The following is a 221,145-nucleotide window of genomic DNA, read 5'->3' as shown; positions in this document are numbered from 1 at the left end:
TCAATGGACACCTGCCTCCCTTATAGGCGACAAAAATCAGGTCTCCATGACGTCATATCTACAACATGGTTTAAAATAGGTTTTCACTCAAAATCTCACGATACATGGCCCCATTCATTTTTTCCTTCACACAATTCAGTCATCCTGGTCCCTTTGCAGAAAAACAGCCCCAAAGCATGATGTTTCCACCCCCATGATTCACAGTAGGCATGGTGTTCTTTGGATGCAACTCAGAATTCTTTCTCCTTCAAACACGACAAGTTGGTTTCATCTGACTATAAGACATTCTCTCAATCCTCTTCTGAATCATCCAAATGGTGTCTTGTTCAGATATGGGTTAAAAATGGTTAAGGTTAATGTGAGGGTTTAGGTTTGGCAAGTAATGACTGTGGTTAAGGTTAATGTGAGGTTGAAAAAAATCAAATACTCATATTATTTAGACATTATTTTACAGGCTGGAGGGACAGTCTCTCTGCTGGCCTGGGAACGCCCTGGGGTCCCACTGGAGGAGCTGGAGGATGTGTCTGGGGTGAGGGAAGTCTGGGAGTCCCTGCACAGACTGCTCCTTCCTGCAACCCCACCCCGGAGAAGTGGAAGAAAATGGATGGATGGATTTTGAGCATATTTCAAGTTATAAATACATTAAAACCAAAACACTGTAGCAAGCAAGTCACTGTGGGTGAGACAGTTTTCTATTCTCAGATATGGGTAGTAATGTTACATTTACTGGAGTAACTTTTTAAAGAAATTGTAATTTTTAGCAGCATACCTACTCCTACTTGGGTAATATTTTTATTGAAGTAACAGTACTCTAAGTTTTGGTTCCTCTTCCCATTGTGAGTAAATCTACAAGTGACAAAAGCTTTAAGTCGACAATATGAAATGATTTGAACATTTGTATTTCTTGCACCACTGCTTCAGATATAATTTTGTTTGTCTAATTTTTGTGTCCGTCTATTGAAAATACCAGATTTGGTGCATTATTTAATATTTGTCCTTCAAATTACCGTATTTTCTGGAGTATAAGTCGCACTGGAGTACAAGTCGCACCAGCCAAAAAATGCATAACAATGAACAAACTATGAAAAAAAGTATGACTTATAGTTCAGAAAATACTTTACATTAACTTCAAACTGTAAATCAGATGTTACTTCCCGGTAGTTCCTCTTACTTGCGTAGTGACTTTCCCAACTCTTACTTCAGTTTTCTTGGATTGGATTTCTTGGACCACTACTTTGTACTTCTACTTGAGTAATATCATTTAAAAAAAACATTAATCTAACGCATAATTTTTAGCTCTGTCCACCTCTGTATTCGCTTCTGCAGCCGCCCTAAACAATCCGCCATAACCACGACTTCAAACAAACATTGATAATCTCATCTACGCAGTACTAGTACAGTAAATACTTCCCTAATCCCTAATATCCGCTGATAACCTGTTGTACTGCAAAAGCCCAGCCCACAGAAGTCCCAGAGCCTTGTGTGTTTGCATGTACATTTGAATATCCTCGACACCGTTTCCTGTTGAGTGGAAACAGGCTTCACACTCTTAGCACCTGGTTTTCCACACTCACCTCCAGCGCCTGATCTGAAGTCGCTCTAAGCTCAACATTAAACATTATTTTAAACCTGATGACATTTGTGTTTATGGAGCCAGCGTTGAGGAAATGATACACCTCGAATGTCAACATAATCAAACTCCAGAAGTGGCTCTTTCAGACTTTGTGCATGATAAATGGCCCCAAAGTCGGAATATTCAGGCTGTTTATGGCTTTCCTAATAACCCTATTAGTTTAAGTGGATGTCTGTGTTTTGATTTTTTTTCCCCTCCTACAATATCACGTTTTTTTGTTTTTTTTTTCTGGCGGAGATCACATTAACCAGCTTTGCAATATAAATCCAAATTGGTAGTGAAACTTGTAAAATAAATGAATAGCGCAATTAATACCAACGAGACGCTAACAGATGACGGCGATTTCAAAGTGAACACTGTCTGAAATCTTCTCGTCTCCATGGAGATGTTGTTTTTGCCTCAGATGTGCCATAGTGCGGTTGGTGGTTTAAACCCAGCTCCGGCCGCTGCATGCTATGGTTGTGTCTTTCGGCTTAACCCACTTGACCCACTTTGCCTATGTATAAGTTTGGTGTTTGGAGTAATTGCTGGTGGTGAGAAAAGCTGTGGCTATGGCAGCTTTTCTGATACATCAAAACGCATTAGTAGCGATGGTCCGATCGTGGGTTTACGTTGGGGTTTTTTTTTTAGTCGTATCTCTTCTTTTGTGGGATTGATGCGTTTGCGCGCGGTTCCTGCTAAAATAAACCAATAAACCAAAAAAAACGAAACTACAATAGACGATAAAAACGATGCTTTTTCCGTGGGCGTCGCCATTGTCATTCAGGTTGTATTACTTTGCACGGAGCTGCTGATCTTGACAGTAAATAAGCTCTATAGGGACTAAAGAGACGTTTTAAACACAAATTAAACTACTTTATATCAGATTTTAGTGGCACTTTTCCCAAATTCTCCATTGAAATTATTGGAAATCCCCTCTTAACTCTGTAGCGTCAGATGCTATTGCTGCCGATAGATTCGCGAACTTTCCATTACCGTAACTCCGCAACCAATTGTGCGATCGTGCAAATTCAAACGGCGTCTCAAAGCAGAGGCATGTGGCTCTTTAAATATGTTACTGTCATTACGGTGATGTGCTTACGTTTTCCCTTCGAAGACGACCAATCAGAGCGCAGGTGCCGCCGGGATTCTTCCTGTCAGTTATTTGATGCGTCAAAGGAAAAATAAGGATGGATATGTAAAATCGAGGTAGAAAGTACATGCTGATACTTCCTTTAACGTGATTTTTATGGCTGTTAAAAGGCGAGTTACAATGTGGTTTATTTGTGGTGGCACTTCCGGTTAATCCGTTAAGGACTGAGCACATAATAGACCAGTTTAGTCACATGTAGAGCAAAAGTGGGCGGGGCTGAGTAAGGTCAATAGTTCACAAATTAACTCTCGAGAAAACAAATATACAACTATAACTAAATGTGTTTATAACCTGTTGCATGATCGTGTTCAAAGTGCACAGCGTCTGAAATTTTAAACATCTTTTTTAACTTTACGCACGCCCTTATTTGTACTTTTTCAGTGTTTTTATGTTGCACTTTATCACCAAAGAGAGTTCCTAGTTTGGGAGTTGTGTTCACTGACGATGGCAATAAAAAGTCTTCTGATTCTGATTCTAAACGTGACCATATTTTAGCTTGTTCGGCTTAAATTTGCGCTCGTTAGTCTGTTCAAAAAGACAAATCTGAGGCACTGTGGGCAAACTGGGAATCAAAAAGGGCGCATAAACACGGATATCTTAGGAAAATATCGGGAAAAGTTTCGATATCGGACCAATACTGACATCTGAGCAACGTTTATCCATAATGGAACCAATATAATCGCCCATTCGTAGCTATTGCGTTACTCAGAAGTACATGAATGAAACGTACGCTGTAGCTCGAACGAATCGCTCTAGCTCATACGGTCACAGGTCTGTCGTGAATGAGTGTTTACGTTAAGTCCGTGTGCAGAGTTCACGAGCAGATAACAAACTGCAGAGTCAACACGAGCGCCGATAGCCTCTGATACACTGTTCCCCCGCTTCCACTCACTGTTTGTCCAGCCGTCAAATACATGTGCACGCTGCAGTTTATGCGGGTGTTTCCTATCGCTTTTTCAGTCACAAAGTACAAATAACCGTCACGATCGCAAATTAGCTCAAATATATAGTAGGATTTCGAGAAGAGACTATACTTCGGATCGTACTGGGATGTTTTGAGGTCACTGGTGGTCAGATCAACACGCGGAGAACGATTGATGCAACTAAACAAACAAGCCACATCCGAGGGAAAGGTGGAGATAAGAAAGGTCGACTATACAGTTTAAATACTTCTCGGTACATTAATGAGAGCAGTGCTTCTCAAACTGTGGGGCAGGGACCGTGGAGGGCTTCTCCTGGTGATATTTATGTAGCAGAACAATGCCCTGATTTAGTCCAGTTTAAGAACGTTGGACTTCGGTAATAGTAAAATTATGGATACAGCATGGAAACTGAAAATTGGGATTATAATGATTTCATGCTAATTACTTCTGTAAAAAAGGATGCATTTGATTTAAACATCTTATAATTGTTTCCCGTTACCATTTACACTCTCGAACTTGTATTTGGGGTGATTTGCACATATTTGATAAATTTTTAAATGCTTATTTTCAAGAAGCCATATTGCCGATCAACTCCTGTTTTCACCGCCACCTGCACACACCTACTTACTTTGTTCTCCAATTGTATTCTCTTAATCATTGATACGTGTAGGATTTGGGAGCTTAGCGTGATAATTTTTCATACAAATGTTGTGATGACGTTTATGGCAGCGTTATGTCACTAATACGATTCATCTCAGTCCCCAATAGTGGATTTGAGCGACTGTACTGTGCCCAGTGCTGCCCTGAGTCTGACAAGAGCCGGGTTGTCGGTCTATACTAACCTGAGACTGTTTATATAAATGGACATAGCTAATCTGCTAGCCACCATGTTCCAAATAGGAAGTGATCATGCATCGTCTGGCTTCAATTCACTTTACATTGAAACATTTTCAACCCTCTCTCTGTAACTACTGCAGTGAGCCTCCTCATTTTGGTCTTAAAATGTTCATATTAACCCGCTCTACATGATTTTGTTGTTTTTTCATTTCTCCATTTTCTTCGTCAATCAAGACATGAACATTAAAAAGAGACAAATCAGGTTGCATTCTTTCTCCAAGGTCGCCCTCGCTAGCGTTAGTAACAGGCTTGATTGACAGCGTTGCTAAACCACCGCTCCCTGCTAAACCAGCGGTGCAGGCGGGAAGGGGCGTTACCTTCAACAACCTCGCTCCGGATTGGCTCTTTGGTTGCTATGATACTCACTGGGCTCCAAATTCGCCGCTATAACTGCTCTAGCCTCGATTAGCTTCACTTGACTGGAGCTGAACGCTATGGGCGACGTCACACTCACTTAGTCCACTTCTTTATACAGTCTATGGTACAAACAGCCTCTACATCTGTTGCTGATTTGTGCAGAAGAGCAGAGAATATTGTGTGTTTTAATTATAAAGGTATAAATCACGAATGAGGTCAACAAATCTGCAATCTGACGACGAACTCCGACCCGTTTAAACTATAGGAATTCTCATGTTTGACGTCACGTGAACGAAGCTTAATCAAATTAAAACAAAACAAAAAAACGACGTAGCGAGAGTGTATCTAAAGCCTGCGTGTTTTCTACTGTACCTGATCAAACCGGCGTGCGGAGAGATGGAGGGATGGAGGGAGGAGGGAGGGAGGGAGGGAGCAGAGGGATGACTCATGACTGTGACGTTTTAGCACTGATCACATCCACATCTGCTTACAAACCGCTCTCTATACCCACACGTCAACAGCAGAGCCGAGAGGAGTCCTGTGGAGAAATGTATACGGGATAATGTCACCGAGTGCGAGTTTGCAAGGAGGGAGTTGGGGAAAGGTTAGGAAGAAAGTTAGGAAAATGGTTAGGGAGATACGGATGGAGCAGACCATTCAGAAACAGAGCAGTATGGGCAAAATTCATCGTTTGACTGTGTAAAAAGTGTGAATTTTCAAGCCAAGTAATGAGTATTTTAGGATCTCCATTGGTTTAATGTTACACTTATGTCCAGCCATTGTTTTTATATTGTTATTTTGCAATTGAAGTCCTCGGTTTTGATAAAAATTCAGTGTTTCTGGACCAACCGAGCTTCTTTTTGTGCATACAGATGTCCACTAGTAAGAGATATTCTTAATTAGCCTTATGTTACTGCAGTTTGTCTTTATTAGTGCGTGGATTGGAAATGAGAAGCTGAGATTTTCAAAGTTTGACTATTCGACCCTTCTTTCCATGTCTCTGGACTGACTCGTTATATTTCTACGATTAGTTAAAGTGACAGTCTGTAACTTTCTGGGAGTAGAAAGTGAACTGCATGATTACATAGAAAGAGTTAAACCCATATTTTGGAACATTCTCCACTGTGAAAGACAGATACGTGGAATACTGTGGAAAATTAGAGCCAAAGGAACAACGTCTCCATGGAAACGAGCAGAATAATAGTCAGGTTTGTGGAGATGCAAGCCCGCTCAAAGTAAGGACACATGTTTTTCAGAGTTTTTCAATGCAATAAACATATCAATAATGAAAAATATGTATATATATATTTTAGTGCTAGTGGCAAAAGCTGTAGTTGTGTCCTTAGGCAAGACACTTCACCCACATGGCCTTGTATAAAAGTGGCGTGTGCGTGAGTGTTGGTGGCAGCTCGAGGGGCCGATGTCACAGATTGGCAGCCTCGCTTATGTCAGTCTGCCTCAGGACAGCTGTGTCTACAATAGGAGTTTACCACCACTGAGTGTAGAGTGAATGAATAATGCATTTGAGCGTCATAAAAGACGCTGTATAAATCCAATGGTTAAAATAAATCACTTAAGTCAAACTCAGGCCCGGGGGCGAAATCTGGCCCGCGGTGTAATTATATTTGGCCAATGAGATCATATAAAATGTGCATTAGAGCTGGCCCGTGGGTATACAGCGCATGCACCAGTAAAACTACAAATCCCAGAATGCTTTGCTTGTACACTGGTGCACAGTCGAGACCAATGCGCAGAGTAAATAAGAGAGCAGCAAAATGAGCTTGAATATATGTTTTATCTATGCACCGTTTCTAAATGGACCGTTAGTTTGAAAGTCGTGAAAGTTTCAATGAACAAAATTATTATTATTATTATTATTATTTTTTTTTTGGCTTGTGAAAAAAATCTTTACTTTAAAAAGGAACTTGAAGGGCGACAGAGGGAGACGTAATTTATTCTATTTATTTAAATAAAATGAATACTACTGATATGTATTTTATTTCACATTTAATTTCTCATATTTTTTTTAATATCAAGCTTGAGTTGTTCCAGATTTTGGGTTTTTTAAGTAAAACTAGTTAGTTTCCATATGAAAAAGTTAAACATTACATATCAGGTGTGGTCAGTTTTTCAATAAATATCGAGTTTGGCCTGTGATTTTGTCTTAGTTTTTAGTTTAGTTTTTAATTTTGGCCCACGGTGATTTTGATTTTGACACTTCTGATATGAGGTGAATATTTTGATTTGTCCATCAGGATTAAAGTCTAAGGGCGTGTTCACACTTGGTCCTGGTCTAGTTCAGGTTAAGTTCCGGGTTTGCGTGCGGCGTTCGTGTAAGTATCGTCACAATTCTCCCGTCACTGTCTCGTTTTCTGGATGAGGAGCTCTCAAACGCATATCGCTCAAATTCCATGGAAATAAAAAATGGTCTTTCACATATGGAGGGCAGTTTGGGGAGCAGAGGAGGAGCGGCGGATCAGCGGAGGAAATTGGGAATGTGAAACACGTCAGATTAGAGCCCCATGTCTAAGACCTTGGGAACAACACACACATATACACACACACGTTGGGTTTCCGTGCTTTCTGGGGACATTACATCGACTTGCATTAATTTCCTGGAAACTGATCGTAACCTTAACCACAGCTACTACTTACTGAACCTTAACCTAAACCCTAATGTTAAACTATTTTGACCCATATCTGAACTTTAAACCATGTCGTTGATGTTAGAATAAGGTCCCCATGAGGCAAGTGTGCAAACTTCAGGCCCCACAATGTGATAATTACGAGCCTACATATGTACACGTACGCTGACACAAAACAACAGGGAAACTGGGAACAGCCACCTGCTTCGGACTGAGAGCTTCACTGCAAAACAAATCCAAGTTAGAAGCAGCTTGAATTCTCGTTTTAGTTGAATTTTGGGGTCGATTTGCTTCAATGTTTTGCCTGATGATGTTTTCGTTGAATTTCAAGACAAAAAACGGTGGTGTAAGCCTGAAAAAACACGATTCCATTTGGAAATATCTCGAAATAAATCCAAAATTGTGTGAACTAATTTGCTGGCTGAATGGCTAGCACTCGCCTCAGCCTTCCTGTGCTGAGTTTGCATGTTCTTCGCATGTCGAGCACTTTGTTTATGCAGTACTCCTGACCGAGCTTGTGGTTCATTTTGTATTTTGTTTTACCAGAATGGAAAACAGACATGAGCAACTTGTGGTCCTATTACTTTATTACTGACTAAAAGGTATGTGTGGTCCAATGTGTAACTGGTAAACACTGGAAAAGAGGCTTAGAAATGCAGTATTAAACCTCTAAACTCTTGTACATTTGTAAACTTGTTCTTACACTTATAAAACGCCTTTACACATTTCCGTTACTCTATGAAATTAAATGACAAATGGCATGACAAATAATGGAGTTTGTTGTCCCAAAACTGTTCTCTTGGCATATTGTTTTTAACTAAATCCAGAGTTGGGTAGTACTCAGTTACATTTACCTAGCAACAGTGAATCTTAAAAACATCATTGGAAGAAGCGGTCCAGCTCCCACAGATAAATGCTGTCATTGTGTCCTTGGGCAAGACACTTAACCCACTTTACCGCCATTGTCTGTGTGCGTTGAGTCGCCTTGAAGGTGGAAAAACATGACCATTTTTGTCAGGATTTGTTCCATCTTTGAGTGTATTCTGTGCATTTTCCCCCCTCCCTTCTGTGTCCTTGCCTGTCACTGGGCGGAGACTCTGGCACCGCCCACTACACACCTGCAACCGATCTGGAATCAAGCCTCCACCTCTGGAGCACAAAGGGGCAGAGGATTGTTACAGATTGTGCCGGATCGTCATGTCATCCTCCGGTTTTCTCATCAGTGTATCCTCCGCGATCGCGTTTCTTGGACACACCGTGCACCTCAGCCTCCGACCCAGCTTCCTACAATCGGTCCGAGCACCTCAGCCTCCGACCGAGCCTCTTACTACCAGCTCCTCCAACCAGCGTTCACCTTCTCCTGTTTGTAATAAGCACTGTTAACCCTGTACCCCCAGTCTGTATCTTTGATCCATTCTTTATGACACATTCGCATTTACTTGACTAACTTTTTGAAGAAATTGTACTTTTCTAGCAGCATACTTTTACTCCTACTTGATTCATACTTTTAATTCAAGTAACAGTACTCTTACTTGAGTAAAAGTTTGGGTTAGACTACTCTTCTAAGTGTGAGTAAGTCTACAAGTGACAAAAGCTTTATGTTGACAATGTGAAATTATTTGATCATTTTGTGTTTTTTGCAGCGCTCCTTTCATATGATTTTGTTTGATTTTTGTTTTTTTGTGTGTCTATCCTTTTGAAAATACCAGATTTTGTGCATTATTTAACATAATAAAGTAACATAACTCTTACTTGGGTACAATTTTGATATACTCTACTCACTTATGACCAAATCTATAGTAGTTTGATACAAATCTGACTTTATCTCACTGTTATTACCTGTAGAATGTCTCACAAACAAAGTACTTTAACATCTTGAACGTATCTGTTTTTACAACTGAACGAATAACTGAATACATTTTTTTTCCCCCATGAATAGTTTTTCATACAACTGAATCCCGAATGATGACCGGCCTATCCCGAGTCCAGCAGCCACCCACACATTTGGGACAGACACAGTGAATCCGCAGCAGAGCCCAGAGGAAGCAGTGATTATGGAGGAAGCCATTATGTGCCCCTCACGGCTCAGTGGAGAGCTTCAAACACGAGACAGAGCCCGGCCCAGCTTGGCCCAGCCCGGCCTGGAGCAGGTGAGGAGGGGGCGGAGAGAAAGAGAGAGAGAGAAAGAGGGGAGGTCAAAGGGTGAGGCTGGGGCATGAACACTGAACACACGAGTGGACATTTTATATGGGCCACTGTAGAACGAGTAGAAGAACGGTGTTTTTGAAGCTCGTTTGTTTCATTAAAACTATTTTGTCTCATTATAAACGTGGTGAAAAATGTACAAGAGTAACTTCGGATGCATTCACACGTATCGCACGCACCACATCCAAATTGTAGGCTGTGACAAAACTGTGATTAAACCCGGAACTAAACCAGGACTAGAGCAGGACCAAACCAAATCCACATCAGGTTTAAACTGGTTTCAGGCTTTAGGACGAAGTTAGTAATGATTGAACATGTTGACCTTGGGCTGCTCATGTCCTATAGGAAATAATACAACAAAAACACAGTTTAAAGAGAAGGATTTGGGTCCGAACATATACGCAAAATAGAAATAATACACCGAAAATAAACTATAAAATAATAAAATCTATAGACGAGGTTCATATAAGCCATCGTTTCTATTAGGCTCCTGTTATAATTTCCGGTCTTTCCCGTGGTTGGTGTCTGCGGCACCTGTACCCCTGCGATATTCCTGGGACGAAGGAGAGAAAGGACAGAGAGAAAAGAGAAGGAGGGAGAGAGAGAGAAAGAAAGAAAGAGGAGGGTTCTCAGGAGAGGATGAGAGGAGAAGAAGAGGGAGGGAGGGAGGGAGGGGGGAGGAGTAGTTTCCGGAGCAGAGGAAACCCCCGGGGTCCGACCATGGCACTTCACAGATGCTTCACAAATTACACCTTCATTACCTCCTCTCCCCCCTCCCTCTCTTTCTTTCTTTCCTTCTTTCTCTCTCTTTATCTATCTCTCTATCTAGCCATATATATATACTTTTCCCCCTTATGTCACTGCCCCCTACGTCTCTCACCTTCCTGTTTCCTCCCTCCCTCTCTCGGCTTCCCTCCTGTCCCCTCCTCTCTCCATCTCTCTCTTTCCACCTCTCCTTCGCTCCCTCGTTCCCTGGTTCTTGTACGGGGTGACACGTCCCATCTGTTGGCAGCGGGTCCACTGTGTCCACTCATAATCACCTCTGATACGGTCCACCTTCAGGACGAATAACTAAAACATACTTCTTTTATTCAAATTGCAGTGATTCATTGAAAGAGATGGATAAAATGCATGTTCTTTTCGTCGGTTTTGTGCAGTTTCAGGTGATTTTTAAGTAATAAGACGTTTAAACGGTTGTTAATTTAAACTTTTGTCGAGATTTTCATGCTTTGTCTTGATGCACTTATCCATTTTGCATTATGTTATTGTTACTGTGCACAGTTCACCTTTCCACAGATCTGAATTTTGGTCTGTTAGCGTTACTGTCACCTGGTTTTGTCCATTGAAATAGAGCAGTTTAAAGCCATATTGTGGAATATTAGACAAAAGCGATAATCTTTAAAAGGTCCTATATTACACAAAACTGACTCTTGTGAGCTTTAAGTCATGTTTTAATGTTGTTACCTCCTCAACAACACACCTGGAGTTGTGTTTTGCTTCATTCACACATGTTTGACTAATCCTGGTTTATTAAGCTTAAAACACTCTGTTCCACCGTGTGATGTCATGAAGTGGTAGTTTTCAAGTTAACAGCTGCGTTTTGCTTTTTGTTTAGTAGAGATTGGCAATTCCATGGCTGAAATTATCCAAATTATTCTAGAAATGAAGGTGTGGGGAGTTTAAAAACACAGTGAAGCACTTCCTGTATTACCTCATGACATCACAAGCTGGAACAGAGTGTTTTCCATTAGAGACAAGCCTAAATATGCAGGTTTTGTGTGTTCTAACTTGTGCGAATGGAACAAAACACAACTCCAGGCCTGTATTTGATGAGAAAACAACATTATCACGTCAGAAAAATAGTGTAATATGGGCTTTTTAAAGTAATGACACAAAAAAAGAATAATAATGTACACGGCTGATGCATAATTTCAATAAAAAGTGAATGCAGAATCATCATAAAGGCCGAATTGGATGCTCAACTCGAGAAAAAAAGTTGTTTTAATTTCATTTATATTTGAACAGTAGACATAATGATCTATTACTTGCTATACAAAAAAGTATAATCTACTTTAGTACAGATTTTGAATACGTAATAATCCTTATGTAACAAAGGTCTTTTTATGGGACTGACTTTTGGACTCGCACTTGCACAGAATCAAGCCCATAGTGCACTACATTTCTAAATTCAATTACATCTTCTGAAATGATAAAAGTATTTTGTTCAACATAATGCATCGTTACATCACCGTTTGTAGTACAGTATTATCACAAACTGAAGCGTATTTGAGGCGTTTTGAAATCTTAGATCATAAACCGTCCCCAACGACCCGCTAAAACATAAGCGCACAACTTTCCTTTTATGGCACCGAGTTACTAAACGGTTTACAAGTGACACACAACACAACTACAAAGACACGGGCCCTGAAGGCATCATGTAGCGTTCATGTTCTCCATAAATCTTCATAAAGCTTTGTGTGTAATTACAGGCCTGGAAATGCTTACAACCTTTATCTCACGGCCCGATCTCCTGCCGCATATCCAGTTTCATTTTAAAGTAACAAAATGGGCTTAATTCGGCCATGTAGGTCTAAGCGTGGACAAATTCAGATCATAAAAAGTGCCCAGGGTGAGATTTACTGTAGGTTTAATAGACAGGATAAGGTTGCATTACGGAGGTGAGTTCGGTTACAGGGAAGTTAATTGAAACCAGAAATGCCTGTCAATGTTTATCCTGGTGGAATAAAAAGTAATGAGGGCCAGGCAAACACACACAGGAACTGGATACTTGTAGTAATTTAGTAAGAGCAAATAAAACTGGAATAGATTTACTAAATACATTGTGATTTTGTAATACTTTTTTTTTTTGCAATACATAACCGATATGTCTCACTGAAAACCCTGGGAAGACCTTGGAGGGGCTATGTCTCTCAGCTGGTCTGGGAACGCCTTGAGATCCCACCGGAGGAGCTGGAAGAAGAAAATGGATGGATGGATTTTTCTCATTGAGCTAAAGCGGCTGTACGCAATAGTGTTCATGTAGTAAAGTAAAAAGTATCTTGCTCTAGTTGCCCCGGTGTATTGTAAAAGCAGCTCTTAAGGTCAAAATGAAACCGCTGCGTGCCGTCTGCATCTAATTATAAAGTGTTTTTATTGTCTGTGAACCAGGAAGTAGCAATAGTGGTCTGTTAGCATGCTAGTTGTAATTAGCAATTATGTGATGGGTAAAAACAGAATATCTTAAAAGCAGCTGTTACGGCCAAAATGAAACCATTGTATACTGTCTGCATCGAATTATGAAGCTTTTTTTTTCCGTCTAAAACAAAAGGTGTGCTGGTAGCAGTTAGCTTGTTGTTGTTGTTGTCGTTAGCATTACCAGGATGGCTAACAACAGCATGTTATAAAAGCAGCTTTTAGGGTCAAAATGCAACCACTGTGTGCTGTCTGCATCGAATAAGAAGTGTTTTTATCGTCCGTGAACCAGGAAGTCACAATAGTTAGTGTTAGCATGCTAGTTGTTATTAGCAACTAGCAGTTCCATGATAGGTAAAACAGAATAACGTAAAAGCAGTTCTTTGTATAAGGAGGTTTCATTTTGACCCTGCCTGCATCGAATTATGAAGCTTTTTTTTTTTTTCGTCCATGAACCAGAAAGTAACAAACGTGGTCTGGTAGCAGTTAGCTAGCTGTTGTTGTTAGCATTACCATGATGACTAACAGTATACTGTATTGTAAAAGCAGCTCTTAGGGTCAAAATGAGACAGTGGTGTGCTGTCCGCATCTAATTATAAAGCGTTTTTATTGTCCGTGAACCAGGAAGTAACAATAGTGGTCTGTTAGCATGCTAGTTATTTGCACTTATGTGTTGGGTAAAAACAGAATATTGTAAAAGCAACTCTTGGGGACAAAATGAAACCGCTATGTACTGTCTGCATCGAATTATGAAGCTTTTTTATTGTCCGTGAACAGGAAGTACTAATAATGGTCTGTTAGCATGCTAATTGGGGTCAAAATGCAACCACTGTGTACTGTCTGCATCGAATTAAGCATTTTCGTCCATGAATGACAACAGTAGGTATGCCAGTAGCCGTTCGCTATCATGGTAATGCTACCAACAACAACAATTAGCTAACAATACATTGTAAAAGCAGCTTTTACGGTCAAAATGAGAGTGAATTATAAAGCGTTTTTATCGTCCTTGAACCAGGAAACTTACAAAAGGCACAAAAACTACACTAGAGTCACAGAACAAAGGCGGCACATTGTTCACTGACAGAACCAAGCAGGAAGAAGTGGCAGGGGGCGGGTCCTTTTAAGGTGTGGCAGCTGCACTTAAAGATCTAGGAGTATCCAGGCTCTAGGGTGTCGCACCAACCAACACACAGGGCCAAGGAGCGAATCAGGTGCCAGTTTGTGACCAAACCCACCAATCACAGGAGAGGTCTGTCGGTTCAAAGCTCGCACACAGAAACAACAGGAACAACACATATGACTGTAGGAGGAGCTGTCACAATGCTGGGTTAGTAGCATGCTAGTTGTTGTCCCAGTTCGCCAAAGTGCCCTTAAATGCACAGTTCGCAGTGTTTGTTGAAGGGCACTTGCATCACTTCCAGCGCGATAAGGGCTGTCCCATTTTGACAAGATGGTGACTAAAGTACACATTTTTTGGCCAGGTATTGAACGGTATTTCGAAACGTGAACGACGAATTGGGACATGGCCGTTGTTAGTATTACTATGATGGCAGAACTTTGCTCCGGCCTCTGAAAGTTGTGAAAAACACTTACAAACTCATTCTTGTGCAAATTTAGGACACTCAAAACGTGCGGTCGCCGTATCTGTTCTGTACCTTCCACAACTTTTTGTTTCGCAGATTCTGTCTAACACGGAATCATTCACCTGTGCTTTACTTCTTCCTCGTCCTAAGTGCACGGTAAAAGCCCTTGTCCGCTGAACCACTTCTCAAATCATAGAATAATTAATAAACCCCACTAACACACACCCACACACGCTGGGTTTCCATACTTTCTGTGGACATTACATTGACTTACATTATAACTTTAACCTATTTCAACCCATCTTAACTCCAAACCACGTTGTTGATCTAATAATAAAACATTTACATCATGTGGACCTGATTTTTGTCTTTTTTTTGTCAGATTTTAGTCCTCACAATGTGCCAAATACCCTCCCACACACACATAAACCCCATACCTGCACCTGTCCCAGCTGTTTCCGGCAGGTAAAGCTCCGTCATGCAAAATGTATGTTCCTGCGCTTCGCCTCCCGTCTATATCGGTTTTCAAGCACTTTGTACAGATCTAAGTGAAACTGAACAAACTTTATAGTGCTCCTCTCGTCTGATACTACGAGCTAACTCACAAATGGATAAAAGTAAAGTTTAAAATCATGAATGGGTTTGGACTGGAGCTCAGAATTCTTCTTCCTGGTCTGGTTCTTCAGTTATTCGTGAAAAAAGAATGACTAACATATATGGAATTGAAAACTGACATATTATAACATCATCTTGTATTTGCTAAAATGACTAAAAGTGTGGATGGAGAGTGAGATTGCAGTGGTCGCTGTATCGGTCCGTTGTGGTAAAGAAGGAGCTGAGTCGAACGGCAAAGCTCTCGATTTACCGGTCAATCCACGTTCCTGCCCTCACCTATGGTCATGAGCTCTGGGTAATGACCGAAAGGACGAAATCGCAGATACAAGTTGCCGAAATGGGATAGGGTGAGGAGCTCAGAGTAGAGCCTTTGTTCCTCCATGTCGAGAGGAGTAGCTGAGGTGGCTTGAGCATCTGTTCAGGATGCCTCTTGGACACCTCTCTGGGGAGGTGTTCCGGGCATGTCCCACCAGCAGGAGGCCCCAGGGAAGACAGAGGACACGCTGGAGGTATTACTTTGGGTTGTTTAGGCCACAGTGCAAATTTTTAGAAGAACAGCAACAAAGAAATATTCAAAATTGAACATGTTCAAGAGTTTAGAATATTTATTTTTAAATTGTTTTTATTTTTATTTTATTTTAATTTATTTTTTAATTGTATTATTTATTTTTTATTGTATTTTAATTATTTTTTAATCTATTATTTTTAATTGTTTTATTTAATTAAATTTTATTTATTTATTTATTGTGTTTAATTTAATTTTATTGTATTTTATTTTTTTATATTTATTTTTATTTTTTTATTTTTTTAAAGGCATATGTTTTCCTGCACCTGTCAGCAGCACAAATGAGACACATTGTTCCTAGAGGCACAATTGTTTCTCATTTGTTTTTTTTACACAAAATATATGTGTTCAAGCAGTTAATAGTTTTTGCAAATAAAGTCCTGCAAAAGCTCAGGTCTCAGGAGGTTAAAGCCTTCAGAGAATCAGTGCAGTGTTGACTTGTTGACCTTATTAATTTGTGTAAAATGTTCAATGTTTGTGATCAAGACACTCAATTCACGGACACCCGCCTCCCCTATGATGGACAAAAATCAGGACTCTATAATGCTACATCTACAACATGGTTTAAAGTTCAGATATGAGTTAAAACAGCTTAAGGTTGGTGTTCAGGTTAAGCAAGCAGTGACTATGGTTAAGGTGAGGTTGAAAAACAAATACCCATATTATTTTGACAGTATTTTACACGCTGGAGGGTCTCTCAGCTGGACTGGTGACGCCTTGGGGTCCCACCGGATGAGCTGGAGGACATGTCTGGGGTGGGGGAAGTCTGAGAGTCCCTGATTAAACTGCTGCCTCCGCGACCCAGCCCTGGATAAGCGAAGAAAATGGATGGAGGGAACTAAAAGTGTCTCATTTCTGGTGGAGGGTCAAACACCTGCATAGCTCCATGGCAACGACATGGCTTTACCTGGAATATTTCACAGTATAGAATTAAATCTCAGCCTTTTTTAACTGTAATCAAAAGATACTCTGAAAAACATGCCTTCTTTCTGTGAGCTGGATCATCTCTCCACAGATCTGACCTGTAACTTGACCTCGTGGTGTCACCTTTTTGACTTAAAATAGTAATAGAAGTTTAACGCCCCACACTGCAGGGTAATACTACAGTAATAGTACAGTACAAAAGGAACAAATACTATTCAAGGTGTATATTTTTGTTATTTTTTTCACTAGAATCCATTTTGTCAGCAGTTTTGTCTCAGATTTACGGTTATATTTAGTTAGTTTGTACAGAGAAAAGACAAAGAACAGTGCGTCTAATCTTTGGTAAACTTGGTTAAGGAGAAAATGAAGTAAAGGGAGAACCCATAGAGAGAGAAAGAGAGAGAGCGATGTCTTGTGGAGCTACTGCAGTGGAGTGACAATGAGCAGAGGAGCGAGTATGAGTCATACACAAGCCCCTCCCCTCTCCTCTCCGCTCCCCCCATTCACATTAACCACTAGCCCCCCCACCCCTCATACTAACGACATCACCGTCCCGCCAGCCAACCACACCGGCGCGACGTCATTCATTCAGTCGGTGCTAGTTATCCAGATCAAATCGTGCCACTTGAGAGACCAGCCAGCGCAGCCTCCTCTTCTCCTCCTCCTCTGACATAATTCTGTACTTCTCCAGCTTCATTCATAAAACCGCTAGCTTCATCTATTTTGTGAATGGACTTATGGTAGTTTAAATCCAGAGTTACTATGACAGATTTCATACATGCAGCGATCTATTCAGTAATCATCAGCATTTTGATTTGGTTTGTAACAGTCCTGCTTAGAGACTCATTCATAAAAGGCTGGATTCAACTGAGCATGTGCAGAAAACACGGATTAATTTAGTGAATGGATTTATGGATTTATTTTAAATTGTAGAATTACCATCACAGGCTATAGCAGTGTATTTGGTTTGTACCAGTCCTGCTTAGAGACTCAGTCATACAAAAAAAATAAAAAATAAAAAAAAATGCTGGATTCAACTGAGCATGTGCAGAAGTTTGTTTTTTGTGAATGGATTTATTTTTATATTTTTTACTATCACAGTATATGGCAATCTATTCAGTATTCAGCACTATTTTAATCTGATTTGTACCAGTCCTGTTTATTCATTAAAAAAATAAATAAATGCTGGATTCAACTGAGTATGTGCAGAAGACATAGATTTTAATTTTTATTTATTTATTTTTATTTTATTTTTATTTTTTTTGTGAATGGATTTATATTAAAATCTAGAATTACTATCACGGTCAATTTGGTTTGTACCAGTCCTGTTTAGAGACTCATTCATTAAAAAAAATAAAAATAAAATAAATAAATAAAAAATGCTGGATTCAACTGAGCATGTGCAGAAGACAAATCCATTCACAAAAAAATAAATAAAAATAAAAAATTAAATTGTAAAATTACTATCACAGTATATAGCAGTCTATTCAATTATCAGCACTATTTTGATTTAAATGGTAACAGTCCTGTGTAGAGACTAATTCATAAAAAATCCTTGCTTCAACTGAGCGTGTGCAGAAGTAAACGTCTCTGATAAATCCATTCACAATGATCACTGTGAATGGATTTATCAGACACACTCACAGACGCAAAATTCTCCATCTTTGCCCGTTACTACAGCCGCTGCTTCCTGGAGTTAAGTCAAATCAAACGCTCCTTTATAAACAAATTAATGGTGAAGTCAACCTCTATATTAAAGTATGAAAAGAAAAATGTTAATTTCATGATGTTTATATTGTTTCGCGGTCTCCTCTCGAGTAACATAAGACTTCAGAAGGTTTACACACAACAATGAGTTTAAAAGAGGCTGAGGTGTCGTGTAAATGTGGTTGATGTGTTGGTAGGAGCTGACACACTTTGGATTATTCATAATTTACGATTTTTCTGTGGGCTAACGCTAACAGCTATAGGAAAAAATACAGTGCGCTGGCTCCAGTTTTCCAAAATCTTCCCAGTTTAGCCGAGCCGCTAAGTGGACGATAGCATTAGCATCGAACGCCACATCTATTAACCTGCTCTGTGCACAATACACGACCGTTTCTGGAGAAATGTAAAGTCTATGAGGTTTTTGCGCTAAATCCTGACAGATGTTAAATGCTTTATAAATGTGAGGAAAACTTCACCGGAGCGCACTTCTGTCTTTACAAATGTACGTCTTTGTGCGTCCGTGCTAATGCTAACTTCTAGTAAAACGTTAAATGCAACATAACATTTTATTTATTATAAGGACAACCCAATTATCTTTAGGTGTGGATAATTTCAGACAGTATCGTTATTTAAACATTTATTAAGCTCAGAAATTAGCATTAGCATTACATCACGAAGGAAATGTTCAAGCCGACTGTCGCGTTGTGAACAGAGACAATTATGTGTATATGTGATTTATGGTAGTTTATAATTCCAAAAATACTACGATAAATGTGCACAGCAATTCTGATTTGATTTGTAACGCTCTTTCTAAAAACTCATTGCACATTCTCAGACGAAACTAGTTTGTTTTTGTCAGATCTGGGGAGCACGTTTGAGTGGATTTGAGTTTAATGTGTAAAACCAACACAATATGAATGTTAATAGTAATATTTAGTGTACAAATATTCTAACTGTACACTTACTTCCTATCTCTCATAAAAAAAAATTTAAAAAAACACTGGATGCACAAAACACACACTATATTTGTGAATGGTTGTATTCATTCCTAAAAATACAACCACTACATGTGTCGCAATCGGGTTTTGTTGGATTTGTAACAGCTCGTCTTAGAATTTTAACTCATGTGGAAGCAACATTTGTCTCATTTTTACCGAGTTTCATTCATAAAAAACGCTTATACTGGGCCATTTTTAGTCATATATGTCCATTTTTTACTACTACTGATGACAAGGGTTACTACCTCATATCCCCTGTACTTAAAGCTTTATCTTACTAATAAAAACAGAGTACTTCTACCACGTCTACCCCCCCACATGTTGTCCCGTGTACTCGCCGTATAACAGCGTCTCTGGCCTCTCTCTGTTCGCTCCGTTTTGCAGGCAGCTAATTATAGGCCACACCGAGGAAGCGGATATGACAGCACGCTGTGAATGTGTTTTGTGTATTCCCTCAAACCGCTGGACTCCAAAGATACAAAACACTGCACTGGCCGATACTTCTAAATATAGGATTTGTCATATTTAAGTACACACGTCTCAACTTATGGCAGTAGAGAAAATACGAGTTAGAAAACAAGAACAGAACGCAAAAATAAACGTGTGGATATGATACTTTTACAGCGGATATTATTGACTGCGTACGGATTTGGGGCAACAACACACAAATATATAGCTTCAAAAAGGTAAAGTACTGGGATTAGTAAAGCCTAGATATATATTTAAAACATTATTTGTAACAGTAAAGATGCAGAAGAAGTTAAAGTAATAGTAAAACATGGAGAAAACGAGCAAACTCGATACAAAAAGGTCCCATTTCGCCTGAGAGTCAAACCCAGGACCTTCTAGCTGTGAGGCAAGAGTGCTTACCTCTGCACTTTTATGCTTTAATAGTCATAGAAATAGTTGTAGTGGTTGTAGTAGTAGTAGTAGTAGTAGGAGGAGGAGTCAGCTACATTCACAGTTTTCCAGTTTGGGCTTGTTTAATCCTGGTTTGGTCCTGGTTTGGTCCTGATTTAGTCGTGTTTTTGGATTAGTTCTGGTCCTAAATCGGGTTCAAATCCAGGTTTAGACCCGTTTTTCGTATGTTCTGCGTGATAGTATTTATAATCCATGTACATAGTATTGAGAATAGCAGTAGCAGCATTTGTAATTTTCAGTTTTTGACAGACATTTAAGACAGATATCGTTACGAAAGTGGACAAAGCTAACAGCCGTAGCAGCCGTAGCAGTGATGGTGGTGGTGGTGGTGGTGGTGGTAGTGGGGTATCCAATCACAGCCCCTCCTACACTGTACTGCATCTCTGACTCATACAAGGTGGAGGCAGAGACAACTAGAGCTCCAATGACTGGCAATATGCACATGTAGTACGCTCACGAAATACTCCAAAAAATCCAGCTAACCAAGATTACAGCCCTGTACATGTGCTGCAAACGTGCACGTGTACTGCGTAGCTCCTTATCTCCAAATTGTAGCTTTCCAAATCCGAAAAAGCGGGAGCGTATGGACGGATAAACGCGAAAGGATACTGCAAAAGGTTGAAGTATGTAGCTCATAGTACGTTAAATACTTCGATAAACATGTAATTAGAGTGTCTATAGTAAGAAATATTCACAGAAACACTAAAAATACTAGTACTTTAATATGTAATTGTATCGGTAAATGACAGAAGTAACTCGTTTCTAAAATTTTACAGCATAAAATGGCAAAAGCGTAAGTTGTCAGTTCACGAAAAGTCAAAAAAAGCATCAAAATACCTTCAAAATCGCATCATAATCCAGATGTTTCTCCACAAATCTCTCAGTTTAAACCATAAAATGTCACAGTTTTCTTCAAACGCACAGGTTCACATAGTAATAATTATGCCATTGGTTTTTGTGTGTGTGCGTCTGGTGGAAAAAGCATTTAGGTCGGCATAAATCTTGCTAAGGCATTTTAAAAGGCAGGTAACCATAGCAACTGGGTGATGTTGTTTCATTATGCTGCGTTTAACTCTCACCGACCGTGGGTTAAATTTAATCCAACCATTTGCATCTGAAGTGTTCTGGTTTAGACCGAGGCTGGTCCTAATTTAGTCCTGGTTGATATTTTAATCCGTAAAGTTTTTTTTTGCGGCTGGTTTTGAGTTACTTTTGCTTTTTCGTTTTGGTTTAAAATGAATAATCTGGACAAAAGGTATAATAACTTGAATTTATGTACATTTTTTTGTCTGTTGTGTTACATTTTTAGACTAATCCTAACCCTTTTTTGGACATTATGTGCTGTTAGAATAAGAAAAATAAAGATTGGGTTTGAAAGTAGAGGGGGAAATGCAGTATTTCCCCTTCTGACCGTCATCTACTCTTATCACAGTATGCAAAATGAAAGGGCATCAGGCTTAAATATGTCAATACTGACTCGTTTTCTGTGCTAATCCAAAACATAAACGTGTTTTTGTGTAGGTTTAGTGACTGATGAGACATATTCGATGCTACAGTCAGCCATCATTTTCAGTATAATCTTTGTTTTGCTGTTCTTTCGTATTTGAGCGTAGCAGGTTTTTCACTAAATTATATGAAGCTCAACAGCGACGGCCCATCCCCCGGTTCCAGAAGCGATGTTTTATTAATTTTCCCAAAGAAATTCCGAGAAAAAAAATTTAAAAAAAGATATTCAAAGCTATGTGGTACCTAATGACCATAAGAACTATATATTTATTTAAAACCTGTGCTTTTTACTACACATCTTTAAGGACAGTGGACTGGATTATCATGTATCGATGTCGTTTAGACCAGTTTGTAATCTGTATCGTTTGTTTCATGTTGTATGTATTTTAAAAAAAGGGGGGGAAATTAATAAATAAATAACAAAAAAAAAAAAAAAAAAAATTGGTGCTTTTTGGATTTAAAACAATCACGTTATGGATATTATTTAGCATGTAGCCGTTTAGTTTAGCCTCTGCGATGTCTTTGAACGGACAATTTACTTTCAGAACTGGAGCGAGCCGTCACAGTTAAGCTAATATGATTTTTTTTTTCTTTTTGTTATTCGTTATGAAAATGGAGCTTATGTGTTATTGCATACAACGCCATGCTCAGACCCAAAGCAAACAAAGCAAACAAAGACCGAGCCAGTAGGGCCATTGAAGGTAAAACGTTGCTCAGTAACGCTGAAACTGTAAAACAACAGCTGTTTACAGTTTCAGTCTAGTTAGCTCCTCCCCTTCAGATAGAAATAAAGCGAAACGTCTTCACTCCGACAACGATTTGTCCAGTTAAATCTGTTAACTTTGGCTTTTACTTCAACAAAAACCTGATTCATTTTAACCTGTCCACCCTCTCTATTTAAAAGATCACCACGGAGATGTTATCACTTCACCTGGAATGTTTCACAATATGTAATTAATCTTATGTATTGTCACCAGATCAAGTTACAGGCCAGATCAGCGGAGAGGCGGACCCCGCTCTCAGTAAAAACCCATGTTTTTCAAGGTATTTGTGAGCAATAAAACATGTGTAGCTAAATAAACGCTTTATAAATACGTTGAATGCTATACTGTGGAACATTCCAGGCAGAGAAATAACATGTCCAGGTAGAAAAGCGACAGATCCTTCATCAGAAAAGACACATGCGCTAAACCTACGGAATATCACGTGAAATCGAGGTGGTATTTAGATGAGAAACGCAAAATCTACAAGTGTTTGGCTAAAATTTGAACAAACTAACACAAAACGAATCTATAGCGAGTAACGACAGACCCTTTCCTCGCTTTACCGAAAAAAAAACGATGTCGTGTCGCCATTTGAAACCAAACTAAACCTTCTGATCCTCCACATTTATACCTTACATTCTATCTCTTCTTTACAGCTCACATTTTCCTCATCTCTCATCCAAAACCCAGCGCACGTCGCCTACTTCCTGTGGAGAGAGAGAGAGAGAAGGCGGTTGAAACTCGTGCACTTTTTTTTTTCTCTCCCCCCCTTTTCTTTTTTTTTTTTCTGAATGAATCAAACGCCGCCGCTGCTGCCTCCTTCGTACATTACGCACCAGGGCACAATAGCCTTCGCACGTAAGACATGAGCTCAGCAGTCAATGTTGTATCCGCTCGATGCCATGGGAACTCTCTCTCTATCTATCTCTCTATCTCTTTCCCCCCCTCCTTTCCCTGTATTACACTCGCTCACTCGCTCCCTCGCTCGCCCCTACCCACCAGCCCCTTCTGCCTGCGTCGTCGTCTGCCTCATGACTTCCTGTCTCCGGCCCCTCCCCCAAATCACAATAAAAGGAAGGAGGGAGGGAGCGAAAAAGAGAGTGAGAGAGAGAGAGAGGGATGTTCATTCATGCATTGGAACTAGTCAGCTGAGCAAGGAGAGATGGAGGAGAGGAGGAAGTAGAGAGGGAAAAAAAGAGGAGAGGAAGAGGTCACAAGAATTGCATCAGCGCTAGGCTCGCGTTAATTGTGCACGGATTAAAATGAAAGTTAACGACGATTTCAGGGTTTATTTACGGAAAGGATGGGATTGTTTTAGACGCAAAAGAACAACGACGCGGACAATTTTACCCCTAGTTTTTATTTTATTTTTGTGATTTCTGTTTCTACACATAACACGCGCTTAAATCACAATTTTAATCTGCGAAAAGAAGCGATACCGGACGTGTTTCGCATTTTTACGTTGGGAAATCAGTGAGGATTGCGGATGGGGAAAGGTTTTGCGGGTCAAAAAAAACACAAAAACACACAAAAAGCACAAAAAAAACATAGGGAAAATGTTTGGTACGCATGTTTTTTTAGTTCTGTCTACTCCTTTTGCGCACCTCCGCTCTGCATTTACCACAACGCAAGGAAAAATACGCTTAAATAAGTCAACAAACGCACGAATAACCGCTAGCGTAGACGCACTATGCAACTTTTGGTTCGTCTCAAATTTGCAAAGATAAAAAAAATATGTCTGTAAATGCGGAACTCCTGATAAACTGACTTTTTAAGACAGTCACACATTTAAATTTACCTCGTCACGCGGCCGCTTAAAATGACACGGCGGACCGCATTTGGCCCCCGGGCCTTGAGTTTGACACACGTGCTCTAGAATGTTCCACAGTACGGCTATCAACGGTAACCTATTTCCATACAGCCAAGGAGGTGACACGAGCAGACAGAGCTACAGGTAAGATCTGTGGAGAGGTGAGGCCGAGGCTCTCTGTAAGAATGCATGAACAATGTTTGTAGAGGTTTAATTTTTTGGTATAATTTTAGTATAATCTCCATTTCTTTTTCAATAACAGTACGGATTGTGATTACGCTGATGTTTAATTATATAGAACATACAGTACATAGAATATTCTGGATAAATTAACACATTTTTAAACCATTTTTGACATGTAACATCAATTTTTTTCCTTTACTATACTCCCTATACGTGTTAAATCTTACGTACTCTATACTGACACACGCTCCGATCGTTTACAACAGCTTTTATTCACGATATCGTCCGATTTTAACGCTCAACGCGCATCTTAGAGGGAAATATTGTAGATAATATACTAGCTAAACAAAGCAAGGACGCCACAGTCTCCACTCCTCTCCTCGCTCCCCTCCCCGTCCTGTTAGTATGACTCACAGACGGACCAGTTCCCTTGATGCACTGCGGAAACGTAATCTGACGTAGCCTCGATCTCACCCTCCTCCTCCTCCTCCTCATCCTCCTCATCCTCCTCCTTCTCTCTCCTCTTCATCCTGTCACACAAATTCATGAAGAGTCCATTCACAAAAAACAGGAGGGGTGAAAAAAAAGACGGCAGGTGGATGCAAAACCCGATGTTGATAACGCGCATCCGAGTTGAAGTACTACGGCTTGATAATACAGAGATTTCACAATAATATTACAATATATTATTTACTTATTTGTTGTAAAAGGATACGTGTAATGGCGTTGAGGAAAAGACAGGGGGCAGAGCTAGAGGTGTCGCGTTTGGGTAGTACACTGATTAAATATAGGAATTTCACTTTAATAATATGCTAATAGCAACATGATAAAGTACTCTGGATATTTGGATATGTATTACAAATGGATATTGAATGTAGTTGTAGTAGCACTGACGGAAAGACAGGGGGCAGCGCTGAAGACGATAAGGTTGTTTGTTTGTTTTTTTAGCCTAATAAAATAAAAAATTGTACTGCACTCGTACGGCTATACTGTAATAGTCAAAATGAGAGTACTTTATGTTGTCTGCATCTAATAATAAAGGGCGTTAGGCAACCAGGAAGTAGCGATGGTCCGTTGTTAGCATGCTAGTTGTTGCAGTGGTTAAGATAGTTGTTTTTTTTTTCATGTAGCCAATAAAGTAAAATTTGTATAGCACTACTGTAATGGTAAAAATGAGAGTACTTTATGTTGTCTGCATCTAATAATAAAGAGTGTTAGGCAACCAGGAAGTAGCGATGGTCCATAGTTAGCATGCTAGTTGTTGGGGTTTTTTTTCATGTAGGCTAGTAAAGTAAAATGTGTATTGCACTAGTACAGCTTTACTTTAATAATCAAAATGAGAGTACTTTATGTTGTCTGTTTAATAATAAAGGGCGTTAGGCAACCAGGAAGTAGCGCTGGTCCGTTGTTAGCATGCTAGTTGCTGTAATGGTTAAATGATAGGGTTCTTGTTTTTTTTTTTTTTCATGCAGCCAAGTAAAGTAAAATGTGTATTGCACTAGTACAACTAAATTAGAGTACTGTATGTTGTCTGCATAATAATAAAGAGCGTTAGGCAACCAGGAAGTAGCGCTGGTGCGTTGTTAGCATGCTAGTTGTTGTTACTAGCAAACGTGGTCGCTATAACTTGTGAAAAACGCTCAGAAACTCATAGCGCTGACTAATTAAGATGCGTTTTTATGTGACCTAAAGTGATTTATATGCATTGTCCACTCGCTTACAATTGTAGCCACAGCCGCCCTGGGACAGACTGACGGAAGAGACTCGTAATCTGTCAGTATACCAGTCAACGTGGGCGAAATGTCTTGCTTAAGGACGCAACAACAGTGAATGCAAGACTAGACTAGAACAACACTGCTGTCCCATACTTCACGTGGTATTCCCAGTATCCGTAATCTCGTTTAGCTTCCGCGAAGAACGGAATTGGACGTTTTTTTAAGGTGGTATGGTCTTGGAACGAGCTGAACTAGGCACGTTTTGTCCATCCCACGATTCACTTGAACCTTTCCAAAACGGCGGATTTTAAGAGGAGCAGGATCTCGGAGGAATAACTTCGGAAATGTGGGAGTAACTGCAGTATAACCGTTGTGTTTAGCTTAAATTATGTAAAGGCTCGGATCTAAACTATATACGTGGCTTCTATTTGATGCAGAGTCAGTGAATGACACATGATAATGCGAGAAAGCGGATGACTCTGTGTTCACAAAGCTCAAACATTCATATCGTCCTGCGTTTTATGACTTTCAGAACGGCGTCCAGCGGATCTAATTGGTCAGCACCAGCCGGAGACACAGTAAGCATAAAATGAGAAACTTAGATCATTTTTCATATCACAGACAAATATTCTCTACTACACAGCAAGAAAATACAGCAGTGTGAATGTGATGACGGTACAGTATGGGGGCGGTGAGGAAAATGTATGGATGTTTTTGCGTTTTTCCGGAGCGTTAATCAGTGTGTTTCTTTATACTTTTGCGGTTTTACCATGTGGTTATGCATCGATTATTATGTTTTTGGAAATAGGTCAATGATCCAGTGATAAAAGTTGTAAAGTCAAGAAGGGGAAAAACTGTCACACTTTTAAATTCTGATTTTAAAAGTGCGTTATACATGTTATATAATGCCCTACTGTGAAGTATTCCAGCTAAACCAGCACAATTTCAATGGAGACAAGGAAGAGGCAAGACTCCCCACTAGAAAATATAAAAAGAAAAATAATAAAAAAATATATATATATATATATATAAAAATAAATGAAAATAAAAATAAATATAAATATAAATAAATAAAAATAAAAAAATAAAAAATAAATGAAAAGAATAAATAAAGAATACATAAAAATAATAATAAAAAATAAATAAAGAATAAATAAATAAAAAATAAGTAAATAAAAAATAAATAGAAAAATAAATAAAGAAAGAAAAAATAAATACAGAATAAATAAAAAATAATAATAAATAAATAAATAAAGCACTTTTAAAATCAGAATTCAAACGTGTGACTCTTTTCCTCCTTGACATTACAATTTCTCTAACAATTTCCACAATATGGCATTAAGCGCATGAGCGGTTGTCTCACTCACTGTAGGATATACGTGGCTGCTTCTCCATAGATCTGACTTGTACCTTGGTCTAGCGGCGGCACCTGCTTGTCCCTACTGATGCGCTTAATGCCACATTGTGGAAGGTAACAACTCCACGGAGACGAGCAAGGTTTACGGAGCGACCCTACACCGGAAAAGTTAAAATATCAGCGTAGGGTTGTATGTTTTAAACGCACAAATACTTCACTTATGATGCATTTTTATCGACTGAATAGTTATAGTAAAATCAAATGGTAAATTCTGTGGTTTTTTTAGGTTAAACACAAATATTTTCTAAACATTTACATTGATACTTTGCTTTACCTCTGTTAGAAAAAAAAAAAAAAAAGCGGAAGAGTTTTTTTTTATGAATGAACGGGTGGCATTTGACATACAGTATGAATCACCACAACAAAGTTCGGGAGAGGAAGAAGGGTGGAGGGTGGAGAGGGTGGAGAGGGGGGGGTGATGATGTCATCGGAGGTGTCGGCATTGGGGGGGGTGGGGGAGGCATGTGTGAGTCATTGAGAGAAATGAGAGAAGACGACGAAGAAGAAGAAGAGGACGGAGAGAGAGGGAGAGAAGGAGAGACAGATAGGTAAAAACACATCACATAGGGGGGTGGGGACCTGCTGTTTGTGACCTGTGGATGAGTCACCAACATCGCAACAGCTTTACCAACTCCAAACGCACAAGAAGCAATCAAACGAGTGGGAAATAAAAAGGTCAGAAGACTGCGTTATGCCGCTTGAAGTATACGGGCACACGGATTAAACGCAGTAGAAGGATGTGTACAGGAAGTCCCATATGAAGATACTACGAGACGCTGCATGGGTTAAGAAGTATTTGAGCAATTGTAATCATGGTTAGACATTTCATTGCTTCTGACCCGGACTGGGACTTAAACCGTCTCCCATAAGTCATTCCGGTACACGATATACGTCACTTCATGATATGCAGTACTCCATAAATATTGCATTACTATGTGTATTCTTTTAAAGGGCCCATATGACGCTATTTTCTAAAGATATAATGTTGTTTACTCATCAAAAACAGACCCGGAGTTGTGTTTTGTTTCATTCACACACATTTAACGCAAAAAAACCTGCGTATTTAAGCCGAGTTCTTCTTCGCTCAACCTGAAAACACTCCGTTCCACCTTGTGATGTCATTGTGTGGTGATACAGGAAGTGCTCCACTGCGCTTTTAAACTCCATACAGCTTCACTAGAATCATTTGGGTTCATTTCAGCTCTGGAATTGCCCATGTCTGCTAAACAAAAGGTCAAAAGGTTGCTGTTAACTTGAAAACTACCACTTTGTGACATCACAAGGTGGAACGGAGTGTTTTGAGCTTGGGAGATATGGACAGGCTAATGATAAAGAGTTAGTCAGACATGTGTGAATGAAACAAAACACAACTCCAGGTCTGTTTTTGAGGAATTAGCAATATTCTAACATGACTTAAAGCTCACGAGACTCAATTTTGCGTAATACAAGACCTTTAATTAATACACGGAGCAGTAAATATAACAACTGTTTTCACATACTTATTATTTCGAGCACATGGATCGGGTAAACTTAAAGCACATTTCACAAATTAACACTTATATAAAGGTTGAAAAAGGAGTGGGAAGAAGAAAACTTATTAAACCCCACCCCTATCTTCATTTAAGACATAAATTTAACACCTTATTTACGCTTCTTATACATTGACTTTCTCTAAATAAGCAACGAAATTTCACTGCTGCAACAAAAAGTCTTGCAAAAAATAAGTAAAAATAAAAAATCATGAGAATATACTGATACAGAAGCCTGCGTTATCAAAAATAAAGACATATTTATATAGAGTATTACTTAGTTTTATTACAATTAGCCTGTTTCATAACATTATTTACATGGTTTAGCAGTTGCAGTAGTAGTAGCAGATGTAGTAGTAGTTGTAGTATAGTCATAGTAGTAGTAGTAGTAGTCATGACATTAACACAACGGAAAATATATGGAAAATTAAAACCACTTTAGGCTATTTAGGTGCAATCAAATGTGAGTAAACAGATAAACCAGTGGTAGTATTCGCAGTAGTAGTGGTAAAAGTAGTAGTAGTAGTAGTGACGCCTTTACTGCCTGCGATTCAATCAAACGTAAGCGGAAAGATGAAAGAAGTACATAAAAAGCCCCTATCTAGTCTGTTATGCTATTTGAAGTATGTAAACAGGGCGTAAATGCACTACAGGACACAGGAAGTCTAATATAAAGGGCACGAGAGGGGAAGGGGTCATGAATGAGATGAGTCACCACCAGAAACGATAACAACCCTCCTCCACCTCCTCATCATCCTCACACACGCAAGCCATCCAATCAAACGCACGGGAAAAGGAGAGAGAGAGGAGGAGGAGGAGGAGGAGGAGGATTTGGATGCGGCCCACAGCCTCCCAGCGTCCCGGGAACCTCCCATTAGAAAATACAGGGATGACGCTGGTGATGGGAGGGTACGGAACGCGGAGGGAGTGGGGGATTCTCTAGAAGGAGAGGTATTTGTGAATGATAAAACAAGGTAATTAAATGAATGATGCTTGTATGGGTTTAATGTCGCACTGTGGGACATTCCAGGTAAAGCAAAAGCATATATTTTAAATTACACTGTGTAGCTATACTCCATATAACGGGCTGAGATTGAATACTTGTGAAAATAATGCAATTGAGCTTCAAATTTTGCATCATTTGCCATGTTCTAGAGACGGAACAGTGCCCTCTAGTGGACGATGTAAGAGGAACAGGTCACTCAGTTTGCGTGACTGGATTTAATGCGTAAAAAAAGATGAAATGCGTTTGAATTTAGGCTTTACTAAAGAAAGAGTTCACGCAGAACTATTGGAAAACGTGAGACAGGGGTATATTTAGGCCTTCTTTGAAACATAACCTATAAAAATGTAATGAAAGTCATGCATTTCCAGTTAGTTTTGCTCGTTTTACGCAGCCCACAGCGCGTCTGATGGAGCTCATTTGACAAACCTGTTCCTCAGTCTCCAACAATGCGCTTTTTTTCCTGAACAGTAAATCAAACTGAGCAGCAGAACATCTAATAACAACCAGAGAAGTGAGGCACGTGCTTTTTGGAGAGGCGCACTGGCACCGCGCGTAAATCCAAACCTCCTCCTCTTATATGGAGATGGTTTAAGCGTGCGTAAAGAGACAGAGTGTGGACAGAGTGGACAGAGGACAGAATGTGCGTAAAGAGAGACAGAGAGGGGACAGAATGTGCGTAAAGAGACAGAGAGTGGACAGAGTGGACAGAGAGAGGACAGAATGTGCGTAAAGAGAGACAGAGAGTGGACAGAGAGAGGACAGAATGGACAGAGAGAGGACAGAATGTGCGTAAAGAGAGAGAGAGTGGACAGAATGGACAGAGAGAGGACAGAATGTGCGTAAAGAGAGAGAGAGTGGACAGAATGGACAGAGAGAGGACAGAATGGACAAAGAGTGGACAGAATGGACAGAGAGAGGACAGAATGTGCGTAAAGAGAGAGAGAGTGGACAGAATGGACAGAGAGAGGACAGAATGTGCGTAAAGAGAGAGAGAGTGGACAGAATGGACAGAGAGAGGACAGAATGGACAAAGAGTGGACAGAATGGACAGAGAGAGGACAGAATGTGCGTAAAGAGAGAGAGAGTGGACAGAATGGACAGAGAGAGGACAGAATGGACAAAGAGTGGACAGAATGGACAGAGAGAGGACAGAATGTGCATAAAGAGAGACAGAGAGAGGACAGAATGGACAGAGAGGACAGAATGTGCGTAAAGAGAGACAGAGAGGACAGAATGGACAGAAAGAGGACAGAATGTGCGTAAAGAGAGACAAGAGAGGACAAAATGGACAGAAAGAGGACAGAATGGACAGAGAGAGGACAGAATGTGTGTAAGGAGACGGAGAGAGGACAGAATGTGTGCAAAGAGACAAAGAGAGGACAGAATGTGTGCAAAGAGACAAAGAGGACAGAATGTGTGCAAAGAGACGGAGAGAGGACAGAATGTGTGCAAGGAGACAGAGAGAGGACAGAATGGAGAGGACAGAATAGACAGAGGACAGAATGTGTACAAAGAGACACAGAGAGAGGAAAAAATAGAGAGAGGACAGAATAGAGAGAGGACAGAACAGAGAGAGGACAGAATAGAGAGAGGACAGAATGCACAGAGAGAAACACGTCCATCTTTTGGAAGTAATGGGAGCTGACAGGAGGAGCTCTTGGCACAATTATGGAGCAAAGCTGTGAATGACATGTGGACAGATGTATGTACATGTGCTGTGGACATGTGGAGAGGACATGTGGAGAGGACATGTGGAGAGGACAACGCCTGCACCCAGTGACCCCAATGACCCCGAGGAGGAGCAGGAGAGGACTGTGCACCTTATTCTAACACTGTATTTTATTGTATATGAATGGTTACAGTTCACTTTAAATAACAATATGCTAAGATATGATGTATCAAGCCGTATACAGGACTTTTATATATGTTGTTTTTGCAGTAAGTGTTGCCTTTTAAGCTCAATTTTATCCAAAAGATCATGTCTCTATCTATACTACAATGGTTTTTTTTGTATTATTGTTGCACCAGGGCTCTTCAGATTGCACCTTAACAAACGTCCACATGTGAAAAGTGCAAAAGGTTCACGAGGAAAGACTAAAACATTCTGGATGGACAGATTTGGAGATGATACAAATTGAGTGGTGGAGGCGCGGTTTGGGCAAGAACCACTTAGGAAAATGTTTAGCCTTTCGAGTACCACAAGATATAAACCAGGCCTATAACAGCACTACATCAAGTCTAAACAAAATATTATATCTTTTGAATGGGAAAAAGTCCTCAGAATGTTAAGCACACAAGCTAAAAACCATGAACGGAGAGGATTTTTAAGCAGAATAATGAGTGGTTAGACCTCACCCCTCACTGCAGGCAGGTCCTTGGCGGAGTGGGGCTTTTCTCTGCAGAGTTAAAGGTCTTGTATAACGCAAATTTGACTCGTTTAACCATATTATAATCATTACCTGCTCATAAACATACCTGGAGTTGTGCGTTTTGATTCATTTTTACATGTTTTAACCCTGGATTATTAGGCCGTCTGTATCTCCAAAGCTCAAAATGCTCCGTTCAACTCAAGTTTTAAAGCTAACGGTGACTTTTTTTGCCTCGGCTGAAATGTTTTACTCACTAGAATAATCTGAAGTTGTTGCTTTTGTTTTGAAATACTTTGGTTTTACCTTTTGTACAGTTGAGATTGTCAATATAAAGTTCCAATGAGGCTCGAACCGTAGCTGCAACTTCAAACTTTGGCGAATCCAGGGCTGAAACGAACAAAAATGATTCTATTAAAAGGTCACGTAAAGGTGTATGGACTTTAAAAACACAATGGAGCACTTCCTGTATCACCACATGACATCACAAAGTGGAACAGCGTGTTTTCAGTTTGCTCCTTCCTGAATCGAAAGAGGCGTAACCCGGTTGTGAATCTTCATACGCAATTTTTGAATCAGCTGCCGTTCGTGTGTGCGGCGTCAGTGCGACTCTGAGCTGCTCGGACATGCGACGACAAAACATCACCACGGCAACAGCCAATAAAACAAGCGCGTCAGGGGCAGAGGAGTGACGGGCACAGAGGAGCGAGATGCAAATGCAGGAAGCAGCGGAAATTATTTAAAAACGAGCGGATCGGAGTGAAGCTGCTGCCGCTAAACACGACGCTACTTCCTGTGTAGTTTATCTCCAGCCTTTTGTGCATTAAAAGCATTTATCTGAAATATTACACCACATTTTACAATAAATAATGACACAGTTTGGACTCGTATCTAAACTAGACGTGCAATACTCTGCGATTCTGCGGTGTGCGCTTTTTGTCACGCGTTTAAAAGTCGTTTTATTAAGCCTGAAACGTCCTGTAGTGTGTGTAGTGTGTAGCGTTTGAGTGTGTAGCGGGCTTTATTATGTACTATTTGTGTTTGAATGAAGCAAAAGAAAACTGCATAGAAGTTTGTGATGAGGAAACTTTATAAAATAGATCAGTGGTGCCCAAACTCTTTTCACCGAGGGCCATATCTTGAAAAATATCCGACACGGACGGCCACAGACCAGTGCTCAATACAGTGGATAATTCAGATGTTTGCATTTAACATACTTTAAATAAGGCTTGAAATATTAATATTAGGTCCTTATGACAATGCAGTGTGATGTTATTTAGGTTATATTTGTAGCATTACTCAAATTTGCCATCAAAAAGTACTGATTATGATCAATTGGACCAGTAAAAATTGGTCTGAGGGCCGGATTTAGCCCCCGGGCCGTAGTTTGGACACCTCTGACAGATCATAAATAGTGCAATATGGGCTTTTTAACAGGTTCTCCTCGTGTCTGGTGGGTTTCCTCTGGTTTGGTTCTCCCGTAAACCTTAAAAAAACGACTGAGTGACTATTGAATCCTCAGCTAAGTAGAACCTAGCTAGATTTTCCAGACGAGTTTCTCTGAGGACGTTTGAAGGATGTTTCAAATGCAGAGGACACGTTTCCAGCTTCAGTCTTAACCATTACGTTTCAAAGTACATTTTCCGTCTCTAATGCACGTCGTTTTATCAGCTCAAATCAGTCCTGTCAACTTTATGTGGCCTGGTTTTATATGAATCCTCTCAGTTTACAATACAGTCTCTCTAAGGCTTTCAACTCCATTTAGGCTGTGTTTTATTGCAGGGGTGATGTTCGCTTTTACATGTGGTGCTTTGGGGACTTCGCGATTTATTACATGCACTAAAATCTTCATTTGCGAGAGTTGGGAGTGACAGTTTGGATGGGATTTGGAGATAAAGGGCCCCGGGTTCAGAAAGTACCGTGCGAGTCAATGGTCGCCGTAATTGCGTTGGTCCAAAAAAAAGGATTTCATTTGGAGACGTTTGTGTCCCGTGAAGAATATGACTCATTTTGTATAATATTTCATTGTTCTTGTAAAAGAAACTCGTCGTCCGCTTGGATGGATCGTTCAGGAGACGTACGAGAGCGATTCCAGTCGATTTTGAACTTGATCGTGATTAGAATCGATGAAAAAAAAAGAAAAAAAATCCAAAGTTGGACTGTCCCGAACACAACACCGACTACGACTAAAAGTTCCGCTGGTGGCTGATGAATCGTGATTGGTTGAGGAGTGAGAAGAGGTGATCACTGATTGGTTAAGATGATTTCTGGGCTGGAATGTCCGAATAATAATGAAAAAAAAAAATGTCGAAAACCTAATGCCTAAACTAGAAACGTCATAAACAAATTAAAACACAGATAATATGGATAAAATTACACTCTTAACAAAATCCATAATGCTCCACCATCATAACGTCCACCATACCTGCTCGTCTCCATGGAAACAAGCAGGTGGTGGACGTGGAAAGTGCTTAACCTGGAAAGTTCCACATTATCACAGTATTATGTAGTAGTAGTACCATATTTTAAGAACAATAAGTCACATTTTTTTTAATAGTTTGGCCATGGATGCGACTTGTATGTGAAATATATATTTTTTCTTCATCATTATGCATTTTTTGGGCGGTGCGACTTGTACTCCAGTGCGACAACGTGACTTATACAACGCGACTTATACTACAGCGCAACTTATACTACAGCGCAACTTATACTCCAGTGCGACAACGTGACTTATACTCCAGTGCGACAACACGACTTGTACTACAACGTGACTTATACTACAGTGCGACTTATACTCCAGTGCGACAATGCGACTTATACTACAGTGCAACTTATACTACAACACGACTTATACTACAACGTGACCTATGCTACAACGCGACTTATACTCCAGTGCGACAAAACGACTTGTACTACAACGTGACTTATACTACAACGCGACTTATACTGCAGCGCAATTTATACTCCAGTGCAACAACGCGACTTATACTACAACGTGAATTATATTCTGTAAAATATGGTATATCCTGTAACTCGTGCATTCTCCAACTTTTTAAGGCAAGTTTATTTATACAGCACAGTTCGTACACAGAGTAATTCAAAATGCAGGGTAAATCAGTTCTAAATATACTGTAGGTTTATAAGAAAATACCATCAAAACATTAGGATAAAACTGACTCCAGGATCCCTCACTGTGGAATTTCTAATAATAAAAACCCTAAAAATATAAACTCAGAGAAGTTGTCTTTAATCAAACAGTCAAAGAGCTGTTGTCCATTATTGTGTCGTCTCGCTCTCAGCTGACAAATGAAAACGCAGTACCAAAGCCCCGCCCCCCACAGCCATCCACTCCCAGAAAATATTCAAACTAGAAAAAACAATATTCACAATTGCTGTTCTGGCTAATCTGAAGAGTTGGGCTGTTTTTAGAGGAGAATTTGTGCCTGGTTTGATCTGAGCACTGATTGGCTGCCTTGGCTGTCTGTCAAATTGGCTCTTCTCTGTCCGATTTTGTGCGTGTGGGGTTTATTCATCGCAGTCTGAGCCGGCTGTGGTCCTCGGTAGACATGCGCAAACCTCTAAAACAACCTGCAAAAAGTGGTCATTTTTGTTAAGCTGGTGGAAGGAGGAAAATACGACCACGGATCCAACGGAAATGCATTTATACGATACAGTTTTCGGTCAGTTCTGCATGAAATACTGCGCACAAATTGGCAAACGGACTGGTATAAAGAGGTATTTGAGACCCGTGCTGCAAAATAAAGTACGTTTCTGACCAGTAGAAGTGACAACAACATGACAGCAGCGTTTAAACGTTCAAACGATGAATTAAAAGCGAACTACTGTGAAGAAAAGTGCTGTATTTGTGGTTGGGGAGAGGTTTTATTCATCACAACAGCTAAAGTAAAACAGCTACAGGACAAACAGGAGCATTCTGTGTCTGCTAAAGGTAAGACAGGATTTTACTGGAATCCACAGTGAGTGAAAATGTAAGTGAAGGAGGGAGGGATCATGTGGTAAACACCAGGCTCAGACGCATTACAAATTATAGGCTTTTTAACATTAACATCATGGCTAGTTCTGTGCATTATGTGATTAAGGGCTGAAACAATAATGGCCTTCAATGTCTGTAAAATACACCAGCACACGGGAAATAGTATCAGGTCTGTTTGCTTTTGTTGCATTTTCTTACCAACTTTGCTAACTTTACAGCCATAGAACAGCCATAATTTGCCTCTGGGGAGGTTATGCATAAGAGTTTGCAGAGAAGATGATACAGAAAATACAATACATACATTTATTTTTGATTATTTGTTGGTATTTCTTCGCGTACTCATCATATAATCCCCCCAACCTTAACCCCCTCACTGATTCTATGTTTCCAGTCGTCCCTGCGCGCCCGGGACAGTCCTTTTGAGCCTTGTGACCCATGTCCCAGTTAGGGATGGGACAATAAACAATAATATCGTTTATTGTGAGAAAAAGGGTCCACAATAATCATTCGTGGGACGTTTTATACAATTGCCAACAAAGATAACCGTCATTACATCACCAAAATGTGCAGAAAAAAAACACTTATCCACAGGGGAGTCAACAGGGGGGACAAAGGGGTCTGTTGTCCCGGGTTTAAGCCTAAAATTTGACTCGTTTCCTATTAATCTGTATTAGCGGGGAGCCCTTGTGACACGTCTTGCCCCTGGCCCCTAAAATTTCAGTCGACGGCCCTGCTCGTCCAGAATGTTCTCAGTTAGATCGTAGTTGTTTTCATTCATCACAAAATACAATACTATAAGAGCTTTTAAACATGGAACTTATTCGTATCTGTAACATTTTAAACTGTCAGCAACTTTAATAAGTATCATGATGTAATATTTAATCGCAATTATTTTGGTCGTGATAAGCGAAACACCAAATTTCAATATCGTCTCACGTCTAGTCCAAGCAAATTTATCCAAAACCAGTGATTTGTCGCAGTTTTATACAAGAAATGTCCCAGGTTTCTCTTTTTTTTTTTACCAATCTGACAACTGGCAACACTAAAAAAGGGAATATAGTGATATTTGTTTAGCTAAAATACAGAAAAATTTGCTTGAAAATGAGGATAAAGTTAAAAAAAACACGCTGACAGATGATCCCTCAGATTATATACTGAGTGAATAGACTTAAGAATAGACACGGTTTCCCGCTCTTTTCTCAATTTATAACAACTATCTCAACCCAGTGTGTGTCCAAATTTGAATTTTGATAATCTGGTCGCCCGACTTTATCCCGCACTTCTTCATCCCACATCTCTCCGTCCCAAACCTGCTCTCAAACTTGACCTTGATGCTCAAATGTGGATCTAAAAACATGTTTTGTAGAAGCTTTTGACTGTTGTGTTCAGGATTTCCAACCGCACAGAGGAAGTCCAGCGACCGCCATGTTGTTCAATCCGGGGTAATTTTAGCAGCTCTGCGTCGGACACACGTGAGGCGAGAAACGAGCCGAGTTACTGCTGTCTGCTCTTGATTATACACTGCTCCATCAGAGGGACTGGACTGGACGCTCAGAGGTTAGAGCACAAAAAAAACCACCATAACATTTACACAGTGGTGGATGAAGTACTTCATTTTGTTAAGTAAAAGTACAGATACAGAGGGAAAAAGTTACTCAAGTAAAAGTCAAAGTATCACATGACAAAATCTCACTTGAGACTATAAAGTAAAAGTATTTCACACAAGTGTTTAAGTGTAAATGTAGAGATATTGATTAAAAATGATGCATATTTTGGTCAACAGCAACAATACGACTCAATTTCTTCATTTTTCTCATGAATTTTGTGCGTCTCATAAACTTTACTCAGGATGTTTCCACGAATATGGTAAAAATAACCCCTCAAATCATATGGAAAGTACTTTTTACTTTTCAGTCCAGTTCAAAAATGTAGTACAGATACTTGGTCTCAAATGTAGTGTAAAAATATGTAGTAAGAAGTAAAGTACAGATACCTAAACATTCTAATTAACACTGTACATTACTACTTGTACTGCAAATACACAAGACACTGCACAGAAGTCAGTTAACAGCAATGTCACGTCAAATCAAACTTATACTAAAGGGACTGTACATTATTTTAATTAATTGTCAAAATAAATGTACATTTTTACATCATGCACTATATATATTTAAAAAAAACAGACTGCAAAGTATAATCTATTCATTTTACATAGTATTTTGTTATGACATTATAGGCTTCATTTATTCAGGGGTTTCAATATGGCAAATGTCTTCTGTTGTCATAGCGATTAAGCAATTTAAGCAATCAAAATTATATGTTTTGAATGGGGAAAGGTTCTCACAAACGTCTCCAAATCAGGAAAGAATTGTCTGAAACCCATGAACAGGAAACAGGGCGGAGTCAGATTTCACAGTAAAGGTGCACTATGTAACTTTTCTTACGGAGGGTTAAACATTAAACTCATCTTTCCTCATAAAAACGAGCAGGCGACACTAGAAGACCAAGTTACAGATCTGATCTGTGGGGGAGGCGCTCATGCTCAAAGCGAGAATGCAATTTTTTAATTAAAAACCTGTACTTAATATGTGCAAAAAATGTTTAAAGTCATACCGTGGAACATTTAAGGCACCACGTAACCTGTAAATTACATAGTGCACCTTTAATTGATTTGTCTGAGCGTTTATTTTGCATATGGATAAATAAAAAAACATAAAATTGAGCATAATATTTTATACTTTTTAGTGTCTCAAAAAGTGCAAATTTGACCTTTTGGCAAAATATTAAATCTTCCAGTGCATCGTCTCTACACTGTTTTTACTTAAGTCAATCTGTCAAATTCATCTGGAACATGCCAAGCCACAGAATCCCTTTTCCTTTTTCTATCTAAAAACAAACAGTTGAATTTAACAAAGAACAAAAAACACTTGCTCACAAAGTTCAAATCTGACAGTATAAAGATATGAATGAACTGACCTTATGTGGAGAGTAATGGAAGATTTTAAAATGGTGCGACACTGCCCTCTGCTGGTGACGCAGCTGCTATGCACAAAAAACAAGACACTGTACAATCACATTACACTTGTATTTGCCAGTGTATTACACCAAAATGTGTTACGAAGTGTATAAATTTACAGTTAGACCAAGTATTCTGTCAGTATTCACCTTTTGTTAAATAAAGACATAGTGTTACCTCATAGTGGGGCAAAGAGAAATGATGTGGATATTTGAGATCAGTAATAATAATAATAATACATTAATAAGAGGAGAAAAGAAAGGATATTAATATTTATTTTAGTATGTTTGGTTTAGGGCTGGGGCAGGTGACATTCAGATGTGTCTTTTATGTAATTGTTATCTGATATAATGCACTGTTTGTCTGGTTTGCTCAGGAAAGATGGAGTCGTTTCCACCTAGTTCTCGTCCAACGCGTCTGATTAGACATAAAATAGTGAGTGGCAGATGTTTCTATATGGTTCTCATTCAACGATATTCTTTTAAAAATTGTCACATTTTGTTCCTAAAATAGTTTTCACGTCACACTGTGTGGTTCAACACTTTTCTGAATTGTAAGATACACTGTCTGTCCAAAAAAAAAAAAGTCTCCACCTGGATTTAACTAAGCAAATATGTTGGTGTTGCTGCAGTTGGTCCGGTCGAGGTTCAGCAGAATGAGGTCAGCTGACACCTGAATATACTGAATGACCAGGTTATTACATCAGTGGATTTGTTCTTCCCTGATGACACGGACAGATTCAAAGATGATAATGACAGGATTCAACAGGATCAAATTGTGAAAGAGAGAGACAGGAGCATGAGACAGAGAGAGAGAGGGAGAGAGAAGAAGAGAGAGAAAGAGAGGCTGAGAGGGAGAGAGAAAGACAAGCAGAGAGAGAGACAGGAGCATGAGACAGAGAGAGAGATAGAGAGGGAGAAGAAGAGAGAGAGAGACAGAGACATCATTTTCACACATGGATTGTCCACCACAGAGTCCAGACCTTAACCCCATTGAGAATCTTTGGGATGAGCTGGAGAAGCTTTGTGCAGCGTCAGACTCGACTTTTTTTTTGGCCAGACAGTTTAAAATACATTATCAAATTTTTCTAGTGAACAGGTCCAACACTTGCTTGTCTCCAGGGAGATGTTATACCTTGGAATGTTGGAATATTCCACAATATATCAGGTCTATCTATTGCATTTATTTGGTTACATTTGTTTTTTTGTTGGTAAAAAAAACCCTCCAAAACAATACCTTTTAAAAGCATTTGGCATCAACACCAGAAAATGTGACATCGTACACATTTACTTAGATTCTTTCCCACCAAATCAAACTTACTACTTTTCAAACAGTCCTTTTAATAAGTCCGTAAACTGTTTTTTGTTTTTTTTATGACAAGGCATGATTCATCTTGCAGTGTCTTAATTAAAACATCTCCGTGTACAGCATAGTTACTAAATACAGCTGTCTCAGTACTGCAGCTGTTCTGAGTTTGTAGTTTTATAGTTTTATACTCGGCTCCACCTGATTTGGCCTTTTTTGTGACCGTCGCTGCATTAAGTTGTCACGTATCTGGTGTAAAACATATACATCTGTTATACGTTATATCCATTTACACGACTATTCTAAACCATCTCAGAAATAAAAGAAAAACAGACTTGCTGCTGTAATAGTTTGACATATTTGACCCAAGAAAAATGTCAAAGTATTTCTATTTGGGAGGTTTTTATTCATAAAATGTTTTGCCAGATCCTCAAAAGTACACCGTGTGTCTGACGTTCTCAGTTTGTTTATCCGTGTAAGTATCTAAACATTTCATTAACCTACGGGAAAGTAAACGGGAGCGGTTTCATCCACAAGACGCTATTCATTTTTTAAATTCTCGATAATCTTTACAGCAAATTTGGCAACAATGTAGGTGGTCTTCTTGATCCGAGCAGGTTAGTCTGACCCAGATGCTTCTAGAAAAGATTTTAGTCACTTTAATAACAATAAAAGCAAAGTATTAAGGTTATTTCAGGCCAAGAATTTGTAATGGACTAAAATGTCAATGTAATTTTAGTTCTCCGCCCACCTCCCTTTCAGCTGGATTTGACTGTAATTACTGAAACTTAAACCGCTGAATGAGAAGTGAGTGAATCATGTGAGAAACTTTGAGTGTTTGGTGAATAGCAACGAGTCTGTTGTGTTTCTGAGTAATAAAAGTAGGTCATTATTTCAATCTGACAATAGGTCGACATGATTCTTTAGTCTACGTCCTGACATTGTTTTAAACCGTCTATGTCAGGGGCGTCAAACTCATTTTCACCGAGGGCCGCATCAGCAAAATGGCCGCCATCAAGGGCCAGATGTGACTGTGCAGCAGGATAAATGTCACTACATGTAACTGAATGTCATGTAAAATAAATGTAATTACTTTTTAACTTGTTAAATCACGGTTTCTGTGATAAACTGACATTTTTAAAAGTGTGTATCTGGTCGGGACACACCTCCTCACAGACCTTCAGCTCGGCTTCAAATTCGGCCTTTTACAGACTTTTAATTATTGGACAATTTGTTATTTTTCTTGCAGACTCACTTTTCCATACTTAGCTCCGTGTTTGGTGTCAAAATGTTGACGCAGATTGTTCCGACCCCGCCTCATAACACAAAAAACACACAGGTTTTTCTCCTCAAAGCACAAACTTGTTTTCACCTTCACCTTTCTTCCTCCCAACTTCCTTCCACGCCGACAATTTTCCTCTTCATGAACATTTTGTGATGATTATTTGCAAATATTTCTCAGTTCCACTTGCTGGGAAAGTCTCATTAGTTTATTGTCAGTGCAAACATTAAAGCAGTATAGAGTTATTTTAAAATGACAGTCATGCCTTTTAATTTATATTCTCGTAGGCCACATAAAATGATGTGGCGGGCTGCATTTGGTCCCCGGGCCTTGAGTTTGACACATGCGGTCTATAGTCTCATACACTGTCTGGCCAAAAAAAACACAATCCATTGATGGAACAACCTGGTCATTCAGTATATTCAGGTGTCAGCTGACCTCATTCTTTGTTTCATTCAACTGCAGGAGGCTCAGACCCATTTGCTTCGTTAAATCCAGGTGGTGACTTTTTTTTTGGCCGGGCAGTGTAGAAAACCCTGTATTTATAAAGTTAAAATCTGACGTAAGGAACATTTTGAGACTTTCAAGCTGTAAATCATTGGTAACGGAAAACGTCAGTGTAATTGCCATGGATTTAGTTTACGTTTTATATATTTCATCAGCCAATATTAACATTTACAGAATATCTTATGCAGCCGTAGTGACAGGGACTTACCGAGGGAACGGTCGTCTCTGCGGTGGAGCGTGTTGACCATGTTGAACTAGGGAGGCTTCGGGAAACTCCCATCGTCCTCGTACCGGAAGGAACTCTACAGAAAGAACAAGAAGATTTAGGAATGTACAAGATAATGTAGAAAACTCAAGGTAAAACATGAATAAATGAAAGATGTCCGTTCATAATACGTTGGTAGTTACGCTTATGTTGCTCTTGATGATGTAAAATAAAACATTAACAAGACAAACTTTAAGATGGGTGATGTTCAAGTAAAAGAATAATTATATCAAGAAAATATTATGTACAATAAGCATTAAAATAATCACAGGTTTGTTTTGTTTAGTCTTTCAATTAGTCCAGTTATCCCCAACCACCGGGCCGTTATGCGTTTGCTACCAGGCCGCAAAAAAACACAAAATTTATCAGCGACCGCATCTTCTCCGACGTAACTTTCGCCCGTCCCTCATGACAAGCTAATAAACTCATGGAAATCGCCTCAGGAATCCATTTGATATAACATCGAGTTTCACGTATAACGCATCAGACACGTCGCCCAAACGTAGAGACGCAAGCGAGTGAAAATGAGACAAAAACAAGTCTTGGGAGAGTTTTTTTGCAGAGGGGAAAAAGAAAGCTAAATTTAACAGACAACCTCAGGAGTCCTACTTAAAATATGGGTTTGTTGCTACAGGTGAGTCTCACACGCGATTAAAAGACTTGAGAGTTTTTTAACAAGAAGGACAAAGAAACAAGGACAGGGCTCCCTCTGATTTAGCGCTGTACTGTGGTGAGTTGTCATTTTATTCACTTAACTTATTTTTGCCATGTTTATTCGCCACGTGTTGAAGGCCGGTACATGAAAATAAAACCTACATTATTCCGGTCCATGACTCAAAAAAGGTTGAGGACCCTTGAGTTTGTTTGCCTTTAATTTAAACACCACACATGCACTTGCTACTTTAAAGAGATTTTATTGGGTTAAATTTATTCAAGTTACAACACAAATGCATCTCTTCTTACCTGAGTCTCCACATGGTCCAGACAAAGAGGGGGCGTGTCCTATGTCGGCCATTTTTAAAAGCTTGGGTGTGGTCATGGGCTGAACCATGTGGAGAGGGGAACTGGGTTAAGTTTTTTTTGTTTGTTTCAATGTCTTTACGCATTTTGTTTCCATGTTTAAGTGTTTATAGTTTATTTTTAATCCCTTTTGAGTTAAAGAGACTCAAAGGATGCAGTGGATGGGAAGATCCTGCTAAAAGTTCTACCTACAGCACCGGTAAAGTCGATGGTATAAACCTGGGGGAGGTACTAAGTCAGTTATTCTTTTGGGGAGGACTTCAGTGTAGTTGTTCGCACATGTTTGGCAGATTTAATTTAAGATACGCATGTTCTGTTTTTGTGTGAGCAGTTTCTTATTTTCTTAAATTATTTTGGCATCCAACCGAAGTCATCTTTTAAATAAAACTGTCCACTTGATATTTAGTTTTGTAAAAAAAGAGCAGACTTAGCTGGAACTACAACAGACCAGCTGAGTTTTAAACAAGTCCCTCTCAAATAACATTAGTCACAAGCTAGATAGTATTAGTCAACCGTTTCAGTTGGCTAATGCTAATGCTAATTCAGTTTCTGTCGCTCTCATGGTGATTTTGGTTGAAAATTAAACATCTAAACTGGACATGAACGCTCGTATTGATCACAGGATGTAGGAAAACTACTGAGATCTGGAAACAAACCCGCGGGACAATAAACAGACGAGGGGATGTTGTCCTGGAGAAGCTGGACTGTAGATGGCGCTATTTTCTTACCGGTGCAGGGAATGGAGCGTAAATCTGTGTAAATCAGCTGAGGAAGCATCATAGACTGTTTATATAAATGGACATAGCTAACCTGCAAGCCGCCGCGTTCCAAATAGAAAGTGAACTTCGACTTCCAATTCACTTCATATTGAGAAAATGTCACCCCTCTCTCTGTAACTGCTACTGTCGGGCTCGTTATTTTGGTCTTAAACGTTCGTATTAACCTGCTCTACACGACCCAGGTGTTTTTATTTCACTATTGTGTTTGGAAATCAAGATATGAACATTAATAACAGACAAATCAGGCGCCTTCTCTCTCCAAGGTTGCTCCGGCTAACGTTAGCAACACGTCGGTAAGAGCTCACTCCAGCGGTGAGGACGGGAACGGACGTTACTTTCAACAGCCTCGCTCCGGATTGGCTCTTTGGTTGCTATGATACTGTCGGTCGGAATTTTTACACATGGAACTAGGCTCGAAATTCGCCTCAATTGACCTTTTTCCGCGCCGCCAACTTTTACCTCTGAATGCGACTAAACTGCATTTTCTTTGCGGTGGCTCTTCCGGTTAAGTGGGATTCATTTCAACTAAGGATTTGAGAAAAGTTATGTCACTAAAATCTTATATAAAGTACGTTGATTTGCGTAAAATGTTCTATGTTGTGCCAGTAGCAGTAGCTAAATCTGGTACAAATCATCTCTTCTTTTGTAAGATTAATGAATTTGTACATGGTCCCTGACAAATAAAGAATAAAGAAACAAAGATAAATGTTCATGTGATTCTCTGGAGGCTTTAAACGGCTCTGTAGTCCTTATAGAACTTATTTACTGTCCAGATCAGCAGCTCCGTGCAAAATAATACAACCCAAATGACACTTCTTTATACAATCTATGGGAAGAACGAAGAAAGCATCTGAAACATCTCAAGGTATGTACAAACAACACACTGATCTGCTAATAAGAACCTTTATTTGGAAATGATATTGGAACAACGAAATGAACCTGTTTGATCCACCTTTCAGAATAAAAACATGCATTTTTTTTATTTTTATGAGTAAAAATAAAGCTGTGCTACATTTCCCAAAGGTTTTATTGCTTAATATTTCACATCTGTGTTAATTCCATCACTTTGTTTTCATTATTTGTGTGAGAAAGGATGTAAGATATATGGGGGAAAAGTAGGGATTTTTTGGAAAATTCACGAGCCAAATTGAATTGTTCTAATGTGTGGATTCGATATTCGCCCTGATTATTAAGTTGTAACTAAAAATCCTACGGTCATATCAAATTTAAGGGGTATGAAAATATCCAGTAATGTATTTTTATAACCCTAAATCATATAAAAACAGCAGCTCACATGCAGAGTTACCTTGAAAGGCAGTACTGTATCTAAAATAAATAGATACATCCATAATACACTTTCCTCCAGTATCTCATCTGAGTATATTTGTATAGCATGTGTAACTCGTCCTACTCCACGCTCTGGTACTTGAGCAGGACTGGGTAAGTGGTGCCGATGTGTTTTTGGTTGTAGTGGTGGCAAACGATCTCCACGTCGTACAGGCTGAACTGGACTTTGACGCGTTCGTTGGGAGATGAGAGGAAACAGAGGGTGTAGAGCGCGAACTCAAACTCGGGACTGACGCCGATGAAGATGCTGCCTTTGGGTTTGATGCCGTTCTTCCAGCTGAACTGCAGGGCCAGGATGTGTTTATTCTCATCGGGCTGAGAAGAAAGAAGGAGTAGTTATTACGGTTTAAAGACGCGCTACAGCGAAAGACGAAGTTTAAATCTGTCAACTGGACAAAACGTTGTAGGGGTGATGACGTTTTGCTGCTTCTTCAGATTCTGGTCAGATTACTGTTGGACACTGCCTTAAATGTGTCTGAACCACCCTATTCAACCTTTAACAACCCTGCTATTGTTCTCTTTGTTTGTTTTGGGTCTGAGGAGGGAGTTATAAATCGGTGAGAGATGATGTCTAAGGCCCCAATTACTGTTTAAAGAAGGATTGTCTTTCCGAACAAAAATAGCTTCTTTAACTCTCCTCTCAAACTATTTATTTTCTCTGGCTAAGATCTGAACTTCACTCTCTTCAAAGGAGTGGTTAGTGTCTTTGAGATGGAGATGCACAGCAGACTGGGGTCCTGAGCTGCTCTTACGCCGGTGTTAGTACATTCTCTTATGGAGCAGCTGTTTAGTTTCTCCACTGCACTCTTCACTACACTGAATGGAGTAGACCACATTACTTTGCTTGTGTCTCGGGGTTTTGTCTTTTGGGTGAACCAGTTTTTGTCTTAAAGTGTTTGTAGGTTTGAAAAAGACAGGAATCTCATACTGTCTGAAAATTCTCTAAAGTTTTTAAGACACACCCGCTGTGTAAGGAATCGTTAGACCTTTCCTTCTCAGTTCAGATTCCCTGTTGTCCTGTTTTTTGGCTCTTTAAATCTATTGAAGGCCCCATTTTGGATCCTCCTACAAAGATTTGTCCAATTGGCAGATTTAAATTTCATCTTTTGCTGTGGATCAGACCTGGACGACTGAGGGTTTACACAGACAAAAGATGCACTGTGAAACTTTTCTGATAGAAAGTCTGGCACCTTCTTGTCTCATAGATATGTTATTGCTTTGCCTAAATGTATAATAGTATGGTTTTAAACTAATCTAGTGTTTTTATCAGGTGTTTTTATTGCTGTCCAATGGAGTCACTTACTTGTCTCCATGGAGATAAGTTTAAAGCAACTATTCGTAAATGTATTTGATTTTTTTCACCAGTAAGTTGCAGATGTGAAGCTTGTTCCCCTCCTCCTTCCCTCTTTCTGTAGAACACTATCACACAGAAGTAACCTAGACAGCATCTAGTGGTGAAAAGTGAGAATGCAACAGTGGATCGGCCAGTCTTTTTAACGAACGGCAGCGTTAACTTACATTAGTATTTCACGTTTTATAACTTGCAATATGTTACTATATTTGTAGAGGGTCCGCCACCTGCTTGTCCTCTTGGAAAATGTCATCGCTCAGAGTAAGAATGTGTATTTTTTAAGTAATTTTCTGCAATAAAAACACCTGTAATGATGTAAATGAGTCTGATGCATGAACTTAATAAACGTGGAGAAGCAATTATCAGATTAAGCGTCGCCTGTTGAGGGCTCAAGAGGAAAAAAAAAGTACTTGTATGGCTGGTCAAACGTAAAAGCGCAGTACCAGGGGCGAGTTGGCGTTGACGCTGTAGCCTTTATAATCGATGTGTCCCAGCTTCTCCTGCAGATAGAGCTGGATCCAGTTGTGGAAACCGATGACTGTGCGGCCTCCTCTCGTCTCTCCCACAAAAACGTGCTCAAAACCTGAAGAGTCTGGCCTGGAACAAGACGTATGAAAAATGCTAAATACAACCAAGTCTTCACAGTTCACAATATTATCTTTAATGCGATATCCATTCAAAGAAACTCCATGTTTCACTCAAAATCTGACAGAGGCTTACTGTTTTGTGCTAAACCAAGCAAGACTAATGTACAATATTAGTCTTGCTTGGTTTCAGTTTTTTGAGAATGAAATGTGTTTAATTCAGTATTATTTTGTTTCCCAATATTAAACATACCATATTTTCGCAAGTTGCAGTTTTTTCATAGTTTGGCCGGGGGTGCGACTTATACTCAGATGCAACTTAAATGTGAAATACAAGCTTTTTTCTTCATTATTATGCATTTTTTGGCTAGTGCGACTTATACTCCAGTGCAACTTATACTCCAGAAAATACGGTAGTTATCAAATGTAAAGCATTTTTACTCATACTGTGCAGCCTCAATTGAAAATTATCTTCATGATGCAATGTACAGCTGCATGACATTTTTATACAGAGAAGTGGACAGAGATATTTGGCAGGTGAAAGCAAATTTTCTGAGCACTCAAGCCTCAAATGCAAAATTACTCAAACGTGCATGAATCAAAATGAGTTAAAATTGAACTAATGATGAAGAAACACTGTTATAAGATGGATAAAAGCTCATAAAAGTGACATATCATATCTCCTTTAACTTAAGGGGTGACCGTGGATCTATTAAAATAACATAATAGTGCAATAATTGTTATCGAACATGCATGAATCTGTCAAAATTCAACTAATGATGAAGAAACACTGTTATAAGACGAATAAAAGCTCATAAAAATTACATAATACATCTCTTGACTTAAGGGGTGACCATGGATCTATTAAAATAACATAACAGTGTAATAGTTGTACATAACAGTGGTACCTGCTGGAGCCTCTGCGTGCGTACAGCTCAAACCAGATCCTGTACAGCTGCTCCTTAAACTCCTCCTGGTTCTTGGGGGAAAGGTTCTTCTCCACCAGGTACTTATGAGCAATCTGGAACAAACTACGTGTTACCTATATTTCTAGATAAATAAGAATGTATTTTTAGTCACGCAAACATGGAATCTACTATCTGTAATAAACTATAGTGCACGATGACCAAGTTTCTCCATCAATTGCACTCCGAGAAGTACTCAGAGTATAAAAAACACGTTAGTCTGAATCTGATTTTCTCTATTCAAGTAGTAGACCCATAACCTTCATTGTGGGAGTTTGCATGATTGAGTCGAGGAACTTGTGGTTCTCAGCCTCTTCTTCTGGGGTCACGATCTCCGGTTCGCCTGTGTCGCTCTCGTAGTTGTCCAGAAGAGAGATAAAAGCTAAAAACAACATACACACATAGTAGTTTTACTGTCTGAAAATGTAGACAAACTGCATTAACTCCAGAGTGTCTTCATACAGTGTTGTGCATGTTGTGATTGGCACGTGTCAATCTTTCATCAACTCAATTACAGTTTTTGTCGTGTTGATAAAATCTGGGGTTTGGTGGAGTCACAGCTTGTTTCCATAGAGATGCAAAGTTTATTTATAGAGATGCAAAGTCCCAAACAACATTTCAAACGGTTTTGGACTGTTAGATCCCCTTCAAATAAAACAGTATCTTTTAAAATCATCTGTCTAAATCCAAACAGATGCTTTGTCCCGTCTGTGGCCTGTAGTTACACAACACTTCACCGTCATAAGGAGATTAGATCAGCTGTAGTGGGACGAGGCAGATGAGCGAGAGGCACAGGCTGAACAACACTGAACATGTGTAAAAGAGGCAGTTTTTTTGTTTGTTTGTTTTTTTAAATCAAAAGACATTGATTTTGCATGAATAAATTATAAAAATAGCGGGAGAATAATATGTAAAATAATCTTAAATATGATTATACTTGTACACATTTTAGGGTATATTTTGAAAGGCGATAAAATATTTAAACTCACCTAAAAATGTCTCCTTTTTGAAAATACTTTCGTCCACATATGTGAAAAGAGGAAATCCAGCCGCGTCGTTTTTGTCATCGCTGCCCATCGTGTCTCCCACCTTTCCCTATTTACGACGTTCAAAAGAAAACATCAACACAATCCGAAAATAAAACAGAAAGTACTTTATCAGTGGATTTTTTTTTTGTATATAGAACAATATTTTCTCCTTTTTTTTCTTTTTTTTTTAATATATGATGCTCACATAACAGTTTTTATTCACTTATTACACTGCTTTCTTTTTAGTCAGGGTTTGCAATTATACGGTCATTTTTTTTACACATTTTTATGTCACATGCTTGTCACAAAAAGCTATTACTTTGTCTAATATTTTGACAGAATACAGACCTCACCATCGTCAAAAGAGACTTAAAGATGGAGGTGTATCCGGTTTACGCTATCGTGCTTTGAGAGGCCGTTTTTGAATACTGAAAGGTCTCAGTTTGAAGACGAAACACAAAATCTAGACGACATCCGTTGGTGTCTAAGGGACGTGGGTGTGATGCTGTGATTGCTGAACCTGCAGTGAGATGCGGTAGTCCTTCCCGGGCCGCAGTCGGTTGGTGTCGTTGTCCCACAGCTCCTGCACCATGGCTGAAAGCTCTCTGTCGCTCTCGATCATCGTACACCTCTCTGCTGTGCTCCTCTGCTCTGAACCGGTAACCCTTTGGTTGGAGGGAAAGCCTCTGCAGCTGAGGATGGGGAAGAGTTTGGCCTCAGTGCTTTATCTAAACAGAAAGGGCATTTAGTGAAATCATTTAAATACACTGCTTGGTCAAAATAAAAGTCGCCACCTGGATTTAACTAAGCAAATATGTTGGTGTTGCTGCAGTTGGTCCGGTCGAGGTTCAGCAGAATGAGGTCAGCTGACACCTGAATATACTGAATGACCAGGTTATTACATCAGTGGATTTTTTCTTCCCTGATGACACGGACAGATTCCAAGATGACAATGCCAGGATTCATCAGGATCAAATTGTGACAGAGCGGATCAGGAGCATGAGACGTCATTTTCACACATGGATCGTCCACCACAGAGTCCAGACCTTAACCCCATTGAGAATCTTTGGGATGAGCTGGAGAAGCTTTGTGCAGCGTCAGACTCGACCATCATCAATGCAAGAACTTGGTGGAAAATTTATGCAACGCTGGATGGAAATCAATCTTGGGAATGTACCAATACTGTCGCAAGAGCAGCTCAGGACCACAATCTGCTGTGCATCTCCATCGAAACAATGCCGTAATCAAAGCTAAAGGCGGTCCAACCAAATATTAGAGCGTGTGACCTTTTTTTTTGGTGGTCAGACAGTGTGAAATACATTATCTAACTTTTCTATCGAAGAGGAACAACACTTACTTGTCTCCAGGGAGATGTTATAGCTTAGAATTTTTGAATGTTCCAAAGTATGTCAGGTTTATCTATCGCATTTATTCAGTTACATTTGTTTTTTGTTGGAAAAAAAACTCCAAAACAATACCTTTTAAAAGCATTTGGCATCAACACCAGAAAATGTGACATAGTACACCTTTACTTAAGTTTGATTTGGTGGGAAAGAACCTACTACTTATTAATCAGTCCTTTTAATAAGTCTGTAAACAGTTTGAGAGTGTGTGACCTTTTTTTTTTTGGCCAGGCATTTTATATTTCTGTAGAAAGTATATTTTCTATATTCAGTGTTCGAGTTTCCTGTTTTCAGTCGACATTTTGAGGACTTTTTATCACTCCTAAGATAGAATATTTAGTTTTGAATTGTATATTACTATAGCAGGGGTAGACATTTTTCATCACAGAAACAAATTCACAGGATTTAGGGCAAGAGCAAACCCAAAAGACACTTATGGTAAAGTCGAAGATGCAGATACGACGATAGATTTACTCACATAAAAGGGTCGCTACTTCAAAATTATGATACTAAAGGACAAGTAAAATGTACTAAGTATGTTTTGCTCTAAAGGTTACTTGTAGAACTGAGAAAATGTGACTCATTACCCACGTTTGGCTTTGTGAAATACAATGGGCTTTGGTCCATTTAACGCAGCACAATGACGCTCAAACATGTCTGACGGGAGGTTGTGCTGTATGCCTAAGTTTCAAAGGAAATCCAATTCTGTAAGTCTACAAATCGTTAATAAATATGGGATGCAGGTCCAAATTTAATTGTTAATATGAGATTTTATTTAAATGCCTTGTTAAAAAATAGGATATCGTTTAAAGTCCTGCAAATGGCGTCCACACAGGTTAAAAATGACTGAAGTCTTTAAAAAACCTTCACAAACTCACCTGTTCAGTCCAGATTTTTCCTCTAAGTGATGCCTTTACTTCTACAGATATTTCCAGATCTCGTTAAAATGCTGTCAGGTTTCCGTGCGCTTTAGCTCCTGTCCCTTCTCGGGCATAGTCCCAGTGTGGAGGTCTGTGGAGGCTGAGGGGGACGGGGGCGCCGGAGCACGAGGCGGGGGACGGGAGCGCACAGGGGGGGCCGTTTAAAGGGATGTCCTGCGTCAGCAACTCCTCTTTCAGACCTTTGTTACTATAGGATTGTATTGTCTCTTTGCGTCACAGCCCGACCTCTGGTTTATTCAAGGGGTAAATATGGGTCAAATTACACCTAAGAGCAGAAATGTAAAGCGGCGATTGCTTGGTTTTGGATGCTACACTGTCATGAAACAACTCGAGAGCCCAACTTTAATGTATTTTCTAACATATAAATACGAAAGAAAACTCAACTGTTGAACCTGATCATAATATATTAATGACAACAAACTAAAAACAGTACAATATGTAACTTCTCTGGTTGAGCGTGGTCCATCTGCTTGTCTCAATTGAGATGGTATTGCTTTGTCTAGAATACGGGTGTCCAAACTTTTCTCATTAAGAGCCACATATAAAAACATAGACAAAGCTGAGGGACGATTGAGGATCATAAACTGGTCACCAATACAGTGAATACTTCAAATCTGCGCGTTTATTACAAGTTAGACTGAACCACTAGACCTTTATTCACGCTTACATCCTTAATGGGACACGTTAAATATATGACATGGGCTTGTTAAAGTAGATTTTCAGAAATATACAGTAAAAAGTACTGTTTAACTTTGCAGGAGTATCACGGCGCGGCCACATAAAATGACCTGGAGGGCCAGATTTCGCCCCTGGGCCTTGAGTTTGACACATGTGGTTTAAGGTAATATGGGCCAATTCAGCTGGAAGAGTGAGGGCCAAGAAAAAAATGGTCTGAGGGCCGCATTTGGCTCCCGGGCCACAGTTTAGACATGCCTGGAGTAGAATGTTCCACGGTATGGCATTAATCTTAGCTTGGATTTATTCCTTAAAGGTGTCTGTGTGATGCCTCAGGTGTCCAGGTTGGTTCTATTGCAAAAGGTAATAAAATGGACAAAATGTGTTTCCTTAAAAGATATTTTGATTAAAAAAAAACCAAAACTAATTACTATGGCGTATTTGAGGGGCGAGATGTGTCGTATTAGACATATTTACCGTACGTTTACAGGTCTTTTATCCACTTACACCAAACTTTTACTCTTACTTAACATCAGTCTGTCCAGGGACGACACGTGGAAACTAGTATTTTTGCTATAACCTGGCACCAAACTGCACATCTTTCCTGTTTTTTAAGGTCAATGTGTTGTTGTGCACTGTCCCTGTCCAAATAAAACCATACCATATCTTACTGGACTTGCCTCACCACAGATCTGACCTGTAACTGACCTGCTTGTCTATGGATAGATTTATATCAGTGGATAGATTTATATCATATTGTAAAAGGCAAAGCAATAACACCTCCATGGAGAGTAGCGACTGGTGGACTCATCGAGAAAGTTACATTTATAAATTGTTTAGAGCAGGGGCGTCAAACTTATTTTCACTGAGGGCCACATGAGCAAAATGGCCGCCATCAAGGGCCAGATGTGACTCTGCGGCACAACAAATGTCACTAAATGTATGTGTCATGTAAAATAAATGTAATTACTTTTTAACTTGTTAGATAACTCTCTGTATTTATTACTTATTCAAGTTGCAAATATTGCCTGTCTGTAACTGCGTATCCCCTGATAAACTGACATTTTTAAAAGTGTATCGGGGCACACCTGCTCAGACCTTCAGCTTCAAAAACAGCCTTTTAATTATTGGACAATTTGTTGTTTGTGCACTTAGCTCCGTGTTTAGAGTCAAAATGCCGACATAGATAGTTCATTTTCACAACCGACCGCGCCTCATAACACAAAAAACATGCAGGTTTTTCTCCTTGAACTAACACACACTTGTATTGAAACTGCTGACAATTTGCCTGAACATTTTGGGATCATTTGCAAATATTTCTCAGTTCCACTTGTTAGAAAAATCTCATTAGTTTATGATCGATGCAGACATTAAAGCAGCACAGACTTATTTTAAAATGACAGTCCAGCCTTTCAATTTACCTTCTCGCGGGCCACATAAAATGACATGGCGGGCCGCATTTGGCCCCCGGGCCTTGAGTTTGACACATGTGGTTTAGAAAAAGAAGCCCAGATTTAAATGGACTATAGAAAGGCGGAGTAGATGGATGTGTTTAGATCAGGACTCCAAGAGGACGACCAAAGAGGATATTCACAGACGTAGTGACCGAAAGTGGAATTGAACCATTGACTCCAAATAGAGAATCATACAGGCTGCATAAAACGAACACAAACAATAAAACAATACCAAAAAATATATGTAGTAGCTTTTATTCAACTGTTCTGTGCATTAACATTATGCGTATGAAGTTGATTATTGAACAAGAACCTCAAAAAAAAGAAACATTGTCATTTTAAAACAAATCCATGTACATTTCAGTTCAAGGCATAAGACATAATAAAAAAAATAATCCATGAGAAATTTTGGCAACGTATTGACCAGTTCCATAAAAAACTGCCCAAATAACATCCCGAACACACAGTGGCATTCCCAAAGAATAATTTAAAATGCTAAATTAAACTGAACGGATAAATATTGAATTCTGGTGGCAAGTTGTAGCAAAAATAATTATAAGTGCCAGTTTGTAAGTTGTAAACCGCTATTACAAACCTTTAAGTTGTAATAGTAGCAACATATCCATACGCGGAAATCTGATGATGTTGGAAAAATGCCGTGACATTCATTGATGTTTAGAGATGGGAATATGCAAAAAAAACTGCAATTTTATCATAGATCATCACTCCTGAACACTACTGTTTTACTGCCTTTTAAGATGTAACTAAAAAGGTGTTTTCTTCTTCTGAAACGTCACACTTCACTCATGATATGTGTGTTTTCTTTTTTATAGACTGGTTGTAACATACATATAGCTACTGTACATGTGTTTGTTTACCCAGAGAGAGTGAAGGCCACAGCCACAGTGATTGTTTGGTGGGATAAAGTGCGTTTAAATAGAATACATAGGAACGTTTAGTGCACCGCTTAGTCCTCTTCATCACTGTCAAACCCCAAACCGAAAAACTCATCACCGTCGTCCGGATCCACGTCAAAAAATAATCTGGAAAACACAAAAATTTGATTCTACTTGACCGATCGTAACTGCTGTGTTTGCAATGTTTCCATATATGATTAATTATGTCAAAAAAATATACCTATAAATAAAACCTACTTATTTAGAATGGCTTTTTACACTGTGGTACTTTCTTTGTTTTAATGGTGTAATGTACTTTGTTGACTTATTTGTATGATGTTTATAGTTTTTTATCTTGTTTTTAATGTTGTACAGCGCTTTGGTCGGCTCTGGTTGTTGAAGGTGCTACAGAAATAAAGTTTGATTGATTGATAAGTTTGATAGATACACCTAGAGTTGCTTTTCTTACTAATTTGATGAAGTGCCACTATGTGTTTCTTGTAAGTAACTATATTCTGAATACCAACAAAATAAAAATAGTAGCCTCCGTGAATGTATTTAGTTACTTCCAACACTGTCCATCCCTAAGTTACGTGCAAAATTATAATTAAAGCTCAAAACGATATAAGCTGCTCGAGGAAGTTAATAAGGGCTGGTGCAATTGCTTTCATCTCTCTAAAAGTTTGCGTTTAACCCTTTAGCGTCAGATGCTATCTCCGCTAATAGACTCGTGGTTGCGGACTGTCCATCACCGTAACTCCGCAAACAATTGTGCTTCGTGTAAATTCAAACGGCGTCTCAAAGCAGAGGCATGGGGCTCTTTAAATATGTTACTGTCGTTACGGTCATGTGCTTATGTCGTCCCTCGAAGACGACCAATCAGAGCGCAGGTGTCGCCAGGATGAATGAAAATCAGGATGGATTTGTAAAATAGAGGAAGTTGTGTGGAAAAAGGAAAAAGTACATGATGATACTTCCTTTAACATGATTTTTATGGCTAAAACCAGAAAAAAGTCTCGGCGAGCTATAATGGTCTATAATGTGAAGTTACGGTCATGGAAAGTCGGCAATCGCGAGTCAATCGGCGGTGATAGCAACCGACGCTATAGGGTTAAGAGAGGTAGTTTTATATATTCTTGGTCGTGGTTGCATTTGAACAGAATACTCACTGATTGAAGCAGGGAGACTGGGGGTTGTTGAAGTGGCTGTAGGGGTTTCCTCGACACAGCACTCCCAGACACAGCCAACAGAAGTACTGTTTACACGACGTGCAGGTCATCTTATTACACCCATCCACTTTCTACAAAGAGATCACAAACTGTACACTAATGTTCAAGAAAGAGACCATTTCTTTTGTCATTTAATATGTAAACTGTGGGTGTATTATATTTTGTAAAACACAGATCGTATATAAATCAGGCAATGTTGACGCTACTGATCAGATTATTCCAGTTCCATAAGCAATTGATCAAATTTCGAGTCATTTCTGATGCAAATTCTGTGCTTAGTGCTTTTTCGAGGTCTACAGTCAATTTTGAAGAAGAATTGAGAATTTGGAGAAATAAATCTGACTTTTTTGTGTTAAATGGCAATGATTACAGGCTGTACTGCTTATATTTAGACAAAATTAAATTGAAATAATGATCGAAAGTGTGATTTTTTCCCCTATCTTATCACCCAGTTTCCGTGTGTGTTCTGACCTGTATGTTGGTGCCACAGCGGGGGCAGTTCTTGCAGTTCTCGCTGAGCCAGTCGCGGCTGAACGACTCCTCCACCGCTCTCTGAATCACCTTTTTACCAAACCTCAGCTCCATGAACTTTTTCCCGTCTGCACTGGCAGCCAGGTACTCGTCCCTGAGATCACGAAGCTCCTCTGGAACACAAACAAAAATCATTTATTTGGATTAATCAGTCAGAGATAAAGAAACAATGAGAACATACTGGGTGAGAGAGAGAGAGAGAGAGAGAAAGAAAGAAACGGCTGAGAGAGAGAGAGAGGGAGAGAGAAACGGCTGAGAGAGAGAGAGAGGGAGAGAGAAACGGCTGAGAGAGAGAGAGAAACGGCTGAGAGAGAGAGAGGGGGGGGGAGAAATGGCTTAGAGAGAGAGAGAGAGAGAGAGAAACGGTAGAGAGAGAGACAGAAACGGCTGAGAGAGAGAGAGAAAGAGAGAGAAATGGCTTAGAGAGAGAGAGAAAGAAACAGCTTAGAGAGAGAGAGAGAAACGGCTTAGAGAGAGAGAGAAAGAGAGAGGGGGGAGTGAGAGAGGGAGAGAGAGAAAGAAACGGCTTAGAGAGAGAGAAAGAAACAGCTTAGAGAGAAAGAGAAACGGCTTAGAGAGAGAGAGAAAGAAGCAGCTTAGAGAGAGAGAAAGAGAAACGGCTTAGAGAGAGAGAGAGAGAGAGAAAGAAACAGCTTAGAGAGAGAGAGAGAGAAACAGCTTAGAGAGAGAGAGAAAGAGAGAGGGGGGAGTGAGAGAGGGAGGGAGGGAGAGAGAGAAAGAAACGGCTTAGAGAGAGAGAAAGAAACAGCTTAGAGAGAGAGAAAGAAACAGCTTAGAGAGAGAGAAAGAAACAGCTTAGAGAGAGAGAAAGAGAAACGGCTTAGAGAGAGAGAAAGAAACAGCTTAGAGAGAGAGAAAGAGAAACGGCTTAGAGAGAGAGAGAGAGAAAGAAACAGCTTAGAGAGAGAAAGAAAGAAACAACTTAGAGAGAGAAACGGCTTAGAGAAAGAGAGAGAGAGAAACGGCTTAGAGAGAGAGAGAAAGAGAGAGGGGGGGAGAGAAACGGCTTAGAGAGAGAGAGAGAGAGAAAGACAGAGAGAGAGAGAAAGAAACAGCTTAGAGAGAGAGAAAGAAAGAAATGGCTGAGAGAGAGAAAGAAAGAAATTGCTTAGAGAAAGAGAAAGAAAGAGAGAAAGAAACAGCTTAGAGAGAGAGAAAGAAAGAGAGAGAAAGAAAGAAAGAGAGAAAGAAACGGCTTAGAGAGAGGGAGAGAGAGAAAGAAACGGCTTAGAGAGAGGGAGAGAGAGAAAGAAACGGCTTAGAGAGAGGGAGAGAGAGAAAGAAAGAGAGAAAGAAAGAATGAAGAAATAATGAATAAATAAATGACACAAATAATCCGATGATGAACATATCTTTGGTGTGATGTAGACGTGGCCACTGACTGAGGAGTGAAAAACTGCACAGACTTTTTCAGAAGTAACAACAGACAAACAGTAAACACTAAACAAGCACTAAACGCTGTTAAATACAGATAAAGTTAGAATGTTACACTGGTAATTAAGGAAAAAGTACTAATCCCACTGCGTCACATGTCATTTCATAGCAGAGTACTGTGATACTTCTGTCCTTCTTTACCTGTGGGTAATTTGCAGTGGCCGACCCCGTGGTAGCCCATCTTACAGAGCGTGCAGAAGGCGTACTGACACCCGGAGCAGATGCCCATGGTGGAGTCGGGTTCTACCATCACGGGCGTCCCACACGACACGCGGGGACAGTACACCACATCCGCCATGAGGTCCAGGCTGGACTGGAGGAGCAGGCGGTCGTAACGAGCAAATAACTCCTCACCGACGAGATTCTTCACCTGCAAAACACATTTACAAATATACTTTTAACTCCACCATCCAAGATCCTTCAAAAATATGTCTGGCCATGCTACAGTAGTACAACAGAAGAACTCATCGTACTGTAAATATATTCTTTATGTAATTTATCTCAACTTCAAAAACAAACTACACTCAAATACAAAAACTTAGATTGAAAAATATACAAATACACACGGAGTTGGACCTTTTTTTCTTTACCTGCGGCGGTGTGGCCACAGAGGAGCACTTGGGCTCGGGGCAGTTAAGGCACTGAACGTTTCCGTCTTTGATTTGGATTTGAAAGTACTCGCTCATGCAGGTTTTACAGTAGACGTGCTGACACTCTTTGAAGCACAAACAGGCAGCGCCCAGTTTCTCGCTGAAGCAGATGCCGCAGCAGAACACCTTCCCGTCGAACAGTCTCTGGCGCCGGGCCTCGTCGTGATCCAGGAGCTGAGGCAGGAGATCCACGCGGGGGTCCAACAGAACGACAGCCCGCGGGTCCAGAGGAGCGACGGAGGAGGAGGAAGCGGAGGAGGAGGCGGAGGAGGGATCAGGAGTTTTTTTTACTTCACTGTTTTTCTCCTCTCTCTTTTCTGAAACCAAACATTACACAAAAAGACATCAGAGTAAGTCACAAGATGTTTTAAAACCTTTTTTGACAGTGTTTGCTAATGTGCGTGCTGTATCACTATGGTAACTCTTAAACATTCTACCATTAGATTTACATGTACAACACCCCCAGCTTGATGTTATTGCAAAGTATCACTACTTAGTTTCACAAACATGACCTTTTACTGATAACAGTTGTAAGGTTGATTTATTCTTAACTGCAGTACAATGAAAATAGTGCAGTTTTATACTAGACGGTGAAGCTGTTTAATTTGCTTTTTTTGGTTTTCAAAAGGATCATCAGAAAACAGAACGAGCCTCACATTAGTCTCTCATTTGGGTTGGTTAAAACCTAAAAGGACTCTCTCTGATCAGCACCCTCCTAAAGCACCTTTTAACTGTATGTTCATAAATGTAGATTTTAACTGTCTGTAAATTGTAAATTGTAAATTGTATTGTATTGTAAGTTGACCTTGAGTGCCCAGAAATGCGCCCTATAAATAAAATGTATTATTATTATTATTATTATTATTTACCTGTAGCCAATCATTAATGTGTGTTAGTGCAACCTCTGCAGCTCAGAGAGGGAATTCTGGAGGTTCTGAACTTTTACAAAAGGCCTATTCATACACTGAGAATAAGAATAATAAAAAAAAATGACCTCTACATACAGTTTAAAGTGCCTTTAGCCAACCGGGCCCTGTTGAATTCTTACGTAACACCTCTAGATTCCATTAAATGTATGTATATGTTACTTCTGCTTGATAGTGTTCCATCTTTGGCCTGACAGAAGAAAACCAGGGACCACATGTGAGTCTGAGCAAAGTTGAATTCTTGTATTAGTTTAGTGGCCCATATCCTAGTCTTCACTCACATGTTTATCTTCTTGAATGCGCTTAAAATGTGCGCTATGAATGGAAATTTGAATTGAAATAATCCTCACTGTGAGATCTGAGAACTAAAAAAGGGCACATTTAAAACCATGTCACACTGTACCTGGCTCAGTTTTCTTGCGTTCGCTGCTGGACTTTGCTCTGTGGACCTCCAGGGGTGACTTGATGCAGAGGTAATGCACTGCCTCCTCTTTAAGAAACTGAATCCAGGTGAAGAGAATGACACAGCCCTGATTCTCCTCCCACAGTTCATCCAGACGTCTGCAGAGTGCGCTCATCTGAGGAGCAGTAACGTGATGGTATAAGGTCTTTTCACAACTATATAAGAGGTGGGAGCTACGTTATTCACCAGTTTTATAAAACAGTCTCTGCTGATTTTGGAACCCCCTTGTTTATAAGATGGTATTAAATTTATTGTAAGAAAGATACGTAAAATAAGAAGAAAATACACGTCTTGAGAGAGATACCTGTGCTCTTGTCATCCATTTGGAGCTGAGTGTGTAGTGCGGTGGAGATGTAGATGGATAATCTTCAGGAAACTCAAAGTTAAGCACCAGCGGAGGTAGGAAGCAGACATTGTATTCCGTTTGCTTGTCTCCTGTGACACCAACAAAACAAGGTCAAATTTTATTTATACAGCACATTTAAAAACAGACAGTACTGCCCCGAAGAGCTCAACAATATGCATAAAAACAGAATATAAAAGAGTAACAGAGTAAAACACAAGTTAACACAATAAAACAATGCTAAGAACACAGATAAATCTACAGAAAATCAACTCGAGTTAAAAAACATTGTAAAAAAGTGTGTTTCCCCAGCGATTTAAACCTCTCTAGAAAAATGGCAGCTCTAATGTGTAACAGGAGTGTTCCACAGTTTAGGGTTTTGAGTCTGGTCCTAAGGCAGCATAGAGGCAGCTGATGACTTGAGTGTTCTGCCCAGAGTGTGCAAAGTAAGCAATTCACATAAATACAAAGGTGCCAGATCAAAAAGAGATTCATATTATTTATAAATGCAGGAACAAACTGTTTAGCAATGTTTGATTAGAGATATAATTTGTGTCCAACTCTGGTTTAGTTCTGGATTTATGATGGATTTAAGGGGTTGAGTCTGCGTTAAAACCTTGTTCAGTCCTGATCTAGTCAGTCCAGATTCAGTCCTCTTCCCTCTCCCATTCAGTATTTCTCCAGGTAACATAAAACATTTGTTCAGGATGTTAAAGAGGTTTTAGACCTGGCTTTATTTGACAATGTGTGAACTAGAGGCAGGCCAATATATTTGCCCTTTTATTGTATCAGCTGTCGGCCTTAAATCTCCAGCAGAAGCCGATATTTTGTTTGAGCCAACCAACTGCTTAAATATACATAAAGGACATGCATGAAGCTTTATTTGAATGCATCCAAAGAGGCTGCAGCAAAAATACAAAAACACTGCTCTCTTATCCAGTTTGTAGTAAAACAAGGCCATAGATGTTTTTGTACTAAATTCAGGTTAGACTGGTGGAGAATTAGCAAAATCGTCCCTAAATATCAACAGAGCTTATCGATCTTAGCTAAAGAAAAGAAATGGTTTGAGAGGGAAGCTAAAGAGGCAATTTCTGTTAGGTAAGATACTCCATCTTTGAACAGGAATGGGGGCTTAGACGTCATTCATCCCCTATTTACAACACCATCCTCAGACCTAAATCAAAATAAGGAAAACAACAGTAATAGCCAGTATGCTAATAGATGTGAGAGCACCCATTAAGAGCCTGAACAATTATGCAAAACATGACTCAGGCACAGTTCACACTTAGTGCTATTCAATAGTAGTAGTTAGTAGTTAGCCCCTCCCTTCAGATATATATAAGGCAGTATCCACCAGCAACCTAAACAGAACTGAAGAAGCGGCTTGGCTCTGGATCTGACCTGGACGACTGTGGGATTACACAGACATCTTTTGCTCTATAGCACATATATGTAGCACTAAACACAACATTGCACTGCATTATAGTTAAGGCCAAATACAAACAGAAAAACAATAACAAATAAGCCGGAATAATTGATGGAATACCTTTTGTAACTACTTTGAAATCCAGGGGCAGCTCCACACACACCTGCACCTCTCCTCCTTGGGCAGCCTCAGCTCCGTGAAACTCCTCTTCATCGTAGATACTCGCCAAAGCCAGCAGCTCGTCCTCCTGCGCTTCCTTATCGTCAGACATTTACATACCTGCTATGACAATCCAAACAAGTCAACGTTAGTGCAATCATTACCTGCATTGACAACCAAGATAAACAGTAGGTTAGATACATACAAGCAGTTCATAATAATGCAGAGAAGTTAGTTTGTAGGACTAACAGGACTGGGTAGGCTATTGAAGGACTACCAGGGCTAGGACTGGATAGGTTATTGAAGGACTGTCAGGACTGGGGGTAGGTTAGGTAGGTTACTGAAGAACTACCAGGTCTGGGTAGGTTAATAAAGCACCACCTGTACTGGGTAGGTTATTGAAGACCTACCAAGACTAGGACTGGGTAGGTTATTAAAGGACTACCAGGACTGGGTGTAGGTTATTAAAGACCCAGGACTGGGTGTAGGTTATTAAAGACCCACCACTGCACAGTCCATCATTGGAGGACTATACAGGCAGAGGGATGATGTAAAATACATGCAACTAAACGTCAGATTTGCTAACAAGCTCTAACAAGCTAACTGCTAACTCAGGAGAGACCAGGAACCAAAAAACTACAATAAACGGTATGCTTATAATCAAAATAGTACGTCTAATTTAATATCTAACCCTCTATAAACACACGTGCGATGCTAGGAGTGATCAAACTAGTTTCTGTGTTATAAATAGCCCGGCTACATTAGCTCTGTCACACTAAATACATGTAAACAGTTGCTACGTCAGGCATTAAAATGTTCATATTGTCGTTTGATTATCTTAAATACAGCTACTCGATTCGTATATGATGTTACGACCATGAAAGAGTGATAAGAAATAAGTTAATAACACGTTTCTTACCTTGAGGTGCTAAAGCTAGCGACTGACTTTTGACCTGTTTGGGTCACGTGGGTTGCCAGGTTCCGGGAGCAGTTTCCAGAACAATGAAACTCCGCCCACTTTGGTCTAGTTTTGTTATAGTTTAAGTTTAGTGGTCTACTTAGATTTTCTGTTTGAGTGAACGATTTACATAAGGAAAGAATACAATAAAACTATATTATGTTAGTTATGTCACAGATTATTTATTATTTTATTTATTTATTATTATTTTTTGTGTTAAAACATGTGGGCTGCCATTTTTTTTATTTTTTTTTTGAAAATGTGCACTCAGATCTTTTTGTACAATTTTCAACAAAATTTATTCATGATACTACAAATATTTTTACAATATTATCATGCATGTTGACATCATTTTAGGTAGGATTTATGGACTATTCATATTTTGAAGGTAAATACTGATGTGGATTTGGTTTGGGCCTGTTCTAATCCTGTTCAAGTCCAGGTTTAGTTCCTGGTTTAATCTCAGTTTGGTCCCAATGTGGTGTGTGTGTCTGATAAACACTACATATCACATTGTTCATGGCTTATTGCTGTTATCTGTGCTGCCTCATAATTCTTCTGCCCAACAGCGCAATTTAGACTATGGTTAATTTATTCCCTGTCAATTATTACCTGTGTTGTAAAGGGTTCATAACTATTACTTCAGATTAAATATATATTGATAAACTGGTAGCTACTCGCAAATCCCCGGCAATGTCTGTTTTTGTTGACTTTGTGGGAAGCACTTTGGACATCTTTAATTGCATTTTAATTGTGCTATATAAATAAACTTGAATTTATTTAAAAATAATTTGTACCCTGTCCAAATGTTTTCCTGGAATGTCAACATATTACACTCAAATGATGCCTTGTCATATTAATTTGTGTACATATATATAATTGTTTTATTTTATTTTGCTCTTGTGATGTGGAAACAACATTAGCACCCTGGTCTTGGTGAGTTGTTGGACCAGCCTTCACTGTATTCAGAAGTAGAAAAAAAATACAACAAATGCAATGAATGGCAAAAACAAAATACTGCATGACACCAAGTCGTAGTATCAACTAGCTTTAACGGACAGAACAGGTAAAGTGAACAGAAACATTCCTTAAACAAAATACGTCGGTATGCAGCAGTTGCAGTTATTTAAGTGAAAAAGCACTATTGTCATATACAGCCCTAGAACAATCCACATAGTTTACAATAGTCCCAAAACCTCGCTTACGGCAATCATATACATACAATGTTTCAGTATTTATGGATAACTGCTTTACTGTTCCACATCTTTTGTCAATCTCAAAGCATAAAACAATCATATTTCTATTAATGTAACGTAAATGTTATCAGCAACACAGAAAATAAAGCCATTTTCGAAAATACACTCACAAATTTGTAATCGTTATCAACATTCTATCTAATGTTGAAATCAAAAATAATATATAAATTAAACCATGCCAACAGTCGGCCGATTTAACGAACAGTGCTGGGTTTTGTACAGACTTCTCATTTCTTCAAAAACAATAATCTACTGCCACCATTTTACAATCTTAAAAAAATCAGCTATCAGGACAGGAGCGGCAGGACGCACGGAGGAAGGGAACTGCAGCTGTTGACGTAAAGGATTTAATCGATGTCCATTTGGGGCAGTTTGTTTTCCGGCGTCTCCTTCCCTTTGCCTGTGGGCGTGGCTTTGTCCTCTGTGGGCGCAGGCTCGTCGTGTCCGTTCACGGGCCCGTTCGTGGGCGCTTTCTCCTCTTTCGGTGACTCCACTTTGGGTTTTGGTTTGGTGACGACAGGGTTGCAGGACGAGTAGAGCTCCTGTAAAGATGGAGAAGGAACACGTCACTCATTGTACGGCTATTACTACTCAATTATTAGGAAAATGCACCTTTACTACAGCTAGTCTAGAAGCTGTTTTTGGAGAAAAGGAAGTGGAAACAATTGAAACCACAGAGATAAAACTGATTTGCCTTGTTTCACAATATGGTATTCATTTTATCTGCCTTGCATTTATTCAATTACAGGTGTTTTTGTTGCTTAAAACCCCCCAAATCTGATCAATAAGTTGCTTCCTTGTTTCCATAGAGATAGATCAGGAAGTTAATAAGAGCCTAACAATTTAAAAAAGGCAAAGTATTGTCAGTTTTTTATATAATACTTAAAATCAATGTAACATACACTCTTTTTGATATGCTACATTATGGTCACAATAAAACTTAAATAACATCAAATTTGCAAAAGACCAGGCGAGAATTCAGGTAATGCATGAGTCTCCTTACCGTTATTTTCATTATTATTAAGTATACACCTTAGATACATTTTATATTCTACGTAAATGCCCATAATACGCATGTGTCCTCTTACCTTGGCCTTTCCGCGGATCTCTGCGACCTTGACCACTGGGTCCACAGTCAGGTCTTGACTGTTCTGTTGGTTCATTTTGCTGTTCATCCAAACCATGGCGTCGTTCACCTGTTTCTCCACCCGGGTCACCTCCAGCTCATCCAGGTGGTTGTACTGCTCGTCCTGTCGACGGAACGGCAATTAAAGTGTCAGTAAATCAACGTGAATGCATTTACATGACACAAATAATAAACGGCTCCTACTTTTGCTTTGTAACATTCGATGATCTTCATGTATTGCTGGATCTGTTGGCCGAGCTCGTCGAACGCTCTCGGCCGCTCCTCTGCCTCCATGTATCTGTCACATATCGGCTGACCCATTTTCTGTTGAGGGGGGAAAAAAATCATTGGGTTAGTGCACAAGGACAGACTGAGTACATTATTTGAACTTGTTTTATTTACCTTAAGTTCAGACAGTTTGTCAATGTAAACTTGTTTCTGTTGGTCCTCTCCATCTTCATAAAGCCAGTTCTCTGTATCCTCCAGTTTCAAAGAGAATGTATCGCGATCCTAAAGACGGTAAGAACGAAGCTGATATATACTCCAGATTTCAGAATGGAAAACACATTTTTTATGTAGTTAGAAATAAGACTAGGCAAATTATACTAAATAAATTCAAAATGTCTGTGTAATCCTCCGTCGTCCAGGTCTGATCCATAGCAACTAGTAGTAACTTCATCCTTTGCTATAAACAAATTCAACAACTGTAACCAAAAGCCAAACACTGTATGTAGTATGTCTATATTGTAACACAGTATAACGTTAACAGCACCTTCTACCACTCCTTTACAAGCGATGCATACAATTATTACATAAAAGCTCCTAATACAGTAGCAGACGCAACTATTTTATTTTATACTCACTGCTTCGGTGACGAATTTCTCCAGTACTCCGTGCAGTTTGTCTCTCATCTCATAAACATATTCTTCTACATTGTTCTTGGCGTCATTTCTCTCTTTTTCCAGCTTGTCCTGCATGATCATCTTGCCCTGCAAATGTCCCAATCAAACAAATCAATACAAAACCTAAAATATCAAATTTATCAATGACTATAATATGTGACAAAGCAGAGCAGTTAAATATAAGCTGAAACATACAGACTTATTAGAAATGACTAGTATTAGAATGTCTTATTACAAGGGCACACAAGAAAAACTATTATAACTAATTAAATAATATTAAATTAACTTTTATTTCTACATCTGTACTTTTAAAATCAGCATGTGATCCTGGCCCATTAGTCTCACTGACTATTTTAGGCAATAAGTGGTAAAACGAGTCACGCAAAACACAGCTGTTTAACAAATGATATTAAAGGAAATTTATGCAGCCTGCAGTTTGAAAAAAAAAAAAAGGTACTGAGCTGCCAGGGCCTTTACCTACAGATACACAGACAGAACACAGACAAGTTTTTCTCATTCTCAGTATATGGACAGGTTATAAGGAGCTGATTAATGATGAGCTGCAGATGCTGAGGTTTAGGTAGTGAGGATTCAGATCAGAGAGAGCCCTTTTAGATATAAACCAACTGGATTTCAGCACTGAAACTGGCAACACAAATGTGAGACTCATGTGAGGCTCATTCTGCTTTCTGACTGGATAATCGTCTTGAGAACCAAAACACCCAAAAATTATAACGTAAAGAACTTGACTATCACGTTCAAAGGTTTGGTTATTAAGAATAAAACAGCACTAGAATATTTAATCTGAACATGTTTACGTGTGTCTGAGATCAGTTAGGTCATGGTTACGGAATTAAAAACTAAACTCTTACACACAGTTTGTTTAAAAATAGGTACACAAATACGTTTTCATTGCCTGTTGCTTGAACTATGGCTATTAAACACTACATCAGCGTGCTCTACATTCCTGGTGATTTTTGGAGCATTACCTCATTCTCCACAAACCCATTGAGCACGTCTGTGGACAGCTGCCAGTGCAAACTGTTCTCAATGGGGAGCTCCACCGTCTTCGTCTTGACTTTTGCCTTTTTGGGTTGGGGCGGCTCGTTCTTCTTTTCCTCCTTAGAGTCCTCTGTCGATGTCTGGAAAAGGGACAGGGTGGTTGAGTTTTTGTTAAGTATTACTGAAAAAAAAAAACATAAAAAGAATAACATGTGTTGTGAGCTGTCTGACCAGCAGGGGGGGCAACTACACATGCAGAGGCACTAAGAGGAGTTGGTTAAATAGTATTTTAGATTCATTAGGGACAGCATCTTTGAATGTTATTTAGTACTTAGTATTTTTAGAGCTTTTTAGTAATGTAACTCTTAATATAGACACTAGTAGGCACGCAAGCAAAATTTACTTTTTAGAGCTTTCAACCATGTTATAATTGTTTTCTCTCAGCATTTACACTGTCAAAGGTTTATTTGGTGTGATTTGTGCATATTTGAGCCAGCTTTAATCCGTTATTTTCAAGGCACCATATTGCCGATCAACTCCTATTTTCACCATCCCTGATCCCTACGCCCACTTCTCTCTACTTTGATAATACACATAGGATTCTGCAGTGTCACGTAGTCATTTTGGTACAATTTAATAAAAATCTTCTGCTCGCTAACATGATCTGCAGCTGTCCATGTCCTATACCAACTCTTTGTTGTGACGACGTTTACAGACGCGTTGACTCACATTGGGCACCGAAATATTCTAACGTAGAAGTGAGTGGACCTGTTTTTTTATTAAGTTGTTTTAGATTGATATTGTGATTTAAAATGCCCAAACTAAACAGACTGATCCACAGATGTCATAGATTAAGTCATAAATTATATAGCAAACACAAGCACAATGTCTTCTTTAATTCAACAAAGCATTTAGTGTAGGATGGAAGGTAATGTTGTTAATAAAATACAAATAATTTCCAAATATTTAGTTAACTGAAAGTCTGTCACGAACTGATATTGTCCAAGGCACAACTTCTGTCCTTCCATAATTCAGCAATCACATATATTGTTTATATTGTGTTGCTATCGTGTCCTAAAATGTAAATACTAGTTGATAATGTGTACTGGCAATTATTGGTAATATCTGTATGTACATTTCGATGCTGGACTTCATAGAAATTATTATTATTATTTTTTAATCTAGATGTCATAACACAGCTACATTACTGAGACTGGAGATGCGGTGAAACGATGACCATATGTAAATCTGGTGAGATCTGAACCGGCTGCGCTCTGCTTGACTGCCCTACTGCGGCCCCTCGGTTTTCTAATTAGTTATTATTATTCTTCAAAAGGTTATGAACATAGACCATTCAAAAGTATAACTGCCTTTTGAACGGCTTGATCTGGATAAAATAAACATTAACCTTCAAAATGCATTTATTATAAAAACAAGTTATAATTGTGTAGACGTTTTAGGAAACTCAGGGTAAAATTAGAGTGAGAGGGCAGGACTTTCAGAGACTGATGATAAATGAGGGTCTCTGCGGTTTATGCGTCGGGTGCAGTTTAAACAAAACATTCAAAAACGTCGCCACACTAGTCAAGTTACTGTTAAATGATGAAATGTTAAAGACCTCCATCTCCTCAGCCTCTGACTTCTTCTCCCCCGCACCTCCAGGCATTTTCTGCTCCTCCTGATCCACCTGCATTTTATTCTGACACAGGAGAAATAAAACAAATACAAAATAGTATTAAAAGAACATATGTTTCCATGCTCAAGTAAGTGCGGTCTTATCTCTCTCTCTGTTGACATGATTATCCCGGTTCAATGGTGTCACTTAACAGTCAGCCCAACCTTAAATTATGGGCTTTTAAATGCAAGGTGTGAAGGAGTTACACACATGTTATCGATGGGGAAAAAAAAGAAAAAAGAGACTACCAAGGGCTACCAACTGATACTTTGCAGCTGATGTCATGTACATTCCCTCGGGGGGCGGCTCGCTGGAGGCACTGCCGTAGATGGAACTATAACAGGAGAGCTGATTTGTGCTTTTATGCAAGTCCTGCTAAAATTTCATTAGTTCTAGCATTTGTCAAATGAAACACCATGAATACTTGGGTTAGCAATAACCAACATGCAATGAAACACTAACCGTAGTTTAATATGGTTTGGTTAAATTAGTAGTAAAACAAAATGTCTCCCGTTTCTATGCCAACATCAGCAAATCAAATAAGAATTCGTATAAAAAACATAATTAGATACAGACTTAAAGCTCTGTTTTTAATGTTTCAATGAATAAATTGTCAGGCTGAGACAAAGTGAAACACACCAATTTAGGAAAAAAAAAAAAGTTCTACTTCACCACTTAACTAGGTGTTTTGACAACCTCCTGAAATGTTCAAGTGTTTAATTAAAGTTCTTTTCAAGCCAATGGAGTTACAATTTACTGATCTGCCAAAACTACTAAATGCCAGCACAATCTTGTCCACATTACAGTGGGCATTTTGAAAATGAGCATTCTTTAGCAGTTTGTTTAACAGCGCAGATGGCAGTAACAATCCTGTCAAAGGAAAACAAGTCCACCCTTTTTAAAGCTGTCTTAGGCCTGTTTGAACAATTTACTTGAATGCCTCAGAGCTGACTCCATGGCAAAGAAAATACTAGGTGTGTCCTGGTTGAGCAAAGTTACATGTTATAAACTGTCAGTGGCATGTTATCTCTATAATCCATACTCACTGCGCTTAACTATTTTGGAAAACAATTTTTAGATTTGAGATTTTAATGTTTTAAAATCCAGATTTAGTTGTGCATTTTAAACATATCTAGGGGCATTAACATTTGTCAACGTTTTATCACAGTCTTTGTGATTTTGCATCCATATAAATGTCTTACCTCTTCTTCCTTTGCAGTGATTGGATCGGTTTCCATAGGCTCCTCCCCCTCTGTGGATTTGACCACCTCCACCAGAGAGGCGCTGGAGACGCTGAAGATGCCGTGGATGTTGACTCGGACCTTCACTTTGACCTTTGAACTCTCACCCGACTGCTGCGGGATCACGTTTTTGACTACGAACTGGCCTGATGGATCAAGAAGGGCAAAAGTCAAGATCTGTGTGTATAAACAAATAACTCGAGCTGTAGTGGGTGTGAGTAGAGTTACCGATGGTGGCTGTGGGGTAGGGCAGTTCTTTGGGGCTGTTGTAGTATCCTTCCAGAGAGAATGGTTCTTTTCTGTAGAACGTCAGGACTTTGGAAAAAGGAGCAGCGTGGTTCTTGGGGAAAACCTCACAATCGCTGCAACAAAATACAAAAACAAGGATGAAAAGTCTGTTAATAATGCTGATAAAGATTCCCAGTTAAAAAATACTAACACTATAAAACAACTGAAAAATATAAATTCCATACTGCAGAATAGAAAAAACTGCCATTTTGAATCTTTAGTGAGTCAGATGTTGGGGTTTGAACTAATAGGTATAATTTTATTGTTTGATGATCAGAAGTATATAAAATTTAGTCTTTTATCGAGCCTAAAAATCCAATTTCAATGAATAAAATATCATAATAATGCTTCATATTATGTTTTTTTTTCTTTAACAATACAATACCTCTGTCCCTCCTCTGCCGCTGAATGCCATTTCAGTGAGATTGAATATGGAACGACGTCTGTGATGGAAAACTCTCTGACTTTGAATGCCGGTGACAAGATGGCGCACTAGAAAATAACATTGCGTGTTACAAAATACAGCTTTTTAAATGATCCTTTTGGTTTAAAGATTTGTGGATTACCTGCAGAGCACAGCCGCGTGCCACGGCCTCGTCTGCGTTCAAAGTGGTGCTGAGCTCTTTACTGAAGAATTTACTGACTCGCTCTTTGATGGCGGGAATTCTGGAGGCACCGCCGACGATTTCCACTGCATAAATGTCCTCTTTCTTCAGCTCTGAGAAACCAAAGAACACGAGAGATGTTAGACAGGGAATTTAACTAAAAAGTGATACATCTACATAGTGTTTTGGGGGTTCATTTATTGGTACTAAAAAAAACCCAACAACAACAAATAAAACTGGATTATAAAACAGGCAGGATAACATAACTGGAGAACTGGTTCAGCCATGTGTGCTGCCAGTGTCTGGAGGGGAGGCCTGTCAGAGCACATGATGCTTACGTACATCATCTTACATGAATATAGTATTACTACTGAGGATCTTAGATGTTTTTTAAACAACATCCACCTTTTTAATATATCTTTTAATATGCACTGCTGAGACAACCGTGTGTGTGTAATTAGGACAATTAAGTTATCTGACTATTCATTTGTGTAGGAGATTTTATTGTCTCTAAATCAGCTGGTGGTACTCACTGGCTTGTTCCATGACGCTGCGAAGGGGAGCCTCCACTTTGGCCAGCAGCCCCGCACACATCTCCTCAAACTGACCCCTGGGAAAACACAGTCACAACATATTATTAGCACGCCCACACAAGCAAGCTTCTTTTTATAGCTAGATTAAAATGGGCCATACTAATACAGCGCTCAACTGCTTACAATAGTCACACTGTAATTGCAGCTACTTTAGAAACACAGGAGCACTTTTTGGATTACACCCTTTCATTTTCAGTTATTTTTTTCATTATAATTTACATTTCATAATAGGACTGTAGTCCTTTAGTCGTTTAGTTGATTAATAGGTCAAGGCTGGTGCGAATGCATTCTGGATCGCAGTACACGGCTGCTCTGATTGCACTTCAAGCAGGAGATCTGGGAGTAGCTTCACTTGCACTCTGGAGTGGGGCAAGTGCAGTGTGAACACAACTGACCTTGGGCCGACAGTATGGAATTTGTCAAAAAAAAGCTCTCGGAAGATGTATAATTGCATGAATGGTTGCTGCAGAGCTGCTGTGTGACACATTTGTCTGACGAGGCAATGTCTGTGCGCTGTTCAAATAGCATTTTCTCCTCCACAAGCACATACAGTCTTTACAGTGTATTTAGACACAGGTGAAAGAAAAGACCACTGCGTATAGGGGAAACAAGTGCACACACTCATATTCTGTCTACTTGAAGCAGGTTGTCATAGAATTAAGTTTGGCAATCAGCTGATGGACTCTCACATGGCTCATGATGTGGTGTTTGCAGTGAGTGAACATGGCCGACCCAAAAGTAAATTAAACAGAACCAAATCTAGTGTGCAATGGAGTTGGTCTACACAGTGCACTTTTGTGTGAACTCAGGTGGAGTTGTCGTCTTATGAATGCATTTTAGGTCCGATATAAACAGGTGTAAGAGTTGAGAGCTTTTGCCACACTCCCGTTTTAGTCGACTAATCGATCGGGTGGACATGTCTTTAGTCGCCCACGTCCATATTGCATAAAAAAGAGATTTGAAATAGGAATCATTCATTATTTGGAACACATACCAATTCGCTCATTAATAAATAGTGTATTAGTAGAGTGTGTAGACATAACACCACATGAAAAGTGAGCCTGATATAGTGCAGCAGAAAGTGGATTGACTTGAAAAAATAACAACACTTATTTATCATTCTGTTTAAATATGTGACAAGTAGTAGTAACCCAACCTGTTGAGTTTGCCGGAGACGTCGATGTCATTCATGAAACACTCAATGTTAAGGGGCAGGTCTGAGGAGTTCGCGCTCATCAGTTTTTTCAGTTTCTCACACTCCTGGTACAACCGGCCCAGTGCCCGTGGCTTCGACTTTACGTCGAGCTTGTACTTCTGCCTGAACTCCTCGCAGAAGTGGTTCACCAGGATGTCGTCAAAGTCCTTACCCCCGAGGTCTGAGTCAAACGCTGTGGCCAGGATCTGAGAAATAATTAGACATAATGTTTCGTCATCTACAATGTGTTTTGGCAAAGTACTACAGGTTTATATAAAAGTAATATCCAACGTTTACATGTAGATGTCTGAAATTACACAGGGGTAGAATGTAACAAAGTAAAAGTAGTAAAGAACTGTGGAGTGGATACTGTTTTACTTTTACTTGACTGCATTGGAGAGCAGGTATCTTACTTTTCAGTCCAGTTAAAAAATGTAATGCAGTAGAAAATACAAAGTATGTTTTTAATTTCTCAGTCCTGCTGATTTGCGCAAACACAAATATACAAATAAAAACAGCTGGAAAAATACAACTGATTCATACGTTATTGATAAGATAATTGGGAGCGTTAAATGGTAATATTTTATTCAGTAGGTCTGTACTGTATGTTGTTTCTCACTTTCCACAAACTGTTAATCGTCATTCTACCTCTTCTATGCAGGAACACATTCATTAAACGGTCTATGTGCCCACAGAGTAGAGACAGTCTGAGTCAGTGCTGTGACAAAGCCTCTGTCCCTTCAGCTCTTGTCTGTTGAAAAACCACACAAATTATTCATGGCGCACCTTGAGTTTTCCCTTGTTGAAGGCACAAACTGACACCTGGTAACCTGAGTGCCCCAGGTCCACAAACACCACGATCCGCGGCTTCTCCTCCGGCGCTGGGAGGTCCTGCTTATAGATGCCATATGCTAGGGTCACTGTGCAAACAAAAACATGTATTTAAGTTAGTTTGAACCACTTAATTATGCTTAGTGAACACTATGTAGTTTCTTGTTAACCATGTGCAATGTATTCAAGACTTTAAAAATAATTCTGAGCGGTGAGGACAGTAATTTGGCGACATAGCATTTGAAAAGTCTGTAAAAAATCAAGTTTGACATGCAAGAAAAAAGCATATTTGTCATTTTGTTTTTGTTGTTCAAGTCATTTATTTTACTCCAGTTGCTAGTTTTAAATATCTTGTTATTGGTGATTCATATATTAGACTTAATAGGTGTAGTTGTTACTTAGTACTTCCTCATACCTGCTGTTGTCTCGTTCATCAGCCGTAGACAGTTGAGGCCTGCGATTTGGGCTGCGTCCATGACAGACCTCCTCTCTGCGTCTGTGTAATAACTGGGAACCTAAAACAAGTCAAACACAGTTAATATCATTGAATTTATACAATCATCCATCTGCTTGTTTCAATAATAACGACATAGTAAACAAGAGCCATTCTATAGATGCAGGTTTATGTATCCACGAGCAGCAGTAATAATATTTTGTCCATCTCCCAGTGAAGTCACGGCCTATTTGCGTGTGATCTGTAATCTTACGTAACAGATGCTGCCAAATGGGGATTCATACACTGTATATGGAGCACCGCGTGAGACAAAAATCACAACATCCCACTCTTCACCCAATGCCAAGGTGTGAAGAGGAAATAATGTTTTTAGACAGATCAGCTCAAAATGGCACAGGAGCAGGTGGATTCAATCTATACATTTATATAACAGATTAAATACAGAAGGGAATCTCTAAATTAAACTGATTGGATCAATGATTAGGGGACGTCTTGAATGGCAAACCTGCTCACAATAAGAATACAAATGTCTTTTAAGCAACAAATTAATAAAAAATTCAGTTTTGTATATTTTTTAATATGTGATCATCTATGAAAAAAGTTTGTAAATTATCAGTGACCTGTGCCATGTTTTAAGCCATGGATGTACAAACTTTTACAGACTTTTGGCATTTAACTAAAGCTAATAAGCCAATAATAATACTGTTTATGGAACAGGGCTGTATTTTTAGTACAAGAGATGACAGACAAATGGTACATAATGGTATGGCAAGTCATGTGTATCACATTCTGCTAGCTATAAACTGATTTTCAAAAGAGGCCACTACAACTATGAAATCTATTTTATTTTCTGGCTAAATATTATGCTAGTTTTAGATAATTTTGTCATCTTTTTGGCACAGGATCTGTTTGATGATGTGACAGGGTAAATTTGGTATTTTTAGACACCAATGATTAGTGTCCATTCAATTCAATTCATTTTATTGTTATAATGTCACTTAGTTGAACACTGATTCAATACAATAAAAAATGCTTCAGTGACAATATTACACTCTTTACTTTTGTGTCACCAAAGCATAATTTCTACATTCTGTGCCAAGACTCAGCAACTAAATTTGATTTCATAATTAATTGTCCATTACATTGTGCGTGAGGGGCAAATAAAAAAAAAAAAAAGCTTAGCCAAGCCTGTAGACAGAAAGAGTTTTATAGATTTTGGGTTGAAGAGGAGAGAGAAGGTGCTTACTGAGATCACACAGTCCACCACTGGTTTCTTGAGTGCACTTTCAGCGGTCTCCTTCAGTTTGGTCAGCAGCATCCCAGTGACCTGCTCAATACTGAAGACTCTGTCCTCCTCCATGTACATCACCTGAAATTAAAAGGCAATTAGTCATAGTCTGAAATTTGAATGTGCAATAACAAATGACTAAACACTCACAGCTCAGTTTTATTTTTATGTGAAGTGCATATGACAGGTTTTCATGAATTTTCATATTACCTCCTTTGGTGGAATAGAACCTGTGGTAAATATTTACCATCGTAAAGTGGAACATTGCAAAGAAACGCTTAAAATTCCATCTAAAAAACAAATGCAATTTACACAAAGGAGCACTTTTTTTTGACAGCTTAAACATTTATTTATGAAAATCAAGGTATTTTCATATTTTTATTTGTCAAACCAGGAAAAACTAGGGAACAATTTTAATAAAAACTTCCTAAAGAGCCCTGCCCTAATGTGTGGGTCAGGTTACATTCTGAAAATGTTAAATCTTACCTACATACAAATTCCAATACATGAATGTATTGCAGTAAAGAGCTAATAAAGAAAGAATAAAAATGAATCAAGTTTGAATCATTTTGTTACATGGTGTTACTAGTTTTCATTGTGATTTACGTCTCTAATTTTCTAGACAAGTCCTTTGAACTTCTTAAGCAAAATCACATTTAGTTAAGCTACAGTTTACGGTTTTATTTTCCATTATCATGCAGCTCTACAGGTGATCAAATTTGACTTTGAAATTAAACACAATTATCTATCAAGAGCCTATTATAATCTTACAGCTTCCAGGTGATATAACACAGTGTGAATTATATCAGAATCAGGAATCAAGCAGCTATTGTTAGGGGGAAAAAAAACAAAAAACTAGTGAAGCCAAGAGCATCAGACAGGCAACAACAGTGGGCTGCTCTAATTTGTGCTTTATCCTCCGGACGCTTTTTAATTACCCCCACAGGGAGGGACACACAGGCTCGAGACAGGGCTCATGTAAACCCAGGTATGGACATTTTACAATATACAGCAACACAAGCTTTGAAAACCCAACTCAAAGGCAATGAATATCCTTAAGGCTGATAATAAAGGTTTGGTCACTAATTACAAATATGAATTATTCTAGCTCTGATTTTACAGTTTACTTTATTTTGCTACAATCTGGACATTACCTCAGTAAGCTTAATGCCGTAAAAACACACATCAGATTTGATGCATAATATTTACAGATTTATTTTTCAGATCGGAGGTAATCATACTCATGTATTGTCATTGTTAATCTTTGCTCTGTAAATGGATTCTTCATTTTTCTATAAGCAAATGTCATGCAACTGACCACAGCACGAAAAATTATAAAAGTATGAATGATAAGAACCAGTTACTGCTATTAAGTCAATGACAACAAGTAGATCTAACTTCTTTTAGAGCAAACTTGAGACCTGCGTGGTAAAGTAGTAGTAAAGTAGCCCATCTCTTACCTTAATGCCGGTGGCTCCATTGGGCATCTGTGCCAGGTCGTATACCAAGTTGGATTTTGCTGCCTGGACATATGGGTCTGTAAAAGCTCTGCCGTGGAAACGCTTGAAACCCTGGATTGTGTTCTTGTAATTGGTCACCACCTGGAGTTGAATAAAGTATTGTCATTTAAAACAATAACTTGGGGGGGGGGGGGGGGGGGGGGGGATTCAGGGGCATATTTAGGTTCTTCTCTCAAACAGAAAACACTCTGTTTTACCTTGAGATGTCATAAAGTGGTATTACAGGAAGTACTTCACTGTGTTTTCAAACTCCATGCACTTTTTTAGAAACAGTTTGATCATTTCAGCGAAAGGTAGAAGGTAGTTGTGAACTTGAAAACTACCGCTTCATGACATGACAAAGTGGAACAGAGCATTTTGAGCTTTGGAGATTTAGACAGACTAATAATAAGAGGGTTACTCAAACTCGTGTGAGTGAAACAAAACACAACTTCAGGTATGTTTTGGGGAGGTAATAACATTATAACACAGTTTAAAGCTCACAAGAGTCAACTGTGTGCAACAAAGGACCTTTAAACTATCACACATTAGTCAGTTGTAATAATAATCATTTATTTTACCTGACTCTTTGCAGCAGCTCCAATGGTTCGATTTCTTGGTCCGAACGATACAAATGACCTGAAAGGGATCAATAAATATGAACAATAATTCATAAATAAGCAAATATACAGAACAAAACAATTAATTAACCTATTAAAGTTTTTTATAAGTAAAGTTAAAAAAAAAATAAAAAAAAATATAATGAAATAAAAATAAAATCAATAGACAAAGTAATTACATAAAAAAGACAACAGACATATAATAAAATTAATAAAAAATAAAGGAGGGAGGGGGGCGGGATTCAGGTAACATACTCTATACTCGCATATTCATCTGTTTGTCAAAGTACTCCTGAAACACATCCCATGTCAAGTGAAAATGTCCACTTTCCCTCTAAAATCAAATTAAATTTTTTCTAGTTGAACATGTTTTATTATGTCATACAATAGATTAATGTAAATTGGAGAGTTATTTTTATTTCCAATTCAATAAGATAAGTCTTCTAGCCAATAATGAAATTTGTTAATTGACCTATTTTAACCAGTAGTCTTTTAAAATTAAAGAGATAGGTTGAGGGCAGGTAGATTGTAGGCCTACTCCTATTAACTGTACATAATGTAAATTAATTTTCTACGGAAATCCTTTTGTCAGCATCTGTCTTTCGAGCCACACATCCACTTGTCCTTGTCATCAAAAACAGATGACATCTCAAACAAGCACAGTGAATATTGACACTGTAAAGGTAACAAATCATGTATTATATAATCAATCAACCATGTAAAGTGTAAACTACAGTATCATCTCATGTAGGAAACAGCATTTAAAGACAATAAATTGGTTTGTTCGAGCAAGGACCAAGGAAGGGCATCTGATCATTGTTGCTACATGTTTTTTTTTAAGGATGCAGCAAAATGAGATGTTGCAGCCCACGTGAGGCAAATCCAACCCATACATTCTCATGAATCTACTTCAAAATACAAAATATAAGTTACTCAGTGTGTATTCATGGTTTATTTAAAATCAAGTGAAATTTTGTGAGAGATCAGCTAAAAGCCAGGGCCAAAACAACATGTTCTAACAAATAACCTCGTGTTTTAATGTTATTTATAGCTCATGGCTCTGTAGTTAACTCTTAGAGGCACGCGACAGAAAATTGCTAGAATCTTCCAAAGAGCGATTGGCTGCTGTCGTCACTGAGTATAACGCATAGACGTACATTTTCTATTCCAGGACACACCGGTCGGGCGGGGCTTCTGTAGCTACCCCTTAGGCGATGGACAAAGAGCAAACGCCGCCCGCCCGTGCAACCATGGCATTTAAAGATAACGCATAACACCGAACATACAGTAACTTGTAATAAACCTGTGATAAATTTCAAAGCTAACTCTGTCCAAAACAACTAAAACCCGCATTTTTGTTTTTTTTTTAGGAGACAGATTAAACACTTGATGATATATTTCAACCTTAAAAACTAGCGAAACATTGTCGTTAGTTACCATTAACGAACATAACGGTTGCTAGGCGGTTAAGCTATTCACGTGTAACTGCTGTGAGACACCGGTGAGGAAACAAGACAGGCTGAAAAGGAGTGTCCCAGCCCCAGAATCAACGGATTGTGTCTATAAAGGACAGAATCAAATAGTACTTACGGTGTACATCTGTCGCTATACTCGTTGGCGATTGTCTCAATCCCCCCAGCTCGGGCTACAGCCACATAACAGCTTTGAAAACCTAAATCAAATCCTACTACGGACATTCTGCCTCTTATAAGAATCTCTCTATTTAAGCGAGGATACAGAGTATTAAGACAGCCTGAGAAGAAAGCAAAAGTTGAACAGAAGAGCCTAAATCGGTCCCGATGTGCTAAATCGGGTTGCTTGCTTCATAATCCACTCTGTAGCCGGTGTCTGTGTGCTCTCTGCTGGAGCTGCAGCTGCGAGCGCTGTTAGAGACTTCTCACCGAGATTTCACTTAAGTAACGCGAGACTTCAGATTCTAGACATCTCTGGACTACTCTGGACCTTTCCATAACGGGTATACGGAGAAAATGCCAAATATTTCTAGATTTCTGACCAGAGATGATTTCTGACCTTGAATTTTAAAATCATTTATTAGCTCTTTGTATTTACCATGATCTATAGCCTATTGTAATTTCTAGATATTCAAATACTGGTGTTTGACATAACTTACGTCAATAATAATGTCATAAATTAGAATCAGAAAAAAGGTTTATTGTCATAGTAAGTGAAGATAATTTACAAACAATGAATTTGCTGTGATGGTGAGGCAAACATAAAATGTTTAGTAATTAGTAAAATATTAACGATAAAATGTGTGCAATAATAATAATAATAATAATAATAATAATAATAATAATAATAATAATAATAATAATAATAATAATAATAATAATAATAATAATTCACACTATAAACCATTAACTACGGGTAGAATACAAAAATAGTCGTCAAAAGAGCCTAAAAATATACTTTACTTCCCTCTCCCGCTCGGTAGGTGTCGCTGTTTCTTTCATTGTTTTACACTGACGAAGAAGAAAAAGTACACCGCAAGATGGCGACTCCCATGCACAGGATAATAGCCAGGAGACAAGCGTAAGAAAAACGTATTTAATCCTCAAAGAAACTGTTTAAAAATGTATATTATTAAATTATGCCATCGTGTGATCGGTGTGAATCTACTGGTTTTAGACGTGGCTAAATAGAGCTTTGTGGTAAGGCAGTGAAACGTGTAAGAATCGCCATGAAGCTAAACCAATGAAAGACAATCGGCGTTGGTCCATCAGCAGCTGTGCAAATGTTTATGCATTCAATAATATAATCGCCATTGAATGTCTTAAAACTATTGCTTTAAACCAGTAATTACACTATACTATTATTATGTTTTTTCTCGTTGAATTACATCCATAGAGGCCTAGTACTCTATGTTATTACAATTTTAAAACTTAGCATTGTATCAACTTGTTCCCTCCATATTTACAATCTTAAACTAATGTTCGTTCAAGACGCACAACGCTACTTTTCTGATGGCTCTTTCTGATACTCTATGAGATTTTGGTTTACCTATAATGTTCCACAACATAGCATTCAACTTGTCTAATTAAACTCGCCACTGGGCCAAGTTACAAGTCAAATCTGTGGAGAGACGACGACCTTCTTAGGCAGAAAACATGTTTTGTAGGTATTTTGTGCAATAAATGCCTGCAATTGAATAAATGCATGATAAACTAATCTAATGCCATACTCTGAAACATTCTATTCAAAGTATAACATCTCTCTGAAGACAAGCGAGTTACATACCCCACACCAAAAAAGTTACACAGTTCACCTTTAAGATACTAGTACTGGGGTAAATTGAGTGAATCTGTGACATTATAACTATAGTAAACTAAAGCCTTTTAAACTGAGACATTGTATGCCCTATTATTCTTGAGTCAACACAACTTTCTTCTATTTTTGTACAAAATAAAGAATGTGTTATTTATTATTATTAAGGAATTTAAACACTTGAACAGTAGATGTATAACCCACTTGAACGATGAGAATAATTGTTGTGTCTTTAGAGAGGCAAACAAGCAGAATGTGCGGTGTCAGAAGTGTCTGGAGATGGGGCACTGGACATACGAATGCACAGGGAAGAGAAAGTACGTGCACAGACCGTCCAGGACAGTGGAGATGAAGAAGAAACTGAAGGAGATCGAAAACAAACCTCTTGCCATCACTGGGTAAATGCTATGTCAGCTAGCACACGGAATAACGATCACTATAACATGCCTCACTACAAATGGTGAGATTGAACTAAAACCTAGTGTAATTTTCCTTTGGTTTGTAAATTTAGTAAAATAAGATAAAAATGTGTATTGCTCTAAATATTATACATTGTAATCAAAATATAATATAAGCAAATAAAATTATAAATGTAGATCTAATATTTAAACCTCAATAAATGCACAGGAAATAAAATTACACGTATAAATAAAAACATGTTTTGGTGGAAAACCACATAGCAACCCTTGCGGTTAGCTGATAATGAGGCTTTTATTAAGTAAAACCTATTAACGCAACATGTTTTCTCACAGACCTGGGACAGAAGATTCGGCTGAGAAGAAATCTAAAAAGAAGTGAGTACTGTAACGCTGATTTCTATTTTGTCTTTGTCAGAGTATTCGTCCATGATTAAAATTATTCAACACCCTAATTTTCTTCTTTAACTAGATAAATTATTGTAATCACTTAAAAAAACAAACTGATTTATGTAAGCAGTCCCTCTGGACCGTGTCATGACAAACAGTGACCATGAGATGGCGTAATATTTTTATTTTAGATGCTTTGTCTGCTTTTACTGTATTTACTGTATTAAGGAAAATAGTTTGAAGTTTGAAAAAAGTTCAGACACAATAATGCATAATATATATTTAGTTTTTCGCTGCAGCCTTGCTTTGAATTACACAGCTTTCTTAATTCTTTAATTTCTTAATTTACTAAGCTCTTTTTAAGCCACTTGATTCAGGTTACCAGCACTAAATACTTATTACACAAACTATTAAAACACAACATGAAAAAACATCTGTGATTATAATTTATAAAAGGTAAAAATGTGTACGCAAACCCACTTCAGTGTGAAAAAGGTTATAACTCTTTATATAACATTATTATACATTATTATATCCACTTATTCTTTCTCTGTGCTTGACTTCAGGGCTAAAGACTCCAGTGGCAGCAGCAGTGACTCGGACAGCTCATCCAGTGAAGATTCCTCTGACAGCAGTGACTCCTCCAGCTCATCGTCCGACAGCAGCAGCGACAGTGACGACTCTTCATCGTCTTCATCGTCTTCGTCCTCCTCTGACAGCTCCGACTCTGAGAGCAGCAGCGACTCAGACCAGGGCCCACCAAAGAAGAAGAAAAAGAAGAAATAAAATGGAAGCTTCCCCAGTATTGCTGACTAGTATGTTTGGGTTGTAGTTTGAGTCATTTGGGCCTTATCGGATTGTTTTCAAATTCTGTAAGGAGGAGCCAGTATTTCTTTATTCCCTCTATGGTATTTGCGAAAAGATCGAAAAGGAAAATTCACAAATCTTGAAGCAGATAGGTTATATCAAAATGTGTATTATTCCTATATATTATACCACACAACAAAATCAATTAGTTTATTTATCTTGACTGAATTATAGGTCTGTGAATGTTGGGACATTATCTAAAACCTAACTAACCCATGTCTAAACTTTCTTAAATTAATATTCAGGTGAACGCATTGGTTTATAATAAATCTGTAATCACTGGGCCTATAACCATTAAAAAAAACAAAGAAAAAACACTGCCATCTTTCAGTGCAAATAATCTAAGATAAAATGAAACACCTTTCCTTGTAGCATCAAACTGACATTCAGTTACTCAGGACAGATGTCTTTTGAGTTTTGCATGGGACAAAATGATGCTGGTGGGAAATATTTTAATTATATTAGATGTACATAGTGTCTAGTATCTTTTGCATCTTCCCCTCTTTTCACCAACTGCTTCCATAAATATCTGTTTTGGTATGCGATTAGGCTCATGTCTCTACCCGTGTAATGTACATGATTTATAATGCTGTTGTACTATTGCTAATTCTTTCCTCTCTAGTTTTAACCTATTGGCTCATGTTGCAAGATTTTATTTTTAATAACATGACTATTGTCATATTTAAAGAGCAGTACACATTGAAATATTTACTTGTTTCATGCTTAGTTTGAATGTTGAAGTTTAGTTGCAAAGGTGTACATTTTTTTGTCATGTTACAGGTTTATTTTTTACGTCCATCTTCTAAATTAACATGTTAAGATGCAAGCTTTTGTACTAAAGTATATTTTAGCATAGTAACAAAATACACATGCACAATCAAGATTAATGTGAGCTTGTTCACAAATTAAAATGTTTATTCACATTTTAAGACTTGGTAAGAAATGGGCTTGATAAACTGTAAAAATAAAGTTTCAATTTTTTATTTTATTTATGGTTTCAAAGTATTTATATCCCAAATAAACAACCAGTATATACTTCACATTTTAGCTAGTGCGAGAATACAAAATAGATACATTTCTACATTCAACTAATTTATTAAAGCTGCTGTGACCTAAGCTATTTAAAATAAAGAACAGAAATACTGATTAACTAAATGAAAAAAATACTGAATATAGTTGTGCTAATATACCATTCAATAAAAGGTTATATAGGTCTTTCTAGCTTGCAGCGCAACAATAGATGAGAGCAGACAGTGAAGGAGGCAGCTCCACTCCGGATGTCTCCAGGAATAACAGTGTGTCAGTCAGTGGGAAACTGGACTCTGGTTGGTCCTCTCTTTCTAGCACCATCTTCTGGACACTGTCTGCCGCCTTCTGTAGCAGAAGATCTGTGAACATATGACTCCACTCTTCAGTCAGTGACATCACAGAGTCTCTGAAAGGTCCGAGATTAACCTGCAGCCAGCCTTGCATCACAGTGATGTCGTTGATGGCACTGAGCTCGCTCTGAATGCCCTGCAGGTTCTGGATCTCTCTCCTGAAGTCCTTCAGAGTGGGAGGAGCCTTGTTCACGTCCTGTTCATCTGGCCCGAGCTGTTGCCCGTATGTCAGGAACTCCATCATCACGTCCGGTCTGCTGCTGGTCCACAGGTGGCTATACTTCTTGTCCAGCTCTGCTCTCAGATGTTCTGCTTTCTCAGACACTTCCTGCACATTTGACTCCACCTTTTGCTCCAGAGCACTCAGGGCAGGGCTTTTTCTCAGGCTGGGGCGGTAGTTAGTGTCGTGGTGAATGGAAATCCTGGGGACAAGGTCTGAGGCAGTGTAGAGCTCAGACACTATGGACTGCAGACGCTGCTCCACAGACAGGACACCCCCTGCTGCAGAGAAGTCAGAGAGTACAAAGCAGCTGCCCTGAGGCTGCAGCATCAGAGTCACACTGAGCAGAGGTGGCCCGGGGCTCTTCATGCAGTCAGTGAGGAAGGACAGAGCCGTCTGCAACAGTTGAACCAGACCAGACTGGACCAGGTCATCGATATGATCCAGGTAGGATAGCCATGCCTGAGAGTCCTGCTCAGCCTGGTACAAGGACATGTTCTCCTGAGTCAACCTGAGCAGCTCCTGTGCGTCCTGGGACAGCTGTGACTGAATTGTCTCTGTAACCCCGCCCATCAGCAGCCCGTCCTTTTGGCGCTGCAGTAGCTGGATCTTACCCCACCCCTCTGTGATCTGTTTGATGGCTGCTGTTTTTGTCCTGGTCTCTGTGATCATTTGATGGAAACTCAACACTTTGTCTCTCTTCATCTGGACCTCCTGCAGCAGCCCCTGAGTGCCCCAAGTCTGGCACTTTAGTCCGGACAGATCGCGATTGAGGTCCTGGAGCTGAGCCTGGATCAAAGGCAGCTCCACTGGGTTGATGCTGCTCACCACCTGGTTATAACATGACTGCAGTCTGCTCAGGCTCAGGTGAGTCTCTGTGAGGTCATCTCTGCAGCTGAACAGGTGAGACGCTTGAGGGTGGAGCTTCACCTCTTGGTGTTGATTGACAAACCGCAGCTCACGAAGTACCACTTCCAGTTTTGGACCACATGGGACCTCCAGGATGCCGCTATGCTGTAGCTGAATTAATGGCTGCTGCAAAATGAAAGCACAGTCCTTGTCCAGACACTCAGTCCATTGGGTCCTCACTGAAGCTCTGAAACTCTGGAGCAGCTTTATAAGACTTTGGCATTTTTCAGAGACTAAATTTGCTCCACTTGGCTCCACCGCCCGAATTAGAAGCTGGTTGTGGTATGAATGCTGAACTCTCTGTTCCAACTGTTGGGCCCAATTCAGAATAGAGATCTCTCTTGGTGTATATGTGTTGTAAACCTGGCTCTGGACTTGGTTCTGTTTGTAGGCCTGGATCTGGGTTTGGACTAAGTGCTCAGTCTGGTTCACCTCTGTTAGAATCATGTTCCAAACTGAGTTGAAGTGGCAATGCAGATTGTTTAGAATCAAAGGACGCCTCAAGACTGCCCCAAACATCAGCACAATCTTCCCTGCAGAGGTGGAAATAGTGCAGGTCTGCAAAGCACTACTGAAAATGTCCACTAAACTGTTTTCAATGCCTTTAACTTGAGCATCAAACTGGGCCCAAAGTTCAGGAAACTCTTGGTCATGGCAATCAGTCGCATCACATTTACTCTTTGCCAGAATGGTCATATGATGGAAGAAGTGAGTATACTTATTTTGAATCAGCCCAGTCCACTTCTTGCCGTTGATCCCACCCAAAATGGCTTGATCAAGGTGGGCCATATCCAGAGTGACACGATACCCCTCCCTTATGTTATCCAAACGCTTCAGAAACTGGTCAAGGTGGATGAAAATGAGCATAGATGGAAAGTCCCACTTTGGATTGTTACCTCCCTGAGTATCCAGCTCAGCTCTGCAATCCCTGAAGCACTCTTTCAGTCTCTCCAGAGTCGCAATGCACAGACAGACTGACTCCAAAACTGGGGCTGGATCTGAAAGAAGGCCCTTCAAGACCTGGCCCCTACCCAAAAAGGACCGGCTCAACTCAATGAAGAGGTTGCAGATCTCTTGTATGAGAACCACAATGCGACAAGGTTTACAGTAAAATTGTGAACGTGTCCATAGCAACAGAACCTCCTTCATCATGGTTTCCACTTGATCCCTCAACTGGGGGTAGTCCATGGTCTGCAGTTTTTCCAGCAGTTCTTGAAGGGGTTTAAGGTTGCGAGTTATGTCCTCAGCTTCATTCAGTGCACTTTGTACACTGGAGTAGACCTGTTGCAGGATAGGTGCATACACACTTTCGGCATTTTCAACAATGGCCACCACTTGTTGTGCTTTGGTGCTCTTCAGCTTTTTATCGATAAAGACCAGATTTTCGAGCCTACTCTCCCAGAAGTTGAATTCCTCTATAGGCATGGGTCTGGTTCGCTCCAATAAAAGCTCTGATGAGTCCTGCTTCAAAAATTCATCCACAAGCTCTGCCCACTCTATGATGGTCGACTCACAAGCTTGGAGATCTTTTGACTGAATAGTGCTTCTTAGTATAATGTCTCCAAGGTTGTTCTCACTCTGATCTTTCTGGTCCAAACTCCTTTCAAGATAGCATGCATCCTCGTGGAGGTCGCATTGGGGGAGAAAGATGCGTCCTTGGGTTTGGGCCTGAACAACCAAAGCCTGCTTTTTCAGAAGCTTCATCTGCCTTAGCATCTCTTCCTGCATTCCCTGGGGCCAATCAGAGCAGTTCTTTCCGTTTCCGATCAAGGGCAGGGCCAACTCCTCTGTGAGGGCAATAAACAGGCCGAGCGCATCATCCCCGGGAACCTCCACAAATATCAAGTTCTTGGCGGTGTCTTTGGTCACTGCTTCACAGCTCGGTTTGCTCACACACAGCACTTTGGAGCTGACGTTACACGGGAAGTGGAAGGTGAAGTGAAGAGGTAGCGGGGCAGCCACGGGAGGAGGATCATCTGGGTTGGACTTCGGTACCGCCTCTGTCTCCACTGTTGCTGGTCCATGTTCAACCCTCATACCCTCCTCTTCCTCCTTCTCACTGATAAAAAGACATTTGTGGTCTTGCCTCGTGAAAAAAACGTTGAGCGTTGCCAAGTTGACATCGTCTAAAACACTAACCCGCCACTTTTCTGGATCTAAGCGGAAACTTTTGATTGTAAAGTTCATCAACGGATTCAGTCGCTCATCTTTAGGGTCCATCATATCCATTTTTTCTTCGTTTACCTACATTTTCTTTGAATTAGCAAATTATAAGTCGGACGTTACCAGAATCCCGGTAACTATAACAATCAAATGTCGCACTGTACGTCCAGTAAGCGACCTGTGCGTCATAATGCTGCTGCTTTCACTGGCTGCACGTAAACTTGAACTATACTCTTATAATTCACACTTAAGGTTTTACAAAACACTCAAAACTTTGTGTTCGAGGTACTAACTATAAAACCATTAAAGGAAACTACAACAGTATATACGTAGCAAATTTTGTGGTTGTTTTCTATCTTTGTACACTGCACAAAATATTTACGCTTTATTTTTTATTTTTTTTAAAGCAAAAAACTACTTTGCCTATATTTTAGCAATTACATGTAATAGCTAATGTGGCTAAGTACATTTATTGTTTTACACAGTTTCAATATCATTTTTCTAGTGGAGTTTTGTTATGACACTGTGTTGATTCCCACACGGCCCGTAGTGCTTGAACGCGCCGTCGCTGCTCCATGCATCAGCGCTGTGTCTGTGGAGATACCTGCGGCTACTGCACTCAGCTAGCAGCTTCACCCATCACTCATCCTGCCCAGGAATGACGAGATGAACGACATCCAAAATGACTTTATTTTGTTTCTCACTTGACGCGGGGTTTTATTTGAGGGAAATCATGGGGCTCGTCATTTGGTTTTAGCGTTTTTAACTGTTGTAGCGTTTTGCCGAGTCCATTTTGCGTCTAAGTGGAAGTGGTTCAGACAAAGAGAAAGGAGCTTTCCCATAGCTAGAATGGTTCGGGCCTAAAAAGAAGACAAGAGGTAAGGATGATGCTTTTATGTGTGAATTTATCTTGCAAATCTGTGCGTTTTCTTCTGCCTGACATGTTATATTAATGCTGTTTTAATTACCCGAGCTGTATTTGTTTTTGACGCTAACTAGCTGCTAGCCTAGCTGAAGCTAACAGTGCTAAAGCAAAGGTGAAGTCTGTGTAGTCAGGGCTAGGTATCACGTTAGCAGCCAGCTTTTTGGACAGGGCGACTAAATCCAGGTTTTTCTGATAAAATAATAACCAGCATAAACGAAATTACTTGGAGGAAGTTTGAATTATTTGCTTAGGTAAGAAATAGCATGATTCACAGGTTGGAGATCATGTGTTTGTTTCTGTAATGTTCTGCTCACAAGCTATGACGTCTACAGTTTGTTTTCTTTTTCTTGACAAGTTTGGCATTGGATCAAAGACATTTAAAATCAACCAGTCACTTTTGCATGCCATGTCTGATTATATACTTATCTACTTTTACTATTTTTTAATATTTATTTGGTATATGCTTTATTATAAACTTGCATGGAAACAGTCTTGATGTATTTATTACCTTAAAGTTACCTCCTGACACTGACTGATCCTATCCACTGCTGTTTCACTATGACTGGCAAAACTTTTTCCTGTTGTTCAGCATAAACCACACAATCCTATCCTGCGTTTATTGTATCAAATTACAGTCATTGCCGGTTAGAGCCCCGTCAGCTCTAAACCCTGCTAATTTGCTTGAAGAAAAACTATCATTTAGACAGAAAGCAACATGATAGCTGGTGCCTACAGTGTCTAGCGTTTGAGACTTTGCAAAAAGGGACAGCTGATGTGCTTTAGGAAGCCATTTTAAACGCCACAGTGGGGGGAAGGGCCAGTAAAGCCATCATAAGTCCAGAGTAGTTTAACACGTACAAATTGCAGAGTTGATGTTTGACGAAAATGTACCAGGAAGCACCTAGGAGAAGGAGCAACCTAGTTTGTTTACTTAGTTTGACATGGTGCACTACAAGGGGGTGCTAGGGTCATGAACTTTATGGCAGGTAGTTGTAAAGGGCCACAGCTGCAAGTCAGCGGCAGTGAGAGGGGTTCAGAAATGTCTTCCAGATTGTTGTGCTGCCCTCTTTTGAAGCTTTGCATTAGTAACCACAATAGTGCACATGTTGATTAGACTACATACATGAGAGGTATTGTTGAGAGCTAAAGGAGTGGGGGCAATTCAAGATGTATTACTGTATGTAAAGAAGAGAACCAATTCAAATGCTTTTTACTGGCACATTTGAAAGACAAATTACCACTTGACGCACATACTGTGTTACAGGTATTTGTCTATTCTTTCTATTGCAAAACCCACTGTGTATATGATCCTGTGTCTACTTTTTGTAATTGTTAACCACTTTAGGCTCAAGCTATATAAGAAAACGAATGTCAATAGTCATGTGCTGATAAGTGGTTTGATTAGGTGCACCTCACATGACTTCCCAGTTTGAGTTAACACAGGGAATTGTGGCTGTCGACAAATGGTTCTACCACAGACAACAGTGGTCCATACTGTTGTAAGTTTTGTGTCATGATTACTAATTTGTTGTTGTTATTTTTGCTCAATGTGATTAAAATATGTTTTGTAAACTCTATAATGTTAATTACAGAGTGGAGTTACAGGGATATATATATATAAACAAACTCCACTTAAGTGATCCTACATTACACAAAATTGACTGTTGTTTAGCAGTGTTAGAATGTTATTACTAGAGATCGACTGGTATGACGACATTTTTTTGTTTGTTTGTTTTTTCTTTCCATGGCTGATGCTGATACCTATATATATATATATATATATAGTGCAGATTTTGACTATTTTCCTCAAATTGTGCACTTTAAATGTACTACAAACCTTTAAGAGAGCACTGTATCACATTTAGTGCAGTTGTCTCTTCGTTTTAAAGTGTTAAAATAAAGCTTTGTGTGTATGTACTAGGAAGCAAATCAGACAAAAACAAAATATCAGCCTGTGAAGAAGATTTAAAGCCAATAGCCGATGTGCTAAAAAGCCCACCAATGTATTGACCGACGGATATATCAGTCTGACTCTAGTTGTTACCTCCTCAAAAACATACCTGTTTGAGTAACCCTTTATTATTAGTCTGTAACATCTCCAAACCTCTAAATGCTCTGTTCCACCTTGTTCCTAGTTTAGTTAACAGCGACCTTTTACTTTTCATTCAGTAGAAATTGGAAATTCCAGGTCTGAAATGATCCAAATGATTCTAGTGAACACAACTCCAGGTATGTTTTTGATGAGGAAGCAAGATTATAACATAAATCGGAAAGTACTGTAATATGGGCACTTTAATAACAGTAATAACAGGTATATATTTACATTATGTCTTTGTCACAAACCTTGTTGCTTTGACCTTTTCACCTATTCCTTTATTGAGGTATTGTCCAGTCCATGTAAACAGCAGACACTGGCAGACATTTGCTCTCTCTTTTGCCCCTCATGTGAAACTCCTTTTGCTTCCTGTTTAGGTTTTCGCCATAGTTTCAGTCCAACGGTTTCCTCTTTGACCACAGATCTCGTTATAATGACTTGTTGGTCTTTTTTTCAGACAGAGGAGGAGTGGGCACTTGGCTCCTTTGGCTTCAGGACAGTGTTTATACCATCGTGCGGTTGTGAAAGCTGCATGTTTTGGAAGTAATGTTATTGTATAGTAATTGTATAAGAATGTTGGGCTGCACTCCCAGTTCGAGCTAGTCTGTGTCTAAGTTCATTAAATACCCAGCTAGCTGTTTTGTTGCTGTTGTGGATAGCTTTTTGATTTGTCGCCAGCTTCACATGGGGTCATTAATCAAAGCAGTAATCGACTGAAAATTCGTCAATATATTCAAACTCAACAAACCTTCTTGGTAAACAAACAGCTTACACCTCTGTTATTATTACTTCTTTATGCTTCATGCACTTTTGTCAACAGATGACTTTAGTACAAGGTGTTTTTTTGAACATTTATTTAGCCAGACCTAACGATAAAAACACATTCTTATTTACAACTTTGGCATGGACCTTTTGGTTGGCCTAAAGAGACATAGACGCACTTGCCAAAAACAACCCGTTTGATGAGGATTCAGGAGGTTAATGTATGCCGCTAGCTTAACACTATCAAAATATTAACCAGTTTGACTGAAATTGATACTGTTTGCTGTTTTATATTCAGCTATGGTAAATGCAAAACTCAAGACAGCTGCTTACAGTTTCAGAGAGTAAAGGATAGTCATGAGAAAAAAGCTTTGGTGTCGATTAATGCAGATTTGTTTGAGTTCATTACTGTTATTATTATTGTCATTGTTGCTATTTTTATGTAGTTATTTCTATTTTTTTTAAGATCACATCCCCATTTTCTCTTAAATTGACTATTTGACTGAATTACATTAGTCAAGTTCATGCCAGATTGTTATAAAAACGGAAGAATTCATATTTGTCCATACACTTTTCAATACCAAATTCGTTATTTCATGCAGGCACAATTTCTCCAGATTTGTACATTCTCTTTGATTCATTGTTACTGTGTAAAGTAACCAGTTTCAAAAGTTCATGAACTCTTCAGCTCCATGACTCCAGCTTCTTCTACCATTACTTTTGAATGCAGCCTGTAGGTATTGGTATTGGGTTGTGGAAACTCCCTTGCTGATGCTTTTTAATGATCCCAAATCTAATAAGACATCTGCAAATCTCTCTCTTTCTCTTTTTTTTGTCTGTTGGTTTTGGTCCAGCAGCAGAGACTCTCTGACCCGCTGCATCTGTTCTGTTCTTTGATGATGTGGGGATTTCAGGGTTGGATTATATCATGGCATGGAGATTGAAGGTTGTTAAGGTAGTTTTAATTAACAAAGATTAATACAGCTTTAGTCTGTGGGTTTTAAATCAAGTCTACGTGGAGCGTTTTAGAGATGGGACCCACGGGACTATGCTCACGACAAGAAATTTTGACATAATTTTGAATAAATGCATCAACTCAAATTTTGTCAATGCAATTCCTTTTTGTTGAACCAAACTGGTGTGGTAAAAATGACAGAATCACTAGAAGACTGTTGTCAGACGAGACCAAAACGTTTCTGTGAAAATTTCTGATCTAAAGACAGTTCATATTGGCTCCAGATCTAGGTGACGATAAGACTTTGTTCCTCTTTTTGTTTGTTATGAAAACTGGTGCATTTGTTTGCTCTGTGTAAAGTTGTGCTACATGCTTTTCCCATTTAAGTGTTTTTATCAGCTTCTGTGCACCTGATGCATATTCACATGTCACGATATTGGTAACATAACGCAAAGGTTCATTGTTTTTAAAGATGAAAAGTAACTGTTAATATAATATTTTCAGATACTGCAATCTTTTCCAGAGAAAGAATCATTCTAAGATTGACAAATACACACTTTTGATCTCTCTTTACCAAAAACATTTTTATTTCATTGTTACTTTAGAAAGCTCTGGCACACGTCACGTGACACAATGACAGTACAGCAGTGACTAGTATTTGGCAACTGAAGAGAACAGTCTGGTTTTGTGGAGTGATTCACAAATTGATGTCACCGTTGCATCAAAACTCCCAATTTACAGTAAGGTAATGACATCAGTAGAATTAAAAAGCCCGTATTAAGCAATTTTCTGATTTATGTTGTAGTGTTTCTTCATGAAAAACATACCTGGAGTGTTTTTGTTTCATTCACACGTTTAACACACAAACCCTGCATGTTTAGACTGTGTTTTTTTCCTCAAACTGAAAACACTCTGTTGCACCTTGTGATGTCATGTTATAATACAGGAAGTGCTCCACTGCGCCTTTAAATTCCACACGTATCAGCTCTGGAATTGCCCATCTCTCTACTCTCTTTTAACTTGAAAACTACCGCTTTGTGACATCACAACGTGGAACATTTTGAGGTTTGGAGATGTAGACAGACTAATAATAAAGAGTTACTCGAGCATGTGTGAATGAAACAAAACACAACTCCGGGTATGTTTTTGATTAGGTAACAACATTCTAACGTGGCTTAACGCTCACGAGAATCCATTTTGTGTAATATAGGACCTTTAACAAACCAAGCCAACACATCAGTGAAAGAGGCTGATGGAATTTTTTGAAACTGTGGCTTGATCGCAGTCCTTTACAAAGAGATCCAGACTGTAGCGTAGCATAGTTTTCTTTGTTAGGTGAACACTGTACTCGGCCACAGCCTCCACAATGAATTTCATAGATGTCACTACTTAAATAAAATAACGTTTACCATGTTTGGTTCTAATAATGCAACGTAAGAGTGTTCACATCTGAATGCATTTGTAGTTTGCTGTAAAACCAGAACTTTGTGACATAAATCAGACCGCTACACATTGTCTTTATCTAATTAGAAAATATTTAGTCTATTGCGAACTTGCAAGAAAGAAACATGTGAGTCGCTGTAATGACGCTTCGGGTGGGAGTCGATTCGTTGTACAAGGGTAGTCTGCGCCATTTCACTTTAAAAAGCATGAACTTCTGGCAACGAGCACAGTTTTAAAACAGCATGTGAACGCTAGTGATGTGCCAAAGGATTTATGAGAGCTATAGGAACACGTTAGCTGGATTAAAACATCTACTTTCCTCCATTCATGGTTTGAAAATCACATACCCTCGCTTTTAGCCAAATCACGAAACGTTTATTCACATTTTTCTTCACAAAATACCCTGACTACATGTTCTGATGATTCACAGTCTGGTTCTTTTCCAGGAGTGTGGTACCAGCGCGTTTGAATGTGCCTGCGCCATGAGTTTATTTCGAGGTGAAGTGTAATAGTTCACATGTTGCTATTTGAAGCGTCGCAGATCTCCCCTGGTCAGATTTAGCTGCGGTTGTCCTCTGAGTAATAAGACATGTGGAAAAGTCCTATCGCGGCCTCAGCCTCCCCACACGGGCTAATGTTTCACTAGTTTGTTATCACTTCGAACCTGCTGCTGTTATGAAATTCACTCGCCAAGGCCATACCGTTCAGACCAATAGAAATGCAGAAGGGAGCAGTGCATTGTCTGAGAGTTTGCAAAGTTAAGTACATAGTGTAATTTCTAAAAAGAACAGATGGTAGAGATGGCGGCTCTGAGGTAGAATTCATCCACTTTTGAGCAAAATTGAACGTCACACGCACATTGTAGGACATCACTGATAAAGGTACTATTGTTGTTATTGCTCAGAATAAGAAAAATGGCACTGTATTTGTTTTGCCAATACAGCTCAACCTCAGTATTCAAGTTTAAATATAGAAAACATTTAGGATTACTGAACAGTGCTGACTTTGCTTAGACACGGTTGATTCGTCTTAATGAGTTAATTCATCTTCCTCAGGCCTTTCCCCTTTAGGGTCAAGGGTGACAGAAGTCTGTACCGGCGACTATGGGCCTCTGGCAACGCTTAGTCAATACAGGACTGACAATGGAACGTTCAGATTTAAACATAAGTGGTGTATTTGTATTTGTTTCATGTTAAATGTTAACTCTATTACTATTCTAAATGTTCCTGTACAACTATTGATTGTGAATGTTTGAAAAAAGAACATCAGCCATGTTTAGTTGTGTGCACAAAATGTACATAATGGTGCGTATAAATATATATATGTATTTTTTCAGTGCAGGAACCTTTTGCCACATAATTCAAACAAATTGTCCTTGTAAGGTTGTGTATGTTGGCCCTGTATTTATGATTCAGCTCTTGGTTACATAAGAGCACCGATTCAATATAAATCCTTCTGGAAAGTGTGTAAATCGTACAAGTCGCACAGTAGTTGCGCTCAAAGTTTAAACGTCAAGACGGTGTAAACATGAGCCCCTCTCTCTGTTGACGAAGACTGTGAGCATGGAGACTTTCTGAATCAGAGCCAACATCACCCGCGGCCGTATGTCATACTTTTAATCATCCCAAACTGAACATTGTGTTACTTGGAGCAGCAGGAGCTTGGACGGAGCACATTAGCAGTGTTTTTAATGTTGTAATAGTTTCCGATCCATGTGAATTCTAAGTAAACGGCTAATATGAAGTAAAAGTAAAGGAATGATGAAGAATTAACAAGTTTACTACATTTTGCAGACGTCTTTTTTTGCGTTTTGGTAACTAACATATGTCTTTGGCTCAAACTAAAACGCATTTGAAGAGGAACACTGGCACATTAACATTGTTTGACGTTAATTAATGCGCAAAGTTTTGTTGATTTAAGCTCATTTCATTGGTTGTATCCATGTGTATTTTTAGTTTGTCAAGGGTAAGAAACTTTATCTGCATTCAGAAAACACGCACCTAAACCTAGCAGTACACACAGCCTCATTTTAAATCTTTACTCACCGACCACGGCATCGTTTACATCGCATTTTGTAATATACGAAGCCTTCAGATCTCTACGCTCATGGATTATGTTGCCTAAGAACACGTTGGATCGTTTGGGCACAACAACCCCGCAATCAGAGTATGTATTTGTGTAGAGCGATTGTAAGAGCTGACAGTCGGTGAGAAGCAGGGAACAATGTTGACGACTGTGAAGATTCATTAGATTTTGACTTGCTTGCTTGTTTTTTTCCCCATAGTCAATAAAAAGTTGTTTGTGATTTGTTGTTTTTTTCCTGCAGACCCAGTGAACAGCGCACATTTTGTCATTGCTTTTGAGAATCGTCTAACGCAAATAACAATTAGTTGTATTAAAAGGATGAGTTGAGTTGAGAGAGCCGTGCAATTAATCACATTTGTATCGCGCTTCAGTAATTTTTAAATGATACACTTGGCTCTTTTTAATAAAGAGGTCTACAGCTAATCCTCATTAAAAGCATCGTCGCTGCAGACACTCAACTAAAATTGGACTTGGAAAACGTGCTGAATGGCAAATTAAAAATCTTTTGTCTAGAAACTGATCTTGAAAGCCATTTTTATTCATTTTTAAGACAAACTGAAATCGTGATGACTTTTTTGGCATATCGCCCAGCTGTTAAGTGCTTAGACTTACACTGTAATTGCCTCAAATGATTCTTGACACCTTTTTAAATGAGATGTTGCAATTACTCGAGTTCACATGTGCTAACGTCTTTTTCAATTTGTCCACGTTATAGGCTAATAATAACACCACCAGTATTTGCCTACATTTCATCTCCTCTTCACCAGATACTTCTCCGTAAATTAATTTGGTTCAGGTTAGTTATGCGTCAAGAAAATTCAATTAATATGATTGATTAGTTTCTAAATGTAAAGAAGTCACGGCCCGGAGCTCATGATTGATAAACGCTAGCAGCCCTCCCCCGGACACGCATAAAGCTAGCCTGCTGAGTGGAGGCATTCCTGGCTGTGAGGCTGTTCAAACGCTGCAGACCTGAACCACTGAATGGCCATACGCACTTGTTTAGAGAACATGCCAATCAACCAGACTAAGCCTCGTTTTCATATGCTAATAGCAGCTAAGCTAAAGATGCACTGGAATATATGGAGGCCCCGCATTCCAAAACACTCAAAACATCGCACTCCAATCAAGGCAGTTTTTTTTTTTTTTTTTTTTTTAACATTTTTAGCTTCTTGAAATGTAGGCTTGACAACGTTTAATTTGGGGTTTTGCTTAGTTTTTTGTTAAAATGTTAGTATAGAAGCTGGATTCATGGTGATATTGCATTTATAACGTATTTTATTTAATAAGTAGTAACATCGCTGCACATTTACATTTAAAGTAAACTCTCAGGGCAAAATATACAAATACAAAATATACAAAATGTGCATATACCAACTAGGGCTGTAGTCGGTTAATTGATCAGAAAGTTAGCGAGTGAGTTTGTTAACAATTTGGAAGTGAGTAATGAATTTTATTTGTTTTTACTTAAGAGAAAAAGGCTACATTGTTTCCTAGTACTTCTTTTTTTTGCATAAATAGTTGTTTTGCATGAACTCCCGTGCAGGTTTAGTCTTGTGAGGGCAGTTTTGGTCAGACACACCACGATACTCAGTGGTTTTGAGAGCTTTTGCCGCACCCCCTTTTTAATCGATCGTCAGGACATGTTTTTAATGAAGCAAAAAATTATTTCGTCGACTACGGCCCTAGTATCAACAGTCAGACCTGTCATGATAATCACTACATTGAGGTATCGCTCGATATATGGAAGTTGGTCAATATTTATTGTGTGTGCTTTTTTTTTTTTTTTTTTTGCACTACTGGAAAATTTGTAGTATTTCTTTGGCTATACGATAATATTTAAAAAAACTTTGAATAAATAATTTCTATGACTCATTACACACACAAAATAAGCAACTAAAGTGTTGCATTTTGCTGTGTATTTATTCCAACTCATGATTTTTTTTTAACAATACAGTCGTCCCTCACTATATCGCGCTTCACCGGATTTTTTTTGTGCGGTTTTGCTTGCTTTTGTTTTGTCTTTTTTTTTTTTTACAGTGTATGATCGTGCATTGTGTTCTTTGTCCTGATTGGCTGTTGGACTGTAGACCGTTGTCCATCAGTCTCCTCCGTGCCGTGTCTCCTGTCCAGTACAGAATGTGTTCAGACAAATTTACATAAACGTTGGACCGCAGTGTGACTCTGAAGTGCTGTATGTTTGCAATTTGTTTTCTCCCCGACAAAACCCACAATGTCGATGAAACGTTCTGCACCCACAAAGACGCCGACGAAGGTTTTTTGAACTTTGAGAGAGTTTAAACGAGAGAGAAATGTGAGAAAATGTTAACGCCTGTGTGAGAAAAGTGTATAAAGTGTGTGGTGAGGGGTTTTACAGCAAAAAACATATAGAATAATTGCAAAAAATAAAGCTGATACTTTGCGGATTTCACTTATTGCGGGTTATTTTTAGAACGCAACGAGGGACCACTGTACCTCAGATTTAGAATAGTTTTTGTAGTTTAAGTCTGCTCTTGGGTTATTGTATCAGTGGCATAAATTAGTTTCAATATTATCGTTTATTGTCTATGTTACTCCATCAATACATCAAATGTGTGACAGACCAATAACAGTCTCTGATAACAAGATGAAATTGTCACATTACATCACATTGAAATTTCATCACAGCCTCAGTAGTGTGGGTTTGTGGGTTGACGGATGGAGCATTTATTATATATTATTATTTTATTGTGGCGTAATAACATGTAATGACACGGTTCAGCATTCAGCCTGATTTAGCGCTGGCATTTACCTCCTTCAAATCGCTCGCATACACTTACACAAAACATTTCTGCAGTTTCGTTTGCGTTCTGTCTGACCTGTCGTCCGCAGCCCTTCAGTACAATGAAACCCCAGTATTGTTGACCTTAATTATGAAATTGCCTTAATTGGCCGTCCTCTGCCTGACCGAGACTCTTTTGTCTGCGTGTGGTGAGCGTGAAGGTGCGAGAGAACATATTTGTAGGTCACGTTATTGGACCAATTATTTGTGTCAGTCAGTTCTCGTTGGACAAATTAGCAAACATTTCTGCTACTCGGCTTGAATGTTTTTTATCTAAAGACATGACACTGTGATGATATTTTTTTAATTGCTGTTTTTGGTACTAGAGTTGTCAAAAATGTGATACTAATTGATATTAAAGCTATGTAAAAAAGTCACATTCACAGGACAGAAATGAGCCTTTCTCGAACAGCTTTAGAATGATCTTGAGCTGTATCGAACAAGTATAAGACGCATAGACGAGTATACACACATGGACCACTATGGAATCTAATATTTAAAATCACATAATACAGTGGTCCCTCGTTTATCGCGGTGGTTACGTTCTAAAAATAACACGCAATAGGTAAAATTCGCCAATGTAGTCCACTTTTACACATATTTTGCAGCTGTAAAACCCCTCACCACACACTTTATACACTTTTCTCACACAGGTGTTAACATTTTCTCACATTTCTCTCTTGTTTAAACTCTCTCAAAGTTCAAAAAACCTTCATCGGCGTCTTTGTCGGTGCAGAACGTTTCATCGACGTTGTGGGTTTTGTCGGGGAGAAAACAAATTGCAAACGTACAGCACTTCAGAGTCACACTGCGATCCAACGTTTATGTAAATTTGTCTGAACACATTCTGTACTGTACAGGAGACACGGCACGGAGGAGACTGATGGACAATGGGCTACAGTCCAACAGCCAATCAGGACGCAGGACACAATGCACGTTCATACATTGGAAAAACAAAAAAAATCAGCGAGACCACGAAAGCTGAACCACGATATAGCGAGGAACAACTGCACTGTCTAAAGAAAGAGTATTTTTACTGTCATCATTATTTCTGAACCGTTATCAAGTCTATTCCTTAGTATCCAAATCGTTTAGTTTAGTTTGAAATTTTAGTATCGTGACAACATAATTTGGTAAAGACAAGTATATTTGTTTTACGACGTGTCTAACATACCTTTTATCTTGAAAATAAGAACCAAAACTAAGAATAGATTTATATTTCAAGTGCACACCGTATTTCATTTGTTAGTTATCTGGACATTATTCTCGGACGTCTTATAGTTGAATCTTATTTGCTATTTTTGGAATAAGATTATTGACATGTGCACAGCCCTCGTGTATGACTCATCAGTTGTCACATCACTGTCTGCTTGTTTTATAAACCACACAGGTGAGGCGTTGGGTATCCGTCTATTAAAGTAACAGACTTTCATAATGCGTCCTTAAGTGCTCCCTTGACCTCCCAGCTCCTCCTGATGTTCAGAATTAGATGACTTCTCCGTTGGGGTAAGCCACGTGCAGCTGGTTTGGGTTATTTCATTCACCCGACGTGACTCAATGGGATACTGAATACACGGATTGCATAAAACATCATTTATTCATATTGATACTGTTATTATTGCAACAACAACAGTCTGCTAACAGCGCAGGTAGCAATTTTAAATAATGTTTTTGGTAATTAGATCCAGAGAGAGGAGAGTGGTATGATGTTGATCGTATCCAGCACAATTTATTGAAACTATAAACTGTTCTGCGGAATCTGTCTCAGTAGAAGCCTTGGTTAAATCCATTTTTGTTGAATAATACACAGATTTTATGCCCAATATTGTACATAACCATTCAGTTTGTTTTTAAATGGACTGGTCTTACACATATATCCGTATTTCCTGTCCTCACGTGGTGGCTGTTACTTTTAAAACACGTGCAGTAAAATGGACAGCGGGATACTGCGCTCCTTTGTTTTGGGAGATAAGGATCGGCTCTTCGTTTTGACTTCTTGACGTAACCAGGTTGTTTTGTTAGAAAGACACAGATGAGATGACTAATGTGGGGACAAACTGCACTCATCTTTCACAGCCCTTTTCCATTTGGCGCACCGGCAGCTTTGTCCCAAGTGTGATTTTTTTTTTTGATTGTTTGAAATGGCTGTTTTTCTGAGATACTGTGTCAGTTTAAGTCCAGTTCAGCCATTTTTGTATGAGAAATGTCATCGGACGGACCATAGCGTTGATCGTCATACGTTTGAGCTCATTTTTGGTAAGCTGAATGAGGCGATAATGATTTGAAAGTGCAGTTCAGAGTTAGATGGTGAATATTGTTAGTTTGTGAACTTAGTAGCAGTATGTTGTAGGCAAAGAGCATTTTATACAACACAGTGCACAGAAAAAACTGATACCTGTGCAAGAATTAAATCAACTTGAATTCAAAATAATTATCTGGATTTTATTAGTTTTTCCTGTTTGTCTGATCTATATTTTTCCACTTTCTATCATCTTTGTTCAGCTACGGTAGCCCTGGAAGGTTATTCTACTTGAAACTGATGTTATTGAAATGTGAAAGTTGGTTTTAAGGTGAAATTTAAGGTGCTTTTGGTAGCTTTTCTGGTGAACAGTCTACCACCTGCTTCTCTCTATATGTTGTTGCTTTCCCTGGAATGTCCCACAGTACTGCATTAAAAGATTTTGCGTTTAATCAGTTAATGTACAGGTGTTTTTAATTGTTCAAAAATACCTACAGGCATAACATACCTTCTTACCGTGAGCTAGCTTGCCTCCCCAGAGATCTGACCTATAACTGGGCAAAGTGGCATCATACAGTTTTCTCTTTGGAGATGGATGTTTAATGCCATGCTGTGGAACATTCTAGGCAAAGCTATGCATACCTTTCAAAGATTTTGTTAAAATATTGTCCTCTCTCAACCTCCTAACACATGCTTTCCCATTTTATTTCTGTCGATTAATTTATAAATTTCCTAGAATCCAAACCACCGCTGTTCCAAACCAAAAAGTCTTCTTCCATTTTGCACTTTCAGGACATTACACAAAACATTAGTAAACACTGTGATGCCACTGTTGCCCGTATGACTCATCCAGGCTGAAAACATCTTCGTAACATCGTGTCATCATCTGCACTTTAGTAGTTTTCTCTCTCTCCACAGCTGACGAAAACCCACGATACTGTCTCTTTAAGAAACGGCGCCGCACGTCCAGCTTCACCCTACTGCTTCAGGGCACAACGGGGGAGGGAGGGGTCGGTGTTGACGGGAAGCCGCGCCGCGATTGGTCGGTTCTGCCTCTGAGCGGTGATGTCACATGGAGGAGAGGCAGTGTGGTGTAAAATAACATGTCCTTTTATGGGGCAAGGCGGACCGGTCCATGTTCAAAGGCAGGGTGCGCTGTAACGTGGATTCACCCTGGTTTTCTAACAGCTTCTGGAAAGGTTTATTGTTCAGGTTGTTATATAAAAGTGTCATAAAGTTGGCGTTATCTTCTGTTGTTGTGGATTGTGTGTGTAAAAAGTAGCGGTTTTATAAGTTGTGTTAATGTTTGGCTTAAATCTCAAAGAGGATTTCATTGTGACTTGTGTAAACTAAATAATCTTCATATTTCTTGTCCTTTTACAGACACAAATATTTGAAATCTACAGTCAACCTAGAATTACATTATCAACATTGGCACAACAATATACCTATACATACTTTCAGTCTTTAACGCAGTTTAAAGCGACTGAAAAACTTGATAGCATGTTTTAATTCTATCTAAACATGCTATCTTGGTGTTTTATTAGTGTTTTGTTTTTTTTTCTTTACCTAAGTTTTGCATTATCTGTTTTTGTAGACTTTTTATGTGAGGCACTTTGGACAGCTGAAGTTGTATTTAAATGAGCTATATAAATAGAATTGAATTTAACTAAATACATTTCATCAGATTTTATAATCAAACGAGGCATTTAAACCTCATTTGCATTTCAAGAAATCAAGCCACTGAGTTCTAACTAAACTTGTGAAACCAATGTCGTAGTCTGGTCTCTTAACTTTAGTTAGTTAGTTAGTTTATTCAGACACACACAGAAAATAAATAAAACATTGTCACAGTCACATACACATATATAGAATTTGTTCATTGTGTCTGAAAGGCATAGGCTGAAGCAAAGCTTATTTATGCCTGCCTAAAACTTTAAACATTTACAAAGTAGAACAGTGTTTCCCCCGTTCTCCCTCTTAACCCATGTTTTGCATTCAAAAAGCTCATTCTACTTGTATTACTGCCCTGGCCTGCACCACCCCACTCTCTGCTGACTTGGTACATCCCAAGAACTTGCAGTCACCTCCCCTCTCTAAGTCAGATTTGTCTGTACTCCAAGGAAATACACTGTACCTTTCGTATCGAGTGGACATTAACTTTTGTTTTTATACATGCAGTTTCCATAGATTTAAGGACCACCACAAGCCTCAATGTCTTAACTTGGACTTTTAATTTAGGCTGTCAATCATGTCGAGGAAACTTGTCAATGCTTAAAAGATCTTCTAAGAATCTACCTCCCACCTCCTTCAAATGTTTGAGTGGTTGGGGCCATGGCCTCTCAGTCAGGGTAAGGCATGTACAGCTGGTTCACTAATTTAATTAAATCACTGTTTTAGTCTTCTGTTGTAGCTTTGATCTTGAATTGTCATGCTGGCTACAGATATTATCATGTAGCGTGTGCCATGTTCTCCAGATAGACATCACTCCTTCCCCTTTTTTCTTAGCGAGGGCCGGAGGTTTTGTAAAGAAAGACCCAGATGAGATGATTCATTTGGGGATAGAACCGTTTGAACTTTTGACTTTCATAAACTTTGAACCCTTGAGTTGGGACACAGACACCAGTAGAAGTTTGTTAAAGGAGCAGATGTGAGGAGGGCAATAATCAGAGGCTTGAATGTGTGTCTAAAATAAATATACAACATAAAAATTTGAATTCTGAACCGAGGTTGGTAGCATTACTTCAAAAAGTTGCTGACAGAATAATATGGAGAGCTAAAACTGCTAGATGTCCATTTTGTTCACAAACGTTGAGCATAAAAACATGTGACGTGAGTTTAAATGGCCCCTCTGGTAAAACGTGCAGTTTGCTACTGGCTTATCACATCTTGCATGTTACTTTCATTCTTTCAAGATAAAATGTATTTTACTTTGGGTAGATTAAAGTGCAGGCATTTTGTAAAGTGTTCCTGGAAAAAGTTGTGTCCATGCTAGCTTGATGCTGTCAGCTTTAACCATATGTTTATGTATTATTTATGCCTTTCTTGATTCAGTTAAATGCCTAAATTCTGCTATTTCACTTGATATTTTTAAGATATAGCTTAAATATAATTTTGTTTTCAAAGCCATAGTGCATGCGTACCCAACATGTCATTACTTTATATTCTTTACCTACTGTTTTGATACCTAGCCTACCAATTTAGCCACGCTTTCTATTAAATTACATGTCTTTTTTTGGCTAGCTACTGATTAGCATTTTACTTTTCGTTGGGACATTAGCAGCTCACAGTGCTAAAAACACTGTGTACTATGCTAGTCATTTGCTCAATAGTCTTGGTTTGTTTTAACTTGTAAACAAACTAGAAAGCTTTTGCTGCCTCTGCTTTGTTCCTATAATGTACTTTTTCTTGTTATTCTTGCTAAAGTACTTTATCTCTTGCAAACAAGCACCTTTTAATGCGTTGTGCCTTCTTAAGATTACTGAGATTATGGCTAAATCAGGTTATTTATCCATGTGGCGAAATCATCGGTCATGTGACTAGGGATGGGACGATATACGATAATATCGTTAATCGTGATAAAAAAGGTTTGCAATTAATCGTTCGTGGCATTTTTTTATAATCGCGATCATCGTGCACGATTATAATCACCTTTATGGCATCACACTGCCTCATGTTTCCAGTTCCAATACAACGTTTAGATGTTAGTTTGTGGTGTTTGCCCACTCTGACATAGCAGTGACACTTGTAGCTTCTGTGCTTATCTCTGTCTGAACTATATTCTGCCAGATATCAACAATAAACAACGTCTGATCCGTAACTCTCCACAGGAACGTGCCAGCGCGCACCCCACCCATGCACACAGATGAGACGCTAATGTGTGCACATCTTATATTTTTACCTACAATAATGCAAACTGCAGAATAAAACAACACCTTTTAAACAATAGACAAATTAAGTCTAATTCATACAGCTGAACACAAATGTGCCAGAGCGTATGGTCCGCATGTGCACTATGTGCACAGAAGCAAAGCTAACGATTATACACGGTATATTTTACGTACAATTAAGTCAATAGCAGAATAAACCACTCTTACCGATCAGCATCCAATCCATCAAAAAATAAGGTCCTTTACTCCTGAGTCCACTGTGGGATCTTTACTCTTTGCCATGAACCGCTCCGGGTCAGAGATGCCTCTAGTTTAACTTGTACAAACATCCACAGTGTCCTCGATCACGTCCTCCCTTTGGTTTGTCCGTTTCGTCATGTTTAAAACGCAAAACAACAGTGCATAAAATGCGCCATTATGCACACATTTCTGCATCCACTCGTTTCCCAATTCACCAAAGTGCCTTAATTAAAAAAATTAAGTGTTCGTCGACGGGCACTTGCGTCACTTCCGGCGCAACAAGGACTGGTCGATTTCGACAACATGGCATTGAGGAGTACACATTTTCTTCTGGGTACGTCTGTTTACGGAAAACCATGGCATGTGATACGTCATCCTGTCCCGCTGCTCATTGGCTGTAAGGGGAAAACGTCACTAAATGTGTGTGATGTAATTGGTTGATTCTACAAGGGGAAGAGTGGGGCGTAAACTTTCAGTCATCTGTAGCACTGATTCGCTGTCTGCGGGCTCAGTAACCCACAACCCCCACCTTATTGGCCAACACTGGTGTCAATCACAAGCTAACACGTGTGTTTAGCACTGGGGGACAAAGTTGGAGCTGTCAGAAGTTTATTATGCCTGAAATCGGCAAAAGAAATGCAAAGAAGTGACGGAGCAGATTTCGTATTTGGAGTACTTTACTGCAGCAGATTGGACATGGAGGCTCTAACTTCTTTTGTGGACATAATTACTTGACTGGAATATATTCTCTGGACCTTTACGGAACAAATGAGACCAACTTTGTGTGAATATGTTGATGTTTGACAGAACCAGAGCGCTCAATGGTAAGTGAAGTCCAGATTCACACTTTGTGACTTTTCTGTAAAAACGCCTTTCCTGTCAGGACTGTGGTGATTACAGGTGAAAATGGTTTGCATATCCAGAAAGACGAGCGCCGCAGCTTTCATTTGATGTGTAGGTTGTTTGTGTGGGTGATGCAGAAGTGTATGTACATTGCTGTAAAGTTGTAAAGTAGGCCCGGGCCGTCGGAACGTTAACGAGTTAATAATTATCGCGATAATATCGTTAGTCGCAATCATTTTGGCCACGATAATCGTAAGTCTAAAATTTAATATCGTCCCATCCCTACATGTGACAAAAACAACAAAAGAACAGCGCTTTCCTAATGGCTGCGATTTTCCATGTTAAAAATCCCTGTTGCGTATTCAACAGCCTGTAAACAGATCATAATTGTCCCAACAACTGGGACATCCCATTCACGTTGCAACAGGAAATACTCAAAGTGTGGGCAGTTCAATCTGACAATGAATAAGCAATATTTACCAAAGTATCAGAACATTTCTCTCAGTTGGTCCTGCTGTAGTTCACATCAGTTTCAGTACAAAGTTTGCATTGCGTTTGTGAAAAATCTTTGTTTTAGGACACGTTCTTATCAGAAATGTTACATAATTGGCAAATAAGTTTCAGCAGTGTTGTTTATACAGCGTAACATAGTTTTATCTCATCCACCTTAAACCGGTTTCAAGCCAAGCAGGTTGTTGTTTTATGCAGGAGAGCTGAAGTTGATGCCTAGAAAGTTGTTGGATTTGACATCTTTGGTTTTATTGAACAAAAACATACAATTAAAGCCTTATCAATATAGGCGTTTTTCTTAAATGTGCAACAATACATAATCAGAGGTACCTTTTTAGTTTATTTATACACATATTTGGCCATAGTAAAACTAGCAAACAAACAAATAAGTAACCAAATAAAATAATTACATATAAAATAACTATAATAAAATAGACAAATGATGCTAAATGGCTAACTAGCTTTACAAACCGCCCTACTTCAACGTCCTTTTACCAGTATTATGCAAGTCAATAGTTCTGCCAGCTCTCTATAATGATCTGCGAGAGCGCTGCCCCACGCTGTATAAAAGGGTGTATCCTGTTGTTGGACTAATACAACCCTCAAATTAAGTCAATTAGCGCCGAATAGACCAGGAGTCTGTTTACAATGGGTTTTGTGCCCGAGGCGACTCTTCACTTAGTCCTGTCCTGGTCGTGTCTCTATGCTACAAAAGGCCGTCGCTAACTGCAGCGTTTATGTATGCAGCTAGTCATTTAGTCTGACACGACATGGCAGCGTGCACCCTTAAGGCATTAACTTACAATGGAGAAACTTAGAAACATAAATTAGTAATGATTATACGTCTTATGTCAACATTAGTATACGTTTTGCACGAAGCTTCACTGACAGATCGCTGCTTTCTAATATAAAGTTTATATTATATTAGCATCCAAATGTGTATTTTTTATTTTATTTTTTTTTTTGCTTTTTTAAGATTAGGAAGGTATTCATGACTACAATGCATTCTGTAAGTTTATATTTTTTCTTTATTTTCTTTTCATTCGGAGCTGTAAGTTTTTGTTTTGTTTTTTTTCACTCAATAAAGTAGTAATTAATAAACATACTTATTAACTGGACATTAAAAATAGAAATTAGTAATGTTGTAGTTTGCTTAGTCTTGATGTGCCACCCTATATTTACACTTTATGCCACTGACTCATAGCCACACTGCATGAAACGCGTATTGTTCATGAAACCAAGTTCAAAATAGTGTTGTAAAATAAATTGTATTAGCGTGAGAGCTGAAAACGAGCGTGAAGCTGGAGTTCTAACGCAAGAGAAGCTTATTCGACATCAGTATATAGAACTCGGCACCCAGAGACATGAAAACTCAAGTGATATTATTGTCCTTTCCAGTCCACTGCAGTCCAGTCTGGCTATAATGCGGTTGTAGGGAGTATTATACCTCTGACGTAGATAAAGATGACCAGGACTGAGCTGGCAGTGAGTGTTCTCAGTGCAATTTCTTTTACAAATATCGTCTACGCTAGGAAAGGAGTGGACTAAGACAAATGCGAGGATCCCTTGTGTTTATTTTTTGGTGGTTAAGTCCCAAACACAAATGAATTTATGTGACGGTAAAACATAAGTGAAAATCCTGCTGAGTAGTTTTCAAATTTCACCTATGCAGAGTGTTGCAAGTTGATATTTGTTTATGTTAGCTATATTTCATCTGTACCGCAGTGGCTAAAATAGTGCTGACAGAGAACAGTCTTCACATTGTTGCCCCTTCTACATCAATGGGCTGATATTGTGTGAATGGCGAGTTCAAAGACATCGCAGCTGTTCTGACCTTGGCCGCTTTGTGAACCATAAAAAACTCTGTAGATCGTAAATTTAGCCTTGTGGCATGTTGTGTTGACGTAGTTAATCGTGACAAAATAATGGAAAATTACAACAGTTTGAATTTAAAACGCCGATGAGCTAAATTGGCCGTGCGCGAGTGAACGGTGTGAACTGGTGTTTGGGCCGAGCTGTGAGCTGCTAATTGGGTGAAAAGGAGCGTAGCTGGTTTTGTGTTGTTTATATTTGAGGAGGAGGTCGACGGGGAGCTGCCTAATCGCATTCTGTCAACATGTTCTCAAACACAGTTGATGTTGGCTGGAGTTTAAACCGTAGGACAAAGGTGACACGCCTAGAACTGCTTTTGATAAACAAGGATCGGGAAAAAAAGTGTTTGTTATGTTAGGAATGAGTACAATGTAAGTTTAGGTTTGTGTAAGTAGAGCACAGCAAAAAAAAAAAGGTTTATTGCTATAGCATGAGTCTGTCTTTTTCTTTTTAATGTAGCTCTGTGCTCAAATAGACATTTTTCCCCACCCACTCCACGTATTAGCCACTCTTAGTCAAGGTCTGAGTGACAAATGGACTTTGTTTATTTATTTATTTATTTATTTGACAGGGACAATTAGGGCTGAGCACCAAAACTCAGATCCAAGTAGGACCCGACCGAAAAGGTTCAGTAAGTACTTGTACCGAAAAAACAGCATTCGTTCGGTGCCAACGTTTGGTTCCTTGGCTTTAAATGTCAGCGCCAATTAGCCAATATATAAAGCGCCTATTTAACGGCAGCGCAAGTGGTCACGTGTCTGCACTGCACAAGTGAACGGCACAAACGGCTCTCACACAGACTCGCTTGCATACATCTTGTCCTAGAAACAATAATCACGCCTAAAACTGACAGTGTGTTTTATTATTGCAGATAATTGTCAAAACAGGTAGGTATTTTCAAACTAGAGTCACCATTCTTTAACATAGGCGTACATGTGCACAAACAAAGCACTCACGTTTAACAGAGGCCTAAATTTGTCCAAACACACGTGCGGTAAAACAAAAGAGCCAAAAACGCAGCGTGCAGAGTTGCAACGTATCCACTCAAAAACACATAAAGTCTCCAGCGCGGAGCCTTTAGTGTTTCAAAGTCAAAGTGCGTAATCATAAATCCACATCCAGTCAGTCCGCAGCGTCCGTGTAAAGCTGAAGCCAAACGGATAAATTCCTCCTCCTTCCTCGTCAGTCCTGGTAAAAGCGTAATTCCCAAGTAAATGCGGTGTAGTAAATATCTAGCGTGGCGCGCGTCTGCGTAAAATGTATGCAAACGAGTCTGCGTAAAGTTCGCCATAATACTCCTCCTCTGCTTGGGTAACCTTGTAGTAAAAGCGTAAATGAAAAACACGTGCTCCGCCTCGCTTTCTGTGATCTAAAGTGCCCTATACAAACTAAACAAAGGTAAGACTTAAGTGTGTGTGAGTCCACGTGAGGATCAGCTGTGCACGTTTGTTTTGAGCTGTAACTGAAGGCCGTAGAGCCTAGTACTATGTTTGAAAATATGAATTAACATAGCTATGCGAAAATTGTAAGAATTTTTGTCATATTGTCGACTTTGTGTAAGTACATAGAGGCGCGGTTTGACAGATTTTCAGCCAAAAACAGTTGGTGTACTATTATCGTGACCCTCATATCACAGACTGGACCTATCCAAATGTTGTACGTGTTATATCTTAGTAGAATAGGGTTAAAATGAGCTTGTATGCTGTTCTCTTTTGTATTCTGGTCAGCACAGCCACAATAGCAAAACAGGAAGGAGACGTGACCACTGTCAGACTCCAGATCTTACAAACACGCACCAAAACACTACTATGTAACACCGATGGGAGCAATGGCCCTAAGGTACAGGGAAAAAAAGTGGGTAGCATTAGTATTTCTAGTTGTATTGTATATTTTGTATGTATATTTTACCGAGACAACAGTAATGTTATGTAACTTTATAGGTGGCCGTTGAAGTTACGCCACAGACTACTTCTGTAAACCAAAAGAGCTATGGGCTTCTATTGGCCAAAAGTGCAAACAACAACAATAATAAGACCTAAAACAGTTTTCTTGTCAATGTCAGCATTATTTTTTTTTGCAGATAACTGTCAAAATAGGCAAGTATTTTAAAACTGGTGGTTTGGTTGCTGCACGATAGTGGATTGAAATAGATGTCCAAGAACCACCATTCCTCTACTAAGTGACCAGCTTCATGAAATTAAACTTTCTGTAGGAAAAAGTAAAGTAAATGTGACATAAACAACCTAATAAAATCCGTTTTATGTCAAGTTTATGGTTTTGGAGCGTAATATTGAATTGAAATGTTGAATTGTATTGTTATTGTTGAGTTGTTTTAGTTTCAAACCAATTCACATTTTGATTAACTGAATAAATTTGACATCCTTGAAGCAAAAAGGAATTCTGTGCATTACATTTACTAAAATCATAGTAGAAATGTTTGACTCTTTTGGTGTTGAGCCCGTACTTTTGCATAACACAAACTCTTTCTCTACCTTTGCAGTGCTGACTTGCAATGTACTAACACGTTTAATAATTCCCAGTGAAGCAGGCAGATTTACACACAAGAACATGTGTCTCCATGTCTCTGTGTCTCTGTGTGTCTACACCAGACCTGGCTAAGCTTATTACAGGCGACTTTCTCCACAGGTCACCCCATAAAGCTCATGTTTACGATGTATGGACTCAGTGTACTGTCTCTACTGCAATGTGTTTAGATTCTCAAAGGAAGTGAAATTGATTTTAGCTCAGTTTTGGTTTGTTGGTTTGCAGAACTCTGTAAGCAAAAATGTTGATGGTATTTTCTGTTAAGGTCACTACTGGGTCAAGCTCAGTCAGTTCAATTGGTGTTTGTAGTTTTGAGTTTGCGACATTGTGTTAAAAAGATTCAACATTATAGTGCAGAGATGCTACGTCCAGCTACTAATAATAAGCAGTGAACTAATATAAACTTTAAAAATGTGAATAGTTGCATTTTTAAGATGGAAAAAAATCGTCAAATTTACTGCTGACGTATTTTGAAAAGTAAATGACTGTATTGTGGTTGCAAAACAAAGCAGTATTTAGAGTTTATAATACAATACTTACGATAAATAACGTCCTAAACATCTCATATTAACAATCACTAAGGGTGCAGTAAATATAAACCGAAAACTACACTGACAATTTATATTTTTGTGTTGTTTTTTTTTTAGCAACATGAACCGTGAGGACCGGAATGTGCTCCGAATGAAAGAACGTGAAAGGAGAAATCAAGAAATCCAGCAGGGCGGAGGAGAGGCGTTTCCAGCTAACTCCCCTCTTTTTCCTGAGCCGTACAAAGTGGTACGTTTCGTCAGCATTAACGACAGACACACGCAAATCATGAGTCACGTTTGTTCAGTTCTTTACAGTCCAACAAGGTGAGAAATGCAATAATTAACCAGTGTTTATGAATGTTTAGTTTGCGAATTGACAATGAAGCGTATGTTATAGAGGATTGTGCTTTTAGTTTTAGCGCTATGCAAAAGTAGCACAGAATATTATGTTGTTTCCCATTAAAAAAAATAGGTAAACAGCAGAAATTTGAGCTGATAATTAAATGAAACAAACGTAAAGTGCAGCCTTCCAAATTGGACTATGAAGTGGTATTTCTACACATTTTTCCACTTCATTCACACCTTTTGAAATACTTTTAAAGCCATCAAATGTTGTGTTAAAGAAAAATATAACATAAACTTTGTCAATATGACCCACTGCTTATCCGTTACCGTTTTAGTCTTGCATAAAAGAGCCTAACAATATCAGACGAAGGCAGAATGAACACTGGATTAGTCACTTCTGCAGAATCATAACCGCTAGTAGTACGAGCAGCTCTCATTTCCTGTCAGTGTTTTAGATTAACACAGATTTCTGAGTGACTGTGCCGGTAAATTTTCTTAGTATTCTTTTCAGATTCAAACGGCCTTAAACTATAAATTTGTCGTACTTATCAGTATACAGATATCTTCCTCTTATTACTCTTACTGCGTTAACAAGCCCCGCGTTTTAATATTATTTTCACAGGCAGAACGTGATAATCCAAATGCATATTGTTTTCCCTTGGACGCAATCCTAGTGCCAGCAGTAATGCCATCTTAATCTGCCTCTCCGGGCCAGTTAAATGGAAGTGCCCCCCGCTGCGTGCGCGTCTCTCCCTCCCCCTCTCTTTCCCGTCTTCTCTCTCCTTCTTTCCGCATCTCTCCGCCTCCCTCCCGTTCCTCTTTCTTTCTTTCTCTCTCTGTCCGTACCCTCTGTGTCTTCTTCCTTCCGTCTATTTCACTCCCCGGCTTCGTATCCCTCGCCTCCAACCTTTCTCTCTTTCTCTACTGTCATCCACCTCGTCTCTCTCCCTCGCTTCCTCTTTTTCTTTCCCTTGTTTTCTGTCGCTTGCTTTCTGTCACTTTCTGTCTCTCTTTTTCACCCCTGCGTCTTTGCATCCCACGTTGCCACATTTCTCTCTCCCGTTGTCTACATGTTCTGTCTCCCTCCCCTCTTTTTTCTTTTCCCCTCTCTTGCTTTCTCTCTCTCTCCGTTTCTCTCTCCCCTCCTTATGTCTTCGTAGCTTAACCGCACATCTAGGCCAGCACTCCGAACAGTCTCTCCTCTTTCCCAACCAGCTTGTGTGGAATAAGCTGATTCCAGTTCTCTGTGCCGGGCTAATCTTTGCCTCTAACCAGATTCGAACAGCAGTAAGTGGCTCTCTTTCCTTAGCGGCAGCAGCCCGTCACCATCAAAGCCGCCACTAGGAATGCGTCCTGACAGGTTCCGACGAGGAGGAGGAGGATAAGGAGGAGGGCTGCCCCGTGTTTGGCCTACAACAGAGTGAAAGGTCAAAAACAGATTACATCCAAAACAATAGGCCTCTTCTTGGCACTGCAGTAAATATGGAAAAGAGAGTCACACTTAGTTGAAAGGAGATTGTTGTTGATGGAGATTTAAAGACCAGTAGAACAATGCAGTATCATGAATTTGTATGTAGCAGATGAGTAACTAGATAATGAGGATGTCGCGCTGGCAAATTTTGAGTAAACGGTAATTATGCATGTATTGTGTGGGGATACGCCTGTCGAAATAATCGCTACGTCGACTTATCCTTCAGTTTATGTTAGCTGGAGCACTACTTTTTGGTGGTTAGTGTTTATGGTGGATACTTCTTAGTACTAGTCGGGAACGCGCTGTTATTTTTCCTGTTTTACCATTAAATTTGAGTCGTTAAAGGTTGAATTAATAACTTCTATGACTCATTATACACACAGATTAACTACCAAAGTGTTTCATTCTGCTGTTTATTTACTGCAGTTTGTGTTTTTCAACCGTTTCGTGCATTTCGGATAGTTTTTTGGGGATAATTTTACTCGTTTATTGTGTCAGTGGCATAAATCAGTTTCAATATTATCGTTTATCATGTTATATTTTCTTCAGTAGTATATCGTACTTCAAAATTTCTTATCCTGACAGGCCTAGGTGGGTATGAATGAGTTGGCTTGTTTTTGTAAATCAAAATTATACTCACAGTGCACATTTTATAACATGTTAAATATTATTAGCAACCGACAGAACACTGAAATATGAAGTAAATTACTAAAGTATATTAAGAACATGTTTGTAGAAATGAGCAAATTTGATATATGTACAACTATGAAGATTAGTCTCTTTTATCAACAGGCACCACAAAATAATTGTAAACTATCGAATGAAAATGCCGGTTGCCAACTATTCAAGTTTCTGTGTATTCCCTCAGTCGTCCAGGTCCGATCCATCGTAAAAGCCAAAAGTAAAATCTGTCAGCTGGACCAAAAAGTTGTAGGAGTGAAGACGTTTTCGCCGCTCATCCAAGCCGCCTCTTCAGTTCTGTCGAGGTTATGTAAGTTCTTTGTAGTGTCAGGTGCCCATGTCAGTTGTACTTTAAAGAAACCACTTTATTGAAGTAGTCATGATTGAGCTCTCTGGGGGACAATACAACGCAACAGTCTGTCTGAGGTAGGCTAATATTAGACTCAAGTTCAAATCACCGCTAATGGAAGGATGTCGGCCTGTCACGATAACACTTTTAAAGATATACTGCGATAAACGATGATATTGAAATACTTTATGCTGCTGACACAATAACAATGGTGTAAAAATAATCCCAGTAAACCATTTTTTGAATAGACGGTGTCATTCAATAGTCCAATAATTAGCCGAATGAACCAATAACTAGCGATAGAAGTTAGTTTTTCAACCCTATACAGTTCAAAATTTATAGGATTACAACAAAAATACTTGAAATCTCTCCAATTTTACTAAGAAATTGTAGCGATTTGGACATGATGTATTGTGTATTTTGATTAACGATGTGTTTTAGCCCTTTGGTTACATTTGTTTAAAGCAACTATTAAACTAACCATCCACAAATTTGTTTCTTAAGCTTTGTAAACACTAGAGCTGCCAGGGTAATCAATCCAATCGAAATTACTATTTAAAAGGTAATTACTGACGAGTTATTCTGTCTCTATGGTGTATTACGATGTCTAAAACCAGTATTTTAACACAAAAATCAAGAGTAGAGGTCTGTTTTTTCAGTTATATTTCAGTGCTCTGTTAAAATCTAAACGTATGATTGATTTTATAACAAATTACATTACCCAAAAATGTTCAAATTCTTTCAACTCTGGTCACCACATTCCTGCCAGTTAAAACACTGAAGTAAACCGATACCTCCAAACTCCACTATCCTTTCTTTCTCTCCCTCCTCGTGTCTCTCTATACGCCTGTCTGAATCTTACATAAGCTTTCGTTTGACATTTCTCTGCTTCGCTAAGTTGGAAGTTGGCTGTTTTCTTTCGCCGCAGCTGTGTCCTGCCTCACACATGTACGTTCAGGTCAGGAGGACTTTTACGGGCCAGTGTTGAAGTCTTTATATCTTCTCGGTCCAGACTGGAAAGCCCTTATTATCAGTTTAACCAACGGAGCCGCTCCTATGTTTGAATGGAGCAGATGTGGTTGTACGAAGCAGAAATATCGTGGTTATCTTCTATCACTTCTTCCAACGTATTCGAAGCGCAAGGCCACAGACCGGTGCTTAATAATAATAATAATAATAATGCATTTTATTTATAAGCGCCTTTCAAAACACCCAAGGACACTGAACAAGATTAAAAAAAATTGATAAAAACATACAAATACAATAAAACATGACAAAAAACTGATCGATAAAAGACGTGTGATTGGTTACAAAAGGTAGGACAGTCTGAACAAGTGAGTTTTGAGTCTGGATTTGAAAAGTGGAAGAGAGTGTAATACAGTTTATGACTCAGATGTGTGCGTTTAAAATAGTGTAAAATAGTTTCCCAGTACCGCCACACCTTTAATAAGGCGTGAAACATTAATTTTAGGTCTTTGTTACAATGAAATGTGTTGTAATTGAGGTTATAGTGGTAGAAATACTTACATTTGCTGTAAAAATGTAAAAAATGTCTATGTTCAGTTGGGCCAGTTTAAGAAGAGGCTTTAAGGACAATGAAAGTTTGTCTGCTGGTTGTATTTGGCACCCGGGCCATAGTTTGGACACCCCTGCTGTAAAGTAATAGTAGAGTAACGTGAGAACGACAAAGAAGTACTATCGAGAAAATATAATACTTGGATGTATACATAATCTGAGTAGCTTGATTAGTTGCATTGCAGTATTAGAGTATTTTTTTGTTTTTGAAGCCAAACCCAGTCATACTAAGATAAGATGTAATTCTTTTTTTATTTTTATTTAATGTTTTTACTTTTAAATATTTGACTTTTGTGTGTGTGTGGTTATTGGCAACAAGCTGAAATTTGTCATTGTTTCAGAAATTTGTTTGGTTAAAGTTTAGGGAAAATGACCAGCTGTTTATATGTCTTTTATAATTTTGACAAACGAGCTTAAGAAATGAAAAGAACAGAACAAAAAGATATATAATGTACGCTGATAATGTACAGTTTTATCAATTATGCTTAGTTCTTACTTAATGAATGTGCTTTTACTTAAAATGTCCACTTTCAGTCAAAGTCTCAATGCGGTTTACTCTATATATATTTGACTAATGGCGTACATTCATGTAGAAATGTTCATTGTTTTTAAATTCTTGTGCGTAACCCAACCTTTTAAAATCACACGTGAATCTCCATGAGCGAGAGCCAGTCCTAACAAACAGGAGCCGGAGGTGTGCTCTGAAGTGACCAGTACGAGTCCCGCTGCAAAAGACATGTTTGTGTTTCCTTTAAGACTGAAACCAGATACTTTCAACAGTTCCAGGCCATTTACTGACTTCACACCGGCCTCCTGAAAAGCTGACAATTTAACATGATTGATTAAAGCTCAGAGGGAGGTGGGGATGGGCTCTAGGGGTGGTCCAGATGATTACATGTATTCGATTGCTTTTAACACGATTTGTGCTGCACGAAATCTCATTGAATCATCGCTACAACACTTTGAATAATCAGTGCTACACAGAGATTGACCAATAAGGAACCAAGCCTGAAATTTAACCTATTTGACCCTGTTATTGACATCCACAAAATGTCACGTTGATTTTTGAACGAAAGCGGTTTTATTTTTGGCTTTTACTCTTGGTTGTGCAACTTTTTAACTAGGGATTTAATAGTAAACGTTTTTCCTCCTGCAAGGCTGTAGGTATTTTTACTCAACAGATGTTTTATGCCATTTATATTTTTTTAAATGAACTATTCTTAATTTTAGAGGATTTTTAATGAGGTTTGACATTTGCTGGTTCAATTTGTAGTATTGGTTTTAGTATTTGTAACTGTCAATGGGGCAAATATTGAGATTTTAACTTTAACAATGAACTTAATATGGAACAGATTGATTTGATTTTGGAATCTTATTTGTCATTTTGGGTACCACTTTACAGTATGCTTTAAAGTTGCACTATGTAACTTTTTTCTAATGGAGGATCTGCCACTGTCTTGCCTCCATGGAGATATTACTGATTTTATGAGACAATTCCACAAATAAACAGGCGACACCACCAGGCCAAGTATACTTTTGGAAATCAAAATTTAAAAATTCCTCTAATTTAATGAATCCAGTATTTATAGTACCATAATGTGGCTCATTCCAGTATCTCCATGAGACAAGCAGATGGCAGTAAAGTTACATAGTGCATCTTTAAAGTGGTGTACAGTTGTCCCTCACTATAACACGGTTCACCTTTCGCGGTCCCGCTGTTTCGTGGATTTTTTTGTACAGTTTTTCATGCTTTTTACACAGTGTATGAACGTGCGTTGTGTTCTGCGTCCTGATTGGCTGTTGGACTGTAGACCATTGTCCATCAGTCTCCTCCGTGCCGTGTCTCCTGTCCAGTACAGAATGTGTTCAGACAAATTTACATAAACGTTTGATCGCAGTGTGACTCTGAAGTGCTGTACGTTTGCAATTTGTTTTCTCCCCGACAAAACCCACAATGTCGATGAAACGTTCTGCACTGACAAAGGTTTTTTGAACTTTGAGAGAGTTTAAACGAGAGAGAAATGTGAGAAAATGTTAATACCTGTGCGAGAAAAGTGTATAAAGTGTGTGGTGAGGGGTTTTACAGCTGCAAAACGTATACAAAAGCTGACTACTTCATCTATTGCGGGTTATTTTTAGAACAAAAGTCCTGCGATAAACGAGGGAACACTGTATGACTACTACTGTATCTTTATGTACTTCCTTTCCTTTTAAATGTGTCATCGTTTACTTAGAGCCTGCATCGTGGCATTAAGTAGAGCCATAAAACTATTTCATACTTCTGCATAGATCTAACATTTCCCCGTTTTGCTTTCGTCCCACAGTCCAGCAAAGAGGACAAACTCTCGAGCCGTATCCAGAGCATGCTTGGAAACTACGACGAGATGAAAGAACCCATCGGCGCAGACACTCTCCCCAAACTCTCCAAATCCTCCAACAACAACACCTCCTCTTCTTCCGAGGACAAATCCGGGTCGGGCCTTTACGGATCGGATCAACGCAGTGGCGGGACAGGTGGCAGCGGACAGAGCAAATGGACTCCGGTTGTTTCCACAGGGGTTGGCTCTTCTACCCAATCCCAAAAACGCTCAGGACTGCAAAGCGGGCACAGCAGCCAACGGGGCGGTAACGGTAGTAGTAGCAGTAGTAGTAGTAGTAGCCAAAGACACGGTGCGGAGGTGCGAGACAAGAAGTCGAGCAAGCATAGCAGCGCTTCTGAACATTTGAAATCACACACGTCGAGTCCCGCCAAAGGGAACTTAAGCTCATCGAGTAGGAGCTCATTGTCCACAGAGCAACATCACAGCAAAGACCGCTACAGGCCCAAGTCTCCACGGGACAGAGAGGCCAGCTGGGACTCCCCCTCCAGGTAAAACTGTTTGAGAAGAAGAGGCATTACAATGAATGTTGAGCTATTGTGCACATTTATCATAATTCACTTTTCTTTTTGATGCGTTCATGGGTTTCATTACTTGTTATGGGCACCATTTTGAGGACTTTTGACCATAGATTAAGCTACATTTTGAGTATAAATGAAGGTACTTTACAATGAATTATCCAGAATAGCTCGACATTCAGTTTTCCGTTTAAGTCTTAAAAAATTTGTTTTATGGGTTTTAGTCACATTACTAAATCTGTTGTGTTGTCAAAAGTCCTCAAAATGGTGCCCATAACGGGTAAAGGAAAATTTTATTTGCTATACCAATGTCCTAATTTTTTATCACTTGAATCCCGTAAATATTATGCAATGTAAAAAAACCAAAGACTAAGTTTGGCATATTAATTGCCTCAAAACTGTCAGTTTTCAAGGAAAAGAAAATGCTTTCATTTAAAAGGGTTGATTTAATTCATCAGTGTGAATGAAATTAAATAAAATTGAATGTCACTTTTTCATAATATTAATTATTATATTATTGTATTGTACTATTGTGTTACAACTTCCCTTCTTGCCTGTGTGAATGTGTGTGATAACAATGAATCGATGGAACCTAGGGACAGAATGGCATCCAGACTTAAAGAGGATGTATTACACTTCTGTGGGGTATTAATTGCTAACACAAAACATATTTAGGCCACCATGTTACCTTTTGTATTGTTTTGTTGTATCTGCTGAAAACAATATAGTAAGTTTAACATGTTTTTGATGCCCTGAGTCCCTCTTCCCATTGCTCTCCAATGCCAAGTCACTCCCCCTTCAGAGCACTATCACATTATAATCTGTGCATTTTACTAATGTGCTACTGCACATCACATCATGTTTGTGAAGGTGTAGTGTATTTTGTATCATGCATCATATTTATGGAAAAATGCTGTTCTGGAGCATGGGTAAGATTGGCTTGTGGGCTGAGCTAACTGTAAGGAGGGTTTGAATAGGGCCTGGGAGATATAATTGTCTGGATGTTTTTGATTAGGGAACAATGTTATAACATTGCTATTTTGCACAATACTGCCTCTTTAATGATGGATGCATGAAATTGACAGTGCGTTTTTACATTATCATTATTATATCCACTAATCTAAATTTCACTTCCAGGGTCCACACGTTCCCCAGCGGGCAGCACTCGAGCCAGGCCTTCCCCCCTTCACTCATGTCCAAGCCGCCAGGCTCCATGCAGCAGAAGCCCACAGCGTATGTCAGGCCCATGGACGGACAGGAGACCACTGAGGCCAAGAGCTCCCAGTCCGAGAGCTACACGGCCCCCTCCCACAGCAGCACTGTTGGGGAGATGAAGTCCAACGGGAAGGCCTCACTCTCCAAACTCAAGATCCCATCACAGCCCATGGAGGTACGGGTGCGTATGCTAACCACTTATTTATCAGACATGTTTAAGAGTGGCATTGTGTCCTTGTCCAGAGATAACTCCATGGGTTTATTCTGGTAGTACTAGAGTTTTTTGCTAGTTTAGACCCATCCATTTTTAGTCCTAATTTTCTCCTATAGCACAGTGGGTTACAGTCTCATCTTTAGTCTCACTATAGTCCCAATTTATTCCAGTTTTCTAAGTCACACCATGTTTTAGTCCTGCTTTAAATTTGGTGCACACAAATTAGCTGCCTCTAGGTGAATATTTAAAATCCTTCAATTATTTTGTGAACATTAATTAATTTACGATAGTTATACTGGATTTCTTTTAGGCAGACCACATTTTCAGTGAGATGTATTTACTTTGACATGTATCGGCTGCCAGCTGCAAGCCATCCTCAGAACTGTCACATTTAATTGCCAATCATCAACTAATATTAAGAGATGCAAACCTAGCTGTCTGCATATTGTAACTATTGCATTTAACACGTATTTAAATGTATATTAATCTTTTCTATAGAAAACTTAAAGGCCATAATTCTCATAAGATTTTATTACATGGGGTTGGTAGGTCCAAAAAGAAATCCTCAGTAGTTGTCACCTTTGCTTTATTTTATTTGATTTATCTTTTTTTTGTCCATTTAGGGCTCCAGTGACCCCAATTGTGTGGATGAGATTCTGAAGGTACATTACCACCTACAGTTATTAGCTGTTATGTGTCAGGTGTTTTCCTCAATGTTAATTTTAATCTGTCTGCACTTCGTTTTTTTTTTTTCCAGGAAATGACTCAATCGTGGCCTCCTCCATTGACAGCAATCCACACGCCCTGCAAAACTGAGCCTTCAAAGTTCCCTTTCCCCACTAAGGTAAGTAGTATTAGTGTCACTTTTACAAAATAACAAGACAGTGCAGTCTGGTTTTGTTCATTTGTAAATGTGTCAACAGGATTGTAGTTACAGCCCTAAGGCTCTTCACACAACCAAGTCAAATTAGTTTGGGTTTACTTCAGTTCAGGCTGCCTCATTTTTCCATGAATTTAATGAGTTTTGCTTGGAAAAAAAACATATTTAAAGCCCGCAGATGATCTTTGAGGTCGAGTTATCAACAATGACGTAGAATCTTAATACTTTTCCAGAGCTCTCATCCTCATTATCTCAAAACTACTCACTCAAACTAGTATCTGAACTATATGACTCATTTGAACAGGTATTGGTGCAGAAAAATGCATAAATAAGACAAAATTAGAGCTTTTATTTTTAGAATGATCCTGATCTCTGCTAGTGTTATGACCACACTCATTTTTTGAGCCCATATAAATACAGTGTGACCAGAACAGAGCGTCTTGTACCGCAACTAAACAGAAACAAGACTAACAAAACTATCTTTTTATTATACTTATTATACAAGTTCTAAATCTAAAATGGTCCTTTGGCTGGTTAAAAGAACAAAAAAAGATGTAAACAGTGAAATTAATTATGTTTTTTGTTTTGTATTTAGGACTCTCATCCATTCCCTAGCGGTCACAGTAAGTACACTTTCATAATTAAATAAAATAAATAGAAAAGTTGCATTGGATGACTTATTATGTGTTAAATTTCAGAACGTTCCTCCAAAAGCTCAAGCAGCCATCAGTCCAAAGCTTGTGAAGACCAACCAACGTGAGTCCTTTTGTCCTGTACAGATACAGATAAACCTTTATTTTGAATGTGCTTTGAAGAAACATATGTAAAAGAGTTACTGAGTATTCGATTACACCTAATTTCCATCATCAATACATCAAACACTACACCCAGGCTTATTCTGTGGAAATGCACATGCTGTTAATCTCTAGTTTAGTTTAGTTTGTTTAGTAATTTGTTTCTCAAAGGAGACTCAAAGCGTTGTAGAATACACTGCGCAAATTGAGGGACGTATTTGTCTATAAGTCTATCATTTAAATGCTTAATACTTGATATAATTCAGGGTCGATGTTGATTTTGTTTTAGGCCGTTGGAAGAGGACCTTAAACTTAGCAGCAGTGAGGACAGCGACGTGGAAGAGTCTGGGAAAAATGCCTCAAGAAACACATCAGCAAGGTAAACCTATAAAGTTTTTCTTCCGTTTGTTACTTTTTATTTAGGTTATGTTAAAGCGGTGTCACGACGTTCTAAAATGGAGTCTGTAATGCCAGCGTAAATACTGTAGCCAGATTTATTCTTAAATTAGTGTAGGCCCTTATTACTACAATTACGACTTAACCTGGGAAGCCACTGTCTGTTACAGATTGAGAACACAAACATTTAGTTTTGCAATTGTTATAAGAGAAATCAGTATTAGAGTTGAACATGTTCCATACACTTCCTATGTAGGGACACAGATAAGTCATGGAATATTTGACACAGTCCCTGCAATTAATACTTACTTAGTGTCTTAAGTTTGTGTGTGTGTTTAAAATTCATTATGTCATTATCTGTTTATTTTATTTTATTTTATTTTATTTTATTTTATTTTATTTTATTTTATTTTATTTTATTTTATTTTATTTTATTTTATTTTATTTTTATTTTTATTTTTATTTTTATTTTTATTTTTATTTATTTGTTTTTTTTTTTATTTGCTTATTTTATTCATTAATTTTTTCATTTTTCCCCCAGTAATAACAGTGAAGTAGCGGAGCAGTTGAGGGACGACTCGAGCAGTCACAGTGGGTCCGAGAGCAGCTCTGGTTCAGACAGTGAGAGCGAGAGCAGCAGCAGCGACAGTGAAGCCAACGAGCAACCGCGGCCCGCATCACCCGAGGTACCGCAAACACCATTTGTTTTATATATCTATATATCTTTAACGGTTCTTATTTTCTTTTGTTCAGTTTATCTTGATTTTGATATGTTAATCACAACATTCCTTTCCAAGCGTTTTGGGGTTTTTGGGTTAATTTGAATGATTGTTATCTGGACTAAACAGACTCTGAAACATGCCAAGTATTTAATTTAATAACTAAGATGGCACCATTTTTTAAACCAAAAATGGCAAAAAACATACCATTTATAATTTTCAGTTGCTGTTTGTAAATGTTCTTTCAAGATTTACGAGCCTTCACTCTGCATGTTTTTCCTTCCTTCCTTTTTCCTCTGTTTAAAATGTGGTCTCAATGCGCAACACAAATATTTGTTTCACTAGTCAGTTACTCAAAAATATGATCATTGACTGGACTTCTCGACTACTAAAATCATTGTTAGTTGCAGCCCCACTATGTTTGTATAACTTTGAAAAAAATTACCACAAATGTAATGAGATTCAGCACTTTATGAAAATATCCTGTACTGATTCATTTCTACTCATTTTTGCCAGCGATCTTCCCCGAGTTCTTTACTATTCTGTTGAACTTGTTCTCGTTAGCCAGTGTCAGATAATGAAACCAAACAGAGACTTTAAAAACAAGAACAATTTTCAATCAGACTCTCCAGAATCTGTGAGCTCACGCCAAAACCTCTGAGCTTTCTCATATAAAGTCTCTGGTTGCATTTCTTATAGATCTCATCGACATTTTGTGTGAAGTTTAGCTTGTCATTAATGTATGTTCTCAAATACTCATAACTAATTGATCAGATATGGACTCAACAGGGCCAGGACTGTTCAGGACAACCTCCTCGGTCTTGTCTACACCGATGATCAGGGAATGTTGTCCACACCGTTGTTCAACCATTTGCACCTCAGACACATAGTTACAGTTAACGTTCTTGTCAATCACACCAACTATTGTCACCACTGATGTCACGTCCTTAAAACAAATAGCACGTATTCTATATTCAAACCTGTAAAACCAGAACTGAAATATGAAAACACAAGCTAATATTACAGAATGTTAGAACTGGAAATGAGAAGGTTGTTTTGACAAATGGGACAATGACAGTTTTTCTTTTGCGTTTTTGTCTAAGGCGGTTTCCCTTAAAGCTCTGCGATGCAATATGTGCATTTTTAGCAACTACAAAAAGTCATACAACACTAAATGTATTTGTTTTTAACTCTTCTTAAGCCTGAACAACAAGGAGCGAACAAGTGGCAGCTGGACAACTGGTTCAAGAAAACCAAGCAGTGCTCTCCCGCATCCCCTGTCGACAATAATAATGCTCCCACTAAATGCAAGAAGGAGGGACGGGACAATAGCTCGGGACGGGGGTACAGCAGCCAGGGTGGAGGTTCCAAAGACTCATCCACACCAACGCCGAGCAGGGAGTCCCGGGCGCCACAGAAAGGAGCGGAGGGAGGCAGAGGGAGGCAGAAGTCACCAGCTCAGAGCGAAGGTACAGATATGATCAGTGTAACATCCAGCCAAGTTCTGCACAGTTTTTAAAGTATCGGTAGCCATTAGTTGCATATTCTCAGCCAATAGATGTTTTTATGGCTCTTTCAAATATTTACACATTACTACAACTTTATGTTCCATTCACCTTATGCGTATGTCCTCCAAATTGGCCCAGGTACAAACTTTCTTTTAGTTTTTAACATGATAAAAAAAAGAAACATGTAAAAAATAAAATGAAACATGAAAAATAAACGCAGAAAGACTGATCTCTTTCATGCCAGCATCAAAAAAACAAAGTAGAAACAATGATAAAGGTGCACAATGTAGCTTTTCTGGTCCGACACTTGATTCTCTCTGTGGAAAGTTCCCTGGATTGCCATGATATGTATTACCATATGTATGCGCCTTAAGATAAGTAAATTAACATAACCCGTTACGTTTTACACTTTTAATTGTATTGCATTTCTGTTGAAGTCTGTTGTAAATGTAAAAATTACAATCAGGTGGAGTGCCATTACCATAACTTTAAAGCTACCGTCTTTAATGAGAAGGACCAACCCAGCTCAGTTGTATTCTCACATAACACCACTAGATCAGAATCAGAAAAGGTTTTATTGCCATTGGCAGCAAACAAAACTCACAAACTAGGAACTTGCTTGTACTTGCTACGTTACTTTTGTCTGATCGTGTGCCAGCTTTGGGCTGACAGAAGAAGACCAGAGAGGAGTTTGAACAAAGGCCAGGTGAGGGAAGGGGGGAGGGGGAGGACGGGTTTCACATCTGCCATCTACTGGTAATAAAAATAAAATAAATAAACTTGCATCTGGTAGCTGTAATGCCATCCTTTCTTGTTATGAATGTTTCAATGTACCTATTGTGCAACGTTGCTTCTATCTTTTCTTGAAACGTCATATTATTCTTCAGGACAATAAGATATTTCTCTTGTTTTCGCAGGTGTAACAAACAGTCGAAAAGTTACGGGAAAGAAACAACCCAAAAAGTCTGAAAAGCTCCCTGTGGTAGAAGAGCCCAAAGGAGGGTTAAGAGTTGAGAGTGAACCCGCTCCGGAGGTCCCTCAACGGCCCAAAGCGGCAACTAAAGGGTCTCGAAAACCAAGCCTCAAAAAGGAGCTGAAAGCGTCGCCTCGGCCGACCGCAATAAGCACAGCGGACAAAAAACCCAAACCTAAAGCGCCGGTGAAAAAGCCACGGAAAACGGACTCGTCGTCGTCAGACTCGGAGGAAAATGAGAGCATCCCGTCGTCATCGCAAACGCCCAAATACACGGAAAGTATCAGAACTCCAGTCTGTGTGTTCTCCCCGATGGAGGACAAGGAGCTGCTGTCGCCCCTTAGTGACCCGGAAGAACGCTACCCATCCAGGACGTCCCAGCAGCAAGTCCTGTTAGTCAAGATAGGTCAGTATAACTTTGTCAACATTAATGCATTAAGTCCACTAAATTACATAAATCCCCCCAAAAAGTTAAATGTGTTTATTTAATTAGCTAAAATGTAGTTATGTCAAGGTCTGTTTTTGAAGTATAATGTAATGCTGAAGAAAATATAGACTGTAAATGATAATATTGAAATTAATTTATGCCACTGACACAAGCCTAAAGTAGAATTATTCCCCCAAAAAATGTTCTAAATGTACAATATGGTTAAAAAACATGAACTGCAATAAAAAAAAACAACAACTAAATGAAACACTTTTGTAGTTAGTTTGTAGTCAAACTTCTATGACTCATATAATGAGTCATAGCTCAAATCTAATCGTAGAACAGGAAAAATACCAAAAAGTTCCCAACTAGTACTAAGAAGTATCCACCATAAATATTGACCTCCAAATAGTAGTGTTCCAGCTAATATATATTGAACGAAAAGTCCATATAGTTCATGCAGTATTTATCATAACAGCTCTGATTACACTTATTTCTGGTTGATATATCTAGTTTTTCTAAAATATTAACAAAGAATCAAATACTTTTTCTTCCAAAAGAAGGCATGAGAAGTGGCTGTGGCATTGCATTTAATTTTTCTGTTGTTAATAAGTTGTTTTCGCTCAGAATTAGCCTTGGAAAGTGATGTTCTTGGTCTCGGCGAATAACGGTGTGAATGTGACCCCAATCTGCAACCAATACAGGCTCCATTTGACAGAAAACATATTAATAATTTGCAAACAGAGCTTTTACCCCAAAAATATTTGAACAAAATATGTCTATTATAACTGTGTAATCCCTCAGTCGTCCAGGTATGAGCCATAGTAACTAACTAACTACACTGAAACTTGATGTGTATTATAAATTAAGACAAAATCCTAATTAATCTGTCAACGAGAATAGTATCTCTTGTCTCACTCCTCTCAAAAATGTTTATGTACAACAGTAGGTTAGTTTTTCTGGTTGATTCTTGATGGGATACAGCTTAGAGTGGTTATCAGTGACCAAAACATGAAATGCCACAAAGAAGAATCATTAAAATACAATACAATTCCTTTCTCTTCACTTCAGACTTGAGTTTGCTATCGCGGATCCCAGGACGACCGTACAAAGAGCCTGCGGACATCAAAGTAGAGAGAGACGATTGTTTAGAACGAGACACTAAAGACACCAGCCGGCACAACTCCGAGAAGAGCTCCAGCAAAGGGAAAAGGAAACACAAGGTACAGGGATTATTTAAAAATAAGGAAGAAAAAAAATCTATGTCAAGGAGAAAACACAGAAACAAAACTGACATTTTGTTTCGAATTTCAGACGGATGAAGACGGCACTAAACCAGTCAGTAAAAGGCGAAAACCTGATGACAAACCCGCATCTCACCACAAGAGCAATAGTGAAGAGTAAGTATAATTAAGTATAATAAGTATAATTGGACATTGGTTTTCCCCAGGTTCACTTCAAGCAGGTTTGGGTGTAACTTCAGGAATTAACCATTAACCACTAAACATTAACTTGGTGTACGGACACGTTATGTTTTCATATTTTTTATTCAGGTATTCCCAGAACCTTGTGTTTTTATTATTATGAAAAGTGATAATGTTTAACCAAGTGCGCCAATAATTAACCTGCTGGTCTGAAACGAAGACTTGGATTTCACGGAGTATCCCGGTTATGATCGGGTTTTTGAGTGTCATAGTTTTGTGTATATCCGTTTATACGCATATCCTCATTTCAGTATCTTAGTTATGAGAAGATACTGGATACTTTCACTGGGATACTCCGATCGTGTCCAGGATACTGTGTCATGTAGACGCAGTGTCCTGATTGTGTAAAAGCGACTCAAACGTCTACCACAACTTTAGAAATAATATCGTTCTGTACCTATAAACAAAATAAAAGTAAAGGATTTCAATACAACCACCTTTTATTGCCTGTATTTAAAAGTATATCTTGTTCCTTGGTTATTAGAAACAGGCTTAAAAGTCTTAAGTTAGCACTGAGACGGTTCTCCCATGTGTATAAATGTATAAAAAGAGGTGATAAAAAACAGTAAACATAAAAAAAAAACAGTGTTAAGTTAGCAAGGTTACCAAAACGTTTAGCTCCTTGCCATATTTGTGCCATGGTTGCCATAGCGACCCGTTTTAACTATCCAGGATACTCTGATTTATGCATATGTACAGGGATATGAGTATTCTGGTTTCTCTGAGGGCCTGTAAACATATCAGAATAGTCTCATAATCAGGGTAAGTTGTCTGTGTAATCCCTCAGTCGTCCAGGTCTGATCCATCACAAAAGACGAAATTTAAATCTGTCAGCTGGAAAAATCATTGTAGCCGCTTCTTCAGTTCAGGATAAGGCTCATAACCGGGATACTCGTGCACTTGTAAACATGCTAACATAAGTAATTATTAACTATCTGTGTCTTTAAGGAAGATCTATACATATGTTTTAAAATGCAGCACATTTCCTAAGCGTTAAACTACTGTGAAACGTCACCCAGATTAGTTTGAAAGTGTTTTATTTATCATTTATCGTTAGTGATGGGTGCAAAAGCCTGTTAAAAATCTGCACATAACTATCATAATTGTATCACCTCTATTTAATATTTTAGGCCTGTAGAATATCACGTCATTTGAAACCAGTCACTAGAAACACAGCATCAAATTTATGTCTAACATTTTGCTCTCTCGCCAGCTCCCGGAGGTCTCTGGAAAAAAAGGAGGAGGCAGTCCCGTCCCCGTCTCTGCCCGGGCCGCAGCGGACGCCCAAAGCCGAGCAGCCGAGTCGAAAGAGGACCGCCAGTCAGTCCTCTACGTCCCTCTCCAGCGGCACGGGCAGCGGCAAAGAGGGCAGCCATGGCAATAAGACGAGCTCCGCCTCCAAACACCACAAAGGAGAGGTCAAAGGGCGCAGCACGCGGGACGGCAAGGTTAGGACAGCCATATTATAATCAGGGTTATAATCAGGATTGAATTGGATGTTAAAACCCACTTGTTCAGACTGGCATATTCTTTCAAATCCACACCTGCCCTGTCCTTTTTCAATGTTTTTTATCTGAATGCTTTTAACTGTATGTTCATAAATGTTGATTTTAACTGTCTGTATATGTATATTATATTGTATGTAAGGTGACCTTGAGTGCCCAGAAAGGCGCCCAATAAATAAAATTATTATTATTATTATTATTATTATTAAAATGGAAATGTTTTACTGATGTGGTGCGTATATGCTTTGAGGATGGTGTGGTCATGTTTACTCGTGTTTAGCGTTTGTACATTTAGTTTGACATGGGACAGTTGTGTCATAGAGCGACGACAGTACAGTTAGTCAGCCTCTAAAGATACGGCGGGGAAATACTGTTGTCCTGTTTTGAAATGAGCAATAAGTCAACATTTTGGACATGTCGGCAGTTTTACATTTTTTACAAAATTGGGCATATAACAAGATTTTTGGCACCAATTTATAATAACTATACCTTTAATTCGCCCTAATTAAGCATGATCAAGGACTTAAAGCCACAGTTTGTCACTTTTTAGCCAGAAAATAGACAAAAATGAATAAAAATCATGTTTTTTTTTCCTTTTGGTTGTGTTTATTGTACTGAAAAACATGTTTCCTTACCAAACAGGCCTGCATCTCCACACACCTGACTTTTATTTGGTGTGAAACATTGATCGTTTGGCTACACTATTCCACAATATGACCTGAAACTCATCTGGTTTTAACTTCCTATTTCCACAGAATCATGCAGAAAGTTGCATACTGTGCCTTTGAAAATAATTTTAAAGGATATTTTAGACTAAGCAACCAGTTTTATTAAGGGGTTAAGGTCAAAAGTCAAGGGGTAGCTACTAAAACTGAATCATTCTCGATAAACTGTTCATGCTTCATCAGGGCTAATTATGTGTAGTTATTATAAAGTTTGTAAAATAATATGTATTTTCAACTTACTGTTCAACACAAGTTAGACATCTTTTACTCTGCTATGTCTTTTAACGCTGTATCTCTCCAGCGCAAAATGATCTCTCCCTCCAGACTCCTCCGCCTCCTCCCCAGTTTAATCTGTCACTTCAGAGACCAGGCCCCTTCTTCCCTTAAAACTCTGTCCCTCTCGTTCTCCGTCTCCGCAGGACAAATCCTCCAAAGGCAGCAGCGATAACCAGCTGGCCGTGCCCCCCCTCTCCTCAGACGGCTCCAAAAACCAACGCTCCAAGCTCGTGTTCGAAGACAGGTAAGAGGCATCCCTTATGTCCCAAAGAGAAAACTCACACGGTTATCTTTCACGAACAGGCGTTTCCCAGATCTGAATTAGCATTTCAAAAGCGTAGGATTTGAAGTGGTCCTATAGGATTCAGGTGAAGACATGTTTGTGTAAGATAAACAACTTAAAGCGCGTACGACAGGTGGGGCTAAACATTTTACTAAAACACAGTTAAGGTTTAAAATTTCTCTAAAAAAAAAAAATCCAAGTTTGGAAATGTTTTGTAGGTTTAAAATTGTACTTCCTCATTGGAAATTATGGCGTCACGTTTGGGAATTCCATGATTGTTTATTAGCAACCAGGCCGTAAACTGGGGCAATACATCTCTAAAGTACACGGAAGTTACTATTGGACAAACAAAAATATATAGAACACTTTTATTTTGTTGAAATAACTTGGAAAAAATGGGTTTCTTACGTGTAAATTGTGCCTAACTTCTGGACAGAATTCTCCCTCCTGCCATTTTCAGCATAGTTTTTGGGGTAAAACTATAACTTATATTTAAAACGGGTATCATCCCACCAAATTAAGTAAACATTCTGTACATGCATTTTAACATTAAGCTGTGGAATTGACTAAAATGATCACAAAATGCTTTAAAAGAGAAAGTCAATATCATCATAGACGAACGGGTATATATATTTTAAAAAAAGTAAGACCAGAACCAGTAAAAAGCGTCTTTGTGTTTCTGTTCGAGGGGTTAAATGTGTGGAACAAGCTCCGACACAATAGAAGCATTTAAAAAGAGGCACAGTAAAAAACATAACTTTTTGAAAATTACAGGACTCAGGAAAGATTCATGTGAACTGCCATATTTTGTAGTTTTTCTTTTGTTACATTTTGAGTCATTTGTTGTAGAACTGATGTTGCTTTTCTTAGAATTCTTGTGCGTTATTATTATTAAATAAAGTTAGGGATTATAAGTCATTCCTACATCAGCCTAAACCCTTTCGGTCATGATAGAAATGTTATGTACAACTTTATACAAGTTGAATAATATTTGATTATGAATGTAATGACTGAATAAAATACTTACTAAAAAACAAAACAAAAATGAAACTACTAAGTTATTAGAGAGGTGTAAACAAAGGAAGTAGTCTGACTTATTGGGCGTGTCGGCTTCTGTTCATAGAAGAAATACTAATTGTTTATACACATGACATAATTACTTGCACTAAATATCAGTGACACTTCATGAGTTCATTAAGTCTTACTATAAAAACGTAAAAATCCTTAATACAAAATATCACCGTTTAACCTGAAAAAGTAATGACCTGTGTTGCGTCCCGACTGAGCCACACCTGCAGCCTCCTCTTATTTCACCCGTGCCGTGATGTATCGCCCAAACCAACAGAGAAACTCATTTGAATCTCAGGTTTCAGTGGTTAGCCTCAGCTTGATACAACGACTAGATCACTTTCAGCAACAAAAATCGCTCATGTAGTTATGAAAATGTCACGTGTAATGCAATGAAAGGTACATTTTTCACTACACGGCAATGTTGGATGTGAACTTCAACAGTTTTTATGTTCTTTTTTTTTTGTTGCAGGGTCCATTCTGCTGATCACTACTTACAGGAAGCCAAGAAACTCAAACATAACGCAGATGCACTGGTAAGAACTATTCAATTACACATGAAATAAAGTCAATATTCTACACACAACACTATATATTATTGTGGCAGCACTTTAAAATAGGGTCCAGGACTTATTACGGACTTACAGTGGTACTTAGTAGATACTTGACTGTTAATTAAGGTGGTAATTACTGTGGTAGTTACTGTTATACTTGCTCTGGTACTTTTGCTTGCCAGTACTTCATATGTCTAATGATAGAATATTCTTTATTATTGTGTATTTCATCTTTTTTCTAACTGCAATACCACTGAACCACATCACTACAACCCTCAATATATACCATAGTATTTAACGATTCGCTTAAAATACATATTACTAGAAGGACCAGTACTTGTATCAATAATTATTAGTATAAGTACGACTATAAGTACCACTTTAAGTACCATAAAGTACCGCTATTAGTGATGCTGTCCCATAAGTCCCAGCGAAAGTACCGGTAAGTATTAGTAAAAAAGTACCACAGGAACTATCACAATAACTGCCTTTGTAACTACGTCCATAAGTACCAGTCAAGTATCTGCTAACTACCGCTGTAAGTACCTAGTATGTCCCGCACCGTATTTTAAAGTGCTACTATTATTGTTCCTGTGAGATTTCCTTGTAAACGAGTTGTGAAAAGTAGCGAAAATCTGATACTAATCAAGACTAAAGCTTAATATTCATTTGAGCAAGTATCGATACTGAAAAAAGTCACGTTAACAGAACAAAATTTGAGTTTTCTTGAATAATTTTAGTCTCATTTTGAGTCTAAACAGAACTAGTATAAGATGGTAACAAAGAGTAATATTTTGTGTGCGAAAATTACATTCTGTCACTAAAAAAGCAGCATGTTTTATCTTCATTGTGGTACGTTAACGTTTATCGAGTGTTGAGTCAAACCCTCGCCCTATGACATGATTCATTTTTTTTTATGTCTTTCTGCAGCTGGACCGGTTTGAAAAGGCGGTGTATTACTTGGACGCAGTGGTGTCTTTTATTGAATGTGGAAACGCATTGGAGAAAAGTGCACAAGAGGCCAAATCCCCGTTCCCCATGTACGCAGAGACGGTGGAGCTGATCAAGTACGGACGCATTTTACAACTGCAGCTAAAAAAACCCAGCTGTTACATCATCTGTCGTGTCCCGCGGGCCTTTTTTTTCCCCCATAAATAATCTTAATCTGTCCTTTCTATCTGCAGATATACTATGAAGTTAAAAAGCTACATGGCCCCAGACGCGACTTCGGCCGACAAGAGGCTAGCTGTGCTTTGGTGAGGATAAGCGCGGTGAAAAAAAGTCATATTTGTGTGTATTAAGATTACACAATTTAATACACCCAGCTGATAAGGGAGATGTCTGAACTGCTGCAAGAAAGAAGATCAGAATATCTCAATTTAACGGGAACTAAACATTTTAGTCGTTTAGCTGTTTTTCGGGGGTTTTTTTGCTTAAAGAGGACAGATTGTGCTTGTGTCTGCTCTATAGTTCTAATCTATGACCTCTCTGGCTCATTGTGTTATAATTTGGACATTTTAAATCACATCGTTCATCTAAAACACGTGTCAAACTCGAGGCCCGCGAGCCAAATGCGGCCCTCCACGTCATTTTATGTGGCCCTCGACAGGGTAAATTAAAAGATATGATGGTCTTAAAAATCAATTTATCAGGAGATACACAGTTACACAGACATATTTTTACATCTAGGCAAATTCTTATGTAATATTTGTAACTTGAAATTATAATAAATACAGAAACAGTTAATTAACAGGTTATGAAATTTGTTAGATTTATTTGACATTTGGCCCTTTGAGAGCGGCCATTTTGCTGATGTGGCCCTCGGTGAAAATGTGTTTGACACCCCTGATCTAAAATGACTTGATAAAAGAACCGATCTGCTGACTTCCGCGTTAGAAAACTGTGGTGCACGATGGGAGCTGACGTCGCCGTAAACGTCATCACAGCAAAGAAGTCGAAGTTATTGGCTCCTCCGATGGACAACTACGGACCAGCCACAGTACAAAATTCCCCTAGCGTGAAATATTATCCTCGTAGAATAAATTATGAATCTCTCCGTGAATATTTTAGTTAAAAAATGTTAAATTGAAATGTTAATGGTCTAAAAGAAGATGAAAAATGGTGAGAGTGTGTAGAGTAAAGAGATACAGTCAAGTGAACGTATGTCAAATTAAGTAGATGGTTCTAATGGAAAGAAGAGCTTTAAACCATGTTATTGTTTGACAGTTACATTTATTTATCTTTGCTTATCCCCCGTTTGTCTCCACAGCCTCAGATGCCAGTCCCTTCTGTACCTCCGGTTATTCAAACTGAGAAAAGACAGTGCGCTCAAATACTCCAAAACACTCACAGAACATCTAAAGGTAATCGCTTTAGTAAAATACAGTCGGAATTAAGCTGATTTATGAAGCATTCGACTGAGGAATGCAGAGTTTATCTGTTTGTAACTGTTTGATGTGCTGCTCTTTTGACAGAACTCACTGAGTAACACCCAGGCACCCTCTCCTGGAATGGGGAAGTAAGTCACTCCTGAAATACGACTCTCTATTTATAAAGTGTAAAGTCATTAGTTTGTACCAATATCTGAACTAATGTAAGGTTTATTTTACGGTCAGTTAATCTTGACCTTTGAAATATGAAACACTGAGTGACACATTTGTGAAAGAATTGAATACAAACGTGTAACTTTCAATAGAAATTTTATTGTGCAAAACTCAGGTTGGCCACTAGGGGCTGCTAATGTCTTGTAGTTTTTACTCATTCCACTTCTGCTTTTCCTGAAACTAACACGAATCCTAATTAGAGAAACTATCAAATTGTTTAGAAGTGGAAACATTTTGGGAGAACGCTGAAATATAAACTGTTAAAACACTTCAACGAACATTTCAGAACATTTATAGAGGCCCAGACTAAACTAGTTTTACACTTACGGATTTGTTTTAACAGGTTTTAGAGTTGCATTCTTGTTAGAAAATGCCTAAATAATTCCAGTTTTGATTTTAAATGTGATTATCTCTCTCTTTCTCTCTCTTTTTTACTTTAAAGCACTGACGAAAATACTCGTAATGCTCTCATATTAAGTCTCAGTGTCTTTCTCCCTCACAGTAAAGCGGGCATGCCCTCCCCCGTCTCCCCTAAACTGTCCCCCGGCAGCACGGCCAGCGGGTACTCGTCCGTGAGCAGCAGCAGCAGCGGCAGTTCCTCCGTCACCATTCCCCAAAGGATCCACCAGATGGCAGCGAGCTACGTCCAGGTCACGTCCAACTTCCTGTACGCCACTGAGGTTTGGGACCAGGCCGAACAACTGTCCAAGGAGCAGAAAGGTGAGGAGTGGTATAGGGAAAATTGCTGGAGTTGCGTGTAAAGTTATGAGGTTTAGTGAGGCCAATGTCAATCGAATCGAGATTGAATCAAGATTGGATAAAGTGTGAGTGAGTAATGTACAAATATAAGTCACTGTAAGAGGATTGTGAATCGTTTTTTTTGAGATTGTAAGTGAAATTAAACAGCTAAAAGGAGAATTCTGGATTTGATCATGCCATGGTCAGCTAGTTCTGCAGCAATGACCCTCCATTATTGTCCAAAATTCATCTGAATAATGAACTTTAAGGCTAAGATGAGCAAGGTTTTGCCCAAAGACCCAAGGGCAGTAATTCTTTATACTGTGTTCCCTCGTTTATTGCTCGGGTCACGTTCTAAAAATAACCCGCAAAAGGCGAAATCCGCGAAGTATCAGCTTTATTTTTTTACAATTATTCTGTTTTTTGCTGTAAAACCCCTCACCACACACTTTATACACTTTTCTCACACAGGCGTTAACATTTTCTCACATTTCTCTCTCATTTAAACTCTCTCAAAGTTCAAACCTTCGTCGGCGTCTTTGTCGGTGCAGAACGTCTCATCGACATTGTGGGTTTTGTCGGGGAGAAAACAAATTGCAAACACACAGCACTTCAGAGTCACACTGCGATCCAACAAAGGTTAAAATGAGCGAGGTGTTTTGCTCAAGGACCTAAGGGCAGTAATGCTTTATACACAGCTTTTCCATATGCTCAAATCACGTGTGTTATTTATCTACATTTTACTGCTTAGTGGTGTAGCCAAAACTGTTTTTTTAGGGGGTTGGATTGATGTCACTGCTAATCTACTGCTTTTACCATATCAAAAACGAACACTCTCTACGTAATAAACTGTTGTTGGTTGAGTTTAACGACTTTAAAGTAGAGTTGAGTCAATTTGAATAACTTCTGTCTCTCTCCGTCTCCTCAGACTTCTTCTTTGAACTGGACAAAGTGATGGGTCCTCTGATCTTCAACACCAGCAGCATGACCGAACTGGTGCGCTACACGCGACAGGGGCTGCACTGGCTACGGCTCGACGCCAAACTCATTCCCTAAAAAAAAAAAAAACTGGACTTTACGCTGCGTCGTCCGATCACCACCCACCACCTCCACCAACTCCTCCACCTATCAGTCCGCCGCACAACCAAGCACCATATCTCACGCACTAACAGTGATACAGTTAAACCCAACGTGTTCATACCCAGGCTGAGATTAGCACTTTGTTCTGCTAAGAAATGACAACAAATTCAACTATTTTAATGTATGAATTGCCTGAAATGTCCTACAGTTTGGCATTAAACTCGTATCTACTCCATTTATTCAATCACAGAATGTTCTTACCGTGAGCTGCTTGTCTCTCGTTTAATGCCAGTCTGTGGTTTATTCCAGGCAACGCATAAACATCTCCATGGAGACGAGTACACGAGTACACGATGCGTATTTATTTATCTCAAAGACTTGCGCAAAATCAGTAATATATTTTCAGCGATTATGCTTTTTTTTTTGTAATTTTTTGTTTCAGAGTGGTAAAAAGCAGATCGTTGCCATAGCAGTTAACAATTTTAAATTAAATGTTCTATTTTCTGAACGGTCTGAAGTCCTCAAAATGGCGCTTATAGAAGAAAACTGAAACCTATGAATATATATAACTAATTTCTTTCTGTTTTCTACTTTTTTTTTTTTACATAAATCAGTGGTTTCTTGATGATATTTTGATGATTTTTATATATTCTGATTATGTTATTTGGTTTTTTTTTATAGCCTGGGTATGAAAATATTTGGTTTTAACTTAATCTCACGGACAGAAACATAAAATTGAGTACTGTAGACATCTTCTGGGGTCTTTCTCCAAAAACATATCTCCAGCACTGTGTCATTTCGCTTCACCAGCTTTGCCAAAACTGAGCAACTTTTGGATTATTTTCCTCACACCTTCTAGCACCACACAGGGAGACTTTGAATATCTGACCTCAGCCCATGCTACATCTGTCTGGTATTAAGACATCGACGAAAAAAAATTGGAAATTATTTATTACGAGAACACTAAAAATAGCGCTTTTTTTTTTTTTTTGGCTTTTAACTTTTTTTTTTTTTCACCAAAGTACCTCCCACGAACGCCAAAGGTGCTTTAAATGAAGGTTTCTCTTATCATTTCTGTGCCTTCTTACAGGAAAACCAATCTTCAAACTGCTATTTTATTTAATATTTCTTTGCTCTTTTTCCCTATTAAATCCTAACAGTCAACGAAAAACGGGCGACGATTATGTTTTACCGTGCGGTTTAACGTTATCGACCCAGTCTTAAAGTTTTATTATTATATTTTAAATTCCTTTTAGCATTTTTTAAACCTTAGGAATGGCTAACATGCACATACATATTTATCAAATCTTTATTGAATTTAAACAGATCATGAATTAGTTTATAGATTATGAGCTTTTTAACCACTAAAAGTTATTGTCTTGTGTTAGATTGTTTTCAATGGGGTGTAAGACCCAACTGGGCCTGTAGGGGGAGCTAGTCACAGCTTTTAATCTGTTGAAATTAATAAAATAACCTCACAAATTTGAAACCCTGGTGTTTCAACGTCCTATTACAAAAAACACGTATAAATTAGCATTGTTATTTGAGCGTGAGCCACTTCCCTTTAGCGCTTTTTCATCTTTTGTTCGTTTTTCCGTGGTATATTTTTCTAAGAAACAGCAGGAGAGAACTAAGTATTGTCGTCCGATGCAGTTATTTACATTATAAAGTTTTTACTGGGACTTGGCTAATACGGGGAAGCAAAAATACCAATAATGAAACCTATAATCTGTTTGTTTTTTCGAATTTATTTAAACGTATTGCTTTTATTACGCGCAAATTAGATTAACTTATGATTTTTTCACAATAAAACAAAACAAACTCTCATTACGAAACACTTTTATACATTTATTTTATCTTTAAAACGCAAACACTTCCATCCAAAGTGTCTTCTGTGAACGAACGCAGCGAGCGCCTGAGAAATAACGTCGTTAAAGCTTCTATTTAATTATAATTGACATTACCACTCGCTTAAAGACTTGACGTTCACTCATTTATAAAAAAATATTGTCGACAAAATTACGAAATCATCTTTTATTTGTCCGAGTTTGAGTTTTCCTCTACTGGCTCCCGGCCTTTACTGTGGGAGGGGATACTGTTATATGCCCTCTTTAACCCAAAAAAAGAGGTATTATTTTAATCTATGCAGGATTTTTTACAAAGATCTGTTTTTTGTTTCCGTGAGAAGCCTGTTTAAACTGTCCAATGCCTTTAGCTTTTGCAACTTTGTGTACTGGTTTAGTATATAGTAAATATGTATATAGTTTTATAACCAAACGGAAATGGCCAAATCGAGCCTTTTTCGACTTTAAGCTGGAGGCCACTTTCTCATCGATCGCTCAGTCACTGTCTTCATACACTGGTACACTTTGTAATTACAGCCTACACTATCTAATACTCAAATGTACAAATCTAGCATTAGTATTTTAACATTTTGCGACGTACTTATTTATTTTTGCCCCCCTTTTTTTTCTTTTTTTTTTTTTGCGTCATGATTTTTCAGAATGGCCTTTTTCCAGGTGGTTCAGTGGTTCTCAAACTCGTCAAGTATTTCGTCCGTTGTACCCTTTAGCAAAGCACCAAAGCTTAGGCCTTAAATGTTATAGTTCATATTGAATGGTAGTGATTATATTCTGCTGTATTGGCCTTTTTGGCTGTTTTAAATATGTACTATAGCCGATTATAGTAAAATAATTAGGCCCAGAGATACAGAAAAATACAAACTGCATGACAATTAATGTGAATATTGTGGAAAGACTAGAAAAAAGATTATTATTTTACTTTTTTATTTTATTTTATTAGTTAAAATGATCACATACAGACACGTAAACTTGGGTGCGTTTAAATTCAGTTCATCACAGCTCAATATTTAACACAAATCTTACATATTTTTAGCGATTTCCCTCTGAATTTTAACCACTCCTTAACACGTTCTTATCTTCCCACATTATTCATCGACCGCTGCCTTTATTTTCGTAAACTATTTGACCCTTAAGACGTCTCAAAGACTGAATCCCTAAGTGTATTCGGCGTACCATGAGCTGTACTTGCCCCGCGTTTTGAGAACCACTGCGAGTTTCACCGTTTTTTAAGAAATTGTAAATGTTTCGGGGGCTGATGATCACGATGAGATTTCTTTGTAAAGTAGTTATTAATATTAACTTGTTTGAATCCAGGGTAAGTTTTTTGACATTCAGTAGAAGGAGCTTAACACTTGTGCATGTTTCTATTTAAAAAACCATGTATAAAATGTAAATATATAACATTTTCTTTAAGGGCGATTTCTACAGGTGATCTTTTTATTAAATCGACAAAGCTGTAAATACATTTTGTGAGATACTTTATGCACATTTCCCCTTTTTTCTGGGCCTTTGCGTTTCTTCTTTCAATCGTTACAGACACCGCGGTTTGTCTGCTAACTGTATATCGATTCATTTTTAGTCTCTCGTGCTCGTACGTTTTCGTCTTTTCCGCGCTCTCCCTCAGTATCACCGTCAGCTCATAACCGACGTCTCTAGATGCAACAAGTGCAAATATTTTCTTCTCTGTATTTGATATGGAGCTGTTCATGAAATGTATATTGTTAATCATCACGGGGATGTAATGTATTGCGTCAAAGAGAAGTTGTATTTTACAGTTGTCCCTTTTTGAACAATTGGTCCAAGATGTTTTTTGGAGCAGAAGTATTTCTCTACATGTGGAAAAAGCTGTAGCATTTGTACTCCGGGCCAGCAGCATACACTATCATGTACATTAGTTGTCTGAAATTGGATTAGTGTTACGAGATCTGAACATAGAGAGATGCTATTCTATCAAATGGATGCAATATGAGACTAAAGGTACTCAAACTTAGGTGATGTAATTTAAAGCATTCTTGTGAAGTGAGTATTATGTGACTAATGAGAGTCTGTCCTGAATATTCTTTGTATTTTGCCGTATTGAGAATAAAATATATATGGATTATATTGACTCTTGTTTCTTTCAGACAATAACTATGCGTGGTATATGTAGTTTAGTATATTTTTTGCGTTTTACTTCATGATTTTGAGACACAGGCCGCATAGAGTTAACAGCTACTTGGCAACGATACAGTAAACAAAGCACAAAGCTTGTTTAAGTTGCGCTCTAATTGTTATTTGACAAGTAAAACCGCATGGCCATACCTTTATTTTCCTAAATGAAAGTTTAAACTGTCAGTAAAGTGTGTTTCTTATAGTGTCCAAACTTTTATTTCAGTACTAAGGAGTTGATTTGATACTCAATACTGATTCCGATACCAAAAAACTCCTTTTTCAAGCAACAGAATGTGATTTTCTACATTAAATCATAGTACTTTCTTCTATATTACGGTACTTATCCAGGTAGGTTTCATAGAGGTCCATGGGCGTATACTAGTCTATGTGTCTTATATTTGTTCCGATTCAGCTTAAAATTATTCTAAAACGAGTCAGAAAAGGTTCATTTCTGTCCTGCGAATGTGACTTTTTAGTATCAACACTTGCTCAGATGTGTATCTAGTTTCGATACTAGTTTTAATATCGAGTAGAATCTTATTTTATACTTTAGATCAGGAGTGTCCGAACTTTTCTCATTAAGGGCCACATATAAAAACACAGGTAAAGCCGAGGGTCGACTGAGGGCCACAGACTCGTCGCTAATACAGTGAATACTTCAGATAAGTTAGACTGAACTACTAGACCTTTATTCACGCTTACATCCTTAATGGGACACGTTAAATATTCGATATGGGCTTGTTAAAGTAGATTGTCAGAAATATACAGTAAAAGTACAGTTTAAGGTAATATGGGGCAAGAAAAATTGGTCGTCGTTTGGGCATCTGCTTTAGACAATCCTAGTTTTTTGTAAATTGTCTCTGCATTTTAAGTAGAATTTTGAGTATTGATGACATGCAAGCCTTCCTTTTTAGAACTTAGCTCCTAACTTTTGCGTAATTTTTGTGTAACAGGAGAGCAAACATACAACACAACATAGAGGTTTTGGTAATATCATTTTAAATCCGTAAGAGTGCATTTCACAACAATCATACCCTGAAAAACACCCTGTACTTTTTCTAATTTACAACATAACAGAGTAGTACATTCACCAGCTTTCCTCCTCTTTATACAAACATGACCTTAGAAACTTTGGGGGGAAACGTGTCCTCTTAAATGCGTCCAGGAGCAGTGGGCAAAAAGTGGAAAGAGCCATAAACAAATCCAAGCCACCTGAACTTTTACCCAGGACAGGAAAAGTCTTGGAAAGGAAAGAAATTGAACCTGTGACCACTTGCGCTTAAGAGGAAGCGTTACTCATCCTGTACAGTTCTCCACAGCTCCGGTCACACTCTGGTGGAGACATTTAAGGCTAATTTAAAAGGAACAATTTAATTATAGCCTTAGAAAACGAGTCACACAGACCTAGTGTTAAATTTAAACCAAACAGCATGTAATTAAATGAAATAAACCAATGTGAATCTGTGTGTTTTGGCTTGAATTAGGCTAAAATTCACTTATTGTTTTGCATTTCAGTTCCAGTTTCTTGCTGTTTGGTGGGAGCAATGCACATTTCTTTTAGTTTCAATCGCTTTTCAAAGTCATTCTGTTGGATATAACCTACAAAATCAGTGAAAAATCAAACAAAACAATGAGTTAATAAGATTATTTTAAGTTTTAACAGATATTTTAATGGATAAGACATAGTTTATGGACCATTTACTTCACTTTCTGCTGTTCTAAAATGCATCTGTTTGGAGTTCAAGGGAGTTTTTAAGGAAACCACCTAACCTGGGAAATAAAACATAATTTACTTCTGTTGGAAAAACAAAAAAACACCCACAGACACACTGATGATGATGAACACTGGTGGTATGCACTAGTTTGCTAACAAAACAGTTCAAAATCCATTCAGTTTCCATAGAAATCCCCTGTTTCCGCCATGTTTCCGCCTCATCCAATCAAAAGTGTTCATTTCCTCCTGATTCCGCCTCCTGCACGCTCGGATTGGCTCTCTTTGTCTCCTATTACCTTTCACCCGCTTCTGTCGCTGCTGGGACTGGGAGAAGGTGAGCTCTGTGCGGGAGAAAGCGACGAGAATGCGACGAGAACGCAGCGTCTCCACGGCTTTACCCCTCTCCATCTCTTTTTACTCCTCATTTAGCAACAAACCTTTAGTTTTTTGAGACTTTTCTTCCATTTAGGTGGAAAACACAGCTGGAAAATCGTTGGACAACGCGCTGAATCCGGGGGGAAAACGGAGAAAGGAGCAACAGGTAGGCAAATAACGAGAGCGCGCAGTAGGAGCAGGTGCATTTGGGCGCAAAGGGAGTTTCGATTGTCAACTGTCAAAACAAAGTCAAACAATGAAGCTGGCTCAGGAGTTGTATTGTTTATTACTTTATGATTCCTGCTGATTAATAATTCAAAGTTGGTACTGGTTTTCTTTGGAGTACAATGGTGGTAAAGTCGTGCGTAAAATCCATGCGTTCTGTGCGTAAAAGTGATAAAACTCGTGAAGAAAGTTAAAATATAAGACAATCTAAAGAATCCTTTTTTTTGGGTTGTGCTAGTGTTAGATAAACGTATGCTTGATGGTCACAAAAAGAGCTAAAAACAAAAGGAAAGGATGAAAAATCTACTGTTTTATGGTTTTGTACTAATAATATTCACATTTTCATTCACATAAACAGTCTCTGGTTGGTTGGTTAACAGTTTTATACATGAATAACTGGATTGTTGTGTTGTAATTTCCTTGTTACTTGCTTATTCCTTCCTTATCTTACTATACTGCATACCTAAGTATTTATAAATGCTTTTAATGTTAGCCTTTAGGAGTTACTTTGTTATAATTAGCTACACTAAAGCCTTTGGTTAATGTCTTTCTCTAATGGTGGTTTTGACAATAACTTTACTCATGCTGGTTGCGTTTGCTTTGTATAGCTTGCTCTAGTTGCAGGAAAAGGCATTCAGGGACTACTTGCAATAGAGTTAAGTTCACAACTAGTACTACTTATTAGAAATAGCATCTGCTGCCTTGATATTTTGTGATTTTCCTAACATTTCGGATAAGTACTTTTAGCGGTGCTCAAATACAGATGACAAAATGAGTCAGTGAGTTACATTTATGTGTCATGGGATTTGTTTTTTTTTCTACTGGACATATTTTGACCTTTTCAGTTCGTTTAATATCGTGAGAATGCTACTAAAATACTGTACATTACATGAGAGCAGTGGCAAATATTCAAATCTTTTCCAATTCTTATAATTATTTCCATTTTACTAGTTGAATTATGTTGTTTTTTTCATTGAAACCTGCTCCCGAGTTTACTCATATTCAAGTATTTTTAGGTAAACCTTTGAGTAAACACGCAGGTTACTGGCTCAGCTGTTTAACCTCGAGTTTATTTACACTTTTCATGTCGTTTGCGTCTTACGTTATAGCTTATATTGTTCATAACGTCTCTGTCTAACCCCCATTCACCTTTCACAAATTATTTTCTCATCTAAATTATTCACAGGAGGGCCTTTCTACCTAATGACACGCCGATGTTTTATTTAAAGCGGGAACAAAAGGCGCCAGGCTGCAATAATGTTGTTTTGGGGGGTAACCAGACACTAGTGTTTTGTGCTCGGAGCTGAAACTGAACCACTCGAGCGATGCATTGGCCGGTCCTGTGGTGGTAATAGTGGTTAGAGGGGAGAGTGGAGGGGTTGGGGCGGGGGGGTAGTACACTGGCCTCTCTGTGCGGGACCTCAGCTCCAGGAGGGCCAGCGCGCTCACAGCTCGAGCCCAGGCAAAGGCCGCTGACCCGTGCTGACACTGGAGCTGACATGGGGAGTCTGTACAATGGGGGTTTCAATAAAAGTTAGTGGGGAGAGGGCAGACGTGTGAATGTGAAAGAAGTGAGTTATTGTACTGCGACCTAAAGGCAATCGTAAGAAACACTCAGGGTGATAGCTCTACTACTATACTATTATTACTAGGGTTGTCGGAAATTAAAACTAGATATTTATTGGAGCAGGTATCAAAACAAAGCATTTAAATGGGATAAAGTTTGACCTTTCCTGGATAGTGTCTAACAGAACAAGTGCAGGGCGGCCCAAAAGTCACTGACACTTTTAAATCTTCAGTAGCTCCTATAATTCTTAAGTTACACTCACCAAATTTTAGCAGTAGATAAACTGAACCTTCCGAGGTTTTTGGCAATACATACGGTTATAATTGTTCACTTACACTTGAACTTATCGCTTATCATTTGAAAGCATTTCCAGGCTCGTATTTGATCCTCGATATCACGTTTTAAGTCGTTTATTAAGTCATCTGAGGTTTATACAATGAGGGTTCGTTCCTCGGTGCTGTATTTGCTCAGATTAATGTCAGAAGGGTCGTTCTAAACACTCTGAAAAAATGAAGGAAAAATATTTAGAAACAAAAGTGTTATGAGTTTTTTTTTACTGTCAGTGACTTTTGGGCATAAGACCATGTAATATTCAACATACTACTATTATTTTGTACTTTTGTAAGCCTAAAGTGAAACATAACGCTAGGGCTAAAAATCCTAAAGGAACGACATAAAGCGTTGCTCCATTTTAGTCCAGCTGACGTAAATTATTGATATTAAAGTATTTTCACATTTGAAACCCTTAGAATAATTCAATTTTATTCATTTTTATTTATTTGGCACATTTAAAAACAACTTCAGCTGCCCAAAATGCTTCAAACAAGTCATAAAAAAACCACAAATATACAGATAATACAATAAAAGAACAATAAAACGCCAAGAAATCCTGTTTTGCTTGTATTAAACACCAGGGAGGAGAGAAGGGTTTCAGTCTAGTCTTAAACTGCGTTAGACTAAGAGGATCTGACAGGCTGAGGGAGGCTGGTCCATGGTCTGGGCGCTGCCACAGAAAAGGCTCTGTCACCTCTGGCTTTGGGCACAGCAGCAGAAATGAGACGTTATTGGTCAAACTAAACGCTCGTCAGGGATTTAAGACAAAAAGCAGCATGTCTTGAAAACTATTTGCATTGAATCTGGTTGAACACACGACCGCAGTAACACAACCTGAAGAAAAGTGACTGCAGGGCGAGACACAAAAGTGAATGAAGTGCTGCTTGTACGACGCGAGACAATGGTGAGACGCGATCAGGGACGTCTTATCAGTTTAGAGAGCAACGTTGGAGACAGATCTGACGATGTTAAAATAGTAGTTTGAGTAGATAAGTGTGAGTATTTTACCTGGTTTGAAAGGTTGTTTAAGGACAGAGCATTGTTACGTAGCCCTGAAAGTGCGTTTACATAATTATGTTTATCTAATCTCTGTTTACTCATCAATATCCAACAGTTTGCGCCAGTTTGTGTCACAGTGCAGTGCGATGTTATTCAGAGTACAGAGGTAGAATCTCTTCACTTTGTAGTAAAAAATACTTCCTGATCAATTGGGACGGTTTAGGAGGAGGCATGAGGGCCAAGAAAAACTGGTCTGAGGGCCGCGTTTGGCCCCTGGACCGTAGTTTGGACAGCCCTGGTATAAAAGATAAAAACCTGTAAACCTGACGTGCCTAACCCTAAGTACAATCTGCATAATCTGTTGTATAAATGTTGATTATTGTTTAAATATGTCATTTTAAGTGTTCCTGAGCTGGACAGATTGTTTGTTTGCATAAAAGTTACTCAAAAGTACATTCGTTTTTATATTTTTCTTCTACTTAAACTGGTATTACACAATTATTTGATGCATCGACGGAAAAATAAGGATGGATACAGGTGTAAAATGGAGGTAGTTGTGTGAAAAAGCTAAATATTATACAGTTTGTTGTGTCATGATTCAGGCGTTTGCTGTTCGTGAAGGTGCAAAAAGAAATGTAACATGGATAAAGCAGGGAACTGAGTCTCTTGAGGATATTTGCAGCCATATTTCTTTACCAATCGTTCCATTCAGAAAAAAAAAACTGTGTCTGAGTGCAGCAGTTTCGGTCTAAAAGGAGTGTAGTTTGCATAGATCCCTGTAGGGCCCAAACCTCTGCACTTTTTGCATAAATGAGGTCATAGTCAGGGTTTACTTTTCAAATGTGACGTTCAGATGTCGTATATCTGCCTGCGCTCCTGTGGATTAGAGGTGAACAGTGTTATCTGTCGTACTTCACTTGGTTTTCTCACATTTACAGAAGCGTTCACGTGTTTGCAGACGGGTAAACGACAGGGTTAGACAGTTTAAAAGACAGTTTAAGATCTGCACAAGGTTAGGACTGGGTAAAAAATGGATTCAATCAATTAACCAAATAGATTTCTTTGCAAAAAAAACTTTTAATTCAGCCTCTTTCTTGGAGATAAATGGCCCCTGGGTTAAATCTGATCAGTGCATTGTAGAGCTAACGTCAGATGTTTTAGCTGATTTGAACTTTCACACCGTGTTTAAGCCTTTTCTATTTACAGACCACGTAAAAAAAAAAAAAAAAGATAATTTTTACTACAAGGACTTTACTATTTACACTTTCCACTACGAGTTCAGCTGAAACAATTGACATCTTTTTGTTTTGACCATTATCTGTAATTTGCAAAACATTATTAATGACGGGGAAAACAAAAGACTATTTTATTTTTAGGTAAAATCGCCCAGTCCTACACGTAGCACCGCGGAGAAATAGCACGTTGTTTGCCAAAGATTTAAGTTATATTTAGCGATAACCGATCATTTGAAGATGTTTGTCGTTGATAACTGTTCAAGTAAAACCCATAATACATTTTACATAACTGAGATAAGTTAAAGCAGGTCTGAAATAAACCATAAGTTCTGTCTTTTTCTGCTGTACTGTAATTGCAAAATGTATAAATTAACTATCGATTCCCTGATGTTTCACACAGATCTACATGAATTCTTCTTCCCACACTGTAAACGCTGCTTTATTTCTTTATTTTAAACAGTTTTCTTCAGATGAGTCATATTCTGTCTGTGAGTTTCATGTTTGTGCAGCGCAGAGGCAAAAGGAATTGAATTATCTGTGACCGATTCCAAATGATACTGTCACTTTGCATTATATAAGTTTTGTTTGAGTTGTTCTGCAGCTTTTCTGTTCATACAGTTTCTCGTGTTCATTGCGTCAGTGTAAACAGGAAGTGAACCCTCCAGTTTGAGTATCAGTCTGTTTTACTATTATTGACGTTGACTTTTGTGTTGATGGAGTGATGGTTTTATGAGTCATGTTTGGGTTATTCGTGTAATACTTTCTTTCCTTTTGAAGCCATTTACAACGACGCTTCAATGGGATTTAAATATAAAGGAGGCGCCCGGTTACTCCTCTTCCCATGGTGCACTCTGTTCATCTGGAAAAGTAGAAAAGAAACCAGCCTCTTGACTCACTCTGACGTGTTTTATGGTCAATGTGCGCTGTCCTGTTACGAATAAAACCTTTGCTAATTGTATATCTGTAGTTGTTAAAGAAGCACTGGACCACATGTGTCAAACTCAAGGCCCACGTTCCAAATATGGCCCTCCAAATCATTTTATGTGGTCCTTGACCGGGTAAATTAAAAGGTATGATGGTCTTTAAATGTCATTTTATCAGGATTCACGCAGTTATACAGCCATTTTTTTACATCCTCGCAAACGCATATGCAATATTTATACCTTGAATAAGTAATAAATACAGAAACGGCTAATTAACGAGTTTAAAAAGTAGCTACATTTATTTTACGTCTGGCCCTTTGACGGCAGCTAATTTGCTAATGTGGCCCTTGGTGAAAATGTGTTTGACGCCCCCGCGCTAGATCCGAAACAGACAAGCAATCCGATGTTGTGCCACCTCTAAATGTCGATGTAAGTGCAAAAACGTAAAAAAAAGCCGCATTTGTGATTACCTCGGTGTAGATTACACTAGGACTGGGTGTATCAAACTGTATAAACTCTTAAAATCGCTATATCGTGAGGTCAGAGTGTTGTTTTTTGCAGCTCAAACACAAACACTTGTCTAAAATCCATGCGTCGTCTGTGCGTAAAAGTGATAAAACTCGTGAAGAAAGTTAAAATATAAGACACACTAAAGCAGGAGCGACTACTTTTTAATCTTCATAATTCAATATTTCTATATTTATTACTTATTCAAGTTACAAATATCGCTCATGGATTTGCATAGATATGAAAAAATGGCTGTGTAACTGTGTATCTCCTGATGAAACTGATATTTTAAGACAGTCATACCTTTTAATTTACTTTGTCACGGGCCACATAAAATGACATGGCGGGCCACATTTGGCTCACAGGCCTTGAGTTTGACACATGTGCCCTAAAGCAGGTTTTTTTTTTAAAGTTGCGCTAGTGTTAGATAAACAGAAAGAGCTAAAAACCAAAGAAAGGATGAAAAGTTAATGCTGTTTTACGGTTTTGTACGGCTTATATTCACATTTTCTGAAGGTTTAAGCCACATAAATAGTCTCTAGTTGGTTCATTAACAGTTTTATACATTAATAACTGGATTGTTGTGTTGTAATTTCCTTGTTACTTGCTTATTCCATCTTATTACACACCCAAGTTTTTATAAATGCTTTTAATCTTCGCATTTACTAGTTAGTTACTTTGTTATAAGTAGCTACACTAAAGGTTTCGGTTAATGCCTTTTTCTAATGGTGGTTTTGACAATAACTTTTTAGCTTTGTGTAGCTTGTCTCAAACTCTTCTATTGGTTTACTAATTTAACCAATCCAAGACTCCAGAGTGCAGCCATTTTTTTTCCCCCAAAATTTTGCCCAATGCAACAAAAAAAAAATCCCCATCACATCCCTTCTCCTGTGTCCTCTCTTCTCATTATAAACACTAGCACGTTAGCTTTGTCTGTTCATACATACAGGCTGCACCCAACTCAAATGGTTAGTCTAGCGCACAGGTGTCAAACTCAAGGCCCCCGGGCTAAATGCGGCCCGCCACGTCTTTTTATGCGGCCCACAACAAGAAATTAAAAGGTTTGACTGTCTTAAAATGTTGGTTTATGAGGAAATACAGTTACACAGCCGTATTTTTTACATCTACGGAAATGTATATGCGATATTTGTAACTCAAATACAAAATAAATACAGAGACGGTTAATGAACGAGTTTAAAAAGTAGCTGCGTTTATTTTACGAGTGGCCCTTTGAGCGTGACCGTTTTACTGATGTGGCCCTCGGTGAAAATGTGTTTGACAAATCTGGTCTAGAGCCTTGAGGAATACTTTATATAAACGTAAACCTCGTACAAGATTCGTTATAAAAATCAAGTTGTGACCCATGCCCAGCCGCCCCCGGTGGGTACGGGGGGTTGTCCTGTCCATGTGAACGCCTCATAAAGACCTATGTGTTTGCAGAAGGATTAAACCTGGAAGAAAAGGAGGAAACAAAAGATGGAGCAGCGTCTGAAAGGCCGCTCGTTAAATAACAGCGGGGTCACAAAGCCACGGGCCAAACATGTAAACTTACCCCCGGCTTGTAACACTATCTCCTACACTCCCTATTCTCAACTCTGCAAGTTTTTTTTTGTTTTGTTTCCTCTAAGAAAACACAAAATATGAACTCCTAACCCACCACAGAGCGTTGAAATCGTGCAGATATTTGCCTCGGTTTCACAACACTGTCCTCCCACACCCACGGACTGTTGATGTCTGAAATGGCAGGGGTTGGTCTCGTCTCGGTGGAAAGTTCCTTATTGGTTGTTTACTGTGCGTTTTAGACGGAGCTGTTTGCGTTCTTATGTTTTATGTTTTAGTCTGGTTAATGTTACTTCAAGTTCACGTTTTAGAGTGAATGACCTGCGTTTATTTACGTCCTAATTTATTCAAGGGGTGTTTAAATGACATCCAAAAGTCGTTTTCTGACGTTATAAGTCTCAGTTCAGTTCAGTTTTTATGACAAACATAGAATATCGGGTTCATTGTGAATAGTAAAAATAAAACAAACAAAAAAAATAAGTAAATTAAAAAGACATTGCACGTTATAATGTACAAAAACACAAATGATAATGTCTTGTTGTTGTCACGTATAACAAATTACAGTATTATAAACCTACCTGTTTAAATATGGAAACTATTAATAATAATACAAATTTGAATTATTCATATCCATAACATTTTTATCTTTCATATTTTTTATTGATGTGTGAAATATTATACTGTCATTTAAAAGCACACCTTTTTCATTTTTATATAACAAGAACTAAAACAAAAAAATAAAATGAATAAATAAAAAAATAATTGAATAAATGAATAATAATAATAATACAAAAATAAATTAATCACACAAATCTTGATTCATAACATTTTTAAACTGTCAGAAACTTTAATAACTAACTTGTGGTATAATCGTTAATTGCAATTACTTTGGCCGTGAGAATCGTGATACTAAACTTCAATATTTTCCCATCCCTACTTCTGTGTGGCAGGAGAAACATCTCAATTTCAAAACAATCTGTCCAGATGACGAGACTTTTACTACTAATAACCATCATGATAACGACAGCGACAATACGAGCGCTCGACCCAAGATAACGCAGGGGGAGTTAATTCAATTCAGTTTATTTTGTAAAGATCACAAAATCACAACAGCAGTTAACTCTTAGGGCTAAACATGAGAATTAATTTAACCAACAGAAAGTTAGAGAATCAACAATGAAACAGAAACAGACGAGCGAATTAATCAACAGAAAACAAGCAAGTGGAGAAGTGTCCCAGAGCAGAGCGCCCCCTGTCCTTAGACAATCCTCCTCGGCAAAGAAAAACTCAAAATAAAAACAGTGGGAAAAAGAGAAACCTTGAGGAGAACCACAGTGAAGGAGAGATTCACTCCCATGGACGCACAGCTGCAGATGTGTCCAGGACTAAAGCGCAGATAGAGTTCAACTTTATAGGGCCAGAGCCGCTCGACGGAGAGTTAGTTCGGCTTAGTTGATCAGGGTTATGCTGTAGACACTGTGCTGCAAAGGTTAGTTCAGAACTGGACTTATCAAGATATATTTCGGCAAATGACAACCAGTGAGTCTCATTTGATAATAGTTAGATTGTTTTATGTAGCAGGCACAATCACCATAAAAGAGGAAAAAAATCTATACCTTATTTGACATTCCAAAAAATATGATCTGGAAAAAACTTAACCCTAAAAACAATCTGCATAATCTCTTGTGTAAATGTTGATTATTGTTTAAATATGTAGTTTAAAGTGTTTCTGAGCTGGACACATAGTTTTTTATTGTTTTAGCAACTTTTATGCATTTGTTTTTACATTTTTATTCTACTTAAACTGGTATTACACACTTATTTTCATGCATCAAAGTAAAAATAAGGATAGAGATGTAAAATAGAGGTAGTTGTGTGAAAAAGGGCAAAAGTACAAGCTGATACCTCCTTTAACATGATTTTTATAGCTAAAAGAAGAAAAAAAAAGTTTGGGCGAGCCATAATGGTCTGTTTAGTGCTCAGTCCTGGATAGAATGAGATTTTTGTGTCATCTGGATTTGGCCCTCATGGAAATGGCAAAAATATTGAAAAACAAAATGGCCGACAAACAGGGTTGTTGCAGTCGGGGCGGGTGTGATGATTGTGCATTCTTATTATTTATACTTTGAGATAAGTTTTGTGCTTATCCCGTCTGTTCCTTTGCTCCTGTTTACCGTCACTTCTTATTGTTTTCAAAGAATCCCGGTAGTTTTCCTTCAGTACTCCAGGAAGTAGCTGTAAGAAATGAGTCAGATGCAGGAACTGTAAAGACAAAATAATCTAGAAAATATAGGCGTGAGGTTGATCGTTTATCGCACTGAGATAAGAAGAAGGCAAAATGTCTTACCAGAGTACAGTCGTCCCTCATTTATCGCGGGGTTTACGTTCTAAAAATAACCCGCGAAGTATCAGCTTTATTTTTTTTACAATTATTCTATATGTTTTTTGTCTGTAAAACCCCACACCACACACTTTATACACTTTTCTCACACAGGCGTTAACATTTTCTCACATTTCTCTCTCGTTTAAACACTCTCAAAGTTCAAACCTTCGTAGATTTACAAAATAAGTGCAGTATTATAGAACGAAACTAAAGATCAAGAGCTGTTTTCAGGCCAAAACATTTGTTGGAGGAATAAAAATATAAACTTTTTCCTATACTGTAAATTAAAAATGGCAGCTTTTAGAAACACTGTAACAAATTTAATGATCAGTCTATGAGGTTGGACACGTAAGAAATGATTAATAGTGATTCACGCGCGTTTCACAGTTCCTCTGACCGCGCCTCTTCGTCCTGGCGTCGCTCTACTGTAGTGTCTTTTCCCGCTGAAGGTGTTAGCGCAGGCGTCTTTTTCCGAGTGCAAACGTACAGCACTTCAGAGTCACACTGCGATCCAACGTTTACGTAAATTTGTCTGAACACATTCTGTACTGGACAGGAGACACGGCACGGAGGAGACTGATGGACAATGGTCTACAGTCCAACAGCCAATCAGGACGCAGAACACAACGCACGTTCAGACGATGTAAAAAAGCATGAAAAATTGCGCTAAAAAAAATCCGCGAAACAGCGAGACCACGAAAGGTGAACCGCGATATAGCGAGGGACAACTGTATTTCTCATTCTTACATTACATAGATACACCAAAGTCAGTGGATGATTTGTAAATGCAGGATTTATGCCACGGACAACTAGTAGATCAGAAAACTACTGCATCCTGTGTAATCCAAATTATGTAAAGGTGCAGTATGTAACTTTTCTACCACGTTCTTGTCTTTACGGAGATGTCATGCGTATGTAATGTTCCACAGTATGTCAATGGACTTATCTATCTCCCCGAAGTCAAACTGGTGACGCAAATCAGGCTAAAAAGCTGCAAAAATCTCTTTATCAACTCAATAAAATAGTTAACATAGAACGACACACTGAAACATTCAATATTTCACTTATTTACGTGTTTGAACCACATCCAAAATGGCAGCTTCTCTCCCGCTGAGGTAAGACGACGAGTGATTGATATTGTTGGTTCTGACCGTTTCGTGTCGATATTTCACATATTCAGACATCAGCATTACCTCACACCACATTTACTTTGTCACGGGCCGATGTAGTTATCGATTAAGCCGCCGCGGTGGTAATTTATCAGCTCGGGGCGACATGACGTAATGCGATTTGCCGTAATGTTAGCGTTCGTAGCTTTTGTCTGTTTTATGACTTCACTTCGGCTGTAACCCGAAAGCCGTTTGATAAAAGGTTCAAAGTCAGTGTCAATCAGTTAAATCTGGAATAACGGGGAAGTGCAAGCGCGTTTTAAGACTAAGTTAAAGTTTTTCTATCGGGTTTAATCAGTAATAGAGGACGGACTGGACTGGAGGATGTTCTGAGCAGCTGTGGAACTGTACAGAGTGTGAGCTGCAATAAACGCGTATGATAATGTTATGTAACCTTGAGTAAATGTTGGAGCTGATATCGGGGCTGTGTGGACAAAGATTATTGCGCTTTATGGTCACTAAAAACATATTGGCGTCAGTGGTGTATCAGTTTGATCTAAAAACGTTGATAATGTTTGATTATTTCCTCCAAATTTGAAATGTTTTAGTCCGTTTTACGCATTTATCATAGTTCGTAGACATATGTATTTAACGATAAGCAAGAATAGTGATATAAATGACATGTTATAGTTTAATTTGTCCGTAATGCAGAGTTTTAAATTTACCCGCATTTTCCCATTAGCGTTTCTTTTCAAACCTCTACATCAACGTGTAAAGGCGCGCTGTGTAACTTTTCTAGCCGAGCATCTGCCACTTGCTTGTCTCCATGGAAATGTTATGATTTTGGCCGTAATGTTCCGCAGTATGGCATTAAAACATAACTTTCTCTTTAATGCATTGGTTTATATGGTGGAACTGCATATGAGCGTCTAGAGTGCTCTCTACTGCCACACTCCATTGAGATCCATTCAGTGGTCAGTCGGTGTCACTGCAAGTAAATTTCCTCTGGTTGGTTTTCTTATTCAGGCCTAAAAATTACACCTATACAGTGTTGAAATTTCCCCAAAATTGTTAAAATGTTTTTCAAAGCATAAAAAGAAGCACGTGTTTGTATATTTACAATAGAACACAAGTTAAAACATTGAGAACTGACTGTAAAAATGAATTATGTCGAGTGCTCAGGCGCATTTTTTTCCACGTCCTGAGAAGAATAAAAACACTTCAGGAAAAAAATCTTGACTGAGGCTTTTATAATTCATGCATCAGAGGGTTAAACGCCACCAGGACAAGATGTGAAGAGGTGAATCCCTGTTTTTAAAGTTATTTTTTACCACTAAAAACGCAAAACACTTCTACAGAGACGAGCACGTGGCAGATCCTCCACCATAAAAGTTACATAGTGCATGTTTTAAGATCGTACCTAAGATTTTCCAAGGGAGGGGGAGCCTAGAATTAAGTATCCACATCTTCTTTTCCTCCTTAAACAGACATTCCTGACATTGAGGAGGTCCTTGATAGAAACATGTCTCCAAGTTCATTCTAGACGCTTTGTTCGTGTAATAACTTCTGTATTGCTTTGTCAAATCCACCACAGTCTGTCCTGCATTCCTTCATCTCCTTTACCACCCTGAGCTACTACTACCCTCCCCATCTCCTCCTCTTCTCTTACTCCCTTCCTCTGCCTGACCCCTCCTGCATCTCCTAATGGGACACGGCGCCGTCTTAACTTCCCATAGTTTTAAACCAGCGACAGGCTCCTCAGATCCTCCTCCCTTTGTCCCGCGCAGAAACGCTTTCTCTCCGGGACGGCTCTGATGATGGATGCGCGTCGGGGTAAATGGGCGCTGGAGGTTATCGTCGGCTGGGCTGGGACGTCCCGAGGCTACGGGGGGAGCATGTGCGTGTCTGCCTTTTCTGGTTTATCTGACGGGACCACACCTACGCCATTGTGAGCCGCTATAGGCCCCTCATTGTGACGGGGCGGTGTCAGATGTCAGAGGGGTGCGATGAGTGTGGCGGGTGGGAGTCACCTGAACACGACGGACGTTTAGGGTGACAAAGTGCGGTTTTAGTGAAATGATATGTGTTTGTTTCATAATTTTTAAACATGGGGTGTATATTTAAGAATGAATGAACCAGTATTACGAAATTTCAAGTTGTGGGACGTTTTGCATTTGCTGTGTCCATTATCGTATTTTCCGGACTAAACGTCGCTCTGGAGTATAAGTCGCACCAGCAAAAAATGCATAATAATGAAGAAAAACACATAAATAAGTCGCACTGGGACTATAAGTTGCATTTTTGGGGAAATTTATTTTACAAAATCCAAGACCAAGAACAGACATTTTAACTTTAAAGGCAAATTATAATAATAAAAAAATAGAGAACCACAGGCTGAATATCAGTACATCACGCTAACGTAACACATTTATATTTATTCAGCGACATGAAGCACAGACAGAACTGAACACGTGTCTGGTTTGTTAACGTAAGATATTAACAGTTAATCAGATAAATAAAGCAGAAAAAACAAGCAACAAGTTTACTCTGGATCTCACTACAAATCAATAAATCCAGTGAATTCTTCATCCTTGGTGTCGCTTCTGAACAACTCCGTCAACTCCGGAAGTAGATGAAGCGCTGGTTCCTCTTCTTCGTGGCTGTCATACTGGTAAACGAAGTCTAGAGCGCCCTCGTGTGGTTGTTAGTGTGACAATAACGAAGACGTGAAATGATATACTTTAATAATTTCACATATAAGTCGCATCTGAGTATAAGTCGCACCCCTGGACAAACTATGAAAAAAAAGTGCGACTATAGTCTGAAAAATACGGTATACGCAGTTATCAAACAGCAAAACAGTTTATATTTTAGTCTCTCAAATGTTAACCCAATAGCGTCGGATGCTGTCGTCGCCGATGGACTCGCGGTTGCGGACTTTCCGTTAACGTAACTCCGCAATCGATTGTGCTTCGTGTAAATTCAAACGGCGTCTCAAAGCAGAGACACGAGGCTCTTTAAATATGTCACTGTCATTACGGTAACGTGCTTATGTCGCCCTCGAAGACGACCAATCAGAGCGCAGGTGCCGCTGAGATTCTCCCAGTCAGTTATTCGATGCGTCAAAGGAAAAATAAGGATGGATATGTGAAATAGAGGAAGTTGTGTGAAAAAGGGCAAAAGTACACGCTGATACTTCCTTTAATATGATTTTTATGGTTAAAAAAAGAAAAAAAAAGTCCAGTCGAGCTGTAATGGTCTATAATGTGCTCAGTCCTTAAAGGGTTAAAATGTGCTCCAAATGTGAACTGTATTTTGATTTTAAAGCTTGAAATATTTTTTTTTAACACAGCTCTTTTAACATCGTTTTATGCAAATTCATATTCTCTACATTTTGCAATAATTTTGGCCATGCACTTCAATGCACTTCAACAGACCGAACTTAATCTAACTCAAAATTTTGACTGAAAACTAGAGGTGAATCCTAAATATTTGTCTGTCAGCGCCTGTATCTGGATCATTTTCCGTTGTAACCTGTCTAAGACCCATCGTTGCACAGAAAAGTTCCAGGAAGAGCCATTAAAGACGACGAAAAAACATAATTTATGGGTCAAAATTGGTTAAAACATGAACTTTACCTTAAAACACCAGCGCATTGATACAGTTAATGACATTTCCAGCCTTCTCCTGAACGTCCACAGCAGATTTTGGATGTGTCGGGACGTGCATAACGGGGCACGTGAGGTAGTAGGTGCGCGGGGCGTGTCCTGCGCCCGTACGCTGCCACGGGACACTCAGGTTTCATAGCCCCTGATGAAAAGGTGTGAGCTGAAACGTGATCCCGTCCCGCATGCTCCGCTCTGATATTAAACACCTCAAATAAGACGGCGCGTTTAAAGTCGTCCCGAACTTGAGCGGAGTACTCTGGGTTGTAAATCAAGTATAGTTTTTGTTTTTTTTATGCGGAAAGAAAATGCGTTTAACAGGTGCACGGTGATGGATGTGTTTTATTACCCACAAGGGAAACTCAAGTACAAAAGTACAGAATAAAAACCTAATTCCAGTCATAATTTCACCAGGAAACAGTGTCCGGGATAGTGAAATTATATATTGTTTGGTTATATCATATTAATCACTAAAACATGTCAAAGTGTACACAGGTTTGACATGGTTAAAAGCCCTGTTCCTGATTTATTTGAACAAAATTGATTTGTTCCAGCACATATACACTACCAGTCATGGACACGCCTCTCATTCAGTGTTTCTTTTTCTTCGTTTTACTACTAAAAAGACTTAAAATATATGACGTAACATATATGGAATTATGTAGCATGTAAGAAAAAAGGCAAATAACTACTAAATATATATTTTTTAATATATATATTCTGCATTCAAACCTTCAAAGTAGCAACTCTGCTTTGTTGAAACGTATTTAGTAGTTATTTTTTCTTTATTACATAATTCTGTGTGTATCTTGCTTCATGTATTCGATTTCTTCCGTGTGTAGAAAGTAGTAAACATGAAAGAAAAAAGAAAAACGTGAATGAAAGGTTGTGTTGTAGCTCTTAAGGTTAAAATATCTATTCATGAAGCGTTTTACTGTCTGATGAACAGGAAGTGCGCATTGGCATTCTATTTGTTAGCTTTACCGTGATGATAAAATCCCCTTTTGTCTCTGGATGTGCTTATAAACTCATCGTGGTGAATGATTAGGATGGTGAGGGATAACTTTGGATCACTGCAAATTAGGTGTATTTTTCACGTTTTAAAGAAGTAAAACAAGAAGTAAAAATCAGGTACAGTGGCTTTTAAGGAATCTTTCAGAGTAAAGAGATGGATAATTACACATTATACTGAATTTGTAAGTGAATTATACTGATTTGCAAACGTATATAATGAACCGTGTCTGATTTACCATTGGACACATGTTGAGTATTAGTATTTAGAGCACATGTATCGGGTACACTTAAAGTACATTTCACAAATTAATCCTTACATAAGCTCAAAAAGGAGTGGGAAGAAGAAAACTTATTAAATCCCACCCCTGTCATTACCCATAAAAGTTAAAAATCTTTCTTTCTTTCTCCTTTATTTGTCAGGGGCCGTGTACAAATTCATTAATGTTGCAAAAGAAAAGATGATTTGTACCAGATTTAGCTCCTGCTGCTTTCCATGTGCAGGCAAACACACATTAAAACACACATTTCTTTAGAATTACTTTATAAGACCAACAGTTTGTCATTAACATTTGCAGAAAAATACAATAAAATGTCCCATTGTCCAATACCTGATGTTTCCTACAGTCCAAACACATATAAAAGATCAATTATGTGCAGGTTTTTACAGTGAAACCCAGACTGATGTGGACATTTTATGATCTAAAATGTACTTTTTCCAAATTTCTAGTAAAATTATTCACATCTACAGACAATTTTAGACGGTCTAGAGCGGATTTTCTGATGGTTTGAAATGAAAAGGCCGAGGATCTTTGTGGAACGATGCAATTTGGGTTCATAGCGGTCAAGTGGATCGAGGAGTTTGTTCAGAAGAAAGTTTAATACATTTTAAAGTTAAATTTGCTTTACAGTGATTTCCACATTAACCTAAACTTAATCACTCTCCATTTCACCAAAACTGGTACGAAACTGGACGCTGGACGCTGGATTTATAACCTATTTTCCCTCATCTTGCTACAAAGTCCAGCGCGCATTAATCTCAGCGTTGGGTCCTTAACTCCTTGTTCCCTTCTCCTTTAGCTCGTTTCCTAACACCTCGCCCTCTCTAGCACCAGGAGGAAGCTAAATCGTCATGAAAAGGACCCCATTGTAACTCGTGCCCAGACTTCTCCACTGCAGCAGACACGGGAACACTTTTAAGATTAGAAATAGCTTGACTCTTGGGCACAATGATCTGAACTATTGAGTTTCTGTATAACTTTCAAAAGGAGGGCCATTAAAAGTTAACATCAATTGCGTTTTGTCTCGACTTTGGGCTACAGACGGAGGTGCAGGAACGTGTATTTCAAAGCGCGGTACAGGCTTTTGGACGGCCCTTTGGGTAAAATAATACGATTCGTTTTGATTATTCTGTCCGTTTTATAATATGAAAACTTGTCAATGGGAAAAGCGCTTAACGTGGATTACACTTTGAGAATTTAATCTGCCTTTGGAGTGTTGCGTTGGTTTGGTGCACAAATTTGGACTGGATTAATGAAGTGGAAAAAGCAAGATATTTAGTTTTGAGTATAATGAAATACTGGGCACTCAATCTTAGGGTTTAACTTGATCTGGGACAACACAACACACATATTATTATTATTATTATTGCAGTTTTTATGATGTTTAGTTAGTTATTAAATTGGTAAAATGCATGTTTGTTTGTTGGTGAGTTCATTTATTTACTTTGAATGATTTGAATGACATTTGAATTTGAGTTTTCCAATAACAATAATCGTAAAATATATTGGCAATCCAACAGAAATGTGCCAAATGTGTCTTTAAAAATATTATTAGTTCTGAGTATGAGCTGAATTGACCTTATTTGGCCCTGGCCCCGCCCACTTTTGTTACGAAATGCTGCTAAATTGCGCTTTCTTTGTGTTTAAACGAGAATCCCATTCATTTCAGTGGAGAATTTTGGAAAAGTTTGTTGCTAAAATATGATATAAAGTTCTACGTTCTACAAATAACCCGCAATAGACGAAATTCGTGAAGTATCAGCTTTATTTTTTACAATTATTCTACATGTTTTTTGCTGTAAAACCCCTCACAAACACTTTATACACTTTTCTCACACAGGCGTTAACATTTTCTCACATTTCTCTCTCGTTTAAACTCTCTCAAAGTTCAAACCTTCGTAGGCGTCTTTGTCGGTGCAGAACGTTTCATCGACATTGTGGGTTTTGTCGGGGAGAAAACAAATTGCAAACACACAGCACTTCAGAGTCACACTGCGATCCAACATCCACGATATAGAGAGGGACAAGTGTAAATGTATTATTTTCATGTGACGTTTCGGACCCAAACCCTTCTTCAGACGTGTTCGAATAGTGCGGATCTGTTCTTTTTTTTTTTTTGCTGTTTTGTCTTTGTCTTTTGTGTTTCTATCAGATGCCCATGTCTCTACGTACAAGGACTGTAAAACTTCCCACAAACAGCAGAAATATCACTTTATTCCCTTGTTTAAAGATTACAACGTGTCGCTGTTCCAGTTCGTTTTTATCAGTTCTTTGTGCAACATGTTTTTGTGATGATGAACATTTTCTTAAAGTTTTAAAAAGCACATCAAGCCAACTAAGTAAAGACGGTAGCATTTAGCAAGATTTTAGCACAACGCTGGATAAAACGCATTTGTCTTCCCTTAAAACGTTCGCTATTTTCCCCAAACGATCAGTTCCAACTTGCAGTGAAGTGTTTTTTATCTCAGTTTTTGAGTGCACCGTACAAAAATGTGGAGAATTTCAACCATTTCATTTGCTTAATTTCTCTTGACATTGTTAAACTAACCGTGCGGGTCACTGCGGCCGCGCCACTCTCTCAAAAATGTTTCTTACTTTTCCAAACATTACAGTTGAGTAGATGTACGTTTTGAGTTTGCAGGGGTGAATTAGTTTCTTTTCGTAACATTCTGTAAGTACGGTGTGTATTTATTTTAGATAGAAGGCAGGTTTCCGTATAACTCTATGGGAAATTCATAAGTTTTGAAAGAAAAAACCAAACGAATGAGCCAGAAATGTTGAATCATGTCTTATTAAGAATTGAAAGTCTATAAATTTGCTACATTAAAGATCCAGTATGTAACTTCCTGGTGGTATCATGTCAGCTGCGCGGTCAGAGATTAGACGGAAATAGAAAGTTAAAACCAAACTTCGGATCATTTTCCATAGAGATCGATATGTTTTATGCCATACTGTGGAATATTATGACCAAAGGAACAACATTTCCAACTCTTTTCTCCAGATACGAGTCAGGTTTATGGAGGTGCAAGCCTGTTCACAGTAAGGACGCATGCTTTTTTTTATTTTTCAGTGCATTTAAAGCCACCAAAAAGGAAGTAAAAACAAAAATCTGTCTAGTTTTTTAGCTGAAAAGTTACGTACTTAATGGCTGATTGTTAGTTTGAACGATGCCACAACAAAATTTCACTTCAGTTCATGCGTTTTATGCTTGCAGAAACTTTATTTTTGTGGTTAGGCTCAATAGTTTGAGATATTTACCTTAAAACAGGTCAAACATCTGCATTTAATCCCTCAGTCGTCCAGGTCTGATCCACAGCAAAAGACGAAGTTTAAATCGTTGTAGGAGTGAACACGTTTCGCTGCTCGTCCAAGCCTCTTCTTCTTCACTTCTGACTTCAACGACTCCTACAACGATTTGTCCCATTGACAGATTTAAACTTCGTCTTTCGCTTCTTTCGACAGTGAAAACGCAACTTGTTCCAGAAGGACTCGGACCTGCCCTCCAGCTCAATGTTAAACTACCGGCCCTATAGAATGTCGCATTATCACGTGAAGCTGGACTCCTGTTTTGCAATTCAAATGTCCCGTGTGACTCCTGAATGTTTCCTTGTTATTCGGTCACTGCTGTTGTACAGAAGAGAACGCGTATCGTGCAGCTAAACTTTTCACGTAGCTTCAGAAAGAAAGAGTTGCTGAGTTCGGGCTCCTCTTTTCTTCAAACGTTTAAGCGCAGACACTGACCCAGTTTCTCACGTTTTGTGGCTGTGTCTTTGTTTCTCGATTTGGCAGACGTGATGTCACTGGAAAGTAATGGCTGCAGCTTCAAATGACTCCTGCGGTGAGTAAAGGAAGCTAATGGAAGTTTAACGCAGTGGCCATTTTGTTTGCCAATAGTGTGGATCCATTGATGTTTGCTGCACGGTTTTACTACACCGCCGGGTTATAGCTCTTTTTACATTTCATCAGACACTTAAAGATAAAGAACTTTGTGCTAAAACTTTACTTTGACTTGCTGCAAAATGGTGATAGGTTAACTCAAACGTTGAAGCAGTAGTATGAGAAGCAAGGTAATATTCCAATAGCTGTTGCATATACATGTCAAATATCCAAAATTTGCTTTTTGAAAACTTTACTTAACCTCCTGAGACCTGGTGTCCTCATCTGTGGACAACACATTTTGAGTTGTTTAGGCCACAGTGCAAACAGCAACAAGAACATGGTCAGTTTTGAATATTTCTAAGAGGTTATAATATTTATTTATTTTTTATTTTATTTTGTTTATTTTGTATTTATTTTTTTAATTATTTTATTTTATTTTTGTATTGTATTTTAATTATTTTTTTATTGTATTTATTTATTGATTGATTTTTATTTAATTTAATTTTTATTTTTATTTAAAGCAGGGGTGTCAAACATATTTTCACCGTGGGCCACATTAGCAAAATAGCTGCCTTCAAAGGGCCGGATGTAAAATAAATGTAACTACTTTTTTTAAACTTGTTAATTAACTGTTTCTGTATTTATTACTTGTTCAAGTTACAAATATTACATAAGCATTTGCCTAGATGTAAAAATGTGGCTGTGTAACTGCGTATCTCCTGAACAAATTACATTTTAAGACCATCTTACCTTTGAGTTTACCCTGTTGAGGGCCACATGAAATGATGTGGAGGGCCACATTTGGCCCCCGGGCCTTGAGTTTGACATATGTGATTTAAAGACATATGTCTTCCTGCACCTGTCAGCAGCACAAATGAGACACATTGTTCCTAGAGGCACAATTGTTTCTCATTCTGTTTTTTACACAAAATATATGTGTTCAAGCACTTAATAGTTTTTGCAAATAAAGTCCTGCAAGAGCTCGGGCCTCAGGAGGTTAAACATGTTTTGATTGAGATACTATTTGCAAAGTTTGGTTAAATAACATGAGCATCTTGATAAAAAAATATTTGATTTCATACTGGCCTTGTTGTTGTTTCTATTTCTTTTGCTAAATCCCCTTTAGGATAAAAACATTTGTCCAGTTTTTAATTTTTTTTCTGCCCGTAGTTCTGCCGTTTTTTGGACAGGACCCATATAAGCCTTAATTGGGGTGAAGATTCTGAAGAGACATTCATAAAGTGCTGCAGCCGAGCTCTTGATCACTGGACTTTGGTTCTTAAAAGTATTGAAAATCAGATCAGAATCAAGACGACTTTTTATTTATCACAAACTAGGAACTTACGTCTGTGATAAAGTGCAACATAAAAACACAGAATAAGTACAAAGAAGGACATGCATAAAGTTAAAAAAGATAAAGAAAAATCAAATTAAATACAACATCAGAACAGCAGTGCAAACATGGCTTATTAAGGTGACCGGTGTGCCCAGTTTAGCGCAGATGCTAATTGATACTAAAACTAGTATTGAAACTAAATAAATACTCATTTGAGGAAGTATCGACATGGCACAAAATCACATTAACAGGAGCAAAATTTGAGCTTTCCTGAACAACCTTAGAGTGATTTTGAGTTTTATCTGAGCAAGTGCAAGACCTGTCGAGTTCTGTTCTGTTGCACGAAGAACAAGCGCAGAGGATCGTTCACCGGGATCGTTCTGTAGATCACACGTGTCAAACTCAAGGCCCGAGGTCCAAATGCAGCCCGCCACCTCATCTTATCTGGGCCGCGACAAGGTAAATTAAAATGTATGACTGTCTTAAAATGTCAGTTTATCAGGAGATACGCAGTTGCAGTCATATTTTTTTTTACGTCTATCCAAATTTGAGGGGAACCATTTTGCTGATGTGGCCGTCGGTGAAATTACAGTCGAGTTAAAGGCAGTAGAGTCTAAAGAACGTGAGCTCGCACCAGTGTTTTATACTAATCGAAGAGCGAGGGTTAAACTTTCTATTGATAAGAAATTTAAAGCGCAGTCGAAGAAAGTGATCGCGTCAGGAAGTCGAACAATGGGGTCACACATTAAGACCAAAATGACCAGAACATAGCTGGGGTTTTTTTCTTCGTTAGTGTGACATATGACCAGCTGCTGCATGAAAAACAGAACGACTTACACTTTTATAAGAAATTAAGCAATACTACATTTGTATATTGTCCACAGACGTCAAGCTAAAGTAAAGAAAGTTCTATTATTTTGTGTATGAAATCGGAAGTGAATATTGAATGAGTCAGAATTAAGCTTGAAATTTTAGTGCTGCAATAACTAAACACTACTACTACTACTACTATACTTTTTCATTTTCAGTGTAACATTACAGTATTCGATGCTCTTTCCCATGCCAGCTCTTACGTAACTTTTACCTTTTGCCGACGATTGTAATGTGAGTTTTACAGTTGTCATCATATCCAGGTATTTAGTGATGCTCCGTGAGTCGAAAGTCTCTGTAATTGCTGTAAAGTTTGAGTCAAGGGGAGGCCGATACAGGAATGCAATTGTCTGAATGCCCCGCGGGTCATTTCTTAGCGTAATCTGTCTTTGGCCACTGCAGGAGGCCGGGACGATTACCAAAGAAAAGAGAAAACGGTGTCTAATAATTACCCGTCCTTCCCCAAAAACGAACAGGATCGTGTGTGTTCATGTGCAGGATTTGTGAAGTTGTGGAAAGATGACAGACTTTGGCCCAAATCATTATTGAGAGTAGAGTTACAGTCTAAATGGGATCAACGGACCTTATCCCGGGACTAAGGAAGCACATTCCTTAAAAATGTTTCCCTCTTCTTACATAATTTGGTCCTGATCTCTTGGCCTCTCGTCAAAATCGCTGGTATTTTCACTGGTTATATTCACTTATTACAACGAATTTGTATTAGCGTTCTGCAATAGTTACAAAGACGGACAACGTGACGGAAACAAAGCCTTGAGATATGATCGAAAAGAGAAAGAAATGTAACCGTTTTGAGTCTGGATTTAAAAATTGTCAAAGTCGAGGTCTGTCTCACATCTTCAGGAAGAATGTTCCAGGTTTTAGCTGCAGAAAAATGAAACACTGATTCCCCATGTTTAGTCCCGGTTTAGTCCCGGTTTAGTCCCGGTTTAGTCCCGGTTTAGTCCCGGTTTAGTCCCGGTTTAGTCCCGGTTTAGTCCTGCTTCAGTCCTGCTTCAGTACTGGTTTAGTCCATGTTTAGTCCTGGTTTAGTCCTGGGTTAGTCCTGGGTTAGTCCTGGGTTAGTCCTGGTTCCGTCCTGGTTTAGTCCCGCTTCAGTCCTGGTTTAGCCCTGGTTCAGTCCTGCTTCAGTCCTAGTTCAGTTCTGCTTCAGTCCTGGTTCAGTTCTGCTTCAGTCCTGGTTTAGTCGTGCTTTAATCCTGGTTTAGCCCTGGTTCAGTTCTGGTTCAGTTCTGGTTCAGTCCTGGTTCAGTCCTTGTTCAGTCCTGCTTCAGTACTGCTTCAGTCCTGGTTTAATCCTGATTTAGTCCTGGTTTAGTCCTGCTTCAGTCCTTGTTCAGTCCTGCTTCAGTCCTGGTTTAGTCCTAGTTTAGTCCTGGTTTAATCCTGGTTTAGCCCTGGTTTAGTCCTGGTTTAGTCCTGCTTCAGTCCTGGTTTAGTTGATGTGGCTGTTGTGACAGATTAATACACAATACTTCTACTACTTCTACTACAAACAATGACTAATAGTACGGTGGCTGAGTATTCATGTTTCACAGCAAGAAGATAAAAAATTACACTCCTGAGCCGATAATAACTACAACAACTAACTACCTTTTACCCTTTACACTCCTTATTAAATGGCTGTAGAAGCTGAAGTGTATCTTTGAATACACTTTGCATATTGTACTTAATCCACAGACTGTGCCAGGTTTCGTAACTTATTTGTGTATCTCTGCTCGATGCCAAACGCACTTCACCAGCGTCTGTGATAAGCTCCCTGAGGTCCATAAAGAGTCAGCTGGTCTGTGTCCATAATAAGTCACTAAGTTAAACCGTGGCAGATGTTTGATGGGTCTAAATTGTGCACATAGAAATAATACTGTGTAACGTCTCATTTCAGATCGAAGTTGGTGAAAGGAACAAGTGAAAACACGATGCAGGAGATCAGGACAACTTAGTAACTGTAAGTATGACCTGCATGTTTTTGTGAGTTAAGTCAAACTATGCACTGATGGGCAGGGATAATCGCCCATATATCACCAGGACGTTTGGAAAAAGCTGCTTATCCATAAAGTTCTCTGCTAAATTCTGAAGTACAAGTCCATAAAAGTTGTTTAAACATGAAACTGAATTATTTTTATCCATAAAATTTTTACACAGTCAGCAACTTTAATCATTATCGTGATATAATCATTAATCGCAGTTATTTTGACTATGATAATGACATTATTTTTGACTATGATAATGACATTATTTCGACTATGATAATGACATTACTTTGGCTATGATAATGACATTATTTTGGTTATGATAATGACATTACTTTGACTATGATAATTACTTTTTTTTTACTATGATAACGACATTATTTTGATTATGATAATGACATTATTTTGACTATGATAATGACATTATTTTGACTATGATAATGACATTATTTTGACTATGATAATAACATTATTTTTGACTATGATAATGACATTATTTTGACTATGATAATGACATTATTTTGACTATGATAATGACATTACTTTGACTATGATAATGACACCACATTTCAGTATCGTCCCATGCCTACTGCTGGCTCACCTTGTTCCTGTCCTCACCGAAACCTAAACAGGTTTATTGAGCAAACACTAGTCACTTTATGTAAAACTATTATTATAAACACTTATAAGACACAGGTCAAATGAAAAGGCTTATCCCCCGCTGCTTTGTATAAGGTGTAATAAGTCTTTTATCGGCTTTGCGCTTGTTACGATTTCCTGTACAGAAAGGTTTATGTGACATTTTTTTCATATAATTTCCTGTGATTTGAGTCTCAGTGGGGGGTATTTTCCTTATGAGATAAACTTGGTTGATGTGTAGTTAGCCTCTGCCCCCTGTCCTGTACCCGATGAAGGGGCCGGCCCGGGTGAATTCTTGGTCTGTCATGCGTTTATGGTCAGCTGGTGGACCATTATGTAACAATGCAGCGATGGCGACTGCGGCCTGGTGCCACATACACAACGACAGGGATGAAGATGTGACAAAGACTTGGCTCACTCTGCTCATTTGTGGCTTTTAGATCGACAGTTTCTAAGATGTATAATACCAGGAAGTTTGTGAAAGGAATGGACTGTTAATTAAATGTGAAATACGTAACTTTTATGGTTGGCTGGTCTGCTTGTCGCCATGGATATGTCGTCATTGCTTTGTCTTTACTGTGTGACCTATCCATGGAGAAGCGGAGAAGCACTATCAGACCAAGTTACAGGTCAGATCTGAGGAAAGGCCACGCCACTGCCATTAAGAATTGTTTGTTTTTTTAAAGACATTTTCTCCCAATAAGATAAATACATGTAAGAAAGATAAGTTTAATGCTTTACTGTGGTACTTTCCAGGCAAAGAAATAACATGGCTAGTCACGATAATTACCATATCGACATGAGGGAGGTCAGTATGTATTTTAGGTAGTTTTTCTTTGTACTAATCAGGAACTTTTTGTTATTTTTCTGCATTATAATAAGGTTTGATCTGGAGAAGGTCGACTAAATAAGTTTGCACGGCTCATTTAGCGTCTTCATTACCAATATTGTACAAAAAGTTATCGTAGTAGTTTCAATATTGTCATTTATCGTCTATATTTTCTTTAGCCATACATCGTACTTCAAAATGTATTATCATGACAGGTTTAGAAGGCTGCAAAAAGACAAAACTGGTCCACATCTTTACCTTTTATTACCATAATAATCAGATTAGCGGTGAAGTCCAGTATCGCACAAAGATCCCTCATGTGTGCGACTAAACTGCAAACTTTATGCACAAAATCTGGCTGGTCGATACGCAGTTGTCCAGTGAGTGTCATCGTGTCAGTGAGAGCTACAGCGGCGGACACGCACATACACGGCAAAATACGAACACGATTTAAAAAAAAAAGTTGGTCGGACAAAGTTGTTGCCGCGTGTCATTTGCTGATTCTGTTTTTTCACCAAAGAACAGAATCCACTGCACACGAGGACAGTTTACTCTTGTAGTTTGATGTAAATCTGCTGCTTTGAACCAGTATCACACACAGCAGAGGAAACATATGAAGGACCATGAACACTGGGTCGAGCCTGTTGTTTATTATTTTACATATTTTTAAAAACTAATTAACCATTTTTGAATAAATATAGCTTACCACCCAAATATTCCATTATAGTCCAGTGCATGAACAAAATTCTCTTTCGTGCTTGTATTTCTCATGTCCCCACACGGAGCAGAGTGTTTAGTGCACACATGTCAAACTCAGGCCCCGGGGCCAAATCAGGCCGCGGTGTAATTATATTTGGCCCGTGCATTAGAGCTGGCCCGCTGGTATATAGCACACGGACGACTAATACTACAAATCCCAGAATGCTTTACTTGTACGCTGCAGCTAAGACCAGCAAGTGCCCCTCCTTTTCAGCTGACATTGATTAGCAACCGAGCTACTGATCACCTCGGCCGAATTAATTACTACAGAGAGAGACATAATTTGTTTTATTTATTAAAAAAAGAAATTAATACTACTGATGTGTCTTTAATTTCAAATTTAATTTCTAATATGTTTGTAATATCAAGCTTGATTTGTTCCAGATTTTGTGTTTAAGCTAAAGTAAAGTTTGTTCCCACATGAACAGGCTAAAAATTACATATCAAGCGCAGTCAATTTTTCAGTACATTTTGAGTTTAGCCTGTGAATTTGTCTTCGATTTAATTTAGTCCCACTGTTTGAGTGTGACACCCCTGGTTTAGTGCGAAACACGCTGTTGTAAATTCAGCCTGTTATTAGCTCAAGACGCTGCGCTGTTTAACTGTTAGCATCATCGTCTTGGCCTTGCTCCCCCTAGAGGACGCCGCGTCAGTTGAGCACCGTCTGCGCAGAGTGACAAGATCGTAGCCCTGATGTCATATCGTCGTATTGTACACCCCTGATTTGAATGCACGTCCTTCTGCTTTTGTGTCACTTTGGTTTTGCGTATGCGCGTCAATTATGCAAAGAGCCCAGTGTCTTCAGGGACGTGGGACTCTCCCGGGGGACTCTCCCTGGGGACGCTCCAGAACAATGCGTTTGTTTTTGTTGGGTTGCATTTTTCTGTTGTGAAGTTTTTCCCACCTTTGAAGAGGAAGTAGGGCAGTAGTTATTGTTTTTTCGGGGCTTGTTTGTGTTGGGCTTCCTGCTGGCCGTCTCGTCTTTCTCTTATTCACTGCTCCTGTCTTTTCACACATTCCTCTCTCTGAACATCTTTTGTTGCCGTGGCTTCCTTGTTGTTTACCCGCTTTTTCAGTACTCTTCCTACTCCTTTGTGAGATACCGTAATATGTCGTCACTTTCTTCTTTTTTTGTTTAATCTCGTAAAACCTGCCGTCATTGGAGATTCTGGACTTTTTATACCTCAGTCACACATTTTATGCCCAAAAAAAATGGCATTTTACCAAGAAAAACAGTGTGGTTGTTGAGTGAAAGGTGCACTATGTAACTTTTCTCTTGGGTGTTGGGGTCTGCCGCCAGCTTATCTACATGCTGATGGTAGAATGTTCCACAGTATTGCTTTAAACTTCTCTACTTCCACTCAGACAAGTTGGTAAGAGCATGGAGACTATTTATGCCTGTAATTTAGTAAATGCAAAATAGATAAATCTGTGTAATCCCTCAGTCGTCCTAGAAAAATTCTGACAACTGGACACTTTTCACTCTAATGCCATACTTTGAAACATTCCAGGCAAAGCAATAACATCTCCATGGAGACAAATCAGTGGCATACGTGTAAAAGGAAGTAAATTTGCTTTGCGTTTTTTAATCAAGCTTTCTGTGTATTTGTTTTTTAAGCTACACAAACATTCCAAACCTTGATAACAAAAGTGGGTGAAGCTCTTGGAGTAAAACCAGCAGGTTAAACGAACTTTATTGTAAGTTATTGTTGTGAATTAGGAATCATTTGTATGGTATCAAATTCTGAGGCGGTTCACTTGTTGAGTACTACTGCATTACTACTTTCTACATAGTAAAACAAACTTAAAAGCTGCAGGGATAATAAACAAAACAAGGTAAGATTGTGGTTTATTCTTTGTGTCTTCTAGTGTTGCCACGTTACTAAAATATCAAACTTGATATAGAAACTAAGGAATAGACTTGATACTCAATACCGATTCACGATGATAATAAAAGAAAACACTTTATTTAGACCATGGGTGTCAGACTCATTTTCATCAGCAAAATGGTTTCTCTCAAAGGGTCAGATGTAAATGTAACACAGTATAAATGTAACTAAATGTAATGTAAAACTATTTTTTAATCTTGTTAATTAACCGTTTCTGTATTTATTACTTATTCAAGTTACAAATATTGCATATGAATTTCCATTAATATGAAAAAAACGCTGTGTAACTGTGTATCTCCTGATAAACTGATATTTTAAGACAGTCATACCTTTTAATTTACCTTGTCACGGGCCACATAAAATGACCTGGCGGGCCACATTTTGCCCACGGGCCTTGAGTTTGACATATATGATTTAGACAATAGAATCTACTTTTCAATATTAAACCATCCCTCAGTCATCCAGGTAGGGTCATAGAGGTCCATGGGCGTATACTAGTTTATGTGTTTTATATTTGTTCTGATACAGCTCAAAATCATTCTACAGATATTCAGAAAAGGTTCATTTCTGTCCTGTGAATGTGACTTTTTTTAGTATTGATACTTAGGATGGGACAATAAACAATAATATAGTTTATCGTGATAAGAAGGGTTGACAATAATCGTTCATGGGACATTTTTTATCATATTTAATCGTGATAATCGCCATTATATCACCTGAATGTGCAGAAAAAAAACAGCTTATCCACAGGAGAGTCAAAGGAGTCTGTTGTCCAGGGTCCCAGGGTCTTAGGGGCTCAGAATTGGACCCTCTTCCTATTAATTTTTATTATTGGGGGGGGGGGCCACGTGAGGCTTATTGCTCCAGGCCTCCAAATTTCAGTTGATGGCCCTGCGCACCCATAATATTCTCTGTTAAAATTATAATTATTCAGATCCCTAACATTCATTAGCGTGATGTAATCATTAACCGCCATTATTACGGCCATGATAATTGTCACACAAAATTTCAATATCGTCCCGTGGTCCTAGTTTTAGTATCGTTTAGTATCTGATTTTGAATACTTTTGACAACCCGCGTGTCCTCTGCATTAGAGTCTTGAGTTAGGCTTGATCAGGAGTATTTTAGAGTACTTTAGGAGTATTATTTTCCTATTTTAGGGTTGGGTTAACAGCGAGTTTTGGAAAATCTCCCTCCAAGAACCTGAGCCCCAATCTGGAGCTGACACATGACCCACGTGAGTCTTTATCGTGAGATTGTTTTGAGATGGACTATCAAATTCCTCGTAATCCCATTGCTTCTGTTATTATCCTTGATCCTTCAGCAGACTTCGACCGGGGTCAGCGTGTCCCTGTATTTGAATAACACATACCGTAAGCAAAAATAGACAAAATAATGACAATTGTTTTACATGACAGCCAAAACAAAGGTTGATCAGACCAAATTGCAGTTCGTTCAGCTGTTTTACAAAGCTTCGAGTACAGGATTTTGAATTCTTACAGCGATAAAAATGTATTGCCCATCGCTAATTTGACAAAAAAGGATTTCTACTCTATCACTTTTCACTTGATCATATTACTTGTGGTTGCTACGGGACACCGCTAACACAAAAAGTGAGTGTTTTTGCAGTGGAATAGTGGAGTAGTATGCAGTAGTTCCTGTTTAATGGTTAACTAATAAAGGATACGTGCGTTTAGTCGGGCGTGTTTATAGTGTACAACCGTGTTATGTTTAAAAGTACATAGGCGTGCACATTTTTGCATATTTGAAGGACAATGTCTGTGATGAGCAAAGACACAAAAAATTAAATGGTACAAAGCATTGAATGAGAAGTGGATCTATAATAAGAACTGGAGAAAACACTCTGTCACTCCTTTGTCGCTGTGTGAGAGAAACTAGTGGCCGTTCATAGGTACTGCAGAATTTGCCCGTAAAGCACAATGAATTTTATATATATTTTATATATTTTCCCAACATGAACTTTTTACATATTTTAAATCCTCTAAACGCCTAAAACACATGTGTCAAACTCAAGGCTCCTGGGCTAAATGCGGCCCCCCACGTCTTTTTATGTGGCCCACAACAAGAAAAATTAAAAGGTTTGACTGTCTTAAAATGTCAGTTTATGAGGAAATACAGGTACACAGCCATATTTTTACATCTACGGAAAAGTATATGCGATATTTGTAACTCAAATGAAATAAATACAGAGACAATTAATGAACGAGTTAAAAAAGTAGTTGCATTTATTTTACATGTGGCCCTTTTAGAGTGACCATTTTGCTAATGTGGCCCTCGGTAAAAATGTGTTTGACCAACCCGGCCTAAAAGTTAGCTTTGTAAGACTTAGCCTAGCCCCACTCTGAGTCCACGCTAGCTCCACTCTTGCAGTTGCCACTCTGATTGGTCAGAGTCAAACGTTGGGCGGTGCTAGGCCAGTTTTCATTTTAATTTTTTTTATTTTTTGGCATTTCGCACCAATGAGCACAGGCCATTTAGAACAATACGCCTCCATCTTTGGTGCCATCGTCTAGACCTTATCATACTTCAATGTTAGAAACGGTCCACTATTACAGACCACAGTGGGCTTGCCTCTCCACAGATCTGACCTGGAACTTGGCTTGCTGACGTCACCTGCTTGTCTCCATGAAGATAGTTGTTTAATGCCATACTGTTGAACATTTTAGGCAAAGCAGTTGGACACAAGCTGCTGATGTACGCTCTACCACAGGGACGTCAAACTTATTTTCACCGAGGGCCACGTCAACAAAATGGTCGCTCTCAAGGGCCAGATGCAACCGTACAATAAGTGTCACTACGTTTTAATCTTGTTAATTAACCGTTTCTATATTTATTACTTATTTAAGTTACAAATATTGCATGTGGATTTGCATAGACATGAAAAAATGGCTGTTTAACTGTGTATCTGCTGATAAACTGACATTTTAAGACAGTCATATGTTTTAATTTACTTTGTCGCGGGCCACATAAAATGACGTGGTGGGCCGAATTTGGCACACGGGCCTTGAGTTTGACACATGTGCTCTACCAGAAAAGTTACATAATACACCTTTAAGTTTCCATTTCTGCATCTGAAAATGTTTTACAACCGAGGACAGAAGCACATGACCGTTCAACATGTTTTATTGGCTCGTAACTTTCTACTGTTATTTCTAAAGTGCAGGTGAAGAGTTCAGATCACGAGTCATTTAAAAGAGAATAAAAAAATGACTTGAAACTTACTTTTTGGCAGTGTTTTCCAAAGCCAAATACCTTTTAAATTATCCTTTTTGTTGAGAGGGTTTTCAAAACTAAGATATTATCTGGATTTGTAGATGAACTCCTCAGAAATACATGCTTGAACTGTCTATCTCACTCTCTATCTCATCATAATTAAATATTGTCTAATGATAGCAGAGTGTGAAAGTAAAGTCCTGTCATCAAAGTATTTAGGTCAGATTTTGGGCTGATATGTGAGTATTGCCTGGCAACACGCTGGGCCATAGCTGAACCTCCTGTCTGCAGAATAAATGTCTCACTCTCACCAAAATATCACCGTTTAAAGTGAGGATAAACTATGATCACACTGTGTTTTTACGTCAAACTTTACAAAAAAGGATCAAGACATAATGCAGTATAATCAGCTGCATTTCCTTTGTATTGCTTTGTGTGATGTAAACTTTCAGATAAACATATTTTATATTTTGTATGGTCATGAGTAACCACATTGATCGGCGCCTGTCAAACATTAACATTCTTATATTTTAAAGCAGACCTGTTACTCAAAATCATCTTTTTAGAGATTTTAACCACGTTTTAGTTATTTCCTTTTCTCAGAGTTGTATTTTAGGGTGATTCAGGGACGTCAAACACATTTTCACCGAAGGCCGCATCAGGAAAATGGGCCAAATGTAACGTAAAATAAATGTAACTACTTTTTTAAAACTTATTACATTTACAAATATTACCTATGTATTTCCATAGATGTGAAAACTCTGGCTGTATAACTTGCTATCTCCTCATAAACTGACATTTTAAGACAGTCATACCTTGTTGTGGGCCACATAAAATGACATGGCGGCCCGCATTTTGCCCGTGGGCCTTGCGTTTGACACATGTGCTTTGTACTCTCGATCAACCGCGTTTTCTCCACAACCACTATACCTCCACTGCTCTGTACTTGGTTCTGCAGTTGTAATTTCTTAATCACACGTAGGATTTGGTTGTGTTGCATAGCCATTTTTGCACAAATCGCTAGCGTCATGTGCGGATATTCAATGGAGATGCTGACAACGTTATAGCTTTTTGTTGTGATGACGTCCCATCGGGCACCGCAGTTTTCTAACGTGGAACTCGCTGGGCTACTGTCGTAACGTCTGACAGGAGGGAGCAAAAAGGCAGAACTCGGGGAAGGTTTAACAGTGTTTATTTAGTGCAAAAATGACGGTAGATCAATCGGTGAGTCGGGAGCGGAGTATTTGCCATGGTCCAGGGACAGAGCGTGAGTAGCAGAGTCTGAGACGGGACGGACAGCACCGGTAGAGAAGAGCTGAGCAGGTCCTGGGATCTGGTGAAGAGCGAGAGTATCCAGTTTAGCAACGTCAAAAAGCGAAAAAACATGAACCGAGCCGAGCAGGGAGTACCACAGAGATACACGGACGATCTGGCGCCGAGTGTCAGGTCCTGGCTCCTCTTATCCTCTCCAGGTGCAGTTGATTGTGGATTAGCTAGGGTGTGACCGGGAGGAGCCAAGATCTCCGCCCCAGCTCCAGGCTCAGACAGAGGGAGGGGAAAAAAGACCAAAAAAGACCAAAAAAAAGGGCAGGACAGACAGGGATGGTGTTATTTTAGATCACTCTTGCGATTTAAAATGTCTAAATTCTAACATAATGATCCACAGGTGTCATAGATTATAACTATAAAGCAGAGACAAGCACAATATTAACGATAATTTAAAGTTAATCTGTTGAAATCTGACTATAAACACAAAATTCGAGAGATTAAAGTAGCGTTTACAACATTGTCCCTTGAAACTGTACAACGAGAAGTTGTGTATTTATCCCTGCTGCTTTAAACACATTGGAACGACGGCAGGCCTTTTTTTGTTTTTTGCGTTTTTCCTGATCGCAGACTGTTTGCCGTGGTGAGTCTTAAGCTCTTAGACACTTCCAGCTTTTCAAACTCACTTCCTCCCTGTTACGTCTCAATGGGTGGACAATAAAAGTGATGCTTTACTCGTATCCGGAGGAGGCGTGAGTCCAAGTCCAGCCTTTAGTCAAGTGTTTGTCCCATTAAATCCTTCAGCGTCAGTGCTATGCTACATATTTTAAGTGGTTAAGCCTTGTGAATGAAATGTATGATTTGTTTTTCCTGCTCTCCAACAAAAGAAAAAAATGTGGTTATGCAGGATTTGTTGAGGGACTTTCACTGCAGAAGTACGTGAAGAATACTCGTCTGAATGAGAGTCTGTGTAGAAAGAAAGGAGAAGTTAAGGCGGGGTTGAAATATGTGCTCACTTTGGTTAAATTGCTTTACAAATCAGTCTTCGAAACCAGTTACGTGTTATTTTTTAGACATTTATTTCTTTTATTAAACCAGAAAGTGATTTAACGTCTCTTATTTTGAAAAGCTGCCATCTAATTTGAAGATTCCCAACCTCGCTATATCGCGGTTCACCTTTTGCGGTCTCGCTGTTTCAGGGATGTGTTCAGCCAGATTTACATAAACGCTGGATCGCAGTGTGACTCTGAAGTGCTGTACGTTTGCAATTTGTTTTCTCCCCGGCAAAACCCACAATGTCGATGAAACGTTTTGCACCGACAAAGACGCCTACGAAGGTTTGAACTTTGAGAGAGTTTAAACGAGAGAGAAATGTGAGAAAATGTTGACGCCTGTGTGAGAAAAGTGTATAAAGTGTGTGGTGAGGGGTTTTACAGCCAAAAAACATATTGAATAATTGTAAAAAATAAAATAAAGCTGACTAATTTGCGGGTTATTTATAGGATGTAACCCCCGCGGTAAACGAAGGACCACTGTATTCTTCACACACATAATGATATCAAAAGCACTTTTCTCAACTTTCCGAGGCCAGAGTAGAGTTTTGCCGTCACAGTAAAGGCAACAAACAGCATGCTAACAGTGCCCTTCCTGGTTTGTGAAGGATAAAACACTTTCTAATTAGACACAGACCACACAGAGTCTCATTTGATCCTCAGAGCTGATTTTATCTGTACTGGGACTCGACAAAAATGTACAAAAATCAGATAAAACTCTTATAATTGAACCACAACGCAATCATATAATAGACTTTATTTCATCAGCCTCCACTGAAAACAGTCTGAGAAAAGTGTATAAAGTGTGTGGTGAGGGGTTTTACAGCTACAAAACAAATAATAATTGTAAAAAATAAAGCTGATACTTCATGGATTTCGCCTATTGCGGGTTATTTTTAGAACGTAACCCCCACGATAAATGATTAACCGCTGTATTTGGAATATTATCATAATTTTGAGTTAAGTTTATTGCCCTATTCTCTATATTACTTTGACAAGCTAAAGAAAAATGTAAGTTGAACAATGGCAAATACCCAAAATGGAAAAACTGTTGTGTTCCTATTGACATGAGGTTTGTCCGGGACTGTTTGTGTTTCCATTGGCTTGTATTTGTGTTGTGTTTGAGAACCAACAGGCTTAAAACAGCGACGGCGATCCATTTAGCGTCTCAGTCAGAGGTCTGCTGCTCAATCAACCTATCACCAACTTATCCAGGCCAGCGGGGATAACCAGATTAGGGATGGGACGATATTAAATTTTAGACTCACGATTATCGTGGCCAAAATAATTGCGATTAACGATATTATCGCGATAATTATTAACCTGTTAACGTTCCGAAAGCCCGGGCCTACTTTACAACTTTACGTGTCACCGGCACAAACAATCTACACATCAAATGAAAGCTGCAGTGCTCGTCTTTCTGGATATGCAAACCATTTTCACCTGCAATCACCACAGTGCTGACAGGAAAGACGTTTTTATAGAAAAGTCACAAAGTGTGAATCTGGACTTCACTTACCATTGAGCGCTCTGGTTCTGTCAAACATCAACATATTCACACAAAGTTGGTCTCATTTGTTCCGTAAAGGTCCAGAGAATATATTCCAGTCAAGAAATTATGTCCACAAAATAACATCCTCCATGTCCAATCTGCTGCAGGAAAGTACTCCAAATATGAAATCTGCTCCGTCACTTCTTTGCCTTTCTTTAGTCGATTTCAGGCATAATAAACTTCTGACAGCGCCAACTTTGTTCCCCAGTACTAAACACACGTGTCAGCTTGTGATTGACACCAATGTTGGCCAATAAGGTGGGGGTTGTGGGTTACTGAGCCCGCAGACAGCCAATGAGCACCGGGACAGGATGATGTATCACATGGCATGGTTTTCCGTAAACAGACGTACCCGGAAGAAAATGTGTACTCCTCAATGCCATGCCGTCGAAATGGACCGGTCCTTGTTGCGCCGGAAGTGACGCAAGTGCCCGTCGACGAACACTTAATTTTTTTAATTAAGGCACTTTGGTGAATTGGGAAACGAGTGGATGCAGAAATGTGTGCATAATGGCGCATTTTACGCACTGTTGTTTTACGTTTTAAACATGACGAAACGGACAAAACAAAGGGAGGACGTGATCGAGGACACTGTGGATGTTTGTACAAGTTAAACTAGAGGCATCTCTGACCTGAAGCGGTTCATGGCAAAGATTAAAGATCCCACAGTGGACTCAGGAGTAAAGGACCTTATTTTTTGATGGATTGGATGCTGTTCTCGATCGGTAAGCGTGGTTTATTCTGCTACTGACTTAATTGTAGGTAAAATATACCGTGTATAATCGTTAGCTTTGCTTCTGTGCATATAGTGCGCATTCGGACCATGCGCTCTGGCACATTTGTGTTCAGCTGTATGAATTAGACTTAATTTGTCTATTGTTTAAAAGGTGTTGTTTTATTCTGCAGTTTGCATTATTGTAGGTAAAAATCTAAGATGTGCACACATTAGCGTCTCATCTGTGCGCACGGGTGAGACGCGCGCTGGTACGTTCCTGTGGAGAGTTACGGATCAGACTTGTTTATTGTTGATATCTGACAGAATATAGTTCAGACAGAGATAAGCACAGAAGCTACAAGTGTCATTGCTATGTCAGAGACAAACTAACAAACTAACATCTAAACGTTGTATTGGAACTGGAAACATGAGGCAGTGTGGTGCCGTAAAGGCGATTATAATCATGCGCGATGATCACGATTATTAAAAAATGCCACGAACGATTAATTGCGGACCTTATTTATCGCGATTAACGATATTATCGTATATCGTCCCATCCCTAAACCAGATTAAACTTCTATTGGCTTAACAACTTGTCAACTCGCCCACTGCGCCAATACAGTAAAGAACTTTAAAAAGCAACGAAGACATTTTTTAAAAAGCCATGATGCTAAATAGAGACGGGATGATTGAACTCGATGTCTGCTGCATTTCTGTCGTTTTTTTCGTCTCAAAATCATTTTTAATTAACGTTGGAGTTGGCAATTTGACATAAAAGTTTATATCAAACTGATCATTTAACAGACAAGTATTTAAAAATCACTTTATGTTATCGCGAAAAGTTTTTATTCTGCGATTTTTTTCCCTTTAATGTAAATTTTATGATGATTATTTGTGATTATTTATGTTTCGATTTGTTGTATTGTGATTGTAATGTCTTTTTTTTAGTCTGTAAAGCACTTTTGAATTACCTTTTGTACGAATTGTGATATACTTGTCTTGCGATACTAAAATTTCCAACTCAATTTTGATACTAAGGGATAGACTCGATGCTCAATACCGATTCCGATATCACGATGAAAATGAAAACCACTCGTTATTTAGACAATACCATGTGATTTTCAACATTTCAACACCAGGAAAGGTTCATTTTTGTCCTGTGAATGTCCATTTTTGTCCTTTTTTGGCATCGATACTTCCTCAAATGCGTATATAGTTTTGATTCTCCTTTTAGTATTGATTCGTAACTGATTTTTGATACTTTTGACAACTCCAAAATAGCATATTATCACAGGGAGCACAGTCACAGCTTTCATCCAGCCATACAATAAATAAAAACATGAATATTTCTGAATATCTAATGAGTATTTCTATTATTCCCTGTCCTACTGTTCAGGTCCAGTCTCATTAATACAAGTCATAAAATAAAATCACTAGAATCTCAAGGAATCCCAAGCATGTAATCTTTGAAAAATGTGTCCTTGCCTGACACTTTCTGCAAATATCTGATTTATTTAAGCGTATAATTGTTGCATTCTTGTGCTGCTTAAGGCTAAACCATGATAGGGTGCTTAGCTCTGTTGCCGGGCAGACTGTTCTCCAGCTTATCCCTGATCACACACCTCTGTTTAATGTCCAAGTCTGCTGTGGTATTTCTGCGTCACTCGTGTAAAGCAACATATACATAGTTTAAATAGTGTTTTCAGAGGAAGCTGGTGAAATAAAGATTTAAATTTCTGCGCTATAGCTAACGTCTTATGAAAAATCTTGCGTAGTGGTTCAATTATAAGAGTTTTATCTGATTTTTGTCCATTTTTGTAGAGTCTCAGTACAGATAAAATCAGCTCTGAGGGTCAAAATGTGACTGTGTGCTGTCTGCGTCTAATTATAAAGTGTTTTCTCCTGCACGAACCAGGAAGGGCACTGTTAGCATGCTGTTTGTTGCCTTTACTGTGACGGCAAAACTTTTTTCTGGCCGCTGAAAGTTGAGAAAAGTGCTTTTGATATCATTATGGGTGCGAGGAACACAGTGGTTTCTCGTTTATCGCAGCGGTTACGTTCTAAAAATAACCCACAATAGGTGAAATCCGTGAATTATCAGCTTTATTTTGTATTATTCTAAACGTTTCGCAGCTGTAAAACCCCTCACCACACACTTTATACACTTTTCTCACACAGGCGTTAACATTTTCTCACATTTCTCTCTCGTTTAAACTCTCTCAAAGTTAAAAAAAAACCTTCGTAGGCGTCTTTGTCGGTGCAGAACTTTTCCTCGACATTGTGGGTTTTGTCGGGGAGAAAACAAATTGCAAACGTCCAGCACTTTAGAGTCACATGTGGAGTTAACAAACGACAACTGACACTAGAATATCTTAAAAGTCTTAGATTTATTGTTGAATCTGCTGAAGACTTGTTCTCGTTTGACGGCTTAAGTGGATTGACTATAACGTGACACGCGTCTGTTGGCAAACTACTCTCCACTGCACGTTTTAGCCTCTGCGGGTTTTGTGGACAGGCTCAATAAAAAACGATAAATCACTTTCATATTAGCCACAGTTTCTGCTGCAGTAGTAATTCTCTTGACTCTGTGTGACGTCCTTGTAACTGTCCATCACTGTCGGAGCTTTAAACTCAACACTTTGCTCAGAGAAAGTGAGAACGCATCCGGACGGTGGGTCTTTGTCGATGTTTCGGGTCGGTCTCTGGGAGGTCACACGTCGCTCTGGTGGCTTTACCCCTCCCTCGCTCTCTCTTTCTTTTCCTTCCTTTCTTTTTCACTCTCTTGTTCTCTCTTTCTCGCTCCCTTTCTCTGTCTCATCTCCATATCTACCTCACTCTCCTGCTTCTTTCTTCACCCCTCCCTCTCTCTTTCTTCCTTATCCTCTTTCTCTCTTTCTCCCTTCTCTTTCTCTCTGTCTCTCAGTCTCTTTCTCTGACTCCCCAAATCTCCCTTTCTCTCCTGCCTCTTTCTTCACCCCTTCCTCTTTCTTTCTCCCTTCTCATCTCTCTCAATTTCTCCTTTTTCTCTCAGTCTCTTCCTCTGACCCCCTAAATCTTCCTTCCTTTCTTTCTCCCTTCTCATCTCTCTCTCTTTCTTCCTTCTCCTCTTTCTCTCCATCTCTCAGTCCCTTCCCCAAATCTCTCTTTCTCTCCTGCCTCTTTCTTCACCCCTTCCTCTTTCTTTCTCCCTTTTCATCTCTCTTTCTCTCTTTCTCCCTTCTCCTCTTTCTCTGTCTCTTCCTCCCCAAATCTCCCTTTCTCTCCTGGCTCTTTCTTCACCCCTCCCTCTCTTTTTCGCCCTTCTCATCTCTCTCTCTTTCTCCCTTCTCCTGTTTCTCTCCGTCTCTCAGTCCCTTCCCCAAATCTCCCTTTCGTCCCCTTTTCTCTATCCACCACTCTCACCTCTCCCTCTATCTCTCTCTTCTCCATTATTCTTTCTCTCGCACACTTTCTCTTTCCCCTCACTCTCCGTCTCATCTATCTTTGCCCCTCTCCCCCTTTTCTCTCCCTCTTTCCTCCCTCTTTCCTCTCTCCCTCTCTCAGTCCAGTCTCCATGCTCCGGTCTCAGGGCCTTGGGAATGAATGGTCCTTGCTCCGTCTTTGAAGCCAGTCAGGAATGCGAGGCCTCTTTTCTCTCTCTCTCTCTCTCTTTCCCTCCCTCTCTCTTTGCTCTCTCTCTCCCTCCGCCGCTCTCATTGTGCACAGATCCTGGACGTCATCGACTGGCCCATCGGGGAAGGAGGGAGGGGGGGCAACAGCGGTAGCAGCAGTGGCGGCGGCGGTAGACTTTGCTCTCGCTTTGCTTGGCGTGGGGGGTGAGGAAAGAGAGACAGAAAGAGAAAGAGGAAGAGAAGAAACTCGCTCACACCGAGTCTTCCATCCGCACGTCTCCTCGGATCGCCCGAAAGATGACCCGCCCGCGAACCCGACGCCGCACTTGTCGTTTAAATCAGCGAGTTTAATCTTTTCAATGGAAGCCGGAGACGTTCGGGTAAGTTTCTCTTTTTTTTTTCCCAAAACTTTCCGAAACTTTCGCAACACGGTCCTCGTAACTCCGACCGCTAAGGCATCCCTCAACCTTTTCGCCTTTTGTTTGGGTTCCCCTTTGGCTCTTGTTCTTGCGGCTTGCGTGTTACGGTATTTGTTTCGACCGGTTGCCCCTCTTAGCCAAAAGCGGCTCCCCTCCCCTCTGCTCTCTCGCCGTACATTTTGTCACCGCCTGTCCCCTACATCACTTCCACTTGATCGCACCCCTGTTTGGGAGCCTCTTTCTCTGGGTTTTTTTTTTTTTTTTTTTCAGAGAGGGGAGCGAGGGAGAGACCCATCACACACACAAACGCACACAAACGCACACGGGGCATTTCGGTAGATCAGACAGCTCTATATAAACACATGGAAACCCCCTCTATACTGTAGCCTCAATGGATGTAGGCAAGTGGATTTGTGAATATGCAAAACGACCACCAAGGGATGGCTTTGTGATGGTATTTTGAGCTTGTGCAGCACTTTTCCTACCAGTTATATTACTTTATTATCATGTTTTTATCCCAAGAACCCTCGAATTTGCAGTTTAGTCTATATATTACACAGTATAGTTGAGTATTGTTAAGAAAAAGCAGGGAATTTGTTCATAAGAGATGATTGTAAACCTGCTTTTTGGAGTTTTTTGGAGTTGTGAACCTGCTTTTTGGAGTTTTTAGGAGTTGTGAACCTGCTTTTTGGAGTTTTTTTGGAGTTGTGAACCTGCTTTTTGGAGTTTTTTGGAGTTGTGAACCTGCTTTTTGGAGTTTTTTGGAGTTGTGAACCTGCTTTTTGGAGTTTTTTGGAGTTGTGAACCTGCTTTTTGAATTAACAATTAGTCTACTTCTTACTGTGCAGTATGTCTGTAATGTTCTACCAAACATTGTTGTTGCATTGGGTTTGTTTAACTTATTCACGATTTATTTTACAATTAGAATCAAACTGAATCCAAAAACTGAATTTTTGTCCTAAAGTTTAGTATAGTGTTATTTTTAATGCTGTTGGAACGTGAATGAAACAAGCCTGAACTTAAACTTGTGCATTGCTGTAGTGACATTTCCTGGACAAAAAGTCATTAGAGTCCGACTTCCTTGAAAGTTGTTATCTCTGAAATTGGAAGCACATGTGCACAATGGTGGTGTCCTAAAATGTATGTAAACGTCTCATAGAATTCATAAAAATAATGATAGTTCAGCATCTACAATAAAAAGATTGAGTAAACATGGTGAAAAAGTGATATTGCATTTTTATATATGGCAAAAGATGCAAAAACTGGTCAAAGAAAAATTTTACATAATGAAGTGATATATTTTTATGCTGTATTTATTATTATTATTATTATTTATTATTATATATTATTATTATTATTATTATTATTTTATTTTTTTTAATATATTTTATTTATTTATTTATTTTTTTTGTGCCATAAGAGCAGGGGTGCCCAAAGTCTTTTCACCAAGGGCCATATCTTGAAAAATGTTCGACACGGAGGGCCAGTGGTCAATATAATGAATAATTCATACGGGTGTATTTGACATCGTTTTGACTTAATACTTTAAATGAGGCTCGAAATATTAATATTAGGTCTGTATGACAATGTGATGTGATTTAGGTTATATTCGTAGGATTACTCAAATTTGCCGTAAAAAGTACTGATTATGATTCAACTTGAAGACCTGAAGGCCAATAAAGATTGATCTGAGGGCCGCATTTGGCACCCGGGCCGTAGTTTGGACACCCCTGCATTAGAGAATAGATATGAGACAATATGGAAATTTGGTTACACAATTATCATGGCCAAAATAAAAATAATGATACTTCCGGATTTAAAATAGGAGGATTGAGTAAACATGGTGAAAAAGTGATATTGTATTATATGGTAAAAGATGCACAAAAAAAAACAAAAAGATGCACAAAAACACAAAATTTAACATAATGAAGTGATATATTATTATTATTATTATTATTATGTTATTATTATTATTATTATTATTCATTTATTTATTCATTTATTCATTCATTTATTTAATTATTATTTTATTTATTTTTATATTTATTTATTTATGTAATTATTTATTCATGTATTTATTTAATTATTATTTTATTTATTTATTTTTTATAAATTTGTAATATTTATTTATTTATTTTTTTATATATATATATATATTTTTTTTTATTTAGTTTTATTTTTTTGTGCCATTAGAGAATAGACATGAGACAATATGGCAATTCGGTCACACAATTATCATGGCCAAAATAATTGCGATTCATGATTATATCAAGATAGTTTGAATATTAGGAATAGTTTGAATATTTAAACAACTCTTATAGCACTGTACTTTGTTATCAGTGACAACAACAAGACTTTGACGTTTTTGTTTTAAAACCTTATCACGTGCAATATATGTTTTTATATATTTTTTTACTATTTACTATCACCCAGATCTACTTTGTTCTTAATAAAAATTCAATTGAACTGAACAGTGTTGCAGAAACGATCATCACGAACATGGATATTATTACATTGCCCCATCCCTCGTCGAGAATAGTTATAAAACACATAACGATCTAAAATTAGCCAACGTTATTAACAATACTTAGATGTAACACCTCAACCAGCTCGAGTTCTCACAGTCGACATCATCGTACCCTCCCAAGCACCAAATGTCAGATAACTATTTAGCGGCCTGGTTATATATTTCATTACGAGCCTGTTTTCCTGGGTGTGGTGTTTGTTTTGCTAACAGCGTGGAGCATGACAGGTATGTGACTGCAGCCTCTCAAAGTCACAGACGCCGGTCCTCAGGGAGATAACCGCTCATTACACGTCATTATGAACTCAACCCACTATTATGCTCCAGTGCGCGGCCTCTGTCCTCTGGTCTGCAGTAAAGGATGTGATGAACAGATTAGAGTAAAGTCTGGGTTCATATTAGCGGCAATTAAAATGATTAAAACCAATTAGATCAAGGATGCACAAGTACACATATCTACTTTGATTAAACCAGGTTGTACAAGGAGCTGCGCGGGATATTGGACTATTTTTTAAACATTTTTTTTTTCAATGGATATGTTTCTCAAAAGGTGAAATAATTACACTTTCTGGTACTTCATGGTGTGTATTTGTTTGCTAATATTGTGGTTAATATGAAGCATTTTCTAATTAATTATAGCTATGCAGTAGTGGATGAAGTAATCAGTTTTGTTACTTAAAAGTACAGATACGGAGGCAAAAAGTTACTCAAGTAAAAGTACATAACACACCAAAGAATCTACTTAAGTAAAAATATTAAAGTACCTGTTTAAAAATGTAAATTAAGAGTAAAATTAAAGTATTTCAAGTGTTAATTTGTAGTGATATTGATTAAAAATTATTAAATTACTACGTTTTTCTCATATATCTTGTGTATTTATTCGTGTTTGCTCAAAGTTAAAGCTTGAACTTGAAAACTTTAGTCAAGACTTTACCACGAACATGGTAAAAATAACACCTCAAATCATCTGAAAAGTACTTTTTACTTTGCAGTCCTGTTCAAAAATGTAGTAAAAAGTACAACTACTGCTCTCAAATGCAGTGAAGTAAAAGTAAAAAGAATCCACTGTAAAATGTAGTTAAGTAAAGTACAGATACCTAAAAATTCTACTTAAGCACAGTACTTTTTTTTTACTACTTTTACTACTACTTACTACTATGATTTACTAGGGAACCACTAATCTTTACATGGCAAATACTTTAATTTAATGTGACTTTTATACAAATACTTTCACCATCTAATGTTTTTAAATCCATCCTGACAACACAACATTTTTCTGCTTTCTTGCACGATCATAAAAACATCTCCACATATGCAAAATATAAGAAAAAAGTTAGGAATAATTAGGTCAAAATGCTTAATTAAACCAGTTTCCATAGTTACTCTCTTGTCCCGTAGCCCAAACATGTCCAGACAAGCTTTTCTCTGCACTCGGTCTGGACTTCCACAATACTATACAGCTGAATGTATACGATACATCTGTCACATGCCTAATCCTCCCTTTTTCTCTACGTCTGCGCAGGATTCTTTGCATTTTTCCGGCGTATCCTGCAACGTGCCCCGTTAACCTCAATGCCCCATAATGCATCGGTATTAGGGAGCCATACTTCAGCGTTTGGTCCCTACTAAACCGAGATAGTCCGAGATAGTGCAAGTGTGAGAAAAAAGCATGATTTGTTGCGTAGATAGCGCTTGGCGTAAGATAATTGTAGTTCATGTATCAAAACATAGATAGACATGGACATGGACAGCACATATTTCATTGCTTATCTTAATGCTATAAACCAGAAGTGTAAATTTCAAGTGTCATTTATATTGTGCAGTGTATTATTATATAAAGTTTGACCTAGAAACGCCAAGCAGTGTTGTTTTTGTGCATGAGTCAGGCAGATTGTCACAGTAGCATAGGTATTTCGGTACGTAGAGTCTTTGAAGTAGTGCTAATGACAGGAGAGTGCCTTAGCTAACATGCCAAGTAACAATTCAACGCAAACAGCTGTGCAAAGATGTTTTTACGCTCTTACTCTTTTTCTGTTGTTGCAATACAGCTTCTCGTGACTGGTTATAGGTCATTCCTGGTATTATTTAGGTTTTGGTGCCACTTGAGCGCCCATATTATGAGTTTTTCACAGTCGAGCTGAAGAAGTTGCCTGAGACAAGTGCTACAACTTGCAGATTTTGAATCCTGATTAACCAGTTTTTTCTGTTTTGTCCCCGTAGGAGCTGCTGCTGCTTACCACTCCACGTCAAAGAGATTTTGATTGAAGAAAATAGTTTAAAGATGACCTAAAGTGCTTCCAAACGCGGTAGATATTTAAACTTTAAATGTCATGGTTGTGAATCGGCCAGTTTCGCCCGCGACGAAACCACATGCCTGCTTACTACCCGCACCCAACCGTCCCTTTCCTCCATGGATTCCTACAACTTCCACTTTGAGAGAATGAGTAACATAGACTTGCATCCTCTCAGCTTGCCAATGAGCCGGCTTTCTCCCGCCAAATCCAACAGCAGCATCGTCGAACAGTTCGCTCATCACCACCAGCACGGCAAAGGCGACTCCGCGTATAGTTCTTTTTCGGGAGGGTCCACCGCTCCTGATTATCCCTCCCCGTTTCTCCCAGACGATGTTCAGTCTAGCTCTTTTAGTCAGTACGCTGATTTGAAGTATGTGAAATCATTGTACAACCCTTCTCAAGTCTTGCAGTCTGATCCGAAAACAATGGACCAGCTATATAGATCCGTGGAGGCGATTTCGCAGCAGTACAGACATAGTAACAACAGTCTGAACCACTACAACGGCGAAAGTGGGTTTAACAACAACAAACCATTGACGAAACAAGAGTTGGCATCGCAAGGGGGCTTCATTACACAGAACCCGCCTCCAATCCCGACTCGAATGGATAGTTTTATCACGACGAAAAATCTGGAGAACAATCGGACGCATCAGGAGCTTCAGCAGACGCAATCCCAATCGCCACGGCTGCCGCTGGAAAAATCGAACGTCAAAAAGGATGCGTATCGAAGAGCGTCCCAACCGCCGAGCTACCATCCTCACCACTTGCCCAAAAACCAGACTCTAACGCAAACAAATCTGGAATATTTCGCCGTAAACAGTAATCGGAAAATCGAGGAGCCGGGGAAAATGGGGAAAAACTTGAGTCAATCTCCTCCAAAAGGGGCGAATCAAGACGGGCGGAATAGTCTCGAACATTATCGCCGGCGAGCTCATTCGACGAACGACTTTACGGGGTCAGATTCCCAGAGAGAGTACAGGTCGTGGAGCGTCGGACAAAGCGTTATCAACAGCAGCATTCAGCACAAAGGCCAGTTTTATTTTGTGACGGGAGTTTGTAAAAAAACTCCAGATTCGGACATGATACCGCACGCGTCCTCGGTGTGTGGCTCGGAGAGTGGGAGCGAATTAGAAACGTACAAGTTGAGAGAAAGATGCCACAGTACAATGGAGAATCTATTCAGACCTTTACAACCAAGTCCGTGCGTTTTAGCATCAAATGATAGAGGATTTGTGAATATTTCTAAATCTAATAATGTAATCAATCTGTGCGGAGAGGAGAACATGCATCAAGGTTTGAGCAAGTCGTCTCGAAGCTTAGAGGCGTTGGAGGAGATTGACGTAGCGAGAGACATAGGCAGGCATACTCCAAGCAACCCTATTTTTTATTGCGGGCCTGAAAGAACTAGCCCATTGCAACAGACAAAAGAGGTCGCTAACTTAAGCAGTGAGCAACTCAAACCTGTCAGAGAGGAGCAGGGGAAGAGGGTCAACAGACAGTCATTGGGGGATGTAGCAAGCGAGAGGATAAACAAAGAAACAACTCCGCTTTTGTATCAGCTCACTGGAGCAAGCAGGGCAGGGTTCAGGACAGAGGCAAAGAGCAATGCTTTGGATGTAATCAACGAGCCTCAAGTCGAGGCTAGCGATAACCAGGCTTTAGATCCGGCCTGTAACACGTTGGACCACTCGTATAAGAAGTTTTACAGGGAGCAACTCAAAGATGTTCAGTCAAAGGTGCTAAGGGAGACGTCGTTCAAAAGGAGGGACCTGCAACTGTCATGGCCGCACCGAGTTAGGGGAAAACCAGAGACAAATCAACACGTGCAAGATGTAAGACTAATAGTGCATCAGTTCACCTCGTCGCAGGATTCGCAGGCTTCCACGGAAACGCTGACGCCGTCGGTAACCTCGGAGGACACGGAGAAAGGAAGCGTCAAGGAGGAAGCGGACATCAAAAAGCAGAATCAAGCGGAGAAGGAGAGCGAAAAAGAAAATGGACGACCCGTTAATGTAGCTCAGCCGCAAGTAGCGAGGATCGGAGGTAGGAAAAGACTGACTCAGGAGCAAAAGAAGATGTGCTTTTCGGAACCAGAGAAGCTTCATCAAATCGGTGGAGGAAGAGGAGGAGGTTCATGTCGCTCTTTTGGGAATGAATTTGAAAATGTCTTCACTTCGGTGGAGGAATCAGAAGAGCAACTCCAACAAGCCGAGCCAGGATTGGTGGCAGCTCGAAGGAAGATCTTTGAAACGAGAGGTCGTGCGTTGTCGGCGTCCAGTGCGTCTAAGAGCAGCCTGAAGCACCTCCAGCACAAAGCCCTGGTGGAGTTCATGGAGAGAAAAACGGGGCAGAAAATGGCAGAACCGCAGCAACCAGCTCCTCAGGCACCGCCCCCGATCCGGCAGAGGCACTCGCTCGGGGAGAAGCCGTTCGACTGGGGGTTCAGGCCTCAGTCTGGGCCTTTGGAGAGCAAGAGGAAGAGGATGAACAGACCACATTCTGCAGGACGCATACTGGACTCTTCTACCAGCTCTATCAGGTTAGATGACTTGCTTATTATTATTTTATCTGGGTAGTTTTTGTGGGTTAAGACTGTAATGAAGTCGCATTTATTATGGATTAAAAGATGGGTTGGTTTAATGTCGTACTACGGGATGTTCCAGACAAAACACCATCCATGGAGAAAAACAGACGGCAGATCCTCCATAGCGAAACTTGATAATACATTTTGGACTTTTTTCTACATTTAGGACTTAAGTTACTACCTCGCTTGTCGCTTCCTTACAGGTACGCCCAGTTCTTCCCCAATCAGTCTTCTTCGGGCCAGTTCTGCAGTCAGCCGTACCAGTCCAAATGGAGGGAGAGCCGGGGTCCGTCCCAGGGCAAATCGGTCTCGGTTGAGGATCTTTTGGACCAATCAAATCGCAGCTTTTACCGTAACCGATCCACTTCTTCACCCCACGCTTTCCAGGTACCACAATCCTAACTCTGACGCTATCCCTAATGATTTACTTCAAATGTACGACCGCCAACGTACAATGAAACTGGGTTATGTTCGAAAACCCTGCCAAAAGTACGCCGTAGATATAATTTCACTGTAAAACTGTAATTTGAGTATTTAGTAATATTTAACCTTGTATTTTTCCCCAGGCATTCGACTCACCTGCGCAGGATCCATTACTGGTTAATGATACTAAGGAAACCAGCAGGTATGTACTAACACTGCAAACAAATTGGGACATTTTTATTGGTTTTTGGGTTAGAGCAGTATTAGGTCAGGGATGTGAGAGCTGTGGCACCGACTATATAAAGCTCAACTTGATTCATTGTGCGAAGTCAACACCCGCAGACCTCAGCCAAAACAGCATTCCTCCAACACGTATTTATGTCTGGGAATGAATCATTTCACTTTGCAAAGGAAGGTGGGCTGATTTATATGTCTTAGATTTGTGGAAAATCAAAATGTAATGGATAATCTGAGCGTTAAAGCTACGACAGGTGTTATTGCTTTGCCTGTTCCACTGTATGGCATTAAACTGTATTAAGACAAGCAGGTGAGCCGACTCAAAGGAAAAAGGCATGTTTTTAAGGTATTTTTTAATAATACCGACACTTGTAATCGAATAAACGCGAAGAAAAAGAGATTATACTGTGGAATCCCAAGCAAAGCAATAACATCTGCATGGAGACAAACAAGCGGCATCTTCATAAACGGAAGTAAAGTTGCTCAAATATTGATTCACATTTTGATTTATTTACGCTTATATTTCCATTTTGCGCTCTGATTTCCAAAAAGAACTTGTTACAAATCAGAACGAGCTCCTGAGGGGTTGTCTACGGCTAAAAACAGCTTGCAATAAACCCAAAGTCAACAAATATTACAGCTATTATCTTTAAAACAACTATTGCATTTGACAATATCTTTATACTTTATATTGGACTCATTGTTGTCTGCTGTTGCTTATTGGGTCAGTTGTTACAGAATCTTTACAATAGACCAGAAATGCCCCATGACGTTCCAACTGGCTTGAATTTTTACTGTCGTTCCTCTAACCTAAATGCAACAGGACAGGTTGAAAGGGGATATTGGTGGGACACATTTGTGAAAACATTTCAGGAGTTTACAAGACCTCAGCGTCTCAGTTTAAGTGAATGGGAAGGAATTTATTGTTGCTGTTATAGTGCGCATTATGTTACTGGCTGAAAATGGTCCAAAAAGTGTTATATTTTACATTTTCGCTCAGTTTCTTGGTGTGTTTTGCAAAGGTAGTTGAGCAACCGCTTGGCACATTTTGAATTGGAACCTTTTTGACCTTTTATACTTTGAATATTTGTCTTTTGCAGTCCCCGTAAGGACTTTACAGCAGACAGTCCCGTGAAGGCGGAGGGGCAGCAGTCGGTCCGTGTGGTCGCTCAGAGGGGCAAGTCCATGGAGGAACTGGGAACTACAACATTTACAAGGCCAAAAGCTTTGAGCAAGAGCACCGAGCAACTGGACCAACTGTGGAGGCATTCGACACGACCTGAACCAGACAGAAACGAGAAGATGGTTTCAAATAATGCACAGGACTTTAAAGAGCAACATAAAATCTCAAAATCGCAAGAAATTATACAAAATCAAGACACTCAGGGACAACCAAAACAGAAAAAGTCCCCCGTTAAGCAAAACTCTGAACCGATTTTGGGTGGGAATGATGACGTTTTAGGGAACCAAGACTCCAGCTCTTCCCCAGGATCCTGCTCTTCCTCGCGGACCAGGATCCAGTCTCACGGGGGAATCCCAGCCGAGCCCTGGACTAACCCTCCGGAGTGCCCCTCAGGTCAAGACCCGAGCGAGAGGGAAAAGAAATCCACCTCCTCCAGCCCTACGCAGACAAAGCCCGGCTATGAGAACAGGCTAAGCCCCAGGTAAGGTTACAGCCAGCGTCAATGCCGGGGTTGTTCCAGGGTGGGATAGGACCAGCGTGGACAACTAAACAACAAATTTACTGAGAGTTAGTGGTGTTTTTCTCATCTAGGGACCTCTTTCCCCAGTTTGTCAGTTTATGTAGTCTCATCTACAATCATTTATTTTAATACAAAACATAAAAGTCAGATAGTTGAAAAAAACTTATAACTCTTTTGTTTCTAAGTATTTTTCCTTTATTTTTTCATAGCATTTAGGACGACCCTTTTGACATTAATCTGAGCAAATACAGCACAGAGGAACGAACCCTCATTGTACAGTGGAACTTTGAGTCACATGGGTCAAGCGTAAACGCCATTAAAGGAATAATAAGTGATTTTCAAAGACAGGGGGCAGTATGTGATCTCCACAGACCTGACTAGTCCCGATTTTTTCCAGTGGGGCGATCTTAAAGAAAAGGTGTTTGTGAATAAACCTCAGACGATTTAATAAACGACTTAAAACGTAATATCGAGGATCAAATGAGAGACATAAGCCCGGAAATGCTTTCAAATGTTGTGCAAAGTGTGTTGGATCGAGCTATTCAGGGCCAAACTGAAAATGGCAGACACTTAAAAAACATTATTTTAAAAAATTAGTTACTAGTTTAAGTAGTGATAAGTTCAAGTGTAAGAATGTAACAATTATAACCTTATGTATTGCCAAAAATCTCAGAAGGTTCAGTTTATCTACTGCTAAAATTTGGTGAGTATAAGTTAAGAATTATAGGAGCTACTGAAGATTTAAAAGTGTCAGTGACTTTTGTACGACTCAATAGTACTCAATAGTAGTATTATTAGTAGAATTTTACATTATATCACATTGCAAACTAGGCTGTACTTGATGGAGCGCATGTTATCATAGCTATTTACGCCTGATAATGAAAGTAATTCATTTTAAGTTTCAAATTAAAACCATAATTCATGCTTAAAGGTGCGTTATATATGTCCTTTTTCAAGCAAAATTTCCCCTATAATGTTTTTTTTTTCTCCAAATTTCACAGATCTGTATTAGAGGTCGAAGAGTCCGTCGACGAACCGTCCATCACAGACCTGCCTCCCCCGCCTCCTCTTGACCCAAACCAGGAAGTGTCTTTGAGCTGCGGCGTTACCACAGATCCCTCCCTCTGGCTCCTCCCACCTCCGCCTTCCGAGGATCAACTCAAGCAGGACGTCCCAAATCCACAGCTGACAGACGTATTCACCAACGAACCTGTGAACACTCCCGCTGAAACAAGTCCGTCCCCCGTGTCTCCTAGTATTTCTATCTCGGATCTGGACGCTCAACAAGTAAACGAGGAGAAAACACCCAGAAACGAGGACAAAAACGTGGGTCAAAACCCGGATTTGGAGGAAAGGGGAACACCCGAGGGCGAGACCGAAGCTCAGCAGGCCCCCGCCGAGAAACCGCAGTGGGAGGAGCTCGTGGTGTCCGTGGTTAAAGCCGACCATTCGCTGGCCAGAGTGCTGTACCCGCTGGCCAATAGGAAGACGGCGCTAATGCTAATGGAGCAGCTGCTATCGGAGGACACGCTGCTGATGGAGGAGCACTACAAGAAGAAACAGGAGCAGAAAGGAGAGAGGTGAGTGCAACGTCAAACCGAGCGATCAATTATGCATTAACTATACGGGTTTTGAATTACCAGGTACACAGAGTTCATAGGTTTTGACATTTTTTGCAAGAGAAATTGACGAAAACCTAAAAGAAACATATCGTCGCGTTACAAATACAACTTAACCTTTTTATAATTAACCTTTTGCTTTTAAGTTTTAGATCAGCGGTGTCAAACTCATTTTCACAGAGGGCTATTTAACTAAATGCAACCAAATGTAATGTAAAATAAATGCAACTAGTTTATAATTAACCTTTTCTATATTTATTACTTATTCAAGTTACAAATATTCCATGTGGATTTAGATAGATATGAAAAATAGCTGTGTAACTGTGTGTCTCCTGATAAACTGATATTTTAAGGCAGTCAAACCTTTTAATTTACCTTGTCCCGGGCCACATAAAATGACGTGGCGGGCCGCATTTGGCCCACGGGCCTTGAGTTTGACACATGTGAGTTAGATTGTATTTTATTTACTTATTTTTCTATATAAATTAATGATTCAAACCACGTAACACAATCGCACTGACATAATGTATAGAAGCGTCTAGCTCAAGAGCACAAGCGCAGCATAAAAACGTACGTGATTTCCAAGTAATTGTCACAAATTTAAATATTGTAAGCCATTAATTTTACAAAATGTTGTCGCACTGACTCATTACTCAACATCAGAATATAATAACTAAACTTTTAAATAGAAAGTTGTTGGGTTTTATATAAGAAAAGAGGGATTACTAACCCATTCAAGCCATTTTGAAACCTCTATTTTAGTTCCTGGTTTAATATTTCTCAACGATACTGGTTTCTGGTGGCCCGTGCGGTTCTTATTGAGTTTCCTTTTGTTGCATCACCTGCCACCTGCTCTGACCTGCACTCATATTTCTGCCAATGTAAGCGGCACATCACGATACTCACACACATACGGGCCATTGTTACGCTTTATTGTGTTAAACGACTTCGCGGATGGACTTTGCGCCGATGATGTGTCGTAACTTGTGCCGTGCGTTTAGTCAAATCAAAAATCTTGATTAGAAGTATCACTCCAAAACAGGTATAATCAAAAAACTTCTAGTGAATTATTTTCTGAATGATGTGGGTGCGTTTTCTGACCCACAAACTACAGAAACAAGCCACAGCTATTTACAATTAGTGACGTTTTTTTACTACTGTGTTGAAAAAAATAACAAAAATTAAACGATAACTTGTTTTGAAAGTATGAAAAAAGATACTTGGATGGATCCGCTAAACAAATTATCTGTGTAATCCCTCAGTCGTTCACGTAAATTCCATCTCAAAAGAAAATTTAATTCGAATTTCCGTGATAAAACATGAAAAAAGAGCAGTTTTGACATGAAATGAATGAAGTGAAGTGACAAAAATGTATTTAATGTTTAAATTTTCTTTTGTTTTTCAGTGTTGAAGTGGCAGAAATTGCAGAAACCTTTTCCTGTTCGTCCTCCCAAAACTTGGATACACAGAGCAAAGCGGATATCAGAGAGAAAAAGGTGAGTATGATGTGTTCTGCACCGGTGTTGGGCAAGTTTTAGTTATACTTTACTTCTCCTCCAAAGTAATTAGTAGTAACTGCGTAACTGCACGATGAAACTCAATAATCACCAGATAAAGTAACTGTTAAATTATCAAAACAACATATAAAACGACTTATTTTATGAGCTAGTATCCTTCACAGAGCTCAAAATCACCGATACGGACCCACAACTCCACAGTCATAACAGTCATTCCACAACAAACTGTGACCAAACACGACATTTACCAAACAAACAGATATCAGAACATTACAAACACGTACACACACCACATGTCACGCTCATGCACTCGTCAAATCAGAGGTGAACGGTCAAACACGTATTAAATTAGCTGCAGTCATGATAAGTAGCGTGAGCAGAGGCCGTGTCCGCTATCACGCCGCTGACGTCGTTTTATCGACCTGTAAACTGCAGTCACACGAGTTACTCCAGCTGTAGTCGTGTGTTTGTCTGATCTGTCACCTGCTCAGACTCACAGTGAAATAACGAGCTCGTTTAACTGACAGTAAATATAACAGCAGAGGGAAGAGTCGCTAGGTTAGATTACTCGTTATTGGTAAAAGTAGCGCAATTACTAAGGCAAGACAAGGCGAGTTTTTTAGAGTACCACAATTCGTACACAAAGAAATTCAAAGTGCTTTACAGAATAAGAAAGATGTTAAAATCATAATCATAAACATAAATAATCACAAATAATCAACATAAAATTAACATTAAAAGAGAAGAATGCTGAACTAATGCTGTTCTACTTAAACGCTGTCATTTCCAACACGGTTCAACACTGTTTTACCCAAAGTAACACTTCAAAATAAAGTTATAAAATCTTTTAGCACAAAATGTATCTCAGTAAAAGTGTGTCAGCGTTTTGAAGAATCTACATCGCATCCAAATATGAAGTTATTTTGTCCTCAGTCTTACAAATAATCACAACTTAGTAACAATTTAGATGCAACAAGAAAGCCTGGAAAGATGAAACGTTCCAAAAATATCCAAACGGACAGGAATGAGCAGATCTTAGTCACTTTGGGAGACATATTAAACACTCAAACACTCACTCACTGATAGATTTATGAATGTGTTCTACAGTAAAACCGACATTTTTGACATTGATCCCTAGACGTTATTAGGCTTTAAGTGCAGTGGACCCGTTCTGTCTCGTAAAGTCGTGTCTTATCTGCTGGTGTTCTGTCTGCAGCTTATCTCTGTGTCTCCTGCTTAGATCAGCAAAAACAGCTTTTTACTTTTAACTGTTGAATACACATGAATGGACGTATTACCGGTTTGAAAATGTGCAAAAATCCACTAATGCAATTTCAGAATAATGTAAAGACTATTAGTATCCCTGTATGACACTTAGACAAGGCACTTAACCAACCTTGATGCCAGTACTTGTGTATAAATGTGTATAAATGTGTATAAATGTGTATAAATGTCTGTGTGAGTGTTGCAAGGATGTGAAGTACTTCGAGTGCCCACTGCAGTTCGGAAAACCATCGAAAAGTGACAATTTACCATATATCTGTGTAATCCCTCAGTCGTCCAGGTCTGATCCACAGCAAAACACGAAATTCAAGTGGATTCAAGATTTAAATTTTGTCTTTCGTCCGGTTAAATTTCATCTTTTGCCATTTATCATATAGTTTACTACAACTTGGTGTGGTAGTACTGCATGTCAGAGGCTTTAATTGAAGTAAGTAGTAAGATTTTGAGCGTCTGTACTCAAAATAATATGAAAATTGTTGGTTTGAAGGTTTGAAAAGGAATTTTTGGTTATGTAATTTAGTTGAAAACTGTAAAAAGCAGAAAATATGGTTGATAAAAATGAAAAAAGAACATGTTTACACTGTTTAGTTTCTTAATTGAGTATAACTTTACGCTGAACCACATTTACATCCATGTTTTAGCATGTTTCAAATAGACTCTTTGAAAAACCTTGAAAAATCTACATTTCCTGACCGTTTCCTTCCTTCCATCGTAGCATCTGCTGGTGTCGTACATCGAGGAACGCCTCCGCTCTCTGTCCGACTCTCGCGCGGTTCTCCAGACCGAGATGGACGAGAACGCGCAGAGGGGCGACGCGCTGCAGGGGCTGGTGCGTGAGCGCTGTTTGCCCGTGGAGGTGGAGCGCTACACCCTGTTCATGGGGGACCTGGAGCGAGTGGTCAGTCTGCTGCTGTGTCTGTCCGCGCGGCTGGCGAGAGTCCAGAACGCCCTGAGCACCGTGGACCAGCACACGGACGCAGAGGAGAAGGTACGGAGACGTGGAGGAGGGGTTGAAGTAACTTTTTCCATCCCAGTATCCATATCGGTTAAAAAGGTGTTACAGAAATTCAGCTGTTATTGTTTTTTTGCGTGCACAGTGGTCCCTCGTTTATCGCGGGGGTTACATTCTAAAAACTGCTTTTTTTCTCCTTTTTTTTCTCTTTTTTAAAATTTTATTTATGAAAAAAACAAAACTGTACAGCACAAAACATAACAGGACTTGACAAGAGATAGAAACATGCAAAGGAGACGAAGAAACAGACAAGAAAATGATAAAGAAACAGAAATAAAACAATGATCAGAGCTTGGGGCGGGTTAAGGGGGCGGGGCTTACAATGAGCTAATGTTTTATTATTGAGCAGGTAAAATGAATGAATGAGTGAGTTTAGTTATGAAGTTAACACTAGTTTTGACATTCAGTTTCAGGGTTGAGTCTCCATTCTCTTTTATTTATTTTTTTCCTTTTCCTTTCTTCCTCTTTTCTCCTTTTTCTTCCTTTTTTCCTCTCCTTTTCTTTTCCCTTTTATTATTCTATGTGTTTTTTGTCTCTAAAACCCCTCACCACACACTTTATACACTTTTCTCACACAGGCGTTAACATTTTCTCACATTTCTCTCTCGTTTAAACTCTCTCAAAGTTCAAAAAACCTTCTTGCCGTCTTTGTCGGTGCAGAACGTTTCATCGACATTGTGGGTTTTGTCGGGGAGAAAACAAATTGCAAACGTACAGCACTTCAGAGTCACACTGAGATCCACACGGCACGGAGGAGACTGATGGACAATGGTCTACAGTCCAGGACGCAGAACACAACGCACGTTCAGACGATGTAAAAAACAATCCGCGAAACAGCGAGACCACGAAGGGTGAACCGTGATATAACAAGGGACAACTGAAACTAAAACCATATTTCAGAACATTTTCCATGGAGATACTAAGTTTTAAGTCATAATGTGAAAATACAACATTATCCTGAAGACAAGCAGGTTTAGGCTCTCTCCAGATCAGGTTTGTGGAGATGCAAGCAGTTCAGTTTAATAGAAAACATACTTCTGTTATAGCATGATTTTTTGTTTGTTTGTTTTTTTATTGCGTAATGGGGCATTTAATAAGTAATTATGCTTCAGGTACATACATTCTAACAATTACTTTACTTTTACTTTTTTTTATTCTTAACAATTACTTTTTCAGCACATATACACCTTATATTTTATTATTACAACAGTATCACAACCAAAACATGTCTCTGGAGGCGTGGCTGGTCCCGGGACACGCTCCTGTCCTGTTGACTCAGATTTGCAAACACACACAGCCTGGGAAAAAGGTGAAGGACAAACCCACTGGAGCAAATGTCCGCTCTGGTATTTCAAAAATGTCAATGAGTTTTATCTGCTCCACCTCTACGGACGTTTAATCCACTTTTAAAACCATAAAGAAACACACTTTAAGATAAGAGTTACACATTGATGCCAACACGTGGTATGTTTAATTCAAATTTGTCTTGTAGTGACAGAAAACAAACTGTATCTGCGGTTTATCTGATGCTACGAAGCTGCAATAGTGTTTGGTTTTTTTTTAAGCATTGATTATATTGGCATTAAACGGCATAAAACAAGTTGAACTATTCCAGATCATTTGATTTGTTTTGCATCGGTTTCACTTAAATGTTAAAACTGTGATATTTATAGTAATCACAACTGTTTTATAATAACTATAACTATAATAACTAACTAACTTATAATAACGATTCACAAAACCTTATATTTAAATTGATTGATTGATTAAATGTCAAACAAAATGTAACTTCAGGACTGCAAATAGTTTTTCCATTTGATTCACCCAAAAATAAAAATAAAAAATACAATAAAATAATAAAATAAAAATAAAATAAATATAAATACAGACATTAATAATAATAATAATAATAATAATAATAATAATAATAATAATAATAGTTTTAAATGGCCTGTACCTAATTTTTCCCATGTATTTGAGCAAGTATCCACCTCAGTACAGATATGTTCTATAAGCAGTTTATAAAAATCAGGAAGTGCACTGTTAGCATGCTTGTTGTTGCTGCATTACCATAATGGCAAACTCCTCTCTGGCCTCTGAAAGTTGTGAAAAACTTATATTTAAATAGATTGAATAATTAGGACGTCCAGAATGCATAATGTAAGTGAGGAAGAACTTTGGGCCCCTGCAAACTGTTTTAAATACGTGCAAAAATAAAACTAGTTCATTTTAAACAGCATAAATCAGGTTAAATGCCCTTATTGCCCTGACATCTTTCCTCATTCGTCATATTAAACTTGGACTTAAATAACTAAATCTAACTAAATCTTTCCCTCTTCCATCAGTCAGCGCTGCATTTCTCTATCACTTGACGTTTGCATGGATGCATTAAATTCCCCTTTAGCTCCTGAATGAGCTCTTTGTGGCTAATGGCTGCCCTGCTCAGAGCTTGTTAGCAGCTTATGCTTTTTTTCCCCTGTCGTTATCAGTGGCCGTGGTATTTGCACTGACTCACCGAAACTCCAGTTCAGTTTCGATGACATTTGCATCTCCCCTGCCCTCTGTTGACTCAAGGCAACACTGCATCTTCTGCATTAGAGCGAGCGGTTTACTCCCAGAGTCTTAAAGGGAAGCCTTATGTGCACAACCAATGATCCTACGCAAACAATACACACAGGTATACGTTCACTTTATCCATTCAGACAAATACAGTCACCGTGTTTATCTCCTGAACTACTCCTGTAAAATTTGAATAAATAAATAGATAAATAATAATAATAATAATAATAATAATAATAATAATAATAATAATAATAATAATAATAATAATAATAATAATAATTTTTAATTGGTCAGAATTCATAACTTAATTTTTTTAATAATATTTTTTTTACTTATTATTTTTTTTTATTTGTTCACTTTCCATTCATAGAAATACAGTCACCATATTTATGTTTATCTCCTGAACCCCTCCTCTAAAATTTGAAAAAATAAAATAAAATAAATTAATTAATGAATGAATAAAAAAATAAAATAAATAATAATAATAATTTTGAATTGGTCAGAATTGGTAACTTTTTAATTTTTTTAATTTATTTGTTCACTTTACAGTTTATTCATTCATAGAAATATAGAAATACAGTCACCATGTTTATGTGTATCTCCTAAACCACAAAATTTGAAATAAATAAATAAAAAAATAAAAATAAATAAATAATAATAATAAATTGGTCAAAATTAATAACCTTTTTTCTGCATATTTATTTATTTTTTTTTTTTTGTCTCATTGTAAAGTTTATATTTATTGGATTTTGCTTTTTATACCAAGCTTTAAAGCCTGGTGGGTTCTGATAAAATATAAGTTATAATAATATAGCATAATAATAATAATATAAATATCATTTCATAAAGCTGCAATCCAGCACAAAGTTTTTTTTTTTCATTTTTATTTTTTTTATTTCACTGATTTGGCTTTATTGCTTAAGAGTTTAGACAATAATTAACACAGGACAGGCACGATGGGCACCGCTATTGTTCGCTTGGAATTATTTAGTTCGGAGAAGTTTTGAATGGCACCCAGACGTATTTGTATTCTGAGCTGTCACGTGCTGTCAACTGCATTGTAGGAGCAGAGTGGATGGGAACTGCAGGACCTTAAACACGCTGCAGGCTTGTGTGTGTTCAGCATTAGCGACAGTTTGCACACAGCTCGTAATCCTTTGTAAACGCTATTATTTTGTGCTATCAGAGTCATACACTTTGTAACTTTGTATTTGTGTCATATGGTACGGACAGTCTGGTCATTTTGTTTCAAATCACTATAAAAATACATATATAATTCTTTCTTTTTTTCTTCCAAGACACGTTATAGCCACAGGAGTAATAGCACTTTAGTTGGAGTTAATAATTAAAGCTTAACTACGTAGTAAATGTGTTAGGATTAGGGTGTTAATTAAGTAAAATCAGAATCAAAATCAGACGACTTTTATTGCCATTGTCAGTGAACACAACTCACAAACTAGGAACTTACTTCGGTGATAAAGTGCAACATAAAAACACTGAATAATAGTGATAATAATATAAAAAAAGTAGAAATATAGCTATTATAATAAAAAAATATATACAACAACATCAGAACTGCAGTGCAAATACCTTTTAATGAACACCTGAATCCTTCTTCATTATGAATAAAGTCTGTGTTCAAGCTTTATTCAAGGTCCTATATGATGAAAAATTGACTCTTGTGAGTTTTAAGCCACGTTATAATAGTAAAATCCAAAGGTAAAATCAGTCAGAATGGAAAAAAACACAACTCCAGGTCTGTTTGTGATGAGAAAACACCTTTATAGATCAGAAAATAGCGTAGTATGAGCCCTTTAAGGCGTAATACAGCATAGTCACTGTATTATAATGTGTTAGCTACTTTATTTAATAGTACAGTTCTTAATACTGCCCCATCTTATCCTTAAACCATATGAACACTGGTATTTTCTTGGTGATAATGTGGGCTGCAAAAATAAGTTTATCCTTCATGGTCCCAGTGGTTTTGTGTTTACATGCACACGCAAAATCAGACCATCATCCGGTCGGTCTGGACTTATCAGGTGCTTTAAATGTCACGTAAACAGTTTCATCTGATGTGAGTAATCCGATTTGGTTCTTGTGAAGTCATACCTGTGCAGGGTTTGACAAAGAGGATAAAAAAGTGCAAAATAATGTAATGTAAAATTGGCTTTTATTTTAGGAACAAGTTATGTTTCTCTTTTAGTGCAAAAAAGAGCAACGTTTTTACCCATTCTAGATTATGGAGATGTTATTTATGGACTCCGTTTACCATCATGCCTCTCTGCGATTTATCACAAACTATGTCTATCGCTAACACGTGTTGGTCGGGCAGCACTGGACACTCAGGCTAAGTCGCTGGTACATGTTCATTTACAAAGGGATTATGGGTCTGCTCCCTCCATATCTCAGCACGTATATTCAACATAAAACAGATGGACATTATGCTCTGCCATCACAAAACTGCAGCTTCTTTCTGTCCCAAGTGTCCGCACAGAGACTGGTAAAATGGCATTTGAATATTCTGAACCTTCAACATGGAATAATTCACAAAAAGTCTTGAAATTACGAGAATTGACTCAAATAGTTCAGTTTAAATCTATGTTGAAAGGTTTGGAAATTCAGTCTATGATTTGTAATTTGCTTTTAAGAATCCATTTTGTGATGTGTTGAAATGTGTGTGTGATGTAAGTGTAACTGTGCTGCTGTCTTGGCCAGGACTCCCTTGAAAAAGAGATTAGTAATGTCAATGGGACTTTCCTGGTTAAATAAAGGTTAAATAAAATTTAACAAAAGACAAAAATGAGAGAGAGGTCATAGATTTTTTTTATAGCGCTTTTCCAGTTTCAAGACAGTCAAAGCGCTTTACATCAAGGAGCTACTCACTCCTTCACACATCAGCGTACACAGACACTGGGGGTGAGGGGGGTTAAGTGTCTTGCCCAAGGACACAACAACAGCTGGAGCTGGAATCAGAGCAGGATTTGAACTGCCAACATTCGGATCAGTGGACAAACAATCTACCAACTGAGCTACTGTCGCTCCCAGAGAAAATGTTAAAGATTAAAAGCATCATTTTAAAGTACGCTGTTCTGTATCTTCCAAATACAACAGTTATTCTAAAAATCAATTAATTAACAGACACGTGTCACAAGGTGATTTGGATGATCACATTTCTTTTGTGCATCTAAACACACAACAAAAATCATCCATCCATCCTTTTTCTTCCGTTTATCCGGGGTCAGGTAGCGCAGTCTAAGCAGGGACTCCCAGACTTCCCTCACTCCAGACATGTCTTCCAGCTCCTCTGGTGGGACCCCAAGGCATTCCCAGGCCAGCCAAGAGACAAAAACAAAAGAGACAAAAATCGTATTAAATTTAATTATTGTATTACTGTAGATCTAAGTTTTATGGGCGGATTTAAAAACTACCCACTGATGATACTGGATAAATGTTCTATTGTTGAGTATTAGCAACTTATTTAGCATCTTTATTTATCTTTATTTATTTTATTTTATTTATTTTATTTATTTTATTTTTTTATTTTTTATTTTTTATTTTTTAATTTATATTTTATTTTATTTATTTACTTTATTTATTATTATTTATTTATACAGGGGAACCCACTGAGAGGACTTGGGCTGTCTTTTTCATGAGCGCCCTGTTTAAAATACAATAAAAGTAGAAAAACAAATACACACCTCCATATAAAACATATGTTGCACAAACAGGTGCAAATGTGTGTATGAAAGTTTGTCATCCAGTTATCCAGTTTTGCTTTCCCTCGAAGTATTTATTTTCCCTTCTAAACCCGATTTGCTTTTTTTCTTTCTCTTCCGCAGCAATCCCTGGACAGTCGCCACCGTCTCTTGTGCAAACAGAGGGACGACGCCAAAGACCTGAAGGATAACCTGGACCGACGGGAGAGCCAAGTTTCGGCCTTCCTGTCCCGCCAGCTCAGCCCCGACCAGCTCCAGGACTACAGACGCTACGTCCAAACCAAGGCGTCGCTCCTCATCCGACAGAAGGACTTAGAAGAGAGGCAGAGGCTGGGAGAAGAGCAGCTAGAGGCGCTTTCTCACACACTTAACCTCTGAAAGAACTATTGAGACTTCACAGACGCGGCAGTGAGTGGATACTTTTGCACCGTTTGGGCTTTTCAAGTGGGTTTGAAATTACAATAACTCAATCGCGGTACAACAAACGATTGCCTTTTGCGACGCTAGATCCGATTATGATCTAGTTTTTGGACCTCAGTCACAAATCGTCCAATCCGTCCACCTGAAAACGCTGTTGATGTAACAATTGGCTGCCAAAATTATAATTTATTTCCCTGCCCATCACGTACGTTTGGTTAAATCTGCTTCATCTTTGTGCTTTGGAAATGTACCTTTCCATCAACGTCGCAACCACGGCGAAACTCCCAGAGACACAGGATCACGGTCAGGAATACCTAGCTGGAGGATCCACCAACTGCATGTTTTTGGTTGATCGGAGAGACCAGACGGCTCACAAGAAACCCATTCAAACTTATACGGAAACGGGCTAGATTTGAACTTCTAACGTAGCGAAATTGGTCCAACAAATGGGCAAAAAATCACAACTTTACAAGCGAATGTCATGGATGCCCACCCATGACGCCTTATCAGCAGCACTAGGACTATTTTTCTCAGAGAGTGCCTTGTTTTTTGACTCTTATATCCCATAATCCATCACTTTTTTTTCCACTTTTTCTCCACACTACAAGCCCCAAGTCTGCAACATCGGATACCTAACATAAGCTTTAAAAATCGGACCAGCGTTTTCCGAGAACGGCAAAAACGTTTAGCGCGTATAGCGGACATGTTTATAGCTGTAGATCTTTTTGTCGTTGTGTATTTTTAAATGTTTCAAATTAAGGCACTAAAAACCAAAAAGGTGAATGAGAAAAAAAGCACTTTGTAATGTAAAATAATGCACATTTCTTCAAAAAAAACGATGTTATAATTTCAACAAAAGATTCTGACTCCATCCATTCATGTTTCTTTTTGTATGGTACACTTGAGAGCCACTGTGTACATATCTTTCCGGCCAATTTCCAGTTTCACTTTATCTTGCGTTGCTTGATTTTATTGTAAATTAGCAGAACAACTTTGTAAACCATGCTTCTCCAATGTCGTCATACTACTTGAAATGCTTTTTAGATGCTTTGAAAATATTTTAGCAGTTTGTCTTAAGATTTAATTCTGTTTATACCTCCACGTTGTAGCTATCGGTGGTTTTATGAAGGATCATTTTTTACATTTTAGTTACTACTACGCCCCCTTCAGACCTAGCAATGAAATCTGTTTGATACTCAAAGTGTGGTCAAAAGTATCGAAAAGCAGATGCCCAAAGTTGTATCGAAACTAGACACTCATTTGAGCAGGTATCGATGCTAAAAAAGTCACTTCGCAGGACAGAAATAAACTTTTAGAATGATCTTGAGCTGCATCAGAGCAAGTATAAGACACATAGACTAGTATACGACCATGGACCACTATATAATGTACAATAAATACAATAAAATGTGATCAGCAATGACATTTTCCAAAATAAAATGACAGTTTTCGGGTTGCAACGTAACCAAAATTTGACAGAAAAGAATATATCAAAACAGAAAAAACTATTGTGAGGTCTTAAAGGAGCTTAATTTTAGTTTCTTTTAAAGTTCTAATACTGAAAACTCTTTAATCATGGACCTGTTTAACACCTCTGTATAACTCACGTTGTTTTATATGTTAGTTTCTTTCACGGAGCGTGGTCTGGGCCGTGCGTCAGATCACAAATAGAGGTTGTGTGTGCAGCAGTTTAGACGTTTATGACTCAAACAAAGACGACGCAGCGGTCTTGTGTTAGTTTTGAAGAAAACGCTACTATGAAGTCGTGATATTATTCACATGTGCCTGGAGTAACGGAACCACAAGGGGGCGTCTCACCTCGAATAGCCTCTGCTTAAACATTCAAAATATCGCGTTGAAATTTAAAATAGACTTTTGTTGTGGATACGGGACATTCCTGAGACTTGTTTTTTTGCTGAATGGATGTTTCCTTTCGTGCTTCTAAGCGTATTTTTCTTTGGTAATTTACGACGTTGGCCTGCAGGAGCTGGCTAAACAAAAGTGTGTTTGTTTTGGCTTTTGTGCTGATGATGTAGGACTGCTACGCGGGGGGGGGGAAGGGGGCTCTGAGGTCGACCAAGAATGAGGACAATTTAAAGAAAAAGGAGAAATGTGTGGGGTACGTGTGTTTAAAGGTACACTGTGTAACTTTACTGATTACCTGTGGTCCATAGTGCTCCATAGTATGGCATTTGACCTATCCATGTAGCATTTATCTCATTACTGATGTTTTTAGGGCTCAAAACACTTCTAAAAACACGTATTCCTACTTTGAGCGCTTCTCCACAGATCTTACCTGTAACTTAGTTTGTTGACACCACCTCCTGGTCTAAAATGGACATAAACAGCCTACGTTTAATGCCGTATATTAATGCTTAGATAAGGTTAATGTCATACTGTGGAATATTACAGACAAAGCGATATCATCTCCGTAGAAAAAGGTTACATAGTGCAGCTTTAAACAGCAGTGATTATCAAACTGTTTAAGTGAAATTGCCACATCAGAAACTAAAAAAACATTACAAAAGTAGGGTGATAAATGTTTCTAAACCAGATCTAAACTGTATTATTTCATGGTTTATTTGAGGCCCTGAGTTTAAAAATTAATATGACGTTTACAAAGAAATATTTTTGTATAAATACCTTGACCTAGATTCATCTTAATCTGATTAATCTAGGTTATGCTATGGTCCGAATCAGGGCCAAACCGGAGAGGAAAACAGACCTTAAAACCAGACTAAATGAGCTCAAATACAGAATGTAACTCAGACTTAACAAGCATTAAACTAGGACCTAAACCACAACTCAAAAGACTCCTGTAGTAGTACTTGTACCACAGTTTGAAAATCACTGCATTAAACTTCCTGAGTCATGATCCCATTGTTTTCTATGGTCGATGAAAGTGCATAGGGGCTGTTTCGTAAATAGGATTATTCTTGTTCAGCTGAGGACTTTTCGTTTCAAATTCCGGACGTGTGTAACATTCAAATGAACTGTTTTAAATGCACCAATGCTTTGACACTACATTTCCAACAATCCCACTGGTTTTCTCCTTACAAATCTGAGTTTGTTTTGTGCCTATTTGGAGTTGTAAATTCCATGTTTGTATTGTGAATAAATTAAGCTTCAAACTAAGAGATGTATTTTGTTTTTCTTGTTAAAAATATAGCATGAAATGAAATGTTACTCAAATAATATCTCAAATTTGGTCGGTTGTGTGTGAAATTCTTCAACATACTGTGTTAAAATTGTACTTGAAATATAAAATTACCTTGTTATAAAACATCAGAACAGGTTTGGTGCTGTTTTACACAGTTTACCTATTAAATATCGCCTTGTAGTGACTGAACAGAGGAACTACAACAACACTTACCCTGCCAAATTCGACCCAAACTTTCCACCAATCACAGAGCGTCCTGCTACTTCTAGACCCGCCTTCTTCACTCATCTGGCCAATCAGATCCTCGAAAAATGCACGCGCAAGACATGGCTCAAAATACAAAAAGCGCAACAGTACAAACTTTAAACTGCGTAGATTTTAGCATCATCCCGCAGTTTTTCGGTGAGTATCTTCTTGTAAAGTTAAGTTTGTGTACTTTTTGTCAGTCCCGAGTAGGAAAAGGAGTTCTAACTTGTTTGTGCTCTTCCTTTTACATGGGCTGTAGTTTAGCTAACGTGTAGTTAAGCTAACAGAATCTCCATTATTAGCTGTATGCATATGTTTGCGTGTTTTCTCTCAATAATAGTTATGGATTCCTTCTTATTCTATTTTTTAGTGTGGGTCTGTAACTGCTTTAACCTGCTGCCTTTGCTCCCAACCCTGAGACTAGTTTGACTGTATATGAATTAATGAGTCTCTTTTATTATTGTGTCTTGCATACAAAAAATGCCAAGCCCTTTAATAGGTTTATAAGACATCATTAACAAAATAAAATAAAATACAATAGACCAGTTGCCAGGCGTGGGTTACAAACACCAATTGACTCATTTAAACAAACTCATCTGCAGCTTCTTCCAGGCTTTACAGAGAAATTATGCAAACTTATAAACATTAAAATTAAACAACCATTTCATCTTGTTGTCGTCATTACACCAGAACATATCAGGGCGAACATTGGGTGAACATTTCATCAATTAAAGGATTTCTAAATTCATCATAAAATGGACAATACAACAAAACCTTTCCCAATTCACATAAACCACAAAGTCTTTCTTATTCAGGGGCTTGAGAAAACCTCCCTCTCCGTATAAATAAGTAAATTACATTAATGAAACTTGGCTTGGTGTAGCCAATAGCCAAATTCACTAAATTACCACACGTCTGATGAATAGAAAGTTTGCTAACCCCTCCTTAGATGTGTTCCACTTTATATAACTTGGGGACTTGATCTTGTGTCCCTATCCTCATACTTTGTTGTAGAACTGAAGAACTGCCATTGCCATGAATGAAGAGAACCCCCTGGCCTCTCTTATCAGACTGAAGCCTCCGCCTCACCTGTGGATAGGGAAATAAAGCAAGAAGAAGATCTACTTGGTAAAGTTACAACTGCAATTGCAATTAAATAAAAAAATCAAATAAAACGGTTAAAAATGGCTATGTTTATTTTATTATACTTTTATTACACTATTGCCTGCAAAGAAGTTTTGTTTTTTTTTTAACTTTTTTTTTAACTATAAACTTGTAACTGTAATTTAGATCTCCACACAAATTTCTGAAATGCATGATTGTAGTGATTGTAGTTTAGCATCAAATTCCCATGATATTCCTAGCCATGCATACAATTTCCACACAACAAACTGAAACTTGATCTAAAATTATAACTTATTTACTGTCTTATTTCCCAAAGTAGAGAACTTGTTGTTCCTGTGTGAAGTTGACCAGTTTTGGATTTCTGACGCTCTTTTCAGATGGTCCAAGATTCACCAACCTGAGCTGAACCCCACGATTATAGATCAATTTTGGCATTACCCTCCTCAGCCCTCATGGTTCTCACATGGCAGCTATGTCGTCCCTGCATTGAAGCAGTACTTTGGGCATCCGTTGTTCCTGTGGATGCCCCTCACCCAGCTGAACACGAGCTTGATTTGTCCACAGTGTAAAAATACTGACTTCATACTGACAGACTTCACCAAGAGTTAAAGCACGTGGTTGATTATAATAGCTTTTATTACCTAGCCTCTGAATCACTTTTTTGTGTTAACTGCAACCAGTCTTTTATCGCTTGGACGAACGGTATTGTTTCCCAGCTTGATATAGACCACCGTTTTCACTTTCCCTGCCTCTTAGCTCACACTCTTGGATGTGACAAGCAAGTGCTGCGTTTGATGCGCCAAAGAGGGTTTGAAAATCTCAAATGTGTTGAAAATCTGCTGAAGGAGCAGTATGAAGAGGAGTGGATAAAGAAGCAACTAGAATTTACAAGTGCATTTCGATCTTCTACTGGAGCCGTTCCATCGTCTTGATTGGTGAAATGCCAACCATGTTTCCTTTTCCAAAACACAACTGGTTCATCCAAGTTTATGTTCAAGATTTACTGACAAGAATGGATGAAATCAAAGCTTCTATTATTTCATCTCTGTTTGGACGGGTCCTTACCATAGACTCCAGCAAGTTTAAAATATGTCAAGGCAAAACAACTAAAAGCAGCGTGGTTGACTAATGTCTAGAACGAACATGGACAACTAATCAAGAGTGTACTGACAGAGAATGAGGGATGTGACCTTACCAAGATGGCTGACGGTCTTGTTCAGCGCCACAAGAAACCTGAAGAGAAACCACCAAAAGTTCTTTATGTAGACCGTGGATGTTGTGGGGCCTCAAACATAAAGAAACTATTCAGGGCATGGCCTAAAATGAAAATTCGATTAGACGACGGGCATTTTAAGAGTTTTTTTTAACAGTTTGCACTTGGGATTCATGTCTGATTTTTGATTATGATGAAGAGGATATACAACGTTTGAGAGAAGCCAAGCAAGCGGAACTGGAGGATAATGGTATAGTACCCACTGATTCTGAACTAACATAGCATCTAAATAAAGCAGAGATGAAACAACACTGCAGGAAGAAAGTCCGAGACACGGGAATGATAAAGCAGATGATAGAACGACTGATAAAAACGAATGAAGGACGGATGGGCGTGCCTCATTTAGACTCTGAAAAGATAAAGAACGTTTGGGAGGAGCAGAGAAAATACGTCCCCTGTCTCCAGAATCCACCAGGCCTGTCGCTGTACACCAAGACGGGGGGAGAAGAAAGGGAGGGTGTACTTCCTGTGTACCAGAGGAGCAACATAAAACCAACACATGGCTAAATTCAATCTAGGTAAGATTCACCATGGTAATATCTTTGTATAGAATATAATGTAAAAAAATCAACTAAACTGTTTATATGGTGTTTTAATTTAATTATCTGCTGTTACTAGTCATTTTTTGGAACTTTAGTCCAAACTAGGTATATTTGTAGCTTTCTGGTCAAAAAACGGCCATATCTAAGTTTGTGTTGTCTTTAGTGTCCTCTGCAATTTCCAGTAGTTGGTGACATCACAAAAGACTGCTCTGATTAGCAGTTTAGCATTAGGTTCACAAACTCCTGGCTATAGGGGCGGAGTTTGAATTGTGGATACCTGTTAGACCAATTACACTGTTCCTTATACACCCAGACCCCACCCCTCCTCCCCGCTCGTTCTCTTCTTTAATCTTCCAGGTACTGGCCAGTTTACCAGCTCTATCTGAAATGTGGTTGTGGGGAGAGTCCCACTTTAATAAGGGGTGAGTGTGCCCTCAACCAACACGACAACAATTGATTTACTATCCTCAAAGGGCTGCCTCAGGACTCTACATTTGGACGTCTCATGTTTATTATGCACATTAGCTTTGTGTCAGTAAGTATGTTATTTGGAGGAGTGGAAGAGCTATATGGACCTGGAGTGGAAAGCTTTCATTTATTTTTTAGCTGGGGTTAATTTAAAAAGTCAGTCTTGTCATTGTTTATGAATCTTATTTGAGTCATATTTATTAGCTTTTTATAAGAAGACATAAAAAATAAAAAAAAATAATTAAAAAATGGCATTGGACAATTGTGATTCATTTTTTTGTAGCTCAGCCCTTCTGACGTGATAATAACATGAAAAAGAGTTTTTCGTTTGTTTTTTTTTGTATGTAGTTAACAAAGGTTATATACAAAATAAGATGAATAAACATCAGCACATTAACATAAAAAAGAACATTAAGATAAAAGATGATTAAGATAAAATCACTTTCATTTATTTTGTAAAATGTTGTGTTGTGTTATGATATTTTATTTATTTATATATTTATTTGACAGGGACAGTGCAATCAGACATAGTTACAAAATGAACATTGCAGCTGATGTGATGCATACAGAGTTTATAGCAAGAGCTAATTTTCAACTCCCGTCCATGGTTGGGCTTTTTTTATAATTTACTAATATGCAAAGTATATTAAAACACTTATCCCTTAAAATAGTTACATCAGTGCCCAAATATACATTTAACACTCACACTTTCACTCACCAACTGTCATACTACTTATTTACTAGTGGCTACAGTTTTGACTCATTTTCAGCCAGTTCTTAACCCTAGAGGTGAACATTTTTAACTCACAAATGTTCTTTATTTCAATGGGCAGTGAGTTCCACAGTTTTGCAGCTCTGGTATGAAAAGGCAGACTGTCCAAAAGAGGCTCTGCGTTGTGGGATTTTACAGTTCTTGTGTACGGTGCCTCTTGTCACTCTGGTGCTGTTTAGTCTTTGTATAAATGTACTGAGTGATTCTGGGGCCAAGTTATGAATACACTTAAAACATAATTTAAGAAAACTATGACTTGTTAAATGTGTTGCAGTCGTACTGGCGAGTCCCTCAGTTTTCCAAGCACTTCTGGTCGACGGTTTGTCCAGATGGAATGAGGACAGGACCAAAACAGAAAAAGGCACACACAGCCTCCCGTCCCACAGCAGCGACTCAATCAGCTCGCACAGGAACAGCCACGCTCCACCAAAATATACAGGTACTTATACTCCAAGTACTGCAGATCACTGGTGAAGGAGTATTTCAACAGTACGATAATTAATCACAGTACTTTTTATAGAACCCAGTTAATTAATCAAATAAGAAGCATACATTGAATATTAATGTTGATTAATTATTTCTTCTCTTTTTGTACACTTCATGCCAGTGGCTTCTCACACCACATTCATGGACAACTTTAGTATTAGATATGACAAGATATTATTATTTTTTCAATAATAATGATAATAGAAGTCACAATATAATCATAAGAAAGAACTAATAATAAAGCAATAAGTAAAATTAACGCATTTAAATTCAATCTATACTCCAAAAAAGGTAAACGGAAGTGTTTTTTTTATTTTTTATTTTTTATGTCACCTTAATTTTACCTTTTATTATTCAGAAAGTTTGATTTCATAAAGCCACATACTAGAGGAGCGGTGATTAGTTAGACATTGTGAATGAAAGTGAACTGAGAAATTTGGCTGTTATAATGTCAAAAATCAGGAAAAAACAAGAATATTCACCAAGGACCACGCCACAACAATGGTATACGATAAAGACATTTATTAATGATATGAATAGATGTGGAGGCTGGTTCAGGACCCCCCCCTCCTCCTTCCTTTCTGTAGATGGTTAGGTCTTTGGGCTGAAAGATGAAAGAGTGGACACAGACGGTGTTGCTGGGACAGGCTTGTATAAATAAGGCTTCTGGGTAATTCGAGGCGTGGTTGAGGTGAGCTGTAGTTCGTTGGAGAGGAGCAGGATGAGGTTGAGGCGTAGTCCTGCTCCTGAATCTCAGTCAAACATATTAACTCCACATCTTAAATGTTTCTTCTCACAATAATCATAACAAAACTGAAATCAGGTCATCCCAGGAATCTTGACCAATGACGTCAAGTTGGGGCTGGGGATTGAACCGCCAAACTTCTGGTTATAAGGCACACTAGGCACACTGACAATTCTCACTTTTCTTTCTTTTTCATGTCTGAGGAGTTGATTGGCATTGAGTACCTTTTTATAATGAAGCAAACCTAGAAATGGAAGATCACGAAACCACCGCGTCTTCGCTAGAGCCACGGGAAACTGATGGTCCATTTCTAGACTGGCATGGTAAAAAAAAATGAGTGTTCACCTGATACGGAGGAGGTGAAAGAGGAGGCCCGCATGCTGTCCTGTAGCGAGAAACACGCTGCAGACATGTCCCGAGTAAAACGTGAAGACCTTGCGCCATTTACTGGTCTTTCTTTTGCCTTTGCCCTTGTCCCTCACAGTGAAGGTGAAAGAGGAGCCTTTTCTACCAAGTTGTAAAGATGAGGACATTCAAAACCACTCAACACTCAACTCTGTCAACCAAACCCAAGTAGCAAGTGAAAATGTAGCACCATCTACAGGTCAGTCAACGCCAGTGCACCGCAGCGTGAGCCTCCAACGCCCTTGTTCCAGTGTTATCTGTTCCAATGATGCTGTCTACGCTCAGGCCTGTCCCACCTGCCCCAGCTGTGCAGCCTGTAATCCGGTTTATGGTAGTTACACCTCGCTCACTACCTCCTTTAGCTCCTGTTACCCCTGTCCCTGCAACTAATCCTGTTAATATACCATCCTCTACACCATCCTCAAATCAAAAAAAATGACAAGAAGAGACACAAGGCAAGAAAAGAAGGAAATATGTCCTTAAAACTGATAAAACTATATGCCACCAGTGTGAGAAGGAGCAGGACCCGGCTACACGTCGTCACTATTTTGGGAACTGGTACAAGCCACAGTCTCTGGAGAATGGAGGAAAACACAGGGAGAGAGAATGTACGGGAGATGTTTGAAAAGGCCCTTGCTTTAAAGAACCTCTATCTGTTTTCTTTATTTATAGTAGAGCGATGTGAAAATGTGTTTTGTCTCACACAGTATTTTTTTGCAATGTAGGCACATGAAGGATCAGGATTTGAGAAGTAAATTGGGAAAGTTGCGAATGAGTTAAATGTCAACTGGTGCCCTCTGGTGGAGAGAAAACATGTCACATTGTTTTATCCATGTCAGTGTTTTGTTTTGTTTTCCTTTGTTCTTTCAGTAATTCAAAATGTGTTGACTAACATAGCCAATTGTAATGATTTTATTTTCTAGATTTAATTATATCTAAATTATTGTGCAGAAACACGATCAAGGATGTAAAATGTAAAAAATTTAGATACTATTCAGTTCCAGCTTCCCCATAACCCTGTCTATCTTTAGCCTACAGAGCTATATGCAAAACTAGAATCAAGTATATTGTCACCTCTTATTTGACAAACTCTATTTAATTAAGACTTTTAGTTGTAGGACCTAAAAGGTGAACCACAAATACTGTAATTTTTTTAGATTTTCTGTTATCTTTTGTTACGTTACCTGTTTATTCTGATTCCCTTTGAGCTGCTTTAGTTTCTCTTTATCAGAGACTTGAACATAAATAATGTGAATTTGTGTAAATATGTTTATTATTCATATTTTTTTTAAATGTTCATACTTTTTTTATATAAATACTTTTCTTTTCAACTAGATGTATTTGTTATATTTTCATTGCCTTGTCCAGAAATGTGTAAAACAGCAGATTCAGCCTGATTTATTCATCTGATGGGGTCACGTGAAAAGTTGTGTGATTAATCTGAAAAAGAAGTGCACATAATACTTGTATATTTTACTAAGTGCAGTGACCTGGTTGATTACTGCAGAGGAGGTTACATTTAAAACAGCGGCGGCTTAAAGGGACACTAATTGTAGGTGATTAGTTTAAACACGGGGTGATGAGACCAGGGTGTTCTGGACAATGTAGATTTAAGTGTTTTGTAACGAGGAACCATGGTGCTTTTAATTATAACCCTGTGCTACATGGCTCTGAGAGAAGGGACTTTGGGATCAAAAGTTTTTCGAACACGGATTTGAACTTAAAAGCAACGAATGGGACTTTGGCGCTCAGATATCAGCAAAGTGATGAAAGAAAAGTGAGAAATATCAACCTTGGAGTGAGAAACATGACATTCTTTATTGTGGGTATGAAAAGTTTATTCTTATTTCCTGGAGAGCCTTTGGAACTGGATCAGGAAGTGTTTAACGGCGTCATAAAAAACATATTAGGGATGTCACAATATCAAATTTGAGTGTGTAATGATTATTGTGAGAGGAAACGTCACAATATTGCAATTATTTGAGATTATTGACAGGCTGAGTTAACAGTGAAATCCTAAATTCACTTCATGACCAGATTTATGACATTCTGAAGATATTTTCTATGTATAATTATAAAGAGACAATGTGATTTATAATAATAATCTTAACATTCCTAAAACATACAAAAGCACACACTTAAAATTAACGATAAACACGATTACCCTTTTTATTATGTTTGCAGTGACCGTTTTGTTACAGGTCAGTTCTTTCCATAACAATCTGCTGTGTACTTTGCCACTATTTTGAGTCACACCACTTCCTCACGCTTAGTCACTATTTGGGGCGTTACTTTGGAGAGATAAGCCCGTCTTTCCTCTGACAGGTGTGAAACTTTCCTTTAAAACAAACACAGTCCAGTCCTCTGCCCCCACCCTAAAAATGCAGAAATGACAGAGCGTTCACACATTATACTTTCATGTTTCACATTAGCACATAGCACATTTTGAATTCTTTATAAATTTGAATGTTTTACAACGGTGGGAACATTTAAGATGCACGTGTTTTCCCCTTCCCAACACCCATTCCCATCATTCCCACACAGAAACCAGAACAGAAATAGAACAAAAGCGACCACAAACTGCACATCATTCATCTATTTACTCACACTCTTAAATATCTGCGTAAACCCTCAGTCATCCAGGTCTGATCTATAGCAAAAGACGAAGTTTAAATCTGTCTTAAATCAAATTGGACCTTTTTAGATTTGCATTATCAACCCGCTTTTCCCAACAAGACACAAACCGACTTTGTTTGTCATTTACAAACGTTGTCTAATGTTAATTCCCACCGTGTTGTGATATTTGGTCGTTCTTGTGATAACCATTTCTTTGTTATGCTGTACATTTCTTGCTAGCAACCTAAAAAAAGGCGTTTATCCTTCTTCATCCAGTCCTGTGGTACGGGACTAAATCCAAAATTCAATCTGGACAAGACCGGGATTAAGCCTTAACTAAAAGAGGACAAAACCTACACTTACTCAACTAAATAAAACATGAAAACTTAAATATTATTACAACCTTAGGTACAGTTTTCCTTCCTGCAACTCTCCAACCTCCCAGTCTCCTACATTAAACTCTTATTATTCCCCGTAGCTGCAAAGATCAGAGCAGTTCAGTCACATTAAAACGTATAACAGTAAAATATAGGCCTAAATATATTATAAATCAGTGTCTATCAATAAAAATTCTGGTCATTTTTACTCTTTCCGTTCAAGTGGATTGGGTATTTTCCACTACTCCACACCTGTTCTGTATTATTTGACAGATATAGTATTATTCTAACCCTGACTTCTCCTCTTTCAATCCAGAGTCCTGTGCGGAGTGACAGATCCATTAGTGCTCATAATGAAGAGTGGCGGTTACATTCACAGGGGAGCGTTTGGAAAAAAAAACTCAGATCGGAGCCAAAATCTGCCTGTTTTCCAGTGATTTGTGAGTAGTTTCATTTCACACGCGCACATTTCTCTGGGTTTGTGTTGAACGGCGGCCAAATCTACAAATGAAAAGTGCTTTTATAAGTTGATTAGAACCAGATGACATTCATAGAGATACTGTACATGGATTCTGTTTAACGTGGTAGAGTTTATGAAGGGCAGGGGGCTAATCTGTTAACATGACACGCTGCTTACTGAAAAATCAATCACTAAGCATGGCAAAAGTGTAATGTTACTGAACGCTGATGATATATGTGTGGTTTTAGTCGAGAGTAGTACTTTTTTATGTACTTTCCAGTCCAGGATCCAGGTAGAAAAGCCTTGCGTCCGTTGGTCTACCCCAGGGCAGCTATGGCTACAATACCACAAATGTAGAGTAGAAGTAAAAATAGATGATAAACGATGATACTGAAACCAAACTATAAGCAGAATTATCCTCCAAACAGTATTCTTAATGTACAGTGTTGTTAAAAATGTGAACTGTAAGAAATAAATGACAGAATGCAACACTTGAGTAGTTACGTTTTATCTGTAATGAGTCATAAAAGTTCTCAAATGTCATCGTTACTATAAGTCGCTCTGGAGTATAAGTCGCACCAGCCAAAAAATGCATAATAATGAAGAAAAAAACACTATATAAGTCGCACTCATCGTTATATAAGTCGCACTGGAGTATAAGTCGCATTTTTGGGGACATCTATTTTACAAATCTGAGACCAAGAACTGACGTTTTACCTTTTAAAGTCAAGTTTTAATAATAAATTAAGAGAACAACAGTCTGAATATCAGTACATCACGCTAAAGTAACACATTTATATTTATTCAGCGACATGAAGCACAGACAGAACTGAACATGTGTCTGGTTTGTTAACGTAAGATATTAACAGTTAATCAGATAAATAAAGCAGAAAAAACAAGCAACACGTTTACTCTGGATCTCACTCCAAATCACTAAATCCACTGAATTCTTCGCCAACTCCGGAGGAAGTTCTGCTTTCCGTTTCCTCTTCTTCGTGGCTCATCAGACTCAGCAGAATACGATTTTCTTTTAGGGGCATTTTTGTTCAGTCTTTATCTTTTAAATTACCGTAATGGTGAAACTTTAAATTTTCAATGGTACAGGAGTAGTAGATACTGGTGCACGGGCATAGAGCGCCCTCGTGTGGTTATTAGTGTGACAATAACGAAGATGTGACATTAAATACTCCGATGCGACTTATATTCCGGAGTATAACTCGCACCCACGGACAAACTATGAAAAAAGCGTGATTTATAATCCAGAAAATGTGGTATATACATTTTTTTTCAACTCTAAACAAGGGGGCGTTGTTGGGGACGTTCACTTATTTTGTTAAAAAATGTCAAATTTATGGTATATAACTGTTGACTTTTTAGTTTGATAATAATCTTTATATTTTTGTAGTCATTATCCATGCATTTTAACTCACAAAATCCTTATGTAAAGTGATTTATGCACAATTTTGTGGGTGGATTAGGGTCTAATTACAAATATGTTTTCTCACTGTGTTTGGTTGATTAAACTGAAGAGTGCGGTCCCTTGACTTATATAAGGGGAATGGAGGGGGAGCTGTCCTGTACCTAAGGAAAGTCAGAGGGACCGAAACGTTGTAAGAATAAAAGTGAAACAAGAGTGAGACAGTGTGCGGGAGTTTCCTTAACCTTTCAGACAAAGTGTTTCTCCTTTGACTCACCTGTCGCCCAGTCAGGTGTGCAGACTCTACACAGAAACAACTTGAAAGCATGATTTTTACTTTACTCGTAAACCTTGTGTTGAATACTTTGTGTCTTAAGCATAGAGGTGAACTTGTTTCTCTGTAAGAATGTGACACATACTTATTTTAAGATGTCTTCACTAGAACCATCTGCTTCGGTCACAGGATACTGGTCTTCTTTTTCAAGTTGAGGTTTTGTAATACATCTTTTCAAGCATCTGTTAGTGACGTATTTTAGCGCTCTGTGAACAGCTAACTATACGTTACCTTTATGACCTTGTACAGCAGGCGTGTCAAACACATTTTCACCCATGGCTGCTCTCAAAGGGCCAGATGTAAAATATATCTAACTACTTTTTTAACTTGTTAATTAACAGTTTCTGTATTTATTACTTATTCAAGTTACAAATATTGCAGATGCATTTGCCTAGATGTAAAAATATGGCTGTGTAACTGTGCATCTCCTGCTAAAATGACATTTTAAGACCATCATACCTTTTAATTTACCCCGTCAAGGGCCACATAAAATGATGTGGAGGGCCGCATTTGACCCGCGGGCCTTGAGTTTGACACATGTGTTGTACAGACAGAATGTAAAATGAGTTAAGTCCTTATAAGACCTGCTTTCTTTAGATAGTACCTTTATGGAGCATTAAGTACTGGAAAACTCCCCTGAAACACAACACTGCTGTCTGTAACTTCATTCATCTGATCAGATAAACTTCTTTCAACTCTCTACCTGGTCTGCAACCTCTTCTTTCACAATTACACAACTCTAAACAAGGAACAGGAGAGCGACCTACAACCTACCCAAATGTAACCTACACCGAAGAATGAACATAATAGCTAACCACTCTGCCAGCATCCACTATTTCACTAAAGATAATACATGCTGTGTATTACAAAACTATATTTATGCACAATATAGTGAACACCCTCTAAACAAACACTGGCCAGTGCGCTGTTTCTATTTTGAGAAAACAAAACGCTTAAGCCAGCCGCAGTCTGTTTACATGTTGCTATATAAAACAAAGATGAAACTGCCATTTGAAAACTCTAAAATGAACAACACCCCATCTATTCACGCTTCAGTTTAACTCGAGGATGTAATATTTAATCTTTACTTTAACAAATGTTGAACTTTGATGGCCCATTTCCTTGTTATGTCTTAGGACTCGCTGACTGTGCTGGCGACAAAGGAGCAGAGTCTAACGAAGGCTCGGGGCCCAAACACACCAAACATTATTGAGATTCGGGAGCGCTGAGGGGAGACGCTAACACGACGAGACACCACCCAAAGGACAGAGCTAAAGATGGATGAGTGTGCGCTGTGGAAGAGGTTGAAACACTTCACTTAATGATGTTGTTTGTAATGACTGATTGGGTCTCTGGGCGTGGCACTATAGACACGACTGCTCCTGACAGGATGGGTCAAATGCAGAGGAGATATTTCCCAGTAGTGACAGTAAAGTGTTACGAAAAAATATTACAAAAAAATGGTAAAATTCCTGTTATAGCGGACCGTTAGAATCTAATCTTATAACAATTTTTTATCAGTAAATATTACCTTTAAATTTGCGTAGACGAACAATATGACTTTATCACTCAATATGTCATATTTCAACCTCTTACTGCTTTCAAACTACTTGTACAGTTTGAGGGCTGGTTTGGTCCTGTTCTAGTCCTGGTTTAGCCCTGGTTTAGCCCTGGTTTAGTCCTGGTTTAGTCCTGGTTTAGCCCTGGTTTAGTCCTGGTTTAGTCCTGGTTTAGCCCTGGTTTAGCCCTGGTTTAGTCCAGATTTACTTCTGGATTGAATCCCAGTTTAGTCCCTGTTTCATTATGTCGTGAGTGCAAAATTGACCGTACCTTTAATGTTTCTGTTTTCCCTCTCTCTCTGTCCCTACCTCCCCCCCTCTTTCTTTCTATCTTTCTATTTCTCCTTCTCTCTCACACACAGATGTTAGGTTTTCATGCTTTTTATGGGCATCACATTGCCTTAGAGTCATTTCCTGAAGACCAATCCTAACCTTAACCAGTTACTTATAATATATACCTAATCCAAACCAAAACCCTCATATTCAAAAACATATTGTAGCCTATTTTAACTTTGTACCATTCTATTGATCTAATAATTGAGGATTTACGTCACGGCGACACATTTTTTACCCCTAGGATTGAGTCCATACACAAATCTTAATCCCCACAATGAGATGAATACCTTCCCGCTCAGCCACATCCACTGCAGACACTCAGCTGCTTATTTTGCTGAATCACAGCTGTCTCAACACGCCGGGACCAGACGGGAAAGACATAGCCACGTTTCAAGGAGTCCTAATGATTTATGAGACACCTGGACACGTCTTCACCAGTGACACCAGCTTTTGTACACGTTTAATTCAACTGTAACTCTATTTCAACGCAAAAACGTTCCTCCGTTTTCATAAAAGCTTTAGATTTACTCAGTTGAATGCAGCGTTTTCTGAGTTAATAATTGATGAAATGGTGTGTAGCAATAAGGCGTTCACTGTGTCAGGTTTATACTCTGTGGACTACTGGAAGGAGGGACGAACGCTCAGTATTTCAACACGTTTTTGGAAGGAATTTAACAGATAAGACAAATTATAACAACGTGTAACATATAGTTGCCTGTAGTCGAC

General features: G+C 38.7%; 6 protein-coding genes across 9 annotated transcripts; 3 read left to right on the top strand and 3 right to left on the bottom strand.

Annotated features, from left to right (window-relative positions):
- Window positions 1-46,168: 46,168 nt before the first annotated feature.
- Window positions 46,169-52,337, bottom strand: endou2 (endonuclease, polyU-specific 2). Its single transcript, XM_033978714.2, has 7 exons — window positions 52,318-52,337; window positions 50,557-50,764; window positions 49,998-50,103; window positions 49,269-49,390; window positions 48,952-49,064; window positions 47,903-48,056; window positions 46,169-46,423 (listed from the first exon to the last, which is right to left on the bottom strand). The coding sequence occupies exons 2-7, from the start codon at window positions 50,656-50,658 to the stop codon at window positions 46,169-46,171; spliced, it is 852 nt and encodes a 283-aa protein (XP_033834605.1). The 5' UTR covers window positions 50,659-50,764; window positions 52,318-52,337.
- A 2,412-nt stretch (window positions 52,338-54,749) lies between these two features.
- rnf14 (ring finger protein 14) lies at window positions 54,750-63,569 on the bottom strand. Of its 2 annotated transcripts, none has more exons than XM_033977992.2 (9): window positions 63,507-63,569; window positions 62,549-62,710; window positions 60,964-61,094; window positions 60,600-60,774; window positions 59,211-59,587; window positions 58,762-58,990; window positions 57,106-57,278; window positions 56,575-56,705; window positions 54,750-55,552 (listed from the first exon to the last, which is right to left on the bottom strand). In XM_033977992.2, the coding sequence occupies exons 2-9, from the start codon at window positions 62,697-62,699 to the stop codon at window positions 55,477-55,479; spliced, it is 1,443 nt and encodes a 480-aa protein (XP_033833883.1). In that variant the 5' UTR covers window positions 62,700-62,710; window positions 63,507-63,569; the 3' UTR covers window positions 54,750-55,476. The 2 variants fall into 2 exon arrangements, with proteins under 2 accessions (XP_033833883.1, XP_033833884.1); XM_033977993.2 differs by having other exon boundaries at window positions 55,020-55,552; window positions 62,549-62,707; window positions 63,507-63,548.
- A 1,008-nt stretch (window positions 63,570-64,577) lies between these two features.
- Window positions 64,578-80,030, bottom strand: LOC117381116 (heat shock 70 kDa protein 4-like). Its single transcript, XM_033977989.2, has 19 exons — window positions 79,711-80,030; window positions 78,082-78,139; window positions 77,462-77,602; window positions 75,960-76,082; window positions 74,675-74,774; window positions 74,215-74,348; window positions 73,390-73,634; window positions 72,174-72,250; window positions 71,602-71,753; window positions 71,421-71,527; window positions 70,976-71,109; window positions 70,709-70,893; window positions 69,450-69,530; window positions 67,819-67,971; window positions 66,791-66,916; window positions 66,330-66,437; window positions 66,132-66,251; window positions 65,890-66,051; window positions 64,578-65,343 (listed from the first exon to the last, which is right to left on the bottom strand). The coding sequence occupies exons 1-19, from the start codon at window positions 79,815-79,817 to the stop codon at window positions 65,149-65,151; spliced, it is 2,508 nt and encodes an 835-aa protein (XP_033833880.1). The 5' UTR covers window positions 79,818-80,030; the 3' UTR covers window positions 64,578-65,148.
- A 561-nt stretch (window positions 80,031-80,591) lies between these two features.
- Window positions 80,592-84,065, top strand: zcchc10 (zinc finger, CCHC domain containing 10). Its single transcript, XM_033977995.2, has 4 exons — window positions 80,592-80,673; window positions 81,642-81,803; window positions 82,158-82,199; window positions 82,778-84,065. The coding sequence occupies exons 1-4, from the start codon at window positions 80,633-80,635 to the stop codon at window positions 82,995-82,997; spliced, it is 465 nt and encodes a 154-aa protein (XP_033833886.1). The 5' UTR covers window positions 80,592-80,632; the 3' UTR covers window positions 82,998-84,065.
- A 4,279-nt stretch (window positions 84,066-88,344) lies between these two features.
- On the top strand, window positions 88,345-140,225 carry aff4 (AF4/FMR2 family, member 4). 3 transcript variants are annotated; one of them, XM_033979113.2, is made up of 23 exons: window positions 88,345-88,627; window positions 111,621-111,750; window positions 118,249-118,793; window positions 119,958-120,216; window positions 120,873-120,911; window positions 121,007-121,093; window positions 121,725-121,752; window positions 121,828-121,885; window positions 122,213-122,302; window positions 122,861-123,005; window positions 124,240-124,507; window positions 125,464-125,925; window positions 127,018-127,169; window positions 127,261-127,346; window positions 128,644-128,878; window positions 130,080-130,180; window positions 131,760-131,823; window positions 132,772-132,908; window positions 133,026-133,097; window positions 134,111-134,204; window positions 134,316-134,359; window positions 134,947-135,164; window positions 136,111-140,225. In XM_033979113.2, the coding sequence occupies exons 2-23, from the start codon at window positions 111,625-111,627 to the stop codon at window positions 136,236-136,238; spliced, it is 3,438 nt and encodes a 1,145-aa protein (XP_033835004.1). In that variant the 5' UTR covers window positions 88,345-88,627; window positions 111,621-111,624; the 3' UTR covers window positions 136,239-140,225. The 3 variants fall into 3 exon arrangements, with proteins under 3 accessions (XP_033835004.1, XP_033835002.1, XP_033835001.1); XM_033979111.2 differs by lacking the exon at window positions 88,345-88,627 and adding an exon at window positions 103,172-103,425 and having other exon boundaries at window positions 119,958-120,210; XM_033979110.2 differs by lacking the exon at window positions 88,345-88,627 and adding an exon at window positions 103,172-103,425.
- Window positions 140,226-142,306: 2,081 nt separating this feature from the next.
- On the top strand, window positions 142,307-207,233 carry shroom1 (shroom family member 1). Its single transcript, XM_033978371.2, has 10 exons — window positions 142,307-142,530; window positions 166,148-166,210; window positions 186,945-189,557; window positions 189,806-189,989; window positions 190,169-190,227; window positions 191,363-191,926; window positions 192,967-193,545; window positions 194,990-195,080; window positions 197,101-197,373; window positions 203,802-207,233. Exons 3-10 carry the CDS (start codon window positions 187,135-187,137, stop codon window positions 204,054-204,056), a joined length of 4,428 nt encoding a protein of 1,475 aa, XP_033834262.1. The 5' UTR covers window positions 142,307-142,530; window positions 166,148-166,210; window positions 186,945-187,134; the 3' UTR covers window positions 204,057-207,233.
- Window positions 207,234-221,145: the final 13,912 nt, after the last annotated feature.

The sequence above is a fragment of the Periophthalmus magnuspinnatus genome, chromosome 14 (genome assembly GCF_009829125.3).
Source record: "Periophthalmus magnuspinnatus isolate fPerMag1 chromosome 14, fPerMag1.2.pri, whole genome shotgun sequence".
Lineage (NCBI taxonomy): Eukaryota > Metazoa > Chordata > Actinopteri > Gobiiformes > Gobiidae > Periophthalmus > Periophthalmus magnuspinnatus.
This window is presented reverse-complemented; position numbering and strand designations above follow the sequence as displayed.

Excerpts from the sequence above, each read along its gene's own strand:
- endou2 (XM_033978714.2), bottom strand. The coding sequence starts at position 50,658 with ATGATCGAGAGCGACAGAGAGCTTTCAGCCATGGTGCAGGAGCTGTGG. Across the intron at positions 49,065-49,268 it reads TGCAAACTCCCACAATGAAG|ATTGCTCATAAGTACCTGGT; the intron begins GTTATGGGTCTA and ends AGTTTGTTCCAG. Across the intron at positions 46,424-47,902 it reads TCAACGCCAACTCGCCCCTG|CCCGATGAGAATAAACACAT; the intron begins GTACTGCGCTTT and ends CTTTCTTCTCAG.
- rnf14 (XM_033977992.2), bottom strand. The coding sequence starts at position 62,699 with ATGTCTGACGATAAGGAAGCGCAGGAGGACGAGCTGCTGGCTTTGGCG. Across the intron at positions 57,279-58,761 it reads CCACTGCAAATTACCCACAG|AGGAGCTTCGTGATCTCAGG; the intron begins GTAAAGAAGGAC and ends TTTGTGTTCCAG. Across the intron at positions 56,706-57,105 it reads GCTGTGGCACCAACATACAG|AAAGTGGATGGGTGTAATAA; the intron begins GTCAGAACACAC and ends ATCTCTTTGTAG.
- shroom1 (XM_033978371.2), top strand. The coding sequence starts at position 187,135 with ATGGATTCCTACAACTTCCACTTTGAGAGAATGAGTAACATAGACTTG. Across the intron at positions 189,990-190,168 it reads CTTCACCCCACGCTTTCCAG|GCATTCGACTCACCTGCGCA; the intron begins GTACCACAATCC and ends ATTTTTCCCCAG. Across the intron at positions 193,546-194,989 it reads CAGGAGCAGAAAGGAGAGAG|TGTTGAAGTGGCAGAAATTG; the intron begins GTGAGTGCAACG and ends TTTGTTTTTCAG.
- aff4 (XM_033979110.2), top strand. Across the intron at positions 123,006-124,239 it reads CGCGGCCCGCATCACCCGAG|CCTGAACAACAAGGAGCGAA; the intron begins GTACCGCAAACA and ends ACTCTTCTTAAG. Across the intron at positions 134,360-134,946 it reads CCCTCTCCTGGAATGGGGAA|TAAAGCGGGCATGCCCTCCC; the intron begins GTAAGTCACTCC and ends TCTCCCTCACAG.
- zcchc10 (XM_033977995.2), top strand. The coding sequence starts at position 80,633 with ATGGCGACTCCCATGCACAGGATAATAGCCAGGAGACAAGC. Across the intron at positions 80,674-81,641 it reads ATAATAGCCAGGAGACAAGC|AGAGGCAAACAAGCAGAATG; the intron begins GTAAGAAAAACG and ends TTGTGTCTTTAG. Across the intron at positions 82,200-82,777 it reads GAGAAGAAATCTAAAAAGAA|GGCTAAAGACTCCAGTGGCA; the intron begins GTGAGTACTGTA and ends GCTTGACTTCAG.
- LOC117381116 (XM_033977989.2), bottom strand. The coding sequence starts at position 79,817 with ATGTCCGTAGTAGGATTTGATTTAGGTTTTCAAAGCTGTTATGTGGCT. Across the intron at positions 71,110-71,420 it reads GCGGCAGAGGAGGGACAGAG|CGATTGTGAGGTTTTCCCCA; the intron begins GTATTGTATTGT and ends ATTTTGTTGCAG. Across the intron at positions 69,531-70,708 it reads TCACTGCAAAGGAAGAAGAG|AATAAAATGCAGGTGGATCA; the intron begins GTAAGACATTTA and ends CTCCTGTGTCAG.